Source organism: Mauremys reevesii, linkage group 1 (genome assembly GCF_016161935.1).
Source record: "Mauremys reevesii isolate NIE-2019 linkage group 1, ASM1616193v1, whole genome shotgun sequence".
Classification (NCBI taxonomy): domain Eukaryota; kingdom Metazoa; phylum Chordata; order Testudines; family Geoemydidae; genus Mauremys; species Mauremys reevesii.
Window position 1 is genome coordinate 234,949,136 of NC_052623.1, and position 288,358 is coordinate 235,237,493.

Here is a 288,358-nt window from a genome sequence, read left to right on the forward strand (position 1 = left end):
TGCTATCTGTAAAAGGTCTCCTTATCTTGTTTAAACAGGACACACAAACACTGTGATCTTTGGTCAAAGGAAGATCTAGGGTTGACTGAATGCAGCAGGGGTGCTGCCAGGATTTTACGATATTCTGGGGGTAAATGTTACCAGAAAGCCAATGGCACACGGAAACATGTGGGGAAGGGGTTGCCCTCCCACACACTTTGGCCCCATGCCTGCAAACACTTAAGCCTGCCCTAACTTTCCTTACATAAATTGTTGAAAGTCTGTGGTCCTGAGATTAGGCCCTGGGAGTGGATCTAGATTCACTCTCCTTGTATCACAAAAGAGGTTGGGGGTACGAGTTATTTTATTCTATGTGATTAAAATACAGGTTGTGAACCCCATATGTACACTAAGGAGCACTTAGACAAATACCCACACTGAGTGGGACAATCTGCATTAGTAACTGCTGGCGTTCACAATGTAGCCCTTTAGTACTATCTCTCCTCAAAAATTTAGTGACCCTCATGTACCTGTGGAGAATGCATTTGCGATACCAATGTTTACAAGTATCCAGGTTGTTTCTGCTCTTTAGTTTCTTCCTTCCCTCCTCCTCTTGTCATTGTCTCTCTACCCCTCTTTCTGTGGTTGTCTTACAAAAGTTTTGCATTTCTCTTTTTTTTCCTCCCCCATTTCCCTTTTCCCCTGTCTTCCCTCTCTTTGTTTCTTCTTTTAGATCCCAATCCAACTCCCACTGATTTTAATGGCAGTTGGATTGGAAACTTGCAGAGTAGACAAGCAGAAGCCCTTTACATGTTGGAAGGGCTTCAGGGGGCAACTGACTAGGATCATACAAAGCCTTGTCTACACCTTGCAGCAGTTGAATTCAAGCAGTGCAAATCTCCATGTGGGATCTTGTTTTGGTTCAATAGTGGCTTATTTTATTTTACCTTAAATCTGCTCCTAATTGACTTGAACTAAACTGAAATAAACTTGGTATAAATCAAAATAAGTGTGTCCACACAGCCATTTGCACTGGTTTGACTAAGGGCTTGTCTACATGGGACTTATTCCTGATTAATTGTGTGTGTGGATGCTTTTATTCTGGAATAAGAGTGCTGTATTCCAAATTAACTTTCCTGATTAATTTGGATTAAATTAATCTGCTTTAAATTTACACCCTACTTTATTCTAAATTAACTTTCATGTGTAGACAAGCCCTAAATAAGTTTAAAAACCACACATTAACTGGCCAGTTTTCCGCTGCCCAAAACAAGCCCAGGTGGCAAATATTGTGTTGCAGCCCCATCATGTATAAAAACTGGAAGGAATTTTTTGTATTGATAGGTGTGTTCACTTACCTAATTACAAAATTATTTGACAGATCATTTGGGAAGAGTTCACTACAATACAAACTGGCAAGCGTGCTTTTTATATCTGGAATCTATTATCCTTTCCTCACTTTGTGATGAAGAGAAAAAAACTGTTTCATTAAATTGCAAAGTAATATATTCAATAGTTGCCTGCCCTTCTAAACATATGTGAAAAATATTTTGCTCCCTTCCACTACAATCTGTTTACCAGCAGTGAAGAGAATTAATGTAACAGTTTAAGTAATATTTCTTGAAAACATCACATCAGGTATGGTCATTTGGAGATCAGCTAATAGCTTTCTCCTTTTAGAATGCTCCTAATAATTTTCATAGACATTCCCAGCATAAATTGGCACAGTCACCTACAAACAGATTCAGTGGCCCCAAGCACATATGCTTCTAATTATTGACCCCAAGTTTCTTAGTGAACCTGAACTGTGCACTTAGGGCCTGATCCATAGCCCATGGAAACCAATGGAAAGACTTCCATTGACTACAGTGAGCTCTGGATCAGGCTCATACTAACTGTAGGACATAAAGACCTATGAGAGAGAAATGTTTTGATTAACTGCAAAGATTCTTAGGCTCAACATTTGATTTTTTTTTGCATCTGTTTGCAAAGTCCCTGTAATCCTTTGTGTATTTTTAAACTGTTTACAAACAAATGCTTTAATGAGGATATTTTTACTTTAGAATAAAAATAACTTACAGCAGCTCAGCATTACTGAGCAATGTCACTACATCAAGCCATTATACAATCTGATGGAAAAATCTTCCCCATTTTACATTCCCAAGAGACTTATTATGAAAAGATACATAATGTGTACTTGAATTACAAACATAAATAATTCAATACATGAAAAAATATCCTAACAAATTCATAGCCATCTAGTAGCATCACATTTGTCATTATCCCCTGCACATCGTGGCCACGCAGAATTTCATGGGGACAGTAGGGATAGAACTCAGAACATATCTGTTGCAAGGGAATAGGTCCTGACCACCTGAGGTAACACAGAATCTCAGTTTGTAGTATTAGACCTACAATACAAAGCTGAATAGTTCTGAATCTTTCAGCAGCAACTGCATGTGTACACACACACTAGTCAGTTCACATGCACACTAGCCCAAATAACTGGGCTTTATGTGGATGAAGTGAGAAAAGGTTACAGAGGTTACCCACAACTGCTAAAGGGCAGACCCCTGTAGCGGCTACTCCAGTTTATGAGGCTAGAATATTGGCTACACCCCCACTACACCATTTGCCACAGCGCACTGTGTGCTAGAAGCACATAGAAGGTGCCTTGCCTGGCCTGTCTGTCGTCCATGGAGCCAGTACTAAGACCCCATCTTACCAAGGGAAGAAGGCTCTAGTGCAGATGCTTCCCTGCTGTCCCTCCTCCCCGTTCACACATTGCCTCAAAGTGGGGCTTAAGTGGTTCAGTGCGCGTTGCCTTCACCTTTTGCACCAGAATGAATTTCACAGTGCCCAAACCAACAGTTATCAAAGTAACGAGGAGTCCTTGTGGCACCTGAGAGACTAAAAAATTTATTTGGACATAAGCTTTTATGGGCTAAAACTCACTTCATCAGATGCATGGAGTGAAAAATACAGTAATCAGTATATATATTATAGCACATGAAAAGATGGGAGTTGCCTTACCAAGTGTGTGGGGGGGAGGGGGTTCCGTGCTAATGAGGCCAATTCAATCAAGGTGGAAGTGGCCAATTCCCAACAGTTGACAAGAAGGGGTGAGTATCAGAGGGAAAAATACTTTTTGTAGTGTCCCAGCCACTCCCAGTCTTTATTCAGGCCTAATTTGATGGTGTCCAGTTTGCAAATTAATTCCAGTTCTGCAGTTTCTCATTGAAGTCTGTTTTTGAAGTTTTTTTGTTGAAGAATGGCCACTTTAAAGTCTGTTATTGAGTGTCCAGGCAGACTGAAGTGCTCTCCTACTGGTTTTTTAATATTACAATTCTTGATGTCTGATTTGTGTCCATTTATTCTTTTGCATAGAGACTGTCCGGTTTGGCCAATGTACATGGCAGAGGTGCATTGCTGGCATATGATGGCATATATCACATTGGTAGATGTGCAAGTGAATGAGCCCCTGATGGCGTGGCTGATGTGTTTAGGTCCTATGATGGTGTCCCTTGAATAGATATGCAGACAGAAGTGGTAATGGGGTTTGTTGCAGGGATTGGTTCCTGGGTTAGTGTTTTTGTTGTGTGGTGTGTAGTTGCCAGTCCTCGCTTATAGCCAGCCAGTCTGGCTGTAAGCCTGTCCTCGCTTACAGATAGCCCTCCAACCTGAAGTAAATACTCACCAGCAACTATATTTGATTGTTTTCCTTTCCCCCCACCCTTTATATACTACTTATTTCCGTAGATTGTAAGATCTTTGGGAGCAGGACCATGCCTTCCTGTATTGCCCCAATTCTACAAACACATGAGAATAATTATACACAAAAGGGGCTTGTGTTTATAGACAAAAGGGGCTTGTGTTTGTGCGACTCCTAGCACAATCCTGACTGGGGCTTCCAGGCACCTTTATAATGCAAATAAATAATAACAATAGGTTAATGAGATTTTTAAAATGGAAAATCAAAAAATTAACATACATTCTAGCATAGTTTTACTCAAAATGTCTGTCCTCTGAGATGTACCAACTGCCAAAGTCTGGTGGCTCTTTGAAAGGCCAGGATGTTCAGAAATACATTTGGGCTGAGGCAGAAGTAAGCAAAAGGAAAAAAGATATCAGCCCTGTTCGGTGAACTCATGGAAATTGTTCCCTACCAGCTGCTCCCAGTTCATGGGCATTACAACAGCTCTCTGTGTATAGCAAGTTGGGCAGCCATAAGTAAGGAAACTGGCTCACAGTATTTCAGTTAGAACTGATATAGCCTTTTGTTTTACAAAAGAAAATTCATGGGAGTTCTGTGTGTGACAGAAAGAATGAGCTTAGACACCTTCTCCTCCCATGATCACTGGAAACTGCTAGAGAGCAGGACTCCCGAGCCTTATTGACATTTGACTGTAGGATCAGCATCATCTTCCCTACCTCTCACAATGGTTAGGATGTTTCTTTTAGAGAGAAGAGTGAGTTTTCAACCCAGTGGGGGTCCTGTCTCCTTTTTCCTACTTGATCTCCAGAATCAGAGCCACCTTTTGGGGTAGGCTTTAAAAAAAGCAAAAAACCTTTCCTCTCTCTTAGCTGACTTCTTTCCACCATGATCACCTAGCTATCATTCTTAGGATACTGGATGATTCCAGATGGAAGGCCAAGCCTTTCCCTATGCCAAAATTTAATTGATTCATTTTTATATTAAAGAGTGGACAATCAGCGGCAGCTCCAGGCACCAGCACTCCAAGCGTGTGCCTGGGGCAGCAAGCCACGGGGGGCGCCCTGCCGGTCCCTGCGAGGGCGGCAGTCAGGCAGCCTTCGGCAGCTTGCCTGCAGGAGGTCTGCCGGCCCCATGGATTTGGTAGCAATTCGTTGGTGGGTACGCCGAAGCCGCAGGACCGGCGGACCTCCCGCAGGCAAGCCGCCAAATCCGCTGGACCAGGGACCTCCCACAGGCAAGCCACCAAAGGCAGCCTGCCTGCTGTGCTTGGGGCGGCAAAAAAGCTAGAGCTGCCCCTGGGGATGATAAACAGACAACCAGCAGCCTCTTCTACGGCTGGAAAAGTGGAACCTAACTGCTTGTGCTAAGGGTGAGCATAGTTCCCAATATGTGTAAAAAAGGAATGTTCAGATAATTCCTCAGAACCAGTTGCTTAGGGGATAGAGAACTGGACTGAACCTCAAGAAAGAGGAGTTCTATTCCCAGCTTTGCTATAGGCCTAATGCGTGACTATGGGTAAGTCATATGACTTCTCTATGCCTCAGTTTCCCCATCTGTTAAATGATATCTCCTTTGCAAAGATCTTTGAGATCTATGAAATAAAAGTGCCACATCAGAGATAGTTATAATAAACCAGGTTTCTGGAGCCATTAAGCTCCTCTTTGCCAGATTGAGAGAGGGGTTGACATGTATGCATTTAGGTCTGTTTTGGCTTAATTTCTGTCTTTTTTCTCCAGTTTAAAAATAGAATCCTAGTCGTCACCCAAAACAGCAAAATGTAAGTGCTCAAAATAGCCCTCTCATCCCTTTCTCCCAAACTTACAGATATACAGAACATTTGCCAGTGAAACCACATTAAAGCTTCAGCTAAATAGCTATGAAGCTCCAGCTAAATAGCAGATAAATATATTTGTCTTGATGGCTATTCCATGGTTCATATTTTACTTTTGAAATGTTGTTCCACTTATGCATGGGCCAGTTATAATTAAAATCTAGCTGTTGTGGCTTCAAGCAATAGCTTGAGTGAAAGGCAGAAAATAGGATTCATGCAAGATCTCTGCTTTTAGACTTCTCATAAATAGACGTCACTCTCCATCTATTCAGAAACAAAAACAAACTGTGCCTAAACCTTATAAAGCAGACTACACCCTACCAAGCAATAAACTGCATTGAGTTCATTAACTAATGCATTCTGCATATGCTTTCAACGGGGTGGTTAAAATGACACCAGAAAAAGGAGTTCTCTATGCATAGATTTTGCTTTTCTTCCCTATTTTTCAGTTTGTGCAATATACTGAATTTAATAGTTCTGCTAAGGACGAGTGATATCCTGGCCCCACTGAAGTCATTGGTAAAACTCCCATTGTCTTAAATGGGGCCAGGATTTCACCCAATAGTACCATTAATTCTTCTGTTCACTAATGTACCCGCACTAGTGCTGTTATTCTTGAGATTTGTCAACAACTCTTTAAAACAGAAGTGGAAATAATAAACTGGCCCTTAAATTTTACTTTGAAATAAAACATGGTTTCTCCACCTGACTGCATTTTATTTACAGTTGTAGCATCCTCAATTGTGCAGACTTAGTAAATATCCCACTGACTTCAGTTAGAGTCATGGGTGCATACAGACCGCAGGATCAGACCCTTGCTTTTTAAAAAAACAATGATTTGTTATGCTTCAGGGGTAGAAAAATTACAAACTTATATGCTTAAGAATCTAGAATGCACTTTAAAGAGTCCACAGCTGGGCTGAAGGTAGATTGTAGGGGTATTTTTATATTTTGATTTGGTGTTTGTTGATTATCATTAACAAAATGTTTCCTTTGATATTGAGACATTGTTTTTGTTATATTTGCACTGAGACAAGGTGGGTGAGGGAATATCTTGTACTGGACCAGCTTCTGTTGGTGAGAGAGACAAGCCTTCAGCTACACAGACCTCTTCTTCAGGTATGGGAAAGGTACTCAGAGAGTATGTCTACACAGCAATTAGACACTCATGGCTGGCCCATGCCAGCTGACTTGGGCTCGCGGGGCTTGGGCTGTGGGGCTGTTTCATTGTAGTGTAGACTTCCGGGCTCAGGCTGGAGACCAATCTTTAGGACCCTCTGAGTTGGGAGAGTCCCAGAACTTTGGCTGCAGCCCAAACCTGGAAGTCTACACTGAAATTAAACAGCCTTGCAGCCCAAGCCCCGCGAGTGCAAGTCAACTGGCACAGCCCAGACGTAGGTGTCCAATTGCAGTGTAGATATACCCAGAGTGTCTCAGCGAAACACAAGATCAAACAGATAGTTCAGCATAACTTGGTCCTGCTAGTAAAGGCAGGGGGCTGGACTCAATGACTTTTCAGGGTCCCTTCCAGTTCTATGAGATAGGTATATCTCCATAAGTAGTTAGCACATATTCTAAAGGACACTTCAAGGTGAAGTGGCCTGTTAACGTCCCTGTAGTCATAGGACAAAAAAGGGAGATTAGTGGATTACAGATTGTTCTAATAAGCCATAAATCCAGTGTCTTTATTAAGATCACAATTTTTAGTGTCTAGCAAAGTTATTAATTTAAGTTCCCAGGCTTATCTTTTGGAAGTGTTTTGCCAGCCTCCTTTGAGGATGAGATCTGATAGGTCAGATATAGAGTGATCGCTTTGTGAAACGTGTTCACTCACAGGTGATATGGCGTTTATGTCACTTGTCTGGTCTTGAACACATGCTACTGACATCACACAGGGAGAATTCATAAGTTTACATAGTAATGTTGCTACATACATTTCATCACAATATTACTGACCAACAAGTTACTAGTTTTCACATGATACCTCACAAGGCACATTTTGTATTAAGATTATTACAGTAGTGTGTAGAATACAAGTGTGCTTAGGGTCACAAAGGCTATAAACTAATTTTATTTCATTAACTTTCTGCAACAGAACATAGACGGCAGACCTCCCGTTTAGAACCTGACCTTTGTATTGTGCCTGCCACTGTTCAACTGTACATTGCAATCATGATTGATTTTGTGTGATTATGTTATATGGGGATGCACCAACTATTGTCCTGTTTTTAATCTATCCCCAATAGAATTAATAATTATACAGTGTGTTAGCAAACAAAACAAAAACACTCATACTGAAGATCCAGTAAGTATCAGGAAACTGAATAACATTTTCATATTGCTACATAGGCCCTAAAAATTCCATACATAATATTCCATACATAATATTATGTTATATTATGTATGGAATTTTTAGGGCCTATGTAGCAATATGAAAATGTTATTCAGTTTCCTGATATTATATATATTATATATATATATAAAGAAACACAAGCCCAAGATCTTTGGTAAGGAAAACTCTGACACCAAATCATTACTATGAGACTATGGAGAAAGAAGAATATGACCACACATAAAAATGTCCCAATTTTACATCCCCCACTTCAGTCCACAGTAAAGCACCATCTTGCAGCATCCTTCTGTACTCCTTATTTATAGATTAAAATGTGTAATCCATGGCAGACTTTAGCAATTCTGCATTAAAAAGCAAAGAAGGGAGCCACCCACATTTATCACATAATTCAGAATAGAAGAAAGATTATATAGAAAATAGCTAACAAGAATAATAGATAGATTTATGGGGAAATGGCCATTGCTGAGTTATGCTAATAATATCTGTATTAAACCTTACCTGCCCACTTTTTTTTTCCTGTCTCCGTTAAGCCAATTGCCAAGAATCAAAAGCAAATGTATTCTGCAGAAAAAGCAATACTAAGTTCAAGCCTGATCCCCAACTCCCATTCAATGGAAGTCTTTCCTTTGAATTCAATGGAAGTTAGATTGACCCCTAAGAGAACTGCATGGACTAACACAGAGTTTTACTTTGGTTTTTAGTTGCAGCAATCTTCAGCTTGATTTACTACTGGAGAAAAATACTCAGAGCTGACCAATGAGTATATAGTGTGCATATCATATAATACCTCTGTAGAAAATGCTTACACTGCTTCTCAAAAGCAATCTTCAAAACAGTCTCTCAGTTCCTCCTGCATGGCTGCCAAAAGACTTACATACTCTGCTTAGATGAGAAATGTGCAGAACTTCTGAAGCTGTGTAAAGAATCTGGTGATACAGGGGTAGCAAATCACCTTCTTTGCAATCTCCGTGCCCATTGCAGGGAATGTTGGGAAGAAGTTACGTCAAAATATGGACACAACAAGGTCTAGCAGGAAAGCGTGGTCACTCAGAAGGAATCTTGGAGCAGCACGGAAACCACCCCTCAAACGTCAGTGTAAAACGTTCCTGAACAACAATTGCTATACATCTACCTAATATGACAAAGCCAAGCGGGACAAGCCTTTGAAGAGTCAGTAAAGAAGGCTGATACAGACAGGCTGCACCTTGGCACAAGGAAGATGTCTTCCAGCCTTCCTCCACTGTGGCAGGGGAAAGATCACTGAGCTGCAGGAAAGCAGGAAAAACATGTGACCTTCACAAGACTGCTCTGTGTGTGTGTGGGTGTGAGGCTAAATATGAATCCCAAACATGGCAAATATCTAGCAGACTGCTATAAATTTGATGCATTTGGCATTCATATGCCTCAGGGTGTTCTTTTCAATCACCCCGTGGCACATGCACAAGACTGTGGTGATAGGAGGCACGCCGTGGTGATTTTGAGTGGCGTGTAGGGTGCTGGATCCACCACCCAAGCCAGAGACTGCAGTGACCATACAGCACTCTAGCTGCCCTGTGTAGACCCTGCTGTCCCAAGTGGGCCAGCAGGGTGTACACGGGGCAGTAAGAATGCTGTATGTTCACCCAGTCTGTGGCATGGGCAGTGACTTCAGCACCCCAAACCTATCCGTGGCTGATGCTGATGACCTGTACCAGCAGCAGCAGCATGAGCAGTAGCAAAAGCAGCCTAGAGAAGGAGGAGCAGCTATTCTTCACTGGCTGCACCTCCTTCTTCAGAAGGCAAAGTCAGGGCTGACCCTGCAAATAAGCACACTATCCCTGGGACAGGGCAGCTCTGTCCTGCCCAGGAACCCATGTGCCTTTCCTTCCCAGCCACACCTGCAGCATGCAGTGCTAGACTGGCCCTGCGGCAGGCGGAATCTGTACCAGCCCAATATACTCAGGCTGGGCCTGACTTGACCTGCTTCCGGGGGTGCAATGAGGGAGAGCCCCTCCCCCCTTAGTCATAGACAGGAAGGGGGAGAGCTGGTCAGCATCTCTCCAGTGGGAGGAGAGGAGAGGAGAGGCAGAGGTCCTGGTTTCTCCAGAGGAAGGGGAGGAAGAGAAGGGGACATGTCAACATGAAGAGGGGGAACCCTATACTCATGCCCCATTTGCCCCAAAGTTCACCAGCTGCCACTGAATTTAAGACTCATTCCCGTGAGGTGCCAAACATTGTGACCCCCACCCTCCAATACAGCAAAAAAATTAAGCATGTGCTTAATTTTAATAGTTCTATTAACTTCAGGGGGATTATTCACAGGCCTAACATTATGTGTGTGCCTGGATGCTTGCTGGATTGGGGTTTTAAAGAGTAAAGTGTCCTCACTGGTGCTTTTAGTTTTCTGAGGGATTCTTTGAATTAGACTCTTAGTCCCGTCACTGTTATTCCTGGATGCCTGTTTGGATCTTGTTTTGGAGCTACTATTATCTCTATTTCAAAACTGCTAGCATCTGCCAGACTCCATAACAGCACAAAAGAATGTTTTCACAAAACCTTTGCCTACTTCTGTGCTATCATGCAGCCCAAACACTTTGAGGTCTTTTTGTCTTCATCTGTTTTTGTAGTCATCTGTTTTGTCTTTCAGAAAAGACATTAAAAATTTGCTTAAAAGAATCTTACTTCCTGTTTTGCTTAAAAGTGTCCTGCAGTAACAAAAGTCTTGCTTCACCTTGTGTTGTTTTCATTGATACCTTCTCACAGCTTCTCTTCGACTCAATACTGGAGATGACTAATAATTTCAGTATTTTGTTATTTTGCTTAAAACCCATGATAAACTTTGAAAAGGTGCCAGCTAAAGTGTCTGCTCCTCCAATCCACTGAGCTTAATGCCACTGGGGAGGAATCAGACAACATTTCTTTTTTTCAAAGAGCTATTTGAGCCTTTTCTTTGAACTATTTCACAGAAGAATTTTGGGGCAGGGTCTATGTTTTGATAGATGATAGATAGATATAGGTACAGCTTCCAGCACAGCCATGGGGCCCTGCTCCTAATAGGATATTGCTGTGATATAAATATTAAATGAAAACTATCATGCTATTTTTACTTGCAGCAGGTGTGAAGAAAAAACATTTTTTTGATCACATCACAGAACTTTGTCTCCATGCAACTGCTCCCTCTGCAAGCATCACGTGGCTCCTCACTATACATTAAATGGAATGTTTTCCTGGCTGCTGGTTAAACTACTGAATCTTTATTTATTTCAACCGCTGTTAACAGCCTCAGATCATACTGAGCTGTCTTTGTAGAGATAGCTTATTAGTGGTGAGATCTTGCTTGCTGGAAGTTGAGACAGTTCTAATGAGCTGCATGTGTAGCCCTTGTCTACTGTGTGAGCCTCCACCATTTATGCTAGCAAGCAACTGGGCCAGAATTGTGCTGATCATAGGGGGTTTTAATGCCCTGTATGCTGTTCTCAGTGCTGCCCATGCTTTCATTCTTGCAATTTTATCTCAAGTCTTGCAAAATCTAGTGTTATTCTTACAGCCCCAGCACCTGGATTCATGTGATTACCCGAGAACCTCAGCTTTGGTGTTTGTTTGTTTTTTTAAATGAGCAAGTTTCTAGCCCTTGTGGTTATGGAGAAAAGCTTGAAAACATGACTCCTAAAGATTCAGAAAAGAACCCAGCATTTTAAAATATCATGACTTTAGGGACTGACTCATGATTTTTGAATATCTGGGGTTAGCAGTACAGTGTTCTGTATATCTGGATGGTCGTAGCTATAGACAGCCATCTACAGAACTTTGTTTTAAGTGCAGCACTGAAGAATGACAACTTGCACAATGTGTTGCGTTTGTACTTTTTCCTGGTACTCAAACATGCTTTCTTGAAGGTGTGTGTCCTATTAACCCTATATTTGCCTTCCTCTGTGGTCCCTGATCCCTGTTGTTGTCATCACAGTTTACAATATGTTCACGTGATCACTATCTGCTTCTGTGACACAGTGACTGATTTTGAACATCTGGTGCCTGATTCATTCACTTTATGGTTCCATGACATGATCACAGGTATATAAAGGGGCCTTGATGTAAATGAGAATCAGGTCCCTGACCTCTGCTATACTATCACCCTGGCTGAGAAACATACTACAGTGGCCCACAGGCAGTTTTAAGTTACACATCTCTGTGGCCCAACCCTTGCTCAGATTGGGATCTACAAGATATCTGCAGTAGCAAGTTGTGCCCATCGGCTTGTGCACCCCATAGAACACAGTTCAGAATTTATCCCGCATTGCCCCTACACCATTTCCAGTGTGACTTTCCCTGGCCTATCACATCTGCAATCTCTACTGCTTCTGGTTTTGGCAGTCCCATTTACTACCAAAGCTGTCTTGTAGTCATAGGCATTTCTATGGTGCTCATCAGCATCGTGTCAGAGGGCCTAAATGTGCTTAAAATGAGTGGCTGCTTTTTCTTTTTCACAGCACAAGGGATTGAAATCTCCTTAGAAATGTGTTGGCTCTGCTGAAGTCACTAAAGCATAGACAATTCCATTTATGCAGCTTATTAGTTAAGCATCCTCAGTTATTTTTTTAATAATTGTGTTTATCACAGTAATGTCAAAGGGCTGATCAAAAATGGAGCCCTTTTGTGCATGCACTGTGCAAAAACAAAGCATTGGACCATCCTTGTCTACACAGACAAGCTAGATGCACGATAAGGGAGGGGTAGAACACTCAAGCAGAGTGACCAGTGAGATGGTAGGAAGCATATTCGTTCCTTTTTTTGTGGAGGTGATGGGTTTATTTACAAAGAGATCAGTTAAATGGAAATAAAAGAGAAGGGGACATGGGGCACAGATCAAGGGAGAAGAGAGTAAAAGGGGCATATGTGCGGTAAAACCAAGATGAAGAGACTATGAGTGAGGGGAGGACAGAGTTGAAGCAAACAACCAATCAGCACAGGGCAGAGAAAGCCCAGTGAGAACAGAGAACTTTCTACTGTTTGTCCAAAGGTCCCCTGCTTTGGCTGCTTCTGTTCCTACCAGCTGGCAATTATCTTTGACTAACTCCTTGCTGCAGCTTTTCCCAAAGGACCACAAGGTGGGGTGGGGAAAGGGAGAGAGACACCAGCTATGTTTTAATGGCCCCCAGAATAGGGAAGCGTCTTCAATCTCACCAGCTGGACCCCATTTTACCCTCTCCCACAAGTGTAGCAGACCCTGCTTTAGCTGTTTCTGCTCCTATCACTTGAGTCTCCAGTTAACTCCTCTCCACCATTAGCGGTAACTCTTTCAAGGATGTGTCGCACGTGCCTTCTGAAAAGCATTAACAATTTACCATATAAATTGCACTTCTCTTGTGTCCCACATGTATATGCAAAGGGAGCAGGTGATATTCCTCATGTTTTCGTTGGTTAGAGGAATTATTTTGCCACTTACAGAACGCAGTTCATTTCTGGTGAATTAATGTTAGATTTCCTCGTTGTTTTTATCAAACCAGTCTTGGTGCCTATGAGTGGAATAGCCTAGAGTTTCAGCACATGCACTATGAATGGTATTTTTAAGTTGATCCCATTGCTCTTGAATGTCAATGATGTTATCAGGCAAGTTAGAGAGTTTCTCAGGCAGGTGTTGCTGGAACATCTCACAGCTGGCTTGGTCTTGAAATGCTTTGACTTTGTACCACTTTTGCTTAGTCTTTGTGGTGTGCTGGAGTGAGCTGCAAGTACAGTACATGATTGATCTTACTAATTGATGGTCTGTCCAACAGTGATTGGTACCTCTCATAGTTCATAATATAATAATTGGAGATATACCAATCTCCTAGAACTGGAAGGGACCTTGAAAGGTCATTGAGTCCAGCCCCCTGCCTTCACTAGCAGGACCAAGTACTGATTTTGCCCAGATCCCTAAGTGGCCCCTTCAAGGAGTGAACTCACAACCCTGGATTTAGCAGGCCAATGCTCAAACCACTGAGCTATCCCTCCCCTCATGTTATACTGGTGTTGGTATAGTCTCAGGCTCTGACTATAACATAGTCAAGGAGGTGCCAGTGTTTGGACCAAGGATGTTTCCAGGTGGTCTTAAATGTGTTACCATCTTTAGACAGAGTATTTGTGATGGGACATCTGGTCACCCTACAAGTAGACAGATGAGCAGGTCATGCTCCACACATTTGCTGAGGAGGAGAATACCTTTGGGGTTTACATTTCCCACCCCTTCTTTGCCTATTGTGCCATTCCAGAGTTGAGTGTCCTGTCCATCTCTCGCATTGAAATCTGTCAGGAGGATGAGTTTGTCTGCCTTAGGTGTGGCTGTGAGGAGTTCTATAAAATAGCTCCTTATTGTCTTCCTCATCATTGAGTGCGCTGATGACCGTGGCATATTGGTTGTAGCTAGGCTTGAGCCAAAGAGATGCTCATTGATCCTCCTGGGAAACTCCAAAAGCTGACTGGTGATCTTATTTTTGATGGCAAAGCCAATCCCGTGAATGCTTTTCTCTTCAGGTGGCTTTCCTTTCCCAAAGAAGGTGTAGCCACCTCCATCCTCTCTTAATTGGCCCTCATCGGCCCGGTGGGTCTCACTAAGAGGTGCAATGTCAATGCTGACTCTTGCCAGTTCTCTGGCAATTATGGCAGTTCTTCTTTCTGGGCATTCGCTGTGCTGAGAGTTCGTACGGGTGCGGACATTCCAGGTGGCGAAATTCATTGTCTTCTCGCTCTATGGGTGTGAAATCTGGGTAACCTACATATGACATCTCAAGCAGCTGGAGTGGCTCCAGCAGTGCTGCCTCAGGAGGATTCTCAGGATCAGCTGGGAAGATGGACACACACTAACATCAGCATTCTCTCTGCAGCCAACATCAGCAGTATAGAAGCGCAAGTCATGAAACACCAACTTAGCTGGGCCAACCACTGTGTACGTATGCCGGACACTCACCTCCCAAAGCAAGTTCTCTTCTCTCATTTAAGTCAGGGAAGAAGGGCTTGCAGAGGGCAGTGGAAGTGCTTCAAAGACATACTGAAAGTACATCTTTAAAAGGGAGGCATCAACCTAACAAACTGGGAGGACTTGGCACGGAACAGAACACAGTGGCACCACACCAAACACCAAGCCACAGTTCACTTTGAGAACAGATTTGCTCATGAAACAGAGAAGCAAAAAGAAGGAAAGAAAGGGCACAACAGTCCAACCAACAACTATGTCTCCTCCAAGATTACACCTGTCACTTCTGTGGGAAAATCTGCAGGACACGAATTGGTGCTCATTGATCCTCCTGAATGTCACTTCTGTGGGAAAATCTGCAGGACACGAATTGGGCTCCTCAGCCACTTAAAAACCCACCGATCAGGCAGACGACATCCTCACAGAGGGATAGCCGAAGATATGAAAAGTACTTCCAGCTATATATGTAACACACAAAAAGCCTACATTTGGCCAAAATATACTGTTTTTAAAAAAACTGTGAGCTGGTTTTCAAAAGCTCTGAGCATCCACAATTCCAGTTGAAGTTAATGGGAGATGGGCGTGCCCAGTGCGTCTCAAAATGAAGCCATTCATGTATGAAATATCATTCCTAAATCTCAACATCTTGGCTATTGTCATCCCCTGGCTTTGGCATGTCAGTAGTTATTTTAAGAGCCAAGTAAATAGGGTGACCAGATAGCAACTGTGAAAAAACGGGACGGAAGTGGGGGGTAATAGGCACCCATATAAGAAAAAGTCCCAAAAAATTGGACTGTCCTTTTAAAAATGGGACATCTGGTCACCCTACAAGTAAACAGATAAATAATCTAAAAAGACCTCCAGGAGAATGCAGGAGAAAAAGAAAAAACAGAGGTGATGTCATTACCAAAAATGCAAACCCAAGGTAATGTATGTCAAGATTCTCAGCTGGTGTAAATTAAAATTGCTCCATTGATGTCAACTAAGCTACTCTGATTTGCAAGAGCTGAGAATTTGGCCCATTTTTCACCTTTGGAAATATAAGACGTAATATTCAGGACAGGAAACAAAAAAATGTTTCTTCATAGATCTTCCAGTTCATCCCTTTAAAAAATAAAACTTAGTTAGTAATCTTAGCCAAAGTTTGGAAACTTGAATTGGAAAGATACCAACCTCCTTAAAACTGGACTTTAACATGTCATGGTACAAAGCAACTACACTTAGCTGGCACACTTTAAAATATTCTAACATTGCTTGTAAAATCAAATATAGCAGTCAGATTTAAAGTTCTTTCTGTTATTACATTTCCAGTCTCTCTCGCTCTCTTTTTAAATATCTCTGACAGTTAACGTTTTTTAAAGCTCTGCTTTAAGTGAAAGAAAAGTTGGTCCCAGATGTCACTAATTGGGAACAGGTTAGAGGAGATGTTTAAACAGAGATGCCTGAAGTTAAATTCATCATGTGGGATCTGACAACAGCCTATTTCATTAGATTCTTTCATTTAGTTTTCACCATAACAAGCTTTAACCAGTACCATGGAGAACATGTTAGAGAATACTTTTAAGAAAGAAAATTATGCAAATGTAGGTCTTTTAAAAAGCTGGTAGTGTTTGAAATGTACTATATATAAATTTAATATCTTCTTTTCTATATATAAGATTGGCATGTACTTGCACTGAAACACATTAATCAAGGTCTTTTTTTCCTGATTTCAATTACTCTGTGGCTTAACTTTTGATTTTTATTAATCTTTTAAGACTTTGAAGGAGTTAAAAATCTTTCAGTAGATCATCAGTAAAACATTTTAATGCAAATTAATTTTTTAAAAAACAAGATTTGTAGTCATTTAGCCTATGATTTAGGCAGGCTTTCGCTGCTGCTGAAGTCAGCAGGAATTTTGCCATTAAATTCAGCGGAGAAAGGATCATACCTACAATGTTACAACTGCATTAAATGGATCAGCACAAACACTTACTGTCCTCTTGTTATAATGTGTTTACCCAGCAAGGTTAAAATATGGCACACTCAGTTCTGATTTTAGACCACTCTTATTTCTGTTGAAACAGCAAAAATCTATATTCAGATAACAAGCTTAGGGGCCAAATCCTTCCTGATTTATTCATGCAGGCCTCCTCCAAAGTCCACTGAAGTCAATGGAAAACTCCCATGGAGGTCAGTGGGTACATCAACACTGCACCACACACATGCACCTACCTACCTGTAGCAGCAAATCTCAGACCTTGGGTCAACTTACTTAGGTTCACACTACGGGGTTAAAAATTGCATTGTTGATGTTCCTGGAGCAGTGGAGCTCAGAGCCTGGGCAAGAAGATCAACACTGCTATTTTTAGCCCTGTAGCACAAGCCCAGGCTCTGAGACTCACTGTTGTGGGGTTGTTTGTTTTTGTTTTGTTTGTTTTTTGCAGTGTAGACATGCCTAGTGAAGTTTGGATCAAGCCCATGAACAGTTTACTATTTGAATGAATAAAGTGATCTGGATTTGTATCCTGATAAAAATTGTAAGTGAATGTTTACATGGAACATGTTACTTCTCTACAATGTGATGTAACAACATCAGTGAATACATAAGCTTTGACATATATCAAATTGCAGTAGTTCAATGGCCTGGTTCTCCATTGCCTTGCATCTCAGGTAGTGAGTGACACCAGAGCAAAGCAAAGAAAATAAATCATTAACACATCAGAACAGTAGTGTTTTATATTTACTTTGCACTGATGCAAAAATGACTACACAAGGTTCAGGGCAATGGACAATCAGGTCCAGTGACTCCTTTACGCTGCAGATCAGAGTAGGAGGGCAAAGCTATGGTGTTGCTTCCAGTGAAATCTGTGGCAAATCTCTTCTGGACTCCAGCAAGAGCAGGATCCAGACCAAGCTGCATGAAACATTTTACATTTCTTGGGACGGCCTTAGCCGTATTTTGTCCTCCAAGGGAAATGAAAGTTATCACCAATTGGAATGCACCCACGAATTACTCATCAGCAGTGTGTTTGTTATACTTGGCTGCCATTTAAATGTGTGAAAACTCCTCACTGTTATGAGTATGAACACTTCTATGGTAACATATTGAATACTTCATTTAAGAGGTACAGATTTTAGGAGTATTTTAAATAATAAATCTAATTTTCTTCCTTAGGGATTAAGTCCTATGGGCTAGATTCTCTGCTGGTGTTGATTTAAGTACAACTATGCTGATTTACACCAGTGGAGAATCTGACCCTATATTTATAAATACAGCAGATTGGCACAGCAATTAAAATATTTCCAAAAATACCCCTGGGGAAGGATTATTTGGGCAAAGGTTCTAAACATCTGCATCATAAACCTACTATAAAGAGAAACTGGCTGGTTTAAACATCCTAAAACTATTTCCTTACTTACATTTCTGATAACATCATAAGTTATATCAAAAGTGAAAGAATTTTCAAAATCTGGTCCACATAAAAATCAAGTGAATTTATTGCAGGGGGTGGGGGTGGGGGAGGAAAGTTGCCATATTGACAGGCTTGGAGACTGGAGTCCTCTACGTATCCAACAACTACCGTATGGTCATTTCCCACAGAAAATTCCAACTTTTTGGCAGAAAACTGAAAATTGGAAGCTGATTTGGAAATGCCATCATTAGGCCTCATGGGGATTTTAGTTAGGGTGCTATTCCAATTCTTCTCTAGGGGCTGCTCTTCATAGCCAGACTACCTCTTCTGTGATACACCATGGTCTCCCCTTTTCCATCATGGGAGTCACACAGCCATGGTGCATCAAGGAAGATATAGTTCTTAGGTAGCCTGGCCCACAGAGTAGAAGGGGGGCATGGAGCACCCAAACTACAACTCAGATGAGACACCATAGCAGCATTTCTAAATCCAAATTTGGGAGGGGAGGTTGCCAGACGTCTGAGATTCACTTTTCAGGTGTTTGGTTTTTTGATAAAAATAATATCTAAATGTTCAGTGGAAAGTACATACTTCATGGAAAATTTCATTTGGATGAAAACTCAATTTTTGATCAAAGAACAATTTTGAAAGACACTTTTGAACCAGCCCTAATGGGAAGTTATAATACGATCTTCCCAATCTGCCCTGCTAACATACCTAAATCTTGACATGGAAACAACCCTTCTAGTAGTGAGAGGATAACTTTCTATGCCCATTTAATCCTTAAAAAAGAATCCTGTGGCACCTTATAGACTAACAGACGTTTTGCAGCATGAGCTTTCGTGGGTGAATACGGATGCAAGTGGTGGAAATTTCAGGTTTATATATGCAAGCAAGAAGCAAGCTAGAGATAACGAGGGTAGTTCAATCAGGGAGGATGAGGCCCTGTTCTAGCAGTTGAGGTGTGAAAACCAAGGGAGGAGAAACTGGTTCTGTAATTGGCAAGCCATTCACAGTCTTTGTTTAATCCTGAGCTGATGGTGTCAAATTTGCAGATGAACTGGAGCTCAGCAGTTTCTCTTTGAAGTCTGGTCCTGAAATTTTTTTGCTGCAGGATGGCCACCTTAAGATCTGCTATTGTGTGGCCAGGGAGGTTGAAGTGTTCTCCTACAGGTTTTTGTATATTGCCATTCCTAATATCTGATTTGTGTCCATTTATCCTTTTCCTTAGAGACTGTCCAGTTTGGCCAATGTACATAGCAGAGGGGCATTGCTGGCATATGATGGCATATGAACAGCTTCCACCCCACCATCAACCTCAGCCTGGACCAATCTACACGGGAGGTCCACTTCGCAAATAATTGATGGACACATTAACACCACACCGCTATGCCTACCTTCATGCCTCCAGCTTCCATCCCGGGCACACCACAAGATCCATTGTCTACAGCCAAGCACTGAGGTACAACCGCATCTGCTCTAACCCCACAGACAGAGACCAACACCTACAAAATCTCCACCAAGCATTCTCAAAACTACAGTACGAGGAAATAAGGAGACAGATCAACAGAGCCAGACGTGTACCCAGAAGCCTCCTACTGCAAGACAAACCCAAGAAAGAAACCAACAGGACTCCCCTGGCCATCACATACAGTCCCCAGCTAAAACCCCTCCAGCGCATCATCAGGGATCTACAACCCATTCTGGAGAATGATCCCACACTTTCACAGGCCTTGGGTGGCAGGCCAGTCCTCGCCCACAGACAACCTGCCAACCTGAAGCATATTCTCACCAGTAACTGCACACCGCACCATAGTAACTCTAGCTCAGGAACCAACCCATGCAACAAACCTCGATGCCAACTCTGCCCACATATCTACACCAGCAACACCATCACAGGACCTAACCAGATCAGCCACACCATCACCGGTTCATTCACCTGCACGTCCACCAATGTAATATATGCCATCATATGCCAGCAATGCCCCTCTGCTATGTACATCGGCCAAACTGGACAGTCTCTAAGGAAAAGGATAAATGGACACAAATCAGATATTAGGAATGGCAATATACAAAAACCTGTAGGAGAACACTTCAACCTCCCTGGCCACACAATAGCAGATCTTAAGGTGGCCATCCTGCAGCAAAAAAATTTCAGGACCAGACTTCAAAGAGAAACTGCTGAGCTCCAGTTCATCTGCAAATTTGACACCATCAGCTCAGGATTAAACAAAGACTGTGAATGGCTTGCCAATTACAGAACCAGTTTCTCCTCCCTTGGTTTTCACACCTCAACTGCTAGAACAGGGCCTCATCCTCCCTGATTGAACTACCCTCGTTATCTCTAGCTTGCTTCTTGCTTGCATATATAAACCTGCCCCTGGAAATTTCCACCACTTGCATCCGAAGAAGTGGGTATTCACCAGCTCATGCTGCAAAACGTCTGTTAGTCTATAAGGTGCCACAGGATTCTTTGTTGCTTTTACAGATCCAGACTAACACGGCTACCCCTCTGATACTTGACACCATGCAAGGCACTTCATTTAGTGGAAATCCATCAACCTCATGAAGAAACTTGCACAAATACAGACAGACATCATCTTCCTTTCCAAATGCAAACGGATGGACATCATACCAAATGGACTAAAGGTAAAAAATCCACTGCTATCTACATACTACACAGACCACAGTGAGAGATTATGCCATATTCTATCAAAGAAACTGAGGAACCACCTGATCAGCCTCCTATACAGCAAACAGGAAAACATCAAAAAAGAGCTCTCCAACCTGGAGACTCTCATCAATAACCAAACTTCCATACAAACGGACTTCACTAAAATAAGACAGGAGATCTACATCACTCACTTCACCTCTCTACAAAGGAAAAAGGACTGTAAGCTGTCTAAACTCCTACCTGCCACATGGGGCCACAACCGTGGTACCCCTAACCCACCCAGCAATATCGTCAATCTATCCAACCATACACTCAGCCCAGAAGAAACGTCTGTCCTATCTCGGGACTCTCTTTTGCCCTGCCACCCCACCAACATGATACAGTTCTGCGGCGATCTGAAGCCTACTGACTCAAAGAATACTTTCAGGACAACACTGAACAGTGCACTGATACACAGTTACCCTCCCACCAACAGCACAAAAAGAAGAACTCCACATGGACTCCTCCTGAGGGTCGAAATGACAGTCTGGACCTATACATTGAATGCTTCGCACAGGCAGAAATTGTGGAAAAACAACATCGCTTGCCTCATAACCTAAGTCGTGCAGAACGCAATGCCATCCACAGCCTCAGAAACCATCCTGACATTATAATCAAAGAGGCTGATAAAGGAGGTGCTGTTGTCATCATGAACAGGTCTGACTACCAAAAGGAGGCCGCCAGACAACTCTCCAACACCAAATTCTACAGGCCACTGCCCTCAGATCCCACTGAGGAATACACTAAGGAACTGAACCATCTATTCAGGACACTCCCTACACTAACACCGGAACAAATCAACATACCCTTAGAGCCCCGACCAGGGCTATTCTATCTACTGCCCAAAATCCACAAACCTGGAAATCCTGGATCATCTCGGGCATTGGAACTCTCACTGAAGGACTGTCTGGATATGTGGACTTTCTACTCAGACCCTATGCCACCAGCACTCCCAGCTATCTCCGTGACACCACTGATTTCCTGAGGAAACTACAATGCATTGGTGACCTTCCAGAAAACACCATCCTGGCCACCATGGATGTAGAGGCTCTCTACACCAACATCCCACACGCTGATGGAATACAAGCTGTCAGGAACAGTATCCCTGATGATGCCACAGCACAACTGGTTGCTGAGCTCTGTGCCTTTATCCTCAGACACAACTATTTCAAATTTGATGACAATATATATCTCCAGATCAGTGGCACTGCTATGGGCACATGGCCCCACAATATGCCAATATTTTTATGGCTGACCTGGAACAACGCTTCCTCAGCTCCCGTCCACTCACGCCCCTTCTCTACCTACGCTACATTGATGACATCTTCATCATCTGGACCCATGGGAAAGAGACTCTGGAAAAATTCCACCACGATTTCAACAGCTTCCACCCCACCATCAACCTCAGCCTGGACCAATCTACACGGAGGTCCACTTTGCAAATAATTGATGGACACATTAACACCACCCTATACCGAAAACCTACCGACCGCTATGCCTACCTTCATGCCTCCAGCTTCCATCACACCACAAGATCCATTGTCTACAGCCAAGCACTGAGGTACAACCGCATCTGCTCTAACCCCACAGACAGAGACCAACACCTACAAAATCTCCACCAAGCATTCTCAAAACTACAGTACCCACACGAGGAAATAAGGAGACAGATCAACAGAGCCAGACGTGTACCCAGAAGCCTCCTACTGCAAGACAAACCCAAGAAAGAAACCAACAGGTCTCCTGGCCATCACATACAGTCCCCAGCTAAAACCCCTCCAGCGCATCATCAGGGATCTACAACCCATCCTGGAGAATGATCCCACACTTTCACAGGCCTTGGGTGGCAGGCCAGTCCTCGCCCACAGACAACCTGCCAACCTGAAGCATATTCTCACCAGTAACTGCACACCGCACCATAGTAACTCTAGCTCAGGAACCAACCCATGCAACAAACCTCGATGCCAACTCTGCCCACATATCTACACCAGCAACACCATCACAGGACCTAACCAGATCAGCCACACCATCACCGGTTCATTCACCTGCACGTCCACCAATGTAATATATGCCATCATATGCCAGCAATGCCCCTCTGCTATGTACATCGGCCAAACTGGACAGTCTCTAAGGAAAAGGATAAATGGACACAAATCAGATATTAGGAATGGCAATATACAAAAACCTGTAGGAGAACACTTCAACCTCCCTGGCCACACAATAGCAGATCTTAAGGTGGCCATCCTGCAGCAAAAAAATTTCAGGACCAGACTTCAAAGAGAAACTGCTGAGCTCCAGTTCATCTGCAAATTTGACACCATCAGCTCAGGATTAAACAAAGACTGTGAATGGCTTACCAATTACAGAACCAGTTTCTCCTCCCTTGGTTTTCACACCTCAACTGCTAGAACAGGGCCTCATCCTCCCTGATTGAACTACCCTCGTTATCTCTAGCTTGCTTCTTGCTTGCATATATAAACCTGCCCCTGGAAATTTCCACCACTTGCATCCGAAGAAGTGGGTATTCACCCACGAAAGCTCATGCTGCAAAACGTCTGTTAGTCTATAAGGTGCCACAGGATTCTTTGTTGCTTTTACAGATCCAGACTAACACGGCTACCCCTCTGACATTTAATCCTTGGCTTCTTTGCATAGTGTAAATAAGTATGTCAAATGGTGCCCACTCTGATAGTGTTTTCTGTGATGTAGACAATAGTTCAACAGGAACTGGACTAAGATTATCAACTCAATTGTCAAGGTTATGAAACAGGCTTGAGGGAGTGGGTGGTTTTAAAGTTGATGTAATTGTTGCCATTTATTTTATTTGGATGAGAGGCTGAGGGCTACATTTTCAAAAGTGCCTGTCTAAGTGACATTTTGGATAGGGACTTAGAAGCCTAAATCCCTGTGACTTTTAATGAGATAATTTTACACTAAAAGTTGATTGGTTGGCTTCTAGTCAGTTTTATTTTCTAGGTCTCAAGCTCTAGTAGAATGCAGGGGAGTTCACAAAGTTGATGGGGAATGTTTAAACCTAAGGGAGTGTGGAAAGGAAACTCAACAGCTCTCTTTATTTAGGTTGGGTGAAATTGACAAAAATGGCACGAGAAAGTTTTCACCAATTCATTTCATGTGACATTTCATGTCCTCACAATTTCACTTTGTGACATTTCAAGGCCTCAGAATAGTTCCGTGATTGGCTTGCAAAGTCAGCTTTTACTCAGAATTGCATCTCTACAAAAATTTGTGAGGAAAAACAATAGCATCCATCTTTGACAATGGTGGCTTGTAGAGAGAAGATGGAGAAGGAGAAAGGAGCACATGCACATCTATAATATCCGGTACTACTTATACACACAAACACCCAGGTCAGGCTGGGGCAGAAGTACCCAGGAACATATGCATTCTGATTCCACCTCATTAAATGGCATGGAGGCCTGTGATTAGTCTTGCTTGCACCCAGGATTCCCTGCCCCATGAAGCCCCAAGACTTCAGTACCACAAAGAGAGGGAAGAAATTGTCAGATTTTTTCTGCTATATTGAAGCAGGCAGTGGCCCAGAATAGGCCAGTCTCCTGTCAGTTTGCAGCTATTTACACTCAATATAACGAAGCACTGGAGGAAAATGAGTGGCTGATGGATAACTGGGAGATGTGGCTATTTGAAAGGAGTCCCAGGCCCAGGCCCATCCAGTGGCCAGTGTCCTGCAGCTGGTGATGAAGGCAGCTAGGGGCTTCATGAGGACAAAAGCAGATGCTCAAAGTACTTCCTCTACTCTACTACTAGTAGTAAACTTCTCATCTGGATCTACCACCATTCCTGCCACTTTGTGCTCCTCTTCTCCTCCTCCCCCTCTAAAGTCCTTAGGGATACAGCATGTCCCCGAATGAGGAGCCAGATGAAGGAACATGTGACTTTATACTGGAATTTTGGGTAGGCAGAGTGACAGAAGGAGTTTGAGTCTGAGGGTATGTCTACACTACAAGACTATTTCGAATCAACTTAAGTCAAATTTGTGGAATCGACCTTATGAAGTCGAATTTGTGTATTCGCACTAAATACACTAATTCGACTGTGTGAGTCCACACTAACGGGGCAAGCGTCGACTTTGGAAGCGGTGCACTGTGGGAAGCTATCCCACAGTTCCCGCACTCCCCGCTGCCCATTGAAATTCTGGGATTTCCCCCCAATGCATGCTTGGGGGGAAAACTGTGTCGAGGGTGGTCTTGGGTAACTGTCAGAATTCAAGAGTCCCTCCTGCTGGCGGGAAATCAGTTCGCGCACTTTTCCTGTTATAAGTGACAGCGCGGACGCCACAGCACTCCACTGTGATCATGGAGCCCGCTGCAATCATCGCTGCACTTATGGCCATTGTCAACTCCTCGCACCTTATCGTCCACCTCTTCCACAGTCAGATGCTGAGAAATCGGGCGAGGAGGCAACGGCAGCGCGGTGAGGACATGAAGTCTCAGACTGGCACAGACCTGTCAGAAAGCACGGGACGCCGCGCCGTGGAGATCATGGTGGCACTGGGTCATGTTCATGCTATGGGACGGCAATTCTGGGCCCGGGAAACAAGCACGGACTGGTGAGATCGCATAGTGCTGCAGGTCTGGGATGAATCACAGTGGCTGCGAAACTTCAGGATGCGTAAGGGCACTTTCCTTGAACTGTGTGACTTGCTGTCCCCTGCCCTGAAGCGCAAGGACACCAGGATGCGAGCAGCCCTGACAGTGCAGAAGCGAGTGGCCATAGCCCTCTGGAAACTTGCCACACCAGACAGCTACCGGTCAGTAGCAAACCACTTTGGCGTGGGCAAATCTACCATGGGGGTTGCTGTGATGCAAGTAGCCAACGCAATCGTTGAACTCCTGCTCTCGAAGGTAGTGACCCTGGGAAACGTCCAGGTTGTCATAGCTGGCTTTGCCGCGATGGGATTCCCAAACTGCGGTGGGGCTATAGATGGGACTCACATCCCTATCCTGGGACCGGACCACCAGGCCAGCCAGTACATTAACCGAAAAGGCTACTTTTCAATGGTGCTGCAAGCACTGGTGGACCACAGGGGACGCTTTACCAACATCAACGTCGGGTGGCTGGGCAAGGTTCATGATGCGCATGTGTTCAGGAACTCAGGTCTGTTTAAACGCCTCCAGGCAGGTAGTTTCTTCCCGGACCACAAAATAACTGTTGGGGATGTGCAGATGCCTACAGTGATCCTCGGGGACCCAGCCTACCCGCTAATGTCCTGGCTCATGAAGCCCTATACAGGCACCCTGGACAGTGACAAGGAACTCTTCAACTACCGGCTGAGCAAGTGCAGAATGGTGGTGGAGTGTGCTTTCGGACGTCTCAAGGGGAGATGGAGGAGCTTACTGACTCGCTCGGATCTCAGCGAAAACAATATCCCCATTGTTATTGCTGCTTGCTGTGTGCTCCACAATCTCTGTGAGAGCAAGGAGGAGACCTTTATGGCGGGATGGGAGGTTGAGGCAAATCGCCTGGCTGCAGATTACGCTCAGCCAGACACCCGTACCATTAGAAGATGCCAGCGGGAAGCGCTGTGCATCCGGGAGGCTTTGAAAGCTAGGTTCCTCAGAGAGCAGGGTAACCTATGACTGTCCAGTTGCTTTACAGAGAAGCTGAACCTGGCCATGTTTCTTTACCCATTTACTGTTGACTCTCCTCTGCAGTCTCATACCCCGTTCACCCCGTTTGCCCCCTTCCAACACACGTGTAAAAATAAAGGTAATGGAGCATTGTTATTTAAAAACCTTTTCTTTAATAATGATTTCGCGTCAAAGGGTTGAAACAGGGACACGGACTGTGGTGGGTAGGGTGTGCAGTGATGTAGAGACCGCTTCTAGACTCTAGGAATGATAGGCTACTGCTCCTACAGTGGTCTCTGGGGGAGGACGGTTACAGGTGGGTGTGCAGGAAGGGGTGAGGGGTGTAGGCTTTGGGACAGAGTTTGGGTGCAGCCTCTGGGCTGGGGGTGGGGGCGTAGGAAGGGGTGAGGGGTGTGTGGGAAGGGGGAGGAGGCGTAGGGGGTTGCGGGCTGTGGCTGGGGCTGAGGGTTTGGGGCATTGTGGAGGCTCAGGGCAACGGTAGAAGGGCAGGGTGATGGCAACCTGCCTTGCCATTTGTGGATGGCAGGCGCTAGTACCCTTGGGCAGCAGACAGCATTTGTGCCAGTAGCCGCTCTACTGTCAGGTAGGGACACAGCGCGGGCGGGGGGGGGGGGGGGAGACGACACGCCGGGGGAGGGGTGGCAGGTGGGCGCTGGGACCTGCTCCAGGCAGGGAATTGACGGGGCGGGGGGAGACCCGCGTGGGCCAGGGCCCGATCCAGGCTGGGCCGGGGGAGAGACCCACCTCCAAGTATACCTGGAGCAGGGCACCTGCCGCCTATGAACAGAACATTAAAAACACCTCACAGACTGACCAGGGTGCCTAGTGTACTCAGTGAGTAACCTGCTGTTGATCCTGCCCCCATGTCTGTACCCTGTTCATGGTGACTGTCCTATGCAATTACCAAACCCCTCTCCCCCCTTCACAGAAAGTCTTCAGCAAACAAACATGACAGAAACAGAAATTAACAGCAAACTACTTTTAATACTCGACAACACAGTAAAGGTGAGAACTTTTCAAAATCTAGGGACTGAGAACTTTTGGGTAATTTAGCAGTCTGCTGTAGTGCAGTGACAGTTTTCACGGCCCTTGGTACCCCTCCTTCTAGTTATTCTGGGTGAGGTGGGTATTGGAGTGTGTGGCGGGGGAGGGCGGTTGCAGACACAGTGCAAGGGGGCTCTGTCCTCCTGCCTGCGGTCCTGCAGAACATCGACAAGGTGCGTGAGCGTGTCCGTTTGCTCCCTCAGTAGTCCAAGCAGCGTTTGAGTCGCCTGCTGGTCCTCCTGACGCCATCTGTCCTCCCGTTCGCTGTGTGAGCGCTGCTGCTGTGTGAGGTTCTCCCTCCACTGGCTCTGCTGGTCCGCTTCTGCTCTGGAGCAGCCCATAAGTTCAGCAAACATCTCGTCCCATGTCCTTTTCTTACAACGCCTAATCTGCGCCAGCCTCTGTGAGGGGCATGGTGGAGCAGGTCGGGATACTGTTGCAGCTGTGTGAGGGGGAAAAGGGAGTGAATTGCTTACAAAGATGCATTTTCTTAAAAATGAAACATAGTCTACTCATTGCCTGTGAACCAGACCATGGACGGCACCTATCTCCTGAGCACTCACTCAGGGAAAGTTCGATTTCTCTGCATTCGCTTTCATTGCCTGGGGTATTGCACTGCAGACCAGACAAGCGGGGCAGGAAAGCTGAATCCGTGGAGCAGCCAGGCATGGTAAGCCAAAGGCTTTTGGCTGCTTAAAAGTCAATGTCCAGCTCTGTCCTCTTGCTGCAGGCAATCCTGAAAGCATAAACTCTGCCCCTGTTCCACCCCCTCGCGGTTTTCCCTTGGAAAAGATCCCTGTATGCTGCCACTCTGTAGCCTCCAGCACGTGGCTCTAAAGTGACGCTTCTTGTTGTTCTAAGGAACAGTGAAGCACTACCAATAGTAATAGTACACAAATCACTCTACTTACATGCAGGAGTCTGCGCGCGAGATCACCCTGAGGAGGGTGTCACAGAGAGAGAGAGAGCGCATGCTGAATGAAAGCCAGCACAAGCCAGGGCCCTATGCTGCGATGCTCGTCAAGGCACTGGTCCCGGAGTACCAGCTGAGAGCGTGGCGCGGAAAAGTGTGCTACCTCGGAGCACCCAATAAGCCAGCTCTCCCCAGGAACCTCCTCCATAGGCTTTTCGACTATCTCCAGGAGAGCTTCGTGGAGATCTCCGCGGAAGATTCCTGTTCCATTCCCCTGCATATAGACCTTCTGTTCGCCTAGTCTATTTTCCTGTTCTTTTAAGAAATAAATGTTAACATGTTTAAAGCACTTACCAACTGATCCTTCTCCTGATTCAGGGTCCGTGGTAACGGCTGCGGAGGGTTGGTAGGGGATCTCAGTGAGGGTGATGAAGAGATCCTGGCTGTTGGGGAAATCAGCGTTGTAAGCGCTGTCGACTGCCTCCCCCTCCTCATCTCCTTCCTCATCTTCCCCATCTGTGAACGTCGACGAGGAACTGGCCATCGACACTATCCCTTCGTCAGAGTCCACGCACACTGGTGGGGCAGTGGTGGCAGACCCACCGAGAATGGCATGCAGTGCCTCGTAGAAGCGGCATGTCTGGGGCTGGGCTCCGGAGCGTCTGTTTGCCGCTTTGATTTTATGGTAGCCTTGTCTCAGCTCCTTGACTTTCACGCGGCACTGCATTGCATCCCGGCTGTATCCTCTGTCTGTCATGGCTTTGGAGACCTTCTTGTAGGTCTTTGCATTCCGTTTGTTGGAGCGCAGCTCTGAAAGCACAGACTCATCGCCCCACACAGCGATCAGATCCAAGACTTCCCGGTCAGTCCATGCTGGGGACCTCTTTCTATTCTGGGATTGCCTGGACTCCTCTGCTGGAGAGCTCTGCATCGTTGCCGGTGCTGCTGAGCTCGCCCCGATGTCCAACCAGGACATGAGATTCAAAGTGCCCAGACAGGAAAAGGAATTCAAATTTTCCTGGGTCGTTTCCTGTGTGGCTGGTCAGGGCATCCAAGCTCGGACTGCTGTCCAGAGCGTCAACAGAGTGGTGCAGTGTGGAATAGCTCCCGGAGCTACTAAGTTCGATTTGCATCCACACCTAGCCTAATTCGACATAGCCATGTCGAATTTAGCGCTACTCCCCTCGTCGGGGAGGAGTACAGAATTCGAACTAAAGAGCCCTCTATGTCGAATTAAATGGCTTCCTGGTGTGGACGGGTGCGCGGTTAATTCGAATTAACGCTGCTAAATTCGAATTAAAGTCCTAGTGTAGACCAGGCCTGAGGGCATAATGCTTATTTCTGTAAGAACAGATATAATATTGTTATTGTGGTGTGGCAGCAGACAAGCTGACCTGTGTTCTACAGGTTCCCACACTATTCTATCCATTACTGATCCTTGTGATATGCATTTTATGCTTACTAGGGGAATAAAATCCAAACACTGGCATCACTATGATGATGAGAATCTTTCTTACTTGGTTTTGCAGAGAAAAATCGTAGAAACCAGAATGAGAAGACCTTCACTCTGGCCTCTCCATTGAGGCTACTGTGGTTTAAATGCCAATAGTGGCAGGAGATTTTGCCCCACTAGCAACAGGACTGAGCTTCTTAGTTCAGTTCTATGGGCCCCACCTCACTGCTTTTTGATCCGTACAGTCCATGATGGAGCAGTGCACAGCAAGGGTTGTGGTGGATTATCCATCACTGGCCATTTTTTAAATCAAGCGTGTGTATTTTTCTAAAGAGACATGTTCTAGTTCAAACAGGAATTAATTCAGGACAGTTCTGTGGCCTGTGCTACACAGGAGGTCAGACTAAGTCAGGGGTAGGCAACCTATGGCACATGTGCCGAAGGCAGCACACGAGCTGATTTTCAGTGGCACTCACACTGCCCAGGTCCTGGCCACCAGTCCAGTGGGCTCTGCATTTTAATTTAATTTTAAGTGAAGCTTCTTAAACATTTAAAAAACCTTATTTACTCTCTATATAACAATAGTTTAGTTATATATTATAGATTTATAGAAAGAGATTTCTAAAAATGTTAAAATGTATTACTGGCACATAAAACCTTAAATTAGAGTGAATAAATGAAGACTCGGCACACCACTTCTGAAAGGTTGCCGACCCCTGGACTAAGTCATCACAGTGGTTCCTTCTGGCCTTTAATCGATGAAAGAGAAGGCAAGGAAACAGAAGTGGTGCAACATCCTGAAGTAATTTAAATGCATCTTCTACATTTGTTTCTCAGTCAAGCTTTCCAAGGAGAGAAGGACACACCCTACTATGCTGGTCGTAAGTGCAATTTCCAGTCATTTCCACAGACTACATTTGGTTCTTATCAAAAGCTATGCACACAGACACAGCATTCAAATTTGCCATAAAAGGATAAAAAATACCAAGTTAATCCAAAAGTGCTGCAACTTTTAAATATGCACTGCTCCAAAAAACATTCATTTGTTAGTGGTCTTAAAATATGAATTTCAGATAGATTTCCTAGCCTATACCTGCCACTTTATTAATAGCAATTTTACTTAAAATTTTACTAAGCTGACAGAAAGATAAATATAATTGAAAATTTTAGGGTCTCTCTTGCCTTTGATCCATGCACATATCCATCCACAACAAAGAGAATTGTGTGTGCACATTAAAGGCAGTGTGTATTCCTTTAAGAAATAAATCCCTCATTCCACAAGGTACTTAAGCACATGTGTAACTTTAAGCATATGATTAATTCCATTAACTTCAGTGAGGCTGCACACATTTAAGTACCTTGCCAAATCGGTACCGAAGTGTACAGAAATTATGTCCCCCTCTTCTTACTTGAGCAAGATGTTTACTCTATGCTGCATTTGTGCAGACTGGCCAGTTTTCATAGATTAGAGAATGGGGGGAAAATGGGAAGAGCTAAAAGATATTCTTAACCCTTTGTGCTGATTTGGTTGAAATTCTGGCCCCAACACAGTAGCAAAATTCTCATTGACTTCAATAAGGCCCAGATTTCACCTGCTATGTTCTATTTTGTCAAATTTTGACTTATTTCAAAACTGCGGAAAAACCTCAACTTGAGGCTTTCACACTTCATTTTGAATTTTTGCACATTATTATTATTAATTGGGTGTGCTGACTAAGAAACAATGTTCCCTGTTATCTGCCTTACCCTTAATCTGCAAAGGCAGGTATGTCTACACAGCAAATGGGAGGGTGCTTCCCAGAACGAGTAGACAAACATGTGCTAACACTGCTCATGCTAGCATGCTAAAAATAATGTGGCCATGGTGACACAGGTGGTAGCTTAATCTAGCCACTTGAATACAATCCCACCTGACTCACTAGGAATGTATTCAGGCCACTAGCCCAAATCCATGCCCCTTCCACTGCTCCCACACCACTGTTTTTGAGCATCGTAGTTTGAACAGAGTTAGCAAATCTGTCTACTTGTGCTGGGAAACACCCTCCCAACTGCAGTGTACACATACCTTGTTTGCTGATGTCAAGTGCTTTTTCTTAATATAATTTGTGATGTGGCACACTGTGTGTGATTGTTTTGCAGTATAGTGTATGAAACGTGCCCCAGAGTAATAAGGAACAAGTTGATGTGTCATAGTCATGTCAATAGTTTTAACACCTACTTCATTGTTAGAAGCAAAAACCAGACACCACAGTACGTACACAGCCCAGGTGTAGGATGGGCAGTGTGTTCTATAGCTCGCAACATTTTCCTCATTCTTTTACACTTTTGTGTTTTCAGTATCACGATACAGGAGATCTTTATTGACAGACTGTCTAATAAGATAAGTAATATTCTCTGTAAGGTTTTAATAATGTTATCGGCAAACCTGTACCGTACCTACATTTTCTTATCAACTAGCAGCAGTCTTCTTTAGGTGGGACTCAGAGATTAAGGCTACTAACTATAAGTCATATTCAGGTGTGACCTTACTCAGCAGCCTACATAAGCCAGCTCAGAAACCCTGGTGATGGGCATTATGTGAAAACCTAGAGGAGGCTCCCTGGTCCCCATCCCGCAGCTTCCTTTCCCTGTCAACTGATCCCCCCACCCCAAGTAAACTTCCAAAAAGTAAAACTAACATGACATTTGCTGCCATCACATTGTTCATTCTGCTGGTGTATTCTCCTCTTCCCTCTCTCTGTCTGTTTATGTAGTACTGACACATTGTTTCCTTGTACTCCCCTGTCTGTCTCCATCAGTTGTCTCTTGGCTTATACTTAGTCTATAAGCAGTTTGGGGCAGGGACTGTCTTTCTTCTGTGTTTGTACAGCACCTAACAAAATGAGGTCCTGGTCCATGACTGCAGACCCTAGGCACTATGATAATGCAAATAATAAAACAGAACTGGGATAGTGAAAATTCACTAACCTTCCTTGTTGTACAGTATACTTAATGGCTTGATGTATTGCTCATCAATGTGTTACTCCAGTTTTACACTAATATAATGACATTGTTTTCAAAGGTGCTACACTATCATGAAGCTGAACTCATGAAGTTGAGCAAACAAATTATTAAATTGCTAACATGGCCTACATCTGAAACTCAGTAAATAAAACTTTAGAATTCACCATCCTTAAAGCAAGAATTAAAAAAAATGTTATGTGCTTGATCTATGGTGCATGAAATGTTAATCTAATGCATATGTTTTGGGAATGTCCATTTAATCAAAAATTCTGAGATGAAATACATGTATATACTAATATGAGTCTGGACAACAGTATTTCTCTAGATCTTAAACTGTTTAGAGGATTTTAATAAATGTATGCATTTGAAAGCCATATGAACAATTTCTGTTGAATCTTAGTTGAACAACCTCCCCCCCCACACACACACCCACACCACAACCCTCAATTGATTCCTCCAAAAAACACATTCTAAAGGGTTACACAATAAGAACTGGTACATGGGCCTAAGTGAATTAGTAAATGTAGAGTGTATCAGTCCACCTAAGTAAACAAGATACATCTATGTAAACAATCATGTTTCTTGGAAATTTATGATTGTATCAACTTGTTTTTGAAATCTTCATGTTTATGGTTTTATTCTTACAGAATGAAAGCTTAAACAGAAAAATGATTTCATGCCATATTGAAAGCAGGTACTATATTTGAATAGAATACTCTTCGTATATAACAAAGAGGTTGTATCCCTGCTTTAAGTGCAAAGTCCAACTCAACCTTAACTATGGCGCCATGATCAGTGCCTCCATAATATTGCTTAAAGAGCCCCCTCATTTCCCTAGGACAGAGGTCATAAGAAGGGGTGGTATTGTGGCAGTTTTCCACAATTCCTTCCCTGAAGCCACTTATCTCCAGGAGCAAGTAACTTACTTCTGCATTATACTAGAAATTACTACCCAATGTATGCCACCTCAGCTCTGCTGGCCAGTGCATTCAGAACGCAGGGTCAAGGCCCCATTCTCTGCCTATCCCTGTCCATTCTGTACCCAGCTGCTACAATAGGGGAAGAAATAGGCACGCAGTACCCTTTACTCCTGGCGAGTCAGGAGCCAAAGTTTGGATAGCCTGCCAGGGGTATAAACACAGAGGGGACTTACTCTCCCTTGTATAGGTGTGCAGCCCAGGTCAGAACCTAGTCCTAAATGTTCACATATGTTTGAGTGAATGGGAAGAGACTTTGTACAGCCATAGCTAATATCCCAAACTGAAGAATTCAGCCTTACTGTTCAGTGAGTGGATTTCTCAAAACAGAAACTTCCATCTTGGGAATAGCAAAATGCATGGGGCAGCTTGAACTGAAGATGCTAAACGGTCTTCGAGTGGGAGGAATGGGTAAGTCAATATCAATACACTTGGCTTAAACCTTAGACTAACAGTGGCATGCTCATTAACACTCAACAGGGAAGAACCAGAATCATTTGGAGCTAATGGAGCCATATTGTTTTACACCAGTGGAAGATCTGCCCCATTATTACATCCATCTGTGAACAATTCCCCCCTGTCCTTGAGCACCCCCTTGTGGCTGCCCTAACATATGGGTTGCCATCCCACATATCCTCTCAGGCCCCTAAGGTCTCCATAACAGGCTCTCTGGCCTCAGTTATAGCCTTTCTTGGGGCCAGTTCATTACAGAAACATAACAGAAGTCCCAAGCCATAGTCCACGTATCATCCCCAGTGTATGTGGTCCTTAAAATCCCAGGATATCTAGTCCATTGATTTAGCACATACCACTGTCACGGAGTCACTGGGTGATGCTCTGGAACTACTCCATACAAAGTCAGTCAGGACTCTGTGGGAGCATGCCTCCTCTCTCTGAGCATATTGTCACCAGGGCAAGAAGCTTACACAGCTTCAACTTTTCTGGATCTGACCTCGGAGCATTCAGCATCACACCGTGCACTTCCCGCAGTGAGTCCGCCCAGGTGGGGCTCCTGGAGAAGCCAGAGGGCCCTGCACCCCAACTCCGCAGTCACATGCGACTCTCAGGCAGCCAGCATAACAGAAGGTTTATTATTCAACAGGAAGACAGTGTAGAACGAAACTTGTTAGCATAGAAATTAGTGACTTTCAGCCAAGTCCATCTTGGGGAGTCCTGGGCCAGAAGCAGACTGCCCAGCTACCGGCGACCCAACCTCAGACACCCCCGTTGCTCCTCCTCCGAGTCTCGCTTCCCAGGCAAAGTGTCACCTGGTTGCATCCCCCTCCTGGGTCTCAGGTTACGAAGGGCACCGGTCATAGCATAAGTGCAGGCAGCTGCTCCAGAGGTCTCAGCCAGAGAGTCACACACCCCTGTTCCCATCACTGAGGTATTGGTGCAGCACATAGGGAAAGTGAGCCACACACAGTATTCATGCAAAACAGTAAAATTCACATACAACATAGCAAGGGAAAATCCCCCACTTCGTCACAACCACACACTGGCATTTTCCACCACAGCCAGGCTCATCTTCATTCAGTCCTCTCCTGTCCTTCTTCCAGGACAGCCACCTCAGCCCTTCCAGCTGGAGTGCAACCTCACTCTTCCCAGAGGGAAATCGCCACAGTAGAGTGACCAGATAGCAAGTGTGAAAAATTGGGACGGGGATAGGGGGTAATAGGCACCTATATAAGAAAAAAAGTCCTGAATATCGGGACATCTGGTCACCCTACCCCACAGCCTCTCTGCTGGGAACTCATCCTTACCAGCGGAGCATTCCTCACAATCCTTTTTCCATTATCATCTCCTCAGATAGGCACTTTCACTGTTGCTTTGGCCCTCAGCCCTTTCTGGGTCCAGCTCTCCAGTATGGAGATGTCAGCGGATAAGCCCATCCTCGGATCCCCTCCCTTCAGCCTTTTCTGGCCCTCGGCTCTGGCTGTCTGGCTTGGAAGTCAGCAGGCAACTCCCTCTGCTACTATCCTAGCCCTCAGCCCCTTTCAGCCTCCCGGCACTAACTCTTCAGCTCAGGAAGGTCAGCAGGCTGGCCCCTTTCCGGAGTGATTCTCAGGCAGCTCTCACCCCTTTCCTTGCTCTTTTAGTCTGTGCTCTCAGGCAGTTCTTACCTGACCCTTCCTTTTATAGGTCTTCCCTTTATATGGCCCAGGTGCCTTTTTCTAACTCTAGCTGGGAGACAGCTAATCAGTCCCATGTGCACTGGACCCTTAACAGAGCCAGTCATCCTGTGACACCATTGTTGTAAAGATTCTGTGGGTTTTTATTTTCATTGGAGTGTGTCATATTGGCAACCCAAAAATCCAGAATCATTTCCCCAGGCTCTGTCATTATGCAGAAGTCAGCTGATTTATTCAGTTCTTCCTTTTTTCCTTTCTTTTTTTTTTTGAAGGGTGGGGGAGACAGAGGGAGGAAACAATAGTGAGAACTTGAAAAACTGCCTGGAGAGTGATTCTCTCTCTCTCTGTTTTTAATCAAACCACTCAGCCAAAGAAATGTTGAATTAAAATCAAGAGGATAATCAAAGGGGGGGGGGAATGTTCATTCTTTCTCTGATGGATTTTAGTCACAAAGGTTTTGTTTTTTTTTAAATTCCCCCTCTTCCCCCCACCTACCCACTGTATTGTGTGGGCTCAATCCCCGGTACTCCTTCTAATTCAAGGAAAGTACCACAGGTGCCAAGGAAAAGTCTAATCTTCCCAGATCTATCTGTGAAAACTGTACAATCACAAGGAAATATTAAAAGCTGATTGAAAAAAACTGATGTCCATGTTAGAATAACAGACTCACAGTAAGGTAGGGCTGGAAGGGATCTTGAGAGATCATCTAGTCCAGCCTCCTGAGCTGATGCAGGACCAAGGATACCTAGACCATCCTTGACAAGTATTTGTCTAACCTCTACTTAAAAACCTCTTATGATGGGTACTGCACAACCTCCCTTGGTAACCTATTCCAGCACTTAATTATTCTTAGAAAGTCTTTTCTAATACAGGGAGTCAGACGCCACTTACGACGCTTTTCAATTGACTGCCCATTTCGCCCCACAAAGCTTGTTTCACCCTTACAATGCTTGATTTGCATAAAGTTCACTTGAAATCACTTCCTGGTTGCACTATACTGGTGTAGAGCTGGAAGGGATCGCTCCTGATTACCTTGCTGCCTCAAAGCCAGCTTGTTGCCAGGTAGGGTTGCTGCTTGGTTTTGATTGTAACTACATTGATGTTGCAACATCAGTCATCTATAATTCATTTAGTACAAAAATCTGGGTTATTGTGGTCAGGGCCATCCCTACCTATGGTGGTGCCCTACGCAGCCCGAGCACCTGCACCCCCCACCCTGCGGGGGGAGTGGCTGCTCCGCTGGGAGGCCGGCCCCTCTGCGGGAGGCGAGTTGCGCTCAAGGGCTGCAGGGGCAGGAGCTATGGGGGGTAGCAGCAGGGCAGGGAGGCCCAGGGCAGCGCAGGGGATTAGCGGGGGGCCAGCAGCAGAAGTTGGGCTGGCCGCCCCGCACTCATCAGTGGCAGCGGGAAGCACAGCGGCCTGGCCCCAACCCACTCCGCTCCTCCAGCTCCCAGCTCTGTCGCTTGGGGGAGAGGGCTTGGAGAAAGGGGTCAGGTCCACCCCCGCACTCACCAGCAACAGCGGCAGGAAGCAGAGCAACGTGGCTGGGAGCTGGTGGAGTGGAGCGGTCTGGAGCAGGGTCACTCTGCTTCCTGCCGCTGGTGAGTGCAGGGGTGGGCCCGACCCCTTTTGCCAGTTCCTGTACCCCCGCTAATCCCGCAGGCCTTGTCACTTGGTGGAGGAGGCTTAGAGGAAGGGGTCAAATGGGGGCGGAGCAAGGGTCAGCATGCATGCAGCTGCCTAGGGCACTACCAAATTTGGTGCCCCAAATTACATGGTCCCCTATGCAGCTGCATATTCTGTGCATGCCTAAGGATGGCCCTGATTGTCGTGAAAATAGTGTATCAAGCCTTGGTTCAGGAACCAATCCCCCCTTCATACTATTGATTCTTATGGGAAAGTGGTTTCTACTTGCAACATTTGGACTTACAACGCAATTCTGAGGAACAAACTGTGTTGTAAGTCCAAGGACTCCCTGTATTAATGTAAAACTCCCTTATTGCAGATTAAGAGGACTACTTCTTGTCTTACCTTCAGTGGATGTGGAGAACAATGGATCACCATCCTCTGTAACAGCCTGTTATCAGATTTTCCCCTCAGTCTTCTTTTCTCATGATGAAACTTGCCCAGTTTTTTTTTTTAAAACCTTTCCTCATAGGTCAGGTTTTCTAAGCCATTTATCATTTGTGTTGCTCTCCTTGGGACTCTCTCCAGTTTGTTCATATCTTTCTTAAAATGTGGCACGCAAAATTAGACACAGTAGTCCACCTGAGGCCTCATCAATGCTGAGTAGCCTGGAACAATTACCTCCTGTGTGTTACATATGATACTTCTGTTAATACACCCCAGAATATTAGTCTTTGTTGCAACTGCATCACATTATTGGCTCATGTTCAATTTGTGATCTGCTATAGCCCCAAAGCCCTTTTCTGCAGTACTATTGCTTAGCCAGTTATTCCACATTTTGTAGTTATGCATTTGATTTTTCCTTCATGTGGCACTTTATTGAATTTCATCTTGTTGATTTCAGACCAAATTCTCCAATTCACCAAGGTAATTTTGAATTCTAACCCAGTCCTCCAAACTGTTTTTACACGCCCCCCTTCCCACAGCTTAGCGTCATCCAGAAATTTTATAAGCACACTCTTCACTCCATTATCCAAGTCATTAATGAAACTATTGATGAGTACCAAATCCATGATGGTCCCCTGTGGGATCCCACTAGAAAAGTTCTCCCAGTTTGACAGCAAGCCACTGATAACTACTCTTTCAGTATTGTTTTTCCTATCCGTTGTGCACCCACCTTACAATAATTTCATCTAGGCCACTTTTCCCTAGTTTGCTTATGAGAATGCCATGTGGGACCCAGTCAAAAACAAACAAACATCACAATATGTTGCATCTACTGCTTCCTCCCATCCCCTAGGCCAGTAACCCTGTCAAAGAAGGAAATAAGGTTGGTTTGGCATGTGGGCTATTACTTATCACCTGGTGCTTACATATTGATTTGATAATTTGTTTCAGTATCTTTCCAGTTATAGACGTTATCCTGACTAGTCTGTAATTCCATGGGTCCTCTTTGTTCCCCTTTTAAAGACAGGTACTATGTTTGCCCTTCTCAGGTCCTCTGGGACTTCACCCATCCTGCATGACATTATGGCATTCCCAATGCAGACAATGCATTTTTAATTGTAGTTTGTTTTTACTAAGATAGTGCCTAGAAGCCCCAGTCAGGATTCAGGGCCCCATTACATTTTAGACACTGTAAACCCAAGTGAAACAAAGACAGTCAATGCCCCCTAGAGCTCACAATCCTGAACTATGACAAGATGTCACAGGGGGATCAGACAATAGAGAGAGACAGGGTAACAGTAAAGACAGCTATATTTGCGTAAATTAGTTGTCTCCTTGGTCACAGTTGGTCAACCAAATAAGATCTTGACATTTTGACTATAACCAGTGATATGTCATTTAACAAAATCTGCCAAGTAACCACAAAGTGTATTTAACAGACTGCAAGTAAGTCATTGGGTTTTGGGACCATATTGCTGTCTTGGATGTTAGAGGCAGTTTTCCCACTATCACAAAGCAATCAGTTTCAATCTATTTTGCCTGAATGTAGTCTAGTTTATTACATATCCTTTTAAAAAAAAAAGAGCTGATGCAATAGAAAAGGAGTAAAGAATGTGAACTTCTGATGTGTGTGGCTCATGTCTGTGGGATAATAGCCAGAGTCCAGGCGGCACAGAAGTGTGGAAACCATATGGTACACGTCACAAACACTCTGAAAATGCTGCTGTGAAAACTACTTGAGACAGCAGGGAGTGTGTTACAGTTACAGCATTCTCATCATATGCTTCATCTGTAGGGATGGGGGTTGGGGAGGAAGACATGGTAACAAGCTGGAAATCAGAATGCTAGGGACTCACACAGAGCCTTGTGAGATGCTGTGAATTTTCAAATTTCTGCCCTTTAATGGACAGAACAGTAGATGTTAAAATTAAACAGAATTATATAAAAAAATAATTATTAGGAAAACATATAGCATAATGTTACAATTTTAAGACAAGCCAATTAGGGGCTAGATTGGGTACCATGGCACAATGTCTCTATGCTGCCCCAGGATCAGACCAGGGAAGGAACTGTGGTTCAAAGGGCCACAGATTTCATCATTGACCCTGCTCTCGTTTATACCAGCAGCAAATTATAACCGTCATGCCAGTGCCAGTTCATTCAGAGAGTGTGGGGCCAACACTATTTACCACCAGCTAGCTCTGGGGGAAGAGTAAGTGGGTGTACATCATCCCTTGCCACTGCACATCTGGACCTAAGCTCTGGGCAGCCCATGCAACTCACAGCCAGTACCAGTCAGAAACGGGACAGCGGGCAGGGCCCTGCTGGCTGAGACCGGGCACACAGCAAGTGCTATGCTGATAAACCAGCAAGGGGAGTTGCCGGCCCCGCACGCTGCATCTTCACCCTGCCACCTCCTTGCACAGAGGAGGAGCCTGTGTGATGGACAAGGCCTCATGGGTGGCAAGTTTGTAAAAATTTTGGTGGGGCCCAGAACCCGCCCCCAACTCCGCCCCCCCAACTCCGCCCCCACCTGCCTAAGGCTCTGGGAGGGGGCTGGGGGGGGGTGGTGTGGGGTGCTGATCCTGGGCTGGGGTTTTGGGTGCTGGATGGGTGCTGGGTGCTGGCTCTGGGCTGGGGCTGGGGGTGGGTGTGCAGGAGGGGGTGAAGGGTGCAGGCTTTGGGATGGAGTTTGGGGTTGGGATGGGGGGTGTGGTATGGGGGAGGGAGTTTGGGGATAGGAGGGAGTGCAGGGTGAGGACTGTGGGGCTGAGGATGAGGGGTACATGATTCAGGAGGGGGCTCAGGGCTAGGGAAGAGGGTTGGGCTGTGGGGTGAGGGCTGTGGATGAGGGGTTCATGATGAGGGGCGGCTCAGGGCTCGGGAAGAGGTTTAGGCTGAGGGTGTGGGCTGTGCAGGAGGGGTTCATGATGCAGGAGGGGGCACAGGGCTAGGGCAGAGGTTTGGAGTGTGGGGTGAGGGCTGTGGATGAGGGGTTCATGATTAGGGGAAGCTCAGGGCTGGGGCAGAGGATTAGGGTGTGGGGGGAATGAGGGCTCTGGCTGGGGCTGAGGGTTTGGGGTTGGAGAGGCTCAGGGTAAGGGCAGCCTGCCTTGCCAGTACTGGCGGAGGGCAGGCACTAGGACCCTGCGGCAGCAGACAGCAAATCTGCTGGGAGCCCTCCGGGCAGCAGGCAGGGGAGAGGCGCGCTGTGTTCTGTCAGGCAGGGACGCAACACAACGCGGCGGAGGGGGGGGAACACGCGGAGTGGGGGTGGCAGGCGGGGGCTGGGACCTGCTCCAGGCAGGGTCGCGGCGGCGGGGGGAGACCTGCGGTGGCCGGGGCCGATCCAGGCAGGACGGGGGGGCGGGAAGAGACCCAGCTCCAACTATTGCTGGAGCAGGGCGCCCAGCCCTGAATATTGCTGGGGCCCGGGCCCCACACAAATATATAACCTGCCGCCCATGCAAGGCCTAGCACAGGGGAGAGCAGAAATGAGTCATACTGGGGTGGCAGTATTTGCAACCTGACAGACAATACTAAGGTGGTGTGGGAGTGAGGGGGGTGGGGGGGAAAGAGGAGGGAGAGATCAATCTCCTCCTTAACTCGTGAAGATATGTCTGAAGGGCAATTTCTTTGCCTTTGCAATGTATCACATAGCATGATGTGTGGATTTCCAAAATAGTGTCCCAAAGAAGAACTCCCCCTGAAATGGTTTTATCCCCCATCCACCCAGCCCCTAGAACAGTATTTAATTCAAACACTGTAGCTAACACCATTAGAAAAAGTCCTTGTACTACTCTAGAGAATATTTAAAAAACTGAACCCATATGTAAGCAATCATGAGTAGCTAACTAAATAATGACAAATGCATTCTACCTTGAACTGCTGGTCACCCGAACACACTTGGTCCTGCTACAACTTACAAAGCTGTAGAAAGGTAACAGCAGAAAATAGAATAGGTTTGATGTATTCACTATTTCACCAAATTTGCAGAACATTTTTACCATTGTGTGCACTGCACTCTTTTATTCAGTTTCTCTCCTCTTCAGTCCATGTGTCTCTTCAGAGATTACTTACGCCAACCACTTCACAGTGGTTGTCATTTGCACTCCACCTTCCTAATGATTTCCAGTTAGACTAGTCAGACCTTATAATCCAAGCAAAAACATCTCCTTAAAGGGCAAACACCGAAAAGCCACTTCCCACTCTCCTCCACAGAAAGAGGGACAGATTGAAACAAAAAAAATAGAAAAGTGGGAGGGAGAGAGAGAGGTAATGACATTTGCGATTGAACACGAGACCTGTCCCTTTATCTAAAAGATAGATTCTAAATTAAAGAAAACCCTCAAAACCTCATTGTTAAGAAATTCTTTGACATTCTCCTTCATTTTTCAGATAACTTCACATGTTCCAGTGCTAGAGTCCAAACCAATAGACAGGGACTGGGCTGCTAGTGGGGCATAGCCAAACCTACCTCTAAGATTCTCAGAAATACAACACTACACATTTGGGGCTGTTTTACACCAGACAGAATGCACCATTTCACTTGCTGTCCAATGAATTCTGTCAACTGTGTAGGTCAGAATGTTCTCAAGTCTTCTTATGAGAGTCAGTTTGGGAATAAATGATTACTGGTAAGAGGTGGTGAATGGGAATGTGCCACTGGTAGATATTCATTATAATAGTGCCCATTATACAAGGTACTTACTACCACTACTGCTAAAAGTAGACACTCAAAACTGGACTCTGCCATGAAGCCTGAGTAAACAAGCTGTGTGCAAAGAACCTACCACAGGCCAAAGAGGAATGGAATCCTCCCCCACTACCCGGCACCAGGCTCCATGCCCACTTCTACAGTTGTGGGCAAGATTGTGGTCCAAGCACTCTTCCTATGAAGGGAATTTGGTCAGTGGAGTCACATAATAGTAGATTCATTCCCCATATCTCCACCCAGCCTACAATATCCCAGACAAACCACTATGGAGAAAGCACTTCTCCACAGTCGCTGAGGGCATGGAAACCGCCCCCGCTCCCCATGACCTTTCCACAACTTGCCTTGCCCACACAGCAGAACTGCCTCAGTTTCAGTGTATCTGGGGCCTTCTAGAAAGATATTGGTTATGTTGCTCCTGTGAGCAGCAAAAAAAAAAACCCTGACATTGTTGTGAGGCTATGGGAAAACCTAACTTCACATACTCACAATGTGCCTTAAGATTGATCCATTACAGAAATGGAATGGTAACTATGCCCACAAATAAAATTGGACAAGTTCCTTAGTCTTTGGAACCCTATTATCTCTGTTATCTGAAGAAATGTCTAATATCAGATTAAGATAAAGCAAAATGTTACTCTATCCAGGTTCTTCCTTCTCTGGTAGAAATTACTTCATCATTGTATGGGTTTTCACTTTACAGTATTCATTTTGCCTGATTTTCTTTCATTCATTCTGCTCTAGCTCTTTCCTTTCACCCCTTTTCTCATTTATTTTCTCCTGTCCCCTTCCATCCTCTGAGCTCTGTGTAGCTCAAAAGCTTGTCTCTTTCACCAACAGAAGTTGGTCCAATAAAAGATATTACCTCACTCCCCCACCACCCCCCGCCCCAATATCCTGGGACCAGCATGGCTACAGCAACTCTAAACAAAAGGTCATTTAATTGTGTCACAGTTCCCAAGGTAACTGAATCTCTGACCCTTTTGTGGCCTCCTTGAGGGCACCCCCAGTCAGATTTTAGGGCTCAATCAATTACCTTACTTGGTGCAGGAACTCATGGTCCTCTCCCACTAGACTGAGAAATTAAGCTGCTATTCCTCCTGCCCTTCGCTGTGGTCATGTTAGCAAGTTTGAAATTACTTCAGCACTTGTGGTCTTGTTATCTCCCAGGACCTATGAAAAGGGTTTATCAGTAACCAGCCAGCTTTTACAAAGCAAAGCAATTATGTAGAACAAAAGCACTACAGAGAGAATGGTTTGAACATAAATATATGCCTGTTTTACAAGGTGTCAGTCATCTTCCATAGAGAGCCTGGTAGGTGTCAAAGTCCTTCAAACCAAGGGTTTGTCCCATTTGGTTACAATTTCAGGACAGTTCTTGGATCCAGCGAGTGGGACTCCGCCTCCATATCACACGGGCCACTTTATACACCTTCAGTTCCTTGTCTGCAGCCCCCCCATGAACCTGGTCAAGACCAGAATGCAATTCCCCTCAAGGTGGTACTTCCTTCTGCAAATTTGTTCATCTGTCTAGAGATTTGCAGTAATTACCTCCTTATGATATTAGTTCCTGGTAGTTCATCCTTGCTTAGTGACTTCCCCTTAGTCACTGCATTTCTGGTCTTATTTTAAGAACGGAATTAACGCCTCTCACAACTGGTGAGTAACAATACAAAGTGGAAGGGGAAACTGAGTCACACATTCTTTCATAAAAATAAATCAGACATTTCCCAGTTCTCCACAAATTGTTTCCTCATTTAGTCTGAATAGAAAGTGGCTTTTATGCTCACCAGCTTCAACAAGTTGTCTCCCATCCCCAGCATAACAATAACTTTCACAACGACATTAAAACCAGTTACCTAGAGCCTCATCTGCTGAGGCACCTTATGTTTGTCATTCTCTAGCAGAGGAGGCAGCCTAAATGTGTGTGTGTCATGCAGTTAATCTTTGGAGCATCTTATTCTCTTGATTTCAATTGTGAATTAGCAAATGTGGAGAAAAAGGCTCAGTGCACTCCAAATGTGTGTTAGGTTATACCTTTTGCCCATTCCAAGTGGGTCCTGGCTATGTTACAGGCCATTTCTTTCTCTGTGCGTTGTCTTCACAATTGAAATCATACTTGCACCTAGTTTAGTCATTTATCCTTGTGCAATGTAGGAGTAAAATACTTCTAAATCACAATGGTAGCATTTTACATTCACTTTGCATAAGTATAAATGACTACACAGCGAACAAGAAAGTGGCGAACGAGGGGTGCTGGGGGGGGGAGGTGCTAACCTCTAGAATTCACTTCCCCCATTGGTCTGATATAGTATGAATGTGCTAAGCTTAAGGACCTCATCTCCTCATTCAGACTCTTGCTTGAGGGAGATAAAGGAGTAGGACGGGGAAAGGGCATGACTGTAGGTGAGTAGTATGTAGATGTTTGACATACATCAGCTAGTTTCTTAGAACATTTTTGCTTGTATATTGGATGACCTCTGAGAGGTCTGGCAATAGAAACTTTTTATATATAAAAAAAATACATAGTATGTGATTAATAGGTGAAATGGACTGAGGCATTCCATTAATTGTTAAAGTGTTATTTTAAAAAAAAAAAACTTCAAGCATTATGTTTAACTTTTCCTCCTTGGAAAGTTACAATGTTATTGATTCAGCCACGTTTAATATCTTCATAAAGATAACTTTTGTATAGTACTGTTCAAAGGTCTTGAGGTTTACACACTGTACAAAGGAAGTAACCATCTTAAGACAGGAAATCTTTGTAGGAATATATAATATGAAAGGAAATTTTTCTTAGTTATGTCCTGCAAAGCCCCATGTAATCTATTGCACTATATAAATATTTTATAATCAAATTGTATTAACATGTTTATGGAAAAAAAATCTGTAACAGTGTGTCCATTTGTGTAAGCAGCAGAAGGTCAAGTAAGGCATCCTGATAACATGTTGCTCATTAATGAAGAAAAGCCTCAGAATTTCAGCTAAGGAATTTCCTCCATCCTTTGGTATCTGCTCTTTCCTTAATTGTAGAATGAATGTGAGGGATCATTAAAATCTTGTGCGTGTGTATACACACGCACAGAGAGCGAATACTGACTACTCACTAAGGCCTGGTCTACACTAGGAGTTTATGTCGAATTTAGCAGCGTTAATTCAAATTAATCCTGCACCCGTCCACACAACGAAGCTATTTAGTTCGACCTAGAGGTCTCTTTAGTTCGATTTCTGTACTCCTCCCCGACGAGGGGAGTAGCGCTAAATTCGACATGGCTATGTCGAATTAGGCTAGGTGTGGATGGAATTCGACGCTAATAGCTCAGGGAGCTATCCCACAGTGCACCACTCTGTTGACGCTCTGGACAGCGGTCCGAGCTCGGATGCTCTGACCAGCCACACAGGAAAAACCCCGGGGAAATTTGAATTCCTTTTCCTGTCTGGCCAGTTTGAATCTCATTTCCTGTTTGGACATCATGGCGAGCGCAGCAGCACTGGCAGCGATGCAGAGCTCTCCAGCAGGTGTGTCCATGCAATCTCAGAGTAGAAAGAGGGCCCCAGCATGGACTGACCGGGAAGTCTTGGATCTGATTGCTGTGTGGGGCGATGAGTCTGTGCTTTCGGAGCTGCGCTCCAAAAAACGGAATGCAAAGACCTACGAGAAGGTCTCCAAAGCCATGGCACTCAGAGGATACAGCCGGGATACAATGCAGTGCCGCATGAAAATCAAGGACCTGAGACAAGGCTACCAAAAAATCAAAGCGGCCAACGGACGCTCCGGATCCCAGCCCCAGACATGCCGCTTCTACGAGGCACTGCATGCCATTCTCGGTGGGTCTGCCACCACTGCCCCACCAGTGACCGTGGACTCTGAGGATGGGATAGTGTCGACGGGCAGTTCCTCGGCGATGTTTGCGGATGGGGAAGATGAGGAAGGGTTTGTGGAGGACGAGGCAGGCGACAGCGCTTACAATGCTGATTTCCCCGACAGCCAGGATCTCTTCATCACCCTCACAGAGATCCCTTACCAACCCTCCCCAGCCATTAACCCGGACTCTGAATCAGGGGAAGGATCAGTCGGTAAGTGCTATAAACATGTAAACATTTATTTTTGAAAGAACAGGAATATTAACTATGTGAAAAGAAGGTCAATATATATGGGGATAGAACAGAAATCCTCCTGGGAGATCTCCACGAAGCTCTCCTGGAGGTAATCGAAAAGCCTACGCATGAGGTTCCTGGGGAGAGCTGCCTTATTGGGTGCTCCGTGGTAGCACACTTTTCCGCGCCAGGCTATCATCAGGTACTCTGGGAGCATTGCCTCCACGAGCATGGCAGCATAGGCCCCTGGTTTGTGCTGGCTTTCACGCAGCATGCGCTCTCTCTCTCAGTGACCCTCCTCAGGGTGATCTCACTCGGCGACTCCTGCATTTAATTAGGGGAATTAGTATAATGTTAGTATTGGGAATGCTTCACTTTTCCTTTGCATAACAATAAGCGTCAGTTTACAGCCACGTGGTGGAGGCTGCAGAGGGGCAGCATACAGGGATCTTTCCCGGGGACAGCCGCGAGGGGGTGGAACAGGGGCAGAGTTTATGCTTTCCGGATTGCCTGCAGCAGGAGGGCACTGCTATACATTAAGTTTTAAGCAGCCTAAAGTCTACGGCTTACCATGCCTGGCTGCTCCACGGATTCTGCTGTCCTGCCCCACTTGTCTGATCTCCAGTGCAAGACCCCAGGCAATGAAAGCGAAGGCCGAAAATTCGAACTTGTCCTGAGTGCGCATGAGATAGGTGCTGTGCATGGTCTTGTTCACAGAGACAGACTAGACTGTGTTCATTGTTCACAAAAATGTATCTTTGTAAGGAATTCACTCCCTTTTTCCCATCACACAGCTGTGACTGTCTCCAGACCTGCCCCAGCATCCCCCTCACAGAGGCTGGCGCAGATTAGGCGGCGAAAGAAAAAGACACGGGACGAGATGTTCGCTGAACTGATGGGCTGCTCCCAAGCCGAGGCGGCCCAGCAGAGCCAGTGGAGGGAGAACCTCTCTCAGTACCAGCGCTCACACAGCGAACGGGAGGAGAGGTGGCGTGAGGAAGACAAGCAGGCGACTCTAACGCTGCTTGGACTAATGAGGGAGCAAACGGACATGCTCTGGCGCCTTGTGGATGTTCTGCAGGACCGCAGGCAGGAGGACAGAGCCCCCCTGCAGTGTATCTGCAACCACCCTCCCCCGCCACAAAGTCCCATACCCCCCTCACCCAAAATAACAAGAAGGAGGGGTGCCAGGGGCGGTGAAAACTGTCACTCCACCCCAGCAGAGTGCTCAATTACCCAAAAGCTCTCATTCGCTAAATTTTGAGAAGTCCTTCCCTTCCTGACTCACCCAAGCCCCAAGCCCAGTTTCATCCCCTAACTGTCTAGTTGATTATTAAAAATACTTTGCTGTTAATTACTGTTTCTGTCATGTTTTTGTACAGAAGACTGTGTTTGAAGGGGGGGGAAGGGGGTTGGTAATAGGACAGTCACCTTTACCAGGGTACAGAGACGGGGGCAGGATCAGCAGCAGGTCACACACACAGTGCAGTCAGTAGGCACCCTGGTCGGTATGGGAGATGGTTTCCAGGTTCTGTGTGGGTGGGGGGTACGTGACTTTGTAGCGGGGGAGGGCGGTTACAGATCTTATGCAGCAGTCCTTGTTCTGGACCACAGAGCCACGCAGCAGGGGAATCTGTAACTGTCCTCCCCCGCAACAAGGTCACATAGCCCCCGCACACAGAGTCCCAAAAAGGAGGGATGGCAGGCTCCGTTGAAACAACCAGTCCGGCACTGCGGACCGCTCTAGGAGCAGGAGCCTGTCATTCCTCGAGTTTAGAGGCGGTCTTTACATCACCGCACACCCTACCAGGGGTGAGCTGCAGACGGTTCGCAACGGTTCGCGCAAACCATTTGCTAAAATTAGACGCCGGACAGAGAACCGGATGCTAAAGCTCTCTGTCCGGCGTCTAATTTTAGCAAACGGTTTGCGCGAACCGTTGCGAATACTGCCTCCACCTCCTGCCATGAAGCTCCTCCTTGCTTCTCCTTCCCCATGGCTTCCCGAATCAGCTGTTCGCACGGGAAGCCTGGGAGGGCTGAGAAGCAAGCAGGCTTCCCCGGCCCCGGAAGACGACGCTGAGGTTGGAAACTGGGGGGGGGGGCGTGTGCCCCGGCCAGTCCCTGGCCGCGGCCCGTCCCCGCCTCCCCGGCCACGACCCTGCCCGGCCACCCCGTCCCCGGGTCCCCGCTGCGTTCCCGGCCCTGCGTTCCCGGCCGCGACCCTGCCCGCCCCTGGGTCCCCGCCCAACCTCACCGGCTGCGGCACGGCCCGCGTCCCCGACCCCCGACCCCTCCCTGGCCGCCCGGCTGCCGCAACCCCGGCCCTGCCATGCTCCCACCTACCGGGATGCTCGGCTCTGGACACGGCCCCCCACCTCCAGCCCGGCCTGGCCCCGTGGCTCCAGCCGCCCCTGCTGTTTTGCCAGGGGCTGGGCCCGGCAGCGTGGGTCTGGGCGTGGCGGCGGCCCCGGCTGCCCGGCCCAGCTCTGGCCGCAGCCCTCCCTGGCTCCACCCGGCCAGCCACCTGGCTCCAGCCGCTGGGCTCCCGCCGCATCCTCCGGCCCGGCCGCGACTCCTGTCCCGGCCCAGCCACGTCCAGGCTGCACGGTAAGGGGGCAGGGAGGGTGTTGAGAGAGGGTAGGGAGTTTGGGGGTGGGGGGCAGAGGGCAGGGAACAGGGGATTGAATGGGGCAAGGGTCCCGGGAGCAGTCAGGAAAGAGCAGGGTTGGATGAGGTGGTGGGGGCACTGAGGGACAGAAAGAAGGGGTAGTTGTATGGGGTAGGGGTTCTGGGGGGCCATTGAGAATGAGAGGAGGGGTTGGGTGGGGCGGCAAGGGGCAGTCAGGGGACAGGGAAGGGGGGGATGGGTCAGGGGTCTCGGAGTGTGTGTGTCAAGGAACATGAGAGGTTGGATGGGGCACGACCCCCCCCCTGGAGGGGGGGGGGAAGGAGGGAACCCGTTGTTAAAATTTTGGAGGGAGGAGGGAACCGGTTGTTAAAAATTTGGCAGCTCATCACTGCACCCTACCCAGCACAGTCTGCATCCCAGTTTCAACCCTTTAACGCAAAGTCATTAATAAAGAAACCTTTGTTACGTAACAATGGAACATGTATTTTATTTTTACACGTGTGTTGGAAGGCGGGAAACGGGGTGAACGGGGTATGTAACTGCAGAGGATAGTCAACAGTAACCGGGTAAAGAAACAGGGGCAGGTTCAGCTTCTCTGTAAAGAAACTGAATAGTCACAGGTCACGCTGCTCGCTGAGGAACCTAGCTTTCAAAGCCTCCCGAATGCACAGCGCTTCCCGCTGGGCTCTTCTAATCGCACGGCTGTCTGGCTGAGCGTAATCAGCAGCCAGGCGATTTGCCTCAACCTCCCATCCCGCCATAAAGGTCTCCCCCTTGCTCTCACAGAGATTGTGGAGCACACAGCAAGCTGCAATAACAATGGGGATATTGGTTTCGCTGAGATCCGAGTGAGTCAGTAAGCTCCTCCATCTCCCCTTGAGACGTCCGAAAGCACACTCCACCACCATTCTGCACTTGCTCAGCCGGTAGTTGAAGAGTTCCTTGTCACTGTCCAGGGCGCCTGTATAGGGCTTCATGAGCCAGGGCATTAGCAGGTAGGCTGGGTCCCCGAGGATCACTGTAGGCATCTCCACATCCTCAACAGTTATTTTGTGGTCCGGGAAGAAACTACCTTCCTGCAGTGTCTAAACAGACCAGAGTTCCTAAAAACATGCGCGTCATGAACCTTGCCCGGCCACCCAACGTTGATGTTGGTAAAGCGTCCCCTATGGTCCACCAGTGCTTGCAGCACCATTGAAAAGTAGCCCTTTCTGTTAATGTACTGGCTGGCCTGGTGGTCCCACCGCAGTTTGGGAATCCCATCGCGGCAAAGCCATCTATGACGACCTGGATGTTTCCCAGGGTCACTACCTTTGAGAGCAGTAGCTCAACGATTGCGTGGGTTACTTGCATCACAGCAACCCCCACGGTAGATTTGCCCACGCCAAAGTGGTTCGCTACTGACCGGTAGCTGTCTGGCGTTGCAAGTTTCCAGAGGGCTATGGCCACTTGCTTCTGCACAGTCAGGGCTGCTCGCATCCGGGTGTCCTTGCGCTTCAGGGCAGGGGACAGCAAGTCACACAGTTCAAGGAAAGTGCCCTTACGCATGTGAAAGTTTCGCAGCCACCGTGATTCATCCCAGACCTGCAGCACTATGTGGTCCCACCGGTCCGTGCTTGTTTCCCGGGCCCAGAATCGCCGTCCCATAGCATGAACATGGCCCATTGCCACCATGATCTCCACGGTGCGGGATCCCGTGCTTTCTGAGAGGTCTGTGCCACTCTGACACTTCATGTCCTCACCGTGCTGCCGGAGCCTCCTCGCCTGATTTCTCAGCAGCTGCCTGTGGAAGAGGTGGACGATAAGGTGCGATTTGTTGACAACGGCCATAAGTGCAGTGATGATCGCAGCGGGCTCCATGCTCGCAGTGCTGTGGCGTCCGCGCTGTCACTGACCAGAAAAGTGTGCGAACAGATTTCCCGCCGGCGCTTTCAGGGGGGGAGGGCGGGAGTGACGGTTGAATGACGACAGTTACCCAAAACCACCCTCGACACATTTTTTTCCCCCAGCAGGCATTGGGGGCTCGCCCCAGAATTCCAATGGGCAGCGGGGACTGCGGGAACTGTGGGATAGCTGCTCACAGTGCACCGCTTCCAATGTCGACGCTTGCCCCGTTAGTGTAGACTCACAAAGTCGAATTAGTGTCCTTAGTGTGGATACACAAATTCGACTTTGTAAGGTCGATTCCACAAATTCGAGTTAAGTTGAATCGAACTACTCTTGTAGTGTAGACATACCCTAAGAGAAATATAGGTCTTGATCCAATTCCAATGGACCCAATGAAGATACTCTCATTGAATCCAATAGGAGTTGGATTGGGCATTTAATCATTTAAATCCAATACTATAAATATTATCTGTGTTCAGATCACAACTATTTAAGGATTCCAGAAAAGAAAGACAGAGGTTTAATTTGATAATTAGATATCTATGCTGTATACAAATATGCAATTAATATACATTTCTTTCTCAGCAGGTTATTGGAGAATATAGCTTTAATTTAGAAACACAGCCATGCTTAGAGCTTTATTTTCCATGGAACATAGGGATAAAAAAAAAACCTGCGAATGGCATCTAATTTGAGCACAACATATGCAATGCCTTGGACTTCAGTGTTCAAATTTCTCTCCCCCACACACAATATTAATTCAACGTACAGCTTGACATTCCCATCAAGCGAGACAATCAGAATTTGGATTTGATTCAGTGCCCTAAAACCTGACATCCTAACATATTAATACTATTATCATGGCTCCATTTTAATGATAAATAACAGCTTCTAGACACAACACTAGCGTTTTGTTTGCATGAACTCCCTTTCTCCTGAATCTGAGCAACATTAGGAGACCATACATTCTCTGTTTAATGTGACTTGCCAAGAATGTGAACACCATTTGGGCTACAAGCTTAGTTACATCAGTGCTGAGGCATGAAGTGATTTTCCCATTTACTTTAAAAATTTGGAAGTTATATAGGGCTTTTTAGATTAGTTTTAATTGACTGTTTCTAGTTAGTAGGTGTGAGTCTCAATAACTTATATTTCATAATGGATAAATTGGGAAGTCTTCTGCCCCTGGAGATATCAAACTAATTCATGTGGAAGATAGTCACTGACCATACAACAATTTTCCTGTGTGTCCTGGAGAAAGACACTGAAATGTAATGAGGTCACTAGTGTTGCTGGCCATTAGAAATGATAGAAACATAGGATCTGCATACTGGATCAGATTAATAGTCCATCCACTCTAGTATCCTGTCTCTGACAGTGACATGTGCCAGATGTTTCAGAGGAAGGTACAAGAAACTGCATAGTAGACACTTATGGAATAACTTGCCCATAGTGGAAAGTTATTTAATCCCTCAGCCTGTTAGGCCCTGATCCAGCAATGCAGTTAAGCACATGCTGAACTTCACGCTGGAGTGGTTCCATTGTCTTGATATGAACTATACATTCTGACTTGCTTAAGTAGTTTACTGGATTGGGGACTTAGTGATTGACTTGTGCCCTTAAACATGGCTGGTTATATACTTTCTAGTTTTTTAATCCTATCAAATATAACCCTCTATATTCTCATTAATCATATAAACAGACAACAGGGTAAAAACAAGCTTAAGCTCCTGACCTCATTGCTACAAGGTAGCAATGTGGAACAGCTAATTAAATATTGTGTAAAAAAAAAAAAGTATTTTTGTTTTAAATTTTTCCTTAATCATAGCATTAAATCTTGACTCCAACAGATCTCATTACCCAGCCCATTACATGAAACCAGAAGAGATTTTTACTCCAGTCAGATCTTTACCTAGAAAGTTTCAGTTACAATTGCTAAAATATTTTGTTGTGACAATTACTTCTAGTGGAGGTAAAATCAGCAATCCAAACATCAAATCCTCCAGAGCAGCTGAAATCTAAACAAACATATTGAATCATATGAATTAACAGTACTCTTGCTGCAATTAAATAAATAGCCAGAGAGGTCTGCTGCACTTTTATATGTTCACTTGAAATTCAGGAACAGACAGTGACCAGTACACAAATAACAATATCAAATGTGATTAATAACCAGCTGCATCAAATGGTAAAATAATAAAAAACAGAAGAACTGGAAATAAGTTACTTGTTATTAGAGAGACAAGGTGGGTGTGGTAATAGCTTTTACTGGAACAACTGCTGTTGGTGAAAGAGACAAGCTTTTGAGCTACACACAGCTCTTCAGGTCATGTTAATCACCCCTGGTAAATTGCAGGGCCGCCCAGAGGATTCCGGGGGCCTGAGGAAAAGCAATTTTGGGGGCCCCTTCCATAAGAAAAAGTTGCAATACTATAGAAGACTACATTCTCATGGGGGCCCCTGCAGGACCTGGGGCAAATTCCTCTCCCCCCCCCCCCCTTCTCGGCAGCCTGGTAAATTATCACCCATCTCTAATTTAATTCTAATAAATAAAATAAAAAAGTTTTCACCAAAGTCCATCTTTTATATGATATAGGGAAAAGAAACTGTCTCACTGTGCTTAAAGGATAGATAAAAAGGCCATGCTATCTTTTTCTAAAGCCCTGCTGTATTGAGCTTTAGATTAGTAACTACAGGGTATATCTCCGCTGTTTGTCTTATTTGACAGAAATAGAAAGAATAATGCTTTTGCATAAATCTTGTTCCCAGAAGGCTTAAAGCTGTACTATTTATGAACATTTTAAATTCCTTCTTTATTTCCAATTGAGGTTTTTCCTCATTCACTCGGATTTATTTCCTCGTAACCTGCTTTATATCATAGCACCGAAGCATAGGCCTAGAGAAAATCAAATTGAAAACCAACTTTCTCTTCCAGATTTAATGTAACACGTTGCTTTTTTTTTTATCCCCTACAAGGATGCAGAACCCATTCTTCCTCATGATGCATAAAAATTGCATTTTTAAAATCAAGAATTGATTTTATCAACAACTTTACGTGGGGGGAAAGCAAAACTGTGCATAATGCAAAAAGCTGCTCTGTTCATATGCGTGAAAGGGCCTGATGAGAGTGAGATGAATTATTTGTAATGCACAATTTATTCAAGGCTGAAAGTAACTTGGAATATATGCCCATGCATGGGTGCATAAACCTCCCCTTACATCCCTAACCAGATTAGCTGGGCTGGACGTTGTGGGTGGTGTCCCCGCCTTCGATAGCAGCCTTGGGGAAGACGAGCGCCCCAGCATGAGTCTTGACTTGTTCGTGGTCTCCCATGTTTGCAGGGGGAGCTACTCTTGACTAGCCTGGGCAAGGGGGATCAGTGCCGGGAGGGTCCATTGCCAGCAGAGCAGTGTGCACCAAGGCTGATGTGCTGGGTGCCAAGTTGGAATGTGGCTCCGATGCAGGGCACATGGCAGCCTCCATCAACAGGGCTTTCAATCGTATATCCTGGTCTTTGGGAGTGTGTGGTCTGAATCACTTACAAATCCGGTACCTCTCTTTAACATGCGCCTCTTCCAGACACTTAAGACAGCTCGTGTGTGGGTCACTAACCAGCATGGGTTTGTGGCAGGCAGCACACAGCTTAAACCCCAGGGACTGGGACATGCCCCATCCCTGGGATTAAGTTCCCAATGAGACCTCAACTAACAGTAGACTAAACACTAGACTAATTGACTATAACTATTTACAGGTAGAACTGTGAGAGTCCAGAACAGAGAACCAAAGGGAGATTGCAAGAGCAAGGAGTGTTCAGCAGCCATCACGGGTGATAAGAAGGAACTGAGAGGGTGCAGGGCCCCATATACCAGCTCAGGAGCATGGGACTCCAGAGGGTGCCAGAGCCAGCCCTACGGATATCGCTAAGGGAAAAATCTCTAGCAGCCATGCATATGGGCTGACACGGAATCAACATGAGCAAGCACTCGCAGAAGAATCTCCATTCTATAAAAACATGAATTGTCACATTTTTGCTGACATGTTGCAGTTTGTTGGTTATTTGGATCTGTCTTTATATTTTATCTGACAAAAAATATACTAGTCATTTGTATAAAAGAAAATTTAGAAAGGGATAAAGATTTCATACTATTTCTATTATAAACACCTATTTTATCTATCAGGTACTATTTTATAGGACTTAGAGTATGCTACGGCTTTCATAGGAAACAAAGAAAGGCATTGTGTCCCCAATCCTGCAATGGTATTTGTGCCGAAGGATACTGACATTCATAAATATTATCATTCCCCCATTGATGCTGTAATTCTAATTTTATGTCCTAGGTCATAGAACTTCTAGTTTTGAGATCTGGAAAGAATAGGAGTTTAGATCCTATCCTCTGTTTTGTTTTGAAATTTATTTGCCTACAATGTTTTGTCTTAACTACCTGATTTGGACAATTTTTTCTTCTCTCCCTTTACTTTATATAAAGTATACACACTGAAGCCCATATATAAAATATAGGGAGAAACAAAAACAAAACACAAAACAATAGACTGCGTGAAATTCTGGCTCCACTGAAGGCAATGGCAAAACTCCCATTAACATCAATGGGGTCCCGCTAGTAGCTGAAATCCCGGGCTGTTGCATGGATTTGGCAGTTGGGTCAAGTAATACACCACCTGTGCAGATTCCCTCATACAAAAAGTGAAACTATTGCATGTAAATTCACTACAGAGTGAAGGGGGGATTGGTTGTGTTACCTCTGATATCACAATGGTCTTGGACTCTTGGCATGGCATAGATACATGCCTTTCTGCAGCTGTACACTGCATGGGTATAATTCTTAAAAACTTGAACAGTAACAGACCACGAAACCCAGTGATGGTTGAACCTGCTGATATTCTAAACAAATGTTCTCTACAATGCTTGTAGCTGTTTCCATTGCATCACACTAACTCAGACATTCTAGGCTTCAGAGTGACAAATCCGGAATCTTATTACTTAGATTATACACATACACATAGCTGGACCTCATTTACTATTAACTATTATTATTTGTATTATCATAGCACCATGGAGCCGTAGTCACAGATGAGGACCCATTTGTGCTAGGTGCTGTACAAACAGAACAAAAAGACAATCCATGCCCCAAAGAATTTACAACCTAAGACAAGAGACAGCAGATGTGTACAGACAGCCCAACAGGGAGTGCAAGGAACCAGTGAGTCAGTATTGGTTAGCAGGATAGGCAGTGGTCTCACCACACCAGCAGCATAACTATTGGCATAGTTTTTGTAGGAGTCATGGCAAAGGAGAGTTTTAAATCTGGTTATCTAAGGACTGGTATGTTCCTAACTAAGATCTGGTTGTTAAGGAGATCTGTGGAACTCTGCATAAAAGGGGTTTCATAGCAGAAAGGAGCACTTCTCCAACTATACACGAGTGTCTTCCAAGAGCTATTTCTACTTCAGACCTCAAACCTGTCACTGCTTCAGGACTGAATACTAATCACTCTGCAGCAGTGTAGATTTGGGAGGTGGGGGTGGATGTAGTTCCTTTTACATATGGGAGAAAGAACAGAACACTTCTCTGGAAGATTGATTTAAAAAGAAAATGGTATCTGTCTGAAGATGACCAGAAGCTTGGAATGGTGGAACTAGTTCCACTGGAGATTACTTTGCTCAATGGACAAAAAGCAGGTAATCAAAAGTAAATGGCAATTTTCGTATGGCTGTGCAGTTTTTCAAATGCATAGCATCACCGTCAGACAGTAACCTGTGATGTCAAATTGTCCACAAATTTGAGGATATTTTCACCCTTCTTTCTTGTTAGGATGGTCATAATCCTGATGCTACAGCAGTGTTGTTGGTTTTTCAGGCATTCTAAACTATCTTTCAGCTGCTGCATAACTTTAAAGTTCTTGAATACCTTATTATTTTAGTTCAAACTTTGTCATTTAACCAAATGACATGAAGTAACCTCTAAATCACGTTGATGGAAAATGGTCATAGGAAATTTAATAAAGCACAAACTTTATTAGATTATATCTTTTAAGGCTGGAATATTAATGGATCACACATAACTAGTAATAATGTCTTCCTTTTCTAACACAGATTTCAGGCACTGCCATAGTTCTTAATACCTTGTCAGGCAAAACCAGAGCACATATTAGAATAAGTGCTGTTTTGTTTCAAGTATTAACAGAGCAGAAGTATCTGGAACCTTGCTAATCTTTTCATCCTTTTGTATCATTGCAAAACGGCATAATCACACTAGATCATATATTATTACAACAGAATTATTTAAAAGCAATCCTTATCCATCATTTGTAAGGATAAAAGGCAGATAAAATTTTATGTTGTGTTAAATAAATTGTGTAATTTTTACTATGACGTCTACTGACTTTTGTTTATTTTTTGTGGTTTCTTCTGCAGACAGGATTTTTGTGGTTTTGTCTATGAAGAATTAGGATTGCTAATAAGAAGCCACAGGAATTAGAGTTATAACTGTGGCCCCCCTGGTTCCACATGTGAGTTAAGTAACACATGTGCATAAATGACTGTAGGATCAGGGCCAATACTTTTTTAGTATGTGTCACAGGGTGCTCTACTTATGGCAGGATAGCGCCTTCCCCTGGTGGTTCTGGGAATTAGCTCTGCAAGGCAGGCACCCCTTACTGCAGTTGCACTCCATCTCTCTGTAGCCCCTTTCTTGCTTCAGGAGCTGCTGTGGCCTCTTCATGACACAGCCCTCTTTCCAGGTCACTCAGCCGTGTCCCCTTCCAGGGTAGTCTTTTAAAGTCTCTTGCCACAAAAAGCATCAGGCAGTGGTTGGTAGGGGAACCCACACTCACCTCTACTCCGAGTTCCAGTTCAGGCCCTGTTGTGAACAGTTAAGGTCTGCATCGACACCACTTTACTACTCTCACACCAGACTTCTTCTGACCGTGTTCTTTTTCCCCTTCCTTTCTCCCATATCTCAGGGAGGGGGGACTGCTAGCTTCCTCCTTGCTACCTTCCTATAGTAATGTCCAGACTCCTAGCTTTATAGAAGCTCTGCCTGTTCCCTTACAGGTGAGTTTCCTTTTAATTAGCTTCCTCCAGTCTAGATCTCCCCTCTTTACAGCATAACTGGTTGATTGGGACCACTTGGCCTAATTGAGCTTTTGCAGTGTAGAGAGTATGCCAGTTAATTTTCAGGACTGAACTATTTCTTCCTATGTATAAACCTTTGTGGCTGTATTCAGATTGATTGGCTATAGGTGGTTATGGCTGAGCACAACTTATCACGGCTGTTCTTTGAGAAAAGGAAAAAGAAAATGAGAAAAAGTTGTGGTTACCCTATTTTTTGTGTGCAGGATGAGAAATTCTATTATTTTGTCCAATCAACTCTCTAGTTCAGTCAATGAGCTATATAGACAATTCTGTAGTTAACTGCATACACTGCATACAACTATTGTGTTTTGGGTAACCAACAGGATACATCTGTTAAGTGCTTGGAAACAGACTCCGAACACTTTTCCTTTTTTTAATTAGGGCAAAAAGATAGTAGTCACTAAAGCTAGACTTTTTTCTATTAGAAAAATAAGACTATTAATTTGCATCAAAAAAGCATGAAAGAAAATAAGTAAGTATCAAAGACATCTGCCAATGCATTGCAGTTCCATCTGATATGTCTAGTGATAACCTTAGAAGAGGTGATTGCATCTGTAGGTAAATTTTTGAATTAACAAAATTTTTAAAGAATTTACGTAGAGAATTTATTAAAGGACTGACATGTCAAACATACACAGAAGAGTTGGTGCCAGCTACAAAAACTTGAGAACAACAAATTGTAAGTGATAATAATGCAGCTAACAAACTTATCTTAATGCATAAACAATAATGGCAACTTAAAAGCTGAATAAAATTAAGCCTACATTAAGGCCTGAACATCAAATAGGCAATCTCCTATTGTAAGTGACCACATAAAGCATTCCTAGGGCTTCCATTATATTTTTCAGTCTTTAATTGAAAAATAACTCTACTAGGTAGTCAATTTTTGCTAGTACTTGGTGTTGACACAGAAGACCTATTTCACTCTATTAATATTTGTATTGTGCCACTGTTGCCGGAAGATTTTAATCCAATTATGCTATACCAATGATGTCATTTTTAATTAAAAATCTTAATTGTTAATTTATCTAAATCAGTAACTGAGGTTGTGGTCCGCCCTAAAGGAATTGCCAGGGAAGCAAGCTAGCCTTGAAAGGACATGGATACAGCCCGCCGACCAAGAATAGATGAACAAGCAATAAATCTTCAAAAACAAAAACAGTATTTTATTTAGAAGTGAGTAGTTACAATAAAAGAATAGAAATAGATAGCAGAAATAGATAGCATTCCCTTCTTAACTGATACAGTTAAGAAGGGAATGAAGTGGTGCAACAAATGAAACACACACTAATACAATAACAATATTTGCTAATTCTATAGCATACATCAATATAACAATATCTCAATTAAACATTCAATACTAAACATTTAATACTAAACAGTAAGTGCTGGCCGGACGGTTACTAGCTGGGTAAGGGAATAGCTCATTCAGACCACAGACACCCAGCTTTATTTACAAACAAAACACATACACGCCTGGATAGTAAATACAAAGCCTTTCTTAAAATCCCTCTGAAACCGTCTTTGGTCCTTCTGATCTGTCAAAATTAGAGAGCATTGTCCGCTGTTGCTGATGAAGAGCCGCTGACTGCTGTAGTAGTTACTGCTGGTCACTCCTGAGGTGAGGCAGTCCTTAGGTAGGAGAGACAGAAGCCCATTTAGATACTGTGGTGGTCCCCTTCTGGCTGGGTAGCAGAAACAGCTATTGCTCAGGGCAATCCTAAAATCCTTTGGCTGCTGCTGATCAAGCAGCTGCTTTTCAAGCAGCTTCTTCTTTGCAGGGTTCTGCTAATGCTGCTGCTGCTGCTACCTCTTAAGCATCTTCTCATTCTCAGGTGTCTTGCAGATTCTTCCGTCTTCCAGGTCGCCAATCCCACTACAGGGTTTCGCCTGTTGGCTGTCGCTCTTATACAGGGGTGAAAGTAATTAAAGACTTACCAGTACTGGTGCCTGGCTCCAGGCCCTGGAAAGGGGAGGGGCCTTGGGTGGAAGGGGCGGGGCTGGGGGTCAGCCTCTCCCAGCCAGCCCTTCCATGCTGCCTGGCCTTTGCCCCCTGGGGCAGGGATTTAAAGGGCCTAGGGCTCCAGCCACTGCCGCAATAGATCTTTCAGAGATTAGCATATGCTAAGTTGGCCCCACCCACTCACGTGTACCTACATGTGACAGAAAGTTCCATATATTCCTATGGGCTACAGTGTAGCTCTATGGGATTTTGCTGAGTCATTCTCCCCAGGAAGTGATGCAATACTATGTCTCTATTGCATCACCCGGAAATGATGCAATACTGTCTCCAGATTGCATCATTCCTATGGGTTCCTATGTATTGCTATGGGATTTTTCAGCTGACCTGTGTGTGATCCCTAGAGCTATCAATCAAAATTCCCTATTGGAAGTGGAATTTTACCACTGCATCACAGGAAGTGTAATTATTACATCATAGGTAATGGACCCCTTCGTTCCTTAAAATGGAATCTTCCCCTGGAAATGGAACTTTCCATTATATTACCAGTAATGGAGTCTTTCATTACATCACCCTATAGCTGTCATTACTGGATTTTCTAATTTAATTTCTATCTAATTAAAGCCTTATTCTTAAAACTAATTACTAGTCTAAGCATCCTAATGGGTCCTGACACTACTACCATGCTTCTTATACCCAATTACACAAATTATAATTTTTCTGATTTTTAAACCCCTCTCCCAAGTTTTTTCTGCAAACCTTCATTTAAGGTAGATTTGAATCACTGAGGCAAAATCTCTCACTATACCACAAAGGACATAGAAAATAACCGAAATTAGTTAAATACCATTATGTTGTATGTTGTATATTAATTAAATTGTTACCTAGGGAGTAAATGTTGATGCATACATGGCGAGCTAGAGAAGTGAAGAATGAGCATGGAATGAGAAACAAGATGGCTACTGTTGTTTCTATCACATTTTCAACCATTTACCAGAATTCTCAGTGAACATTATCATCTTAGCATTAGATACACCAATTAGCTATCTTCATGTTTAAAACATTTTAATAAAAGCTGTGGAAAAATGTAATTTTGATCTAACATATCAAAACTAAGAAAATAGATAGATAGACTGTCCATTCCCAAACTGATTTTTTTCTGATTATAGAGAAATCTATATGCATCTCTACCTATAAACAATTTCTTTGTCCTGTTGAATATCATCAACCATATTTCTGGATATTCAGCCTGGCTGTAGAGTGTATCATAAAAAGTTTTGAGGTTAAATATGGTCTATGAATTTAAATACATATTATATACTAATTAGATCAATCTTTTACTTTACATGACAAATAACATTTAGGGGCTAAAACATCCGTAACTGTATTGTATTCATGGTTTGCTTTATCTTTTCTGATTTTAAAATAAGTAGTAGAGAACTGGGGCCAAATTGAAGAAGTATTCTAAAAGGATAAATATAAAAAGAATGTCACTGCTGAGAACATGTGACAAGATCTTCATAGGAAAAATGATACATAAAATAGAAATAACTATACATAAAGAGTAACATTTTTCCTCCACCCTACAATTAATTTCCACCATATGAACTCACTTATTTCCCTTGTTGTTTATATTAGCAGACATCAGATATCCCTTCAATATTAATAACAACAGATGGGTCTCTAGTGCTTGCTTATGCTTAACAAAGCCAAATAATTATAGCAGTGGTCCCTAAACTGAGGGGTGCAGTCCCCGAGGGGGCACAGAGGAGCATTTGGGGGTGTGGTGGGGCATGGACCAGTCCCCCTAGGAGGAGAAGGAATGCCACCCACCCCCAAGCCCAGCTCCATCCCCAGTTACAGCTCTGCTCCACCTTCTGCTCTGTCCCCAGCCCAGCTCTGCCCCGCTCTCATTCCCTCTCTCCCCCAGGTCAGCTCCGCCGCTAGCCTCAGCTCCTCCCCAATCCCCAGTTCATCCCCCAACTCCGCCTTCAGTCCAAGCTCCTCTGCTGAGCCAACTGTGCAGTAATGGAGGAGAGGCGCAGACAGATTCCATTACTGTTAAGGGGAGGCATAACAGGAAAAGTGTGGGCACCACTGAAATACAGTAATATTTAAGCACTAATTTGGAGAGCCAATCATGAATAACCACAACTGAATTTTTGTTACTTATCTAGAAGTATCTCCTGTACCACACATCAATTTATTAACTTAGTACATTGAAATCTGCTGAATTTACCAGAGAATGGGTTTTGGCATTATCAGTCAGACTTTCGTGTTTTACCAGGCAATGTTATGTCAGGTCCATTTGTTCCCATTGGACTCACATGGTATTTTCAGTGATAATTTGCCATGCTTCTCAGTACATATTTTCATTTGGTTGGAGCTACACTTTAAACCTCCTTCTGGTATTCACATGAGTACTACTGATGTTAATGGAACTACTCACATGATTAATGTGAGCAAAATCTGACTCTTTTATAACATATTTTCAAGTTATATTTGGTTGCAGTTACATTTCAAAGTATTATGGTGAATGAGACTATATGGTAAACATTGCCTACTATGGTTTGGATCAGGTTCTATATGTTTAAAATTTAGCATTACACATTCAGCACTTAATGACTCAGTTACATGTCCCTTTAAAGGAACAAACAAACAGCAGGCTTTTATTTCCTTGAAGTTACAATTAGTTCTGATGAAACTGAAACACTAAACAACTCCTTTAAATTTTGTAACTTTCAAGGATAAAATGATATAATTACAGGTATCTCTTCTCACTTCACATTTTGACCCTTTCACCTAACTAGTGAAATGGCAATTGCAGAAATATGTTTAATTTCATGATCTTTTTGGATTTCCATGCCTAATACTAATCACTGAAGTGCCAAACATCTTCTAAAAAGCATCTCAGGCTAAAATGCTTGTTATGAAAACAAGAAAATATGACCCCTACTGTTCTGAGAGTGGACAAGCAGGGAAGGAGCTCAAATATATGTGATTTTCAAGACATCATTAGATGCTCAGAGGTCCATGGAATGGAAATACAGAGATGAGGCACATAAGTACTTAGACAGATAGAGCAACAGATCTCACCTTTGTATATATTTCCATATATGTTGTTAGCCAACTCATATTCACATGAAAGGGAACGTAATTTATACCTCACCAACTTGCAAAAGGTATTATAGAGGACAAGCTGGTAATAGAAAAGGGTTATCTACATACAATTTTTGTACCACTTTAACTATATTGGCTTGAAACTGGCATAGTTAAAACAGTACAACCGCCTAACGTGGATACCAATACAGCTTAAATCTTGTACATTAAAGGAAATAAACTATGCTGGTATCAGGCATCTTTATACTGGTATTACTACATGCATAGTAAAGGTTGTACCGATTTAACTATTTTGGTAAAAAAACCCAAAAAACAGAAACAACTAGTCAGTACAAAAACTGTATGTAGAGATTAAAAGTCTAAGGTCTGATCCAAAACCCACTGAATTTAGTGAGAATTTTTGTATTGACTAATTAACAACTGCATTGTTTTTTCTTTTCGTGTTAGAGTGAAGGTATTTCTCGCATTTTCACATTACCTCCATAATAAGCACTAACACTATCATGAGACAGTATTGTCTTAATTTGCATGTACACCTCTACCCCGCTATAACGCGGTCGTGGGGAGCCAAAAATCCCTACCGTGTTACAGCTCAAACCCCGTTATATCGGGGTAGGGGCGGCAGGGCTCCAGTGGTGATTTAAAGAGCTCCAGGCTCCAGCAGGATTTAACGGGCCTGGGGCTCTCTGCAGCAGCCGGAGCCCCGGACCCTTTAAAGCACCACCGGAGCCACACTGCTACCGCGCTATATGCGAACCCGTGTTATATCAGGTCGCGTTATAGCAGGGTAGAGGTGTATATTCTATTGGGCACATTTATGCTTTTCTTCACCATCTTTACTCGCCTATCTGTATTCATCTATGGATCTAATCTCCTCTTTGGCTACAAGAATCTTGGCTGAAGGGACATTAAAGACACTAATGTGAGTGAAATTATAATAAAGTACAACTTTTTTAAGGTGATTTGTAGTGTTTGTTATGAACATTAAAAATGTTTGCAAGGTGGAAAATAATAGAGAGCTCTGCTCCCTATCGGTCTGTCATCTCAATGGCTGAGCAGTGTTGGCTCCTCGGATCTGGGTCCCTTCCCCTCTCACTCCCCCACATACAGAGGAAGCAAATGGAACTGTGCTGAAGGACTGGAGTCAAGACGGCAGCAGAAGGCTGCACCCTGTGAGTATTGACCATCCCACCTCCTGCCAGACAAAGTCTTCTGCTGACTACACCAGCCCTTCAGTGCGGCCCAGTCCACTTCCTGTGAGAAAAATTCCTAGGTCTTGAAAAAAGCCCAAATTTGGATGAAAAAAATGGGTAAAACCCAAATAGTGGCTTTTTTCAATAAGCTGGGATTTGGGGGGGGGGAGGGAGGGAAATTGGTAAATAACCATAACGAAGAGCATTAAGTTTGAGAAATAATCAAAGCCCTCAGTTCCACAGCAATCTGAGCTGAATTACTGATAATGGGTTCAGCTCAATAATGATCCAAAGCAGTGCGGACTGACGCATGTTCATTTTCATCATCTGAGTCAGATGCCACCAGCAGAAAGTTGATTTTCTTTTTTGGTCGTTCGGGTTCTGTACTTTGTGCATCAGAGTGTTGCTCTTTTAAGATTACTGAAAGCATGCTCCATACCTTGTCTGTCTCAGATTTTGGAAGGCCTTCCGATTCTTAAACCTTGGGTCTAGTGCTATAGCTATCTTTAGAAATCTCACATTGGTACCTTCTTTGTTTTGTCAAATCTGCAGTAAAAGTGTTCTTAAAAAGAAGAATATGTGTTGGGTCATCATCCGAGACTGCTATAATATGAAATATATGGCAGAATGCAGGTAAAACAGAGCAGGAGACATACAGTTCTCCTCCAAGGAGTTTATTCACAAATTTAATTAATACATTATTTTTTAACGACTGTCATCAGCATGGAAGCATCTCCTCTAGACTGGTGGCTGAAGCATGAAGGGGCATACAAATGTTTAGCTTATCTGGCACGTAAATATCTTACAATGCCGGCTACAAAATTGCCATGCAAACGTCTGTTCTCACTTTCAGGTGACATTGTAAGCAAGAAGAGGGTAGCATTATCTCCTGCAAATGTAAATAAACTTGTTTGTCTTAGTGATTGGCTGAACAAGAAGTAGGACTGAGTGGACTTGTAGGCTCCAAAGTTTTACACGGTTTTATTTTTGAATGCAGTTATTTTTTGTACATAATTCTACATTTGTAAATTCAACTTTCATGACAAAGAGATTGCACTACAGTACTTGTATTAGTTGAATTGAAAAATACTATTTTTTTTGTTTTTTACAGTGCAAATATTTGTCATCAAAAATAAATATAAAGTGAGTACTGTACACTTTGTATTGTGTTGTAATTGAAATCAATATATGTGAAAATGTAGAAAACATCCCAAAATATTTAAATAAATGGTATTCTATTATTGTTTAATAGAGCAATTAATCACATAATTAATCACGTGATTAATCATGACTAATTTGTTTTACTCGCTTGACAGCCCTGAAAAGCGTAAATTAAAAGTGCTATATGACATACTCTCATTGATGCATGTGAAATATAGGTGTGAAAATCATGTTAGTGAGGAGAACTGCACCACTTTATCACCACATAGGGACTGTCTGAAGGATCTGCTTGCTGAGCAGCTGCACAGGAGTCCCTGCACTCCCCCTGCACTTTGGGAGTAAAGTTTTCTGTGCCAGCCCTGCATATGCCCAGTATGGAAGATTAGGCTGGAAGAGGAGCTGCAGATCTACATTTATAGAAACCAATGGTCCCAATATCCTGGCCCTGTGTTGGGGGGAAAATCATATTAGTCAGAAGTATTTTTAAATAAAATATTTTCCACAAAATTGTGTTCTAAAATAGTTTATAACATGGTTAACTGGTTTATGCTAGCCAAAGAAGCCAGTGTAGAACCTATTAGGTTTGAAAATAGTTCCAGCTAGCATATTTCCCTTCTATTCTAGATAAGGGTGGCCTCCAGGGTAGTTATCTAGGCCCAGTGCATTTTTGGAGGGGCATGGAGAACAAGGTTGCAGTGCTACTCCCTTTGTAACATCTGTTCAGCAGCTGATCAGGTTATTTCAATTTCCATTTCTATCAAATCTTTCACCTTTCAACAAGCACTGAAAACACTTAAAAAACCCAACCTAGTGTTTTATTGTTGAAAAACTAACAATAGATATAGTGACTGCACATAACTTTAATTGGGAGTACTAATAAAATTAATTCAATTCTATTTATTTTTATATATATATATATATATATATAATTTATGGATAAATATTCAGAAATATTTCATTTTCTTTGCTCTCAACAATAGCAATTACTCTTCCCATACTTCTTCCTGCATTTTAAAATAGAGTGTGGTCTCTGAAAAGCATATATGAAGATCAGGTTTTGTTGTACTTTAAGTTATCTGACAATCATGCTGTAATCTCAAAATTTCTGTAACCTGTAAAAGGAAGGTTTCAGTCAAAATATGAACTTCAATGCAGTAAAAATGAGTAATGAAATAATTTGAAATACAAATAAAAAAAAATATATCCCACAATGGGCCTAATTCTTCATTGGGATGGAATCATACCAGGAATTGATTTGGTCCAATAACTTCTCTAAATTAGCACTCAAATAATTATTTCAGTGTTATTTGCGGTTATTTTCCTTTTCCTCCTGAGAAATGTTAATTATAAAATATCCCCCCAAACCAAAAACATAAATTAGCAGCAATCTCTATATTTATCATTAATTACAAGGAATACCAATCATCAGGCTTATGATTTACAAGTATGTGCCATAAGGAAAATATGGATTTGTTTTAATGCACAAATATCTTAACTGGAAATTTGGGGAAAAACATAGAAAAGCAGTGAAAGTTAATCAAACTTTAATATTTCTATAAACCTTACATACATTTATATTTCAGAGAGTGGATGTGCCTCATACGTCACCGGCTAGTTGTATTAAACTGTGTGAAATATTGGCCTGTTGGAAAATTTGAATACACTTCCTCCTGAAGATAAATTTTTCTAGAAATAAATCGAATAGACTCAATTAGTAAATGTTTTAAATTTCTGAACATTTTTAAAATAAAAAAAGTGAAATACACAATCCTGTACAAATGTATTACACTATATACATTACTATATATTTTAGTTGTATACTAAATCAAAATAAATAAAGCTCAATTTTCTGAAGTTGACATAAAAATTCTTTCCCCCCCACAAAATCATGTTCCCAAAATGTAACTATGCCAGTGTTGAGAACACAGTATTAATGTAGCCTCAGAATTCTTTCATATTGTTTTAAGACCAGGAAATTGTCAGATACAGGAATTTCTTGCACAAAATCTAGGCATGCACTGAAAAATCAAATAGTTAAATACTGGGATTTTGACACTGGCTTGCAGTGATTTTTTTTTTAAAACATGCTCTTTTTAGTTTTTCTTTATCCTCATAGCAAGCATCAGGGGTGGTTCTAGGGTTTTTGCCGCCTCAAGCAGGCTGCCTTTGGTGCTTTGCCTGCGTAGGGAAGCCTGCCTGCTGCCCTCGCTGCGCCGGCAGAGCACCCCCCACGGCTTGCCGCCCCAAGCACGTGCTTGGCGTGCTGGGGCCTGGAGCCGCCCCAGGCAAGCATACATATCTGTCCACTGTTAAGCTAGTTTATGACAATACTTGATGGTTCTTTATGGCTGAACTCTGCCATTGGGCCTTAGCCTGAGCTGTTGTTGGCATAGCTCTACTGAACTCAATGGAGTCCCATCCTTTTTGATTCCAAGAGAGTGAGCTGAATCATGTAGACATATATAGTATTAAGAATACTTGCATTGTATTTATTACCCTTTTCTGACTATTACAAAAGAGAAGGTTAAGGGGTGACTTGATTACTGTGTCAAAGTATTTACATGGGGAAGAAATGTCTAATAATGGACTCTCCAATCTAGCAGAGAAAGGTTTAACACAATGGTCCCCAACCTTTTTCGTCTTGCGGGCGCCAGACGACGAGCCACGGGGGACAATGGTGGCGGACAAGCATCTGCCAAAATGCCGCCGACAAGCAGCGTCATTCAGAGGCATCTCCGCCGAAATATCGCAGAAAATCATGGTATTTCGGCAGTGACGCCTCTGGATGTCGGTGGATGCTTGTCTGCCGGCCACTGCACGGGCGCACATAGACTACCCGGCGTGCGCCACGGTGCCTGTGGGCACTACGTTGGGGACCCCTGGTTTAACATGATCCAGTGCATAGGTGCTGACTTCTAGTTTTCCCTGGGAGTGTTCCACCCTGAGGGCCCACCTCCACTTAGCCTCTTCTTCCAATGCCCCACCTTCACTTCGTCTTTTCCTGCCCCTGCTCCACCCCCTCCCCGAGACCCGCACAGCTCGCTGCTCTCCACCCTTCCGCAAGCCTCTTCCTGAGCTGCCAAACAGCTGTTTGGCTGCAGCCGCTGATCAACTGTTTGGGAGTGCCCCGGATTAGCTCACTGGAGCATCCATGGGGTTGGCACCTATGATCCAATGGCTGTAATTGAAGCTACACAAATTCAGACTGGAAATAAGGTGTAAATTTTTAATGGTGAGAGCAAATAACCATTGGAACAATTTACCAAGGTTTATGGAGGATTCTCCATCACTGACAATTTTAAAATCAAGATTGTATGCTTTTCTAAAACATATGCTCTAAGACAGGGGTTGGCAACCTTTCAAGAAGTGGTGTGCCGAGTCTTCATTTAGTCACTCTAATTTAAGGTTTCGCGTGCCAGTAATACATGTTAACATTTTTAGAAGGTCTCTTTCTATAAGTCTATAATATATAACTAAACTGTTGTTGTATGTAAAGTAAATAAGGTTTTTTTAAATTTTAAGAAGCTTCATTCAAAATTAAATTAAAATGCAGAGCCCCCGAGACCGGTAGCCAGGACCAAGGCAGCATGAGTGCCAGTGAAAATCAGCTCGCATGCCACCTTCGGCATGCGTGCCATAGGTTGCCTACGCCTGCTCTAGGAATTATTTTGGGGAAATTCTATGGCTTGTGTTATACAGGAGGTCAGACCAGATGATCATAATGGTCCCTTCTGGCCTTGGAATCTGAATCTTTTCCCCACTTTTCTATGTTTATTCTGCCATCTATGTACAATGAACATAATGTGACACTTACACAATGACCTCAGCAGAAATTGTATTTGTGCCATTATTCCAAACATATAACTTAGGAACAGTAACAGGATATTCTCTTGAGAACAGTTTTCTTTTTTCCCCATACTACAAAATTCAGATACTCGCTCTAAACTTGCAATTTTTTAAAATGCAATCCATGTCAAAACACCTTATGACAAGTACAGCAGGCTTGCTAAGCAATTTTAGAATGCCAAGCTGTTGTGTCAATGGGAAAGAGTTTATCTGAAAAAGATTAACCCCTCTGTGCACTTACTTTGATTTCTGCTCCTGGGAGAGTTGTGCATTAGTATTATCCAGAGTTCTGCGAAGTTCTCGATTTAGTCGCTGTTGATGCCGCTCAAAAAGAAGTTGTGCTCTGGCAGCCTGTATACGTTGCCTGTCCCACTCTGCATTTCTTTGCCTTTCTTCCTCCTGCAGCCTCTGGAGGAATAAAATAAATGTTTGCTTTCTCTTCACAGTCACAGATAAAAGAATATTTAAATAGTCTTATTAGCAAATTCACTCACGTGATGAACCCATTTGTCTTTAACAGGCTTGATTCACCCCTGCTATGGCAGAAGGATGACATTGCACCCTCCTCCACCAGCAGTAGCTGATGTGTCCTGGAGGAAATTCAACCCCAGGGGAAGGCAGGCAGTGGTTTCATTATGCCTTCCCCTAGCGGGTTATACTATAATGCAGTCAAAGCTCTCTGTAGGAGACCCACTAAAGGATGGTATCTGAGAAGGTTCACTAAACTGGTGCAAATCTGGTCAGACTGGCCATGTTCTCTTCATGGCCAGTGCTATCTACATTTGAGGTCGTGCTGGAAGCTGAGTGTCTCTTTGTAGAAAGGGGGTTGCAGTGTAGTTGTAGTACTGTGCACTTCCTCCTCCAGGAGGATTTCAGAGTAAATCAAACCCATTATCTGTTGTCTTGGCATAATTTTTGACTCAGAAACTTCCTTCTCCTCCAATACATCCTATATTTACAAATTTGTCTATCACTACCTCCAATCATATTCCCTTGTGCATCACAGCTTTGATACCACCTTTTAGGCCAGTGGTCCCCAACCTTTTTGTGGACAGTAGCACATACATGTTTTCAGAAGAGTGTGGCGGGCGCCAACAGTTTTTCAAGGCTTATTTTGTATTTGTACATTAAATAATATGAAAAATCATCATATTTAATATTACATAATATATTAATCCAGAGAGAAGAGAGAAGCCGGAGAGAAGCTGCAAGGACAGAGAACACCAGCGCCCACAGCCTGCAGCAGTTCTCTGTCCCCGGCAGGCACGGGGCAGGGGCTTGTCTCCCCTGCTGGGCACTAGATGGGCCCCGCGCCTGCTCGGAACAGAGAACACCGCGCCTGCAGCCTGAGTTCTCTGTCCCCGTCAGGCGGGGCCACGGCCTCTCTCCCCTGCTGGGCACTAGGCAAGCGCACATAAATGCCCCAGCGGGCGTCATGGCGCCCACAGGCACCATGTTGGGGACCACTGTTTTAGACAGATTCAGAAGAGGCGGCTCTACACTGTGTACATCTGTCAATCAAAATTAAACTGCTTTTGGTGTCTCTGTGAAAAGACATAACACAGTTGTTCAGGACCGGTGAAACTTAAAAAATTAAGTAAAATTAAAGATGGACAACTCCTTGTCATATTAACTAGCTCCTTTATGATGAACATTAACAGGCTGGTATGAAACACAGCTCCTGGAATTTAAAATAATTTATCTATTGACAGATCAGTCTCTAAAAAATTACATGCAGAACACTATATTAAAAGAACATTATTCAGGTTGCAATGTCAAGCACCCAAAAGTTATGATATGCCAGAACTAAGATTGCTTTTGAACCTTAACTTGCTCCCTTATGTATATGAATTAGGATAGTATGTGATTATGTAATTAAAGATGATTTTTTTCTGAAGGACCCCTTTTTCATTCAGTGCACAAAATGGATAGTGATCACTTAGTGAGCAGCAATTTCAATATTTTCTCCTCTTTTGTTCACTGTATGGCCACATGCCCCCATTTACTGCACACTATTTAAACCCTTCTCTGAAAAGAGAATTCTTCATTTTCTCATGGGCTTTCCACTGGCATTCTGGCTTTCCTCCCTACTCTGCCCATATTCTCCCATCAGTTTACAGTCCCAGCCTCCTTGTCCAAAATTCCTAGTTTCTCTATATCCCTCCAGCTTCTTATCAGATCCAGTGTTTCTGTCCCCTCACCTGGCTATCAGTCCTCTCCACCATTTCCTTCACCAATTCCCAATTCCAGCCTCCTCTCCTTCCCCCACTTGTAGTGTCCTTCCTGAGTCTCCCCCTGGCTCTCAGTCCCAGCCTCAATTGTCTTGCCCAGATTGTCCCAGTCTTCCACCCTCAGGTCCCAGTCCCTTTTCCAGCCCCCAGTCACAGGTTTACTCTCTCCCACTCTCCAGTCCCAATCTCACCAGGTTCCTTGTTCCAATGTACTAATTTCTGTCCCCTCCAGTCTGGCTCTTGTCCTTTTGCATTCTAATCAGACAGCTTACTACTCCATGCTTCCTTGATGCCAGCAGGACAGTTATTGAAAGCACAGGAGAGTCAGACTCCTTGAATTCAATCTAGTGCATGGTCCTACCCTAGCCCAGAACATCTGGGAACAGCAAATCCAAGGAGAAGCCAGCCCCCAGAGCCCTTGGCTGAAACCTGCTCAGTCACAATGTGGCGCTGGTGCATATGCAGTCTGATCAGCACTAGGAGTTGCGAGGGGACAAAGCATGTTCAATAAGAATGGAATCTTCACAGATTTTAGCTGTTAAAGATTTTTCAAAGGCTTATAACTTGGCCAAATGGGGGTGGATTTTTCCACAGAAACAGCAAAAGGAACATCCCTGACACAAAGAATACCCCTGCTAAATTTCAAGTCCCCGCTACACCGCATGGGGGGCACTAGAGCTTCTCAAAGAAAATGTTGCCAGAATTTAACATGGCAAAACATATTTTTCTCTAGCCTTGTTCTTGAAAATATCTGAACCATTTTGGCTGAACTGTTCCATACAAATTCATCCTTAAGAAGACGTGTTGCATGGAAAAATTCAGCCCAATCCGTTGAAGGCTGGCTGTTATAAAGCTATAAGCTAATGAAAACAGGATCTTATAATGGGAAGTGTCAAGCCACCTTAATAATTGGCGGTGCTACCAGCCCTGCCTATAATACTACTCCAGCTAATAATACAGATAAGCAAATGGGTTTGAATACCAGTTTCTCCAGAACTTGTTGCTGTTGAGTGTAACGTATTGCCATCAGCTGATCCTGGTTCATTCCTTTCCATCGATCAGTAATCACACGATGTCGCCCAAACGAACTGGCTGCTTGTTCTGGGTTTTCAGAAAGCAAGTCTCCTCGAAAGAGGTTAGAAATTTCAGCCACATTATCTTCTTCTTCCTGACGCTTTTCTAGCATTTTTCTTTCTGCAAATTCTGCAGCCTTAAAAAAAAAAAGTGGATATGGGAGGAGAAAGCTGAGACTATTTTCTTTGAAAAGAAAATCTTGATTTAATACTGTGAGAAAGTTAGTGAATCAATCATCCTATCATTGAATTTTCTTTCCAAACTGCATGTGATTGTCAATAACATCGTATAAGTGCACTATGTTCATGTGGATTAAGAATGCTGAAAATCTGAAGGGATGTCCCCTTATTGCTTTCATAGCTTGGACCAAAAGCAGTTTGGAGAACTAGCTGTAAACAAATGCCAGAATTATGTCAAAATTAATTCTACATTTATTCACAGATAGAACAAACAGTCAAGCATACTAACATGGACTTGTTAGTCAGATGTCAGACATCACATGGAAAAAAACAGACTAAAATTCACAATTCTCAGTTACTAATTCAAACATCCTAAATACATATTCCAAACAAAAATTATATGGGTTTCATGATTAAGCACTCAAAAAAATCAGGAAATGCCAACATTAAGTTTGCTATGCTCCCTGGTGTGAATGCATTACAATACAGTCTTCAAGTACATGAACACATGCTAATACTACAAATATATTCAAATTATATATGTCCTATGTAAATCACTCAACTCTGGCTACTATCACACTCCTATCACTATTGCTCCTCAAAACTCCTTAGCCACATGCTGACTACAAACATACTACTCTCAAAATTTGTTTCCTCGATACCGTATCAGTCCACATAACTTCAGACATTAAATATGACTTAATTTTAAAGGAGCTGCTCTTAATTGGGGAAGAAAGTAGGATAAGATTTTTTTTATGGGAAGGAGATAGCGGGAAGACTAAAGTTAAATGGAGTGACACAGTGGACAGCGTTCAAAGCTGAGTTGGACTTCTTTGTTCTAGACAGTTCTCTCAGAGGACAAAGGCAAAAAGAAGAAAGGGCAATATAGTAATTTGAGAGAGCTTCCTGTTAATTCAATAATTACCATATCCTGGGCTAATAAAGTCTGAGACTGAACAGAAACAGTTTAGCGATAGGCCTTGAAGTATATATAGCATTGTTATTACCTCAAACAGCAAACAACCTCAAATGATCACTGATATTAAAGCCTGTATAGCTCAATGCAGAAGAAATATTTGAAAAGGAAAGCACCGGAAGTGAAATAACAGGAGAATGTGCTCATTCTGTTTTCATTAAATATATAGCTTTTACTTACTTAATTTTTCTTCCCCATAATACTAACAACAAATAGTTTACGAGTACTGTGCAAAGTATACAATAAGAAATATCACACCGAATATTTGAAAAATGAAGTAATAAAAAAGTATCTGGCTCACTCTTATTTTAGAATTAGAATTATAAAACTATTTAACAAATTATAGTTTTAACTTAGGTCCTGTAAAAACATATTTTTAATCTAAAAATGTAAACTCCTTTGTGATGGGGTGTTTATCCCACACAGGTTGTAAAAGGATTAATATAGGCCTCGTAGACCAATTAACCAGCCTGTGTGCACCTGGACGGTGAGCCAGGACTAATTGGAAATAAAGCCCAATTGGAGTAGAGAAGAGTTTTGGATCTATAAAGAGCTGGGTGAGCCCTGCTGGGGGAGAACCAGAAGAGAAAAGATAGGAGGTGCCCTTGCTCTGGGAAGCAGCCTGCAAAGAAAGCTGAGATGGAGAAAGAGCAGATACTCTTCTCCAGGGATGAACTGGAAGCCTGAGTAAGATGGAGACCCTGATGAACTGGAGCCTGTGGGAAACCCTGAGTAAGGGGAGGAGTGTGCCTTGGATCAGGAGACTGAACCATGGAGAAGCAGCAGCAGAGGCACTCCTTCAGCAAGGTGATTGCCTGCTGAGTTTGTTTTAGATAGATAGATAGATAGATAGATAAGAGAGAGAGAGATTTTGATAAAGGACACTGGCTCTGAAAGGTGAGGGAAATTGAAGCAAAAGTTGTTGTAGTGCCACAGCCAGCCAGGAGGGGACATCATGGTGCAGCAATTTCACCACATCCGGATAAGACACTATACTCTATTTTAGCTCAAGAAAGGAATTTCCACTTTTAGAGAGATTAAAATAAATCAAGCAAATCAAATTCAAAATGGCAGCAGAGCTGAACGTTAGACACACCAGCCACTAGCTCTGCCATCTCTATGTGCAGGGATTAAGGGCCAACTCCTAGTCCTGCTGAAGTCAATGGCAATGGAAGTTTTGCCACAGGCTTCATTGTGACCAGGATTTTGCCCAAAATCTACTCCCTTGAAGAGTTTTCCCAGAAGTCAGTAGCTTTTTATTTCAGGAATAAAGGATTATACATTTCCAAGAAAACAGAAAAACAAAACTTTTCAACCCAATGACCTTTATGAACAATTATCTAAAATATGATTTGTGTACCTGATGGGCATCTGTTCTTTTTAACTAAATAAATAATAGCCTCACTTTAGTGAGCACTTAAAAAAAATAATTTATAGAAGGAATACTTTGGATGGAGTCTACTCATCACTTGTGATGTCCTGTCCCTTTAAATATTTGAGCACTCTCCCCTCCCCACTACAAAAGCATGTTATTGTTAGTTTCCATTTTGCAGCTAGAACAGTAAAGGGAGCACAGCTTGACAGTTGTGTGTTCATCAGTTCCCTCTATGTCTGTATCTAACTCCTTTGCTGCATCCAAAAATACAACATTGGTAGCAAGGACCTTCTATCCCAACAAGTGTCCAGTGCTTCTATTGCCTGAATAGAACAACAACAAGAAAAAAGTAAGCAAAGAATAAGAGTTTGAAAAAGGGGACAACATTCACCTAGAGGCACAGGGTGACAGCTTGCTGTTTTTGCTTCTGGGACAGTGTAAATCAGCCAGCTAGAGAGGAGGAATTAGGCAAATAAAGATACAACCCAAGATAAGAGTACTGCAATTACTGCTGGAACTGTTTAGAGCAGTGATGGGGAAGCAGCTATCTTTGTTGATCAGGTGCAAGCAGGCAGAGAGAGAAATTGCTGAGCCTGCACTGAGAGTCTATAGCCAGCAGAGGGAGCCTAGTGCAGCCAAAGGAAGAATTCTGCATTTTGCAGTATAAGCACACAGCCAACAGAGGGTGATCCAGTGAGGATAGTGCACAGTTAAAAAGAGAGAACTTCCCTGTGGAAGAGACTTCCAGGAGGCATAAAATTCAAAATGAGAGCAGTGAAATGGCACCTTTTGTGGGCAATGTTGATGAATTTGACAACATCCATGACTCATGGGTGGTGTACCTCGATGTTTTGAGTAATTTGTAACCTGCAGCACCATTCCTGACGGACAGAGAGTTTCAACCTTGCTGACAATAATGGGTCCAAAGGCATATGGACTGCTGCATAACCTATTGTCTCTAACTGTTCCCAGAACTTCCACGTACACTGCAATTACAGCAGCAATGCACAAATATTTTTCTCCTACCCCATCGATGATAGCAGAACAATATCGATTTCATCAGCGAAATCAGAGAAGTGGAGAGTTTGTAGCACAGTTTACTGTTGCTCTAAGGAAGCTGTCAGAGTATTGTCAGTTTGGACAAACATTAAGTGATGCCCTGCGTGACCTTTCGATTATGCAATGACCAGGTCCAGGAGAAGTACCGACTGTGTTAGTGCTTACATTCAAGAAGGCTGTTGAAGTAGCAGTTGCCATGGAGACCTTAAGGAAGAATTCTTTGGAATTTAGTGTGAACTGGAAAATTACCTCCTACATTGGCAAGACAGAGGATCATGGAAACGTAAGGATTTTCCACGTGCCCATGGTGCATGAACTACTCATGCTGAAAAGGATTGCTGGGCACGCCAGGTTATTTGCAGAAAATGCCAGAAGAAAGGACACATTACTGTTACCTACCACACAGTTCAGCAACAAAGGGTAACTGTACATCCAAGAAGATACCTCTGAGGGATGAACCTAAAAAAGGAAGCTGGGAATTCATAATATGGAAAAAGGTACGAGCGCTAATGGCACTGATCAAGAACCAGCACTACATGTGTTATTGCAAGCTGGAGTCAGACATGACATCTGGATCACACTCTCAATTGAAGAAGTTCCTACAAGAATGGAGTTTGATACTGGAGCCACCATCTCACTGATTTCTGCCTCTACCTTTCACCGGACATTGTCACAAGTTCCTCTGGAAGAAATCTCCAAGGTTCTGAAGACTTATATCGGCAAAAAGTTAGTCCCAAAAGGGGTCCTTCAGGTGGAAGTTCAGCTAGATGGACAATCAGTCATTTTACCCTTGTATGTGATTGGAAGAAAGTATCCACCAATTATTTGGCAGACCTTGGCTTGAGAAGCTCAAGGTGAATTGGACAGAAATGAAGGCAATCACGAAATCACCCCAAAATCGTCAAGAAACACAAGTTGTTATTCAAACAAAATAAGAAGTGCTTAGTACCAGACATTATTGCGCTGAGGGTGCTGCCTTGGTGTAAAAACCATTATGAATTTGTTGAGAACTTTAACTGCTCCCAACAAAGGGCTAAAAGGAATGCATCAGAGATGTTACTGAAGGCCTTGTGACAGTCTTGCAAAGGACCTAGAGTGACTTGGATAGATTGCTGAGGATATACCAGTATCTAGAATTACTGTTTTCATCTCTGTCACAAATGCAGGTGGGGAAAATCACAAGCCTTGCTTGGAGTCAGTAGCTTTGATAACAGCTATCTTGAGAGCTACTGGTTCCCTCTCAACACCACCTGGCTTGGCTTCTGCAGAGGATATGCGTCATCCAATAAGTCAAAGCTCAGTAATCCTGACTTCAAGCATCAAGGCTCATTTTAAACCCTCTGGGCCAGCCTTAGGCAAATGTTACAGGAGGCCTGGTCTACACTATGATTTTAGGTCGAATTTAGCAGAGTTACCTTGATTTAAGCCTGGACCCGTCCACACGACGAAGCCCTTTTTTTCGACTTAAAGGGCTCTTTAAATCGATTTCTTTACTCCACCTCCAACGAGGGGATTAGTGCTTAAATCGGCCTTGCCGGGTTGAGTTTGGGGTAGTGTGGATGCAATTTGACGGTAATGGCCTCCGGGAGCTATCCCAGAGTGCTCCATTGTGACCGCGATGGACAGCGCTCTCAACTCAGATGCACTAGCCAGGTAGCCAGGAAAATGCTCGCAAACTTTTGAATTAAATTCCTGTTTGGACAGCGTGGCAAGCTGATCAGCACAGGTAGCCATGCAGAGCTCATGCAGATCTCATCATCATGATGTGCACATTGCCGGTACGTTTCTTGTTTTGATCCACTCCATCTATCTTTTACATCTTAGGCTGGCAGCAGACAGTGCAGTATGACTGCTAGCCATCGTCAGCTCCTGGGTGCTCGGCAGAAGATGGGAATGACCTGGCTGAGTCACTCCCACATCTGCCCAGGTGCCCCTGACCAATCTCACCGAGGTCGGTTAAAAGAGCACCCAGGAATATGACAATGACGGCTACCAATCGTAATGCACCGTCAGCAGCCAAAAGGCAATGAGCTGCTGCTGTGTAGCAATGCAATCCAATGTCTGCCAGAACCCAGGAGACGTACAGTGACGATGAACTGAGCGGGCTCCATGTTTGCCGTGGTATGGCATCTGCTCAGGTAACCCAGGAAAAAATGCGCAAAATGATTGTCTGCCATTGCTTTCACGGAGGGAGTTGGGGGGGAGGTGGGGGGCTGACGACATGTACCCAGAACCACCCGCAACACTTTTTTTGCCCCATCAGGCATTGGGATCTCAATCCAGAATCCCAATGGGTGGCGGAGACTGCAGGAACTGTGGGATAGCTACCCACAGTGCAATGCTCCGGAAGTCAACGCTTGCCTCGGTACTGTGGAGGCAGTCCACCAGCTTAATGCACTTAGAGCATTTTCTGTGGAGACACACATAATCGACTGTATAAAAACGATTTCTAAAAAACTGACTTCTATAAATTTGACCTAATTTTGTAGTGTAGACATACCCGGAGTCTCCTTGGAGTGCCTTGAACAGGACTTAGGCCTTGTCTACATACCAGCTTGCACCAGTTTAGTTAAACCAATGCAAACCCCTATGTGGACGTTTTATTTTGGTCTACTAGTGATTTATTTTGGTTTAGCTAAAATGTGTTTGTACTAAATACACTAAACCAAAATAAATCTGGCTTAACCAAAATTAGCATGTCCACATAGCAGTTTTAACTAAATCAGTTTAAAATAACACCATTAGATAAACTGGTGTAACTCTGTATCTTGACAAGCCGATAAAAGCATTCTCCACTCTTTCTTAGATCCCAGGGTGACATATGGTCCTTAACTTCCCAGTTAACTCCAAAGCAGACAATGCAATGGATTGGTTGTCCATCACAGACCTAGCCTTGCTGGGAGGACATGGTTAGAAGCCACTGAGTGGTTTCCTTCTTCCTTAAATCCACAAGAGATTGATGTTCTGCAAAGAGAACAGCGCAAAACAAGAAAGAAAAGCAGTGAGGTTGAGTTGTAAAGATGGTATATCAGAGTACCAAAGTGAATTGCTGGAGCACCGCACAGAGGCACTGAAGCAGGCATTGAAGAATGTATAAAAACTAACACCAAAAGTGCCAAGATATGTTCCAGAAACATGCAAAACACAAGTACTGAAGTGCCACAAAGAGAGGTTCTGGAACACTAAAACAGGCACCAAGTGCCAACAAACATTGGCACCAAAGTGCAAGGCAAGCATCAAGCACCCGCAAACTGGCACTGAGCAGACATGAAAGTGTTGCAGACAGAGGCAACAAAGTGCCAAGGCCTTTGTGGTGAAGTACCACAAAGGAGCATAAGAGCCAAAGTGCTGCAGCTGAGCACTGACCAAAGAGCCTCAGGCAAATGATCTCACAAAACTAAGGTAAAAGACATTTGGACCTGCCTGAAAGACCTGGATGCAGAAAGGATATCTGATACACTATGAGCATGTCACTGAGAATGGTAGGAGCTGAAACTGGAGAGATGCAGCTCCCACGTGGAGTTTCTTTGCGGACTGAAATCAAGAAGGAACCGACTGGAAAGTACCAAAGATAATGGTTAAGTTCAGCAGTGCTCTACCCCACTACTACTGCCTGAGGAACCAAAACTCTTCAAGAGTTTGGGAAGTTCCAAGTGCCTCATGATAACAAGATAAGATCTAGGAGTGAGAATCTTGACAGAGGAGATATCTATATCTGTACAGGCTATTGTTTATTTTAAGAAAAGTTTCTCTTATCTTTATTAGCTACCTAACCTGGAGTAGAGAGCCATTATCAGATTATACAGCAATGTAGGTGAGACCAAACTTCTTAATAAGGGCAAAGAATAATGAAACAAAGACCATTACATTATTAATTGGGTAAAGAGATTTGCCTGTACAATTATTTAATAATGGTCATTTTTTTAAATTCAGCCCCAGTTTGGGGCTCTTTTTTAAAGTAAGATCATAAACTAATGATCAGGTATCAGAGGGGTAGCCATGTTAGTCTGGATCTGTAAAAGCAGCAAAGAATCCTGTGGCACCTTATAGACTAACAGACGTTTTGCAGCATGAGCTTTTGTGGGTGAATACCCACTTCGTCGGATGCAAGTAGTGGAAATTTCCAGGGGCAGGTATATATATGCAAGCAAGAAGCAAGCTAGAGATAACGAGGTTAGTTCAATCAGGGAGGATGAGGCCCTGTTCTAGCAGTTGAGGTGTGAAAACCAAGGGAGGAGAAACTGGTTTTGTAGCTGGCAAGCCATTCACAGTCTTTGTTAAATCCTGAGCTGATGGTGTCAAATTTGCATATGAACTGTAGCTCAGCAGTTTCTCTTTGAAGTCTGGTCCTGAAGCTTTTTTGCTGCAGGATGGCCACCTTAAGATCTGCTATTGTGTGGCATGGGAGGTTGAAGTGTTCTCCTACAGGTTTTTGTATATTGCCATTCCTAATATCTGATTTGTGTCCATTTATCCTTTTCCGTAGAGACTGTCCAGTTTGGCCGATGTACATAGCAGAGGGGCATTGCTGGCATATGAAGGCGTATATTACATTGGTGGACGTGCAGGTGAATGAACCGGTGATGGTGTGGCTGATCTGGTTAGGTCCTGTGATGGTGTCACTGGTGTAGATATGTGGGCAGAGTTGGCATCGAGGTTTGTTGCATGGATTGATTCTGAGCTAGAGTTACTATGGTGCGGTGTGCAGTTACTGGTGAGAATATGCTTCAGGTTGGCAGGTTGTCTGTGGGCGAGGACTGGCCTGCCACCCAAGGCCTGTGAAAGTGTGGGATCATTGTCCAGGATGGGTTGTAGATCCCTGATGATGCGTTGGAAGGGTTTTAGCTGGGGACTGTATGTGATGGCCAGTGGAGTCCTGTTGGTTTCTTTCTTGGGTTTGTCTTGCAGTAGGAGGCTTCTGGGTACATGTCTGGCTCTGTTGATCTGTTTCCTTATTTCCTCGTGCGGGTATTGTAGTTTTGAGAATGCTTGGTGGAGATTTTGTAGGTGTTGGTCTCTGTCTGAGGGGTTAGAGCAGATGCGGTTGTACCTCAGTGCTTGGCTGTAGACAATGGATCGTGTGGTGTGCCCGGGATGGAAGCTGGAGGCATGAAGGTAGGCATAGCGGTCGGTAGGTTTTCGGTATAGGGTGGTGGTAATGTGACCATCACTTATTTGCACCGTGGTGTCTAGGAAGTGGACCTCCCGTGTAGATTGGTTCAGGCTGAGGTTGATGGTGGGGTGGAAGCTGTTGAAATCATGGTGGAATTTTTCCAGAGTCTCCTTCCCATGGGTCCAGATGATGAAGATGTCATCAATGTAGCGTAGGTAGAGAAGGGGCGTGAGTGGACGAGAGCTGAGGAAGCGTTGTTCCAGGTCGGCCATAAAAATATTGGCATATTGTGGGGCCATGCGGGTGCCCATAGCGGTGCCACCGATCTGGAGATATATATTGTCATCAAATTTGAAATAGTTGTGTGTGAGGATAAAGGCACAGAGCTCAGCAACCAGTTGTGCTGTGGCATCATCAGGGATACTGTTCTTGACAGCTTGTATTCCATCTGTGTGTGGGATGTTTGCGTAGAGAGCCTCTACATCCATGGTGGCTAGGATGGTGTTTTCTTGAAGGTCACCAATGCATTGTAGTTTCCTCAGGAAATCAGTGGTGTCATGGAGATAGCTGGGAGTGCTGGTGGCATAGGGTCTGAGTAGAGAGTCCACATATCCAGACAGTCCTTCAGTGAGAGTACCAATGCCCGAGATGATGGGGTGTCCAGGATTTCCGGGTTTGTGGATCTTGGGTAGTAGATAGAATAACACTGGTCGGGGCTCTAAGGATATGTTGAAACTAATGATCATAATTATTCCCTTTTAGGGGGAAAAAAGATGGCAGCAGAGAAATAAAGAGAAAGAAGTGTGTTGACAGTGAAAAGAGGACCAAAGGAAAGCCAGACAGCTACATAAGAGACTAAGAAAGGAATAATAGGATAAACAAGGAAGAGATGAGTTGAGAAAATGGGAGAGGTCTAGGGTTTTGGAAGGGCACCATGAAAAAAGATTACCCCAGAGGGAATTTAATTTATTATTCTGATTCTTCCAAAAATGATGACCATATAACCATATTTTGGTTGTTTTGAGTGCAAATTGTTATTTGTTCCATTGCTACCAGGCTCACCAAATCAGAGAACAGTTCTTGGAAGCTGGGTGTATTTGGAACGTCCCCTGTTGTAGAATTAGATGTCTGACTACGAGCAGAGCTCTACCCAACCAAAAATTCAGAGGATTTCCGTTTCCAAGACAGATTGGTTAGACCTAGCATGGCCTGGCCAGCCTGAAATTCACCTTGATGAGGAAAAAGAAATTGGCTCAAATATTTCTCTGTCCAGAAAAAAATAGATGAAAAGGCAGTCCTACAGCATGTGGTACAAGTTAGTGCCTGCAGCATTGCAGCACCAGCATTTGTCAGATGTGGCTGCTCCAGACCTGAAAAGTCTGGATGGAGTCCAGTGCAGTCTCCAAAGGATTTTCTGCTAGATCAATCTTAACCTCAATTCTAGTCAGAAATGCTGTATATTGGAACAAATCTGATTCCACGGAATGTTGGTAATGGAAATTCCCAGCATGTTCCCAGTCACTGCTGATTGCCAATTTGCCTGATAGGCAGGAGATATAACTTTTTCAGAAAGCTCCAGAAGCCAGGGAGGTCTGATGCTGCAGAGGCATCTGGCTCAAACTGGTGTTGCAGGGCATAGTTAAATTAAAGGTATTGATGTTCCTTCTTTGGGTCCAGTTGAAATTTCCCCGTAAAGCGAGGAAAAAGCAAGAAGTAATTGCTTTCAGATAAGTGGTTTATGCTCATCCCTTTTTTAATCCAATCAGGCTATAGGACGGATTTATAGGCAATTAAAATTTTGGAGTTACCTGAATCTAAATGTGATGATGGATGACATTTAAACTTAGAAGCAACCAGATACCAGGCTTTCCTAATGGTCAAAATTGTGACCATCTTCTCCCTAAGGACACAGCAGAAGTCCAAGTTTAGGGATCATTGTAGTGGTGGGTTTCCTCCTCTGTATACAGCCAGGCAGGAGAAGTCTGGGTGTTGTATAGAAAGCTCGGGGAGGGCGCAGGTCAGCCATTGTGTCACTTGGCTCAAGATTAAGGATACACAGTAACACCTAAGGTTGGGAAGACCAAAGTCTCCTGATTGACAGGCAGTTGCATTTTTCAAAGGATAATTTGGCTTTTGTTCCCTATACCCCACAATAGTCTTAAAAATGTTATTAATTCTGGGGGGGGGGGAACAGAAGGGGGAATATAAAGTGGCAAGGAGCTTAGATCGAATAGAAGTCTTGAGAGGACATTCATCTTTAATATTTTTAACTCTACCCCAAAATGATAGAGGAAGGCTTACCATCTATATAAATCCAAAGCTATATGTGTGATTAGACTGAAATTAATTTTGACTATTTATTTCATGTTCCTAGGAAAGACTCCCAAGAACCTGATTTCTGGCTGCTGCCAGAGAAAAGTATTATCTAAAAGGGCAACATTATACACCCCTCAAGAGGTACTGAGAGCCTGTGACTTGTGCTTGTTAACTTTGTACCCTGAGATTTTCCCCAGACAATTCAACAGTTTATAAATCATCATCATACAAGCATATTTTCATCCCCTTTGACCCTATTTTTATACTCCGGATACCTGGATGTGCTCTAATTTGTATTGCCATTTATAAGGCCACACAGTCCTTTACAATAAGGCTCCTTTACACCACTTTGGCAATGCAAAGGAGACTTAAAATTTTTTACACCTGTTTTATACTCCTGGGGGGTTCACTAAGAACAATGGGAACAATTCACTAAGCAGGCAGGCTGCTACATTCTGCTTTGCCTAAGTGGACAGAACCTGTCCCATGCCTACCTCCCCAGAAATACCCCAAAGCCCTGCCTCTCCACTCTGAGTGTGCCGCAATAGTGAGCGAGACGGACAGAGTGTCTCTCTCACATGCACGACTGCCCAGCCCTCTTGCCCCAGTGGTGATTTACGTCTTTACTGGCTGCACCCAAACCAACCTGCCTGCACTGCTAGGGAGGGGTGTGTGACCGCTCTTGTGGCTTCCCTTTGCTTCCCCTTCAGAAGTCATTTTTTTGCAGGGAAGCCATGAATTCTGTGCATGCGCTGTGATGCAAAAATTCCTCCAGGAGTAATATATATTGTTAAAGGTTAATGTAATTGAACATTTCCTGGCTATGCTGTATTCTGTTAATTCAGAGATCAAAAGGAAATCTTAACATTTAAATGAACTGCAAATATAGTGATTTCACTATCTCAATTTTTCTTTGAAGTATATAGTAAATCACCATCAAATGGTGGAAAACAGGCAATTGCTTTATGTTAATCCTTGTAGCTAATTACTGATGATGCTTCAGAAATGGGTCTCCTTCAGAGTCTTGATGATTGCTTATTGTTTGCCTAAGAACTCCAAGGTGTCAAGAGAAGACCTGGCATTGTATAAAAAACCCTTGGGTCATGATCCTTTTTCTCTCAGATCTGCTTGATACTTTATGCATAAAACTGAGATCTCCAGTTCCACCTGGATCACCCTGGAAATGAACGTTGGACTGAATCTATGGATTAATTCTAAGAACTCTTTGCAACTCCAAAGCTCACCATCTCAACTATGAAACTAATCTCAGAACTGTACTTATGTATACTGATCTTTTAATCAATATACTCTTTTCTTTTTAATAAATTTTAGTTCCGTTAATAAGAATCGGCTGTAAGCATCTATTTGGGTAAGATCTGAAATATTCATTAACTTGGGAGGTAATGTGTCCGAGCCTTTGGGATTGGTAGAACTTTTATATGATGAATAAGATGTTCTGTAATCCTCATCATATTTGATTTAGGTGTCTGGGTGGAAGCCCAAGGCTGGGTTGCTATAAGGGGACTGTTTGGCTTCTGTGCAACCAGTAAGATATTGTAGAAGCTGTTTTTTGCTGGCTTGATAGAATATTGAAATATCCACCAGCTTTGGGGATTGTCTGTCCCCATTCTTTACAGTTTACCCTAACTGAATAACCTCAGTGTGCCCCCCCCCCCCCGGCCACTGGTCACAAAGGCATTTAGATGGAGAAGAGAAGCTAGAGTGGCTAGAGGTTAAGTAGGTAAGAAAGAGTTAAGAGGAGGTAGGATAGGGGGGTTGTAAAATAAGGCAAAGGCGTGAAAGACCAATGCTCTCAAGTCAGAGTGGGATAAAAGCTCAGGAAGTTAGAGGGGTAGCCTGAATGAACACATCCTCTCTGTTCCACATCAAATGCAAAAATATATGAATATGCCCTATCCTCCCCCTTGGTGCTTCCCCGCACAAAAGGCAGGAGATAAGGGGGGGAAAGAATGTACATTGCTGAATACATTTTAAATAAGGTTTCTGGGCTAAATGCACATAACTATGCATCAGAGGCTAGAGTCCTACCAGACATATATCTGCTTGTGGATCCACTGGAAAAATGAGGGACGAGAAACAAACTACTTTACCGCCTCCTATATACAGGTAGGTCCAAAACCCCAGTGTCTGGCTCTCCAATGGCCAGCTCTTTAAAAACACATAGGAAGTGAAATACCGGTAATACCCTCATACCTGTGCACGTTACCCAATATCAACATCTGCAATTTAAATTGAATACATTACCAATATGCTGTTCTTAAAATCATTAAGAAAGGCAACCCTTCCCACACCCCATTCCTCTGCCTTCTGGAAGCACAAAGCCAATGGGGAAAAAAGCCGATAACCATTATTACAAATAGAGTCAGGAGATCTGGACTGATAGATGAGCAACTGCAATTCGTATAGTTTGTTAAGCAAAGCAATCAACCTGGTGTTTCAAAGAGTGAATATGATATAGTTACTGTCTCCACTGGAGCCAGGTTGGTCCGGATTCTTGCTCAGTGAGATGTGTTGTGCTGATTTGAGTCTATGAATGTCTGATGGTTCCACCTGGCTTTAAATATGGGTATGATGGAGGACAACAACCCAGCATCACAAGTGTTGAATAGCAAATCCCATGGCAATGTAATTTTGGTTCTATAGAAAAACCATATAATGTAGGTCTCCACTTCTCCCAGTTAGAGAAACTAAGGGCCTGGCTATTCACCTTGATCTTAGAAAGAGCTTGGAAGGCTATAAAATTGGTCAGTCCTTTCTCCTTGGCCTGCTTCCTTGACGTATTTAATAGAGCTCTTTTTTCAATTACCTCCTAGCCGAAGTTGGGAAATATCACTATTCTGTGCCCTTTCTAGCTCAGGTTTCCTTTTTCAGTTTTTTTTTTTTTTAAAGAATGGTTTCTTTCCATTGTGTTTTTAGAAAATTTTATATAAATGGTTGGCTTGGAATTAGTCAAGGGTTTGGGGGCTAGGAGCAGTGGGCCCTTTCTATATTCAGCTCTGTGTCTGGGTATAAGGAAAGAATCTCACGTAGTGTCTTACACAAAAGTTCTACAGGTCTTTTCTCATATCCTCAGGGTATCCAAGCACCCTCAAATTATTTCTTCTGGACTGGCCTTACAGATCAATTCTATCTTTCAGCTTTTGGATCTGTCAAGGTTTCCTCCCCCACTCTGAACTTTAGGGTACAGATGTGGGGACCAGCATGGACCCTTCTAAGCTTAATTCCTAGCTTAGGTCTGGTAACACTGCCACCAGCCAGAAATCAGTGTCTGGCACACTTTCTGTCCCCCAAAACCTTCCCTGGGGAACACAGATCTAAACCTCTTGGATCTTAACACAAGGAGAAATTAACCATTTCCCCCTCCTTTCCCCCACCAACTCCTGATGAGTCCAGACCCAATTCCCTGGATCTTACAACAAAGAAAAATCAATCAGGTTCTTAAAAAAGAAAGTTTGTAATTAAAGAAAAAGAAAGGTAAAAATCATCTCTGTAAAATCAGGATGGAAAATACTTTACAGGGTACTTAAATTTATATAGCCCAGAGAAAACTCCCTCAAGCCTCAGGTTCAAAGTTACAGCAAACAGAGGTAAAAAGGAACATTTACAGGTTGAGAAAACAAACATAAGACTAACACGCCTTGCCTGTGCTACTTACAAGTTTGAAACATAAGACTGATTCAGAAAGATTTGGAGAGCCTGGATTGATGTCTGGTCCCTCTCAGTCCCGAGAACGAACAACCCCCAAAACAAAGAGCACAAAACAAAGAACTCCTTCCACCAAGATTTGAAAGTATCTTGTCCCCCTATTGGTCCTCTGGTCAGGTGTCAGCCAGGTTTACTGAGCTTCTTAACCCTTTACAGGTAAAAGAGACATTAACCCTTAACTATCTGTTTATGATAGGATCAGACATGGTTGGTCTGCACTGATCATAACAGAGTTCATATTGTCTAAGGTAGACAATTTTTATATTATACCTTGACCTGGGAACGTTGGAGGGAGTGAGTGGGCTAATAAATTGGGAGGGATTGCCAAAGGGGATTGGGTATTAGGAAAGGGATCGGGATGGGGGAGGACTCCAGGAGATTTGGATGATGAAAGGAGTATTAGTGTGAGGATGAAATTCAATAGTGTAGAAGTTTAGTTTTATGATTTTATTTATACTAGAGGGAATTTATTTAAGTTATAAGCTAGCTGGGAGAGGAAGAGGAGGAGGAGGGAGGAGGAGACCTAGGAGTCCCAGTTGATCGTGATGTGATCATGATGTGGCAAATTGAAATGGAATAAAAGAAATATGGGTATAGTAGGCATTAGTAGGGAGGTATTTCTAGTAGGGATATAAATATATAGAAGTGTTAGAGATTTGATTATTGTGTATTTGTTTTTGGATTGTGTGCAGTGTTGGTCTCCAGATTTAAAACTGGAGACAACAGAGAGAGAAGGAACTAAAAGAATGGTCCGATGATGGGGAGTCTGAGAATGAAAGGAGACTTGAAGAGCTTTGTTTTCCTTAACCAAAAGAAGGATAAGAGGAGATAGAGATATGATTACATTATTAAAATATATCAGAGGATAAATATCAGGGAGGGGAAGGATTATTTCAGCTCAGTGCTAATGTGGACACGAGGACAAGCGGAAATAAATTGTCAGTTAATTAATTTTTAAAAGAAATTAGGAACTATCTTCACTATCAGGGGAGTGCAACAGCCCAACAGAAACCCGAGGGAAACAGGGGGCGAAGAGGACTTGACAAACTAAGCTTAATAGCTTTTTATGGATGATGGAGAGATGGTATGATAGTACCGGGCTTAGTCAAAGGTTAATTAACACAACACACTGGTAAATAGTACAAATGATATATGTATTTTTTTTCTTTTTTCCAGAGGAGAGGGTATGGCTGGAGAGTCGCATGCGCATGCTCGGGGTGACCGCCCATATTTGGATTCGGAGGAAATCCAGGGTAGGGTAGATGGGCTGTGGCCCTGGAGGTTTCCTCCTCCTCCGGGGGGGGGGGCAGGGGTCAAATGGGATGGGGAGATCGGCTAATGTGGCCTGCATCTTGCAGGAGGTCAGACTAGATGATCATATTGGTCCCTTCTGATCTATGATTCTATGATTCTAATTTCTGCCTCCCTGATCCTGGAGATTATCCCCTGCAAACTGACCTAGTGTGCTGCAGTTATGATTTTAATTTCATCGATATTCTCTGATACAGTGGTTCTCAAACTTTTGTACTGGTGACCCCTTTCACAGAGCACATGTCTGAGTGCGATCCCCCTTAGAAATTAATAACACTTTAAAATATATTTAACACCATTATAAATGCTGGAGGAAAAGCGGGTTTTGGGGTGGAGGCTGACAGCTCATGACCCCCCAATGTAATAACCTCCTTACCCCCTGAGGGGTCCCAACCTTCAGTTTGAGAACCCCTGCTCTGATATTTTCGTAAGCAGGATCTGTTCTTCAGCTATCTGCTTTATCATATTGCAGACTTGCTCCAGGCCTACTGTAGACTTGCTCCTTCTTGAATGGTGCCATGCTGCCCTGCACAGGGCTATCAGAGACGCTTTGATTCTTCACAATTTCTGGTGAGTTCAAAACCAGATCCATCTGCTACTATGATGTTAAAGAGCAGGATGAGCCACTCAGAGACAAAACACTGTGGTGTTAGTACAGTGGATGTTGACAGATTTTAGTGAGACTAAGCAAAAGCTCCAGATCTAGGCAGACATTTTCCCCTGCTGGCTCTTGGAAGCTGGCAGTGGCTATCTTTAGAGAAGTGCATAAAACAACATTGGAACTCAATTGCTGACAAATCTTTGCGGCAACATCATTACTCATTGTACTTTGTTATAGGACTTTTCAAAAAAAAAATTGCTCAATTCCTTTCTCTTTATAACCAATATTAATTTACCTGGGTTCTATTAAAATCCTTGGTAGCTGCACAAACAGCTTGTCTGGTTTCTACTTCTTTTCTTTGTAGTTCCATAGCCTTATGATCTAGGTCTATCCTGTTCTTGTCATGGAGATCCTCTAAATTAGATTAAAACAGAATGTAGTTGATCATCCATGCATATGTAATTGTCATTTTAAAACAGTTGTTAGCTGATGAACTATTCACATAATATTAAACAGAAAGCTACCTCATGTATCCCTTTCCAAATTCCATGGCTAAGGTTTGTCATCATAGAATGTTTAATGAGTCAATAGATTAATATATCAAGCAATCCAGGTTAGAAATGTAAAAAACGAAGCAAACTTTATTTAATACTTGTTTGTTCAAAACTTGTTTGGACACTGTTTTTTAAAAATACTGTAACTATCCCCAGAAAACACTTTTTTCAGGACAGAAACTAAAAAATAAATCAGAGCTTCATTTTATCTACTGTAACATTAGTATAAAAGCATAACAAGTACTTGACTTCATTCAATCAAACAATAAAACCACTCAGTCTCTCCATTTCAGGTGTATAGGAGAAAAGAAGATTAGAAATTCATGGGATCATCATAAGTTCTCAATACAGGTACTTTAACTGAAACATTAAAACAAGTTCATTTTTGTCAGTCTGTAGAGGATGTCTATATGAAGTTAAAATTCCAACAGCACTTTTATGAAATGAGTATTGAATACACTGAAATGTTCCTATATCACAGACCGGCATAATGGGCTATTCTTCAGTTTTGTGAATTATTCACAGAACTTGTAAAAAAAAGCATGAAAATCAAACTTCTACCTTTGTTTGTTACCTGCAAATTTCTGGTCTGCTAATGCATTCTTCCAGTCTCTCTGTTGCTGTAGAGACCATTCTCTTGACTGCTCCTTTTGAAATTTCACCCTCTGATCATGGTTTAAATCTTCTCCTAGAAACTTCTGCAAGCCAGATACAGTACATCGAGGGTCATTGTCAGAGAGGCGAGCAGGAGTATCCTTCTTCAGGGACTGTGGGTCAGATAAATCAAACTCACGCCGAGTTTCTGGCTTCTGAAAATTCTGTTGAAACTCAGTGACAGCTTTGTTTAGGTTTTTGATGTCCTGTTTCTGCCGTTCTTCTAACATACAGATGATCTTGTCATTTTGCTTCATTTCACCAGCTACAAAAAGATTATAAACAAGGTGAAAATGAGATTCAAAATGTACAGGGGGTTGTAAAAAAAATGAAGAATGTGATCTTTAAAAAAAGACTAGAAAATATTTTTAACTACTAGACTTAAGTCATTTAGAAGGTCAAAGCTGGCAAATGATTTTTCTAAGCTGATAGTGCTACTCAATTATAAAACCTCTCAATTTTTAAGAATCATCTTTGGCATCAGAAACTTGCTGGAAAATATAATAAAAAAATATACATAAAATAAAGACAGAAGATAAGACTACTAATAAAATTAGATAGGTTTATTTTTTCACATTTTGTGTAGCATATCAATACTAGGTACTGTAGAGCAATTCCTCACCATCTACTACTAATTTGCAGTAGTGACTGAAATACAGTTACTTGTTAGGAACACAAGAAACTATAAAAATAACAAATCAAGAGCTCTAAAATGATGTACCACCAATGATATAGCTTGGAAAAAATACTAGCAAACATCATAGAGGGGCATTCCAGCCATGGTGAGCCATGGTGCAGCCTAGAGGTCAGGGGATGTGGTCAGCATAATTATGTGTGTATGCCCTGACTCAGCAATGGCTCCTACTCACAACCCTGGTTTAGATTATTCATGTTTCTATCAAAAATAATCTAGATACAGATGGCTGTCCATAATGATCACCTCTAGGAGTAAAGAGTTATTGCGATAATGTGCTTCAGTGGCACAGGTTCTATTAGTATTAGCAAAACTGTACAGCCATCCCCAAGTAAATTGATGAGTACTTTACACCACACCCCCAATCAGATTAATTAAAATACACTTTCCTAATGGCATGTAGCATATACATGATGTAATATAAAAAAAAATCCAAAAATAAAGAGTGGGCTAAACCCTGAAGACCTTATTGATAGAAAAACTCCCATGGACTTTAGTGGAAGTTTCACCTAAGTAGGTTCGACAATATTTACCCAGTGTAGACAAAAAAAATCTTTTCCCCCCTCAAGTGAAGACAGATATTGTTTCAAGGGTGATATACAAAAATAAATAGGCTATACTTTCTATGTCTGAATTAAGAGGGAAAAACAATCAGTAATGTGCTCACATATGGACAAGGTTTATTAAATTAATTTATATTTAGAAACTAAATGTGGGACGAAGGAAATACAAATTTGCTCAGATAACTATTATCATTTTAGTGCATATGTCTCTTTATTTGCTAATACAGCAGTAGGTGATTCCTACAGCATAGGTTTTCAAAATGAGTACCTAAAGTGAGGATCCTAAGTCTGATCCTTTAAAGAATTATGCATAAATTAAGGCTAAGACTTTGTCACACATATTTTTAGTAAAATCATGGGCAGGTCACGGGCAATAAAGAATAATTCATGGAAGCCCTATCTGTGACTTTTATGAAAAATATGCATGACAAAATGGGAAGCTGCGAGGTCCCCACACTACCCCTGGGGGCCTGGCTGGGAGCTGCAGGGCCCCCCTCTACCCGTGACTCTGAGCTGCAGGGCACCCACTGCCCATGGCAACCAGGAACTGTGGGGCACACCCGCCGCCCACAGCGGCTGGGAGCTCCCGGACACTCCCTTCCATGCCCCCAGTGGCTGGGAGCTCGGGGCCTCGCAGTTCCCAGCCAACATGGGAAATGGGGGGACCTTGCAGCTCCCAGACGCTGTGGGATCAAGTCACAGAGATCTTTGGAAGTCACAGATTCCGTGATTGCCATGACAAAATCGTAGCCCTATGCATAAGCTTAACTTTACGCACAGGGTTCATTGGGACTACTGATATGTTTTAAGTTAAACTGATTTTCAAAAGGGCTGAAAAGACAACAGTTCCCATTGCCTTCTACTCCTGGGGAAATTCTGCACCAAAAAATTAAAAATTCTAAACATAACATTTTAAAATCCTGCAAAATTCTACATATTTTATTTGTCAAAATAACACAATATAATCACACCAGTTTCAATTATTCTGGTAACTTTTTTCAAAATACCTGTCAGCAAGTATGTCTGTAATAATACAGACAATGAAAAAGATTCACAAAATGTTTTTTGTCAAATAGATTCCTTACTAGGCATATAAATACAAAACTTTGTGTAATTCATTTAAACTACAATACAGAACTGTGCCCCCCAAAAAAACAAACAGTGCAAAGGCTTGGGGGCGTCAGGGGTAATGGAGGGGCTGAGGGAAAGGGAAGGAGCCTGTGAGTGAACCTGGAGGGTTGGTGGGTGTGGGTGGGATATGGAACAGGTTTTTGGAGGGGGCAGGGAAGAATTGTTAGGGAGCCTCCCCCATTCAGACTCTGGCTGACCCCTGGCCTTTCCCATTCAGTCAGGCACATTTTCCCCTGTCCCCATACCCCTCAGTCACCTTATGTGTCCCTGCACCCTCTCCTCCAATCCCCATATGCCCCTGCACCCCCTTGTCCCGTGTCTCTGTGTCCCCACTTAGGCACATCCCTTCCCCCATGTGGCCCTGCACTTCTTCCCCCTGTGGCCCCACTCAGCCACCCCCTCCCCCATGTGTTCCTGCAGTCCCTCCCCATCCCCAGGTGGCCCTGCACCCCCTCCCCATCCCCATGTGGCCCTGCACCCCCACTCAGCCACCCCCGCCCCCTGTCTCTATGTGGCACTTCACCCCCTCCCCCTTTCCCCATGTGGCCCTACGCCCTCACTCAGCCACTCCCCTTCCCCCATGTGTCCCTGAATTCCCTCCCCCTGTCCCCATGTGGCCCTGCATCACTTCTGCCCTGTTCCCATGTCTCTGTGCCCCCACTCAGCCACTCCCCTTCCCCCATGTATCCCTGCACCCCGCCCCCCGCCCCATGGAGCTCTGCACCTCCATTCCCATTCAGCCCCTGCCCCAGTGTGTCCTCCCCGAATAGCCCTTATGAACCCCAGTTTGTGACCCCACAGCAGCCCCATGTGCCCCATGCTGTCTGCCCCCTCATATCCCCTGTCTCCTGACCTGGTCCCACCGGCACTGTGAAGAAGGCATCCTCTATCACAGCTGGGGGTTGCTCGGGAGTGGCTGCTCTGTTCTAGTGCCAGTGGCCCCTGGTAGGCAAAAGGCATAACTGCAGCAACTTTCTGGCAGAAGGTATTGTCTGTGGGGAAAAAAATTATTCGCAGCACATGAATGATGTGCGTGCGGAGCTGCGCAGAATTCCCCCAGGAGTAGTCTTCAGGCCACTTACAGAGGTGCCTAACTTTTGGTACCAATTTTTAACATCTTGGCTTACATTTCCACGGCAGCAAATACTCAGGAAAAGACTGGTGGAAACATTTAAAAAGGAGAAAATGGTGAGAAAAGATTGCAAAACAGAGTACAAATGTTTACATATACTAATATAAAATTGTATTATTTATATAGCAATAAATATACCAATTGTATCATGTCGTGCTTTCTCATTTGCCTCTTGAATCTTCTTATCATTGATTTGAGTATCCAAAGCATCCTTATCAACCTATTATAATGAAAAAAAATTAAGCTCTGTAAAAATTATTTATTCTATTGAAAATATTTACTGTTTACCAGCGCTAATCCAACCTTGTATATTAAAATGTCCACTTGAGCCCCAACTCCACCCCTTCCCACCCCATCCCATGGGCCTGCCATGCTCTCGCTCCTCTCCCTCCCCCACCCCCAACCTCCCGCATGCCACAAAACAGCTGATCAGGAGGTGCAGAGAGGGTGGGGGAGGCGCTGATTGGCAAGGCTGCCAGTGGGCCAGAGGTGCTGAGGGGGAGCTGATGGGGGCCTGCTGACGTATTACTGTGGCTCCTTGGCAATGTTCATTGGTAAATTTTGGTTCCTTCTCAGGCTCAGGTTGGCCACCCCTGACTTAAGGTGCAGGGCAGTGGGCAGTCAAGCTCTACAGACATAAAGGTTTGTTTGCAATAGGGAAAGGCTCCAGCAGCTCCTGACTACCTCACCCCTGATGTACAGCCTTTCACTGACCTGAGTAGCTATGCAGCTACACACAGCAGTGCAGACACTGCCTGCTTGTCACTCTGGCCTGGAGCTACATACCCCCTACAAGACTCCGCAAGTGGTGTGAGTAGTGTAAACGCAACCTAAATATATACCGACACAGGGCCTGATCCGGTTTCCACTAAAGAAAGCTGAAGTTTTGTCCTTGGTTTCAATGGAAGCAGGATGGGCTACACATGTAAGAACTGCAGAGGTAATCTTCCAACACGGGAAATGTTGAGAGGCTGTCTAAATCGGAGTGCCCGCTAAATATGAGACCACCCAGCATGCCTCGGTGCTTCCCCGTCTATTAATGGGGCTAAAGACACTCACCTTTGTAAAGTGCTTTCAGCCCCTAGGACAAAAACCGCAACACGGTCACTCCTGCACTTCTGGCCCCGCCCCTGAGTCCCGATGCACGATCATTAATTTAATCGATCCCCATGGCAGTCGGCACCCAACAGTCCCGTGAGCGCGGGGGGGGGGGGCGGTTGAGCCAGTCCGCCTGCCCTCGCCCCCCGCCCCACCCCAGACTGCGCCACGAGGCGGCACCCCCCGCCCCGCCCCGCTCCCCTGGAAGGCGCATCCCGCTGGCCGTCCCCGCCGCCCGCTTACCCCGATGGTCCTGACTCGGGCGTTGAAGATGCGGCTCTGCCTGCGCAGCTCGCGCTGCCGCCTCCGCTCCAGCGCAGCCGCCTCGGCCAGGTCCCGCTGCAGGCCCAGCCTGCGCATGGTGCCCGCGGGGGTGAGGGGGGGGCGAGGCCCCACCAAGGCAGAATAACGAACGATGCTCTCCCGGGGCCCTTGTTCCCCGCCCCGCGCTGGCGCCGGGCGATGTCAACAGAGCGGGTTGCTAAGGGAACGAGCCCCCTGATTTCCGCGTCGGGTCCCGCCCCGCTTGGCTCCGCCTCCCTGGTCCCGCTCCCCTCAGAAATCTCGCGAGACACGCCGTGCTTTCCCGCGGGAACTAGCACGAGGCGGCTTCGGTTGCGTGAGGGAGGCGCGCGCGGCGCGGAAGCTGCGCGTGACACCTGCCCACCCCCTGCGCGCGCACAGCCACCCACCCACCCACAACCACACTCACACTCCCAGAACCCAACTACTAAGGGGAGGGGAGTTTCAGACGTTAGCGGCCGCCCCCCCCCTGCCGGGTCCCGGCTCGCCCCTCCCCCGGGGATGGGTTACCTGAAGCTGCTGCTGCTGGAGAACTTCAAGTCATGGCGGGGGCGGCAGAGCATCGGCCCCTTCATGAGATTCAATTGCATCATTGGGCCCAACGGATCAGGTAGGTCAGGGCAGGCCACCGCCCGGGGGCGCTGCCGGGCTGGGCCCAGCCTGAGGGTCGGACAGCAGCCCCACCCTGGGGATAGCGACTGGCCTCCTGGCCAGACCTGAGGGGGTGGTGGCTCCAACTACCCTGCTGGCCCTGGTGTAACCCCAGTGTGGACACAGCAGTTGGGGTCTGAAGTCAGGGATGCGCTAAAGAGGCCCAGCGTCTACCCAGCTGGTTTTAGCGACGTAGCCTGAGCGCCGCAAGCTGGAGTTCATCACACTGGGTTCACACTTCCTGCCGCTTGCTATGTAGACATACGTAAAGCAGGTCTGGTCTGGCTGTGTGGTGGTGTCAGGCAGCCCAGGGTGTCTCCCCTCTAGAAGAAAGGGCCAAGTCAGGGCCTCGTCTTCACTGATGACAGGAGCGTGTTTACCTTGAGGTGACTAATGTGCAAGCTCTCCCGCTGTCAAATCCTAGTGCAGGCAAGGCTTTACCAGCCCCTAGACTAAGTGGTGGGGTCAATCTGGTCTTGGGGAGCTGATCTCGCCCTGATACCTCAGGGCAAACACAACAAGGGCCTTGTCTCCCCTGGGTCTTTTACCACAAGATAATGATTGTGCTTGGTCATCTCACTGGGCGCAAACAAAACAAAACCTTTCAAAGCAGTGAAGACAAAGCCTAATCTGATGGTACAACATGGACTAGTGAATCCTTTGGAATTAAGCCAATTTTTATAGTACTGGTCATCATAGCCAGGTGCTGTAATTATACACTGAACCCAGCTTGAACTCGCCTACTTTTTCTACTCAAAACAAAAAACCTTACTTACAGTGGTGTAAAAATCCCTATGAATAATAATAACAACAACTAATAATAATGTAGACAATGCAATGTAGACACGGCCTTATAAACCCTCTCCAGTTGGCGCTGTTGGGAATCACAGCATGGACCAAGCCCTGATAGCTGGATCTATTCTTGTTTTGATCACATTTGGAGCAAGTTTATCTAAAATGACAGTAAAAACGTGTCCAGGCATTATTTTGCATCCCCTACCACAGCTCAACAATGGGAGATTTTTTTTTTTCATAAACTTGTCTAGAAAAAGCAGTAGATGCTATAACCAAGCTTATCCAAGGACGGAGAGAGTTGTCCAGTGGTTACTGCAGGGGCCTAGGATTTTATATTTTTCATTGCTTTAATTTAACTTAATTTTTGACTGTTAGTGGAACACTCCTACCCTGTCTCCCACTGGTTCTAATGTTCAAAATATTGAATGAAGTTTTTCAGATATTCATCCAGTTAAATCAGCATAAGTTACATGAATCAGTAGCCAGAAGAAACTCTGATACTGTGTAATCCCCAACATTCAGTTTAAGAATGTTCTTATTTTTTTTCCCTCTTCTGATATTTTGGGGGTGAGTAGGAGGGCAAGAGAGAGGAAGATACAGTGTAATGTTGAAGTAGTGATTCTGGGAGACCAGAAAAATGAGGGTGCTATCAGGAATGACAGATAAGAGAGGATGAGTGGAGAAAAGTTTAGGTGGAAAGATAATGTACTAAGTATTAGAAATATGAACAGAAAAATTATTCATAATAGTGTAAGGAAATATGAAAAAGAGATTCTTTGGAATTCAAGAATCTGTAAGAAAGAGTTCTAAATGCATTATGGAATATTTCAGTACCACTGTCAATGACCGTAGTATGTAGGAAGCAACTGATATTGTCAAGCAAACTGAAGTAAAGAGGGGAAAATTAGACATGTTTAGATAAAGGGTGTATAGACCTGGATATGTCATAAACTAAGTATGGAATTCAGTGGTGAAACACTTTTATTATAATTAATCTGTTGCAGACATTGATACCAGCTGTTGGTTGTAAATTACTTTCAAACATGTAAACCTCTTCTACAATTTTATTTTAAATAAATGTTTCTTAAATGCATATATAGGTTCTGGAAGACAACAAAACTGAGATTGAAATAAAGGATTAGAAATAAGTAGTCAGCTAAGTATGTTCATACCTATACAACTCTAAAAAATTAATGTTTTTGCTCATTTTAAAGGAAAATCAAACATAATGGATGCCCTTAGTTTTGTAATGGGTGAAAGAACAGCAAATTTAAGAGTGAAAAATGTTCGAGAACTTATTCATGGAGCACACGTTGGAAAGCCATTTTCCTCTACTGCAAGTGTGACAATAGTGTACCGTGAAGAGAATGGAGAAGAGAGAACATTTTCAAGAATTATTCGAGGTAAGTAGTAGGTTCCCCCGCCACCCAAATATTTTCTGTGCTTGATATAGAAAACTTCCAGTGGACTATTTATTTTTAAATCTTAAATATATAATAATCTGATGGTACAACATGGACTAGTGAATCCTTTGGAATTAAGCCAATTTTTATAGTACTGGTCATCATAGCCAGGTGCTGTAATTATAAGGATGAAAAGAGTAATAAAGTAGAAGAGTTAATCAGATGCTAAACGAAATACCTGTTATGCTCCCCGCCCTAATGATTGCCCAACTGTGGCTCTTGAGAGTTTATCAAAGGAAGTGAGTTCCATGGGGCAGTCCACTGTGAAAGCCATGTTATGGACACAAGCCCAGATTCTCTATGCTATTTAGGCTCCTGACTTCCACTGACATCGATGGGAGTTAGATGCCTAGATACCTTTGCGGATTTGAGCTACGGTTTACAGCGTTGGAAGCACTCCCAAGGCTAATCCTAATTACTTTTAGGTGAGGTATAGGATTGGTAGCTGTATCTAATGGTCACTGATCATTCCAGTCTTTGAAGGTTAACACCTTGAATTCCACATGGAAAAGAAAAGGAAGCCAGTGCAGAGACCTGAGCAAAGGAGATGCAACTGCCCCACACCACTCAGGAGGAGAGCAGCTGCATTCTGCTCTAGCTCCAGTGCCCGGGTGGACTTCAGGGGTAGTCCTGAGTATGTTATGGTAGTCAAGATTGGTATTAACAGGTGTGGCTAATGCTGTAATGTCCACATTAGAGAACAATGGTTGCATTCTGGATATCATAGAATCACAGAAATGTAGGGGTAGAAGGGACCTTGAGAGGTCATCTAGTCCACCCTCCATTTTGAAGCAGGGTTACCTAGACCATGTCTAAGCTGTTCTTAAAAGCCTCCAATGATGGGGATTCCACAACTTCTCTTGGTAACCTGTTCTAATACTTTGTTAGCCTGATAAGTCTTTCATAATATCTAATGTAAACTCCTTTGCTATACATTAAGATTACTAGTTGTCCTCCCTTCAGTGGGGAGGGATAGCTCAGTGGTTTGAGTATTGGCCTGCTAAACCCAGGGTTGTAAATTCAATCCTTGAGGGGGCCATTTAGGGATTTGGGGCAAAAATCTGTCTGGGGACTTGCCCTGCTTTGAGCAGGGGGTTGCACTAGATGACCTCCTGAGGTCCCTTCCAGCCCTGATATTCTATGACATGGGCAGTTGCTTACTGTTCTCTTTAGAACAGCCCTTAAAACATTTAGAGACTGTTATCCTGTCCCCCTTTAGTCGTCTTTTCTTAAGACTAAACATGCCAAGTATTTTTAACCCTTTCCTCATAATTCAGGTTTTCTAAAGTGTTGATTTTTTTTTATTCTTCTCTAAACTCTCTCCAGTCTGTCCATATTTTTCCTTAAGTAAAACAGAACACAGTACTCCAGCTGAGGGCCTCACCAATTCTGAGTAGACTGGAACAGTTACCTCCCGTGTACAACACTCCTGTTAATACACCAAAGAATTATATTAGCCTTTTTTTGCAACTGTATCACATTGGCTCATATTTACTGTGTGGCCAACTATAACCCCCTTTCAGCAGTAGTAGTACCTAGCCAGTTATTCCCCATTTTGTAAAGTCAATTTAATTTTTTTCCTTCCTAAATTAAGTACTTTGCATTTGTCTTTATTGAATTTCATCTTGTTGGTTTCAGACTAATACTCTGATTTGTCATGGTCACTTTGAATTCTAATCCTGTCCTCCAAAGTGCTTTCAACCCTTCCCAACTTGGTGTCATCAGCAAATTTTATAAGCATACTCTTCACGCCATTAATCCAAGTAATGAATAAAAATATTGAATATTACCAGAACAGACCCCTGCAGGACTCAATTAGATCCAACCTCCCAGTTTGACAGTGAACCATTGATATTCTTTGAGTATGGTTTTTCAATCAGTTGTGCACCCATTTTATAGCAATTTCATATAGACCACTTTCTCCTAGTTTGCTTATGAGACTGTCAAGTGGGACAGTGTCAAAAACTTCATTGAAATCAAGATGTATCATGTTTACTGCTTCCTCCCTTCCTATTCACTTGGCAAGTAACTCAAAGATAATCTCTAATGGTTCTGCGATTGCTTCAGCTGGTTCTTCAAGTACCCTAGGGTGAACTTTGTCAGGTCCTAACAACTTGAATACATTCAATTTAGTTAAATATTTAATCTGTTTTTTCCCTGTTCTGGCTTGCATTCCTTCCATTTTGTTATTTAATCGTGTTAAGCATCCAATGACAATTAACCTTCTTAGTGTAGACTGAAGTAAAACCGGCATTAACTACCTGTGTCATGGGGTAGTCAGTCAGTAGCTCTCCTTCCCCGCTGTATCTATTTACAATTTCTTACTGCCTTTTTATGTGCTTTGCTAGGTGTAAGTCACTTTGTGTTGTAGCCTTTCTCCTTTTGTACCTACATGCTGGTACTAGTCTTCTGTACTCATCCATAGCAATTTGTTCATGTTTCCTCTTTTTGTAGGATTCCTTTTTGATTTTTCAGGTCATTTAAGAGCTCCTGAGGCAGCCCATTTGGCCTCTTATTGTTCTTCCTGTCTTTCTTTCCCATTGGGATAGTTTGCTGTTGTGCCTTTAATATTATCTCATTGAGAAGCTGCCAGCTCTCCTGAACTCCTTTTCCCTTATCATTTCTTCCCATGGAACCTTACCTACCAGTTCTCCAAGTTTAACATCTGTTTTGTTGGGGTTTTTTTGTCTCTTTTCCTTATTTTGCTGCCCTCACTTTTCCTTACATTTCAAGATTTGAAAGAATCATTTTATGATTACTGTCAGTTCTCTTCCACTTTTGGATTTGCAACCAATTCCTCCTTGTTAGTCAGTATCAAGCCTAAAATGGCTGCTGTTCTCCTCTACCTCTGGACAGGGCCGGCTTTAGGAAGTGCGGGGCCCAATTTGAACAGTTTCGGCGGGGCCCCGGCAGGGATGACTTTAAAAAAACACGTGGGGCTTGTACTCACTGGGCGGTGCTCTGAGTCTTCGGTGGCAGGTCCTTCACTCACTCCAGGTCTTTGGCAGCACTGAAGGACCCGCCACCAAAGTGCCACCGAAGACCTGGAGCGAGCGAAGGGCCCACTGCCAAAGTGCCACTGAAGACCCAGAGCGCTGCCAGGTGAGTAAAAATTAAAAAGGCGCCTCTAGCCAGGGAAGGGATTCTCACTGGGCACGGGGCCCCCTTAGGCGCGGGGCCCAATTCGGGGGAATTAGTGGAATAGGCGTAAAGCCGGCCCTGCCTCTGGAAACAAAAGGTTCTCCCCAACACATTCCAAGAACGTATTGGACGTTTTGTGTTTTTGTCATATTACTTTTCCACCAGATATCTGGGTAGTTAAAATCCACCATTACTAACAGGTCTTATGTTTTGGATATTTCTGTTCTAGAAATATTTGTCATAGAAATGCCTCATCCGCCACTCCTTCTGTTTTGGTTGTCGATCGCAGACCCTTTCCCTGATATCAACCTTGTTTTCCCCCCGCCCCTGTCTTTTATCTTCACCCAGAGACTTTCACATGGTTTGTCACTCACCTCCTTCTGGACCTCAGAAGAAATGTAGACATTCTTGATGTACAAAAGGGGGAACAGGTGAACTGATTAGATAAAGTGTCACATGCACAACATAAATTAATAGTTCAAATATTTGGTTACATGATACTTTAATTTTATTGTTTCTTCCTTTATTAGGTAGTTGTTCTGAGTTTCTTTTCAATGATAAAGCTGTTAGCCGATCGGTTTACACAGCAGAGCTTGAAAAAATAGGCATAATTGTCAAAGCAAGGAACTGCATGGTTTTTCAGGTAAGCATTTAAGGTACTTGGTAACCTCCAAAAGCTTGAGTGCAGATCGGGAGTGCTGTAAAGGTAACATGCTTGATCCATGGGACTAGACGGTTAATGCTGCTACTTGGTAAGCCAAACAGGTAATTAGTTCTGCATGAATAATAGTAGTCTTGTCCTAGCCTACGAAGTCTAGGCCATAAAATAGGAATTGCAAGGTTTCTGTGTGTGTTGGGCAATAGAGGGTGTGGAAGGGAGGTAGGGGGAAGCATTATTCATCATGGGGAGACCCAGTAATTTCTGTGCTTCAGTTTATAAGTTGAAAAAGGTCTTCACGTTTTGGATTTAAAAACAAATAAACCTAAAATTGGCTAACCACCTTATTTCTGGAGCCAAAATAATTTTTGTCTCAACTTATAATAAATATGTGGCTGGAAAATCTTGTTAGGACATCTAGTTCCTCTTTGACAAGCAAGGTTTTTCCTTAAATATATTTTCCAAAGTTCTTTGTTTTGTCTAGTGTGTATTAATCTTCTTAAAGTGTGAACTTACTGCTTTTGAAAGGTGCCATTGTGATGCCTTCTGGTTTATTGTCAGGCATCTGGCTACCACCTGTCCTTAAGCAGGAGGAAGCCTTGTCTATGCCTGCTAGGGGTCAGCGCCCCAACTCTACCAGCCATGAACAATGCAAGCGCTCCCCTCTAGGGCTTGCAAGCCCTATTATTTCTCTGCAGGCTGGCAATAGGCATGATCCAACTCTCAAGCCCTCTGAGCATCTCCCTGGAGTGTCCAGGCCCAGTCCACTGGGCGCTCACACTATTCTCAGGTTTGCTGCTTCCGAAGAAACAGGGCACTCCCGCTTACCAGTTCTACCTCAGATTACCACTGCTTTTAACAGACAGCACTTATACTTGACTTCACTATAAATAAATTTAACAAAGCATAGAGATTCCAATAATAGCGAGTAGAAGTATTGGAAACAAATCATTACATTTATACAACAAAATCAAAACACACTTTCTAGAGCAGTGGTCTTGATCGCATACCCCATTAGTAAAAATTCTTGAGCACGCACCCCCTGCCGCGCCATTTTTGCCAAAGCAACCAAAAAAAAAACCCAACAACAATAATAATAAAAAAAAGCCGCTCGGACTCCCCCTGAACTGCCGAAGCACAAAAAAAAAAAGTTTTCCTGCCGTGCACCCCCAAAGATCCTCTAGCGCACCCCACTTTGGAGACCATTGTTCTAGAGTATAGGCTTAATTATAAGACATGAGAGTATCTTCTTAGAGTATTGCTCATGCAAAATCCTTGCAGGGTTTTACAACCAGGGTTGGCTGTGACCCTCCTTTCAAGAGACAGCTGTGCTGTCATCTTGCCTCCTGGGTAAAGGATCCTGTGTGTTTCTTTATATCCCCAGCTATACCCTAACAGTCCTTTGTCTTTAGTAGTAAGCAGGCCATCATCATCCTGTGAATTTCCTTTCTGTAGATTTCACAGTCACGTCTTTTGCCTGTGGTTCAGTATGCAAAAAGGTATACATTATGAGGCATACAATACAAAAATGGCCAGACTAGGAGACAGGTGTCTGCTGCCTTCTGTCCGAAAGGAACACTTCTGAGGTATGTCACCTGGTGACTTGCCTTAACTCCAAGACCGTAAGAACATACCATATATACTTGATCATAAGCTGGTTCATTTATAAGCCGCCCCCGCCCCCAAGATGGATAAGTAAAAATGGAAAAAAATTTGACCCATTCATAAGCCAACCCCATAATTCAGGGGTCAGCAAACTTTGGCTCCCGGGCCATCAGAATAAGCCGGTAGTGGGCCGAGATGGTTTGTTTACCTTGAGCGTCCGCAGGCATGGAGGTAAACCTAAGTAAACAAAGTGTCCCGGTGCGCCAGCTGCTTATCCTAATGGGCCGGGACAGCAACTGGTAGGGATATGTTTTTGGGGGGTTTTTTTTGGGGGGGGGGTTGGGGGGGAGAGGAAAGCTGGGGGTCAGGGGAGTAACCCTTGTGACCACCCCCAACATGACCCTGGATCCTCTCCCCATCCCATCCCTTCCCACCTTATCTGGAGAGGGCCAAGGGAGGATGTCTCTGGCCTGGCTGGAGCTGCTCCAACCGACTGGGCAGTGTGACTGCAGCCTGCTCCGCCAGGCCAGACCGGGCGGCATGGCTGCAGCATGTTCCAGCAGGCTGGGCTAGATGGCGTGGCCACAGCGTGCTCTGGTGGGCCGGGCGGCGTGGCCACAGCCTGCTCTGGGGGGCGGGGCCGAGCGGCACGGCAGCAGCCTGCCAGCCCCAGAGCTGCAGCTGCTTTGGAGGCTGGGGGGAGAGCAGCGTGGCCAGAAGTGGAGAGACTCTGGCCCCACCTCTTCCCTTCTGGCTCTGCTGGCTGTGCTGCCTCTCCTGGCTCCCTCTGTTGAGGGGAGGAGCTGTGTCCCACCTCTCCCTCTCTATACCCATTCATAAGCTGACCACCTCTGGTGCTTCCCTTTTTTACTAAAAAAAAAATTTGGCTTATGAATGAGTGTATATGGTAATTTTGAGTATAAAAACATAACTCCCTAAATATTATCTGTACATACATTTTGCAGTGAGTGTGATAACCAGTGGGCTACTAGCTCTTGGTAGAGACTCACATGCCATGCTTTAGTGAACTATTATGCATATATCCAACCCAGGGGATCCCTGTAAAACCCTGTGCACTCTGCTAGTTGTCACCAAGAGGTCCCTGGGTCACAGCCACTTATTTGACATCACTAGAGACCAAAATCTTTTATTTATGAAGAAGATGCCTCACAATATCACCTTCGCCACACGGTATTTGGGCTCACATTAATGAGCCCAAATACTCCTCTGAAGAACCACTTCCGAGGTCAACATTCATTTTTCTTATCTGTTCAGTTATTGGGCTGTCTATTGAGACTACCAGTAAGGATGCTAATGGTGATAGTGTGTTTTTGTGACTTGGGGGTGTATATCCACTGGGAAATAGAGTAAAATCATATAGACTATGGAACCATCTGTGAGTAACCACTCTTGGTAAATAGGGAACTATGGTGGATTTGAATTAGTGACATGCAGACGAAAGACTATATCCCATTTGTTAATAGTCTGTTGTTGAGTCCTCCAATCTGTTTAGTTTAACCAGATGTTAAATTAACCCCCAAACAATTTTAGAAAAGCATATTATCTTAAAACAACTGAAACTTACTTTGGGATTTAAATTCTTAGTCCTAATCTGCCTCACAAGTCTGTTAAAATACTAGCTTCCTGTTTAATTTTTTTGCAAACTGTATTTGGCAGTTAAGTATTTTTAGTTTTATTCCTTCCAATTAGATGTCGGGATTAAAAATCTCTTCTAATTTAGCTTTCCTTTAAATATCGATAATACATATCAAAAATAGTAATATCACAGTTACAGAATAAATATATACAGTACTTAATTTTCAAGCTCCACTAACTAGTCTGCTTTAAAAAAATTATCAAAATAGGGAAGGAACTGAATCTACGTTTCATAAACTCTCATAGAAAATTTTCATTTGAAAAGCTTCCTCCAGTCCCATAACATAATGGGTGTTGGGATAAATATAACACTATACTTTGTATTAGTGATAACACTTCCTGACTGGAGTCTTTGTTTCCCAAATTTTAATCTTTAGTATAGAAAATTTTTTGGATGAATTATGTACATTATATATTCTTAATTTGTGAGGTTTGTTTTGTAATTTCTGATTGACTTTTTGCTGCCAGTACTACATGATTCCACAACTTTTGCTTTTTCATACATGGTGTCTGTGTCCAATTTAGGTTCAGTGGACTTTCAAGTCTCTGTGATTGGGAGGCTATTGAATCTAGTGAAATATCATTTAAGTGATATCTTGATTTTAAGAAACTGAATAGCACAATATTGCTGGCAATTTCAGATTCCCTCTTTGTACAGTACAGTGATCTGCAGTGCTATGATTCTCAGTGCTACATCTTTGAAACTCTATTCTAGGGAGCAGTAGAGTCAATTGCAATGAAGAAGCCCAAGGAAAGAACCCAGCTTTTTGAACAGATTAGTAATTCATGGGAGTTTGCTGAGGAATATGAGAAAAAGAAGAAGAAAATGCAACAGGCAGATGGGGATGCGCAGTTTAATTATAACAAGAAAAAACATGTGGCAGTAGAACGCAAGCATGCAAAGTTAGAGACAGAGGAGGTAATTCCAAAAATAACATAAAGGAGGTTTTCATATTTAAGAAAGCATACAGCATAGTAGTTGATCCTGCAAACTCTATTAGAGTAGTGTGAGTTTATAGGATCAGAACCTTAGTAAAAGTACATAGAGCTTGGGTCAAATACTTCTAATACATTTAAAATAAATACATTTTTCTTGTTTTCTGTGGAAAGTGATGGTTCTTCAAAAGTGTTTTTTGGTAAATGCTGTTCCACATAATCTGATTAATTTGTATAATCTGAAATATTTAACCAAAAAAAAAATCAGCAAGGAAGATACTATGTTTTTCTGTGGGACAGGATTAATAGTTAAGTGTCTTCTGCCAATATACATCAGTAGTATGTCATTTCTGTATTTCTGCCCTTTTTGTACAGTCACTATGTGATGCAGTAGTGTTACTTACTGGGCAGAATGTTTAAAAATGGAAGAATAAACTTTGCATCCAAAAATACTTTGTCTCAGAAGGTTCAGTCCTGCAACTTGCCAAACAATCATAGTGAGCTTTGTTCCGGAGGTGTGAAACTTATTGAAATGAAGCTAAATGTCTACATTCTTCTATTCCCTGGAGAGTTCAGTGACCTTCTCTTGCGAAGTTTATTGCCTGAGTGCATGCATGAGAGGGAAAAAAAGCAGTTATAATTTACTATTTGGTGGCATTCATAATAATCAACAGGAAATGGAGTTGAATATAATAGTTTCTAAGTATACTAGGTTCAGTAGTCATAAATATGTTTTAATGAAATAAATGACAATGTATTCTGCATGACTGGCAATTCTTACAGTAACTACTGCATTATATGGCTGAGTTTTTTGTGATTGGCGAACTTTGCTGGAATCATAGTCACCAGTACTTTAGCTCATTTTACTCTGGACCTGAGATTAGACTGCTAGTGATTAAAAATTCTTTTTAAAGCCGCAAATAAAAAATTGCTGTGTTTAGGCAGAGCGTTACCAGATGCTGCTTGAAGAGTTGAAAGAAAACAGGATACAGCTGCAACTTTTCCGACTTTATCACAATGAGAAAAAAATTGACTTTTTGAACAACAAATTGGATGAAAAGAACATGGATGTGAATACCAAGAAAGACTCCCTTTCTTCTGCTGAAGACACATTTAAAGCTAAGAAAAAAGTGCTTGGAATATTAAATAGAGACCAACAACACATGGAAAAAGAAATGAAGTAAGTTTTCCTGTGATAGGACTGAACTGAGATTTTGAGAGTTAGTCTGCTTTCTAAGTTACTCTTCAAAGTGTATTTCCTGATCAAGAGAGTGGGTGAAATTCTGACCCCATTGAAGTCAATGGGAGATTTCGAAAATAATAATCACCGTGTTACAGAATAAATATATAATACTTAATTTTCAGCCACTTTATTTGTCACTATTCTCAGTAAAACATTTTACCTGTTTACTACAACATTATAGGTGTGGTATAGCATTGTACTTCTGTTTTAAACCTCTATTTTCAGTTATATATATCAAAATATGACCTTTGGACTGAAACATCTCATACTTGGTCCCCACCTAAAATGTGGTGGTTTTTTTTTAATTAAACTATCTTGTTCCAGGCTGCATTTCATGTTTCCCTGAAACATAAAGTTGACAAAAATGCATCTTTTTTTCCCCCTAAAGAACCCTAGAAGCATCATTGAATCAGAAAAGGCCCCAATATATTAAAGCAAAGGAGAACACTTCTCACCAAATCAAGAAAGTAGATATGGCTAAGAAATCCTTAAAAGATAATGAGAAACACCTTGCTAAACAAGAGCAAAACATAAAAGAATTGGACACTGAGCTGACTGATGTTGAGAGAAGTTGGAGAGCATTTGAAAAGAAGGTTGAAGAGGAGATGTTACGGAGAAGAGCAGATGTTGAGCTGGAAGCAAGTCAAGTGAGTTGTGGCGGGGAAGTACTAGACTGAGTGAAATCCTGGCTCTGTTAAAGCTAATGGGAATTTGCCATTGACTTCAGTGGGGCCATGATTTCACCCATTGTTTTCAAAGAGTGGTTACAAATCCAATTTGACTTAGACTAAATTGCAAGGAAAAAGAGATATTTGTCCAGTAGGATGAGGCAAAATGGTGATCTTGCCTTTATTTTTCATCTCTTACAGGTTTATCCTGGAAGCCAACAGACGTAAAATCTATGTCAATTTGCACATAAAAATATGTGATACCTGTATTTCTTCTATATGGAGAAATAAATTGTAACATCCCCCCTCCGTTTATTTTTAGCTTAGTGTGAGCAGTTGCAGTTTGCTAAGTGGTCACAGTTAGCCCAGAATATGATTAGCAACACCATGATTGGGCCTCCTTCCTAGAAGGACAAAATGAGGCTCTACTGACAAGATTTTTCTTTAATGTTCTTGAGATTCCTTGAGCTGCAAGTAAAATAGCTCTGCCAACTACATGTGCCTGAGCTTAATATAGTTTTTTAACCATCAAACAGCTGGAATTAAACATTTTTATAGCACTGATTAAATGATTTAAGGACAATTCAAGCCTCCCAGAAGTTCTAGAGAGAGAACAGTTTTGAGGAGTAAACTTAAGACAGAGGGGTTTCAAATTTAACCTTTTAAGATGGTTGGAGGTGGTGTATTACTTCTCTCTAATTTGTGACTCATATCCTTTCCAAAGCAATAATCAAAGACTCTCTTCTAGGTGAATCAGTGAAGTTCCAGTGCACAATAGTGAGAGGAGGATTTAGGGGAGCCTAGTCAAGGCATGTGCAGCACCTGTTTGTTTTAAACCCAATCTCCATGGGGTTCCTTGTGACCTGGGGCTGTGGGTCCACAGCATCATGGATCCATTGGTTTTTACTGGGAGCACAAACAGTACATGTGAGGATAGGATAGTAACCATGGAGCAGCTCTTTTGCTGTCAAGGGGCTTTGAGGTGGTGTGAGGAAGGAAGTCCTTTACCAAAACAACTTCCCAACTGCTACAGATAAGATCAGTTCACAGTTCTGATATAAAGCTGTTTCAGGAAGACATCCCTGCATAATTTTCCAGTTAGTTCACATCGAGACAATTATTTCTGCAACCATTAGACCTAGAAACTCTTTCAATTTTTTTTTATTATACGTTAAATTCTGCATAACCTGATGGGTAAGTTTCCTTCCTATTATCCCTGTAGTTTGAGGCAACCTTGTAAATTATGCCCCAGAGAAGTGAGTGGAGAAGTTCCAACTCCTCATTACTGTAGAGATTTGTCAACCTTAGGCATAATTTAAAGGGTTGCCCCAAACGTAAACCCTTATGTATACCTCTACAAATTTTCTCCTTGAAGGTTTCCCACATATCAAAATAACTGTTGTTTTTAAGAATAATTCCTTTACTTTTGGGCCACTCAGCATCTGGATGATGTCTTGATCCTCTCTTTATTTCGGAAATGTTTATGGAAGCTTTAGTTTGCCTAATGACTTATTTAAAACAAAACTCTAAACTAGACTGTAGGCAAGAAAACAGGAGAATAAAGTTTGAAATTGTATCTTTCATGGCATCTGATTGCCAATACTTGGCTCCATAACTGGATAGTAATTTACAATCTGTAGTTTGATAAGGTTGTTAATTTGCTAGTCAAGCACATAATGCAGTGAAAATTTCCCTTTATGTTTAAGGGCAGGAGTAATATTTGAATCTGTTTGTACAGCTGGATCGGTATAAAGAGCTGAAAGAACTAGCGAGAAAGAAAGTAGCTACATTGACCCAGCAACTAGAAAAACTGCAGTGGGAGCAAAAAGCAGATCTAGAAAGGATGACATTTGATGAGAGGAAGCAAAAAGAAATTGAGGTACTGAGATGGAATTTAATTTTATTGGGGAATAGAAACCCCGTCTCTTGTTGTATTAGACAGGCATGTCCTTCTGTCATTATAAATTTTAGTATAATTGTACTGAATACATTCTTTACCAAAAAACACTTCAACAACCTTGATACAATGCATATGTTTGAGCTTCTCTTATGACAGGCCTACTGCCACATGGCTGGCTCTTTGTCCTTCAAAAATTACTTTACATATCTCTTCTAGGATGTGGCTTAGTGAAAGCCTGCTTACAGTATAAACATCCAGATCTGCAATTATAAGGGTATGTCTACACTACAAAATTAGGTTGATTTTTATAGAAATTGATTTTTAGAAATCCATTTTATACAATCAATTGCATATGTCCCCACTAAGTGCCTTAAGTTGGCGGAGTGTGTCCTCGCTACTGTGGCTAGCATCGACTTATGGAGCGGTGCACTGTGGATAGCTATCCCACAGTTCCCGCAGTCTCTGCTGTCCATTGGAATTCTGGGTTAAGCTCCCAGTGCCTGATGGGGCAAAAACATTGTCGTGGGTGGTTTTGGGTACATGTCATCAATCACCCCTTCTTCCGTGAAAGCAATGGCAGACAATCATTTCGCGCCTTTTTTCAGTGCAGACGCCATACCACGGCAAGCATGGAGCCCACTCAGCTCACTGCGGCTGATGTGTCCTGGGTGCTGCTGTCAGCAGATGGTGCAGTAGGACTGCTAACAGTCATCACCCGCTGCTTCCGCTGCAACTCTGCTCTCCTGGTGCCATGAATCCACCTCGCAGGTCCTCTCGTCGTTCTGTATAAATATCTATTCTCATGGCATCCATCATCATCCACTGCTTCCGCTGCAACTCTGCTCTCCTGCAGATGCCATACCACGGCAAGCATGGAGCCCGCTCAGCTCACCGCTGCTGTTGTGAGCATTGTAAACACCTCGCGCATTATCCTGCAGAAGCAGGCGAGGAGGCGACGACAGCGTGATCACAATAGCGATGAGGACATGGACACAGACTTCTCTCAAAGCATGGGCCCTGGCAATTTGGACATCATGGTGGTAATGGGACAGGTTCCTGCCATGGAACGTTGATTCTGGGCCCAGGAAACAAGCACAGACTGGTGGGATTGCATAGTGTTGTAGGTCTGGGATGATTCCCAGTGTCCGCGAAACTTTTGTATGCGTAAGGGCACTTTCATGGAACTTTGTGACTTGCTTTCCCCTGCCCTGAAGCACAAAAATACCAAGATGAGAGTAGCTCTCACAGTTGAGAAGCAAGTGGAGATAGCCCTGTGGAAGCTTGCAATGCCAGACAGCTACCGGTCATTCAGGAATCAATTTGGAGTGGGTAAATCTGCTGTGTGGGGCTGCTGTGATCCAAGTAGCCAGCGCTATCACTGAGCTGCTGCTATCAAGGGTAGTGACTCTGGGAAATGTGCAGGTCATAGTGGATGGCTTTGCTGCAATGGGATTCCCTAACTGGTGGGGCGATAGGGATATGCGTTCCATCTATCTTGGGACCAGACCACCTTGGCAGCCAGTAAGTAAACTGCAAGGGGTACTTTTCAATGGCGCTGCAAGCAGCGGTGGATCACAAGGGACCAACATCAATGTGGGATGGCTGGGAAAGGTGCATGATGCTCGCATCTTCAGGAACTGTGGTCTGTTTGAAAAGGCGCAGGAAGGAACTTACTTCCCAGACCAGAAAATTACCATTGGGGATGTTGAAATGCCTAGAGTTATCCTTGGGGACCCAGCCTACCCCTTAATGCCATGGCTCATGAAGCCATACACAGGCACCCTGGACAGTAGTAAGGAGCAGTTCAACTATAGTCTGAGCGAGTGCAGAATGGTGGTAGAATGTGCATTTGGATGTTTAAAAGCTTGCTAGCGCAGTTTACTGACTAGGTTAGACCTCAGTGAAACCAATATTCCCATTGTTATTGCTGCTTGCTGTGTGCTTCACAAAATCTGTGAGAGTAAGGGGGAGACATTTATGGGGTGGGAGGTTGAGGCAAATGATCTGGCGGCTGATTATGTGCAGCCAGACACCAGGGCAATTAGAAGAGCACAGCTGGCTGTCCTGTGCATCAGAGAAACTTTGAAAACCAGTTTCACGACTGGCCAGGCTACGGTGTGACAGTTCTGTTTTTCTCCTTGATGAAAACCCGCCCCCTTGGTTGACTCTACTTCCCTGTAAACCAACAGACCTCCCCCCTTCGACCACTGCTTTCAGAGGCAATAAAGTCATTGTTTCCAAATCATGCATTCTTTATTAATTCAACACAAAAATAGGGGGAAAACTCGCAAGGTAGCCTGGGAGGGGTGGGTTAGGAGGGAAGCACCGGGTGAGGTGGTGGTTGAGGGGAGGAGGGAAGGACAAGGCCACACTACAGTTCAAAACTTATTGAATGCATGGCTAGTATCCATGAAGAGTCCTGTCAGCCAAAGACGAACAGCTCAGCATGAATGGGCCTCCCCCAATCGCGTGGCTAACAGTGGGGATGATTTCTTTTCAGCCAAAGACAAACAGCCCAGCAGGAACGGGCACCTCTGAATGTCCCCTGAAACAAATTTCCCGTAATTCAACCAGGTGACCATGAATGATATCACTGTCCTGAGGCTAACACAGAAAGATAAAGAACAGATGTTGCTTGAATGCCACCAAAGCCCGGGCCCATTTGCTGCAATGTTTTCTTCTGCAATGATTCCAGACTACTTGCTACTGGCTTGGCATGGTAAAGTGTCCTACCATGGAGGATGGAATAAGGCTGCCCTCCCCAGAAACATTCTGCAAAGACTTTTAGAGTACCTCCAGGAGAGCTTTATGGAGATGTCCCTGGAGGATTTCTGCTCCATCCTCAGACTTGTTAACAGACTTTTCCAGTAGCTATACTGGCCACGAATGCATCCCAAGTCTTCAGGGCAAATTTAATCATTAAACACGCTTGCTTTTAAACCTTGTATTTTATTTACAAAGGTACACTCACCAGAGGTGCCTTCTCCAGCTTCATGGTCTGGGAGCCCACCTTGGGAGGGTATTGAACAGTTCCTGGCTGCCGGGGAGAAGGGATTCCCTGCTTGCCTGCTGTGCGCTATCCTCAACCACCACCTCCTCATCTTCCTCATCCACAAAATCCTCATCCCTGTTGTGTGAGACTCCCCCCTTGCAGGTGTCCACAGACAGTGGTGGGGTAGTAGTAGCCCTCCCCCCCCCACCGAATTGCATGCAGCTCATCATAGAAGCAGCATGTATGGGGCTCTGACCTGGAGCAACTGTTTGCTTCCTTTGTTTTTTGATAGGCTTGCCTGAGCTCCTTAATTTTCACGCAACACTGCTGTGTGTCCCTGTTGTAGCCTCTGTCCATCATGTCCTTGGAGATTTTGGCTTATATATTGGCATTTCGTCTTTTGGAACGGAGTTCTGCCTGCAGTCAGATACAGTACCTCCCATTTGGTCCATGCTGACGCTCTTTTGCGATTCTGGGACTGCATGATCACCTGTGCTGATCAGCTCGCCACGCTGGCCAAACAGTTTGGACAGTGAAAAAAGACTAGTAATTTCACTTGCTGGTTCATATTCACTAGTATAATGCTGTGATGTTGGGTTTCAGATTCTGCAGAGGGACACTTTGATTTTAAAATTTGAAGTATTTATAAAACAAAGAAAACGAGTCTATCATCAGATTTTATAAAGCTTTTACATTTGTTTTAAATCTTAAACTTTGGTATTTAACTAAATGTTAAAAGGGTATTACCAAGTAGTATTTATGGAAGTGTCAAGATCCATTCACATTGAAGAATCTCTGTACTAATTGGCTTGAAAACAATAGTGTAGTTTTGGTAGATATAGTATATTATTCACATGGGAAATATCTATCCACTAAATATGCAAAGTGATATGCTGTGACTTGACTTCAATGGATATTTCATGGTTAAGGTTAGTTACATAGCTAAATATCAGTGCCCCACTCTGAAAATTTAGTGGTATTAGCAAATTGGCTTTAGAATTGTTTAATTTTGTAAATTGCATCCTATTTATGGTTGTTTAGGAAAGTATAAAGCAAGTTGTGGAACAGATAGAAGACCACAAAAAACGAATTGAGAAGTTGGAGGAGTATACCAAGTCATGCATGTATGTTTGTTTTTTAAATAAAATAAATTGCAGTTCAGACACTGTGCATATTGTAAAAAAAATTGTTGAAAACCTGCCTTTCTTAAGGTGTATTTTTAAATATGAGGGTAGTATTTGTCTTGCACTAAATCCTTTTATTTGTCCTTGGTTGTAATTTTTTGATAATTTTGGGTTTGAAATTGGAATCAGAGGGGAGAGTCATCCAAGACAGATTCTACTGTCCTCCCAGATGTTACTTCACACTTTTTGTTTGTTTGTTTTTTTTCGTGATTATGAGGGAGAAGAAACAAGTATATGAGGATTGTGTCTTTCATTATGGACTAGATTGTGGATTTACCACAAGGCTTGAATAAAAGGGAAGAATGCAGCTTAGTAGTTCTGCTGCCCTGGAAGCAGAATAGAGGCCAGATTGTGAATTAGTCACCGTTTGTTCCCTGGTCCATATCTTCCTCCTGCCCCTGTTTTGAGTATGCAGAGTAACTGCACCACCCCTTTTCCTGTCACATATTACTTCCCCCTTCACACTGGTTCAGCAGTGCTGGCTTGTACTTGGATGGATCAAAGGTCTGCCATGGAGGGGGAGCTACAGCCAGTGGAGGGATGTTGTGACCCACAATACACAGGTGAGCAGGGGAGTACCTTATGCCCTGTGCATGTGTGTAAAGTGTGATATGATTTTGTCATAGACTTTTCAGATTATTTTTGCAAAACTGTACATTGTATTGATTCACGGTCACGTTATGCCCTCTGTGTGTATGTCTGAGAGCAGATTTTGGACTCAATTTAGAAGCATTTAAAATATATTACTGCTTCCAACCATGAGAGTTGTGTGGCTAAATCCCCATGTAACTTGCTGAAAAAATCCTGTGAATAACCAGGAAAATAAATAGAAGCTTTTTTTTTTTTAATTTGAAAAACATGCTTATAAAGGAAAGCCAAAAAGTATTTGGTTTAACTTCTATAACGTAGTGGTCACTTATGCCAAGTATCTGGTCTTTTTAGAACAGCTGAACAAATATTCTGTTAACCACTTAATTTTAGCAAAAGATGACATTGTGTAGATATCAAATCTTCTAAATGGCAGCAGTTCAACTTGTTTGTTAGTAAAGTCTGTTATCTCATAATTTGACTTTCATGTATAAAAATCTTGTTTCCATATAAAGATTTTGAGTTCAGCCCAGAGGCTCACATCTGTGGAATAAAATCACTCTACTCATAAAATTAATGTAAAGTTAAGACAATATAATTGGGATACATTTTTCTCACATCTTCCCTTATTTTGGTTTAAAGTGAATTGTTAGCAGAGAAAAAACAACAGGAGAAAGTCCTAACTGATGAAATGGAGAATTCAAGGGTACAGATAGCTCAAGTAAATGAAGAACTAAACAAAATAGTTGGTGAGCTGCAGAATGCTAGAATTGACTACCATGAGGGAAGACGCCAGCAAATGAGAGCAGAGATGCTGGAGAGTCTCAAAAGACTTTATCCTGATTCTGTGGTAATTGGATGGATTTATTTGCATTTTTGTGGTTATAATTAGATTTGAGATTTGCATTTGCAGTTGTAGTATATATGGCAGCATGGGGCTTTCTGTGACCATCTTAAATATATTTTAACTTTCAATCTATTTATGTATTCTAGGGACACTTGTAAATGGGAATGACAATGCAAATTTTGTACTACAAAAGAACAGTATGTTTATTAAATTCAATCTTTGTGAATTTAAAGAATTAAGTGATTGAACTAACACCAACCTTCAGATTATGAAAGTGTTCCTTTTTTCGTGCAATTGATAAGCATGCTATTCATTCATGATTTTATTTTTACAAATTTCAAATGGGAGTATCAATTTTAATCACTCATTTTTACATTAAGAGCAGCACTGGCATTTCTTGGCTGAGCTAGAGTTTTATAGTGTGGTAGGATGGCAGAACTGCAGAGCATTTTACTCTAAGGTTGTGCTACTGTATATGTATGTATATTTTAATAGAAGTGGGAATGCAATTTTTTTAACTGTGAAGAACTTCAGTTTCAGATTATCCATTATGGTAAATGGTTAAACAGTATACGTATACTTCACTGATAGTAAAAATAATTGATAACATTTAGGCATGTGTATAAGATTTGGTATACATGGGTTGTATTCTTATTTTAGAGGATACAGTAACATTCAGAGCTGTCATTCAAGATCCAGATTGCTTAAGCTTCTCTCATTTTTGCTACCAGAAAGCTATACTTTTGCCTGAAATGTATATGGATTTATTAATTGCTTCCTCATCTGTGAAAAGTTTATCATTTTCTCAATTTTGTTATCTTAAGTTTGGAAGACTGCTTGACTTGTGTCATCCTATTCATAAAAAATATCAGCTGGCTGTTACCAAAGTCTTCGGCAAGTACATGAGTGCCATTGTTGTGGCTACTGAAAAAATAGCAAGGGATTGCATTCGATTCCTAAAGGAGGAAAGAGCTGAGCCTGAAACATTTCTTGCTTTGGATTACCTTGATGTAAGTTTTTTTTCTTTTCATCAGCAAATTAGTTCAGTTTTAAGATTGCTTAAGGTAGAATTTAAGTTCTAAAAGGATATATAAATTATAAGTATTTAAGCATAAATAAAGCTATTGTAGAGACATATGTCTCAAAAGGTTCTTGACTGCTATAAAAACTCAAACCCTTCCCCTTTCTGCACTATGTACGTAAGACCCTTGATTGCAATTCTATCCCTTGGTTGCTCCTCCTCATGTAACTGGTTTTACTGTCTTCAGTGTATATATTATATCATGCTTTTATAAGCTAGTTCCTTAAGCCATATAGTAAAACGGATCTGTCCCTAAACTTGTAGCATTTCAGAGAAAACTATTATAGAGGCCTGCAATTCAGACTTGTGCCCCAGGCCATCCATAGTTTAGTATTCTGTCCCAATATGGAATTTTGTTTGTGTTGTAGTTTGGCTCCTGAAAGAGCTGAGATACAAAGGTCTGCTGTATCTTGAGAAAACATTTCTAGCCTCTTTTTGTATTTATTAATAACATTTTAACATAAATTCAGCCTATTGGAAACTGATTTATTCTATAGATCTGACAATACTGTTTTCATAGATGAAATTTTGATGTTTCAGAGTAACAAAAAAAACCTTGTTTTGTAATCAAATTGGAATCGGCTATTAATTAATGGTGCATTGTAAAATGCACAGAACTCAGGGTGTGTGTTTAATGGGTAACTAAATTCCAACTTGAGCTGTTATGGAACAGCTGCTGCATGACTTGATGCTACTTAGCCTTAGCTGCCTCCTATCCTTTTGTAAAGTAAATTCACATACCTCACCTCACTGAGGTCATCAGTACTGTTTTTTTGAGCCAAATTTTAAAAATTACTTCAACCCAACATCAAATTTTGAGAGTCCTACTGCTTTGCCTCTCCTCTTACTCAAAAAATTAGGCCACTCTTCTAATCAGGATTTTGTGCCCCCTGCAGTGTAACTAGTGCCATAGATGCCAGTATTTCTTTAATATCATAAAAGAATTCTGGCCACAGCCAGATAATAGGCAAGTGCTCTCCAAAACTATCTGAAAACCTTTTAGGCTGTCAAAGGAATCTTCTAAGTCTTTGGCTGAAGTACCCCAGATAGACTTTGCTGTGACCTCTTTTAAAATGTAACCCTCACAAATTCAAAGGTAGAGGATCTTTGCTTGGACTGGCAGGAAAAAAGACTAGTGGCTCTTTTAAGGACTTTCGCCTCAGGGATTGAGGTGGAGGCATCATCTGAGCAGGTAGGTGCGGTGGTAGGGATCAGGTAAACTATTGGCCTCTGTGCACTTGTGGGAGTGTGTGTATACCCTGTCCTTCCAGCCTGAGTCCCTTGTCACATCAGGATTAGCAGCTCCTACCCTGGGGATTAGTGTAGGACTGTGTTTTTGGTCTGCCGTGGGCATTGCATTAGTTACCCCTTTTGGGTTAGGGAAACAATTTTTCTCTTGCTGCCACGTTGGCCGGAGCAGTGTGGTTTCTTCCACCTTTGCCACAGCACCTCAGGCACCTGATGGGGTCGGGGAGGAGATAAGGTTCAAGTTGTTGGCCTTTTAAGAGATGGAAGTCCATTTCCTGATATTCCAAAATTGGAAGTGGACTTAAAGGAAAGTATCCCCTAAGGAGGGGAATGGGCTTCCTAGTGCCTGGTACAAGCAGAACAACCCTTTTCCCTAGCCCCTTAATCCCTATATGAGTGGAGGGCAGTGGGTTTCCAGCAACATTCTGGGGACCAGCTATGTAGGGGTCGGGGACTGACAACAGCTCTCCACCATGTGAAAATGATAAAGGGAAGGGAGTCATGACCAGGAGTCATTGCTTGATAGTTCTCAGGTGAGATAAGTTAATAAAGCTTGAGCCTAATTAAACCACATCCCCTGTATCTAGGCTGGTCTTCCCATGTGTCCAGGACAATGTCTCTTCTGTGGAGACTTTAAAGGATCTTTGTGCCAGGAAACTGCAGTCTGGCTTCCAGAAAAATAGGTGAATTGGTCATTGAAGCAATCCTGCCTCTGCAGGCATGGGAGAATCACTCAGCAGTGGAACCAATATGATTCCTTTGCAAAGGAAAGAGAGAGAGATGGGAGGCTGCACAAGTGGATGCATGCCAGGGGAGTGTTTTGTGGCAAACAGTGGAGCTCTGTTAAGCATATTCTTCCACTCCAAGGAGACATGGTATTGCAGGAAGGGCTGTTGCAGCCTTCAGGTCTCTCAGTGGCATGACAAACTGGACTGGGGATGATTAATGTCACAGTGGCAGCTGTGGGTGCTCAGCATATCTGAAAATCATACCATACTTATTTAGATGTCTGTGTGATTTTTTTTTTGATGCCCAAGTTTGTGTGTTAATTCTTACATGAGAGGATGCTAGTGATTGCAGTATGTTAAATTGTTTCCATCAGTAATTGAGGTTTAATTGAAATAAAATCACTAATAGAGCTATGACAGAATCATTGTTCCCATGTTAAAATTGAAAACTTGTTGTTTTGCCTTTTAAATTTGATATAGGCAATCACTATTCTAGGCACTGATTCAGGAAAGCAATTACACCTCTACCCCAATATAACACTGTCCTTGGGAGCCAAAAAAATCTTACTGCGTTATAGGTGAAACCATGTTATAGCGAACTTACTTTGATCTGCTGGAGTGCGCAGCCCTCTCGGCGCGCTGCTTTACCACATTATATCCGAATTCATGTTATATCAGGTCGCATTATATCGGGGTAGAGGTGTATGTGTTTTGCTCAATAGAGATGGATTTAAGCACATGCTTAAGTGCTGTCCTGATTATAAATGTTTTCTTGAATCAAAGTCCTAATGTTTTTACATAAATCCTAGCATCTTTGATTGTGGGCAGATTTTTAATGTTACTTTAATGCATGATTTGTCCATTTTTTATTTACTTCAATAAATGTAAATTTTGTTTTGTCAGAAGGCACAAGTATGACTGAAAATATGGATGTTTGTTGTTAATTTTATTCATGCAGTATACTATCCCACCAAAGTACTTGTATCACATTATTTCAGCTACTTCTCCAGAAGATTGTTTGTGCTTTTTAGGTTAAGCCCATCAATGAAAAATTAAGGGAGATAAAAGGATCTAAAATGATGATTGATGTTGTACAGACTCCATTTACGCCCTTGAAAAAAGTGATACAGTTTGTATGTGGGAATGGTCTGGTCTGTGAAACTGTTAAAGAAGCAAGACAGATAGCATTTGATGGACCAGTGAGATTGAAAGTAAGAAACTGAATTTTATTTCATGTTTTTTTCATCAGGTGGATTGCAATGATATGTTTAATACCATTTGAAATAACTTGTTCTATAAATATCCTACAAAATATGACTTAACTAAAAACTGTCGTTATATTGCTCTCGCCAGCTTACACAGAAAAACTTAATCCCCTGAAATTTCACATAACCCATCTCTTTCCAGTGTGGAATTTTTCTGGAAAGCTCAGAGGGAAAAAGTTAGAAAAGGAGTTTTAAATTATGGTGCTGAAATATTTCCCTGCAGCTGACTTTTTTTTGCAAATGATCCTTTTTTTCCTTTTGCTTGTTACATTTAAAATGTTTGGCTGAGAAACATAAAATCTGTTTTATTGGCTTTCCTGCAGAGAAGTGCCTTCATATGTTCTTGTGGGTTTCCTGTGTGGGAGGTGCAGGCAAAAGTTTGCACTATGGTTGAAAGTCTCGCTACTTCATTCTGCAGTGCCTCTCTGCTGATGATTAAACACCACGATGATACATGGGGGTAGCTCCCTGTCATGTACCTTCTGAAGACCCGTTAAAGTCTACAGAATGGGAGCCCTGCTTTGATAGTCCATGTTAAATCTTTTGAAACAACACTTTCTTCCAGTGGACCTTCTGTACCAGTCTGATGTAAATTTTTGTTGCTCGTTCAAAAACAAGAATAATCCTAAACAAAACAATCTTTAAGTAGTTTTGAGTTGAAAAATGAAGATTGAAAGTATGTTTCACTTGTTATCAAGCTGACACCCAAAAATAAGTATACTTTTTTTTAAACAACATTTTTACACTTTTTAAAGACCCAACCTTTAGAATATTTGGAAATGAATACTTAAGGGTTCCAATTGTGTAAATATAAAATATATAAAAATCCCATTTCCAGTTCATGGGATTAATTTCCAATAGGCTATAATACTAATTTATATTAAAACATTACTCACTGCAAAATAACACTACTTGTGTCAGTTACATACTTCTGTAGCTTGCTCAGTATACCTCTGTGTAAGCAAGGGGTTTGGGGACATGGTCCAACTAAGTATGGAGGTTACTTATATATAGTTACATGCACTTGTTTGCTCAGATCTTGGTCCATTAGCTGCTAGAGTATTGCAGATGCACAGTTCCTAACCCAACTTAGTAGTATTGTTCATTAAAGAAAATAAAATGTCTTTAATTTTCAGACAGTCTCCCTTGATGGAACTTTATTTTTGAAATCTGGAGTTATCTCTGGAGGGTCAAGTGACTTGAAATTTAAAGCTAGATATTGGGATGAAAAAGAGATGAAAGAAATGAAAGAAAGAAGGGATAGGTTGGTTAATGAACTAAAGGTAAGTCCATTAAATAGACAATTCTATCTTAACACTAAAGGCAAAATGGAATAAAAGTCATGAATGGGAAGACAGTCCGAGGAGCTGTTCAGTTTGTCAACTTTTAATTTCAAGTTAATTTATTTTATTCCTGATTTATTTTATTCATGCAGGATGGGGTGGCAGAACTAGTAGTGGCTTGTTGGTCTGAAGTACTGCCTGTCTGATACCTTTGTTCCAAGAGGTAATGCAGTGTGACTGCATGCATCTGGGCCATTCATTTATCTGTAACCCGCACTAGCAGTGTAGTTTTGTTTCCCCATCTAGTGGGTAGTTTACTGTTTCTGGGGAGATGAGACCAAGCTACTCTCTGTGTGGATTACATAGATAGAGAACTGCCTAACTGTTAAGAGCTAGTTTTGCTATAGGAAGTGTTGTGGTATGGTAGGAGCACTTCATGTCTTTCATCAGAGAAGCTGTTTGAGGCATTGCTATAGTCAAGTGACTAGTGAGAATAAAATTATTAGCATGCAACAGAGAACAATCTTTCATGAATTGTGACTGTAAAACTTGGTTTCATAGCTTCCCTATAGATTTGTTGGGAGGACCAGAACAGTAATTTTATCAATTTATGCCCTTTTACACTAGAAAGTGAACCAGTGTTTGAAAAGCATTTTCGAATATGCGCCACACCATCAAAACTTAACTTGATTGTGGTCAGCTGGCCCACATAGATGGGGCTTAACTGTGCTAAATTTGTCTAATTAGACACCCTGTTAAATGGAAGTCAGATTATGATCATAAAGATTTTTTTCTCTCGCCTGTGAATAGAGCAATTTATTTTTGAGTATGAAGTTGATTTCTGTTTTTAAAACTTACTTTTTATTTATATTCTCATACAATTTTTGAAATCTGTTTTAGGAATTAATGAAGATCAAACGTAAGGAGACTGACTTGAAACAGTTACAGGCACAGTGCCAGGGAACTCAGACTCGGCTCAAATATTCGCAGAGCGAATTAGAGAATATTAAAAAGAAACACCTGGCTAATTTCTACAAGGTAGTACAGAATAACGAAGCTCCTATTTTTTCCTCTGGTTTTGGTGATCTTAGGTTATAATTTTTATGCTTAATAAACATTGTAGCTAATACTCAGTCTTAGCTGGTACATTTATTTGTAATATATAATTTGCATTCTGTTCTACAGAATTATAGCCATTACACATGAATCAACAATAGTGATTTCAGAGAAAAAGTTTCAGCATAAACTTTCATGGGCTACAGCTCACTTCTTCTGTAGCCCATAAATGCTTATGCTGAAATAAATGTGTTAGTCTCTAAAGTGCCACAAGTACTCCTGTTCTTTTTGCGGATACAGACTAACACGGCTGCTACTCTGAAACCAGAAAAAAAGTTGTTCTTCTTAACTCAACACAAGATATATATAGCCGTAGTATCAGAAGCATCTATTAATATTTAGAATATCATTCATTTTGTTTAAAGAAACCAATAAAAAAACGTATTTCCTTCTTCCTCTTTGTAATTAGGAAAAATCTAAGCTTGAAAGTGAGTTAGTAAATATTAAATCACATTATGCTATGCTGAATGAAGGACTTCTACAAAGAGCAGAGAAGATTGAAGAGTTTCAAAAGAAAATGAATGAGGTAACACATTCTATAATGTTCATGACAAATTATGGAGTTATAAATGGCTTACAGCAACTTCTCTGTAGGGTTGAGAGTGAACTCATGCAATTATTAAACCATTAGTGTCTGAACAGTAGCTATAGTCTATAGATGTGCTAAAGCACTCCAGGGAACATGCAGCATGCTATACTATTCTACCAGTGACGATATCCTAAACATTAAAATATTTTAATATGCGTGTTCCAGTATCCCAGTTTTATCAGTTCATAAGCTTAAAATACTGAATCATTTTTATTCAAACCAGAATTTTGTGCTTTCTAAGTGAGTAATGTAGAACAAAACTAATTTGAAGTTTCAGGTGGCCTTTTTTCATTTACATAAACATTACAGTTTTATTTGGAATAAGGAGGGAAACATTTCCTCTGCTCAAGGAACTTTAAAAATATTGTGAAGCAATTTTGCTGGGACTCAAGAAAATATTCACTTTGGAACTGAGACAAAATGTAGAAGGTTTCAATCCAAAGGGCATTAGTTTATTAAAGGAATATGAAAACAGAAACTGGAATTCAACCTTAACTGTAGTGTTTGCCACCATGAAGAAAATACTCTCTCTCTATATCAACATTGATGGTGGTATAACATAAAGGTTTTATTTGCATCAATTTGAGATTATTGCAATGCTCACACGTCTCTGTGGATCATCTCAACCCTTTGTCACACCATAAAATTAAGCATTTTTATATGCTACATAGAAATTATTTTAGAATTTTTTTTTTTAATTTTAAAATGTTAATTGACTTTTTTTGTATCTCACTACCTATAAAAACAGCTTTCTTAGTTACTGTGAGTCAACTATACAGGGCTTGATAGTTGAAATACAGTTCTCACCAAAAGCACTTTTTCCGAGCATGTTGTCATTTCCTGTGTAAATAATGTAGTGCTGGATTTTATAGCAAAAGAATATGTAGATTAAGAATTTCCTAAGAATAGTGTATCTATTAATGGTGTTTAAATAAGACTGGATATTGATGTGTTTATAAATGATGTAGTTTTTAGCATTACATTTAACTCACAGCGGTTTGTAAGAGCTTTTATTTTTCTTAAAGATCCATATTAGCTTGTGCTGCATGTTGTTTTTTAAATTTTGTTCCTCTGATAGGTGCAAAATGGAGTACTCACTATATTTATTTGTGTCCCATTGTCCCTTGAACTTTTGTAAGCATAATTTTCCAAATCTAAAACTCTTTATCTGTTTGTTAATTTTAGGTCATATGTGTGGGTTTGTAGATATCCGTTTTCTAGTCTGGGGAAAGTTTTGCTCTTTTCTTTGTCAGTAAGAGTAACTTGTTGTACTGGTGTGATTCCACTGTATAAATGTGGAGAAGGGAGTAAGATTTCTAACAAGGAATAAGCACTCTCCTCTGTAGCACAGAGCTTAGCTTTGCAGAAGAATTTAGTGGCAGGAATGGGCTTGGAGGATCAGCAGCTCTGCATACCCTGTAGCCTTCTCCTTCCCCATAGAGAGTGGGAGCCATGGGTAGGAGTGTGAGGCTAATGTTCCAGTATGATACCTTGAATTGTCTCTGGAGTAACACTGCTCCTGCTCTGGCACAAATGGCTAACGTAGGGATTCCTCTCCTCATTCTGTGAAGGTCACCTGCACTATCTGGTTATTTGGACTTCACATCCACTTTGAAAATTCCTAGTGCAACTAAATTCCCAGCAGCTTTAAAATGCACTGTGTTTCTAAAATGTCTTTAAAACTTTGCCCAATATATAAAAAAAAACACCCTTTTTTATAAAATGATGCTTCTCTTCCGTGAATTAAAAAAGTTTAAGTGGTTTGTCTGGATCATTTGTTTAAAGGTTGAAGATGCTGTGTTCCAGGACTTCTGTGAAGAAATTGGGGTAGAGAATATTCGTGTATTTGAGCAAGAACGTGTGAAACAGCAGGAAGAAACTGACAGAAAAAGGTGTTTTTCTAACAAATGAAAATTGCTGTATGCATTATCAAAACAAGTACACCGGTAATTTAGTAATTGCATAGTTACTGTAGGAAGGATCGCCAAAGCCCAAGAGATTTACTGCAAGATGTCAGTTTTTCTCCATCATTACATATCTAGCAATCCTAACAATATGGTAATGTACTTATTACTTGGAGTTAGTTTAGGTATACTGTCTGTCTGGGGCTACTACACCAACTGCAATATTAGTCCACAGTGGCGTTTCACAACAAACTGGTTAGATAAGAATATATTAATACTGTACATTTGACATTATTACAATACTACATATATAATATAGCAATAAGCAAGAATAATAGCCTAAAAACTGCCCAGAGAAATGGCTTTATCATTACATTTGTGAAAACATTAACACTATTAATCAAGGTGTAGTGGAGGCCACTCTGCCTCACTACACAAGGTCACACATTTCAAAGGAGAACTAACTAAGGCTGTAATGTTTCTATATGGGAAGCACCCAGTGACGAAATTAGAACTTCATACAAGATATTTTCAAATTGGTAACATCAACAATAAGGATTTCATTCACATACTTAGAAACTTGTCCTTTGTCACCTTTCTCAAAGCGGAGAGTCAGAAGCACTGGAGACTGGTGTCCTGTTCCAGGATTGGATATGAAGTCTTCCCTTTATAATCTTATAGACTAAAAACTTGAAATGAAGATTACTGTTCATTTGTGTATCATCTCATCAGTCAAGCAAACTGATTCATGGACCTTAGAGTTGTTAACAGCAAATCATCTTTGCCTGTATTCCAATACAGATTCCCAGTAACAGAGTCCAATTCCTTTTCTCCACCCAGGTTATCTGTTGAGTTGGACATTCTGATGTGTTGTCATCTAGAAACTTAGAGGACAAAACACTTTCCTTGCATGTGGTTGAGATTCAAATACTTGTACAGGTTGATAGCTGTACAGGATTTTAAACTTCAGAATAGCGGACATGCTCCATTTTAAATCCATGTTTTAGATCTTGGAGAATTGGGGGTTCAGAGGAGGGTGGTTTTAAAAAGCTAATAACAGAACAATAAAAGGAGAAGCTTTCTGTATTGGTCATGAGTACATACCTTGTACTGAGAAGCGAGAAGGACTAAACTTTGTGTCACTTCTGTTTCTGAAGGGACAAAATGTTTGTGGAAGTAGTCATCAGTATACTCTGGACTAGTGTGGGTTTTTTGTTACTATTTTCAGTATATCTGCTAGATACTTCATTTGTGGATTGCATACTTATCTTGCAATGGTCATCCTATGTCTAAATTATCCTGTTTAAATTTAGTGTGCTTTTTGCATTTATATTCAGTTATTCTGAAGTAAAAATGAATGGGGTACATTTGCTTTGCAGTCTTTTTTTTATGGATACTTTAAAATCAGTGCTAACGTTATTTTTGGCCAACACTCAGAAATCAGTTTATTACATTATGTTTGGCCAGACTGGAGTTTGAAAACCAGAAGACACGACTGAGCATTCAGCTTGAATACAGTCGTGGCGAGCTACAAAAATTGGTGAACAAGATCCACATGTTGAAGGAGACAGTTCGTAAGGATGAGTCTGAGATTGTCAGGCTAAAGAAGGTAACTGTTACAATACAATGTCCTATTGCAGGAGAGAAGGATAATATAGAAAATCATAATTTTAAGTGAACTTGGTACTTACACCTCTACCCTGATATAACGCTGTCCTCGGGAGCCAAAAAAATCTTACTGCATTATAGGTGAAACCACATTATATTGAACTTGCTTTGATCTGCCAGAGCGCGCAGCCTCCCTCTCCCCCCGGAGCGCTGCTTTACTGCATTATATCCAAATTCGTGTTCTATTGGGTCGCGTTATATTGAGGTAGAGGTGTATTTATAAATGTCAGAATATTCAGTTGTATACGTTTTAACTTGAAACAAATACATTAAAATAACATATGTGAACTGGAAAAAGTCAGAAAATATTAAGAGCAACCTTAACTCTGTCTACTTGTACATGGTGCATGTTCATGTCATTAAAGACATTCCTGTAATGCACATGTATGCATCAATGGCTATAGATAAACATGCAGTTAAAATATTAATAGCACAAGGTTGAGGTTCTTTAGCAAGTTTTACTAGTGACAGCTAAACTAACAAGCATTTATATCACGCTTTTCATCTTCAAAATACTTTACACGTAGTAAATATAGTCAGCTTAAAATAATTTCAGCATAACTAAGCATACAGAATGGCCTCATATTTTTGTATGAAGTAGTTTTTAAAGTTGACAGTATCCAATGTACATTCTTTGTAGTTGGCTTTTCTTAAAATTCACTTTTAAAAAATCGTGAGCATATGCAGTAATAAAAAGTTGCACATTCATATGCAATTAGCATTATTTTATCCCTTTATACTGATTGATTTTCTGTCCATGTGAAGCAGTGAAAAGGAGAGTGATAGATGTTTATACCACATAAGCCTGCTCCATTGTGAGAATGCCAGATACAGCTCTATTTTCCACATCTCTCCATTAACGTAAATCAAATCATAATTAAAATACAGAGGAAAGGGTGTATTTCTGGAGATGGGGGGGGGGGGAATAAAATTTCTTTGAAGAGTTGAAAGCATATATTGAGTGATGAGCTGCCAAAATATTAACAATCGGTTCCCTCCTCACCCCATGAGGGGGTCATGCCCCCCCAGGACTCCTGCCCCCCCCCGGGACCCCTGCCCCATCCACCCCCCTTCCCTGTCCCCTGACTGCCCCCTGCCACCCCATCCAACCCTTTTTTCTCATTCCTGATGGCACCCCGGGACCCCTGCCCCATCCAACCACCCCTTCTCTCTGTCCCTGGAATCCCTACCCCTGACTGCCCCATCCAACCCCTGCTCCTTCCTGACTGCCCCCCCCAGGACCCTTGCCCCCGTTCAATCCCCCTGTTCCCTGCCCTCTGACCGTCCCGACACTAATCCACCCCCCCCAACCCCCCCACCCAACTCCCTGCCCCTTACCGCGCTGCCTGGAGGTGGGGGCTGGGGCTGGGACCGGAGCTGCTCAGCCGGAGCCAGGGTGCTCGGCCGGGACTGGACCCCGGAAGCCGGGCAGGAGCCGCGCCGCCCCTCCCGGCTGAGGTCGGGGCCAGGAGCCAGGCAGGAGCCCAGAGCCCTCTTCCCGCTCACGCCCCCACCCCAGCTCACCTGGGGGAAGCCGCTGCTTCCTTCTCAGCCCTCCCAGGCTTCCTGCGCGAACAGCTGATTCACGGGAAGCTGGGGAGGGGGAGGAGAAGCTGGAGGAGCATTCAGAAGATGAGGCAGAGGCGGAGTGAGGTGAGCTGGGGCTAGGGGAAGGGCAGGGAGCTGCTAGAGCTTTTGTTAAAATTAAAAGCTCTTTTCGAACCAGTTGTCCCTGGCGGGACAACCGGTTCTAAACGGGCTTCTAAATTTAACAACCGATTCCCGTGAACCAGTGGGAACCGGCTCCAGCTCACCACTGCATATATTCCTCTTTTGTGATTAAAATCTTTCCTCTAAAACCTGATTGCATGGGCTGTGAGTAAATAGGAGTTTGTGTGAGGTGTGAGAAGGATGGAATCCTCTCTCCAATGCTGAGGGAACTTTGGAAGAGGATTACAATAGCCCATGGACTATAATAGAGTCCACAGCATCTGTGCCCCCGCACTCTGTTTTGGTGGTTTTGAATAGTGGACCCATGTAGTCATGAAGCTGCTGGCCATGTCCCCACCTGCACAACACTCCAGTGTCTCCTGTGGATAGGGTTGTCTGTGCTGGCTTTCCATGAATGCCTTCTTCCCAGTGCCTCTTAGGTTTCATCCATTCTTATTGAAATCAAAAGCAACATTCCTATTTACTTCCTTATTGTAGGATCAGGGCCTTTGTAATCATAGAGAATGAGATGCTGTTTTAATTTTATCAAAGGAAAGAAAAAGTATCTGAAAGGTGTGTGTGTGTTGGTGTGGATCCTGCTATATATTCTTTTTGCTAGCAATGGGGCCACTCATGCATCCTTAGCCTCTTCATGCTCCCATACAAGGACATAAAGGTGTGGCAGGTTTGTCCATCCCTCAGTTTTCTCCTACTGCCTGTGGCAGCAGTATGGAACCTAATGTGTGTCTGGCTTGCTGGTGCTTTAATATTGGCTATTCTCGTCCAAACTTCATAAATCTTGGGAAGATTCTTTAGAACAGCCTTCATTCTCCTTATTTTAATGTATTGGAACAGAATAAAACCCAAGCTGATTGATTTTCTCTGACGCAAGCTCCCCTCTACAGACTGCTTTGTACAAGGACTTGAAGGTGGTAGGCTTAAAACCCACAGGCCTCATGCCTCACTTATCTTATGACATGGATTCTATTTGCATATGGGCACATCAGGCACCTGATCTGATTGAGCAAATCCCTCATCCCAAGCAGGTGGTCTGCACCTCATTCTCCACTTGGAATCAAGTGACACAAAAGACTGAACTTCCATCTCCTGGAGCAGTCAATGAAGGCGGCATCAGAATCCCTGTGGGTTCAAGGACCCCCATGCCAGTGAAGCCTGCACTGTTCAGTGCACCACTGACCAGGTGAGTGATGCCTAAGAACTCAACAGATAATTCTGGGTTGAGCAAAGAGCCAACACAGCATCCATGGCACTTGATTCACCTAGACCTTCAGATCATGCCTCAGACATTGAAACAGGGCACCATTTGGGGTCACACAGAGTAATGGGGCAGAAGCTCATGGAAATGCTCAGTGTCATCTTATGTAGAGAGACACAGTAAAACATTGGGAGATAATCTCCCCCGCCCCCTTCCCAAGCCTCACCTATCACTTAATATGAGTGGGGAAAAAAATAACAGAATGACACCATTGGTACTAGGCTGAATACCAAAAGTACCCCTACATATGCACTGGCACTGGAGGAACAACTGCAACCTATGCCAGATCCATACCTGGCACTGGAGACATCCCTTGGTACCAGCACAAGCCTGATACTGCTGACGCCTCACCCATTGGTGGCATCTATAGAGGAGATACAGCCATCTGCCCTCTATGATTGAGCAGAGAACTGTCCCACATAAGATCCATCAGCGGATCTAAGGACTTAGCCTCCACCACATCAGGATTGCCACTGGTATAGCCCCAATAACCTGCCAGCCGCCCATATGTTTCCAGGATGCTGTCCTGACCGCTCTGGAAATACTGAGGCCTATTGTTCCAGGTGTCGAGAAACCACTTGCCTCTAATGAAAAAAGGAAAAGGTCATCCTCCCCAGTGATATCACTGACTCCAATAATACCCAAGTACCAGGAAGAGTGGGACCCAGAGGTATGAATGCGGCAGCAGCAGTCTTCCTCCACACCCTTGCCCTGCAGAGGACCTGTCTTTGTCAGCTCCAGATGAAACAGTCATTTCAGCAACGATGCTGATCCCAGATGATTTTAGGGCATTTCAGGAGTTCCTGATACAGGTTACAGACACCTTGGAGATCAAAAAATCTAAAAAATTATTTGCTATCCATCCCTGGGACCGGCCAGAATATCTCTTCCTATAAATGAGAGAGCTTTAGATTCAGAAAGTGCACTGTGGTAAATACTAGTCACCTACTGACGATGAAATGCATAGAAAAATGATATCTAGTACGGAAGGAATTGAGTTTTTCTATTTGCACCCCAACCCCAGTTCCTTAGTAGTTCTGGCTGTCCACGCTCACCAGGAACCCAACAAAAGAAAAGGATTCCAAAAGACTTAACCTGTTTGGATGAAAGTCTTCCTGTGCTTCATTCAAGCTGAAAGTGTCAAATTTGCCAAGTTGTCCTAACCGAGTACAGTTTCTTAATACGGGATGGGATGCCATTCAGCAGACCTGCTCCCCTCCCCTACCCCCCGCCTCCTGGAGAAGAGAGAATAGCTTAATGACCTTTTTACAGAGGGCCAGCTGGTAACAGAGTCAGCTCTTCAGGCTGCATTGGATGTGGCAGATACCACAGTCTGGTCCATGGCCACCTCTGTTACCATGTAAATAGCATTCTGGCTTTAGGCATTCTTCATGAAGTGCAAGCCATAACTGAGGATTTACCATGTGAAGAATCAGAATTATTTAGTGAGAAAACAGCACCCTGTACTTGCTAAAGGACTCCAAAAGAGATGTGGAGGTCCCCAGGAATCTGTATGCTTCCAGTGTACCATCATCAATCACACCACCAGGATAGGCAACAAACAGTTCCGTATCCCAATCAGTCTAAAAATCTATAAAAGTACAGGAGTACAGTACACTAGCCACACAGAGCGTTGCATTCATGCATTGCTAAACTTGATAGTTGGTGTCGGTGCAGCTTTCAACCAATCAACTGAGCAGTCTCTTGAGCACAAGGTTCATCTCGTCCCACCAGGCGTGGTTGGACATCACCACTAACAAATGGGTGCTAGATGTTGTCACATGCTTATACCATCCAAGTCTTCTCCCTACCCTCTTCCTGTGTTCTTCCTCATCCCTCTTCAGGAACCCTTCTCATGAGAGCCTTTCACAGACAGAATTGGCCTTGTTACTCTGGCTAGTAGCAATAGAAGAGTTGCCTCAGGAATACAGGGGAAGAAAGTCTATTCTCTGTATTTTCCTAGTCCAAAAAAGAGAGAGGTTTTTTGGTCCTATCCTACACCCGAGGAGCTCAGTAGATACATATGCTGTCTCAGATTCAGGATGGTAATGGTTGCATGCATCACTTTGAGGTTAAGACTGGCTTGTGACTTTCAACTTGCAATATCCATACTTCCCTATTGCCAACTACCTGGCTCGTAGAAAGTCCCTCAGATTTATAGAGGGACTCAAGCATTATCTATACAGAGTCCTACCCTTTGGACTGTCCATGGCAATGAGTGTATTCACCACCTGGCAGTGGTGGTGAGATATCTAAGGAAATAGGGACTTCATGTCTACGCATATCTAGATGATAGGCTGATCGGTCAAGTCCCAGGATTGAGACCAAGACAGCACTACACAGAATCATCTCCTTGCTTTCCTGATTAGAGCTCCTAGTGAATTATGAAAAATAGTCTCACACTGTCGAAGTGAATAGAATTCATACTCAACTCATGTCAGAGTGAGCATACCTGCCAGAAGACAGATGCAGAGCCCTTCAGTAATTTGTGCATAACTCTCACATGCCTGGGACCAGTAGGACACACGTAGGTGTGTCCCTACGTGACGCTGCTTGCCAGATTCCTTCTGTGGCCATTACAGTGGTGTACTGCCCAGCCAAGCATCATTTGAGCACATTGGTCATGGTACCACCCCAAATCTTGGGAGCACTTACCTGGTGGCTGGATGTCTCGAATGCGAGAATAGAGGTGTCCTCCTTGACTTCCTCCCTGACTTAGACAAATATATAGATATGTTTAACCTTTATCTATTTATTATTATGTTATACAATTATTATAGATGTGTTGTAACTTTTATACATTTTAATTTCTTTAAAATTTAATTTGCTATACACAATAAGTAGAAATGCTTTTAAGACATCATGTGGTTTCAATCTGTACAAAACTATTGGATGATAGTTTATTGGTTTTTACTATGTATTAAGATAATCCTTTGAGATTAAGTCTACATATGCTCTCAATAAAATTGTTTTGGGTCTGTGTTTAAGAAAGTACCATGAATAGCTCGCTGGATATATAGGAATCTATGTAGTTGAGTATTTTCAAGTGCAATAGTTTCACAGCATGAATAGCTTTATAAAGAAACTGACAGCTAGTTTGTTTTGCCAATGTAATATGGTATAAATGTTTTAAACCTTGATTCCCTCTTGCTATATAATGGCATATTAGGCTTTTAAAATAATTCCATATTTTTAATGTTATCTTTTATTTTTTATGCAGGCTGAGGAAGAATTTCTACTAATGGTGAATGAAGTAATGGGGGAACAACAGCATCTTAAGGATAAATTAATAACTCTCAAAACTGAGGTTACAAAAGCCCAAAATGAAGTTGAGGAATCAAGGAAGAAATTATTAACCCTTAATAGGTAACTACTAACTGTACTTGGGTATAATAATTAGTTTAGTAATTTCAAAAGAGGTCAGCACTTTAGATGCTTGAACCTTTTGTGGGAAGTCAGTTGTCATATTGGATCAGACCTGAGGTCAGTGTAGTCCAGTGATCCAGTCTCCAGCAGTGGCCAGCATGCTACAAAGGAAGGTGTAAGAACCTGTAGTGGGTAGATGTGGGATAATATGCCCACACCTCCCCACCCCCAATTAGGTCTCATCCTGGTCTCTCATAGTTAGAAATAGTTAAACCTTGAATTTTTGATTAAAATTTTAGGGTGATTTTTCTAGTTTTTTTCTGTGCACACAGTGCTACACTCAGTGCCTGTCAGGTATTGCATATCTTGAGGGAAATACTAATTTGAGACCGCTTTCTTGTCCTGCTTTCGCTGCTAAATCATCTTCTGTGGGAACGGTTCCTCCTTTAGTTTAGTTTAGTCTAGTCTATCTTGTCTTCCCCAATCCTGCTTAATCTGTGCATATATTCTCTTTTAGTACCTCCAACTGAATCAATATATGGTCATTATTAGCCATATATTATCAGCCATTGTTCAATCCAGTGAGTCATTGCCCTTTTGGGGGATAAACATGTATGTATTAGCTAAGAAAATTTGTGAAATATTTCTCACAGTATACTTCATTCATAAAGTTATAAGAATTCATAAGTTTGATACTCATCTGACAATGTATTATATAACAATTATGATAAATAGTTTTTAATTGCTAACTACACCTCTACCTCGATATAACGCTTTCCTCAGGAGCCAAAAAATCTTACCGCGTTATAGGTGAAACGGCGTTTGTAGTGGGGTGGCTACCCGCTCCTGCCCTTCGGGGCTTAAAACAGCCCAGGAGAGGGCTGTAGCTGGGGCAAGAAGTCTGGGCTGATTGGGAGAAAGCAGGCCCAGCTGTGGCCAGGTCCCAAGCAGGCCCAGCTGGCCCCTATAAGAGGCAATGAGCCAGGAGCCCAGACAGTCTCCCTCTGCTTGTAGAGGGAGAAGGCCCTGGCTGCAGGGAGCTAGACAAGGTACCTAGAGTGAAGCAGGGCTGGGGAAAGGCAGAGGAGCTCCTGCTTGGAAAGCCCCAGGCTGCAGCCTAGCATTAGGCCAAGAGGTACTGGGGGTTGCAGGGGGCAGCCTAAGGGGTAGGCAAAGGCAGCAGGTCCAAACCCATTTGCCTATGATGAGTGGCTGATACTGCAGTCTGCCCCAGTGAACAGGGGCTAGATGGAGACTGGGCAGTAGCCAATACTGAGGCAAAGTGGGGATAGTGGGAGAGGGGAGACCCAGTTAAAAGGGCACCGAGGTCCTGGGAGGGACACGGGGGCCAGCAGAGGACAGGCGGATCACTGGCCTGCAGAGGGCGCTCCTGGCTGGAAGTGAGCTAATTCCCAGGGCGACCAGCAGGAGGCACCGGAGGGGTGAGTCTGCACGTCTACAGCATTATATTGAACTTGCTTTGATCCACCGTAGTGCGCAGCCCCCCCCCCCCCCCGAGTTCTGCCTTACCGCATTATATACAAATTTGTGTTATATCGGGTCGCGTTATATTGAGGTAGAGGTGTATTGGGATTAATATTCTATCTGTCTTACTATTTAGCCACTTACATTTTTACAGTAAATTGATTAGGTGACCTTGAATTGTGTTTCAAGTAGAATAAATGCTAGGAGAAGATACTCTGTCTGTTCGTGGTTTGAAGGGAAGAAATCTTCATGAGCAGAAGTATGGGCTGGTAGGATAGAGATTGTAGTTGATGTAGTAAGTGTGCTAAATTCTGAAAGCTTGAAATTGTTGAACTGTGATGATATATCAAGCCTGTTGTTTTCCACCCCTCTGGTATTGGTAAAAGAATTCATGTTTGAAAAATGACTTTATTGGTCTGCTTAACTTTAATTCCTTCTTGGTGCTAATGCATTATATAGTACTTCAGATCATTACTAGGACCAAGTACTTACCTTTTAATGTATAATGTAGACTACAGTAGAAAAAATCCTTCTTGTTTCTATAATGCTTGCCTGATAGTTACATAATTTTAATAATGCCAGTGTTTAACAGATTCATACCTTTTTATGGTTGCAGGGAAATGGGTAAGTTACAAAAGGAAGCTATATCTATTGAAACCTCTCTGGAGCAGAAAAGATTAGAGAGACATAATATGCTTCTTGAATGCAAGGTCCAAGATTTGAGAATTTCTCTCTTATTGGGATCACTGGATGAAATCAGTGAAGTAGAGGTACTGTAGAAAATACTTATGAAAGATGTACTATAGCAGAAAACATATATTCCTGAAGTAAAATGTTTTTTTCCTAATGGCTGACTGCCCTGGTTATATAATAATGTAAAATAATATAGGCACTGGCCAAATCCATCATTATGCAGCCAGTAGAAGGGGCTATCACACATTTTTACACCCACCCACATTGGCAACATCTTATTGAAAATGTATAAAAACTTCATAATACAAAGGCATTGCCACTATCAACATTGCAAATAAACTTTTAAGAGGATGCATAAAGACAAAACTATTAATGCAAAAATGTAAAACCTAGTAGATTAGATAGGATGAAATTCAGATTTGGATGATTTTCTATTGAGGACTCCTCCTTATATGATATTCTGACATTTCTCCCCCACCCTAAATATGAATATTATCTAAATCTGAGCCTCCTTCCTCCAACAGCTATAGAAATAAAGAAGTCAAATGATGGAATATACTCTTAGGAATAATATGCTCTTAGGAATACTTATGACAGTTTCAAGTCCTCCCTCCTGACTTTCACAGTGGACAGGGCCACTCGGAGGTTTTTGGGAGTCTAGAGCAAAATCTGAAACTCAGGGTCCTCCACCCTTCCAAAAAAAAAATTACCAATGAGGGGAGGTTGGATCAGGGTATTGGAGGGCAAACTTACCCTGCCGGCAGCCACCGCGAACCCAGAGCCCTTTAAATCCCAGCCACGGCCGGGAGCCCAGACTCCTTTAAATCCCAGCCGCGGCCGGGAGTCAGAGGGCTCTGGGCTGCCCGCTGCGGCGGGGAGCCCAGAGCCCTTTAAATCCCAGCTGCGGCCGGGAATCAGAGGGCTCTGGGCTGCCCGCTGCGGCGGGGAGCCCAGAGCCCTTTAAATCCCAGCCGCAGAGGGCTCTGGGCTGCCTGCTGCGGCGGGGAGCCCAGAGCCATTTAAATCCCAGCCGTGGCCAGGAGTCAGAGGGCTCTGGGCTCCCAGCGGCTGCCGGCAGCCCAGAGCCCTCTGACTCCCGGCCGCGGCTGGGATTTAAAAGCCTCTGGGCTCCCCGCGGCTGCCAGCAGCCCAGAGCCCTTTGAATCCCAGCCCCTGGCTGCTGATTGCCCGCTCCCCAGACCCCTGCCCCAACTGCCCCCCAGGACCCCCACCCCCTATCTAAGCACCACTGGTCCTTGTCTCCCGATTACCCCCTCCCGAGACCCCTGCTCCTAACTGCCCCTTGGGACCTCAGCCCCTATCTAAGTCTCCCTTCTCCTTGTCCCCAACTGCCCCCTCCTGAGACCCCACCCAACGTCCCCCCCAGGACCCTCCTACTTGTCCCCTGATAAACCTCCTGGACTCCCATGCCTATCCAATTGCTGCCTGTCCCCTGACTGCCCCTCCGAACCTCTGCCCCATCCAATCCCCCCTGCTCCTTGTCCCTTGACTGCCCCCCGGAACCCCCTACCTCTTCTCCAACCCCCAAACCGCTTACTGTGCCACTCAGACCAGCGTGTCTGGCTCCATGCAGCTCCAGACTGTTGCTGCCATGCTCCCCCATGGAGCCCACAGCCCTCTCCCACCACCAGCACCTGCCTTCCAGATTTGAACACCTCAAAATTCAGGAGTGCTCAAGCTCGGTTTGGGCAGCTTTTACTTCATTTCTCCCAAATCAGTTTCCCCTGCAAGGTGCCAACTGAAGGTGTTGGAGAACAGAGAGATTGGGTGGCCTCCTGTCATGAATAGTTAGTTAAGGGTTAAGTTTCCACCTGTAAAGGGTTAACACCTAGTACCTGGTGAACACCTGACCTGAGGACCAATCAGGGAAGAGAATTTAAAATTCCTAGGAGGGAACTTTTTCTCTCTGTTTCTGTGTGTGTTTTTCTTAGCCGTTTGGAATTACAAGGGTCCAGATGTTTTAATCAAGTCTCTACAAGTTTCCACCTTCCTGAACTAATTTCTTCTAGTCAAGATAGTGAGTATTAGAAAGATACTTTGTGTCCTCATCTAATAATCCTATGTTTGCAATTCTGTGTGTTTGTTATTGATTATTCTTAATTCTGCCTGTATTGTTTGTACTGAGAAGGAGAGAGGAGTCTCTCCAGAACTTAGCAAGGTTATACCCTATGAGTGTCCAGCTTGGACTCATAGAGATTCTGTATTTTCTTGTTTTTCTTTTAATAAATTCTTTCTATAAAGATTTGATTAAATCCCTTCTACTGTGGATACAGGGAGAGGGGGCTAAGAAACTCTCTCTCGGTGGTGAGACAAGCTTATCTCCGGGCAGAGAGGGGAGGGGGGAGGTTTCTCTCTCTGTGAGTTGATCTGTATTTCCCCAGGGAACGTCTCTGGAAAGAGGAGGGGGGGGAAAACAGGGGTGTCTCGGCCCACGTAAATCGACCGAGTGGTGGCAGCAAAAAGGAGACCTACCCTAGGATTTTAGGGTGGGGGGATACCTGCGGGTCCCCACATTGGAACCCAACAGCTCCAAGTGGGGGTAAGACCTATGACACCTCCTAATGCCTGGAAAAGAGACAAAGGCCGGAGGAGGGAGTGTCAGTGCCTGTGCGGACTTCTGGGAAGTGCACGGTGTGGAAGGGGATGCTGTGATGCTTTGGAACAACTCCATACAAAGCCAGTCAGGACTCTGGGGGAGCCTCCTCTCTTGGAGCATACTGTCTCCAGGGCAAGAAGCTTACACCTTCCTGGGTCTGACCTCGGAGCATTCAGCATGCCCTTCCACATCATGCACTTTCCACAGCGAGTCTGCCCAGGCTGGTCCTGGGGCAACCAGAGGTCCCTGCACCCCAACTCCGCAGTCAGATGTGACTCTCCGCCAGACAGTAAAACAGAAGGTTTATTAGATGACGGGAACACAGTTTAAACAGAGCTTGTTGGTACAGAAAACAGAACCCCTCTGTCAGGTCCATCTTGGGGGGTGGGGAGCCCAGAACCAAGTTCTGGGTCTCTCCCCATTTCCCCAGCCAGCTCCAAACTGACACTCCCTCTGGCCTCTGTGTCTCTTCCGGACAGGGAGGCCACCTGATCTTTGTCCCCAACACCTTCAGTTGGCATCTTGCAGGGGAAACTGAGGCACCCACACAGTATTCAGAGAAAATATTAAGAACATTCCCACTTCATCACAACAGGTGCAACAAAATATAATACTGTATATTGAAGTAGGCAAGTGCTGCTTCTGACTTTCCACTTTTAATTGACCCTTGTAATCTTGTGTTGTAGCTTCATTTTATATCGGCTTACAGGGCGGGAGCGGGGGGGCACCACCATTTTGGGCCCCACCAAAAATTATACAAACCTGCCGCCTATGATGGTGAGATGGGGCTGTAGCTGTCATGGAGTAAGAATAAGGTGGAGGACTTGGAGGGGAAGTAGGAATGTGTCACTGATGTGTGGAATATGGGAGGGAAAGTGGTTCTGGGGTACCGACACTGAGGAGGATGGAAGCAGCATGTGAGAGGCTGGGACTGGGACAGAACTGGAGTAGGTAATTGTTGACCCAGGCTTGCAGTGAGTAGGAGGCAGTCTGCTTGTGCTCATTGCCAGCAGCCTAAAAGGAAAGGGAGATTTTGTTTATTTTTTCTAAGAACAATTGGCTGGAAGGGGTGTTTTCTATTGACTAATATCCCTAGGAGCCTTTTTTGAAGGGGGATTTGAAAACTCCCAAGAAAGCCCATTCTGACAGACCAGAAATGGAGTTAGCCCATTCTAAGTGCCCTCTGGACAAATGCACTTCTGCTTTCATGTTAACACCACAACTGCAATTGTTGGATTCTTCAAAGTTCATAGACAGCATTTTCAACTATGAATATTTCCTGCTATTCAACTAGTAAATCATAATGTTTGATTACAGAAGTGTATTAAATACATTAGAAAAGGAAAAGTTGCTCCATTTTCTCCCTCATTCCATGTCATGTAGACTTTGTTCTTTTTAACAGCTAAAAAGATCACTATATTTCTGAACTGAAAAGCCCTTCATCTCTGTTACAGCTGGGAACTGAAGCAGAAAGCACTGAGGCTACTGCAGATATTTATGAGAGAGAGAGAGCAATTCAGATAGACTATAGCAGTCTAACAGAGGATCTAACAGTGAGACCCTTTATTTTATTTACTTTATAATACTATAGAATGAAGCTTTCATGCATTCTTCAGCATAATCTTAACCAAATGTTTTGACTGAAAACTAGTAGGCTTGAGATTTGACAGCAGACGTTTCCTGTTAGACATCCTGACTTTTTAGCATTAGTATATATGCATTTTATTGATCAGAATATTCCACTTAACTACATTCTATAATTTAAAGGTTTTGTAAAGTGCAAATCTAATGGAGGAAGAACAGAAATTCCAGTTTTCCTTCATGCTACTGCATTCATGGGGCCCTGCAATAGAAGTCGCATACCTGGCCACAGAAGAGTAGTGTTTGGCAGATAAGGGCCTTGTGTCAATTCCCCGGAGCCTTGCATTCCATAGACCAATGGTTCTCAACTGGAGTACACGTACCCCTGGCAGTGTGCAGAGGTCTTTCAGGGGCTACCTTAACTCATCTAGATATTTGCCTAGATTTACAACAGGTTACATAAAAAGCACTAGTGAAGTCAGTACAAACTATAATTTCATACAGACAATGATTTGTTTATACTGCTCTATATATTATACACTGAAATGTAAGTACAATATTTATATTCAGATTGATTTATTTTATAATTATATGATAAAATGAGAAAGTAAGCAATTTTTCAGTAATAGCATACTGTCACACTTTTATATCTGATTTTGTACGCCAAGTAGGTGAAACTTGGGGGTATGCAAGACAAATCAAACTCCTGAAAGGGGTGCAGTAGTCTGGAAAGGTTGAGAGCCAAAGCTATAGACCAAGGGTATAAATACCCTGTCTTCTGTAACAATCCTTTGGATCATATGTTCATCTGCTGGAGAGGTTGCAGAACCAGCCTTTACCTTTCTCCATCGTGTTAGTTTTCATGAAAGAGTTGTAAATAGTTAAGTGGAGTGGCTTAAATCATTGAGTGTAATATGTACTCAATCTTTCTTAAGTTCTTGTTCAAGATGACTAATCTGTTGATAAGAGTTAAGATACTTTTCTTGTTCCACTATATTCCCTACTCTATATCAGCACAAAAAGCGTGTTTTATGTCTCAGGGAAATGTGCTCAGGTAAAGCTGAAATACCTGCAAGGCCCTGCCCCAAAAGACTAAAAAGATTTTCCCACAACTTGCTACTGCAAGAATCTGTAGTAATGCGTCAGGAAGAGCTTCTCCTAAAAAATTCTCCCCAGGCACAAGCAATGTGGCTGCTAATCCTTACCCCAGTCTGCTTCAAAATACCAGGCTCAAAGGAGTTGGTCATCGTTTTGTAAAGGTCTTTTATAAAGATGCTCAGTAACAATCATAATTGGTTCTGAGGGCTAAAGATCCTACCTAGCTCTTCAAATAGAGCAAAGGAAAGGACTTTTATGGTGTCAGAAATTCTTTTCCAGCAGAATGGCAGGGTAGATCACCCAAACTCAAGCTGCTTCACATAACAGAACAGTTTGGCTTAAGCCTTATATGATGGGATGTCTTGGCTTGTCTAAGGAAGTCAAGGCAGAATATTAAGAGACCAGACCTCTCTGCTAGGAGATGTCCTGCTACCTGATGGAATTGGTTTAAAAGGTTTTCTGAAGGCAGAGGCCTTTGACCACGCTTCTTGTCCATTTTATTTCATTTAAATTATTTTAGGCTTTTTTTTTATGTTAAGATTATTCCTGACTATTGCCAAGGTCTGTTCAGCTGCTGTGTCTGCTTACCATGTCCTGATGTAAGGGACCGTGGTATATTTCCATCTGTGGTGAACCAGTTTGTATAGGGTCCTCTTGTCCTGGGAGTCTGATGATTCTATTGGCAAGTAATCCCCTTTTATGATTTTTTGTCTTCTGCTTAGGACCTAAAGTCTGATAAAGAGATTGAGGCTCAGCTGACACGACTGCAGAAGCAAATAGTATCTAAAGAAAATGTTTTATTCAAAACAGCTGCACCAAACCTAAGAGCACTGGAGAAATTGCAGACTGCTAAGGACAAGTTCCAAGAATCAGTAGATGGTAACACTGAATCTTCCTTCTTGTTAACCATTTCTGTGAAAGTTTTCCATCCTGCATAATCCTTATGCTGAAACTGGTCCTATTTTTTTTCCTCCTTTCATGTATGAGTATTTCAGAGACTTACTACTAGAGGCCTTGTGTTTTTCCTTAGTTACACTTTTATACTGCCATTTCATATTAATAATCTTATTTATAAAATGTTGCATCTTATTCCAAATTATTTCTTTAAAACTTTGTGTTCCATCATTAATTCTGTTTGTATCTTCACCAAAAATATCTTTGTAAGCAAGATATAGTATACTCCTTGATAAAAGGTTTATTACATTTCAGAGATGACTGATTTGCTAAGAATTTTCTGCTAATTTCCTTAGAAGAAGCAATCCATGTATCAGTTACCATATCTTTTCAGGAGCTCAAACACCAACATTACTGCAAAATTAGTGGTGTGCTGTAAGTAGCACACTACTGAGAGTGCAAGGAATTCCACTGCCACACCTAAATCTAGCCTTATAAACTGCTATAGAATTTACCCAATCTAAATATACAACTGCGAACAACCTGTGCTCAGGCAGAGCTCCTTCTCTTCACACGTCAGTCTGGTCTTGTGTAGGGAAAACTGGAAACATCCAAACAATTTTCTAGGTTTTCAGTCTCAGTACCTGAGCTCTGGGAACAAACTTAGGACATTGCCATGTTGCTCATATATGCACTGAAGCTGTTTTCCGTTTATGTTGCAAAACAGATTTCTCTAGTAAAATGCTTATTAGCTAAGATATGGATTACTATGAGAATTAAACTAAGTTTAAGCTTGTTATTGAGTACTTTCTGCAAAGCTAAGTTAGTTTAATTATTCTTTTGTAGCTTTTGAGGCCAGCAGAAGGGAAGCCAGGATATGTAGGCAAGAATTTGAACAGATAAAAAAAAGAAGATACGAGCGTTTCAGCCAGTGTTTTGAGCATGTCTCAGTAGCTATCGATCAGATCTACAAGAAACTCTGCAGAAACAGTTGTGCTCAGGTGTGTAAAGTTTTAAAGTACTTGGTTTAAAAAAAGTTTACTAGCTTGCTTTCCCTCAGTTAGTAATTGGAATCATAATGGTGAAAGTTTCATTAGCTAGGACAGTAGAATTCACTTTTTACTCTCCAAAGGTATGTTATGGTTTCAGTCTTGGACATGAAGTTTATGCAAACTGACTAGAAGACAAAGATCATTAGGAGAATCACAATTACATGAAGAAAAGATAGCATCTACCAGTCTACACTTACCTGCAGCTTTCTTTTGTGCAAGAGAGGAATGGACTAATATGTTCGCTCTTTTGGGAGTTTGTTTGATTTTAGACTTCTGGAATATCATAAAGGATGCATCAAGTATATTCACTATTTTTGGTTTTTAAAGGAAATATTATTTGGTTCACAGATCTAGCGGTGGGTATAGCAAGCATCCAGAACATTCAAGTATCCATATAACCAGTTAAGACTATTTTAGGTATCTCGACCCTAGCATTTTTGTTTTAGCACTCTGTACGCTTCTCTAAATAAATGGAGGAAAAACGCTCTTACACATATCCAGTTCATATGAGTATATTTATTTATAAAGAACTATAGAACAATTGCTTCTCTGTATTAACTCCTCATCAATCACTCAGCATGTACTTCTGAAACTTAAAAAAAACAATATTACCAGTCTTTCAAAGTAAATTATAGGAAATCTCCCACACAATTTGTGCACATCAAGTTAAGCAATTTTTTAAAGTATTTCTGCAAATGAGTTCAAGTTTGGCTCTGTACCACAGACACATTTTCCACACTTTTTCTCCCTCAGAGAGAACATGAGAGTTTAATTGTATACAGGAGATTTAACAACATAGATCTTCACAGCAATAACTGATATCTTCCTGTGCCCAACATATAAGGTATCTTTTCTGGCCTCATAAAGCCCAAGTTCATACCCCTTCTTATTGAAGGAGGCCAGGGAGTTAAAGTTGAGATCACTCAGCAGTATTAAGAGTGGGAGATCTGGAATAACCACACTTCAACAGTTAGTTATAAAATAACGTGTGGAGAAAGCCTCTGTGCAAACTGATACCAGCAGCATAGCAGTTAGCAATCCCTTACTTGTATTTTAAACATAGTGGTCTAGACCCAGCAACAGATGTATTACAGAGAGTGAGTTGGAATGATATAGAATCATAGAATATCAGGGTTGGAAGGGACCTCAGGAGGTCATCTAGTCCAACCCCCTGCGATGTAGCCTCTGACTTAATTTATAGTCTCTTGTATGGCTGGGGTTTTTGTTTGTTTGTTTGTTTTTTGTTTTGTTTTTTTTTAAGAAATGTTACAGCAGCCATTTAACAAGATTTTACTCTGTTTAAAAAAAAATTAATGCAAGACAGATTAGAGGTATGGCAGAGCTTGGTGGATGAACTAAAACATAAGGAATGTATTTAATTCCTGCATACCTTCATAATTTAGCTGGGCCGGCCAAGTTTAGGGGAAACATAATTATTATAAACAAGTAACACTGGTGAGAGAGCTACTTTACCTGGAAAGTTACTTAAAGTTCTCCAAATCCGTATAGGGGCTCTGAATAAAGGATTTAAGTTCAAAAAAGGGAATTAAACAATTGGGTCGGGAAAAGTAAACCTCTCTTCACTACATAGAAAAGTATAAATTTCCTTCTCTCCCAGCCAGTGTTTTATAAAACAGAGCTGACACATGTATAATCAGACAGAGAAATACAAGACATCTCTCCATTTTAGACTGTTCTGAAGTCTGTTAAAACACACATGGATATCTGTCATGGCGGATGACAGCTATGTTCTCTGTCTTCAAGTAAAAGATCTCCCTCCAGTTAGAAAAAATACACTATTTACTATAAACTCTCTATATCTAGGGAATATTGTAATTTTCACTCAGAGGGAAGAGGAAACTATCTTAATAGGTCATTTTTAAATTTTATTAAGCACTGAACAAAGGTGCAGGAGCACAGAATGGAAAACCTACTTGAAGTGGAGACATCTAGATAGAGGGAGCCATTTTACTTGCACTAAAAAAGGAGAAAATGCTTGCCAGGATAGAGGATCAGGTTTATATAGATAATACTTCTAATTTAAGAAAATAAATTTTGAAAGCTGAAAATTGACCTAATTGGTTAGTTGTTTGTCTTAAATTTGAAGTGGATATTTCAAGAGATGACATCTGTCATGTCATCAGCAGCCGCATACAAGGTTGACTTCTGAGTGAGTCTGCCTGAAAACTCGCAAAAGACTGAAGAGTAAGCGACTCAAGTAAATTGCTTAGCAATGTCAGAGTAAGGGGAGAAAGCAGGCATCCCTGTCTTGTCTCCCTTTCAAATAAAATAATCAAAGGAAAACTCACTGGTCATCACAGCAGCTCTAGGAGAAGCATACAAAATCTGAATTCCTCTCTTGGGGTCTGATCCCCAGATCCTCAGTGTGAGTCATCACCTATCTGTATCTGTAGGGGGAAAATCAAAGCTGATTGGACAGCTGAGGGACTAGCTCCCACCTTCTGGAGTTCCCCTCAGGTTTTTTTGCCTCCTGTAGCTATGGGCAGGTCTGTGGTATCAGTATTGCTTGTAAGAGACGGAATTAAGAAAAATCTGAAGACACAAGTTGTCTCCTGTCTGGAATTGTCACAGTCATTGCCTCTTATCCCTCAACTATTCAGGTTGCAGGCTAGGAGGATGGACAAGGTAGGTCCAAACAGGAAACTCAGCAAGGCTGTGTTCCTCCTGTTCTGTATTCCTGCCAGATGGTGCAGAAGGAGAAGTTTGTGCCTGGTGCACTCCAGCTGCCTCATTCACTGGGTTGGAAAGGTTTTGCTTTGTCTGCCTTATCCTGATCCAGGAGCTGGTTCCCCAGGAGTTCGCCACCAGCATGCAGTCTGATAGCCAGGCTGCAAATGTCTTCAAGGATGGCACAAAAATTGAGAGCCCTTCAGCAACCAGAGGCAGTTACATCAGGGCAGCAGCCTGGCACAGGGAAACCATAAGCGGGACCAGCTGAATCTGCCATGGGCAGAGCATGGAGTGGCCGAAATGGCCATTTGTGTGTATGCCCTCCCACAGGTCTCATCAGTCCCACCCGCTCCCATCAGGCAATTCGGTCTCCTTTCCTTAGCCCTAGGGGAAGTCTGGAATTCTGCATGGAGAGGAGAAGAAAGGAATCTCCCTCAGGAAGAAATTCCCTCTTAGGCTAGGGAGCTCTTGGATTTGGCATGAAAAATACCTTTACTGGAGAGGCTGCCATGTTGTGAGCCCCAGGAAACAGCTGCAGTGTCCCTTACAGGAGTTCTGTCCACACTCAAAAGGGCAAAGATACAGAGATACCTGTTAACGGAAGAGTTTTGCAGGGTTTTTCATCTGACTCAAGTTCCTAGTCTCCCCTCCCCTAAGGAATGAAAATTAAAGGGGTTCAAGAAATTACCTCGAACTTAAGAGAAAACTGGCCTGTTTTTTCTATGGACAGCAGTTCTTCTGACTCATCACCAGAGAGTGCCAGAGCTAATGGCTCTCTTCACAAGATGTTATACATAGAAAGAAAAAGCATAGTAAAAGAAATATAAATTGTTTTTACATCTGGTTCTTTTTCGTCTTCCTCCAATTCGTTTTCATTGTGAGCATTGTCCAAAAAAAAAGCTAGAAAATCTGTTCAACCTAAGTCCAAGAGAGAGGAAAGTCAGGATCATCTTTACAGGAGGAAGATTAATTCAGTCTGAGTCTGAGCTGCAGGATGAAGTGAAGCAAGAGGATCTTTTGCCAACTGAATTATTTGAGATAAACTTACAAAAGTTGATTAGATACTTGGGTATTCAGTCGGATGAGCTAGTGAGGAAAAAAATTTGTGGTGGAAGAGAGGACTAGTATAGAAAGGTTTTTGTTTGTTTGTTCCCCCTCCCCCCCCCGCAACTTGTTCAAAATCTGAACTACATGTTCCCCTTCGTGTCATTTGGGGGAAAGTAGTTAAGGCTGAATGGGAAGCACCAACAAAGTCTGTGAGATTGTCCAGGCATGCCAAAAAAAATTCTACAGCATGCACCATAGCAAAAAGCAGATTGTCTCTCTTCCCACAGTGGACAGAGCAGTTTATTAGAACTAGTCAAAGTCATTGCTGTCCCAAAGGAGAGGGACTTTTCCCCCAAAGGAACCCAATGACTGCAGACTTGGAAATATCACTGTGCCATAGTGAGGCTGCATCTTCTTCTCTGAAGGCTTCTGCTGCAGCACCATGTTTTGCCAGAGTAGTACTCACCTAGACAGACAGTTTGGAAGTCAGACTGCCAAAAACTGCTAAGAAATCATTTCAGTTAGGTTCAGAGTTAATGAACATCTTAGTGCCTTCAGCATTCATAGCTGATGCAACGAGGGGTGCTTCAATGTTTTCAGCACATGCTATGGCCTCCAATGTGGTGACTTGATGGCACCTCCTGGAAAGGCAACAGACCAGTCAAAATCATGTTAGCAGCTTCAAAATATTCAGAAGGGTGGTTATTCGGGGAACGATTAGACAAAATGATACTGTAGTCTTCAGATAAATCAAATGTTAAACTCTCAACTCCAAATCTGGGCAAAGGGATAGCTGGCTTTATTTCAGGTCTAAATATCCTTTCTGTGGCTGTTCCTCTAAGTATGGAAAGCAAGACTACAACAAAGGCAAATAGAACAAGTCTAAGCCTGGAAAGGAGAGAGACCAGTCTTCCTGCAGTGTAAATTCCAACACTAGAAACAATCCATGACTACAGTCAGGAGAGTTCTAACAAGCAACACCTAAGGGGAGAACTGTTTAAAATTCAAGGACCAATGGCCCATCTCCACATTGGACAGATGGGTGCTGAATGTGATTTGACAGGAGTACATCATAGAATTTTTAAATCATTTTTCTCTCTTCTCTGGTATCTTCCAATCTGCAAAATAGGTGTGATCTGTAGTCTTTAGTAAATTATCTTTTGGGAATTGGTGTAATAGAGAGAGTTCCCGAGGCAGAGATGTTCTCTGGCCACTACTCAGTTTTGTTTCTGGTACCCAAGAGGTCTGGGGAGGACAGAGAAGTATTGGAGACCAGATTCAGTCTGGAGAATTTTAAGTCCATAGTGGTGGCCATCTGCCAGAGGGATTACCTCACATCAGTAGATTTGAAGGAGACCTATCTGCATATGCGAGTTCACCAGGTGCACAGGAGATTTCTGTAATTCACTCATGGCATGGATAATTTTCAATAGAAAGTGCTGCCTTTTGTACTGTTATCTGCACCTCAAGCATTCACTGAAGTCCTCAGTGTTCTGGTTGCTATTCTCAGGCAAATAGGAATACAAATGTACTCTTTCCTAGACAACATTCTAATCAGAATCCTGTCCAAAGAGAGATGCACTCAAGCAACAATCCAAATGTTGCAACAGCATGGATTATAGTAAATTTTTGAAAGAGTCCTCTTCAGCCATCTCGGTGCCTCATTCATCTTGGAGTGTTAATAGACTCAGAGGCCCATAAAATCTTTGTCAGCCAAAATACAGAGCAAGATCAGATCAGCAGTTAGCCCTTTGAGGGCGTCCTAGGCACCCTAATGAGTGTTTTAGGGATAATCATGTCATAATGAGTTTTCTAGGAATAGTGCTAGGGGCAAGAATGAATGAGGACATTCCAGAGTTTCCTGCTGTCCCTCCCTGCTGTTTTCTGACTTTTCCATCTCAGAAAGTGAGCATTCTGTCACTCGTATTGAAATCCTGGGATTGATGGATGAGCCCAGATTGATTTCAGGAAAGATGGCCATGGCAGAGCCAGAGAGATCTGTCATAACAATAGATGCCAGTCTGGAAGGATGGGAAGCATTCTCTGAGAAGTTGATGGCTGTAGGGACATGGTTCTTCTTGGAACTAAAGAAGAGCATACATTTTTCTAGAGATGAGGGCAATAAAATATGCTGTTCAACAACTGGCCCCAGCATTACTGAATGGCGGACAATGTCAGCGATGGCATACATAAACCATTGAGTGGAAGGGGAGAGGACTCAGGTTAAGGGATCTACAAAAGGAACAGTATCATTGCTGCAGTGAGCAAAGGCTCATCTATAGTTTATCAGGGCCTTGCATATCAAGGGCACCAATCCAGCAGTGGGCACCAGAGCTCATTCAGTACATAGGCAGAGAAGGGGCATTGAAATTTGTAAAGCTGCAACTTGGTCATCTGCGTAAACATTGACTAAATTTTACAAGATAGATATTCATCTTCGGATGATGCAGCCTTTGACAGGTGGGTCCTGCATGCTGTGGTGATTCCTTTCTCTGTGATATTATTTTGTTCTCTCCCTAGGAATTTTGTCATTGCTGAGAATATCCCACACCGAGGATCTGTGGACCTAGCCCTGAGAGAGAATGGGAAAATTTGTGGCAGCTTACCTGAAAATTTTCCTTTCTTCAAACAGCTCTGGCCCTCCCTGAAAAAGGCAGATCTGTTTAACTCATGCTTACAGTTCTCTGCAGTAGTTAAAATTTTCTTGTTGTTTGTAATGTTCTCTTGTTGAATATTTTTTGCAAGATGAGAGATTTGGGTTTTTTTAGTTTCATAGTCCACAGGAGTTAGCTGTGAAAGCATCTTGAAACTGAGGTGGTCTCCTGAAGGTGGGGACTAGTCCCTCATCAGCTGTCCACCTAGCTTTGTTTCTGCCCACTGCAGGTACAGACAGACAATGATCAATTGTCAATCTTTGGATCTTTCCTTTCAAAGAAGGGAAAGTTTTCAGGTAAGCAACCATGAATTCTCCCAATTTGAGCAAGTTACTGCTAAAGTAAAATTTGTGAAGAACCTCTGGAAAATATCTGTATTCAGTTCTTTCAAAAGCCTTTTCCATCTCCAAGGAAGTCAGCTAAGCTTGGGGACCTCTAAAATGCCTAAAACAGGGATGTGAGGCAAGTATCTGGTGTTGAGCAGTGAGGAGCTGCTGAAGATAAGACAGTCTGATCCCCTGAGAAGAAGAGTTCAAGCAAGAGAGAAATTTTACACAAAGCTTAACATTTATGTTCAATAGGAGAATGGAGCAGTGAGAGCCAGAGATTTCATGGTTTCAATATAAAAACTTCTTCGCCCTCTCAGTTCCTTCTTACCATCCGTGGTGGTTGGTTGGAATGCCTTCCCCTTGCCTTGCAAGTTGATAGCATTTTTTCTCTTTGTCTCATCCTTGTTTGCCTTGTACATAGTTTGTTTACAGTAGTTAGTCAGTAAGTAGGTGTTAAGTAGTGTTTAGTTAGTAAATTAGAGTCCCAGCAGGGTCTTAGCCCCAGGCAGGTCATGCAGGGGTCTCCAAGTTTTAAGCCTTGTTCTGCCTGCAGCAGACCTATGCTCATTAGCAACCCCCATAGCAGCTGCCTTAGGTGCTTGAAGGAGTCGCACGTGAAGGACAAGTGTCATATTTGAAAGAATTTTTGTCCTAGAACTCAAATGGAGCACAACCACCTACATCCCTTCCAGTTGGCTTGGCTGCAAGTCACCTTAGACCGCTGGGTGCTTGGCATTGTATCTCCGGGCTACACACTACAATTCTTTCCTACCCCACCTGAAGGACAAGGCGGTACAAATTCTGGCAGACAACACTGCCATGATGTTTTACATCAGCAAGCAAGGCGGAGCCCAATCATCAGCCCTCTGCCAGCAAGCTCTCCATTTCTGGGACTTGTGTGTGCAGTATCCCATTTATCTTGTGGCTGTGCACCTTCCCAGGCCAGAAATGTGTTAGTGGATGACCTCAGCAGGTCCTTATCTTCTCGCCACAAGTGATCACACTGACCACCTCTGGATGGAGTGATCTTCCAAAGGTGTCCTTCCCACCCTAGGTGGACTTGTTTGTGTCATGACCGAGCAGGAAGTGCCAGGTGTTCTGCTCAACTCAGGGGATTGACATAGGCTCCCTGTCAGATGCCTTTTTGCTCCAGTGGTCAGAGGGCTCTGATATATGCCTTCCCACCAGTGCCCTTAATCCACAGAGTCCTCATGAAGATCAAACAGGACAAGGTGAAGGTAATCCTGATAGCCCCAGCTTGGGCTCACCTGAACTGGTTCAGCACGCTGTTGGACCATTCGGCATGCTGTTGGACCTTTCAGTGGCCACCCCGCTGCATCTGCCTCTCTGGTCAGATCTGCTGTCCCAGAACCACGGCAATCTTCTGCACCCAAACTTGGCAGCGCTGCATCTGATAGCCTGGCTGCTATGTGGCTGAATGCAGAACAGGAGTACTTGGTCCATTATCCAGCAGGTCATGTTGGGTAGCAGAAAGCCCTCCACCAGGGTGGCATACCTGGCCAAATGGAAAAGGTTCTGGGATTTGGACCAGAGTATCCACCCCAAGGAGGCCTTGCTGCAGTCAGTGTTGGACTACCTTCTGCATCTCAAGCTCTAGGGCCTGTTTCTTTCATCGATTTAAGGTCCCTTTGGCCGCTATTTCAGCCTTCCATCCTCCGTTCCCCACATCCAGGACCCCATCCCTCCTTAGGACCTGAATCTCGTGCTTTCACGACTCATGGGTCCCCCGCTTCGAGCTTTTGGTTTCCTGCTTCCTCCTTCTACTTTCCTAGAAGGCTTCTTTCTTGGTGGCAATAACGTCTGCCCTCAGGGTCTCTGAGATTAGGGTGCTTACCTTGGAGCCACTCTGTATGGTATTCTACAAGGACGAGGTCCAGCTGTGACAGCACCCAGCTTTCTTGCCCAAGGTAGTTTCGCAGTTTCATACAAGCCAGGACATATACCTACCCGTCTTCTTTCCAAAACCTCATAAGTCAGAAGAGGAGTGCAAATTGCACTCTCTGGATGTCAGGAGAGCTATAGCCTTTTACATTGAAAGGACTAAGCCATTCCGTAAGTCGACACAGTTGTTCATTGCAGCAGCAGACAGGATGAAAGGTCTTCCAGTGTCTGCCTAGAGAATTTCATCATGGATCACCGCCTGCATCTGTTTCTGTTATGATCTGGTGAAAGTGCCTCCACTGGTGATTGTAACTGCCCACTTGACTAGGGCACAAGCCTGGGCAGCGGCCTTCCTGGCCCAAGTGCCTATTTAAGATATTGGCAGGGCCGCTACCTAGTCATGCATCCACACATTTACGCACTTATCCAGCAGGCCCAAGACAATGCTGGCTTCAGTAAAGCAGTATTGCAAGCTGCAGGACCATGAACTCCGAGCCCACCTCAGTGGATACAGCTTGTGAATCATCTAGAATGGAATTGACATGAGCAAGCACTCGAAGAAGAAAAAACTGTTACCTACCTTTCGTAACTGTTCTTCTTCAAGGAGTGTTGATCATGTCCATTCCATTACCCATCCTCCTACTCCTCTGTCGGAGTTGTTGGCAAGAAGGAACTGAGACGGCATAGGACCTAATATACCAATGCATGAGCACAGCATTCCAGAGGGCACCACTGCCAACCCTCTGGGTACCACTAAGGCAAAAATGTCCAAAAAATGTGCACATGGGCGTGCACACTCCTCGAATGGAATGGACATGAGCAACACATCTCAAACAAGTTACATAGGACAAGTAACCGTTTTTTAACACTTTGCACAGGTGCTATTCGTTTTGTCTATAAATATGAAAATTATTTCATTTATTTTATTGTCCAAGTAAAATGAAATAAACTAAACAGATAGTGAAAAGTAAATTGAGATTTTTTTTTAAAAATGTGTGTCTTTAATAATCTGAAGTGATATTGGTAACAAAGATAAGGAACAGTGTTGAAAATATGACCAAGATGTCAGTCTGCCTTAAATGGTGGTTCTTTGATTATGATGTCTGTCATATCCAAAAGGTTTCACAAGATAGATTTTTCTAGAACCACATTTTGGCAATGTCTCTTAAATACAAATACACAGTTATTCACTAAAAATTGGCCAAAGTGTCACATTTAAACTTTAAAATACAAACAATAGCAACCCTAAGCTAAACATTTCATATGTTTCAGTATTAACTAAATATTGAGGCATGTGTGTTTCAGGCATTTCTCAGCCCCGAGAACCCTGAGGAACCATATCTAGAAGGCATTAGCTATAACTGTGTGGCTCCTGGAAAACGCTTTATGCCAATGGACAACTTGTCAGGAGGTGAAAAATCTGTGGCAGCACTGGCTCTTGTGTTTGCAATACACAGGTAATATGGTGACATAAATTTTACAGTACCATCTTTTTACTAATCTTTGAGCATCAGTGGTGTGGAAACAAATGTAGCATAGTATTTTCAGAAGGCATTTTGAACATGTTATGTCCAAAAGTGTGTTTTATGTTCCTATTCTGTTCTTGACATTACTATTTCTTGGTCAACATTTTATGGGACAATCTAAAACCCAAAAATATTAGTTTATCTATATAAAAGTAATTGACTCTCTTTTATTTTTAAGTTTCCGCCCTGCCCCTTTCTTTGTTTTGGATGAAGTGGATGCTGCACTGGATAACACAAACATTGGCAAAGTAAGTTATTCCTTCTGTTATCTAAAATTAATTTACAGATAATCTAATGACATAGTGGTATCCTTTTGCAGAAGGATGGTTGTTTAATTTAGGGAGGCTGGGGCAAAGAGAGAAGTTCAGTTATTCTCTACTGGCATAAATCAAAACAGACTGCATGAGGGACAAATTTAAGAATTTGAGTGATGGTTCCTGTGTGTATTCCATACATGGGGTACACGTGAACTGTGGGACTGTCTGGAAACTTTTAGTAAGCAGTGCCCATTGATCCACACATGCACACAGGTATGTTAGAGTTAAGGTTGTTGTCATGGAGTGCTCCACTCACCACTGGTCTGGCGCCTCCTCCTTGTTCTCGGATTAGCTCGAGGCTGACAGCCTCATCCATGGCTTGCATGACATCGCTCTCTCTGGTCTGCAGCTCTTTTTCCTCCAAAACCCTCAGTGTCTCCTTTGTGACTCAGCCCTCTGGCTAGGTCACTCAGTGAGTCTCCTTCTGGGGTAAAAGGTCCAGCAGGGCCTATTTGCAGCCCTGTCTTTGGGCTCAGTTCTCACAGTCCTTAAACAGTCCAACAGGGCCTATCCCAGCACCCTGGTTGGTCTCTCTCTCTCTCTCTCCAGCCCTCGCTCTGGCATCTGTCCCTTTAGTCCTGACCCCAGCTTTCCAGCTGGGTCAATCTCAGTTCAGCCCCCTTCTGGGGTAATATAATTTCCAATATAGCCCCTTACTTGGGCCTGTTTAAACTCCCTTCTGCTAGGGCACTGTCACTTTCCCAGTGGCTGTTATGGGGGACCCACACCTGCCCACTACTCCAGGTCCTGACCCAGGGACGCTACAAATAGCAGCCCCATGCTGCTTCCTTTAGCCCTGTTGCTATTCCCTGGGCCACGTCCCACATGTCTGGCTTCCTCCCTCTCTGGGTTTGCCAGCCTGCCAACTCCTTCCACTCAGGGAGTGAATACAGCCTGTCTGTAGTCCCTTTTAGCTGCCCCTCCATTGCCAGCCACCTACTTATACAAACTCTGCCTCTTCCTGCCCAGCTGAGCCTGCTTTCACTCATTTCTTACTCCCCCACTCCACCTCCCAGGTGCACCCTTGTGGAATTAATTAACCTGTCTAGCCGACTTAACCCCTTTCATTCTTCTGTGGTGTGGACACCTCATCGCCATTGTATTGCATTAAAAAAGAAATTCCAAATACTTTTTTTTTAATCTACCCTTAACTCTACCAGGGGTCTGAGATGTGTAGTATGAAATATAATATTATGTTGAATATAAAACCACAACTGTAATTTTAATGTTATACAAATAATTACTTGAAGATCTTAATGGAAGTGTATGACATGAGATTAATCTGTGAATTGATGACATCATGATCTGTTCAGCAAGCCTCCAGTTTAGGGTCTCTAACCATCAGGCCCTACTTGGCAGATAGTTTCAACCTGTGGGACTCCATTGACAAGTTCAAAGAGAGCCTATCACAGGATTGGGTGGAGAAGTTCGCTACTCTAATAGACAAAGGCAAGGCGGTAGCCAGGGGTGTCCTCCAGATGGCCTGGGATGCTATGGACTTGGCATCCAGGGTTGTCATCTCTGCAATAGCCATGAGGCATAGCTCCTGGTTAGACCTCCGGGCTGTCCCAGGAGATCCAGTCCACCCTCCAGGACCTCCCTTTCAAGGGAACAGGGCTCGTCTCGGAGTTAACTGATGCTAGGCTCGACAGTCTTAAAGAAGCCCAGGCCACCCTCCGCTCCTTGGGTCTACATATTCCTCAGCAGGCTAAAAAGCCATTTTGCCCCCTACTACGTCTGCAGTCATTGAGGTCTTGCAGTTCCCTTGGATCTGGCGCCTACAAAAAGAAGGACAAAGATGGGTTTTAAGCGATGCCACCAGTTGTCATCGTCAGCCTGCCCAGCCTTGTTCTTCTAGGGACCAAGGCAGCCAAAAGCAGTCATTTTGAGGATGTGCCCGAGGATGATGCCCCAGTCATTGCATTGGATCCGTTCCCCGTCCCCCTCCATCCTTTTCAGTCGGCCTGGTCCCATATCACCTTGGACTGCTGGGTGCTCAATACTGTCTCATCGGGCTATACCCTGCCATTTGTAGCCAATCAACCCTTCCCTCCCCCTTCCCCATCCCTCTTCATGGATCCTTCTCATGAGCAACTCTTCATTCAGGAAGTCGAAAACCTCCTGCACCTAGGGGCATGGAAGGAAGAGGATTTTACTCCTGCTTGGGCTTTGGCTTCTGGCCCCAGCAAATCTAAGCCAGCCCTCATGACCCCATTAAAATGGGGTTGTGACCCACTTCAGGTCCTGACCCACAATTTGAGAGCCACTGTGACTAGTGCAAACTGCTGCTGCAGCTTCTCTAGGCAGAGCCGTTCTGCAGTCTGTCATAGGACGCCAGGCATACACCTCCTTTTAAAGTGACACTGCTTGTGAATCAGCTGAAGTGCTTTATACTTAGGGACAATCACTCAAAGAAAGGGGTTACTCACCTTGTAGTCACTTGAGTTCTTCAAGATGTGTTGTCCCTATGCGTAGTACACTACCCACCCTCCTTCCCTGCTGCCTGGTTTCCCCCTACTGGGAACTGGTGGTAGAGAAGGAACAATGATGGCAACAGCCCCCTTTGTCCATTCAGTGTGGAACACGAGGAGAGCCGGAGAGCATGCGCAAACCACGCAGACATTGCTAGGGAAAAATCTCTGATCCTGAGGCCTGGTCTACACTGTGTGTGTGTGTGGGGGGGGGTGTCGATGTAAGATACTTCAACTTCAGCTAAGGTATTCCCGCAGCTGAAGTTGCGTATCTTATTCCGACTTACCTCCCGTCCTCACCGTGCAGGATCGACATCTGCGGCTCCCCGTGTCGACTCTGGTACCGCCGCTCGCTTCAGTGGAGTTCCGGAGTCGACGGGAGCGCATTCGGGGATCGATATATCGCGTCTCCTCTAGACGCGATATATTGATCTCCGAAAAATCAATTGCTACCCGCCGATACGGCGGGTAGTCTGGACGTACCCTGAGTATTTGGAGCGCATGCACAACCTGAAGTGCACTACACATAGGGACAACATATCTTGAAGAACTCAAGTGACTACAAGATGTAGCCTTATTAATTTCTGGCTTCATATATTGATTGGTTTTATATTACATCACAGTGACCTGGGTGAAGAGTTCAGCCTCCTTAATGACTACAGTATCAGGATTAGCAGGGTGAGATTCATCATTAGGAATATCATTAGCCTTGGAGACTCTAGGAACGCATGGGAAACAATGACCACAACTGATGTACTTACAAATTCTCAACTATCCTTCTATTAAAATCTTAGTAACCCGTTATCAAAAACTATAACAGGAAAGAAAGGGATAACATAGCATGTCTAGTCCTAAAACTGGTATCACTTACATTTCCTGGTAGGGATGGTGAAGTGTGAACCATTATTCTCTTCGTCGTAATCACCAGTGATTGTCATCCTGGCATCTCCTTCCCCAAGGCACTAAGGCTAGGATATAGCCTTTATAATGTGTTATGCTGATGCCCTCTGTTCCATGTATAATGGTTTCAGCCCCTTTTCCTTATGTGGGTTTCCACACCCCACTAATATCAGGGTGTCTTGTTTTTCATAAGCTAACACCTTAGTTCTCTTTATTCTCATTAACATCTATGTCCATGAGTTACCATAGCAACTCGAAGTTATTAAAGAATCCCCTGAAATGTTACTCTCTGGCATCTTGCGATATTAACTGGCACATTGCAGCATATTTTCCAGTCTGTTGCTGCATAGTTTCTAGAACGTCAGCACTTAACTCATCTTTTTACTGTAATCTTACTTAACTGGTATAGGGTTATCTTTCAATTAACTAGTCATGCCAACCTGTTTCAGACCTGAGACCTTGTGTGGCTAAGCTGAATACAAGCCTGGGCCTGTAGCCTGTGTTTTACAACATTAATTAATATTTATATTTCACCTCTATATCCTAAAAATACCTAAGATCTTTTGTTCTTGGCTACAAAGATGAGTTACCCTTTCATATTCTATGAAGGTTTGTGGTTAGATACAAAATATTTACAAATAGAAATCTCAAAAGAAGCTACCATTATTTTAGGCATTTGAGACAAAAATGTTTTTCAGAGAAGAGGAGTTAGAAGTAATGGATATCTTCTGTAAAACACATCCCAACCATAAATGTTCTCCTCTTGAAGAATAAAGACTTCAGCTTGTTTACAAAAGAAATCTGTGTCAATAAGGATATTTTTAGAATTCTTTGAGTTTAAAATGAAAAAGGAGGGGTAAATAGATCTACTTTATTACTTTGTTTATAGCTATAACACCACATCCTAAGCATCACTCCTCTTTGGAATATCCTGAATAGAAAACATTCTCTTACACAACCACATCTCTTTCTAAAATTTTACAAAGTTTGTTTTCTTGTGATAAAGATCATGTCTATACCAGAGCCAGTGCCCTGTTCTTTGAGAAAATGCTCGTTGGTTGTTTGCCTTTTGATCAAATAGTTCCTAGATATACAACCTATCATTTGTAGTACATTTTACAGCTTTCAATTAAATATTAACACTTCTATACGTTTGAAAATGTAGCATAAAAGAAAATAATGTAGAATATTACAGCAAAACAGAAGTTAAACTGCATTCCAGTCAGTGTAAACTTACAGGGAGATAAATATGGAATTATGGCTAATGAAGTGTCATCCTCTTTGACACTTGGTGCCTGTCACTGCTTTGCAAAAAGCAGACTTCCTAGGAATTTCTTTAATAATAGGGCCCTACAAAGTTCACTGCCATGAAAAACATGTCACGGACCATGCAATCTGGTCCCCACCCCCCGGGAAATGTGGTCTTTTGTGTGCTTTTACCCTATGCTATACAGATTTCATGGGGGGAGACTGGCATTTCTCAAATTGGGGGTTCTGACCCAAAAGGAAGTCGCAGGTGGGGTCACAAAGTTATTTTTAGGGGGGGTTGCAGTATTGCCACCCTTAAGTCTGCACTGCCTTCAGAGCTGGGCAGCTGGAGAGCAGCGGCTGTTGGCCAAGCACCTAGTTCTGAAGTCAGTGCCCCACCAACAGCAGTGCAGAAGAAAGGGTGGCAATACCATACTATGCCATACTTCTGCATTGCTGCTGGCAGCGGCTCTGCCTTCAGAGCTGGGATCCTGGCCAGCAGCCAGTGCTTTCCAGTTGCCTAGTTCTGAAGGCAGCGCTGCCACCAGCAGTAGCACAGAAGTAAGGGTAGCAGTACTGCAACTCCTCGTACAATAACCTTGTGACCGTCCCACAACTCCTTTTTGCATCAGGTCCCCTACAATTACAACACCATGAAATTTCAGATTTAAATAGCTGAAATCATTAAATTTGCGATTTTTAAAAATCCTATGACCATGAAATTGCCCAAAGTGGACAGTGAATTTGGTAGTGTAATAATTTCATACAATAAGGTAAGCAACCAAAAAAACCATCAAAACCTAAGCGTGTGAGCTATCATTCTCTAAGCAAGTGTATGAAAATAATTCTCACAAAATTCAATGAGTAAAGTTAAGATTGTAATTATGTAAAATAATTTATTAATAACTATTTTATATCAATATTGAGGTCTACTCCAACTTTTCTCATTGCTTCAGTTTCCTCAGCTGTAAATGGTGATCTTACCTGCCATGGGAAAGACCTGAGACACCTTCAAATGAAGGGACCTTTATATATTTGCCAGTGTTTTGAGTTTGTTACAGAAAATAATGTTGTTTGGAAATAGAAAAGATATGCTTAATAAATACTGCATGTACTTTTTGCATATGAAAAGGTGTGTGTGTGTGTGTGTGTGTATGTGTGTATATATAAGTACTTATTGGGATCCACAGAGTTTTGGAAAGGTCTGGTTAGTGGAAACTTGCTGGAGATCTTCTGCTGTAATATGGCTAGAGGGCTTTAAACTGAAAATTGAAATAAAAAACTTTCCTAAACTTTAATTGTGTATAATACTAACTCCTTATAAAAGTTAGTTTCAGAATGGATTATGGTCAGTCATCTTGAAAACTAGTCAGGTTTTAAAATCTTCAGAATAATTTCAACAACTATGCCTCCTTATGACATAGCATGTCTTCTTTATTCACCTCAAATTATAAATGTAGCTCTATGCAGTAACACTTTACAGCTAGTGAAAAACATTTTCTGCCACATAAAACAGCACAGTAATACACATTTGTAATCTGCAAAACATTATGTAAGTGGTGGGTAAGCTGTAAAATTTATGGCTTATACATGGAAATCCACCTAACTTAACAGCATTGTCAAGAAAAATGCCTTACGTTAACTTTAGAAATGTCGCATTTCTAAAGTGGACTGTTTTTATATACATTTTTAAAAGGGCCAAACCTATGGGGTCATACTGTGAACCTACGTCATGTATAGTGTCTTTCTTGGCCAGTTATATTCCCCCTTTTACCCTGCCTATTTCATAAAGGAATTCTGGCTGCTGAGTAATTCATTCCTTTTCCCATTGTTCCCTAATCAATTTGTGATTTAAATCTGACAGAACCCACTTATCCTAAAATTTGTGGCTTTTCTCCAAAGGTATCAACCTTCATCAAAGAGCAGGCAGCGGAACAGTGTCAGATGATAGTTATTTCTCTGAAGGAGGAGTTTTATTCCAGAGCAGATGCATTAATTGGAGTCTGTCCAGAGGTACAAATAATCTTTATTATTTTTCTGTCTTGATTTCAATCAAATTAACTTCATGTGGCAATTAAACTACTATTAAAAAAATTCCAGCTACAGCCAATTATTTCTTAAGAAATGACCCCCCCCACACTTAATGTTCATTTTAAAAAAATTCTCTAACAAATGTATCAAGAGCTGGGTGGTTCAAATGCATTGTTTGCCATTCAGGAACAGATATTGGTAAGTGTTTAATAGTGTTCCAGAACAAGCTACATATAGTTAAGTGGTCCTTCTGATAACTGCATCATGCTTATTTTTAATATATATGCTTGGAAACTGATTTGATTCTTCCTTCTTTCAGCAAGATGATTACATGTTTAGTCAGGTACTGACTCTGGATCTCACTGTGTATCCAGACATTGATGACAGTGAACGAAAAGAGAAGCACAGCTACAGTTCCCCACGAGAATAAAACATGAAAGTTTCAGGGCCATCTGTGAATAACAAAATTGATTTCTACAGCCACCTTTATGACAAGTTGTGTAAGCTTTTTGAATATTGCTTTTAAATATTCTTATACGGAAGTCAAAGAATTTAGCTTCATAACCCACAAAGCCATTTCTTAGAATTTGGAGACTAATAAATGATTGTATTCATTGACCTAGTTTTGTTTAGGGTTTTATGGAGTACATGTTCTTGTTGTGTTACAAATTCAAATTTTACTGAAATTGCTAAATTCTAGTGACTAGTGCCTAATCTCGTTAAGTATGTTCTTGTTGGTTAGCATTATTAGGTCCTATTAATATAAAAACTGATGAATGATGAGTATCTTTTTTAATATGGATGCTATGTTATATGATGGCTGTCAAAAACCGCAAACTTCATCTGTTAAAAGTAACTTTTCAATGTTAAAATTATTGAGAATTAAAATGTTGGAAAAAATCTTGAAGCATATAGCATTTTTTTCTTTTTATCAGGAAGAGTCTCACTACAAGGTTTCAGATGTGGTTAGGTTAAATATAAAGATAAGTTCTAGTAGCATAATTTTTTAAAAACTATATATTTAGAAGAGCTACTCTTAGAGAAGGAAACATTATTTTCTGTTTCCAACACTTGTAAAAGACCAGCCTTACATTTCTCCTGAAAGTGAATCCAGAGCTTCCTGGTGCCATGCTCTGTGAGGCCCAGAAACTGATGAAAGCTAGCTCGCTCCATATTACATGGCCATGTTTGCTGTTCATTGCCAAGCCACAAAGAGGTGTACAGCTTCCCTGTCTCCCCCAGTCAAAACTGTTCCTTGGTGGGTTTTCTCCCCTGCCTTTTAGCAAACAGCCAGTCAGCATAGATGGCAGACAATGTAGATTAATCATAACACTTTATGGCCAGATGTGATACCCTTACTCATGATGTCCAATAAACTACAGTAGCATTAGTAGAGCCAGATGCATCATTTAATGAACGTCTAGGTTTATGGCCTATTTCCTCTGCTTGGGAATCAAGACTCATAGTCTTATTCAAAACAGGATTTCAAAGCAAGTTACTTTTTGATTAACTGAATGCATCACACTGAACAGTCATGTTCTAGGTATATCCCTTTCAACTATGTTTCCCTGAGCTAGTTGCAAGTCAGTCCTTCTTGTAAGATAACTGAAACATGGATATTCTACTGCCAGTAGCTTCCTGGCAGTAGAATGCATGTTGAAGAAATCCCACACACAACCCATGATGGGTCACACAGCAACTCTGCTTTTAATGTGCATACACTGAATTGTAAGAGATCCCATCACTACTGCGATGTGCATTTTTCACGGTGCAATTGTATGGCACTACAGGCAAGAATGGCTGTTTTACAAGTTGCAATTTTCAGTGGTGTTTAGACTTGAAGAGTCTCCAGTGCTACCTGTTTTTAAAAAAAAAGCAAAATTAAATTTACTTGTGATTTTAAAAACACTTCAAATCAAATCTATCCTAAGTTTAAATGTGCACGTGCAGGCAGAAGGCAGTTATGTAGTGTTGCTCATGGGAAAACTAAAAGACAAATATTTGAGGAACCAACTGAATTGATGAGATGCTCAGATACTATGGTGATAGGGGCCATAAAAGTGCCATAGAATAGAGTTCAATAAAAGTGTATTGCAGTAATTTTAACCTATGACTGCTGTGTTGAAACTACCTCAAAACTATAGTGTGCTCGCAGCAGCCTCAGGAAAATAGATGCAAAAATGACAGCCTAATCCAGCCACTTAATCAGCCATCAGTATCTGATTGATGCTGATTAAAGAAATATTCATTTTTGGAACACTTTAGAATTTCATTTAAATACATTTGTTTGCTCCAGGGCAACCCACAATTTTGGGGAAACTAACAAGTTTTACAGGACACTTCATAAAAATGTGAAATCCAAGCTCTCAGAATTTACATTTGGTAGTCTGAGGACAGGATTCAGCAAGGGTCTAAGCATATGGAGTAGTCACATTGACTGCAGCTGAAGTGGTTAAAACCTTGGTGAGCTGGGGTTCGTAGCAGTTCTCTACTGCACGTAATTAGATAGTGGCCTGCTTTAACTGTGCAGCAACGAAAACATCGCCATAATCACTACTTGAAATACCAAAAGCATGTCCTGTCCTTCAAACCAACAAATATTTTCATTCCAGTGTATAGTAAGTAGTGAAGTGAATCCCAGTCAATAAAGAACAGCCTGTATGCTGTTGGCAATTTTCATTTATATCCTCATTTCCCCCAATGTTAATTGATACTAAAATGTACAGATAAGTGAAAACTGAAATATTCATAGTATAATTGTATAGGTCAGGTACTTGTGCTGTATATGAAGATGGTGCATGCTCCAAGGAGCTTACAGTTTTCAGGTTCAGATCCTGTAAGCAGCTTTGTGCTGAGAGCCTTCTGGGCATATGGAGCTTAATTGACTCAGTCAGGGGTGCAGGGGCATGCCCATGTTGGTGTCACTAGGCATGACTCTAGGTAACTCAGGAGGGTGGAAAACCATAAGTGTCAATAAAGCCTTCTGTAGTAGGCCTGAATGAACTAAAGTCACTCCATGTCTGACCAAAGCGCTTCCATGTTTATGTTTGAACTTTAATCAACCTAGCAGGCCAGTAACCGAGAATGGAATGTACAACAGCTAGCTCAACCGTGGTACTGCCAGGAGATAATGATGAGGCCTGCTTACACCTGGCTAAGGAGGGGGGCAGAATAACAGATCAAAAAAATAAAACAAGATAACTGTTCACAGAAGAGTTACTAACGAGCTAAAGTGGTTTTTGCCAAGTATGACTTAACTGCTTAATGTAATTGCTATTGCAAAGTGTATTTGCTGCATGGGAATGAAAGGTGGGGGGAGAGGAGGAGTGTGGGGGTGATGGGAATGCTTAGCTGAAGTTATGTATAAAGAGAGAAAAACCGCTTGTATCTGTGTGCAGGATTTGAGAATGCTTTTTCTCCCTGGCACCTTTTTGGGCTCAAATAAACCTGGTTTGCTTCTCCACCCAGGTGTGTTAATTAGTGCGGCGCACACCGGGCAACGAACCCCCACTGTTGCAACACCCATATAGAGCAGCTTGGAAGAGGAACCAGGAATAAGAAAGTAGATGAAAGGGGGTGGGTGGAAAAAAAATAAAATATGCAAGCAAGTTGTCCGAATGACGACAGACACACAATGTGCTACCCTTGTTTGCAGGTCTTAAAAATAAATGAATTTTAACCTTAATTTCTACTTAAAATGTCTCTTTTTATAGGCTGTGCCAGTTTCCCTTTTGTGTTTGAACCCCAGCCTTCTCTAATGTTTAGTTTAGGTACACTTAACACTGCCTTTTTGTGGTGCTGTGGAAATGAATCCTTGTCTATTTTTAAAACTTTTACTTTAATCTTGGGGTACAGTCACAATGTTAGTTTCTAACAGCTTTTAGCTCACTTTCTACCCCCCGTTACATCCTGCTCTTGACTGGGACTAGTGATAGTGAGAATAATTCACTTTGGGAGAGAAAAAATTGCTAAGAGCAGCAGGTTACTATGGTATGTGAAGGTAAACTCTTAATGCCATTCCAAGTTGTTCTTGCCAGGAAGCAGGCTTGTTACAGTCAATGCCAGGTAGAGAGAGTCACAGAAACTCTGGAATAGTGAGAGCCCAGCTCTCTGCTTCCCCCTCTGGCGGTCCTGTGCAGTTGCCCTGCACTTGGGTTTCAAACTTCTTTACAATCCCAGGTCACCAGCAGAGGTATCAACTGATGAGAACAAAAAAAAAAAATTGTAAGTCACTCATAGATTTGTAATACATTGACTGTATGAGATGTAGTAGCCATCTGCCAATTACCTAATCCAGTTAGTATTTCAACTGCCCTGCAACCACTTACACCCCCTAGAAATGTACTGAGATATTTTGAACTTTATTTCCAGGACTGAAGTGGATTAAAATTAGCTCTGAAAACTTTTCAGAGATTATTTTTACACATCTTGGAGTTTTAAGACTTTATTTATTAGGGGGTGAGAATACCATTATCTGATTGTTTCGCCCTCTTAGAAAGATCCAAGTCATTTTCTCCTAACTTTCTCTTTGCACAGTCCACACATGAAGTCCCTGAAAAACAGAAAACTTGAATTAAAAAATATTACACACAGCTATATTAAAATCTTTAATATTTGTAAACACATTATTTCAAGCATCACATATTAAGCTACACATAAGTAGTATTGGTCCAGCTGGAAGCTCTTATATTTGGGTCTTATAACCAAGGATCCTGACTTCTGTTGTGCAATGAGTGACACTGTACTCCTTTGGCTTGTGGACAATTGGTGCTCCCTCATCCACTACAGCTAGGTTATTCTCATCCTCCAAGCAAGGTTTTAAAAATACCTGTTGCTTTACAATGTACTGCTAGCAAGTGGAGTTGTTCAGAGATCTGATTACCTCCAACTCCCCCCTATTTCATCTCCACTTTAGCAGGTAGTTCCTCTAGGCGAGTGTTTTCAAACTGTGGGTCACAGAATGTAGGGCACTGGGTCATGGTGACTCTGGTCAGCACAGCCGACAGGGCCATTAAAAGTCCCATCGCGCTGCACCCTGGAAGTGGCCAGCAGCAGGTCCAGCTCCTGGGGGTGAGGGTGCCCCAGGGCTCTGACTACCCCCACCCCCAAGCACTAGCTCTGCACTGCCATTGGCTGGGAACCAGCCAGTGGGAGCTGGGGGCGGTGCCTGCAGGAAAGAGCCATGTGGAGCTTCTTCTGCACCTCTGCCTAGGAGGTGGACCTGCTGCTGGCTGCTTCTGGGGTGCTCTGCAGTGCCAGGACAGGTAGGAAGCCTGCCTTAGCACCCCTGCTGCACTGCTGTGTGGGAGCTGCCCCAGATAAGCATGCACCCCAATCCCCTGCCCCAGCCCTGAGCCCCTTCCTGCACCTCAACCCCCTGCCCTAGTCCCCCACCCCCTCATCTCCAGAGCCTGCACCCCCCCAGCCCAGAGCCCTGATGCCTCCCACAACCCAACCCTCCACCCCAATCCTGAGCCACTCCCAGAGCCCAAACCCCTCATTCCCAGCTTTGTTGATGCCCGTGACCCAACAATTTTCTTCAACTGGGTTGCCAGAAAAAAAGTTTGAAAACCACTGCTCTAGGCCTCCTCTCTGGTGATAAGCAGAATCTTTTCCATTATACTTTTTATTTGTCTCTACTAGGAGGCACCACGTAGAGAGGAAGAGAATTTTTGAGAACAGGAGTTTCCAGGAAACCAGTATGGGATGAGAAAACAGCAGTGTAGCAGGACCAGTTAGGATCCAACAGCTCCTGCTCACAGCCCAGCTGTGCAATAATATGCCACCTCCCCCACCCCACTATATGGCAAGAAAGCCTTAAGCTGTTTAGGGCAGAAATTCATCAGGAGCATCTTGCTTTAGTCTCTCTAAGAAAATTGTTTTGCTGGCTACTTGGTGTTTTAACCCAAAATGAAACAGCAACAAAGATTGACTCCAGCAAGAGCTACTTGGGAGCAGAAATTCAGCAGCAAGATCTGGCCTTTAGGAAGCAACAAGCCAGAGGTCCTTGGCTATTTTTTTTCCTTCTGCCTGGGGTGAAATATGTTACCCAAGAATGTCTCCAAGAGGCTGGTTTGTCAAAGGGGCAGGAAGAACTCAAAGGACTGAATGCCCCACTCCTTTCAGCCTGCCACAGCAACCAGGTGTTTTGCCCCAGTTGTTCCAGAAAGGGCATTAGCTAATCCTAGTTGTGGTGCTGCCTGGTCTACACTCCAGTCTCCTCTCTCTGCCAACAACTCAGACACTGACACCACTGTTTTAAAAAAACACACAAAACAAAACAAACCCTAAATACATCAGGGCAATCTGAGGGTTTTCTGCAGAGGGGGAACAGAATCACTGCTCCTTCAGACACCTGACACTTTCCCACTCCTTTCATGGTGTTCCTCAGTTAGTACCATGTCTGGCCCATACTGTGGGCATATTCATGTCAGTTAACCCTCTTTTCTGTGCTCCCTTAAGTGTGGCCTAGTCCACATCAAAGAAGCTTATTGGAACATCTCTGAGGGTGAGATTTGCCTGCATTTAATTTCCTACTGTATTAGGCTTAGACTTGCATGTTTTATTTTATTTGGTAGTTTACTTTATTCTGTCTGTTATTACTTGGAACCACTTAAATCCTACTTTTTACATTTAATAAAATCATTTTACTTATTAATTAACCCAGAGTACGTATTAATACCTGCGGGTGGGGGGGCAAACAGCTGTGCATATCTCTCTATCAGTGTTATAGAAGGTGAACACTGAGTTTACCCTGTATAAGCTTTATACAGAATAAAATGGATTTATTTGGGGTTTGAACCCCATTGGGAGCTGGGTATCTGAGTGCTGGAGACAGGAGCACTTCTTAAGCTGTTTTCAGTTAAGCCTGCAGCTTGTGGGGAAATGGTTCAGACTTGGATCTCTGTTTGCAGCAGGCAAGCGTGTCTGGCTCAAACAAGGCAAGATACTGAAGGCCCAAGCTGGCAGGGAAAATGAACTCAGAGGTAGACTAGGCACATCAGGTGGCCAGAGCCAGCTCTGACTTTTTTGCTGCCCCAAGCGTGCAAAAAACCAAAACAGGGCACAGGGTGGCTGGACCTGGAGGCAAAGCAAAAAAATAAATAAACCTCAGGGTGCAGGGCAGCTGGACCTGGAGGCAAAGCAAAAAAGAAAAAAAAAAATACGGCAGCCATGCCACCCTAGGATTGGCCGGAATGCCGCCCCTTAGAATCTGCTGCCCCAAGCACAAGCTTGCTCAGCTGGTGCCTGGAGCTGGCCCTGCAGGTGGCAGTCCCAAAAGGGTTTCATATGCCAGATCAGCTGAGCTGGCTATTTTATTGAACCCAGTAGTAACTTTCATCAAAGTGACATTGATGGCAGTTTCTAGTTCATACCATTGGCCTGCCCTCTCCAACAACAAGGCTATGGCACTAATGGCTATGTGCACTAAAACGTTAGCAGTAGGGAGGAGTGTGCACCACGATGTTGCACAGGTGTAAAACCACTTCAGCAAGGCTTTAAAGCTTAGAAGATTACTGTATGAGCAAGTATCAGAGGGGTAGCCTTGTTAGTCTAGATCTGTAAAAGCAGCAAAGATTCCTGTGGCACCTTATAGACTAACAGATGTATTGGAGCATGAGCTTTCGTGGGTGAATACCCACTTTGTCAGATGCATGTAGTGGAAATTTCCAGAGGCAGGTGTGTATTTATATGCAAGCAAGAATCAGGCTGGGGATAACGAAGTTAGTTCAATCAGGGAGGATGAGGCTGTCTTCTAGCAGTTGAAGTGTGAACACCAAGGGAGGAGAAACTGCTTTTGTAGTTGGCTAGCCATTCACAGTCTTTGTTTAATCCTCAGCTGATGGTGTCAAATTTTCAGATGAACTGAAGCTCAGTAGTTTCTCTTTGAAGTCTGGTCCTGACGTTTTTTTTGCTGCAGAATGGCTACCTTTACATCTGCTAGTGTGTGTCCAGGGAGACTGAAGTGTTCTCCTACAGGTTTTTGTATGTTGCTATTCCTAATATCTGATTTGTGTCCAATAATCCTTTTCCGTAGGGACTGTCCAGTTTGGCCAATGTACATAGCAGAGGGGCATTGCTGGCATATGATGGCGTCTATTACATTGGTGGACGTGCAGGTGAATGAACCGGTGATGGTGTGGCCAATCTGGTTAGGTCCTGTGATGGTGTTGCTGGTGTAGATATGTGGGCAGAGTTGGAATCGAGGTTTGTTGCATGGATTGGTTCCTGAGTTAGTTACTATGGTGCGGGAGAATATGGCTTCAGGTTGGCAGGTTGTCTGTTTGTGGGTGAGGACTGGCCTGCCACCTAAAGGTCTGTGACAGTGAGAGATTATTGTATGAGCAAGGGACTTCAAGCATGATTACTCACATCCAGCTCTGATCTTCCCCTGCTCCTTAGCCTCTAATTTTTTTTAAAAATGGCATTTCCACTTTTAAGGGGCAAATCACATACTGGAGCAGCCGCAAAAGCATCAGAATCTGTACAACAGAGAAGGGTCGTCCAGTGGATTGATGGTTTCTCTACTATTTCTGACATAGTTAGTTCAACCCTTCTATAAGATGCCTTTGTGTACCGTGACCAAAAAAGTAAGAAGAAAAAAACCTCTCAAACCAACCTGAGATTTCTACTCTATTTTCCCTATAAAAATAAAACTTTTTTTCCAGTTTTCAAGCCTTCCAAATCAAATTTTAAAAAGTCTATATTTGATAGGCTCAAAACAGTCTTCCCCTATTGATTTTCAAGTTCTCCTGATGCATCCATCTTATCTTCCCACTTTCCTCTGAACTAGAAAGCAGTCAGTGAAGGCCAGCTTTACTTTTTCCTGAGGAATTTTTTTTTTGGGTGTTCTTCCTGGTAAGAAAAACTGGACAAGTTTCACCCACTGTTGCTTTTGTCCAGGCTGCTGTGGTTGCAGACATGTATTTCATACACAGTGCATACATTCAGCACCCGCATGTCAGCGTTACCTAGTTGTACCTATAGGAGCAATGCTTACATGCTGTAGCCCACAGCCTTTACCATGGCTGTTTAAGAACGGTAGTGCCATCATTTCCACCACCGCCCCCGGTGCTGTCTCACCTCCTGCAGCTGAGGGTTTTGTGCAGAGGGGGAACAAAGCAAATCAGAGCCATTCCACAGCTCAGAGAAATTCTTACCCTTTTTCTACACACCATGGGGAATGTCACCATACTTCTCCTAGTGGCAGATAAGAGCAGAGCTGTGTACCTGCTCTCTGGTCTCAATGCAATATCAGACTGACACCTAAACTGAAGTTATTTACCTACCTGTATTCTTTCCCAAGCCTTATTCCAATCCTAAGGAACAATGGCTTCATACCTTAGCTGTGAAATGGTGTCTGCCTTTTTATCTGGCAAGGACTAAGCTTTTTTCAATCACCATCGGCTTTTCATTTCTTTTGCAAATACGATGAAAGCAAATCAGCCAGCAGCAGTACAGCAGATTTCCAGGTGGATAACCACCTGCATTAATTAATACAGCTCAGGCCACACCCTGCAGACTCTGCAGGCTCATTCAACAAGGGTTCAAGTGACTTCAGTGGCACTTCTTAATGACATTTCAAATTTGAATATTTGCAAGGCTGCGATGTGGTCCTACATACACGTTTACCAAGCATTATGCTATAACAGCAGCTTCCAGGTCAGATGAAAACTGTGGGAGGACAGTTCTGCAGATGCTATTTAGGTAGACTCTGAGCCCACCTCCTACAAGTATTACTTGCTAGTCACCTGAAAGAAATACATGTCTCCAGCCAGTGGTGAGCTGGAGCTGGTTCGCACGAACTGGTTGTTAAATTCTGAAGCAGTTTTAGAACCAGTTGTTAACCCGCTTCCCTGCGAGGGGGGCGCTGCAGCTTCGATGGGCTCCAGACAAGATGTGATGTAATTCCTCCTCTGGCCACCGGGGGTGCTGCGCTGCGGGAGCTATGTAGGCTGCCAGCTGGCCCTGAACATGGGCCCTGTTGCTGCTGCTGCTCCCGCAACCCCTGGCCCTGGGGCTCTTACTGCTGCCTGGTGGGTCCCCGGATGCTCTGCTGGGCCTGGGCTGCATCCTGCTGCTCGGGCTGCTCCGAGCCGCTCTCCCAGTGAGTACCTGCAGGTGCCCCCACACCCCCCCATCTCCAGCCAGCTCCACACCCCCTGCCCTGCCTGCAGCCAGCCCTGCCCCATGCCCCTGTCTGCAGCCAGCCCCACATCCACTGGTGCCCTGCAGTTCCCAGGGCAGTAACCCTGCACACCTGCTTCAATGAGGGGGGGCAGGGAGTAGCTGGCACCCACATGTGTGCATGCTCGGGTGATCAGACAGCAAGTGTGAAAAATGGGGAGGGGGGTAATAGGAGCCTATATAAGAGAGACCCAAAAATCAGGACTGTCCCTATAAAATCAGGACATCTGGTCACCCTAGCACACCCCCAGGGAGTGGCACATGTGAAACAGCTCATTTCTAGTTCAGGCCCCTCTTTTTAAAAAAAGAACTTTAGGCAGGGTTAACATACATCCATATTTTCCCAGACATGTCAGGCTTTTTGGTTCTTAAATTGCCGTCCGGGAGGAATTTAATTTTTTTAAATTTAAAAATTCCTCCCGGGAAAATACAGATGTATGGTAACCCTATTGGTACAAAAAAAAAAAAATACTGTGGCACATCCCTTAAATCAGAATTTTTTATAGGGAACCGGTTAAGATTTTGGCAGCTCATCACTGTCTGCAGCCACTCAAACAAAAAATGGTTACCTTCCTGTACTGCAGCTCTTCTTCCAGATGTGGGTGCAGATGTATAGACCATGACCCAACTTTGTCCCCTCTGCATTGGGGCCTCTATTCTTCACATTTAGTGCAAAGGAAATGAAGGGATTTGAGGCTGCACTACCCTTATATAGCCATGGGGGGTGGGGCGGGAAGATAAGGCCAGAGGGCACAAGTGCCACCTCTACAGGTACTGCTATGTAAAGTTACCTGGCTTTGTTGAGCTAGGTGCACACACATCTCAGTGGAATACTGTCTGCACCCACATCACATATTGAAGAACAATTACAGTACAGGTAATCATTTTACAGTATACAAGGTCCACTACTACATGGAGTTCAGGCCTTACTGAGAAGATTTTTCTCTGTATTTTCCTTGTCCTACAATGAAACCTGTCCCCGTGTGCCAATTTGCTACCTGCACTTTGCTGACATATTTCCAATTCCAGGCAGTGTGCTTTGGCTTCCCACCCATTCCTTATTTTCTCTCCAGTTTGATGGTAACTCTGATGGCCAATCTACAACATAGATGACTTGCTGATAACCCACCTCTAGGAGATAACAGCTGTACGCTGACCAGACCTTTCAGCTGCTCCAGTCCCCCATCTTCATAAGTTTTCAGAGGAATGCCTCAGTTCCCTCTCAGGATCTGGCCTACCTCTAGGCATTTTATCAGGCATTGGTTGTAGTCTAGTTGCCCAAGGAAAGATTTCACAATCTGCATTTCTTCTGGGAACTCCAAGTATTTGCTTTCCAGAAATTCCTATTATATAATATAACAGTAGCTGAATGTGGAAACTGGTCCATGGTGGGGATGCACCTCTGTACTATACACATTTTCCTCATTTGTAAATGGAATTTCCAAAATGGGAAACGAGATTACCTGCTATATCATTGAGAGAGCTCAGATAGGCCCCATTCAATTCAAGGCAACTGGCTGACCCAAAAAGCTCATCAGAACTACTTCCTAGAATTCCAAGCAGTTAAGAAGGTGGGTCTCTATTCTTAAGATTCCCTCTGAAATTGGTTACAATTCACATGAAAAGCAACAATAGGACCTTTGTGGCACACTGGCACTTCCAGTATGTTCAGTTTACTTGATGTTTTAAGTTTCCCTCTAATTTGTGGAGATGTGTTTTACTTCTGGCTATTTCCCAGTTGTAATGGATCACAGAGTACCAGGTGCCCACTCAAGAGAAAAGTAGTTTACTTACCTACCCCTAACTTTTCCTCTGTGAAATGGCCACCTGATGCTCTATGAGACCACCACTCAAGGCATCACCTAATTTGCATTAAATTCCAGTTGAAGGAGAAATCTCTCAATCCTTCCTGCAGAGAGAGAGAGAGAGAGGGAAAAAATCTTGGGATTCCCTCATTATGATCCTGCTTTGCTTTAAGTCTTCTTTTCCATTTGTATAATAAATGATTAAGTTGACTGGCTGGCTCTAAGCAGGATAGTTTTTCATAGTGTTTAACAATTAGCTGTTATCGTTTGTCTTCTCAGTTTGAGCAGTTGGCTGGGGAATCAGAGAGGCAATCAGTTCTCTAAACAGCTCTACCTGCTAGCAATACATGATGAAACCAGCAAAGAATCCTGTGGCACCTTATAGACTAACAGATGTTTTGCAGCATGAGCTTTCGTGGGTGAATACCCACTTCTTCGGATGCAAGCAGTGGAAACCAGAGAGGCTTAAAAAAACAAAACAACCCACCTCTAGGCTTAGACAAGAGGAAGGAATAACCCTTGTAATGGGTCACAGAGCACCAGGTGCCCACAAGGGAGAAGGAAAAATTATGAGTAGGTAAATAAATGTTACCTTTATTGGACATAATGCTGACCAATAATATATGTTTGCACCATTGGCCACAGGATGTCAAATATTCCCTCCACAGCCTCCTCAGAATGAGGGATTCCTCTGGAGCTAAGCCACCTGTGGACACTTCCATCATTACACTGGGCACCAGCACGTAATGTAGGCCCCCACTGTTTGGGCTAAGAAAAGCAGAAGGAATAAATTTTTTGCTTTTGCAGTGATAATTTATGACAAGTCCCATTCCTGCAGTGAGCACACCACCCTTTAAAACTCTGGAATCCATAGTCACTGGAGGGATTCCTGCTTTGGGCTGCTTAGAACTACACACCATGGCATCTGCTTCTGTTCCTGGGTGTAAGAGAGAGGCTGTCCCTTTAAAGTCAGGACATCCTTCTCCCCATAGCCTAGAGACTTGTTTCTTGGAAAGCTACTAGCCTATGTTAAGGAACCATTCTTACCTCCATACAGGATATTTCCAAAGTGTGAGCAAGATGGGTATTAAGTTTGCAGGTGGGATAGAGTTGGTGGTTAAGTTATTACAAGGAGATAAGTGAATGTGCAATATGGAGCAGGGGTAAGATTTGTTTTCATATTTTCAGTTTCTCACTGCCCTTTGTTTGCTCTCTTCTGAAAGAGATTTAGTGACTAATCTGAAAGGAACACGAGCATGAAATCTAGTTAGTTTAGTGAGTTAAACACAGTTTTAGATCCACTTGTCCCTAAGCCTTCCTGCCAATGTCTGGTTTTATAATTCAAAATGTTCTCTCTCTGCTTGCAGCATGAAAGACCCACACAGATAATGGGAAATGAGCAATTAGACACCAAGTACTTTAAAATGTCCAAAGTAAACCAACAGGAGAATTTTACTGTAATCTTTCAGTTAATTTTAGATGTTATTTGTAGCAATAGCAATTAAAATTGGACATCTGAGAATTCTTTAAGTCGACAGTGTTAATTTTAATATTAACTCCCTTATACCATATGTTTAAATGTATTAGTCCTTATCTCTAATAAGGAGGGAGTACACCCATGAACGAGCAAATTCTGAACAGATTTTTACCATCCTTGATTTGCCTGACAAACAGGAGGTCTTGGGAAGATCAAAGTAAGCAGTAATACATAGGATTAAAGATTGACGTTTTCTACCTTTTTGGATTCACTATTTAATCCTTGTACTGCTCAGCATTTGTTTGGGGGCAAGAAAATAGCAGCAGTGTTCGGCCCCAGCTCTATGATTGAAAGCGTTCAGAAGGGTGGAGTATAGGTGGTTGGCAAGTTAAAGGGACAACTTTTAAAGCAAACTAAGACTGCACAAAGGTAAATCAGTCTGATTAGCATGAACTGTTTGCCTTTTATGGCAAACTGAAAACAACCGTCATCTACCACTAAGGCAACTTAGTGAGATTTTCATAGCCAAATCACAGCTCTGCAGTGATCATGTAATCTTATCTCTTACTTAATTTACTGTCTAAATTAGACTTCACCTCTGTTATTACTTATGAAAATTGTATTATAAAAATATTCTTTACCCAACAGTGTTGTACTATCCACTCGATTGGCATCTAGAAAGAGAGAACAATTCAACTGTGAACAACTAGTCTGGATATTCTTTGCTTTATATAGTAAACTAAAGCAACAAAAAAACTAATAGCTTTTGAATAAAATTCTGACACTCCAAACCAAATAGTTGCTAGAAAGATGTTTGTATCTTTTATATAATACATGCTGCCTACTAAGCGTCAAGCCCTTTTATTTTAGAAATAAAGCATGCTTAATGCAAGTACCTTCCAACACTATCATTATACAATATCCAACATTGGCTTGGCTTTTAAAGGCAGACAGGAAACTGCTCTAGTATTACACCTAGACAGAGCTCTATAAAATGAGCAGCACAGTAATCAAGAGAACTACCAAATGACAGAATCTGAACACACTGAATTTTCAAACAGATTATCAGAGGACATGACATTTAAAAGTAGTCTCAAAATGCTAATACCAATGAGAGAATTTCATCAGTTTGTAACAAAATTTTGGCACTGGCACAGCTTGTTCAAAATATATTTGTAATGCAACCTCAGTCGTGATCCATCTGCAACAGACCTACCTCATAATTTTGTAAAGCTAGCACATGATCCTGTTCTCTTTCAATCTTGATAAAAAAAATAGATGACTGAAGAAAGTTTAGTGACAATTAACTATTGATAATTTGTGAGAAAAACAAAACAAAAATGAGGTGGTTACACACATTCACACAAAATAAGTGATGTCAATTTCTCACTGCCACCTGTATAACCTGAAAAGCTGCTTTCCAGATCTGTAACCAATTTAGTTTGGGTTCCTTCTTAACTTTTTTATTAAAATCAAAATGAAGACCCTTTAGCCCCATAAACATGCTCAAACTAAAGCCTGAATCCGGAAAGACACATATGCATGTGAGAAGTCCCACTGAATTTAACAAGATTACTTGTGTGCGTGTTTGCAAGGTTGTAGTCTAAGCTTGCAGTCATTGCCAGTAGTGATTTGATGTGGACACAGCAGCAAAATGAGGAATTAAGTGGCAGAATGCAACTTTTATTAAAAACTTTAACACAGGGGAGGGGTACTACCCACCCATCACCCATGCTCTCCTATACCAGACATTTAATTGGTTCCAGTAGTGGGATTACAGGGCTCCTTACCATATAATCCATAATTGGTGCCAGAGTTACAGGGTTCCTTACCATACAACCTATAACATGGAGTGGCTCTCCTCAGCCTACCCCCCAGGACTCAGCTCTCTCTGAGTCCTAGCACCCCATAAGGGGGAAAGAGCATGCAGCAGGGTGGAGTCCTTAGCCCACAAAGTCTGAACCTATCATGAGTCCAAGGCCCATTACCAAAACCCAGTCTTTTACCTCTGGGAACCATTCATTTTCTTCTCTTAACCACACTGGAAACCAGACACAAGTTGTGACAAATAAACAACTCCACCCCAGTACCTTAGTTAGGTATTAAGCACATTCCTACTCAACCCACTGTGGCTTGAAGGTGCCATAAAGGCAGCAAAATACTCCCTGGTCCTCTGCCAATTGGCCCATGGGGAAAAAGTTCTTTCCTGACCTCTTAAACTGGTAATTGGCTAGACCCACAGCATCCGTCAGGTAGCATTCTCATTCCTGTTTGGGTGAGTAGTGTGGCCTGCTGGAATGGAGCTGAAAGAGGCTAAATCCTGGGAGCTGGGGAATGCTGGCCAGTCAGCACCTTTCTCCCCTAGCTGGCCAGTGGGTTCCAGAGATTCCCAGGGGGAAGAGCTTCCTATTGTCCCTTGGTGAGTGTCTTCCTCCCTTGCTACTGGGACTGTTCCCCTTTCACCATTACCCTCATCAAGTTCCCCCACCCATTGATGTGGGTGCATGGCATTTTTCCTTTTAATTCAGATTTTAATCAGCATGTTACACTGGCTGTCATCAGATCAATGTTTGGTTTGCATCTGACTGACTAGCTATCAGTTGCTGTTCAGACCTTTTAAAAAAAATTTGTGTATAGGACTAACCAGTAGAAGTACGTCTAAAGGACAGACTCAAGTCCACAGCCAGTATCTGCAAAGATCTGCTTTTCAATACGTGTCCCAGTAGGAAGTGATCAAACACATCCAGACTTTTCTTAAATGTCTTACATACCCAACCTCCTGAAGACCTAGAGGTTTCAATGGCCTTCTTGGAGAAATCCACTCCTCACCTTATCTCTGTTCTGGAATCTGGATAAGACTATATGTTATAGAAATCAATATCCCAGTAAGGCATCCGCCCGCACTTCGAATTTTTTTAAACTTACTGTTTTATAATCATGTTGACAGAGTTCTAGTCACAACAGTTTAGCAGACATAACTGAGAACAGCTGAGAAATTATTATTATCTGTTACCCAAAGTTAGTTTCCCTTGTTGATGTTTCTCCAAAGTGTCCTGATGAAGGCCACAGTAGAATAAACCTCATCTATGCACTAACACTTGAAGTAAGAAGATTGCTGGGAAATCACTTCTAAAGTATTTGTCATCTTTTTTCTCTCTTCGTCTCCCTTTTTTACTTTTGTATTTTAAAAAAAGACTTACTTCGATAAGTTTTCAATAAAATATAACAGACTTCATAGACTCAGATGTAAAGATTAATACAGTTCATCTCTCTGCCAATACTGGACCGTTACCTACAGGACGTTTTTTAGTTTTACCCTAGTCTAGTTTTAAATGCCCCATGCAATAAGGCTTCACTGCTACCCTTGGAAGATTATTCTGCAGCTTATTCAGTAGGTCAGTTTTTTTCCCTGATGCTCAGATAAATTGTTCTCACACAGTTGTCCTCTCCTCCACCCACCTAACTTGCACAGGATATGACTATTACCCTATGCAAGATTTGTATTTCTTTTATGTGTACACCAAACACCTGTAATTTTATATATCAGAGGGGTAGCCATGTTAGTCTGGATCTGTAAAAGCAGCAAAGAGTCCTGTGGCTCCTTATAGACTAACAGACGTATTGGAGCATGAGCTTTCGTGGGTGAATACCCACTTCGTCAGATGCATTGTAATTTTATGTTCCAACTTCATGCTTAGCCAAACTATATATATCTGACTGTTAGCTTTCCTCTTGAGTCAATCCGCACAGCCTTTTAAGCATTTTTGCTATCTTTTCTGAACTCTCATAATGTCTACAACCAAATATTTTATCTGGGGAACTGCACTTAATGAAAGTGAAGTTTAAGGGATAAATCCTTACAAGAACACTATAGTTGGCAAATACACTAAGCAAGCAGGAAATTCAGAGCAAAGGGTAAATTTACAAGAAATCCAAACATTTGAAAATACAAAAATTTAATTACAATTTTGTTATTATATGCTCCTACTCAGTATGTCAATCAGAAGCAGAGATTTTCATGCATGCACTCGTAACTACCCACTGGATTAACATCTCAAATCAAGTGCCACTTGCACAAAGAATATACTAAGAATGGAATTCAGTTGCACACACAGAAGTTCATTATAAAGTAACAAAACAAAAATACCTGGACTCCTCTGCTTGCAGATTTGAGCAGTTAGATCTTGGACATATTCCGGGAAATATTCAAAGCAATCACCATAGGATAAAACTTTTATTCCATGCAGAAGCATATCTGCCTGGAGTTTAAAAAAGTGGTCTTCATTTTCTTTAAGCACCAACATATAATGTTCTAAATCTACTTTATTCTTTACAGTATACAGAAAAAGAGCCTGGAATATTTGATCACGCAGAGTCTCTCCACAGCCCACAAACAAGAAGGATTTGGTCAGATACAAGTTCTGCAGAACCTCCTGTTAAGAATATTAACATCACAAAAGAAAAATATGTTATCTATATGGCCAAAGACACACGGGTCAAAGTAAAAACATTTTTTAAAGTTTCACACACATAAAAGAAGAAATGGAACACTCAGTTTGGCAAAACACAGTATGTTCTTGAATTAAAGTCACACGTACCATTACTTCAGGGTCTTGAGTAACATCTTTATATCCTGAAGGATCCAACACCATTCCACAGGGATCTGTATACAAACCATGAATATGAAGAACTCCATACTTTATATGACCTCTTGCCCACTGAAGAACCTAAAGCAAATCATGAATGTAATATTTACTTTGGATTATATTATACTACTGAAAAAGGGGAACTATATTCTTGTACAAGTGCCCAAACATGTAAAGCACAGGTGATCATTTTTGTCCTTTGTGTACTAAGGTCACAGTATCAGCCATCACTTACATAAGTTATAGAAAAAACAGTTAAACTACTAAAATTTTGAAACAGAAGTGCCTGAACTGTAGACTGTAAAATGTTCAGAATACAATATAAACAATAACCTTTTAAAGGCTTTTTGCTCTTTTGACCAAAAGAAACTTATTTTAATTTGATGAAGAACATTCTAGCTTTTTACAAAAACAGAAGACACCAAGAGTAAAGCAGAAAGAAAAATCTTCACACCCGTCAGACATCTTTGAGCCTTCCTTTCCAGTGTCTGTGTGATGAGTTAATCACTTCACTAGATTAAGATACATTTGTGATTGTTACAGTTACTTCATCCACATGAACTGTTTCTGTAAATAAGAAATCTACCACTGGTATTTTCTGGCAAATTGTATCACATTATTCAAAATGGACAATGAAAACTGTCCATGTCTATTATTTTACTTCACTGAAAAGCTTTACAGAAAACTAAGTAGTAAAGATTTTCAATGAGTAACTAGTGAAAAAACCTGCAAAAGTACAAGCAACTCCTTTCCCCTATAAGAACTCCTGACATTTCATTGCCTTACCATACCTTATCCTTATCTTTCAGGTCTAAAGACTCCATGGGTTTGCCCTGTTGCTGACCAAAAATCTCAAGTAAATTGTCATAGTTTGTTGTAAGGACCATAGTGCCTCTCTCCATTAGCCTGAGGATTGACTGTAGAACAACAGGATTCTGAATATGTTGTTCCAAGTTATCAAACACTTCCATTAAGCAATCCTGGAAAAAGTTGGGCTTGGTATCACCTGTGCGCTGAAGAAAAAAATAAATATGGTGTATAGTTAAAAATAAGCACTGTAACTGCCTTCAGCAGGACAGCAATGGTCCTTAACCATTTGTCCCAATACTTTTATTTTAAAAGGAATTTACTAAAATAATGATATTTAGACAGCTCCTATAGTACATAAAATGTTAGGGTTTGAAATGTCAGAGATAAATTTGAATGGCTTCACACATCCCTGTATTATTTATATAGCTCATATAGTAAGGTCATCCACTTTTCTAAAGCTTTTTGACAGGAATCAACTTGTGTGACGTATAGGCCGGGGTGGGGGGGGGAAGAATCTCTTCTGTAGTTTGCCACAGTTAAACCTGTCACTTCCAAACTGAAATATTAAAATATGCTCCACTCATCTTTTAGCTGATGCCCAAACTCCATGACAGGTAGACCAGAGGGAGTTCACAACATACCAGCGTTCCATAGACTGCACTGGCTTCCTGATCACTTCCAGGTGCAATTCAATGTGCTGATGTTCATGTTTAGAAGCTGTATAGAGTTAGGGTCCTAGCTTCATGGGAAATCACAAGTGCTGTCATTACCTTTGAGGTCAAAAGTTACTATTCCCTAGATTTAAAGTCTGGGGTGCTTTTGGAGAGTCCTTGTCTCAGGAAATCACTTTTGCTCAACCAAGGCAGAGATTCTTAATCTTCAGGATGAGCTGCAAAGCCCATCTGTATATGCAGGATTTTCCCTGAGGGGATGGGAGTATTATGGTGTGTGGGTGTGTGCGCGCGCCTCTCTCTCTCGATATAGATGACAAATTTTATCTGTATTCTCCCTCTGTATTCTCCACTGGAATCATTTCTGCTGGAAGACTTCAGGCTGTTTTTCATGGATTTCCCAAAGAAAACTTCTCAATCTCAAAATCAGTGACACAGATGCACATTGGACATGTGTGGACTTTCCTTATTTGAAATAAATGGAGCTGGGACAACTTAAGCCTATCAATAGTGTCAAGGTCTGTAAACATTTCTGTGCAATCTCTGGTTTCAGTCAGCAAAGCTATAAATTCCTATTTGAGTTCAAAACAACACTGACAGACTCTGACTTATCATAACACAAGCAAGAGTCTTGGCAATTAAAATAATCTGTTTCCACAGTTTTCAATGAGGTTTGAAATAAAACATTCAAATTAATGCAAGTAAAATAATTTACATATACACACACACACACATATATACATACATACATACACACACACACACACAGCAGAAACCCCTACAAGTCCCTATTAGAAATCAAGACCCAATTGTGCTAAGTACTGTATAGTAAAACAGACTCTTTCTGTCCCCAAAGGGCTCAAAACCTAGGAATACTGCTATAATAATAATGTCTTTAAATAATAAGTACTATATACACACTCACTGGGGACATCTTTCTTATGAGATCATGTGCAACTACAAGCAAGTCTCTGTCTTTGATCACTTTTTTGCGGAATTCAGCAACATCTCCTGGATGAAGCACCTCCAGCTGTTCAGCTGCTTCAATGACAGCTTCAATACAGCTCCTCCATGAGCACAGTGCTGGTATTTCTGGTGCTACAGCGGCACTCACTCCGGTTCCAATTACCAAAAGAAGGTCCCAAGGCTGCTTCCTTATTAGACTTCTTAAGATCTTCCTAAAATAAAAACAGAAGACCTACATTTTCTACACACTGTTTATCTTGTCAACGTTTCTTAGGATTTTGATAGCAGAGCAATTTAGTGTGTCCATGTGAACTGTTAGTGCTTGTAAAAGGTAAAAAGTGCCAAATTGACAGCCCTAGAGTAGAAATGTTGTTTCTCAACAGATCAGCTTTCTCAAAATGAGAGATCAATGTACCTCAACCCTAAGGAAGAGAGACCACCTCTAGGATGAGAGAATGGGCATGAGACCTCCTACTACTCTGTCTTTGGCCTGTATGCTGTGACTGCAACTAATATGACAATTATTGCAAACTGGGCTGATGGGATTTGTGATCAAGAATTGTACTCAAACCAAATTAATTTCACAGTTTACTTTTACTTAACAGCCAAAAAACAGCAATAGCTTTCACTCACTAATATACTTAGCTGGATTTAAACTGGCAATCTAGAAATGAAACAATCTATCGCCAATTTTCAATCCTTTGGGCCACCCAGTCATCCTTTCAGCAGTTCTTTTAAGAGAGCTGTACTTCATAGTACCATTGAAAGATGTAGTAAATATAGAGACATTAATGGCAAAGTTGAAATATTTTAAAAAGACAAAGGAATAAGCTTCTAATTCATCTGCATGTTAATCAAATGCTGCAGCAGACAGTACATTTATGTACAGTTGTGGTGTGAAAGATAGTCACATACATGCTCCCCTTCACCTAAACAACTCCCTCGGCTGTTTTCTGTTTATGATCAATAATTATCTCCTCTAGGGCTATAAAAAGCTTCAGGCTTTAACACAGATTCACCCAAAAATGTTGCCTGCATGAGCTGCCCCTAGGTATTAGCTGTACAACAGCAAGCACAAGGAATTCTCAGGCAAGTCTCATGGGGAGGCTTTCTGCAAAACTAAAAGTAAAATTGGTCTTTGTAAAGAAACATCTCCATTAGTCCAAAATCATCCTTGAATGCAGAAAGCTTGGTAAAATGGATAGAATTACTGAGGGAGGGAAGCCTCATTTTCAATTATTTCAGGCAATTAAAGAAAGAAATTCAGAAAAGAAGAATTTTTTTCATTTATTTTTGAAGTTTTGTAGCTTCTCATTAATCTTGGCTTCAGCAGACAATCTTGAAAACCCTTTTTTTCTGCTAAAACTGTGCATAGTTATAGAATATAAAGTTACCACAGGCATAATCTACAAAGCTCTGGTTATTTACATCATATGCACATTACAAATTTGTGAAAAAAACTGGTATGATTATCTAATAGAGATGTGGAATATATTTCAATAATGTGGAAGAACTCAAACAATAATTTGACAAATATTCAACATTAAATTTGGTCTACAATATTTAACTCTTAAAACAGCCCTTATATCATTGCTGGAGGTGGGTAAGCAATTGGGATTTCTAGGTCACATTATCTGAATCTATAAGCAACAAGTTAAACATCCCTGTTGAAATTGCCTCAGGCACAGCAACAACTAAAGTGGCTAAGGAGCTGGTTTATACAAATAAAATACTGCTTTTATGCTCACATTTCTTTCTGCTACAGCACACACAAATTGATTGTTTCCTTCAGGCATACATGCTACCTATTTCTCACTAACAGCTTAACCAAGTATTAAATATACTGGCAATGGAAAAGTTAACAGACTTTTGAGCATATGTGGTGCCATTTTTAAACCTTATTTAAAATATTAAAGTTTGGGGGTTTTGGGTAGTTTTATAAAGTAACCTTCTCTCCCAATAATTTCTTTTTTTCTTCACCCAGTTGTCATAGCCTGTACTGAAACTATTTTCATGCTGCTCTTAAGCCAATAAAGGGAGACCATCATGTACAGTAATTAACTCAAGAGGCCTTTTCATTGGTGGCCTTGACTTTTGCACATTTGTTAACTTATTGAGTTTTCATACTGATATTTAAAAACAAACAAACAAACAAAACAAAAAAAAACCCCACACTTGCCATGTTGCTTTGCAGAAAATTTCAGACATTAAGGCCCAATCCTCAAAGGAATCCAAATGGGAGAACCCTTATGCTCTCAGAGTTCCACTGAATCTACAGAACTCAGAGGGAGTCTGCCTGTATGAATCTTTTTGAGGATTAGAGTCTAAACAAGTAGGAAGGGAAGTAAAACAGTGTACTAAACATTTTGGAAGGCTAAAGCAGCAACTATGACTGATCACTTTTCATAAAGGTGCATCTGGAATCTTTAAGCTTCATGCTCACTCCCACAGTTACCTTTGACTCAAGAGTCTCAGTGGGTCATCCCCAAGGAACAAAAGTCCTACCCTCTCTCTCACACACTAGTTACCATTATATTTACCTTGATTTTTGTTCACTTCTGTTGGTTGTCCTTTCTTCTGAGTCCATCTCTGAACCCTATTTTGAAAAGAGAAAAAAAAAGTTTAGCAACTCTTAATACCTCAGGGTATGTCTACACTATGAAATTAGGTCGAATTTATAGAAGGTGATTTTTTAGAAATCAATTTTATACAGTCGATTGTGTGTGTCTCCACTTAAGATCATTAACTCGGCGAAGTGCGTCCACAGTACCAAGGCTAGCATCGACTTCCAGAGCATTGCACTGTGGGTAGCTATCCCACGGTTCCTGCAGTCTCCGCCGCCTATTGGAATTCTGGATTGATGGGTCAAAAACATTGTCGCAGGTGGTTCTGGGTACATGTCATCAGGCCCCCCCCTCCCTCCGTGAAAGAAACGGCACACAATCGTTTTGACCCTTTTTTCCTGGGTTACCCGTGCAGACGCCATACCATGGCAAGCATGGAGCCTGCTCAGCTCACCATCACCGTACGTCTCCTGGGTGCTGGCAGACGTGGTACTGCATTGCTACACAGCAGCAGCTCATTGCCTTTTGGCAGCAGACGGTGCATTACGACTGGTAGCCGTCGTCGTCATCTCCTGGGTGCTCTTTTAGCTGACCTCGGTGAGGTCGGTTAGGGGCGCCTGGGCAGACATGGGTGCTCCTGGCAGACCTCAGTGAGGTTTGTCAGGGGTGCCTGGACATAAATGAGAGTGACTCCAGGTCATTCTCTTTTTAAGTTTCATCTCATGGAGATTCAGTCCTGCCTGCAGTCGTACTGCACCGTCTTCTAGCGAGCAGCCAGGAGACGACGATGGCTAGCAGTCGTACTGCACCGTCTGCTACCAGCCTAAGATGTATAAGAGAGATGGACTGGATCGAAACAAGAAAGACGCCAGATTTGTTTTATATTATTTTCTCCTCCCTCCCTCCCTCCATGAGTAGTGGGGTTAGGGATAGCTCAGTGGTTTGAGCATTAGCCTGCTAAACCCAGGGTTTTGAGTTCAATCCTTGAGGTGGTTATTCTGTGTGACAGTTGTGTGTGTTGCTCCTTGATGCAAACCCACCCCCTTTGTTGATTTTAGTTCCTGGTATGCCAACCCTGTAAGCCATGTTTTCAGTCATTCCTCTCTCCACCAGAGCAACGGCAGACAATCGTTTCACGCCTTTTTTCAGTGCAGACGCCATAGCACGGCAAGCATGGAGCCCACTCAGATCACCGTGGCAATTATGAGCACTGTAAACACCATACACAGTATCCTGTAGTATATGCAGAACCAGAACCTGCAAAAGCAAAACCAGGCAAGGAGGCGACGGCAGCACGGTGACAAGAGTGATGAGGACATAGACACAGACTTCTCTCGAAGTACGGGGCCCGGCAATGTGGACATCATGGCATTAATGGGGCAGGTTCATGCCATGAAACGCTGATTCTGGGCCCGGGAAACAAGCACAGACTGGTGGGACCGCATAGTGCTGCGGGTCTGGGATGATTCCCAATGGCTGCAAAACTTTCACATGCATAAGGGCACTTTCATGGAACTTTGTGACTTGCTTTCCCCTGCCCTGAAATGCCAGAATACCAAGATCAGAGCAGCCCTCACAGTTCACAAGCGAGTGGCAATAGCCCTCTGGAAGCTTGCAATGCCAGACAGCTACCGGTCAGTCAGGCAGTGAGCAAATTGACTGTGGCGGCTGCTGCAATCCAAGTAGCCAACACAATCACTGAGCTGCTGATATCAAGGGTAGTGACTCTGGGAAATGTGCAGGTCATAGCAGATGGCTTTGCTGCAATGGGATTCCCTAACTGTGGTGGGGCAACAGACCCCCATATCCCTATCTTGGGACCGGACCACCTTGGCAGCCAGTACATAAACTGCCAGGGGTACTTTTCAATGGTGCTGCAAGCACTGGTAGATCACAAGGGACGTTTCACCAACATCAACGTGGGATGGCCGGGAAAGATACATGACGCTCGCAGCTTCAGGAACTCTGGTCGGTTTCAAAAGCTGCAGCTAGGGACTTTCTTCCCAGACCAGAAAATAACAGTTGGGGATGTTGAAATGCCTAGAGTTATCCTTGGGGACGCAGCCTATCCCTTAATGCCATGGCTCATGAAGCCATACACACAAGGACGGCCGGAATCGGGCCCCGCCCCTTAGGCGCCTTCTTAATTTTTTTTAAACTCACCCCGACGGCAGTCAGCTCCGCAGGGGTCTTCGGCGGCCCCGCTCCCCCAGCCAGAGCGCCGGCCGGAGCGCAGCAAGCCCCGCGGCCCTGGCCGGAGCACTGCAGCCCCACGGCCCCGCTCTCCCGGCCGGCAATCCGAAGTGCTGCCGAAGACTGGGAGCGCCGCCCGATGAGTACAAGCCCCGCCCCCCACACTTGCTAAAGCCGGCCCTGCATACACAGACAGCCTGGACAGTAGTCAGGGGCTGTTCAACTATAGGCTCAGCAAGTGCAGAGTGGTGGTAGAATGTGCATTTGGACGTTAAAAAGCTCGCTGGCACAGTTTACTGACTCGGCTAGACCTCAGCAAAACCAATATTCCCAATTTTTATTACTGCTTGCTGTGCGCTCCACAATATCTGTAAGAGTAAGGGGGAGACGTTTATGGCGGGGTGGGAGGTTGAGGCAAATCACCTGGCCGCTGATTACATGCAGCCAGACACCAGGGCGGTTAGCCGAGTACAGGAGGGCGCGGTGCACATCAGAGAAGCTTTGAAAACCAGTTTCATCACTGGCCAGGCTACGGTGTGAAAGTTCTGTTTGTTTCTCCTTGATGAACCCCCACCCACCCACCCACCCTTGGTTCACTCTACTTCCCTGTAAGTTAACCACCCTCCCCTCCCGCCCTTGAATCACCACTTGCAGAGGCAATAAAGTCATTGTTGCTTCACATTCATACATCCTTTATTAATTCATCACACAAATAGGGGAATAACTGCCAAGGTAGCCCGGGAGGGGTGGGGGAGGAGGGAAGCACTGGGTGGGGTGAGGGAGGAGGGAAGGACAAGGCCACACTGCACTTTAAAATTTATTGAATGCCAGCTTTCTGTTGCTTGGGCAGTCCTCTGGGGTGGAGTAGCTGGGTGCCCGGAGGCCCCCCTACCATGTTCTTGGGCATCTGGGTGAGGAGGCTATGGAACTTGGGGAGGAGGGCAGTGGGTTATACAGGGCCTGTAGTGGCGGTCTGTGCTCCTGCTGCCTTTCCTGAACATACGCCAGAGCATATCAGTTTGTTCCTCCAGTAGCCTCACCCTTGCCTCTTGCCTTCGGTCAGCAAGCTGATGCCACCTACCACCTTCAGCCTGCCACTTATTATCTTCAGCCCGCCACCTGTCCTCACATTCATATTGTGCTTTCCTGGACTCTGACATGGTCTGCCTCCACGCATTCTGCTGTGCTCTTTCAGTGTGGGAGGACTGCATGAGCTCAGAGAACATTTCATCATGAGTGCATTATTTTTACCTTCTAATCTCCTTCCCAGAGGCTAGCGAAGAAGATAGTGTGAGCATTGAAACATTTGCAGCTGGGGGGGGGGGGGGGAGGAGAGTGGTAGTTAAAAAGACACATTTTAGAGAACAATGGGTAGACTCACGGTAAACCTTGCTGTTAACATTACATAGCACATGTGCTTTCGGTACAAGGTCGCATTTTGCCGCCTATTGAGGGTATGCCAAGTTGGTGTGAGAGATCACTCACGCAGGGCCAGGCAACAGAACTCGGCTTGCAGGCAGCCATGGTAAGACACAGTCTTTTGGCTTCTTTAACCTTCAGAACATGTGGGAATGGTTTCAAACAGCAACGCCCTCATTTCCCATACTAAGCAGCCGTTGGGTTGGCCATTTAAAAGAAGGGGCTGTGGTTTTCAGGTTAACATGCAGCAAAAACCCAACTACCCCCCCCCCACATACACACACCCAATTCTCTGGGATGATCGCTTCACCCCTCCCCCCACCGCATGGCTAACAGCGGGGAACATTTTTGTTCGGCCACAGGCAAACAGCCCAGCAGGAACGGGCACCTCTGAATGTCCCTTTAATAAAAATCAACCTATTTCACCAGGTGACCATGAATGATGATACTCTCCTGAGGATAACAGAGAGATAAAGAACGGATGTTGTTTGTTTGAATGCCAGCAAACACTGGGACCATACGCTGTGTTATGCAATGATTCCAGACTACGTGCTACTGGCCTGGCGTGGTAAAGTGTCCTACCATGGAGGATGGAATAAGGCTGCCCTTCCCAGAAACCTTTTGCAAAGGCTTTGGGAGTACATCCAGGAGAGCTTTATGGAGATGTCCCTGGATGATTTCCGCTCCATCCCCAGACATGTTATCAGACTTTTCCAGTAGCTGTACTGGCCACGAATGCCAGGGCAAATTAATCATTAAACATGCTTGCTTTTAAACCATGTATATTATTTACAAAGGTACACTCACCAGAGGTCCCTTCTCCACCTGGCGGGTTCCGGGAGGCAGCCTTGGGTGGGTTCAAGGGGTACTGGCTCCAGGTTGAGAAACAGTTCCTGGCTGTTGGGGAAAACGGTTTCTCTGCTTGCTTGCTGTGAGCTATCTTCCTCATCACCAAAACCCGCATCCCTGTTGCGTGCTACTCCACTGATGGAGTTGGGGTAGTGGTGGCTGCACCTCCTAGAATGGCATGCAGCTCATCATAGAAGTGGCATGTCTGGGGCTCTGACCCGGAGCGGCCATTTGCCTCTCTGGTTTTTTAGTAGGCTTGCCTCAGCTCCTTAAGTTTCACACGGTACTGCTGTGGGTCCCTGTTATAGCCTCTGTCCTTCATGCCCTTGGAGATTTTTTCAAATGTTTGGGCATTTCGTCTTTTGGAATGGAGTTCTGATAGCACGGATTCGTCTCCCCATACAGTGATCAGATCCCATACCTCCTGTTTGGTCCATGCTGGAGCTCTTTTGTGATTCTGGGACTCCATCATGGTCACCTCAGCTGATGAGATCTGCACTCACCTGCAGATTGCCATGCTGGCCAAACAGGAAATTAGATTCAAAAGTTCACGGGCCTTTTCCTGTCTACCTGGCCAGTGCATCTCAGTTGAGAGCACTGTCCAGAGAGGTCACAATGGAACACTCTGGGATAGCTCCTGGAGGCCAATACCGTCAAATTGCAACCACACTACCCCAAATTCGACCTGGCAAGGTTAATTTCAGCGCTAATCCCCTCGTGGGAGGAGTATAGAAATCGATTTTAAGAGCCCTTTAAGTCAGAAAAAATGGCTTCGTTGTGTGGACGGGTGCAGGGTGAAATCGATGTAATGCTGCTAAATTCAACCTAAACTTGTAGTGTAGACTAGGGCTCAGTTTATATATGCAATACCTAAAAAACGCCCAACGATTACTGCCAAAATTAAATATTGATGTATTTGACAGTTTCTTTGCATTTTCAATTAAATCAACAATTTATGTGTGACTTCTCACAGACAGTAAAACAGAAGAGGGACTTTGATTTCAAAGTTGTCAATTGATTTAAGTGGAGCTATGACAATTTACACCAACTGAGGATCTGCCCTACATCTAGATTCAAGAAGAGAGAAAGCAATTTTTTCAAAGTTATATTTGTGCTTTCCTTAACCCCAAATCTGAGTGGCAAGTGGAGGAAAGGCAGTTCATCTAAGCGTACATTTCTTTTGCTTTCCAAAATATATAAATATCACATACTTACACTCCTCATTTAGGGCAACTGTAAAAGATTCATATGAAAATATTTTTAACTGCTTAAAAAGTGTTTCAGCTCTTACAAAACAATCCCATTAGCAAATGCATACTACTGAATTTATAAGTCATAAAATACAAACATGATAAAGAAAAAGAAAAGAAAATCTCTTCAAGGTTATTTCCTTAAGTTATATTTAAACATGATGTGTCTGGCTAAATAGGCAAACTTTGTTCTCAATACTATCCCTTCCCACATGGTTACATTTATTGTTATAAATTCACTGATGTCAACAGTCATCACTAGCAGTCCAGTGAACTTTAGTGTATAATACATTATTCCTCCAAGAAGTCCAAATGATTTCACTTCACTTAAATTAATCTGCTTTATGAAAATCCATAAGAAGATGAAAGGGTCAGAAATCAGCCATGCTCCCCAAAAGGCTGTTGGTCCAGTAATCCCATTTACACATGGAAATAGTCATTATAGCTATTTCACATCCTACCACAGAGTGTTGGGACTACTGGATCCATGTAACTGCAAGACTTGCCCAGGACTCATGGAGACTCCATTTCTGCAGTAGAAGAGACCTCCTACATAGCTGACATCATAGATTATTAGGGTTGGAAGGGACCTCAGGAAATAATCTAGTCTAACCCCCTGCTCAAAGCAGGACCAATCCCCATTTCCCTAAATGGCCCCCTCAAAGATTGAACTCACAACCCTGGGTTTAGTATGCCAATGCTCAAGCCACTGAGCTATCCCTCCCTCCTTACAGTCTCCTACACAACTCCATTGCTAGGGTCAGTGGCTCAGAGGTTCTTGTGTTTGCCCTCTACTTCATGAGTAAATCAGATGACCAGATCACATGAAGAACTGAACGGACCTCATTAACAACTTATATTAAATGAAGTGGTATCTACAAGGATTTCTAAGTCACTTATTGGCAGAGCATCTAGAAACACCTATCCCAGATGAGCCCTTTCTGCTCTAGAAATGCCATAGGCACTTTTTCTGGATTTGTATAAAATATTGTGACAGACCCAGACCAGTGGGGTACAGGAGTCTGGTAGAGGGCAAATATACTGGTCACTGGATGAGTAGTTTTCTGTTCCCTAAGTGACAGAGCAGGGGCTGCACTAGAGTAATCAGGAACCTGCTAGAACCAATTAAGGCAGACAGGCTGATTAGATCACCTGCAGCCAAGCAAGGCAGGCTAATCAGGGCACCTGGGTTTAAAAAGGAGCTCACTCCAGTCAGGGGAAGAGGAGAGGAAGTGTGTGAGAGGAGCTGGGAGCAAGAGGCACAAGGAGCGGAGAGGGAGAGCTGCTGGAGGACTAAGAAGTACAAGCATTATCAGACACCAGGAGGAAGGTCCTGTGGTGAGGATAAAGAAGGTGTTTGGAGGAGGCCATGGGGAAGTAGCCCAGGGAGTTGTAGCTGTCATGCAGCTGTTACAGGAGGCACTATAGACAGCTGCAATCCACAGGGCCCTGGGCTGGAACCCGGAGTAGAGGGTGGGCCTGGGTTCCCCCCAAACCTCCCAACTCCTGATCAGACACAGGAGGAGTTGATCCAGACTGTGGAGAAGATCACTGAGGTGAGCAAATCTGCCAATAAGTGCAGGACCCACCAAGGTAGAGGAGGAACTTTGTCACAATATGTACATATCATTACTACTTTCATAGCATTATGAACCTCCCAACTTGAATGAACTGTCAGTATTTTCTGTTTTATCTTTCTTGCAGTAAGTAGATTCTCAAGTGCAAAGTATAGTACTGTTCTGCTTATACAGAGCTAGCTAAAGAAAGTGCACAGATCTAACTTTAAGAAGCAAAACAGAGCAAAATGGAGAACTCAAGTAAAGTTGGTATGATGTCACATTTTTTAACCATGACCCTGCATGCCTCAGAATTGGATGAACATTTACCATTTCAAGGTAACCTATGAAAGAATGCTGCTGCCAGAGCTCTCCACACCAGCAGTAATCATAGTTCTCCACCTGCCACTATTAAGGAAGATCAAAAGTATTTATATACCTATCAGAGATTACAGAGGTTAACCACTTCCCCCCCAAAATAGGCTCACAGTTAGTGTTGCTCACACTGAAGAATACATAAGAGAAAATGCAATTTATAAACCTAATTTTGCACACAAGTCCAATAAGATACCTCTGCTCTTTCAAACATTTGACATTTTAGAAAGTTACTATATCAGGAAGGCTTATAGAATATTCCAAGTTCTAAAGAATTACAATAATGCCTCACTTAACGTTGTAGTTATGTTCCTGAAAAATGTGACTAAGTGAAATGATGTTAAACAAATCCAATTTCCCCAAAAGAATTACCCCCCCCTTTACATTAGGTTCCAGGGAAACTTTTTTCTTTTTTTTGCCAGATGAAAGGCATTATATACATTTTAAACAAACAATTTAATACTATGCTTAGGGGGGGGAATTAGTGTGCACATGCTGTGTGTTTACAAACATACTATACTATAGTTGGGAGGCACCCTTGCCTTATCCTACACAGGCACAGCCCACTGGTATGGAGATTAGGCAGGCAAGGAGGCTGAAGGTGCTGTAGGCTAGGAGAAGCCTCAGCCTGCCCACTCCCCCCCTTCCCCAAACCCCATCCTTGACCTGCCTCTTCTCCCCCTGTACTTCCCATGCTGCGTCCTCGCTCCTCTCCCCTCCCTTCTAAACACTGCAAGCCAGCTGATTACTGCCGGCAGGAGAGGTGCTCCAAATCCTTGCTCCTACCCCCTCCCGGCTGCTGGGGCAATCAGCTGGCTTCAGGTGTTTAGGGGGCTGGGAGAGGGGGGGAGGAGCAAGGACTTGGCATGCAGGCTTGTGGCATTGGGGAGGCAGGGGGTGCCTGCGTGCCCAGTCCTCGCTCCTCCCTCCTGCCAGGCAACTGACTGCTGCAGGCAGGAGGCAGGGGGAGGTGCTGATCCGTGGGGTCCACCAGCGGGCCGGAGGCCAGCTGTGGAGATACCTTGTTTGGCTGCCTGCTAAGAGTGGAGAATTGCACAGCTTTAAATGAGTATGTTCCCTAATTGATCAGCAACATAACAACGTTAATAATGACGACTTAAAGTGAGGAGTTACTGTACTTAGCCCAGCCCCATCTATGATAAACAGTTACTAATATTATGGTTTTGCTACAATAAAAATAAAAGTCCAAAACATATCAAGGTTGCAAACATGACTAACTCATTCCCTGAAGACAAATTTATGATTTTTAAGTTATGCAGGAGGCCAATTAAAGCTGTAAAACAAATTAAGAACTTTACCTTTCTGGTATGCTATGTTTCACTAGTATAAACACTTAAGTACTCTGCATGTCTCAAACTAATGAAAATTAGAGTAAGAAAACAAAGAAAGTGTCCAAGATGTCTGCCCTAGAGCAATTTTCTTTGTTACATCTCTTAAATTAACATTCCTAACATTTCAGGTTGTCATGCAAACTTTGCTCATGAGAGTAGTTGCATTTGGAGACTCATAAGGATTTGCAGGATAGGTCCTTTGTAGATCACAGAAGATGGAAAAAATGACATTTCCTTTTACACAATTCACTGAAATACAACATGATTGGAGGGCAGAACCAGTTTAAGCTACTTATTCAGTTAAATACAAAGGTAAAGTTAAACTACAGTGAACAGGTTGACCTCTTCCCTCAGTTACACCAATGTAAATCCAGAATTAACCCACTGACCTTCACGGAGTTACTCCAGATTTATACTGGTGCAAGCAAGATTATGAATTAGTCTGAATTCATTTCTATACTATAAAAAGACTATGGAACCAAGAAAACATTTTAAAACTGAGGGCACTATACTCAGAATAAGGAAAAATATAGATATGAAATATCAAGTATATGAAAACACAGATTACGTAAATAACCAGTTCTAGTCTCTATTTGATTGAGTGGAACCAAATAATCTGCTCCTTCCAACTCTTCCCCTCCTGAAAGCTATTCCCTTGTTGATCTTTTATTTGGGAAAATATCCCCTTTCTGTCTCTCTGCTGGAATAGTGAACTGATAGAATGCTCTCCTTCCAAGAAGTTTTCTTACCAAGAGTAAGGTCCAAAGTACTGCAACAACCTCAAAATGTATGCTGAAAAGTAACCTTTGCAAAGCTATGTCTCCCTCCAACAGCCTTCTCTAGACAATTTAAACCCCAATAATCCCAGAACTGCATTTTGGCAGGTTAAATTAACTATTTCATAATCCCTTAGACAGTTCCAAGGCTTCATGAAATTAATTCTATTGCATTGGTTTGCTTTGGTTTTATAAAGTGGGGAAGAATAAATTTTAGTTTGGCTGGAAAAGTTCATGGTTGTGGTGCTGAAGGCCCACACTGTGCAACCAGTTGCATGCGCCCGAACACATGGCCCCTGAAGCTCCTGGCAGGCTCTCAGGTCCATCTTCATGGAGCTTAAGGGTTCCATGGCTTAATTTGTTGTTGAGACATATTATGGGACCGCTGGACAAAAATGAATAAAAGAAATGGAAAAAAAGTGTCTGCTAGAAGCACAGGAGTACTTTTTTTGATGGGGCAGCAGTAAGGGATCTGATCTTAGATGTCACTTCTGGCTCTAAAATATTTTTAGAGTGAAAACATTTTTGTTGCTACATTTAATAACTCAATGCTTCCTTTCACAAATCCCATGGCAAACTACTACCCAAAATGTGTATCATCTTATCACTTGGGGAATTACAGCACATTCAAAATCTAAATAATTTAGAACAAACCAGATTTAGAACAAACCAGAAACTAATCTTGCTTTCTAGATTTTTAACAGACAGAGGTTAAGGGGTGACTTGATTACAGTTCATAAGTACCTAAATGGTGAATATTTAATAATGGTATCTTCAGTTTAGCAGAGAAAGGTATAACACAATCCAATGGCTGGAAGTTGAAGCTAGACAAATTCAAACCGAAAATAAGTAATTTTATTTTTTTTAAACCGTGAGAATAATTAGCCACTGGAACAATTTACCAAGGGCCATGGTCAATTCTCCATCACTGACCATTTTTAAATCATGATTGGATGTTTTCCTAAAAGATAGGCTCTATGAATTATTTTGGGGAAGTTCTATGGCTTGTGTTACACAGGAAATCAGATTAGATCATGATGGTCCCTTCGGGCCTTGCAATCTATGAATCAACAGCTTCCCTAGATACATGGGGTCTGAGGCAGCAACACAAAGGTAATAAGTCTAAAATATCTGAACAAGTATAACCTCTTTACTCTGAAAAATACTGTACCATAACTCTCTCCATGCAATTTTGGGGGAACCAGTCCCTAAGAATACTGGTAACTTAATATATCAGTAACTTTCCAAATTGATTAAACAAAATGTTATAACACAATCACAGTATGCACTACAATACTAGCTGTCAATGTTACCATCACAGTTCCTGCCATATCTTTCTGTTTCTGCCATACCATAGCAACTTTCTGCTTCTCAAAAGCTGTGTGCATAAGAGCAAGTAATCTCTATCAGAGTTTAATAGCCATAAGGAGGTAATTCATCACTGCTACTAGATGAATCTCTGTGCCTTTGCCTGGTCTAGCTCCTGACTTTGAAGGATCCAAGATACTAACAGAGGTGATGCTGTCAAGACTTCTTCAGTGACAATGCCTAGAAAAGGGGAGGCTAGAGCTGGAATAGGAGTTAGTATTCAGTGTTGGTTTCCTGAGAATCAGCTGGCCTATCATATGGCTTCTTCAGTACAGATTGTCTTCTCTGCAGGAATCATCAATTATTTTGATCAGTAGTTGGACCAACTCTTCCCCCCCCCCCCCTCACGCTGGACTGGCTCTCTACTGGGTGACTCATATCCCTGATGTCCCAGACCCTCAAAGTTTCCAGTGCCTCTACTTGTGTAACTGATTCAGACTCAGTGAGGGTTAATTGGTCCTTAGTATTTATTCCAGCTTGGTATCCTCTCTCCTAAAGAAACTGTCCTCTATTTGGTGGATCTCCTTGCAAGTAGGCACATAGGCTTGGAAGTTGGTTAATGCCATCTGGTTTATCAGATAGCGAGCTAGCTAACTACTTGAAAGAGCTCTGCAGAGAATACTTGGTAGAGTTTATAGCAGAGAAGAAAATGCATTTAAGGTGTGCCTCCTTCCCCTGCCCCCTCCCCCAAAAGGAACACTAATTTGCTCGGAAACAAGAATAGGTCAGTATCAGACTAGATAGGCCAATAATCTCCTGCAGGCAACAGTTCCTGTACAGTGTTCCCCTTTAGGGATAAATTTCTCAGTCTTACCAGCAGTGCAGTAGCTAAGTCCGAAACATCCCAAAAAGGCTTGGAACGCTGCTTCTGAATTATTTCCCTGTTTGATGCCTGCATAAAATGTCAGTCACTCATCTCCCTCCCAAAGGTAGCTGCAGCCACGAGTTCAATGGATGCAGCTTACAGTGATTTATTGAACCCAATGGAAACCCTGCCGAGACGCTCAGCCAGCACGTTACCTGCGCGGGAAGGAGGCTTGGAACAGGAACTCAGTAACGACTCTGCCCAGCGACGTGGTCTAAAAGTAGAAGTCGTGGGGACGGGAGACGCTGCTAGTCTGACCCATGACAGCTTAACCCCCCCCCAGCCGCCGTGTGGCAGCCGCGCGCCCGCAGCCTCGTGCCCCCACGGCGCGGGGGCGGGGACGGGGACGGGCTCGCGCCGCAGGGAGGCCCCCTCCCCCCGCAGGGCCAGGAGCTGCGCGTGGAGCCCCCTCGCGGCGGAGCCGTTCCCATCAGCGCCAAGGGGCAGTAACGGCCCCTGCTCAGGGTGAGGGGCAGAGAACGAGCCCAGCCCCCTCCCGCAGGGCTCCGCCCAGCAACGTCCACGCGCCCCGCCCACAAACCTGCCGCGCTCCCCCGCCGTTATCCGAGCGCGCGGCCGCCTCCCTCCCGGCCTCACCCCTAAAGCGCCGGCAGGAGGGGGCGGGGCCAGCCGTTCAGCCCTCGCGGCGGCGGCGGCTGCTGCTTCTTCCCCCGCCTGCCTGGTGTCCTCCCAAACACCGACCCTCGCCCAGGGGCCCGCCCAGGGCCCGCCCCCGCCTCCGTGGGGGGATTCGCCCCCTGCTCCGGCTCTAAATACCCCGGTGCAAGTCTCCCCGCCGTGCGCTGTCAGCCAACACCGGGACCCCGCCCAGGGCGCCTCCGCGCCACACGGCTGAGCCTTGACAGCCTGCGCTAACGGGGCTGTGGGAGGCCTGGGACACCCCTTCTGGGGCAATACTGCACCACTGCGGAGTCACTGCCCCCCCCCCCCCGCCCATTGATTGTAGGGGAGAGCGGAAGGGAAGCAGCAATTGCTCCTGTTCCCCAAGAGGCGGTGCCAGAAGAGAGGGCGGGAGGGAGGCAGCTACCAGCCGCGGTGAGGGAGGCGGAGGCTTCCTCTCAGCGCCCTGCCCGCGGGGCAGGTGAGGCGGCTCGGTGTGGGGGTGAGGACAGAGTGGGGCAGACAGGGCTGCTGGGGCGGGGGGGTCACACAGACGGGCTCAGAAGGGCTAGTGAGGGGGGAGAATGAGCAGGGGCACAGGAACTGGTGGGGTGATAACACTGAGGCAGGGACAGATGGGGGAGTGGGGGTGCAGGGGCAGCTATGCCTGGCTGAATAATGAGTGGGGGGGCAGGGGCACATGGAGAGAGGGGTAGATGTGCCTGACTTAACGGGAGAGGCTAGGGGTCAGCTAAGGTCTCCATGGGGGAGGATCCCTAACAACCCCTCCCCCCAACCCCCCCCCACCTGTTCCATACTTCTCCCACCAACCCCAAACAACGCTCCAGGGTCACTCCCAGGCTCCTTCCCAGCGATTACTTCCCTCTCTCTCAGCTCCTCCGTTACCCCTGACTGCCCCAAGCCTTTGCATTGCTTCTGAGCAGTGCAGGAATATGTTTCTGTATTGTTGTAATAATTGATCCCTCTCTGCTATTTAAATGTGTGTAAGGGATTGAAAACTATATGGTCGTTTTAGATGTCTGATAGAAACACACTCACAGCAAAAATATTTCATTTTGCTGAAGAAAGGGAAGTGTAAACACATTTAGAGGGGGTCTGTAAAGCTAGAAAGTACACAGCTGGAGGGGAACTGTGATTTTGTAACCTCTGCTTGTTGAAAAAAATCATTCACAAGTCTACTGGCCACTTCACTGAGTATTATTTCTGAAAGTTGTTTGGGAGGCTAAAATAGAAACACTTGTGCAATTACGGAGTTGCTATTACAACTCTGTAACATTTGGAGATACTATTGTCTTATAAACATCTAAGCCCTGTGAACTGTCCCTTTTTTTATCACTGAATTGGATCTCAGTTGGGACTTTTCAAAGTCTCCTATATATAAGGAAAGATAGATTAAAAACCCTCTTCTCCACTGCCTCATTTCACTATCTCCTTCTTTCCCCTTATCCTTCCCACAAATGAATTTTTGAGTTAAGGAGGCAACATGGTCTCATGGAAGAGTCTCAGATTGGATTCAGCAGATCTAGCGCTATTGCCATCTCTGCTACTGAGTTGCTGTGGGAACTTTGGCAAGCCATTTAACCATTCTGTGCCTCAGTTTCTCTATGAAAGGCAGATGACAATGTTACCCACATGTGAAAAATAAATTAAGACCTATGGATGAAAAGTGCTATTATTATTAAAGAAGGCAAAAAGGATAAACTGACTGTCCGTGTTAAATAGCAGACATTTAAATAGCAGAGAGGGATCAATTATTATAACTAGTCAACAAAGAAAAAACAAGAATTAATCACCTTAAGCTAGGCAAAGAGATATTTGAGGCTAGTATTAGGAAAAACATTAGAACTATAAGAAAGCAGGATAGCAATGGAACTAACTGCAAAGGGAAACTGAAATTGTTTTCACTAGAGATATTCAAGGTTAGGCTTGACTGTCTGTAGGTTTAGGGATAATTAAATAAGATTGTGAACTGAGAGTATTAACAGTAGGTGGCATATGTTGTCTGTAATGATAAAGAAACCCTAGCAAGTTGTTGTATTTGGAAAGTCACTTTTGAGAGACAATAGTTACAGAACTACTTATCAGGAGGCTCACTGATAGTGTTGAAACTTTTAAAACTGCTGCATTGAAGTTCAGAATTCTGAGGTGATTTATATCCTGGACAGTCCTGTTGGTTAGTATAGTATTTGGCTCATTTAGATCATTTCAGCCAGATTTTCTGGTAACAGGGAGATCAATCTGTAACTGACTGTGAACAATCAATTGAGATAACCCACTACCTTCGGACCAGCCATAGTATTTGGCTCATACCATTTAGATCATTTCAGCCAGATTTTCTGGTAACACTGGTCTCCAATTTTGTGCAATATTCGGGATTAATTTAGGCCACTTCATGTAAGTACACGATTGTGCCTGAAAATCAGGAAGTTAGAGGTCTAAGTGGCACAAATTATGCCTGCAAATAATTACCAGTGAAAAATTGTACCTAGAAATTTCAGGTACAAAGTTTGAAAATGTGTTGAATTTAGTTAAAAAAAAAAAAAAAAAAAACATTGTTTTAAAACTGCTTTTTTTTTTTTTTTTTTTTTTTTTTAACTTTATTTTAAACACTTTTCAAAGCTAATTGTATTTACTGGCATAAAACTCCCCTACTACATGACTGCATATTTTTCCTGTCTCTTGTGGTCAATTATGAATCACTATTCCATTCTAAAATTTTGATGATGATGAGAAAGAGAGAGGGAGAGGGATTCATACATGATTGACATGATGGGTTTTCTGCCCTTCTCTGCCCCCTGAAGGAAGTAGAAAGGGGAGGAAGAGGAAGGGATAGGTAGTTTAGATTGAGACCAGTCCAGTAGTATGGTGGAGAATTGTTTTGATTGTGTTGAGCTGTCTAAAGAAAAAAAAAAAAAAAAAAAAACTTCTGGGGTTGGGGTTCTTGCAAGAGTAATAGTATTATTAACTCTGATCAAATTCCAGTTTGCATGATTACATTTTGCCTCTCTAAAACTGTCCAAGTAATTTATATTGGGCATTTTTCTTTACTTCATCTATAAAATTAGTGTGTTGTTGATGGTGCAAAAATCAAGGGTCCTGCAATGAAGTTTGACATCACTATATCTACAAAGATACAGCTGCCTGAGAATAAGGTCATGGAGAAAACCCAAGGTCTATTGGGAAGAGATAGGTTTGGTTACATTCTTTCCTATCATCACCTGAAAAAATGTATTTGGTTCAATCTGGGGCTGTACAAAAATTCAGGCTGGTGATTATTTTGCCTGGAGCACTTCTCCACTCTCTAGTGTCAGCTCACTCAGAAAAGTATCTGTAGCATATTAATATGCCTGAGTAAACCTCCAGTTCAACAATCTTTGTCACCTCCCATGGAACCTGGTGATAACCCACACTATAACTCACGTTGCTTGGAACCCAATGTCACTGTGAATGAAACTCCATTTGACATTGCATTGTTAGAAAACTGGAACTTTACCAGCTTTAAATAATATGCTGGCTGTCTAATAATATTTTGCTAACAGCAGATAAGAGTCATAGTTGCTTACTAAATATTTTCCAGTGCTCAAGAAAGGTCAGGTCACCCTCTCCTAGTTTACAATACTTCCTTTTCTTCTTTGTTTTACATTAATTTAAAAAAGAATAAGTAGAGTACTATATTATATAGGCACTGTACTTCCTTGGCATAGGACTAGAAAATTAGCCAAGGAAAAAAGCTATTAGCTTTTGAGATATGCCCCTACCCATATCTATATGGTAGTGATATTAGAAGGAGCTTTAGAGTAGCTTTCAGAATCTTGCAATTCATTCCTGCATTTATTCAAAAGTTTATGCATGTCAGAGACAGAAACAACAGTAATAAATGTAGTGTAAAGTTCAGTAACAAGAGGCACAGTAAGCGAGAGGTATAGTGTGTTGAATGCTGGGGATACTGAAAGAGTTCTCTCTTAAGTACCAGGCAATAAAGGCTGAGAACTGTTGTTATAATTGAGGAATTCAGTGAGAGATGGAGTCGTTAAGAATCAGGGAAAGCCATACATAACTGTAAAAGGGCAGTAAAATGGAGGTGTTCACCAGTTAGTTACCTCTGACCAGACCCAAGAAGGAAGCAAGGTGAGAAGAGGAGGAGGAGGAGGGGAGAAGAGAAGTATGGTGGCTCAACTGACCACCCATTGCTCTCTACCACACAGTGTGCTCAAGAGCCACATTCCGACAGGGTATATGCAGGTGCAACTCCATTAAGATCTTAATACACCTCTACCCCAATATAACATGACCCGATATAACACAGTAAAGCAGTGCTCCAGGGGATGGGGGCAGCTGTGCACTCCAGCGGATCAAAGCAAGTTCGATATAACGCAGTTTCACCTATAACATGGTAAGATTTTTTGGCTCCCGAGGACAGCGTTATATTGGGGTAGAGGTGTATGTCTCAAAAACTTTTACAGACAGATTAAGCATAGATTTTTTTTTTTCCAAAACACACAAATGCAGATGTTCTAACTTTCCAGGCTGTTATGCTCCTTTCAGGAATCTGATTGGTCTTGTTCCAAAGTTTACCTCACTTGCTACTACTTGCTTACAAAATCAGACATAAAAATATAAAAGTGTCACCGCACACTGTTACTGAAAAATTGCTTATGTACTCATTCTTATAATAAAATAAGTCAATTAGACTATAAATATTGTACTTATATTTCAGTGTATAGGATATAGAGCAAAATAAACAAGTCATTGTCCGTATGAAATTTTATTTTGTACTGACTTTGCTATGTAGCCTGTTGTAAAACTAGGCAAATATCTAGATGAGTTGATGTATCCCCTGGAAGAAGACCTGCACACTCCCAAGAGTATGTGCGCCCCTGGTGGAGAACCACTGAATAAAGGCTCAGCTAAGCTTTTTAATACTACAGTAGCAGTGAAGCTGCTGAACCTTATCCTAGTTCGTAAGGGTGGTTTTCCTGTAAATAAGGTATACTGAACAGGCATAGAAGGTAATTACCTCATGCAGATTAAACTAAGATTCATGCATTTACTGGTATATGTAGGATCCTACCAATTTCACGGTTAGAGGATTTTAAAAATCATAAATTTTATTATTTCAGATATTTAAATCTGAAATGTCTCACTGTTGTAACTGTAGAGGTCCTGACTCAAAAAGGAGTTGAGGGGGGGTTGCAAGGTTATTGTGGAGGGAGTTGCAGTACTGCTACTGTTATTTCTGCACTGCCCCAATTTGAGAAACTTTGGTCTCCCCTCGTGAAATCTCTATAATATAGGGTAAAAGCATACAAAAGACCAGATTTCATGGTCCATGACACATTTTTCATGGGCATGAATTTAGTAGGGCCTTGGGTATTTGGTGTAGTTTATGTTTGTCAGGCCATACAACAGTACCCTTATCTGATTGCCCATGCTAGGCCTTTTTCAGTGATCTAATGTTGCTTGTGGTGCAATCCAGGATAAGCATTGTGGCTGGTTACCTTTGGCTGGGACAAGCATTGTGGCTTATTATTCAGTTTTTATTATTAACTAAGATTTAATGTTGATTTACTTTTGACTTCTGTTTCATCTGCAGTAATAAGGTAGATCCTAATATACCAGATGAATAAAATTCAGAGTCTTCTAGCAAAGAAAACTGAGTTCTTCCTAGTAATAAAGCAAGCTTACTGAAAAATACCTTTTAAGAAATTAATTAACTTGCATTTCATATTCTTTCATGTTTCCTAACAGTAGACAGTTCCCCCAGTCGCTTTAGCTAGAATGTCTCCTGCACCCCCAGCTGTTCAGCAAGCTCTGTACTATTAGTTTGATTGGAGGTTGACTGGATTTCAGTGGTGTTGCACATTTTTATGCAGTATAGTCTGTAAAGTGCTTTGGGGAAGAAAGGTGCTATCAAAATATAAAACATTGTTATTATACAGGAGCATTGTTTACGTTTCTAGAAACCAAAATCTTTGTATAGAACCCCCTCTTAGTTATCACTGAGTATGGGGACAAATTTTCCAAAATGGCCTCCGACTTTGCATTTGTAATGTTGCATACACACAACTTGATTTCCACAGGTAAAATAATTCACTGCAGGTGAAAATTTGGAGTCTGGATTAGGATTGCTTTAAAAATCACTGAGTTCTAAACACATTTTCAATCCTACATGATCTCCCCAAATCACCTGTCACAGAACACAATGTAACTAGACAGTGAGCTCAGTATCATCTTGTACCTCCTATCCTGGAGTTGCCAGTGCCCAGACTTGATGCCTTCCAAAGCACACCATAAGTATTACTTGTTTTCCCATTACATTCCTTGGGGTGGGATTGAGTAGATTAACAGGATGGGGGAGGATGGGATATAGTTTGTTGTGATAATGAGAAGGTTTTAGGAAGTTTTATCTGATTTTTTTAAAGTTGCAAATAAACACCACCATATGTTCTAAATAAACAACACTCTAGGTAGTCATAGGATAAGAGAGAAGGTCCTCTTATGGGTCAGTAACTGGTTAAAAGATAGGAAACAAAGGGTAGGAATAAATGGTCAGTTTTCACAGTGGAGAGAGGTAAATAGTGGGGTCCCCCAAGGATCTGTAGTTGGAACAGTGCTGTTGAACATATTCATAGATGATCTGGAAAAAGGTGTAAAGAGTAATTAGTTTGCAGATGACACAAAATTACTCAAGATAGTTAAGTCTGAAGATGACTGTGAAGAGTTACAAAGGGATCTTGAAAAATGGGTGGCTGGGCAATAAAATGGCAGATGAAATTCTATGTGGATAAATGAAAAGTTAATGCACATTGGGAAACAATCCATACCTACAAAATGAAAGGGTCAAAATTAGCTGTTATTCAAGAGAAAGATCGTGAAGTCACAATGAATAGTTCTCTCCAAAAATCTGGTCAATGTCCAGTGGCAGTTAAAAAAGCTAACAGAATGTTAAGAACCATTATGAAAGGGACATAAAGGTGACATAATATCATAATGCCATTATATACACCTCTACCCCGATATAACACTGTTCTCGGGAGCCAAAAAATCTTACCGCGTTATAGGTGAAACCGTGTTATAGCAAACTTGCTTCGATCCACTGGAGCGTGCAGCCCTGCCCCCCAGAGCGCTGCTTTACCGCATTATATCCGAATCTGAGTTATATCGGGTCATGTTGTATTGGGGTAGAGGTGTAAATCCATGGTATGCCTACACCTTAAATATCACATGTAGTTCTGGATGCCCCATCTCAAAAAAGATACATTAGAATTGGAAAAAATACAGAAAAGGGCAACAAAATGATTAGGGATATGAAACAGCTTCCATATGAGGTGAGATTAAGAAGACCAGGATTGTCCAGTTTAGAAAAGCAGTTACTAAGGGGGCATATGATAGAGGTCTATAAAATCATGAATTATGTGCAGAAAAAGTGTTATTTACCCCTTCTCATAACACGAGAACCAGGGGCCACCCAATGAAATTAATAGCAGGTTTAAAACAAACATAAGGAAGTACTTCTTCATACCACATATGGTTATTTGCCAAGATGGTCAGGGACTGAACCTCATGCTCTGAGTGTCCCTAAACCTCTGACTGCCAAAAGCTGAGACTGGATGACAGGGATAAATCACTCCATAAATTGCCGTGTTCAGTTCATTTCCTCTGAAGCATCTGGCGATGGCCACAGTCAGAAGACAGGATACTGGGCTAGGTGGACCATTGGTTTGACCCATACAGCCATTCCTGTGGCTGCACATTGAACACTGTGACAATATGCTAGGGTTGTAAGGATTGGTACAGCATATCTATACTCGTTTTGAGGTACCAGTGTGACCCATTCATCTCCGCTCACCAGTTTCTCTAAGTTTAGCACAGCATATGAAACACACATGCTCTGAAATCCAGTTGCACTGGCACCAAGAGGGGCTTATTTAATGTTGTTGTAGTAACATTAATAACAACTAGTAAAAAAGGTTAAAAGTGAGGAAATGAGTTAAGTATGATTGAAGCTATATAAGCTGAAATTAGTTTGATCCTGAGTTAGTTTGACCTTTTAGTAAACAGAGAGTATGAGCTTATCCTGCAAAAAAATTGAGTATAACTGACCTGACCTTACATTATAAAAAGGACATTTGCACCTTTCCCACAAAGGAGCTTATTTAAAAGATCCTTATAAATTGTTTTGTGAGAAAGTATGAAAGAGAAAAGAGCTCTTTCTACAAAGAGGGAAGCAGAACACTAATGGAAAGAGACAGAGAGAGACTCCTAGAAGATGACAGAGAAAAAAATGAAGGGAAATAGAATGTGAGTGAGGTTGAAAGTAACAAATGTAAGACAGTCTAGCTACTAGACTAGTCAGTAGGTAGCTACAAAGAATATTGAGGGTGAAAACTAGACTAGAACTTAACTTCTCAGACCTTGCTCAGTTGACAAGTCAGTACTTAAGTGAGACACAGAATTATCCCTAGATCAGAGAAAGGCATTTCTGAACTTTAAGTATATTATTTAAGACAGCTGAAGTTGTCCAACACTTCCTACAAAGTCTAGGAATGAATCCATATGGGGAAAGCCATGAACCTAGTACTTGAGACCAGTCAAGGGAAAAGAAACCAAGAAGCAGAGGATCCTGTCCCCTGTTCTCCAGCTAGCTGCCTCACCTTGTACCTGGGATTACACCTGGGCCGAAATGAATGGTACATCTGCATTGCAAGCAAAAAAAAAACAAAAAAACTAACATCCACCATCTAAAACCCCGGAACAGTGAGTCTCGGAGCCTGCGTCACTGACTTGGGCAGCGTAGATATGCTCACTGAGGTTGGAGTGTAGGCTCTGAAAACCGATGAGGGGGGAGTGGCTCCAGCCAAAGTAGGAACCTCTACTATTTTAGCTCCATAGCATGAGTCCCAAGAGCCTTAGTCAGTTGAGCCAGGTTCTGAGACTCACTGCTGCATTGTTCCCCCCACCCCCCCAGTGTAGACATACCCTCAGTATTACCCTACACTTCAAGTATTAAAACCCTAGCTGGAGTAACATCCATGATTGATGAGAACCATGTATGATTCTCACAAGATAGCTCAGTTCAAAATCCCATACAAGCCCTTCCCAAGACAGGGAATGTCACCATACCACATGCTATAGCTCAAACTAAGTTATGGGCTTGATGCAGAAGTTACTGGGTTTTATACAGGAGATCAAACTAGATGATCGTAATGGTGCATGTGGCTTTTCATTTTAACACTCAGTTAAGAATCCTTGAAAATATCCAAATTCCACAATTGTAATCAGAAGGTTCCTGCAGTCTGCAAGGAGAAATAGGCTTTTAAGTATTAACATCTTACTTGAGATTCACTGCAAAACTTTTGCCTAGGTTGAGCCTGTTATTTCTGTAAGTGGCAATGAACACACTAAACTGAATTAAATGTAAAGAGCTCCATAATATATAGTTTTTTAGTGTAGTCTGTGAACTGTGCAGAATTGCATTATGTTATAATATGACCCACTTTTTTGGATTCTTGTTTTTAATAGGTGGCAAATTGAATTTAGTTTACTACATAGACTGAGTCCTGAATCGCTATCTTGGAGTATACTGCATACTAATTAATTTGGGCTCCCTCCCCCTCAGAAAAAGTCAGCCTTCTAATAAAACTTTTCCAAAGTTTAAGATTTTGTTAAACTTGTGCTTCAAGGGATTTGTAGCCCTTCCAACCCTTTCCCACACCCTTACCTGCACCTCCCCATCCAGTGGATGTTAATGATGCAGATGGAAAAATAAAGAACAATCCTCTCTTGTAATCAACTGGGGCTGAACATACTCCATGAAGAGAAACTACAAATGCCTCAGGTAGTTTCACTTAGGTGTTGTTCCTGTTTTTGCAGAAAGATAAGAGTAAAAAAGCCAGACTAACAGGAATTTCTCACAATCATTTTCAGGCTCGTTGGTCAGTTTCACTCACTACCTCTGCCTCCGCTTGCTAAAACAAATACTTGTACAGCACGTATTGAGATAGCAGGACACAGCAAAACTCCTGTACAATTGCTTTCTGTTATCACTGAATTAAAGACTCTAAAATTAACCTGGTGTCTCAGAGGAAACTAGCATTGGGATTCAGGGCTTTCCTCACACTTTAGTAGTTCAATCAATTGCTCTTTGCATCTCAGTCCTGAACATTTCAGCAAACCTAGGATTCTGTCTTTTGATTTTTCTATTACAAGAGAGTTGTAGAAACAAAGAAAATCACCCCCACCTGAAAGCAGACTGCACAGTGATGTACATACCACAAGTATTTGTCTGGGTAATATTACAAGAAGGATTTCTGGCAGCATGACTTCTGGGAAGGAACTCAGAGTATGCAGTGGTAGTACATGGCTCTCTGTGGTTGTGGGTACTCTTGAGTTTGTGTAGTTTACAGCTGTTCTACTTTGTGTTGTGTTTTTGTCTCACTCACAAGCTAAACAGATCAGTACTTGGCAGGAAGATTTCCAAGGAACATTTAAGGTTATACAGGATCTGGTGCTGGTGAGTTAGTAGGTGGCACTTTTCCTTCTAATTCTGTACTGTGCTAAAGCCCTAGCCTGGCAACAGCAGAAGACTGTGGGTTTAACTAAATTGTAAATTTATATTATTTTTGGAAAATAAGCGCCTAAGCACATTAAATCGGGTGGGTGGCCCATGTGAAGTGGGTGGCTGCCGATTTTCTGGGTGAGCGGTCTGTGGGTAGCTATTCTATCCTATCCCATAGTTCCGCTAGCTCCCCCCCCCTTTTCCTCCGGGTTGAGATCCCAGTGCCTGATGAAAAAAAATGTCCTGGGGTGGTGGTGTGGGTCAAAAAAATGTCACTCTCTGGGAATTCTGGGCAAAATTCGTCAAGCACACCCTCTTTCATTCCTCCTTGCCCTTGGAACATGCTGGCCCTTTTGCAATCATGTTGCTTGTTTTGTTTTTTGGCAGATGCACGTCATGTGATGTGTAGATGTTTGCTCACACGGCGACAAGATTCAACAACACAGCTTTTGCTTTCCATGACAGCACAGCAGAGAGCAGCACTTTTAGCCATATTGCACCATCCAAATCCATCCTCCATCCAGGATGAACTGAGGATGAGATCCTTTTACAGTCCTTGTACCCATTTGCCCCCAGCCCCCTTGCTTTGCAGCCAGGGAAATCAAGAAGATTGCAGCCTAGCCACCTTGTTCCTGCCCATGTTTTTGTACCATTGGCTTATGCATGCCTGTTTGATTGGCTGATCTGGCTGACCAAAAAAAATGGGAATGACTGAGTCCTCAATCTGACTCTTTTGGTATCTAAAAGAATCAAAAAGTGCTAAAAATAGATCAGTAGTACTAGAGAACCACCGTATCATAGAACCAGAGAGCACAGCTGCTCTGTGAGAATAGACTGCAGAAGATATGATCTGTATGCTATTCACAGGGGGGGGTGCTCACAACACAACCCCTGGATTTGCCTCTTCTTTCTTCTTTCTTCTTGGCTAGTATTGCATTGTCCCTGCTTGTGTGAATAATTAATAATAAATGAATAAAAGACACACTGAGAGAGAAGTGAGAAATGAGTGGAAAGCTCTCTAGCTGCTATGAGATAGTGATAGCAGAGACACACAGTGCAGTGTGTAGAGAAGCCCAGCTGCTATCCAGGGGCTCCTGAATCTTTTCTTTACTTTTTACACCATTGAGGGGTGAAGGAGCCCCCCCTGTTGCTATGATGAGGATGGATTGAGGCAGCCATTGCACCATCCATCCACCATCCATCCACCCCAAAATAAGGGCCAATAGGCTGATGACGTCCTTTGTTCCTTTGTAGCTACATGGCTGAGATAGATTGGATCATTGGATTTTGTACATTACCCACATCAGCCAGCCAGGGCAGGGGGAAGAGCAAGGATGTTGGTGGCTGCTGCTGCTGCCATCTGCAGCATCTGCTATTGATAAAGATGAGTAAAAGATGTAAGTCAGTTTTTTACCTTTTACCTTGGGGGGGGGGGGGGGGTGGGTGGGGGTGCCAAGGCTGACCTGACCGCCCTGTGTGTTGTTTTTTGACCTTTTGACCAGAAAGAGCAGCAGCAAAAGCAAGAATGCAGGCTGCAGGAAGGAACTGTGAGATAGTCCTCCAGTCCCAGTTCATCCAGTCCATTTTTTTTCTTTTTTTTCACGCGCTCGCACGCTGTCGCGCGCTGGAGTCCCTGCTATGGCGTCTGTCTCTGTTTTTAAAAAAAAGGATTTTCTTTTTTCTCTTCTTCTTCTTCTGCGGATTTGAACGCTGTTGCCTGCCCGCCCTTACATCCATCCGCATGGTCCCATCCGGCTTTTTTTTTTTTTTTTTTTGATTCGCCGTGCACCCACATCCGCAGAGCTGACGCTGAGCAAAAAGCAAAAAAAAAAATTTTTCGGTTTTTTTTGTTTACTGTTTACTGCACCACTGTTCAGAGTTCAGTTCAGGGTGCGGCACACTGTGGGTGCTGGGGATAGCTCTCGAGCCAATAAGGCCGTCGATCGCAGCACACTAACTAAAATCCGATATGTTAATACCGATGCTAGCGTTTCCTCTCCCTAGGGAGGAGGAGGAGTAAAAAGTTTAAAAGAGCCAAAAAAATCGATATATGGTCCTCTAGTGTGGTTTTTTTTTGTTAAATCGGTTTTTACGCTCTAAAACCCGATAAAACGCCTAGTGTAGACCAGGCTTCTGTTGCTGGAAGTTTGTGGTTTTGATGAGACATAGAACTGAGCTGACAACTTGCAGCAAGTTTCATATGAGTAGCAGAGATAACTCGGGGCACCCTAGTCAATCACCACCTTGGGTAATTAAATGCAGCCTACCTAGTTTCCTCCTGCATTTTTAATTGGTTGTAGGATGACCAGACATTCCGATATCAGTGGGACCTTTTGATATTAGGGGCTTTGTTTTATACATATAACTATACCCCTACCGCCCCAAAAAGTGTCCCAACTTTTCACACTTGCTATCTGGTCACCCTAATTGATTGCTTCTTCACTTCCTGTGTTAGACTGTTGCATAGCATTGCTCTCTACATTAAACGGCCACTATATTCCACCTACAGGTGGCTGCATTTCATAGGTGGGTGTAGTGAAGATGATCTAGAAAAGCATGTTAAATTCATTTAGGATCCTTTGAAATGAAAGACACTATATAAATGCAAGCACTATTATGACACTGTAAAAATCTGTTTTAAGTGACTGAAAGTGACCAGAATAAATGGCCTAAGAGATTAACAAAATTGCACAGAAAAAAAAACAAAACCTCAGATGCCTTCAAGTGGTCTCTTAAGATTGGGAGATAGTCTGTACTGCAGGTTTTACTGCAAGAGATACATATATAATTACACACACAAAAGTACCTTAAAAGAACATTAAAGTTCCAAAGTCAAGAACTCAAAAGTTAGGAAATGCCTTAATTAAGGGAGCCTGTTCCCTCCTGCTCCAACTGCTTGCCCCAGGTCTCCTTGCCCAGCCAATCCTACTCCCCCATCCAGTGGAATACTTGGTATTCTAGCCAGGTCCCTTTGGAGTCCCACCCCTTCCAGGACATCACTGTCCTTCAACAGTATTAAGACCCAGGTAGTGAAACAAAAAGTCTTCTGCCCTCCCAGGGTCTTCAATTCCAGTCTCTTCACCAAGTGACTGGAAGAGACAACAACTCATTCTACCCCTATAGGTAGGAGATTTCAGTCTCTCTTCCAGTTCCCCTTTGTTCTATTGTCAGGGCACCATCCCCCCAGTCATTTCCCTCAAGTTCTGTCCAGGGCTGGGTCTGAGGGTGGACAAGCAGGGTGCTCACACCTAACTTTTTTCCCCCCCGGGGGGCTTAGCCACTTCAGGGGGACAGCTGAAAATGTTTTTCACCCTAGCTAACAAATGGCTAGGGTTGCTCCTATTCTGCCTCTTTATGCACCCACCACTAAAGTTATTGCCACCTCCTGCAGCTTAGTCCTCTCTTCAGCAACTCCACCTAGAAGAATTATTCTACTCAGCCTCTCCCCTAGCTTTTCTCCTCAGGAGAGAACAGATAGTCTTAGCCTGCTAGTGTGCTGAATTCCTTCTTTTATGACAACCACCCAGCTCCTACCAGCTGGTTTTGATACCAAATTGAGCCTGACTCACCCTCTAGGTGCAACAAGGTGAGCTAATTGGGCTCCCAGCCTCCTGTTAACTCTTTATTGGGTTGTATGGTGTTTGTACACCCTATCATACCCTGACACAAAGACCGTCCCCCTGACAAATATCAAGTCCCTGCTCCAAAATATGGGGACCCTTGAACTGTTCAAACAAAAGGTTGCCAATTTTTTTTACATGACAAAACAATGTATTTTTCCTAGACTTGTTCTCAGAAACAGCCAAACAGTTTTGCCTGAAATTAAGGGAAAAAAATCAACCTGGGGCAGACACCTACCATGGAAAATTTCAGCCAAAAAGGTTAAAATTTGACAAAGTTATAAACAAGTGAAAACAGGATCTGATAATGGGAAGTCTTAAATGGGCAACATAATAATAGGTGGCACTATCTGTCCCATCTATACTCAGTTTTTTAAAAAATCAGCCCACAGAATGCAGACACAGTAGAAATTCCAAGACTTGCTGCATGCTACTAGCTGAAACATTGTGTTGAGGTATGTTACCCAAGGCACAATTTCAGTGGAGCCAGAGTAAAGAATGCACAGTGTAAAATCAAGCTCAGAATGGGCAGTGCATAGTAAACTTGAACTACATTAAGCTTTGTGCATATCCATTCAGAATGCTGCTGCAGAGATCACTTTCCTAGCCTGGTGGTTTGAGCATATCACCTTTCACGGGCTCCCCCTTCTCCATTGCATAAAACATAAGCTACTTGTCTTCACTTTCAAGGCCCTTCACATCCTATCTGCACCCTATCTATCATCTCTCTTTCACTACTGGGAGGTTGATTCCTTTCTCTAGTGAGTCTCCATGGCCCACTTGTTGAATTTTCAAATAAGCACGTTCATGTTGTCTCCCATGCTGCTCCTCATGCTTGGGAAGAGCTCCCCATAAACATATGCCAAGCTACTTCATTTTTCTCCTTTGAATGCCACCATAAAACTCTCCTTTGCCATGATGCCTACAAAAAGCTTTACAATAGTTAGGCTGCTGGTGTGTAGAGATCTATTGTGCTGACGGCTATTGTCTCATTGTTTCCTTATGGTCCCGGATCAGTCTGTCTGTTGTCTCTTATCTTATATAAAGATTGTAAACTCTTTGTGGTAGGGACTGTCTTTTTGTTCTGTGTTTGTACAGCACCTAGCACAGCAGAGTCCTGGTCCTCAGCTGAGTCTATTAGATGCTATGATGATAATAGTAATCATTAATAATCATCATAATGTGGGGGTTCAAGCTCAGTATGGTAGTACATGGTGACTCTGAACCAGGATAACTTACCAAATTAAGCTGAAATGTTATCAGTCAATTGTAAACTGATTTAAGTGGATCTGGGAGTTTGCTCTGATTTAACTAAACGTGTTTAAAAATTATTTTAGTTTAACTGGTACTGGTTCTCCCACTAGTGTTCTACAGTGCCCTGGCAGCCGTACAAAATCTCTCAGAATTCACTGCTTCTGGAAGCTGAGCCAGGATTTGTGGGCTAGATGCCCAGAAAGCATTGTAACTGAAGTTATGTAGTACAGTTCTACTGTGAATGTGAAGCAAAACTTACTGGTTCAGCACAGTGGGTGTGGATGCACTGAGATTTTTTCTTAAACTGGTTGTTACAAATGGTTCAATTCTGTGGCATAGATAATGTCTTGGAAATAGTGATTTTAATATTCCACTTCCTGGGGCGTGATCCACAGCTTAGGAAATGAGCTAGGCATGGATAGTGCACCTGTAGCAAAAGGCAGTGGCAATGTTATAAAAAGGAGAATAAATGACTTGAATGAACAACTGGCAGAGACAGGAATCTGGTTGCTTTCAGCAAGTCATTTTTTTCTATGTGCTATTCTTCCACAAGTGTAGTTAGCATGAATAATACAAAAGGAATCTCATTTATGTTTGTTCCCTCTGTTCTATAATGCAAGTAACAGATATTTTCTGAATGAGTTCCCTTCAAGATTTCAGTGCAACTGGTTATTGCTCTTTTCCAACAGCAATCCTCTATATGAGAGTATGTCAGGTAGTAAGATTGGGAGTGAGCAGGACTGAGAATGACTGTCTTCATCTTCATATATGGAGCCCAGAGTGTTCCTCAGCAGCATGGGAGCAGATTTTCTGACATCAGGAAAGGCAACATCAGGAGACTGTAAGCTCTTTGGGGTTTTGTTCTGTGTTTGTACAGCACCTAACACGATGGGTTCCTGGTCCATGGCTAGGGTTCCTAGGAGCTACCACAATATACATAAATAAATAATAATAATAGTACATGCATAAGTTGGCTGTGTTGATTCAGCCATCTATACCCTCTGTGTCTCAGCAGTTCTTGTGCACTAAGTGGAGAATTTCTCTTTGTAGTAGAAGTCTGTGAAAAGTTCTTTGTAATTCTGAAAGCATTTTACACATTGTTGGGCACTGTACCAGGCACCTGATGCACCAGTCTGTCCAGGGAGAAGATCCACAGGGAAAAGTATCATATGTATTAATAGTAATCAGACAAAGACCTTTTGCATGATAATGTGTCATGTATATTACAATATGTTAATATGTGTGGCAACTCTATTGTATGTATTGGCACGTCTACTCTGTACTGTATTTAGTTCTATTCCAGTGATACTGAGACCTCAATGGTTCAGGAGCCAAATTAGGGATCAATGTTACCCAAAAGAGCTACAGTAGTGTGAATTCATTTTCATTTACTGTAGGACTGGTCATATTTAAACAGTATGACGGGAAATATTTAGTTTGTTATATTCTGACAGCAAATAAGTTAATAACTTAGTGTGAGTTGATAAGTTAATTGGTTAATAACATAGTAAAAGCATCCTGATTGGTTAATAATTAAATCACAGTGTTTTAATATTGTGCTGCAAAGAGCTGCAGGAGACACATTAAAGAGTCACTTGTGGCTCATGAGCAACAGTCTGAGTATCACTGTTCTATATTATGGTATTAATGTGGACTGGTGAATGCAAGGTTTATTTTTGTGTTAAAACAAGATGAGTACTTGGTTTCTGCTATATATAGGATGTATAGCTCATGTCAACAGTATAACACTCAGGACTAGATTCTGTTCCTTTATATACAGCTCAGTAGCACTTTACTCTGCTAGCAGCCCCATTGAAATGAATGGGGCTAGTTGTGGGAAGAGATACTACTCATTGAGAGTAAGGGTGGTAGAATGCATCTCTCAGCTTGCATAACATGTAATACAGATGCTTTATTTAATGATTCACTTTGATAAAAACTGCCACGGTTTATGCACAAATTTATTTAAATTTGGAGAAAAAAAACAAAACACCACGGTCTCCATTGAAGTCCGTGGGAGTTTTATCATTGACTTCACTGGAGATAGTATTTCAGTCACAATACTTTAAACCGTTGAAAAGGAAACTCCAGAAGCTCGCATTAAAAATATTCCTGTTGACAATTCAAGTTCAAATAATTTGATCTTTTACTTTTCTTTCTGTGCATTGCTCAGATTTCTCTACACCAGGGGTCGGCAACCTCTGGCACGTGGCTTGCCAAGGTAAGCACCCTGGCGGACCGGGCCAGATTGTTTACCTGCCGCGTCGGCAGGTTTGGTCGACCGCGGCTCCCACTGGCCGCGGTTCGCCATCCCAGGCCAATGGGGGTGGCAGGAAGCCGCGGCCAGCACATCCCTCGCCCGCACCACTTCCCACAGCCCCCATTGGCCTGGAACGGCAAACTGCAGCCAGTGGGAGCCACGGTCACCCGAATCTGCCGACACGGCAGGTAAATAAACTAGTCCAGCCCACCAGGATGCTTACCCTGGTGAGCCATGTGCCAGAGGTGGCTGACCCCTGCATTGTACCATCCAATCCTGCAGACTGTATCTTGAGAGGTGCTAAGCACCAGCACCACCCAATGACTTCATTAGCAACTGAAGGTATTCTACACTTCTCTGGAGGAACTCATCATCACACCAGATCAGTCCCTTAATTAACAATACAGGTACAGAATTTATATGTGATTTATTTAAAAATGCCCACAGTAAATAGTAAGTAGCTCAAGGCTGGAAATTAACGAGAAAGTAGGTCTCAACTGACAAAGCATTGTTTGGAGGAAGGCGTGCAAATACCACTGTTTATTGACACCTGGGAAATGCTACCAAGCTTTCTCAATCATCTATCCTGAAGTTAGAATCAAAGGGACTGCTGTTCCCCTGGTTAAAACAAAGGGCATGATTCTTTGTTGTACTGCATCTAGAGCCAACATTTATATCAGTGCAAAGTTAGTGCAAAATTTGTGTAAAACACCCTATCATTTTGCTTTGGTAGCATTTTACACTCTTTTTGTACAGGTGAAAGTGACTACACAACATGCAGCACAAAGGAGAATAAGGTTTGCACTAGACAGCTGTACTGCTTTGACCATACAGGTATAGTTAAAGGGGTACTACCTCCCCTCCACACCCTCCATTGTGGATGCAATTATACCAGTCTAAAAGTGTTTTTTTACAAGTATAATGAACCCCATACAGGAAGGGGAATAATCTACAGCAGTATAAGGCTCTTTTATACTAGTATAAGTGCATCCCCACTAGCTCTTGTATTGGTTAAAAAAAAATCACATCCCTAGCCAATGTAGTTATACAAGTATTTTTCTAAAAGTGTTTTTCTAAATGATCACAGTGATCCCTTCTGCCTTGGAATCTACAGGTGTAGACCAGGCCTCAGGCCCAAATGCATTTCAGTGAAATTTGCAGAATGGTGTAAAGCAGTGTTTCCCAAACTTGGGACGCTGCTTGTGTACGGAAAGCCCCTGGCGGGCCAGGCCAGTTTGTTTACCTGCCCCGTCTGCAGGTCTGGCCAATCACGGCTCCCACTGGCTGCGGTTCGCAGCTGCAGGCCAATGGGGGCTGCAGGAAGCAGCGGCCAGTACGTCCCTCGGCCCGTGCTGATTCCAGCAGCTCCCATTGGCCTGAAGCAGCGAACTGCAGCCAGTGGGAGCCGCGATCGGCTGGACCTGCGGCCGCGGCAGGTAAACAAACCGTCCCGGCCCACCAGGGGCTTTCCCTATACAAGCAGCGTCCCAAGTTTGGGAAACACTGGTCTAAAGAGATAACAAATCACTCTTGTCAAAATGTTTAACTATTTGGTCTCTGCTTTTTTATCAGGTCACCCTTCTAGGAAAATAATCCGACTCTTAATTTTTTAATTCAGGCTGGAGTTTTTTCCTTTAAACCCAGATTCAGTTGCATTGCAAAAACATCAGAACATATTCATGGAGGTCATTATTTTATAATACAGCATTCATATTTTTATTTGAAAGTCAAAGTAGTTCACATGTTCAAAACTCCTCTGGAAAAAAAAGCAAAGTGTTCGGAAGAGAGGAAGCAACCCCAAACCCTTTTTATTACATGAGATAGGTGGGGGAGGAGGGAGAGCTCAAATTTGTAATGAGTATGAACATATAACAATTTAGCAGGACAGTACAATGTAGATTATGTGCATTCCATTAAACCAAGGACTTGAATGCAATTTATGAAAATATGGTAAAGGATTGTAAACTATAACACCAATGCCACTGGACACCATTGTTAATTGATCATTGGTAGGAATTATTCCTCTAACAAATGAATAACTGCTCCAGAGCAGTTGTTGAACTCCCTCTCTTGATATATCACACTCTTGCTATTATGGATTTCATGAAATTCAGCAGCATCATGAACCTGCAGCTGAATTTCCACTGTTTTTATTGCTTTTAAATCCTCATCACAGATTGTCATTTATTTCATTTTGACAGTTATTACTTCATAAAAGTAATCACTGACAGTTACATTTATACTTAGTTGTAAGACTTGGTACCCGATGATACCAAACATAAAGGGCCTGATCCAGAACTCACTGAAGTTATATGGAAAGCTTCCTGTTGACTTCAATGGGCTTTGGATTCAGCCAAAAGAGCCAAATTCTGCTCACACTTACTCCTGTGCATCTCCATTGAAGTCAATGGGTTTGCATGGGTTTGACCAAGAGAAGAATTTGGCCCAATGTATTTCTGTCATTTCCCACTCTCTCTCTCTCTCTCTCTCTTAGTTATAGGTTGTACTTTTATATAATTATGTAGGGGTCTGCCATATTCGCATCTCCATTAAACTCAGACTCCATGTTCTCAATCTATTTTTTTTTCCGGTATTTTTTTCCTTTTGCCACATGATGATGATTGGGAATCTGTCCTCTGTAGCCTATAAAAGTGATGTTTGTTTATATTACATAAAAATGTAATAGAAATGTGCTAAAATGTAAGTGGAGAATACATTTAGGGGGCAAAGTTTAGATTTGACAGTAGCGAGGGCGTGGTAAATTGTGGGTGAAGTGAAGAAAGAGAGCTCATAGTCAAGTTAGTGATAATTTAGGACATAACCCCAGGCCATGTTGTAAATGTGTTTGGTTCTAGCAAGAGTTTTGGACGTAATGTAAATGTTCTGGAAGGATGCTATCTATACTGACAGTTATCGGAATGGCATTTACACAGTTGTTAAAGATAATGTTAAATGTTTAATATTAAATAGCCAATGAGGGAGTAGAAGGCATTTTAATTAAGGTAGCAGAAATATAGATATGGTAAAAGATAGGCTTAATGCTAATTAATCAAGGGTGTTGTTGTAAATTATTTTTTAAAGAATAGCACATTAATTTTAGATTAGCATGCTCATCCACCATCAAGATACCATTAGAAAAAGGATTATTTACCCATTCTCCTCATTCAGGGAATGGTCACCCCTGGCTGCACCATTTCATTTTGGAATGTGAGTATAAAAATGCAGTATATGGTTATATCATACTTCCTGTTTGCTTTAACCATCTATTCTATTTTAAATTTCTATTTTAAATGAAGTCTTTAATTCTATCACTTATAGTGTCATTCACAGTCTTTGACTAAACTAAATTTATCTTTTAACCACCCCAGAGCCTCAAACCTAAAGAATTTGATTTGGTTATTGGTATTATTATTTATACTGAAAATACTAATTGAAAATATTTACACCTCTGAGAGCTCACAGCTGGACCACTTCAGAGGTCTGAGTGCAGTTGCCAAAACATCAAAGCAAATTCTGTCAGCTGAGATGAGGCTTCTCAGCTCAAAGCAATAAAAGCTCTTTCAGCTCAGTTTTAGTGGTTACTTGACAAGTCTCATTAGCATAAATGAAAATTTTCAGAGTGGCCTTGGGCACAGACCCTTCAGGAGAATAACTGTCACTATGGATCAATATGCAAACCATGTAAACTCATCAGGACATCTACAATGTCATGGTAGGGCCTGATCCTGAGAGGTCTTGGGTGTCACACCAGGTCAAACCTAGCAGTTGGAGCCAGAGTCCAGTCACAAGACAGGAGTCAAGAGTCAGCTGGGTCAGGATACCAGAAGGTCAGAAGCAGAAGATAGACTGGGGGTCAGAACCACAAGTCAGGAACCAGAGTCAAGATGGGTCAGGATACCAGGAGGTCAGAGGCAGGAAACAAACTCCAGAACCACAAGGTCCAGAACCACAAGTCAGATGCCAAGAAATCAAGGACATGGAGCCACGAGGCACACAAGTCCCAAGCAGAGTGAAGCCCAGTTGTTCAGACAACTTACTGTTCCTGCTGCCGGCTTAAGTAGGGCCAGTCAGCTGCTTCAGGGCTCTGCCAAATAGACCGCAGGGCAGAGCCTAACCCTGGAGCTGGGCTTCATGGGTCCCAGGTAAGCCATTGTCAGCAGACTGCCAGGTGGCAGGTTGGAGTGGGTTAATGGAAGTTATAGCTGCTCAACATCTCTAAGGATCAGGCATCTAAAATCAACTCCTATACCAGTTAGCACAATGTACCATACATCCTCTCCAGCCAACATGAAATGTCAGACTCAAAGATGGTGGCCTCTGATTCATGGGTGTAAATAGAAATTCACTACACACAGTGAGCCATAGCCCTCAGTGCACCCATAATCCACCATTGCACACCATACAACCACTAACACAGCAGATGTGTTAAGACACAGAGATATAAAGCCTGCCCAAGCACCCTCAGAAATGTTGCTCCTAGAATTAAAAGTCATGCACTGTGGCACATGATATACAACTCCCTAGCTGCATGTCTCAGGTTAATGACGATGGATTTTTGTTTATGGCACCAAAGTATCTTAGCTAAAGAAAGGCCCAAGCCAACTTGGAACCAAACATCAGGGTTGTTTAGACCTAGAGTTTCGGTTTGGGCCCAACTCTAATGTTAGCTCTTGATATAAAAATTGTCACATTGTAAATCAGGCTATATACAGTTTTCATTTGATACATTATACATCTTCAATTCTGATTTATACTATTTCTAATTCTTCATGTTCCCTCTTTAATGCAGCACTCATTATTGTAGATTTTCTTGATTCCCGGAAAACAGTTCATTCAGATTGGTAGTCATTTTTGTTCTGGAAGGCAATCTTGGCTTGCCTGATTTATGATTTTTTTCCTCCAAGAGCTGCTGCCACAATTAAGCCAACCACCAGCACGAACATACCAACAGAAAGCAGTACCGTGATCACTATCATTCCTCCGGCCCGCCCTAAGAATGATCCATCATATGCCGTGAAGGTTGTCACTAAAATGTAAAGACAAAATATTTAGGGAGTTAAAGCCATAGGGGTAGATTTTCAAACAGATGTTTCCCTTTTGCACCCTGGTGTGAGGGTGTAAGTTGTATTATTTAGTAGGGCTGTCATCACAGTTAACAAAATAATGTAAAACTTTAGAGCCTACAAGTCCACTCAGTCCTACTTCTTGTTCAGCCAGTTGCTAAGACAAACATGTTTGTTTACATTTACAGGAGATAATGCTGCCTGCTTCTTATTTACATCACCTGAAAGTGAGAACAGGTATTCTCATGTCACTCTTGTAGCCAGTGTTGCAAGATATTTACATGCCAGATATACTAAACATTTGTATGACCCTTCATGCTTTGATTTGTAGGCTCTAAAGATTTACATTGTTTTGTTTTTGAGGGCAGTTACATTAAAAAAAAAAGTCTACATTTGTAAGTTGAACTTTCACGATAAAGAGATTGCACTACAATACTAGTATTAGGTGAATTGAAAAATGCTATTTCTTTTGTTTATCTTTTTTACAGTGCAAATATTTGTAATAAAAATAATATAAAGTGAGCACTGTACACGTGGTATTGTGTTGAAACTGATATCAGTATATTTGAAAATGTTGGAAAACATCCAAAAATATTTATAATAAATTTAAATTGATATTCTATTATCATTTAACAGTGCAATTAAAAGTGTGATTAATCAACTTTTTTTTAAATCTTGTGATTAATTGCAATTTTTTAAATCGTTTAACAGCCCTACTATTTAGACATCTAAGCATGTGGTTTTTCAGTGCATTCAGGTACTTAGGCCTTGTTTACACACAAACTAGCAGTTTGTCTAAAGGTATATGTACACCACAATCATAGTTGTGATTGTAGGACAGTCTGACATACCGACATTAGCTTTAATCTAGATAGTGCAGCTAAAATAGCAATGAAGACATGAAGGTACAGAGTTCAGCAAAGGCTGGCAATGCAAGTATGTGCCCAGGGTCCCTGGCATACCCGCGCTGCCATGCTGCCACTTGTACAGCTAAAAATAGCAGGGAATTAGCTCCAGCAAAGCTAGCACAGATATCCCAGCCCATGCTGCAATTGCACCTCTGATTTCAGTGTAGTGGTATCCTAAATATTTGTTTTTTTAAGATCCATAATTAAACTGGTGCAGTCTCCAGGTGGAATCTCTCAAATAAATTTTAAAATGGCTTATGTCAATTCAGCTTAATTTAGCAATGAATCCATTTATGCTAATTCAACAGAAGTCAGGTATAAATCAATTTAAGAGTGCCCTCGCCGAGCTTTTGCACTGGTTTAATTTAATCAGTTTTTAAACCAGATTAGTTAAATCCATGCAATTTTATGTGAAGACAAGGCATTAGACGTCTAACCTAGTGCAGGAAGTTGTTGGTTACTTATTTTTAAATCTCAAACAGATTAATTATTAGTTGTTTATTATTATTTAACCCTTATACTGTAGGGATGAATCAGGCTAAATGAAACCACGGGCCTGATTCTCACATGCATTTCACTTTTTTGTAGCCTTTTACACCTGCGTAAATTAACTGATTAACTGCAAAGTGGATACAAACTACATCTGGTGTAAATGATAATCCAGTCCCAAGTTTCTGCACAGTGCTATGAACTGGACAGAGAAAGGTTAGTGTTAAAATACCTTTAGCAGAGCAGCTTATTATCCTGTAACAGGGTGATTTTATGACTCAGAATGACAGGAGCTTAATGAGAATAACTGAAGTGACTTTTTCACTATGTTAGGGACTCACCATTGTTTGTTTGTATGGCATCTGACCAGCCGGTGTGAGCTCTTATTACCGCATTTTCATCCAAAATAAAGAAATTTACCCTTAAATAAGCAGGGGGAGGAAAAAAGTTAGACATTCTCTTAAGCAGGATCATACAAAATACCACTGAATGTCTAGTTCAGTTGTTAGCTCTGGATTGTTTTTAACCTAGGATAATATTCTCCACCATAAACAATAGCAAACTTTTTTTTTATGATGGAAAATTGCTGTCACAGCCTGTTCTCTGTCTTCATAAAGAAGGACCTTCTGACTCCCATCCCACCATTACTTGAAATGGTTCCTTACTAAGATGGGGCCCATGTCCAAAATGTTGAATTGGCATTCAGCTCTAAAGCTCACCTATATTTGGCGGGAAGAGTTTTTGGACCTAGTGTTTTGGTTTGGGTCTGTCACTGTTTCTTACTCACCTAAGAAACTATCCACGTTTCAAAACTCTGCATGGATTCACTCCACCCTTCCTCTTTGACTTCACATCCACCCATATTCTTCTTTCGCCACATTTCATTCTTAATTCATCCATGTAAGTGGAATTCTTTCTTTAATCTCTCTGTCATTTTACAGACCTGATTCAAAGCCCATTGAAATCACTGGAAAGACATCCTTTGAACTGGGTAAGCTTTAGACCAGGCCCTCGTTCTCCACCTATAACTTTTCTCTTTGTCTGAGTTTACAGTTATGAACTATCACTTATGGTATTTGGTAATAAGGAAGTTTTCTAAAGATAATGTGTTGCATTATTTAGAGCATTTTGATTTTCAGAAGAAGGTGCAATGAGGAAAATAGAAAAACAGTGCATGCATCCATTGCATCCACACAAGCTGGCATTGTACACTCAGATGCCCATATGTGCTTGCAAAATGGGATTCTGCCTCCTCGATTCTTAAGGCTATGTCTACATGGCACTTTTGTCGGTAAAACTTTTTGTCAGTCAGGGGTGTGAAAAAAAGACACCTCTGACAACAAAAGTTTTACCAAGAAAAGCGCCAGTATGGACAGCACTTCATCGACGGGAGATGCTCTCCCACCGACATAGTTACCAGCCCTCATTGGAGGTGGGTTTATTTTGTTTTATTTCTCCTGCCAACAAAGAGTGGCATACCTTATAGTAGAGATAGTCTTAGTTGCCCTAGCCTCAGCATAAGTTAGAATAGGTATAGGGATTCTGTAACTTGTAACAGTTGGCTATGAACTCTAAGGCTTATCTCTAGAGTGTGGCAATGTGAACTAGAGGGGTGTGATTTCTGAAGTGCACCAATGTGTTGTGCACTAACTGGCCTGTGCAGACCATGCTGATGTGCAGTAAATGCTCCTCGGTGCACATGATCGTAAATCTACTTCAAACAGCACTCAATTAATGTGCACAAGGGAACTTAGTTAACACCAGCAAGGTCTACATGAGCCAATTAGAGCACAACACCCTGGTGCACGTTAGAAATCACACCCCTCTGCCATGCATTGCTGCACTGTGTAGACAAGCTGTAAGGAACCATACCCATCTGTGAATTGGAAGAGCCCATTCAATTCCCTAGCACACTTTCTAGTCTGTAGTGGGGATTGGTTGGCATGGGAGCCAGGTCTGCCAGCCTTATGCCAGCTCTGAACACACACCCCACTACCTACCAGTGGAATTCTCAACTAGAGCTGGGTAAGAAATGGTTTTCCCGTCCTGCAAAATATGTTGAGATTTTGAAAAATGTGCCCATCCCAAATCAGGACAAAAAGTCAAAAATCTCAAAATTTTAATATTTTTAAATGTACTATGATTAGCTTAAATTTAGAAACAACATGTGTTTCAAACCAGAAAACTGACAGGTTTTTGCTTATAAAATCTCAAAACAGGACATTTTAACAATTTCAAAACTTTTTTCAACATTTTTTCGAGTTCAGAAATTTGTCAGAACTGATCCTTCCCCATGAAAAGTCTCAGTTTTGACAAGTCAGCAGTTTTCAATGAAAAAACATTTTGTCGTCAAATTCCTAACCAGCTCTAGTCTCAACCCAACAGCTCTGGCCAGATTCTGAATACTTTGCAAAGGGGCTGGAACCAGAGGGGAGAATTTGTCCTGTGTACATAAGAGCTCATTTTTGAATGCATATGTATGTTTTTTAAGAGAGCCCTCATTTTGCCTTCCCGGGAATATCTGAGTCCTAAGGTAATTGTGGAGCCTGAAAGGTTCATCTCTAAAACCATTGTGTTTGGTTTCAGTGGGTGTCTAAACAAAATGTATTAAACACTACGGATCATGAATCAGAAGTAAGTAAGTTCCTTTTTTTTAGAGTGCACCTCTCCTGAATTATAGTGGAAATGACTGAACCACACAGGGCAGGAAACAATTCCTAAACAACTCTGAGCCTAGAATGTTTTAAAAAACAAAAACAAATATTTAACCCTTTTTATATTTGCTAGAGAAAGGAAACCCTCTCATGCTTTCATGTTGCCAGCATCACCTTGTGTAAGAGCACTGACTTATCAAAGTCTAATATTTTAGCCCTACCTAATGCACTTTCATTTCAGTTGGCTCATACGGTACCTGTAAATCGACGATGGCTGAAGGGCACGATTGCAGAAGGGGCCTTTAGCTTTTTCACAGACTTCTACCCCAACCTGGTAGCCTACGACTGTGGTCAGCTTGTAGTTCCCATCATCAATGTCCATGCTCACAAGATCCCTGGCTATTCTACATGAGACACTCTTGAATTCTCCCGCAAAGTAAACTTGGGCAGTAGAGGAAGAGTGGAGGGATTTGATCTGATTGGTGTCTGTCACAGCTTGAAAAAGGACGGCATAAAAACTTCACATTAATGATATGAATAATCAGTGCAGCAAGACCATAACCTATTCCCGACGCTGTGGTTTGAAGATGTTATCTAAGGGCTCAAGCATCCCATACAGGGGAGTAAGGAACCATAAGGTGCCCCTTTCTCTCCCCTGTGTGGGCAATATGGGTTGTAATGTGTGGGAGAAGTAGCTGCTCTGGGGGTGTTAGTCCCTAGCCAGTGCAGATAGGCGAGGAGTGGATAGAGCATTGGCCCAGGATGAGCTGACACAGAGGAGGGGAAGTAGGTTGCAGGAAAAGGGTTGGCACAGCTTACATCCTCCATGGAGCAAGTGGGAAACAGGATCTGAATTGGGACTGAGTCATAATTCAGTCCCTGTTCTTTACTCCTCAGCTAAAACAAATATGTCCTGCCCCTTTCCCAGGGACAGATTGCAAGGTGCCAACCTAGTCCTCATTGTCTGTATTAATGAGGGAAGAAAGGATAGTGTGAAAATAGAACTAAACTTTGAAAATGATTTTCTCTCCCAAATTTATAGTGTGCACATAACTCACAGGCCACAACCATGGTGCCTCAACTAAGCAACATTGTGACTAGCCAGGGGCCACAGTAGTATATGGACTGAGCAGTGTGGGTATCTGTAGGGCATGGATTGGATAACATGTCTACTTGCAGGAAGAACTGGTTGAAAAACAGAACTTTACTGGAAATTGTCTTTGAAAAATGTTTCCACCTTTCTCACAGGTAAAAGTTTTAAACAAAAAATTTCTGACTAGCTGTCCCTGAAGGCCACAGCCATGTTGCAGGGAATGAGAAGCCTCCAGGATAATTATAGGGCACAGATGTGATGCCTGTGTCCTGGCCTTACAGAGCCACTAATGATGCCCACAACCCATGCAGCATGAGTGGGAATATGAATAGGGGAGCAAGAAAAGCCCCCAAAAAGAAGCAAGAATTTATTTTTAAAAAAAGAGAAAAAAACAGATGAAAAGGAGAAGAAAGAATGGAGACAGAAGAGAGGACATGTCAGAGGGAGAACAGCCAGAAAAAAAAGATGCTGCACATGTGTCAGAGCATGGCACAAGGATAAAGGTGGAGGCGACTATTGGCCAGTGCATCACAAAGGAGGGTGGTGGACTCAAAAATAACTGGGAACCACTGCTTTAGGGCCTCAGCACCATTAAGTGACTCGCATTGTCTACTGCATGATGCCACAAACTTACTACACAATGATCACACATTATGGTGACCCTGGCACTGAACATTATATAGCCTGGATTTCACTCATAAATTCAATACTGAAATCCAGTCAGGATTACTACCAGTAGTGACTTGAAATCATTGCTATCTGAAGGCAGTGGACTGTGTGACACGGCCTGCTGGTATCAGTTAAGTTGCTGCTGGACAGGTGGCTATATAAAAAAAGCTATCTAACCATAGTTGTCCACCTTTTTGACAGTCCCATTAAAGGGCAAGCATTGATGGGCATGGAGATAAATCTGCCCTATCTCACATAGAAATAGTCCTTCTAAGTCATGGTTGAGTCACATCAGTGAGGGATTGTGAGGAAGCTTGCACCGTTATTGCTCATATTCTGCCTGATCTTCTGTGGATGTCTTGAGGACTTTGGCCTTTGAGGGTGTCAATCTGTCATGGTTTATAACCAATAAAGTAATGACAAGTTAAAAGAATCGACACATCGAAAGAGAAAAATCAAGAATACACCATACCTGGCATAGCAACTTTATCACCAACAGCTGCTACTGCTGGTCTAATCGTGGTGGGTGTGAATTGAGAGGAAGAAATACACTTAGGAATATTAACAATGAAAGATGAACTCATTCTTGCTGCTAAAATCACGCTCGCATTTGGAAAGAAATCTAGTGCTGGAAATAGAAAAAAAAGATAATGTTAGAGCAAATTTGTTTCCATGTAAATATATGATGACCAGGACACTTAGCTAATGGCTATTGATATATTTATTAGAGCTGATGGGGAAATCAGAAATTTTTCATGATGGGAAAAACTTAAGACACAATTTTTTTTTTCATTTTCATTGACATTTTTCATGATTTGGGTTTTTTTTGATGAAAACAAAAATTGTTCAACAAAATGGAAACGTTTTCACAAGAACTTTTTTAGTTGAAAAGCCATTTTCCACTATAAAAATGTTCTGATAGACAATTTTGGACCAGCTTCGCTATTTATCTTGTGCTTTTTTTTTTTTTTAAATGCTATAGACACTCAAGGAACAGATCAAATGTTTAGGAGAGAATCTTAGTTATCTTAATTAGGTGAATGTACCTATGAAGAGCTTGGGAGACAGGAGATGCACTGCAGCGTCACAGCTGCATCACTGCAACTGCACCACTGCACCACTATATGTGTAGACATGCCCTGAATCGAAAACTTAACTTTTGTTTAAATAGCCAGATATGTAAATTCTTTAAGTAAATATTTTAATTAAAATGGGTTTTGCCCAGACTGAAGTAATTTCCTACAACACTAGTGCAAACCAGAAAGTGAAACTGACTAGAAAGGGACTACAAAGAAAAATGAATGATCTAGTCTAATTTCACTCTCCAAGATGTGTGAAATGCAAAGTATAAACAGACAGACTAACTAATGGAAAGTAAATTAGATTTTTTTAGAGTTAGATTTTCTGCTGATCACTTCAGTGATGCTACTGGAGCTATCTGATACGAGTCTCCAGTTCAGCAAGGATGTGTAAAAGGATGTGCTAAGCACAGATCTCTAAGAGAAGGGAAGGGCCCCGTTGGGAGGAGGTGTCTGTATGCATATGATAGGGAGCTCTGTATTCTCTTGGCAGACATTAGAGGGGATGGGAATGGTGGCTGGGGTCCTCAGCACTACACCACCCCACCAGCCTTTTGAGTGGGGTGATGGGGAATTTGAGGGGGAGGGATAGCTCAGTGGTTTGCACATTGGCCTGCTAAACCCAGAGTTGTGAGTTCAGTCCTTGAGGGTGCCATTATAGGGATCTGGGGCAAAAATCTGTCTGGGGATTGGTCCTGCTTTGAGCAGGGAGTTGGACTAGATGACCTCCTGAGGTCCTTTCCAACCCTGATATTATATGATGAGTATAACTTTAAGCATGAGAACTCCCAGTGACTTCAGTGAGACTGCTCATATGCTTAAAGCTAGACACATGCTTAAGTATATTGCTGAACTGGGGCCTAAAACTAATGTAACAGAGTGGAGAATCAGGCCCTTTAATATTCTCTAATGCAGGGGTTCTCAACCCTTTTCTCTCTGAGGCCGCCCACAACATCCTATAAAAACTCCAAGGCCCACCTGTGCCCCATTAACTGCTTTTCTGCATATAAAAGTCAGGGCTGGCATTAGGCGGTAGCAAGCAGGGCAATCACCTGAGGTCCCACACCACAGGGACCCCTGCAAAGCTAAGTTGCTCAGGCTTCAGCTCTGGGTGGTGGGGCTCAGGGCCCCACACTTCAGCCCCATGCAATGGGGCTTCAGCTTTCTGCTCTGGGCCCCAGCAAATCTAATGCCGGCCATGCTTGCTGGCCACCCTGAAATCTTCTTGCAGCCCCCCAGGGGGCCCCAGACCACTAGCTGAGAAAGCTCTAATGTACTGTTAGTAATGACTGGGGTTTTTTTTACATGTGACTTTTAACCTGACACTATTCCCCTTAGTCACCTCTGAGATAAAGCCCTTGGGCTCTCCTGTGCTTGCTGGAAGACCAGGTACAGCATTTTACTCAGCCTGGATACCAATGTAATGTGAGCCAGTTCATTGTTCTCTCTACATGGCCTCTGGCCATTTGTCCTAATGCTAATTCTTTTTCTTTTTGCATTCTGATGTACTGATTTCAGTTGTATGCAGTGTAGCTCTAGCCCTGTGGGTCCCAGGATATTAGGGAGACAAGGTGGGTGAGGTAATATCTTTTATTGGCCCAGTTTCTGTTGGTGAGAGAGACTCGCTTTTGAGCTACACAGAGCTCTTCTTCAGGTCCAGAAAAGGAACTCCCAGCGTCAGTTCCACCTTGCATTTTGTTAGGACCCTGGGAGTCCCTTTCCCCAGACCTGAAGAAGAGCTCTGTGTAGCTCGACAGCTTCTCTCTCTCTCACCAACAGAAGTTGGTCCAATAAAAGCGATTACCTCACCCACCTGACCTTGCCTCTCTGATTTCAATTTTGTTATGCTGAAGACCCTGATCTTTCAGTCCTTAGGCAAAACTCCCATGGAATTTTTCTTGCTTGAGGACTGCAGAGCTGGAGCCAAAGGGCCAGAGCAACTTGATCGGCTTGAACAGTCTTACTTTGGATTTACACTGGTATCACAGAGCAGAATCTGGCCCAAAATGTAAAAATAAATAGTGCCATTAATGAATTACTAACAGTAGATTATACTCTAATACCTCCTTTCATTCAGAAAGAATCAACAGAGTTTTAAAGAATGTACCTATCACTCATCAAAGACCTGATCCAACTCCTGTTAAAATCAATGGAAAGACTCTCATTGTCTTCAGGCAGTATTGGTTTGGGCGCTAAATGAACACATTATTATACACATATGAAATATGCTGTGAGCTTCATTTTCAGAGGCGCTGAGCGCCTGTACCTCCAATGACTGCTGAAAATCAGCCTCTATATAAATACTGAATTCGGGGTGAAGAAAAGGGTCAAGAATAGGTGTGTTTGACCTTAAAAATGTCACACTCCTATAAAGACTAATAGGATCTCTATCTGCACTACTTGTACTCTAAATTAGGGTGACCAGCTGTCCTGTTCTTAAAGGGACAGTCCCATTTTTGGGACTTTTTTCTTATGTAGGGGCTTATTACCTCCCATCCCCTGTCCTGTTTTTTCACAGTTGCTGTCTGGAAACCCTAACTCTAATGATAACTAAAATGCACATATAGATAAATGAAGTGACCTTACACATTTCTCCTATGCATGTGCACTATTTATCTTCCTTTGACTAAGAGACAGTGCAGAACATTACCAACAACTTTCCTGCCTTTAGTATTGTATCACCCTTTGGAAACTGGTTTGGGAGCATTCTGATCAGTGTGACAGATACTGCTGAATTACAAGATTGTTACAATGTATACGTTTGTTGCAGTATCTCAGGCACATTTTTCTTTCTTCTTCTTAAAAACTACACCAGGAGAAAGGAGATCATACATTCTGGTACTTTCCTAATACCATTTTTTTTTATTTTGGCTTCAATCTAGATACTTTCTTTTTGCCTATTCATGTAGCATGGAGTTTTAATTTTTTTCTTTGTTCTGTACGCATATAAATATCAGATTTAAAGCACAAAATTCTTTTCTCAGTTACACCTGTATAAATCTAGAGTAATTTGATTTATTATTAACTTTATTATTATTACCTATTCTTATTGTTTTATATAGTGCCATGTGCATGCATGGAGCTGTACATATCAGTAATTTTTTTAAGGAAAATGTATAATTTCTTGCCCACAGTATGTCAGTGGAAGTTGAAGTCCATGGAGATATTTCAGACCTACACTGGTATAAATGATGGCAGAATTTGGCCTGAAATGGTTTAAAATTCTATATCAAATAGAATTAGGTTTTACAATCAAGGATTCATGTGGGAAATACGTATATGTTCTAATAAATAATTTATTTGCCTGTAAAACTCCTTATATGTATGGCTCTACATAAATAATAATACCAACATCTGAAATAAAACTACATATTGCTATATTGTTTCCTGTTCAGCTAAACCTGGGTTGCACTGTTACAGCATCAATTCAGCTGAGCATTACTAAACATAAATACATTAACTCAAAGCATAAAATCTAATGTAGCTTGCTACTACTGAAACAGAAAAGTGGTACTTACAGATTTTGTCTAAACTGGACAGTTGTACAGCCCATCCTATTCCAAGGCAGCCAGCAAAGCAAATCAGCTGAATTAGCTTCATTGCGATAAGTCTAGCTTGGTGGACAACTGAGAAGTAAGTTTCTTGGTCTGTAGATTTTCTGCCTTGGAAAAGTGGGAGGGATCTGCATTCATTAAACAGGTGCATAGAAGAGGGATGGGAGAAAAGGAAGAGAAGAGACAAGGGAGATGCATGTACTAGATAAAGCTGCAATTCTTGTCACACAGAGAGGCAGCAACATGGGTGTAAAGGTAATGGGAACTTTAAGGACTTAAGCCTGTACTTCTAAGCCCTTTACTGGATCAAGTCCTTTCCTGGATTTGAGCCTAAATGCTCAAGAGAGCAGTGAGAGGACTTCTGCCCATTGGCAATGACCAACCTGCTCAGAGAGCTTTGCATGAGAAATAATTTCTAAATGACATTCAGCTAACAGATCCATTTCATAGAGAAAATCACAACCTAATTTCTTCTTTAAATGAACTAGAGAGAAGATGCTTGTTAAAGATGATGCACACAATTGATATAAAACACATACTGATGAAATAATAACTTACCCAAAACTCTCAGTGCTACCATATCTTTCCATAAGGCACCCAAGGAGAAAAGGAAAGATAAGTGGAAGGTAAAAGAGAACCTATAATCTCTAGGAGTCAGCATTCTAATAGTGGGGAGCTTTGGTTTAGTTAATTTCAGTCAATTTGAGAGGATGACCTATATCCTTTACTCCACTATAAATACTGTATCTTTTTTTGTGGGGAGGGCACAAGATTAGTCATTTTTATAATGCAGGGCTCCTTTAAGTCTACCCTCAAAAGTTTAACATAACGGGATCTTTATACAGTAGATATGAGTAAGTGATAAATTACCCATTACACAGAAATGTATTCCTACAACTTTCAAACAAAGGGTGGGACAAAATCCATCTAGTAAGCAAGAATTTTTTTCTCAATGTATTATACTGTTGTCTGTAAGAGTAGCTTCTATATGTACTTTATGCTAAGAGTGTGGTGAACCCTAGGTACATCAGCTTTATTTTCGGAGGAAATAATATACCCATTTTCTTGAATCCCTGAATATTGCTATAAACTAGAAGGACTGAGGAAGCCTGGATGACATATACTCCAATCCTCCAGGGAAAACTGAGGCATTGGAGGCAATTGCTTAGAATTTCCTACTAGATTTTTGATGAAGCTAAACATAGAATAAAAGTCAAATGTTCCTGTCCACTTTTGGATCGAGAATACTAACCTTAGCTAGGACAGAAACCTTCAAGATAAATGGTGAGGTATGTAGGCCTTGGTGTTGGAAGTTCATGAGTAAATGGAACTGAGTCAGAGGGCAGACTTCCACTTAGTCTGTAATTAATTGTTGCCTGATATGTCTTTCAGTTAAGAGGTAAAAAACAAGAAATCCATTTCTGGTCAATTAGGATCACATAACACAAAATGGAAGTGTTAATCCCAGTGCACTAGCCAAATTCAAGTGTGGATAATGTCGTTTTGTTCATGTAAATTCTGTCGAGAGTATCAATTAGCGAAATGGTTATTAATAGTTATTTGTATTGTGATAGTGCCTTTGGGGCCTCACTCAGGGATCAGGGGCCTATTGTGCTACGCAAACAGATGGGGGCAGGTGAAAGCATCATGTAACAGGAAGACAATTATGATAAGTGTAATAAGCATCAGTCACAGTACACCAGCTACCTCCCCATTGTCACAGTTTTGTATGTCTTTCCCTGCATAGGTCTTTTCCTCTTAAAAAACTGTAGTGTGGTGTAATGTAGTGCTGCTAGCAAAGAATGTCTGCCACATTCCACTCCAGAGCTGGCTGCATTCCAGTTGTGGGTGGGTGGGGTATGAGGTCTATAAAGCATTTTTGTGATGCCTCTGGAAGAAAAGTGTTGTGTAGTGTTGTGTAGTTTTAATATTGTTTTCCCAAAACCATCAGCTGTGGGTAGCTCTCTCTATATAAACACAATGAGCTGTTCTAACTGGCAGTTCCAGTCATAGTTTGTTCAGATTGGTTGCTCTTTAGCAGATTAATTAACTTCCCAACTAAATGTGAGACTTTTTTTTTTTTTTTTTTTTTAGGGACATGGTTCATGTCAAGTCTTAATAGGAGAGCAGCAATGTGTGGATCTGATAATAGAACTTTGTTAATATTTTAACCTTATGACTTAGAAGTTGGGCTAATGGTGCCTCTGTGGCATCAGAATGTGGATTGCTCAATCAAATTCCTGATGATGCTACTGCAGTTCCCTTTCCCATCCATAAATCCTAACTGGAAAGAACTGCAGGCAGTTCCAGACATTCCTTTAAAACTGGTTTCCTGGAGAATGAAAATAGCTAGAGTTTGGTCTTTCAAATGGAAAACCCTGAATTTACATAGTACATTGGGAGGGAAACCTCTGCCTTCCCATTCAGCATACAACAGACTGCTACTCCCTGGTGTGTACTATAATACCACATAATCTTTGGTGTGTAATTTAAAACATGAATCCACTGCATTCAGGGGGTTCCTTTTTTCCATAGCCCAGATAAAAGCATGAGACATAATTGCTACTCAATGATTTTATTATGCTCACTTAGGCATTCAGCCCTTGCAGGTAAATACATTGAACATCAGAGCATTTCTTCAAGGAGCAACATCAGCACTCAGATTGAATGTGGACAGACATGAATGTTGTTTTCTTTCTTAGGGGTCAAGGAGTACACCTTGCAGTAACTCACAAATTGAGAACAGTATGGTTTCTGCAAGGACAGTTGAAGAAGGATAAAAAATAATCTCCAGACCTACTCCATCCTTGGTTTGTTGGCTGAGATTGGTGACAAAATGTGAGATGGTGCTAATTTTGGTGTGAATGGACTGAGACTAACAAACTAATCTCACAACCCCGTGACTGACAGAGTCTAGTAACAACTTTCAGTCACAGCCAGCGTGGGCTGGATAAGAACTGGTGGTTTGTGGGAGAGATGAAAGACTAATTATCCCATTATCATTTCACATAGCCATATAGTATCCCAGCAGGATACTCTCTGGAGCAGGGCCAAGAGAGTCTAGTTCTACCAGGCAAATGTTGCAAGGAAGGATAAGATTCAAGAAGGAAGGGGACGGGGGGAGGGGGGAGCTGCCGCTATCTGACCAGGATCCCAGATCTGAAATTGTTTACCTAGGTTCTATGTTGGTGCCTATTGTAATATTATCTGAGTGTCTCTGTAGTTTCTGAATGTTTACCACCTGACTCTGCACCCAACTGGGACCCAACACAGAATGTGTAAACACCATACAGTGACAGCTGACTGAAAAACAAATGCCTGTAGCTCAATAGAAGATTATTTATGTTTTGTATTGCAATAGGTCTCATAGATCCCTGATCAAGATCAGGGCCCAGTGCTAGGTGCTGTGCAAACACACAAAGATGCCTCTGCAAAGCAAACAGGTGACAAATTCAGTTATATTAAATTCCAAAATAATCCCTAAAATACGAAAAAGGGAAACAGGATGGAAGAAAATTAAAATCAACAAAACTAGCCAAAAGGCTCTAGTAACAAGGCTATATGCAGTGACGATAGCAGCATCTTCCTTCTAAACCTTTTTCTCTAAAAATCAAATGTAGCCAGTGGCTCAAGTAGATCAGAATAAGAGGGGAGCTCACCAGTTTGGATGGTTGATGTTGGCATAGTCCTTGGTGTCATGAAGTAATGATATTGCATCATCTTGTGTGGTGGAAGATGATACGGGAAAGACAATGGGGCAAGGGAATACATGTATCTGAGAGGAGTCCAAGCAGGCCCACAGACATCTAAATGAAATTGTGTGTATGATTATGCAAGTGCAGTGTGAAGCTGTGTAAAGGAACAACTGTGCTCCCAGCAGTCTCCCTTCTGTGGAGAGCCAGAAGGTGTCTGAAGTAGCTATTGTTTCCTCTGGATTCATAGGTAATTGTTATAGAAGGTGGATGTAGCCACTCCTGAGATGTTGCTATTAATTATTATTAATTATGACATTACCTTGAATGTCTTGAACTGTGTGTGCCATCATTTCCACCACCAAGGTCAGAAATTCAAGGCCCTTAAGCTTTCTGTGGCCTTGGCTACACTAAAGGGAAAAAGTTGATTTAAGCTACACAATTTGAGTTATATGAATACTGTAACTCAAATCGACGTAGCTTAGATCTACTTACCGCAGGGTCCACACTATGCGATGTCGACAGGAAATGCTCTCCCATCGACTCCCCTTGCTCTTCTCGATCTGGTGGAGAACAGGAGTCGACGGGAGAGCAATCAATGGTCAATTTAGCAGGTCTTCACTAGACCCATTTGTATCGATCACTGCAACATCAATCCTCCGGTAAGTGTAGATAAGCCCTGTGACAATGCGTGACTACTTTCCCCTGATTAATTTTTTCTCGCTGAGGCTGTTTAAGTTATTTTTAGGAGGAATATCTGTGGATGTGTGCAGTTTTCCTAGCCTATTCAGGAAGATTTCTTTGACACCTATTGCTTTTTAAGGGATTCTTTCTGCTTAAAATTCTGAGATGAAGTTTTACACTGCAACAATTTTGCAATAATTCTTTCTTTTTTGGAAATGGTACTAGTTTTTGTTCAAACCTTCAAGTAGTCTTTGCAGCATTGTCCTTAAGCCTGTGTGACTCCTGCAGTCATACTGGGCCTTGCTCTACAGAGACACCTGTGAGCTGGCAGCCTGATCACCAACCTCAGATTTTCTGTCCATGACAACACTGGCTGGTTCCAGTGGCAGTGGACTGCAACATAGAAGGAATTCCCTTACGAAGTATATACATTAGTTGTCTATGTATTTTTTTAATGTAAAAGATCATGTCTGTATTAACTTCATTTTGATTCTCATGGCAACAAACACCATCCTGCTGCAGTTGCACCAGTTGTGGTTTTTACAACTTAAAAACAGAAGGAACCTAATGTGAATTCTTTCCTTTCTTTCTTTTTCTTTCTTTCTTTGGGAAACCAGTCCCGTTGCTAGTTTAGAGGTGTTTCTCTGCCAGTAGAGCTTGGACTAGTGTCCCTTATGGCCAGATCCACGTGTTTCAGTGGGAATCATCTAGATTTTTAGCAGGCAGTGAAGAGGCTATTTAATTTCCAAATTTGTTCATCTGCTGAAAAAAATATGTGGGCCAAGATTTTAGAACAATGGGTGCTTAAGTCAGGGGCTTAAGTTTGTAAATCAATAAGAGCTTCTGGGTGCTCAACACTATTGAAAATCAGGCCACTCTGTTAGGCACAAGATTCCTAAACCCTCCTTTAGTTCATGTGGTCAAATGGTGTGTTATGTTGGTGTCTGATCTATTTTGTCAGTGCCTGACCCAGACTGTAATCGTCTCAAGGGGAAGGAATGATGTCTTCTTGTTCATGTGTAGAGAACCAAGCACTCTACAGGTGCTCAGTAACCAATGAGCAATAACAAAAGTGGTTGTTTTCAGCCTAGTACTGATAGTGATCACCTGATTTTGGGGTAGACTTGCTAAGTTACAATGAAGAGGCCAGCTTCAAATATAGACAAAAGGAAACATGCCTCCTCCTCAGAGTAGATTCCTCAATCAACCTTCTCCTCATTGTAGATCCCCCCCCCAATGCCTACTCCACCTATGTCTAGTGAATGGTCTGTATTTTGCCTATGCTAAACAAAAGTACAACTAATTTACTACACAGGCTGTGATACTTTCTGCATCCTAATCATTGTGGGCTCATCCATCCCCTGATCCAATTAAAAAGTAATATCCATGTTGCATCAGTGATACGGGACCCTAAATTCACTTCTTGTCCTTGATAAATGTATAATACACAGTGCCTCACCATTTACCTCTGAGAAGATACAATGTATACACTTGGCCTCAGGGAAATATCCAGCACAATCTAGCAACTAATGTATCCAAGAGTGGCTATATATAAAAATCTGTTCCCAATATTTCTTATAAATGGTGAGTTAAGTAAGCTGTAAAATGAGTAAACTAAACTGAAGGTATGTAGGCTGACACACTCTGACCTCGCTTTCCCATTTGCACACTTCAGATACAATTACGTACTTTCCCAGTGAAATACTGGAGTTAGTTGGCTGTTTGGAGAGGTGGAGTGCATCTGTATTATCTTTACGGATAGAGCATGATCAAAGAATGCAAAAACTTTCTCTGCCTGTCCAGTCACCATTATGTGTACCTTTCCTGTAAAAAAGTAATTTCGATTTGATACTCTTCCAAGATTTCACTTCCTGCAAAGCTAGGTAATAGTTCACAGTGGTCTCACAGTACCAACTTATTATTAGCACAATCCATTAGCCAACTCGGTGCTTATCTGATGAACTGTCTTTGTAGCCCACATTTTAGCAGCTGACAAACCTGATGCAAACCAAGCCACATAATAATCCATTGTCTAATTGTGAAAATGTTTGAAACCACAAGTAAATCCTGTCTAGCCATCCCACCCATTCCTTCTCATTCCCCTGCCTCCACACCCAAACTTTACAAGCTCCGCAGACAAGTTTGGTCACATATCTGCTGGCTAATAGCTGTGGCTGTAATTTTTAACCATAGCGAGTTGTAGGACAGAGAGTCTGTTACACAGGTTTAGGGCAACATTCCACAACATTCCAACTAGAGCCTGAACTGAGGGGACTTTAAGAACATAAGAACGGCTGTATTGGGTCAGACCAAAGGTCCATCCAGTCCAGTATCCTGGCTACTGACAGTGATCAATGCCAAGTGTCCCAGAGGGAGTGAACCTAACAGGTAATGATCAAGTGATCTCTCTCCTGCCATCCATCTCCACCCTCTGACAAACAGAGGCTAGGGACACTATTTCTTACCCATCCTGGCTAACAGCCATTAATGGACTTACCCTCTGTGAATTTATCTAGTTCTCTTTTAAACCCAGTTACAGTCCTAGCCTTCACAACCTCCTCAGGCAAGGAGTTCCACAGGTTGACTGGGCGCTGTGTGAAGAAGAACTTCCTTTTATTTGTTTTAAACCTGCTGCCCATTAATTTCATTTGAATTAGCTACATGAGGTGAATTTAACACGCTTGACTTTCATCCTCAGAGATCAGAATATGAATCTTGATTTTGGTTCCAGGCAAAAATATACTTTGTGGTCTCATCATAGCACCCATTTCTTTTATGTCTCAGTTTGCAATGGTTAGCTTGTCTTGCAGTCTCTGCACAGCAGAGCCCCAGGATTGGAATAGGAGGGGGACTGAAAATCAGGACAGAAATGTCCTTATAGAACTGTGTTGGAAAACATAAGCAGCACATATCTGTACTGTGCTTGGCACAAAGTTAATACAGTTAGGGTTATATTGACCCCGTGCAGAGAAGTCCACAGAAGAAGGGATTATTCTCATGCCAGCACAATGGGGTCTCTATTCCAGCTGGGCCTTTGTATATTACCATAATATAAATATTTATTGATAAAATGTGAGCACCACTTAAATCCTCCAAGTAAGACTTAAGCGGTGCAGCATTTTGTAGCCCTTGTGTAGGCTCTTGACACTGATTTAATTTTGACCCTTAGCCCCAAACTTTTATAAACACTAAATTAATTCACAAATACATTATTCAAAAGTTAAACAAATGTGAGGAGAGAACAGAAAAGAAGAATTTCTTTAATTGAATCATGTTTACCATTGGAGTCCTTACCCCTACTGTCTTATCAGTGCTTTGTCTCTATCCTAGAAGATAGACAACTGAATAGCTGCTTTCCCTAAATTGTCTCACAGAGCCCACTCTGCACTGGAGAAAGGGACTGTTGCAATTTTATTGAACCAGTACCAGCTGTGACTCTGCTCAGTGCAGCCATGCTAATTATCCTGTTTTGCAGCACTCTCTACATGCACTGCTAGGGCCAGTGAGGTAGGTGAGACAAACACAAAATTCCCAAAACAAGTCAGGAGCAGATGCATAATGCCTCTGGTCTATATTGTATATTTGCACCTGGTTGCAGTATTAGTTTGTTCCAATGGATGCTATCCAGGGCAAAGATTTGCACATGCACCATGAGGGGCAGGGACTGTACTCTGCTCTATCACCCCACTTGGAATTGCCATGGAGAAGTATCACCTCCTCCCTCATCACAAGCTGCAGCCAACTGACTGACTGTGGGGGCTGGCCAATATTGGGAGCACAAGCAGGTTTGGGTCGGAATCCCTGAAGAGGTAAGGAGCTTAACTTTGTTCCTTATGCTCTATTTGATTTTTTTTTAAACCTTAGTTAGTATTGAAATCTTGAGATGTGTCATACAATTTATCTAAACAAAGCTAGGGGGCATTTATTTTGGTAGCAAACTGAACTCAGAATGATGGAAATAGCATCTAATTTATTGAACTTAATACTTGCTACTTACAGTGCACATGAAGCACTCAACTGTCCCTTGGTGTTGTAATTTGAGAGTACCTATTATCCTAGTGGATGTTAGGTGTGAAGCCAGGCAAAAATTTTCAGCTGAAAAATGTAGCTTTGGGTTGACTGAAACATTTTGCAAAATTGTGCCAATTTAGAAAAATTGAGATGGGGGGTGGGGGTGGGGAGGAATGGAAGTGTCAAAATGAACCATTTCAACATTTCCAAAACAAACATTTTAATTTTTTGGACTAGATTCACAAGGGGATTCAGGTGCCATACACAAAAACAACATAGGGTTGCCATGACTCCCTAATAGGCCAGTGCTCAGGTCTCTCACCTGGGATGTAGGACAACTTGGTTCAAACTCTTTCTTCTTCTTCTTGTTTTTGAACCTCCAGGAAATTGAAAAATCAGTGATTCATGCAACTCGAATTAGATGGCACCTGCCCCTTGCTGTTAGGGACAATGCAGCACTGCTCTGTGTTTATACACAGTGACCAACAAGCCTGTATGCACACATCTTGTTTTCCTTCTGGCTAAACACAAAATTAACCAGTAGGAGCAGAAGTGGCCAAAACAGGGACCAATGCACTGGGGGGGAGGGGTAAAATGAGCCCAGATGGGGCTACCCCACCCCCCAACAGCCCTCTGCACCGAGAACTGTGCAAGGGAGACCCTGCCTCAGGAGGGTCACTAGGATCCCAGCAGTGCCTCCCACCCCCACCGTGTGGCTTGGAGGAGAACTACAGAGAGGAGCAAGCTAGAGACTCCAACTCCTAGGAACAGAAGCAGCCCAGGCAGGGATCTCTGGACACTGCAGTCAGACCTCTGCCCTGTGCTGACAGGCTGTTTGCTCCAACCCTACACCTCTCTCCTCATAGTCTCTTCACTTCAACTTCACTCCACACCTGCCCATTTCACCCTGGCCTCCTCACTCCACACCTTACCATCTTACCCTGGCCTCCTCTCCATTCCCTTCCCATTTAGCTGATCCCCCTAAATTCTCTCCCCCCCCCAAAAAAATATTGTTCACTCTGCTTGTGTGTTCTCAGTGCCATAACAAGGGTGAGTGAGGCACTTGCCTCGGGAGTGCAAAGCAGAGGGGCGGAGCTCTACTGCGATCGGCGGCGCTTCAGCGGCAGCTCTACCACTGCCGCTTCTTCGGTGGCAATTCAGCGGCAGGTCCCTGAGTCCCTGTTGGAGGGAAGGACCTGCCACCGAATTGCCGCCACCACTTCATTCATTCTTCGGTGGCGGGTCCTTCTCTCTGAAAGGGACTTAGGGACCCGCCGCCGAATTTGCCGCCGAAGAGCCTGGAGCCGGCCCTTGCCTCGGGTGCAAAAATTCCTTGTTGCAGCTCTGTGTTCTACACCTTCCTCCACCCTGTGACTGTCTGGTACACATGCAGAAAAGGTTGTCTCATTGCTTCCTTGTACACCCCCATATGCATCCATCTGTTGTTGCCTCTTGTCTTATACTTGGATTGTCCACCCTTTAAGTCCAGGTCCATCTTTTTGTTCCATTTGTACAGTCCTAGCACAATGAGGTCCTGGTCCATGGCTGGGGCTCCAAGGTGTTACAATAATACAGAAATAGATTATTTCTAGGGCTGTCAAGCGATTAAAAAAATTAATGGCAATTAATCATGCAATTAAAATAATTGTGATTAATTGTGCTGTTAATAATAGAATACCATTTATTTAAATTTTTTGGACGTTTTCCACATTTTCAAATGTATTGATTTCAATTACAACACAGAATACAAAGTGTACAGTGCTCACTTTATAATTTATTTTTATTACAAATAGTTGCACTATAAAAAAGAAACAAAAGAAACAGTATTTCAATTCACCTAATACAAGTACTGTAGTGCAATCTCTTTACCATGCAACTTGAACTTTGACATTGTAAATAAGAAGCGGGCAGCATTATCTCCTGTAAACATAAGCACACTTGTTTGTCTTAGCGATTGGCTGAACAAGAAATAGGACTGAGTTGACTTGTAGGCTTAAAGTTTACATTGTTTTGGTTTTGAGTGCAATTATGTAACAAAAACTAATTTACATTTGTGTATTGTACTTTCACAATAAAGAGATTGCACTACACTACTTTTATGAGGTGAATTGAAAAATACTATCTCTTGTTTATCATTTTTACAGTGCAACTATTTGTAATAAAAAATAATAATATAGAGTGAGCAATGTACACTTTGTATTCTGTGTTGTAATTGAAATCAATATATTTGAAAATGTAGAAAAACATCCAAAAAAATAAATTTCAATTGGTAGTCTATTGTTTAACAGTGCGATTAAAACTGTGATTAATCTTGATTAATTGTTTTGAATTAATCACGTCAGTTAACGGCGATTAATTGACAGCCCTAAATATTTCTCCTTCTACTCCTGACCGGATTACAGTATTCACCATTTATCCCATGTTTAGGACTCTACCTAATTCATGACCATGAAAAATGCATCACGGACCATGAAATCTGGTCTCCCCCATGAAACTTGTCTTTTGTATACTTTTACCCTATACTATACAGATTTTACAGGGGAGACCAACGTTTCCCAAACTGGAGACCCAACCCAAAAGGTAGCCGTAGTGGGAGTCGCAAGGTTATTGAGGGGAGGGGTGTTACAGTATTGCCTCCCTTAATGCTGCACTACCTTCAGAGCTCGGTGGCTGGAGAGCAGCAGGTGATGGCCAGGTACCCAGCTCTGAAAGCAGCACCCCCAACAACAACGCAGGATTCAGGGTGGCAAGACCATACCATGCCACCCTTACTTCTGCGCTGCTGCCTGCAGAGCAGGGCAGATGGACAGTGTTGACTGTTGGCCGAGGACCCAGCTCTGAAGGCAGCAGTGCAGAAATAAGGGTGGAAATATCATACCATGCCATCCTTACTTCTCCGCTGCTGCTGGTGGTCGTGCTGCTTTCAGAGCTGGGCTCCCAGCCAGCAGCTGCCACTCAACTCTAAAGGCAACACCGCCACCAGCTGCAGTGCAGAAGTAAGGGTGGCAATACTATGACCCCCCTACTATAATCTTGCAACCCCCCCACCTACTCCCCCCAACCCCTTTTTGGGTCAGGACCACTACAGCTACAACACTGAGGCTCCCCCTCACCCGCCATGGCAGCTCCCCCTTCCCCCCCGGCCCAGGGAGCCGTGTGGCAGCTGCCCGCCCCAGCTCACCCCTGCTCTGCCTCCTCCCCAAGCACACCATTGCTGCTTCACTTCTCCTGCCTCCCAGGCTTGCGGCGCCAATCAGCTTAGGGGCCGCAAGCCTGGGAGGCAGGAGAAGTGAAGCAGCCACGGCGTGCTTGGGGAGGAGGCGGGGCAAGGGTGAGCTGGGGTGGGGAGTTCCCCTGCGTGCCACCCCCCTCCCTTACTTGCTGCAGGTAGCCCTCCCCGCACCCCGCTGCCCCAGCTCCCTCTGCCTAACTGCTGGTGGCAACTGGGGTGGCCGAAGATCCGGCCGCCGCAGAAGAAAATGCTGCACCCCAAATCCTAGTGCCCTAGGCAACTGCCTAGGTCGCCTAATAGGTTGCACTGGCCCTGATCTCTCCCACCTTTAAAGTGACAGTTGAGGTGTTTTATTACTTCTTCAGTTCTTTGATTAGGGAGAAAGCCACCTCAGCCCTTTGGGTGCAATAATAGGCAAGCTAATGCTACACTATCTCCTGGATCTCTTTCATAGGTCTCTCTAATTCAGGGGTAGGCAAACTTTTTGGCCCAAAGGCCACATCTGGGTATGGAAATTGTATGGTGGGCCATGAATGCTCACAAAATTGGGGGTTGAGGTGCAAGAGGGAGTGACGGCTATGGCTGGGAGTGCGGGCTCTGGGGTGGGGCCAGAAATGAGGAGTTCAGGGTGTGGGAGTGAGCTCTGGGCTGGGGCAGGGGTACAGGTGGGGGAGTGAGGGCTCCAGTGTGGGGTGCAGGCTCTGCAGTGCAGCAGGGTGGGACTGAGAGGTTTGGAGTGCAGGAGGTGGATCACGGCTGGGATGGGGGTTGGAGCACTGGAGGGGTCAGGAGTGCAGGCTCTGGGCAGCACTTATCTCAAGCAGCTCCTGGAAGCAGCAGCATGTTCCTCCTCCAGCTCCTATGTGGAGGCATGGCTAGGCAGCTCTGCGTGCTGCCAATAGGAGCTGTGGGGGCAGCACTGCAGGCAGGGGCAGTGTGCAGAGGCCCCTGGCTGCCCCTATGCGTAGGAGCCTGATAGGGTGACCAGATGTCCTGATTTTATAGGGACAGTCCCAATTTTGGGGTCTTTTTCTCATATAGGCTCCTATTACCCCCCATCCCCTGTCCCAATTTTTCACATTTGCTGTCTGGTCACTCTGGAGCTGTAAGAGGGACATGCTGCTGCTTCTGGGAGCTATGTGGAGCCATGGCACATGTGAAGCAGGGCAAGCCCCAGACCCCACTCCCCAGCAGGAGTTCAAGGGCCCAATTAAAATGTCTGGAGGGCCAGATGTGGCCCCCAGCCCATAGTTTGCCCACCCCTGCTCTAATTGCAGTAGACCACACCCATCTTTAACTGGATCATTCTGTCCTACAGACAAGAATTACACACATAATAACCAGTAGGATGTCTGGGAAGAAACATATTATGGTAAAGTTTTACATTAAAAGAATGCCCTTTGTACACTTTTCTAAGGGAGTTTAACAGTTGAAAACCAGAAAAAAATATACTGAAAGAAAACAGCATATTAGAAGATTAACAAAGACTTGGGTAATTGTGCCAGTGATGTTTATTAGCCACCCATTTTACTGGTGGCTGCATAAAGACTGATATTTGCTAAACTGAGACAGGCTTAAACTGACTTCAGCACTAGTCTATGACAAATGTATTATGTCAATGACAGCTATGTAAATGTTATGAATACTTAGTTGAGTACAGTAGGAGTTGCTCATATACACAATTTACAAGAAAGTTTCAAGCTAGACCCATTCAGTGCAACTTGGGAAGGCAAAACTCAATGTTAGTATAATTTTTCCACTTATACTGGTTAGTGGGACAGAATGTTAGTGAAGGAAAGAAATACATGACAAGTTTACTTCCAGCAGTACAAGTTGAGAATGCACTGTTTGAACAGTTCATGTTAGCATAGTAGGATTAGCAGCTGATGGAACCAGCCAACCCTCTGCCGTCATGGTGTATGAAGTGTCAAGGATATCCCTGCTCTAAATAGTAGAGGCTACACAGTCTATCACCCACTTTTCATTAAAAGTGACTGTTTCTCAGGCAACATAACTTCCAGCCAATATTTTAGTTGAGAACACTAGTCTTATAGAGAGGATAGAAGCTCTCTGACTATTTACAGCACAGGTTTTCTAGGGAGTTGGACACTAACAACTTCCATAAGAAGTAGGGTTGCTAAGCTCTAAGAGAGAGAGATGCTTTAGTGTTGTATACAAATACTAGTCCAGAGGTATTTAGAACTAGAGACCTGAAGTCTGGCCTTTGCAGGGAAGCAACATTTTTTATTTTTAAACAATGGGGTGGGGGGCTGTGCAGAGCAGTGAAAGTTGCTGATGCCATATGCATCCATATCCCTCATTTGTAGTTTCTAGCAGTTAGTTAGTTTGCCTCTACCCTGCTTTAAATGAAAGTTTGGTACTAAGTTTGTGTTCTTAATAGGGTGCTAACTGAAGAGCCAGCTGCTATCAAGCTGTTAGACTGCATATACTATTAAGTACTGTTCTCCATCTGAAGCCTTTCCTTACCTATATCACATTCTCATTTAAATAAAAGAAGCTAAATAAGAGTCAAAGGTTGAGCTCAGCTTTAGAACTTATTTAGCTTCTAACCTATAAAACAAGGATAATTATGTACTAAATAGCCCTAGCCCTGGCCAGCAAACTTGAAAGTTTTCAGTATGTTACTCTAGCCCACAAATAAAGGACCTATCAGATATTAAACTGATAAGAACAGACACTACGCTTTTGATCTTAGCTCCAAGGAGCCGAGTAATACACTTGGTCATTTTCTCTCTCCTCCCACTACACCAGGCAGTCACTGAGGACTATGAACTGCACTCTAGAGTGCAGAACTCTACCACTCCTCAGTTTTGGAGTTATGCAACCACAAATGAGTTAACTGGAGGATAGAAGTACCATGAGCCTAATGACAAGATTACTTGCTGCCATAACTTGTGGCAGCAACCTAATGAAGATAGTGGTGCTGCTCTGTAGGAGTAGACAGAACACTATATGTACAGAACACCTGTGCCATTCAGCCTCACTTACTGAACTTTAGTATCTAATCAATGTGACCTATTCAGAGTTCAGTAGAAAAGGGCAACTCTTAAATATCAGTACAGTTGTAGCTGTTCAGTTGAAGTTCAGCCAGAGTGTGGACTCTTCTTTCTCTCAAGGCTCACTGGTTCACTCCCTCTGAGCTACCCTGAGATCTTGGTACAGCCTGCTGGGTAGTCTGAGACTCATGTGTGGTCTCTGTGGATGTCTCTCCTGATGCCCTGCTTGAAGAGAAAGAGCTTTTAAATTCTGATGGGGGTTTCTTAAGCTATAGGCCAGTCACACGACTCATTTGGAAAGATTAAAGCATCACTTATCACCAAGCTTGATAAAAACCTACCCATCTTTTTTAGATGCTTGTTTGCTCTTCAGTTATTGCATCTAGGACTTAATCCTATACTGTTTAGTCCAAAAGTCAGGCGGGATTTATGGCATGCAAGACAAGGTCTTTAAGCTTTAAGACAGCAGTTCTAAGAAAGATTCCCCTCCCCCCCCTTAGAAGAACAGGGACAGTGTCAAGGTTTTTAAGCTACCCCCTCTGTAAGTTAGGGGAATGAACTCTAAGTAACTTTAAGCCTCACAAGGCCTTAGTTTTTTCTGCCCCTCTAATACGTCAAGAGGCTAGTCACAGAAGCTGAGTCTGACAGGAATCTACTCAAATTGTTATTCATTGCAGAGTGACAGTTGTCATCATTAGCATCTCTTGGGAGGCAGGAAGATCAATGCCCAAGTAACCATCCTTACCAGGTGCAGCATTTGGTCTATATTCCAGGTCAGTAAGTGAACTCCCCAGCCTCCCTTTAGAACCTTGTACCCAGTTCAAGAGACGGAAGTTATTCTCATTTTCTCATAGAAAGACCACATTCAGACTGTAAGCAAGTGCAACTCCATGACTTACTGTGCTGCATGCACTTAAGTCAGGTGAACACTAAGGCCAAGGTTCTAGATTTATTAAAAAAAGAAGTGATTAAGTGTAGGAGTTTCCTGGTATGTTGTCATGATCCTCCCTCTCAGGGGAAGATGCTGTTTTTAGGTGTGGACCAGAAAGTTGAGACACCTGTGCTCTTGATTTTAGTCTCCAACACCACTTGTTTATTACACTAGCTGAGAAGCTAGAATTCCCAGCTTGAGATTCATAATGAGGGGTCAAGATCAATCATTTGATGGGTTAGACACTTGCTGGTAGTTAGTTCTGCTCTCAGACTGTGAAGCGTAATGGTAACTTACATGACAAAGAAGAATATGGAGGCAAGAAATCCAACAACTAGAAGGAACATAAAAGTGCTTAAGATTGATGTGATAACAATCATTCCTCCACTCCTTCGCCCAGGCCAGGTATCAATTGTTGAAGACTGTTTTACTAGGAGAGGTGGGATGAAGAAAAAAAAGTATTACTGTACATATTTAGAGGTTCCAGAAAGAGTGACTGTAGACAGCATAAACTAGGGAAGTTAATGGCTCAAGCTTTCCCCACCCCACAGTATCTGGTGTTACTTTTGAAGTCTGTGTACTGCTTGTCTTGGCATTTCAACATCCTTCATTTGAAATCTTGAAGTTCTTTACAGAATTAGTTTGAGCCTCAAACTGTAATATAGGGAAATATATTATACCCACTTTAAATAGATAAATCACTTCATCTATGTGATATGGCTGTGAAAAAAAGCTAATGCAGTCTTGGGATGCATCAGGCGAAGTACTTCCAGTAGAGACAAGGAGGTGTTAGTACCATTATACAAGGCACTGGTGAGACCTCATCTGGAATACTGCGTCCAGTTCTGGTCTCCCATGTTTAAAAAGGGATGAATTCAGTCTCGAACAGGTACAGAGAAGGGCTACTAGGATGATCTGAGTAATGGAAAACCTGTCTTATTAAAGGAGACTCAAAGAGCTAGGCTTGTTTAGCCTAACCAAAAGGTGACTGAGGGGAGATATGCTTGCACTCTATAAATATATCAGAGGGATAAATACCAGTGAGGGAGAGGAGTTATTTAAGTTCAGTAGCAATGTGGACACAAGAACAAATGGCTATAAACTGGCCATCAGGAAGTTTAGATTTGAAATTAGATGAAGGTTTCTAACCATCAGAGGAGTGAAGTTCTGGGGGCAAAAAGACACCTGGCTTCAAGACTGTGCTTAAGTTTATGGAGGGGATGGTGTAATGGGATACCAATTAATTGCCAAAATTAAGCTGTTTGACTATTCGGTAAACATGCCCAATGACGGGATGGGATCTGAGTTACTACAGAGAATTATTTCCTGGGTATCTGGCTGGTGAGTCTTGCCCACATGCTCAGGGTTTAGCTGATTGCCATGTTTGGGGGCAGGAAGGAATTTTCCTCCAGGGCAGATTGGCAGAGGCCCTGGGGGGTTTTCACCTTCCTCTGCAGCGTGGGGCACTAGTCACTTGCTGGAAGATTGAGCCAATTAAGTCCTCAAATCATGGTTTGAAGACTTCAAGGTGCAGACAGACATCGGTTTGATACAGGAGTGGGTGGGTGAGATTCTGTGGCCTGCATTGTGCAGGTGGTCAGACTCGATAATCATAATGGTCCCTTCTGACCTTAAAGTCTACGATTCTATCTAGTGACTGCAGCAGAGGCAGAAATAGAATCCAGACCTAAGCGCAAACCACTGCACACACAAAAAACCCATCTTTGTCATGTTTGAGCTTTTTGTCCTGAGGCCATCAGGGGAGGAGTAGTATTCCAGAGTTGCCTCCACCACTTAGCTTTAATGATACATAAAGCTTTTTGGGTCAGAAAGGACTGGAATTTGTTTCTTTAGCCAGCATCATGGCAGGAAATGACTAAATGTCTTAAAGCATATTTCTTTCTTTCCCAGGAGGGAGCAGTTGACCTTGGTTTTTGGTACTTACCCCTACGGGTTTTCATTGGATCAGACCAAAGAGTTTGGTCTTTCACAACACCTGCAACCACATCTACTAAGAGGTACTTAAACCTGGAAGCAGAGACAGGCAGGTTAATCATTCTAGCAGAGGCTTTGACAATCTGGCATATAAACCAATCCAGTAGCTGCCAAACAATGAAGACTAGGTAACATCTTGTCTTAGAGAGATACATGTAAAAGGGGTGGCTAGCTATTCCAGAGGGGAACAGAGGAGAGTTAGTACAAAATCCTCTCCCACCTGTCACATTAGGTTTTTCAGTTTGTTCTTAAGTGTGCTTGTTAACTGTGCCAGTTGTTGACAACCTTCCAACACTAGTGTCCTCTAGTTAAATTCAGTATGACCTACTGTAAATGTCTGGGATGGTGCCCAAAGACTGAGTGTTGCAGGGCTCCCTTGCTACAGGAAAGCATGGAAGAGACAGTCAAGTTACCAGCTGGTGGATTATACTTAAGCAGATGAATAAGAGCTCTGCAGGCACTGAGTCAGAGACATTCAATGGCTTCTACAAGCTCCAGTTAAGACAAGTTTTAAGGATCTCACTGTAACTTTAAGATAGCCATTTAACTGAGTTTCAGCCCAGCAGACATACACTACTACTGAAGGGCTTAAGATGCATGGGTGGGGCAGTGAAAGTTATCTTTGTGTTTGGCTCTACTCAGAGCCACCCTTAATGGAGCATTGAGGGCTCTGTTCCTGCAGTTGAAAGGAACAGTTTCACTATGTTCAATTAGTGCAGCTTGCAAGTAAGTTTTATAGCAAGTTAACCTTCGTGCCAAGTGCAAGGACATCCCTATCCAAAAGAGAATTGTGAACTATACCTGTATGTTGTATCTTCAGCAAGAGGTGGGTTACAGGCACCGGGGAAGTTTGGGTCATATAAACAAGTCACATCATCTCCCACTCTGAAGAGGTATTGTTTCAAGACATCTGAAACTTTTTTCACATTTACATCAGCCAGCAGGGGGGGTGATTCACAATTGGGCACATTAAACAGTGCAGCCCTGTAAGGTCCAAGTTGTCCTCCGTTGGTGTCTTGGAAAGTGGTGTTGAGAGGTTTGCTGCTGTTGTCAGTCACAGCTGAGCTTACAGTGCTTGCTGCAAGAGATTGGATACTTCAGTATAATGTTTGTTACCCAAGCCCTTCCCATCCACCCACCAACATTGAACCCTCAGCTTTGTCAAAAGGAAGTACCCAAACAAACCCACCATATTCAATTTTAACTTTTAGGGGCCCAGACCCTTTCCTTTGCCCCATCCCCCAGCTACATCACTACCAATAGTCACAGCAGAGGCCAGAAGAGATACAGACCCAAAACCAGCACTGGTGGTGGTAGGGGAGCACTTTCCGTAGCAGCTGTTCTGTCCTGCCAAGCCATGAATCAGTTTACTCTTAGAGGCCTTGTTTGCCTCCATCACAAGGCATGTAAGTAGTACCTGTGCTCCTATCTCCCCTATGCCTGTAGCTGTCTGACAAGACAGCCTGGGGAAAGAAGGAGTGCCCCTATGGGCTGCTCCCCTTCCAAGTGGAGTTAATTGTCAGGCTGTATTGCCCCCAAAACAGCCTGAAAACAGACATCAGGGGAAAGCTGAGGGAGCTTGGAAGGCTGGTTAATTAAATCAGGTCTTCCCTCAAGTGACAAGCCAACAGTGGATCCTATAGACTTCCTTCCCAGTGGGTGTTTGGATCTGTGTGGCTACCTCACCACTCTCTACTCCACTTCTGGGTGGGATGGATGAATCCCTTGCTCTGAGAGGGATCTAGGTATTCTCACTCACACACAAAGACAGGCTCCATCTGTCCTTGCTAGCATTAGATCAAAAGACTCTGAGGTGGCCCACAGAGGGACAGCTGTCAACACTACTGTGATCAGGAAGGGGTGGGGACCAGCCCAGCAATCTCTGCTGCTGCCCACAAAAACTCTTGTACTTGAGCCTCTGCCACTTTTAGTGGGTACAAATGCTCTCTCATTCCTGCCTCTGTAGGTGTCCCCAACCACAAGAACTGAGCAGCAGCCTCTCAGCCCCTTTGGACACCTCAGCATGTGAGGATGGAGCAGAATCCCTCCCCACCCCAGGGCCTAACTTCTCCTTACCAGTCAATCTTTGGGAAACCTCCCCACCTCATCCTCTCCCCTCATAGTGCTGAGGCTCTGACACAGAATGGAACCACTCCTCTTCTCAGGGCATACAGCTATTCTTTGTAACTAGCCCTACCCTACCCATGAATGTACCAAGGAGCAGGGGCAGGACTTATCCCCGCAGGAAGGAGAGGCAGCTGAACCAAATCCGTTGCCACCCAAATATTGTAAGGCAACAGTTTGGCCTTTATTCACCCCAGCCCTCTCCTGCCCACCAGGGAGAGTCACTACTGAGAGTGCAGCCACACTAAGGCCCAGCTTTAAGTATTTGATATGTGGTAATGCATTTAAATTTGCCAACCCAGTCCCCACCTCACAAGTCACTAAGAAGTAGTTGCTTTCTAAGGTAGAGACAAACTTTAAAGAAATTGTCCCAGTTCACCAAATAGTCAGGGAATGTTTCCTCATTTCAGTGGCTGACTGCAATTCCTCCAAGCAAACGTTCTTCCTTTGTAGCTGTGCATGTGTTTTATTTATGGAGTGCATGCTATGGCATTTACTGTATGTAGAACAGATAGAGTAGTTTGAGAGGCGTTTCATAATGGATAGCTTTCAAGGTGGAATATTTTGAGACAAGCCAGACATCAGGAAAGTCTTTATAAAAACTTCTACAGATAGTGCACTTCCTGGAGCCATTATGTAAAACAGCTGTGTTTTAGTACTAAGGGCTTGTCTTCACTAGCACTGTCAAAGCACTGCTGTGGCATCGCTTTAATGTGACTGTGTAGTTGTGGCATAGCGCTGGGAGAGAGAGCAGCACTATTAAAAAAAACCCCAAAAAAACACAAAACACAAACACACCCCTCCACAAGGGGAATAGCTACCAGCACTGGGAGCACTGTCTACACTGGCACTTCACAGTGCTGAAACTTGCAGCACTCAGGGGTGTTTTTTCACATCCCTGAGCGAGAAAGTTGCAGCACTGTGAAGTGCCACTGTAGACAAGCCCAAAGACATCCCATAATACCAGCACATTCACAGGTACTCAGGACAGTTGAGTCTTTTGCAGGAGTTATCTTAAGTATTCAGTCAGAGTTGAGGTTCTTTTGTAGTAAGGAAGCATCTCCACATCCATCCTTCCAGAAGTGCAATAAGCCATGGGAATTAGGGATGTGCCTGTCAGCTAATTGAATTTCCTGTGCTATTAGTTTGTTACTGCCAGACTTACACAAGGTCTCATTTCCTGTCTGACTTGAGGAGAGAAAGAATCTTGTAGCAACTATAGCTGTGTCAATAGCCACTAAGTTGTTACATGGCTTAGTTGAGCCTATTTGAACCCAACACACACTTTTTGAAGGCTCATCCTTATTAGTTTGGCTCTGCTGAAGTCCACTTAGCACTCAAGTGTTGCTAAACTGACTGCCCATACAGTTTGCATCCTTTAACAGCAAAGCTGGAAGAAGCAGCAGCAATCTAAGCTTCCTTTTTACTACCCTCACCAGGAAGTCACCTCATCTTTTTCTTCATTAGAAAGTGTACTCATGTTTGAGCAGTCCAGTTAACTCACCTGATGCTAAGTTAATCAGAATCAACAAGGACCAGTCATGTGCAACATTAGCACAGTTAGAGCACCCATGACTAGCTGACAATAGTCAACATGCTTGGTTCTCGTCTATGCGGACCAGTCAGCCATAGTCAATATAATGTCAGCGAACTTCATTGTTATCATGCTGAAGTGCTAGGTCTAAAGTTTTTGTTAAGACCAGTCCTAGCAGAGAACAGGGAACAGACCATCAACTGGTATCGCTCAGCAGGGCTCCGTTAAAGCTAGGAGAGATGTACCACTTTACTCCTTGGAGGATCTGGCTTTTGTTCTATATGTACTTTAGCCCTTGTTCTCTTTACCCTGGCTTCCAATTACAAGTGGACACGTCTCTCACACACACTACCAGCAGAAGTGGAGGCCATTGAGCTTTAAAGAATTACGTTACATAGCTTCAAAGAGGGCAGGGGAGAGAAAGGAAAAAGAAAGGAAATAAAGCCAGATACTTACCAGAGTCAGCCATTGCATACAAGTAGACCACATAGGAGCTACCTGGAGACAGTGAATCATCAAACACACAGAAAGGTTTCTCTAGAGCAATTGTAGTAAGGGTAGGATTGTTTGTAGCAAGTTTGGGGTTTGCAATCTGAGGCCTCAAATTCTGAGCTAGAAGAGACAGTTAGAGAATAGAAAAGTGTAATATTTAATCAGTTGCCCCCTCATATATAACAACAATGTTTAAATAATAAGACAAATTTCAAATAAAAGGTGGGTTTGGACCCCGTACTGGGAATACTTCTGGGCCATGCTCCATCCCTCTCACACCCCACTCTTTTCTAGAAAGATAAGAAAGCCACAAGCAATACAGTCACTTCTTGCAACCTCTGGGTACAGTTAGTGCTAGTAAGGAGCTCAGGGCAGATCTATTATATCCTCCCAAGTGGACTAGAGATCAATTTCAACAAGTCCTGAGTAGAAGGACAGAGGAGGGTGCGTTAATTCTTTAGGTCTCCTGAATTAGAAGAAGGAGGGAAAAAAAGCACTTAGAGAATAGAGCAATGCTGAAAATATGGTCTTTTTTAAAAAAAAAAGGGGGGGGGGAGAGGGAACATAAGCACATGCAAGCAGGGATTAGTACTAGACTCCCACACCTCACCCCATCTCCAAGTCTTTCAGGGCAGTATAAGCAATAACCCCTGCAAAAAGCTTTATGCTCAAGACTGAGTCTGGTGACACTTCTCAGCTCCACCCCCCAGTTTCCCTACTACTTCAAAACCAACTCAGAACAAAGAAAAAAGACTCAGTTTGCTTGGGACCGCTTTACCCTTGAAGCTAAGCTATTTAAATACAGATTTGCAATCCCTAATCATCCCCACTCTGCCCCCAAAACTCAGTGGGTAGGGGGAAGATACCTAAAACCTTTAAATTAAGAAAGGGGAAATAAAAATAGTTCATTGTTTGTGATCACAGACCAGAAACTGAGGACTTGAATCTCAGTGGGAGAGATCACAGGCAGATAGATACCACTTACCCACACACAGCTGCTCCAGCCAGCAAAGAGCTAGCAGAACCCAATGGCCCTGCATGCTCAAGCACTGTAGAGAATCCCCCACAAAAACTATACTAGAGAATAGCTGTTGACCAAAATCACTGCAAGAGCTCGTTGCTTTGTATCCTCTGTGCTTGGACTGAACACACCTGAATCTCCTCACCTGCAAGTAAGTAACCTACAATGTTGTGCCCTAACTAACCGCACAGCCTCTCCCTCCAGCCAATCAGCAGCTGTCTTTGCACTCCCTCTCTCAGCCTATTTGCATGCCTTCTGCCCCACAGCACACACAGGTGTATCCAGGCTACAGGTGAAGCAGGGGATAGAGTCTCTGTCCCTGTTCCTGTCCCTACCCAACACCATCTCACAAGGCTTGGAGAGAGGCATAGTCCATCTCCCACAGGTGCAGCAGCAATGTGTTTTCATCATCCCTTTACATGGCTTTGGTCCTGCCCCACTGTTTCCCTTTCACACCTGCTGGGAAAGGGGGCTGAGATCATTTGTATGAGGGTATGGGTTAGTGGTAAGCCTAAGCAGAAGCCCAAATTGGGGTGGGGAGGGACTGACTATTTGAATCCTGATTCTGAACTAATTTTTTAAATGGTCCCCTGTCTGAAGCCAAATTCTGAATTTATCCAGCCATGAATTTAGGGGTCAAAACTGAGCTCTGAATTTTTCTTCTTGAGGTTATATTGTATAAAAACCACAATGGATCTGATTCCTGTTATACCAATGTAAATCAGAGGTAAATTCACTGAAGTCAATGGAATTGCACCAATGGCAAACCAGTGTGAGAGAATTGGACCTGTTTTATTGAATTATTGAAGTGGGAAGATCCTGTGCCTTCCTCATTATGTACTGCTGTCATTGATGATATATGGGGTTCCAGCTCTGATCATTGAGCTGATAATCCCATATTTTAAAATACACAAAACAAAAGAACCATCCCAGTTCCCTAAAAAAAATTACAGCATAAGTGGGCCAAATTATTCTTGAAGCAATTGCAGTTACTACAGATTTATACCACTATCATTATGATCCAACTTTATCTCCCTAACAGTACTTTTTTAGGATAAATCAATTGCCTGAAAACTCTGTGAAATTGTAATCAAATGGTTATAATGTAGCTTCCTCCTCCTATGTGCCTCATTCTGTATCACATTTTATACATCAGTTTAAATGTATTAGGTTTGAATCTCCTCTCACACCACTGTTACAAGGGTACAGTGTAACTCCACTGACTACAGGGAGTTATTCCTAATTTACATTGGTGTCTGTGTGATCAGACTCAGTTCCAGTGTTTCTTACAACACAGTAATGTATTCTGGGCCAAATTCTGTGCTGGAACAGCTCCGTTGAAGTCAATAGCGATAAACCAGAAAAGAATTCATCCCTCTGACTTCTATTTTCTGTGATGCTATTTGATAACATTTGCACTGGGGGGGTTGTTTGCAGAACCTTTTTATTGACCTGCTAAAGAGCATTTTTGTCCATTAATGCATAACATAAGGCAATACATATGATGCATAGGGAAGAAGGCCAAAAATGAAAAAAAATTCTGAATATTCAGCAGAAACAGAGTTTACTGAACCTCAGGTTCCCTTCATCCTTTAGTCAAGCCAGTGCTTTCTTAAACAACTAGCCCTGTTAGAGCTGATCTCAAATTCCTCACTCAGGTAAAACTCCCAGTGTGAGTTTTGATAAGCTCAGGAATGTGGAGTCAGACACATTATTTGCACAATTTCCAAAAAATTAAGTGAGGGAATCAAGGAAAACAGAGATGAAAAATCCTCTATTTCATCTCATGCAATCCATTATCACTGCATGATTATTCCCCACAGTAACATTTTCCTGCATTTTAACAAAAAATCAGATAAGAATAAAAGTGAAACAAAAATCAACAAATTAAGGCCCAGAAAAAGTCTTCATATTAATTTCAGTTTTAAAATAATAATAATTTGCTTTGATTTGTAATGATCAAACAGATGAATCCTGCAGTGGGAGTTCTGCCTGAGTAAGGATTGTGGTATCTGTTCCTCAGGCTCTGATCCTGCAAAGACTTATACAGGTACTTAATTTTACTACCATGAGCAGTCCCATTGATTTCAATGGGACTGCTCATAGTAGTAAAATTAAGCACCTGTGTAAGTGTTTTCAGGATTGGGGCCTTATTCATTATTTTTCATAAGAAGAAATACAGAGATTTATGTATTCAGATTTATTCAGGTTTAGTTTAGTATGAAGTCATCTTATCTTTCAGTGTAGCTGACCAGCCACTCACAATGAGAACATTATTCTGTATATTATATTATTTCAAAATTATTTCATGTTTAAATGTATCTGAAACAGAGGTAGAAAAATAGTACAATGAGCACTCTCAGTTACATCATAATTTTGAAACTTATTATCTATCTGTGCCAATAGAGGAGCTCTAAGTTAGGGCTAGATTTCATACTCATTTACACTGACATAAGTCCATAATAACATCGTGGAAGGCAGTTAGTATGGATTTCTATTGATGTAACTGAGAACAGAATTTGACCCATATTTATTTTGACTAGGGATGTCGATTAATCTCGGTTAACTCACACGATTTACTCAAAAATATTAATCACGATTAAAAAAATTAATTGTGATTCATTGCAGTTTTAATCACTCTGTTAAACAATAGAATACCAATTGAAATTTATTAAATATTTTGGATGTTTTTCTACATTTTCATATAGTATTCTGTTATAATTGAAATAAAATTGTATATTGTTTATTACAAATATTTGCACTGTAAAAATGATAAACAAAAGAAATAGTATTTTTCAGTTCACCTCCTGCAAGTACTGTAGTGCAATCTCTTTGTTGTGAAAGTGCAACTTACAAATGTAGATTTTTTTTGTTACATAACTTCACTCAAAAATAAAACAATGTAAAACTTCAGAGCCTACAAGTCCACTCAGTCCTACTTCTTGTTCAGCCAATCGCTAAGACAAACAAGTTTGTAAATAAGAAGTGGGCAGCATTATCTCCTGTAAATGAAAACAATGTCACCAGAAAGTGAGAACAGGCATTTGCATGGCACTTTTGCAAGGTATTTACGTGTCAGATATGCTAAACATTCATAGGCCCCTTCATGTTTCAACCACCTTTCCAGAGGACATGCTTCCATGCTGATGATGCACGTTAAAAAAATAATGTGTTAATTAAATTTGTGGCTGAACTCATTGGGGGAGAATTGTATGTCCCCTATTCTACTTTACCTGCATTCTACCACATATTTCATGCTATAGCAGTCTTGAATGATGACCCAGCACATGTTCATTTAAAAAACACTTTCACTGCAGATTTGACAAAATGCAAAGAAGGTACCAATGTGAGATTTCTAAAGATAGCTACAGCACTCGACCCAAGGTTTAAGAATCTGAAGTGCCTTCCAAAATTTGAGAGGGATGAGGTGTGGAGCATGCTTTCAGAAGTCTTAAAAGAGCAACACTCCGATGCAGAAACTACAGAACCACCGAAAAAGAAAATCAAGCTTCTGCTGGTGGCATCTGACTCAGATAATAAAAATGGACATGCATCAGTTCACACTGCTTTGGATTGTTCTCGACCAGAACCCATCATCAGCATGGACGTATGTAGCCTGGAATGGTGGTTGAAGCATGAAGGGAGATATGAATCTTTAGTGCATCTGGCATGTAAATATCTTGCGACGCCAGCTACAACATGCCATGAGAATGCCTGTTCTCACTTTCAGGTGACATTGTAAACAAGAAGCGGGCAGCATTATCTACTGCAAATGTAAACAAACTTGTTTGTCGGAGCGATTGGCGGATCAAGAAGTAGGACTGAGTGGGCTTGCAGGCGCTAAGATTTTACATTGTTTTATTTTTGAATGCAGTTTTTTTTCTACATAATTCTATATTTGTAAGTTCAACTTTCATGACAAAGATTGCACTACAGTACTTGTGTTAGGTGAATTGAAAAATACTATTTCTTTTGTTTTATACAGTACAAATACTTGTAATCAAAAATATATATAAAGTGAGCACTGAACACTTTGTATTCTGTGTTGTAATTGAAATAAGCATATTTGAAAATGTAGAAAACATCCAAAAATATTTAAATAAATGGTATTCATAGAATAGTAGACCTGGAAGGGGCCTCGAGAGGTCAGCTAGTCCAGTCCCCTGCACTCAATGCAGGACAAAGTATTATGTAGATTCTAGACCAGGGGTCTCAAACTCAAATGACCATGAGGGCCACATGAGGACTAGTGCATTGGCCTGTGGGCTGCATCACTGACACCCCCCCTCGCTGCCCCTGGCCCCGCTCCCACTCCACCCCTTCCATGAGGCCCCGCCCCTATCCCATCTCTTCTCCACCTCCTCCTCCAAGCGGTTTTAATAAAATATATACACTCAATAAAGCCCCCCACTGCACTGGGCTGCCCACCACTCCACCCCTGCTCTGCCTCTTTCAGGGGAGGCAGGTTTGTAGAAATTTTGGTGATGCCCAGAACCTGCCCTCCCAAACTCCGCCACCACCTGCTTAAGGCTCTGGGAGGGAGTTTGGGTGCAGGCTCCGGGCTAGGGCAGGGGGTTGGGGTGCACGCTCTGGGATGGAGTTTGGGGATAGGAAGGGGTGCAGGGGTGAGGGCTGTGGGGCTGGGGATGAGGGATTTGGGGCATTGGAGAGGCTCAGGGCATTGGAGAGGCTCAGGACTAGGGCAGAAGGGCAAGGGAAGGGCAGCCTTCCCTGGCCCTCGTGGAGGGGGGGCACTAGGACCCTGTGGCAGTAGGTGATGCCAGAAGCCAGCAGAGCGGAGCGGAGCCAGTGTGAGCTGTAGGCTCCGGGCGGTGAGGGGGCAGCAAGTGAGCCCGGGGGACACTCGGGGGAGGTGCGTGGGAGAGACCCGGCCCCAAACATTGGGGAGCAGCGTGCATGGAGCTTAGCTGCCACATAAAATAACTTGGCGGGGGCTGGGGTGAGGGAAGTTTGGCGGCGACAGGAAGTAACTGGGGGTGGTGCGAGGAGCTTGGTGGGCTGCAGGGAAGAGCTCTGCGAGCTGCATGCAGCCCGCGGGCCGTGTGTTTGAGAGCCCTGTTCTAGACCATCCCTGACAGGTGTTTGTCCAACCTGCTCTTTAAAATCCCCAATGATGGAGATTACACAACCTCCCTAGGCAATTTATTCCTGTGTTTAACCACTCTGATAGTTAGGAAGTTTTTCCTAATGTCCAACCTAAATTGCCCTTGCTGCAATGTAAGCCCATTGCTTCTTGTCCTCTCCTCAGAGGTTAAGAACAACAATTTTTCTCTGTCCTCCTTGTAACAGCTTTTTATGTACTTGAACACTGTTGTCATGTCCCCTCTCAGTCTTCTCTTCTCCAGACTAAACAAACCCATTTTTTTCAGTCTTCCCTCATAGGTCATGTTTTCTAGACCTTTAATCATTTTTGTTGCTCTTCTCTGGACTTTCTCCAATTTATCCACATCTTTTCTGAAACGTGGTGCCCAGAACTGGACACAATACTCCAGTTGAGGCCTAATCAGCGTGGAGTAGAGAGGAAGAATTACTCCTCATGTCTTCCTTACAATACTCCTGCTAATACATCCCAGAATGATGTTTGGTTTTTTTAAATAAATAATAATAATAATAATAATTTTTTTCATTTTTTTTAATGTTTGTTTTTTTTGCAACAGCATTACACTGTTGACTCATATTTAGCTTGTGATCCACTATGACCCCCAGATCCCCTTCTGCAGTACTCCTTCCCAGGCAGTCATTTCCCATTTTGTATGTGTGCAACTGATTGTTCCTTCCTAAGTGGAGTACTTTGCATTTGTCCTTATTGAATTTCATCCTATTTACTTCAGACCATTTCTTCAGTTTGTCCAGATCATTTTGAATTTTAATCCTGTCTCCAAAGCACTTGCAACTCCTCCCAGCTTGGTATCATCCGCAAACTTTATAAGTGTACTCTCTATGCCATTATCTAAATCATTGATGAAGATATTGAACACAACCGGACCCAGAACCTATCCCTACAGGATCCCACTCGTTATGCCCTTCCAGCATGACTGTGAACCACTGATAACTACTCTCTGGGAATGATTTTCCAACCAGTTATTCACCCACCTTATAGTAGTTCCATCTAGGTTGTATTTCCCTAGTTTGTTTATGAGAAGGTCATGTGAGACAGTATCAAAAGCCTTACTAAAGTCAAGATATACCACATCTACCACTCCCCCCCCTCCACAAAGCTTGTTACCCTGTCAAAGAAAGCTATCAGGTTGGTTCGACATGATTTGTTCTAGACAAATCCATGCTGACTGTTATTTATCACCTTATTATCTTCTAGGAGTTTGCAAATTGATTGCTTAATTATTTGCTCCATTATCTTTCCAGGTACAGAAGTTAAGCTGACTGGTCTGTAATTCCCCGGGTTGTCCTTATTTCCCTTTTTATAGATGGGCACTATATTTGCCCTTTTCCAGTCATCTGGAATGTCTCCTGTCTTCCATGAATTTTCAAAGATAATTGCTAATGGTTCAGATATTGCCGTAGTCAGCTCCTTGAGTATTCTAGGATGCATTTCATCATGCCCTGGTGATTTGAAGACATCTAACTTGTCTAAGTAATTTTTGACTTGTTCTTTCCCTATTTTAGACTCTGATCCTATCTCATTTTCACTGGCATTCACTATGTTACATGTCTAATCGCCACCAACCTTCTTGGTGAAAACTGAAACAAAGAAGTCATTAAGCATCTTCCACATTTTCTGTTATTGTCTTCCCCCCTCATTGAATAACAGGCCTGCTCTGTCCTTGGTCTTTCTCTTGCTTCTAATGTATTTGTAGAATGTTTTCTTGTATGTCCCTAGTTCGTTTGATCTCATTTTGTGCCTTGTTTTTTCTAATTTTATCCCTACTGTGACAGACCCAGACCAGTGGGGTACAGGAGTCTGGTCCTATTAGTATCCAGGAAGTGGGTGGGCAAAGCCCGCCCACTGCTAAAGGACCTCCCCCCAGCCTAGGGGGAGGATCCACAGGTCTGGGATACTAACTAAATACGTGGGACAACAAATGAAAAAAACAGGATCGGGAGTGAGGTCATAGGGCTAAACTAAGGGAACCTGATGGGGACACCGAGCAGAGAACCCCAGACAACGCCCACTGCTCCTCGAAGGCGTCAAGGGAGCCAGTGGACGCCGCCCAGAGGAACTCTGCCCGGATGCGTGAACGGACGGAGGAGCGGAAATAGGCCCCACAGTCGCAGGAAATCCCGTCGGCCAACCTCCTCTCCCTGGTTTTATAGATGGCTAGTTTGGCCAGGGCCAAGAGGAGGTTGACAAGGAGATCCCGCGACTTCATGGGGACACAGATGGGGAGTGCATAGATAAACAGGTGAGGGGAAAAGTGCAACCAAAAACGCAAGAGGAGAGCCAAGAGGAGCCGGAACAGGGGCTGCAACCTGGCACACTCTAAATAAACATGCGCCAGGGTCTCTTTCACGCCGCAAAAGGGGCAGGTGTTGGGGATAAGGGTAAACCGCGCCAAGTACACGCCCGTGCTCATGGCCCCGTGAAGGAGCCGCCAACTGACATCCCCGGCGGGCCTCGGGACCAGGGCAGAATACAGGCTGGCCCACCGGGGCTCCTCACCCTCGAGAGGTGGCAGGAGGTCCCGCCATTTTGTATCGGGGCGGGACGCAAGGGTGAGGTAGTGAAGAGTGTGGAGCATGAGCGTGTACAGATATTTTCTTGGCGCGGTCTGGAACAGAACCAGCTGCAGATCGGGCAGCTGGCTCGCAGCGAAAGGGCGAGGGGGTCGATTGGGTCCACGGGGCAGGGGCCCGATAAAAAGGTCCATGGGGCCCAGGGTGGAAGGTGGGTGGGGCGTGCCCTCTTGCAGGACCCGGTCGAGGTAGGCCCGAGCAGCGAGTAGTAAAGCAACCTTCACCTCCAGAAGTACGCGCCGGGGAGTACGAGGGCTGGAGAGCCCCATGCGCTGAGCGAGCGTCAGGGGATCCAGCCAGTCTCCCCGGTCATAATCCAGGAGGTCTCCGACCCTGGTGACTCCTGCCAAGACCAGCCTCTGGCGCACCGTGGGGGACTCCTCCACCTGCACACGGAGCTGGGGGTTGTGTTGCAGGGGCTCCGCGAGGAGATCAACCCCCATGGTGACCGCCACGGACCTGGTCATCGAAAAGAGCTTCCAGGCCTGGAGGAGGTCTTGGTAGAAGACCGGCAGCCCAGAGAGGTCTCGCAGAAGACCTCTCGGATGGAGATAAAAGAGCTGCCGGTCGTATCGGAGCCCTCAGAAGCGGCGGAGGAAGGCGTGCGCCAATACGCTCCACACCGGACTACCAGCACCATACAGGAGCCTCTGCAGGGCCTGGAGGCGGAAGACATGGACCTGAGTGCGCAGGCACTTCAGGCCCTGTCCCCCCTCCTCCAGGGGCAGGTGGAGGACCCCTGCAGAGACCCAGTGCGTCCCTTGCCAAAAGAACTCCAGAACCGCCGTCCGGAGGTTGGCCAGGAAATCCGGGGCCGGGACCAGGGTGTTGAGCCGGGACCAGAGCATGGACAGGACTAGTTGATTCAACACCAGTGCCCTCCCTCGGAGAGAGAGGCACCGGAGTAGTCCTGCCCATTTCCGGAGCCGCGCCCTCACCCCGCCCTCTAAACCGTGCCAGTTCTCCGGCGGAGACAGATGCGTGGCAGAAAGGTAAACGCCAAGATAGAGCAGCGGACCTGCGCTCCACCGGATGGCCTGAAGCGCGGGTGGGAGGGAGCTCGCCTGCCACCCGTCGCCGACCACCAGGCCAGAGCTCTTGACCCAGTTGACCTGGGTGGAGGAGGCTGCCGAATAAATGGCCTGGCAGGCCTCCATCCGCGCCAAGTCGCCCGGATCCTGGACCACGAGGAGCACATCGTCGGCGTACGCTGACAGGACCAGCCGCAGCTCCGGCTCCCGGAGCACCAACCCCGTCAGCCTCCGACGGAGGAGACAGAGGAAGGGCTCGATCGCCAGAGCATACAGCTGACCCAAGAGGGGACACCCCTGCCGTACTCCTCGCCCGAAGCTGACTGGCTCGGTCAGGGTCCAGTTGAGCCTGACCAGACACTCCGCGGAAGCGTACAACGCCTGGAGAAAACCCACAAACTGGGGTCCGAAGCCAAACGCTTGCAGAGTGCCCAGGAGATACCCGTGGTCCACCCTGTCGAACGCCTTCTCCTGATCCAGGGACAAGAGGGAGAACAACAGACCATCCCTACACCCTAATTCCAGGAGGTCCCGGACCAGATACAGGTTATTAAAGATTGTGCGGCCCGGGATGGTGTAGGTCTGATCCGGGTGGACTACGTCCGCCAGCATGGACCCTAGCCACAGTGAGATGGCCTTCGCAACGATTTTGTAGTCCATGCTGAGGAGCGAGATGGGACGCCAATTCCGTAAATCGCAGAGGTCCCCCCTCTTCATCAGTAAGGCGAGCACAGCTCGCCTGCACGAGAGAGGGAGGACCCCGCCCCGCAAAGACTCGGCCCAGACGGTGACTAGGTCTGAGCCGAGGACGTCCCAGAACACGCGGTAGAACTCCACGGTCAGCCCGTCCATGCCCGGAGATTTATTGGTGGGCATGCGACGGAGGGCTTCCGAGAACTCGGCCAGAGTGAGAGGCAGCTCTAGCCAGTCCCGGTCGCCCGCGCTGACCGTCGGGAGTCCGTCCCAGAGCACTTTGCAAGCGTTAGGATCGGTCGGATCCAGGGAGAAAAGAGTCGCGTAAAAGGCCCAGGCCCTCCCGCACATCTCCGCCGGATCCGTGAGGGGGGTGCCGTCCTCCGCCAGGATGCAGGTGACGTGCTTTTTGGCCCCCCTCCTTTTCTCCAGGGCGTAGAAGAAGCGGGAGCCGCGATCCATCTCCCGAAGGAGGCAGATGCGGGATCGAACAAAGGCACCCCGGGCTCGATGATCCTCGAGGGCCCGGAGCTCCTCCCGCTTCTCCCGGCACGCTCCGCAGAGGGATGGATCCTCGGGGCTGGCGGCCAGATGCCTCTCCAGCTCCAAGACCTCCAGTTCCAACTGCTCTATTGCCGCATCCCTCCGTCGGCTGGCGCCCCGGGTGTAGTCGCGGCAGAAGAGCCGGGCGCGCACCTTCCCCAGGTCCCACCATCGCCGCGCTGAGGGAAAGGCGCGCCTCTGCCCTCACCAGGCCAGCCAGAACTCCTGGAAGGATGCCACGAAGCCCGCGTCCTCCAGCAAACTATTATTAAAGTGCCAATAGGCCGGCCCCGGCCTCTCTGCGCAGAGAGAGGCCGTCACGGTGGCAAGGTGGTGATCCGAAAAGGGGGCTGGCTGAACGCTGGAGGAGTGGGCTCGTGAAAGGTGGAAACGTGAGAGGTAAATGCGGTCCAACCGGGAGTGGCGCGACCGATGGACCTCCACCCGGACGAAGGTGAACGTCGAGATGTCGTCCGGGTGGTGGTCACGCCAGACGTCCACCAGGGAGTGGCGTTCGACGATCTCCCGGAGGACGTCTGCGGTGGCTGGGCACTGCTCGGTCCCCGAGCAGTCCCGTTCCTCGAGGGTGGTGTTAAAGTCCCCGCCCAGGACCAGGCACTCACGAGGATCCAGGGAGCCGAGGAAGGCGGACGCCTGCTGATAAAAACGCAACACCTCCGGGCCTGATGTCGGGGCGTAGACGTTGACGAGATTAACCACAAGCCCCTGCATGCGGACCCGGAGGTGCAGCAGGCGGCCCGGCACAGCCTCGGCGACCCCCAGCACCTCGGGCCGTAGGTCGGGGGAGAACAGGGTCGCCACTCCTGCCGAGATTAGAACACCTGCAGCCAATCAAGGCAGGCTAATCAGGGCACCTGGGTTTAAAAAGGAGCTCACCCCAGTTTGTGGTGGGCATGTCAGGAGCTGAGAGTGAGAGGGTGTGCTGCTGCTGGAGGACTAAGGAGTACAAGTGTTATCAGACACCAGGAGGAAGGTCCTGTGGTGAGGATAAAGAAGGTATTTGGAAGAGGCCATGAGGAAGTAGCCCAGGGAGTTGTAGCTGTCATGCAGCTGTTACAGGAGGTACTATAGACAGCTGCAATCCACAGGGCCCTGGGCTGGAACCTGGAGTAGAGGGCGGGCCCAGGTTCCCCCCAAACCTCCCAACTCCTGATCAAACACAGGAGGAGTTGATCCAGACTGTGGGGAAGATCACTGAGGTGAGCAAATCTGCCAATAAGTGCAGGACCCACCAAGGTAGAGGAGGAACTTTGTCACGCTACATACTTGTGTTATTTGTTTATATTCATCCTTTGTAATTTGCCCGAGTTTCCACTTTTTTGTAGGAATCTTTTTTTGAGTTTTAGATCATTGAAGATCTCCTGGTTAAACCAGGATGGTCTCTTGCCATACTTCCTATCTTTCCTATGCAGTGGGATAGTTTGCTCTTATGCCCTTAATAATGTCTCTTTGAAAAACTGCCAACTGTTTTTCCCCTTAGACTAGCTTCCCATTGTATTTTACCCACCAATTCCCTGAGTTTGCTAAAGTCTGCCTTCTTGAAATCCATTGTCTTTATTGTGCTGTTCTCCCTCCTACCATTCCTTAGAATTGTGAACTCTACCATTTCATGATTACTTTCACCAAAGCTGCCTTCCACTTTCAAATTCTCAACCAGTTCTTCCCTATTTGTCAAAATAAAATCTAGAAAAGCCTCCCCCCAAGTAGCTTTCTCCACCTTCTGAAATAAAAAAATGTCTCCAATACATTCCAAGAACTTGTTGGGTAATCTGTGCCCTGCTGTGTTATTTTCCCAACAGATATCTGGGTAATTGAAGTCCCCCCATCACCACCAAATCCTGTGCTTTGGATTTTTTTTTTTTAGTTGTTTAAAAAAAGCCTCATCCACCTCTTCATGGTTTGGTGGTCTGTAGTAGACCCTTACCATGACATCACCCTTGGGTTTTTTTTAATCCCTTTTATCCTTACCCAGAGACTTTCAACAAGTCTGTCTCTTATTTCTATCTCAACCTCAGTCCAGGTGTATACATTTTTAATATATAAGGCAATACCTCCTCCCTTTTTTCCATTGCCTGTCCTTCCTGAGCAAGCGGTACCCTTCTATACCAATATTCCAGTCATGCGTATTATCCCATCAAGTCTCAGTGATGCCAACTCTGTCATAGTTGTGTTTATTTACTAGCATTTCAAGTTCTTCCTGCTTATTCCCCAAACTTCTCGCATTAGTATACAGACATCTAAGATACTGATTTGATCCCCCCACCCAGTTCTATCTTGTCTCTCCCTTATTTCTGCTATAACGGCCCCCCAGATTCTGACCTTTCTCCCAGGTCTCCATGTTTTTGACTTACCCATGTGCTTTGGTCACCTGGCCCTGTCAAGCCTAGTTTAAAGCCCTCCTCACTAGGTTAGCCAGTCTGTAGTCTATTGTTTAACAGTGCGATTAATCGTGATCACTTTTTTTAAGTGCACAATTAATCACGATTAATTTTTTTTAATCACCTGACAGCCCTAATTTTGACCCATATGTTACCTTACTGTGCCAAAGCGAGCACGGGGGAAGAAATCAATATAAATCTCTATGGAAATCCAGAATCCCCACTGGAGCAACAGGACCAAATTTCTGCTCTAAATTATACTAGTGCAATTCTGGAATAACTCCATTGCAGCCCATAGAGTTATTTTGGATGTACACCTTTGTCACAGAGAGCAGAATTTTGCCTAAACTCTGAGCAAGTGGGAATGCTCAATCTCTTGTGAGTGTGGAGTAGATAGGAGGTGGGGCTGAAAAGAGATCCATGAGGATCTGGAGTCTAAACTTCAGAGTATATCTAGCTGCATACTGGGGCTAACCGAATTACAGTGTCCAATCTGGAGATAACTGTGGCAACTTCCTATCATCCAAGCAGGTTTGTAACCATGTCAGTCCCAAGATATTAGAGAGACAAGGTGGGTGAGGTAATATCTTTTATGGAACTAACTTCTGTTGGTGAGAGAGACAAGCTTTCAAGCTACACAGAGCTCTTCTTCAAGTCTGGGAAAGGTATTAAGAGCATCACAGCTAAATACAAGATCAAACACGTAGTTGAGCATAAGTAGCACATTATTCTAAGAGATCATTCAAGGCACAGGGGAAAAAAGGAGGGTGTGTAGGTTACAGATTGATGTAATAAGCCATAAATCCAGTGTCTTTGCTAGGCACCAAAAATCATGGTCTTAATAAAGTTATGAATTTAAGCTCCCAGGCTCAACTTTTGAAAGTGTTGTGCAGGTTTCTTTTGAGGATGAGGACTGATAGGTCCAATATAGAGTGATCACTTTGTGAAAAGTATTCACCCACAAGTGACAGCGTGTTTTTTGTCTTTTATCATTTCCTGTGTGAATTAATTCGAGAGTGTAGTGATTGTCTGGTTTCACCCACATAGTTGTTATTGGGGCATTTAGTCCACTAGATGAGGTACACCACATGTTGTGATAGGCATGTATAGGATCTAGGTGATTCCTCTCTGAGTTGATGTGTCCTCGACTGTGCAGAGCTTTCTTCTGATGATGAGTTTGGAGAGTCCTGGGGGTTGTTTGAAGGCTAGAAGAGGGGTTGAGGAAAGATTTCTTTCAGGATGGGATCCCCATTGAGTATGAGCCGTAGATATTTGATGATATCCCATAACTAGGGCTGTGCGATCGGAAGGGGTTTTATTTCTGTATTGAAGCAGTTCTCTTAGGGTATTTGGGTGCCCTATTCCATGACGTGATCTGCATCTCTTGTGGAGTGTCCTTGTTTGGTAAAGGCGGTTTTAAGGGTGTTAAGATGTATATCCTAGACTTTCTCCTCAGAGCATATTCTGTGGTATCTGAGTGCCTGGCTGCAGATAACAATTTTCTTGGTATGTTTGGGGTGGTTACTGGATCTGCGAAGGTAGGTGTGATCTGTGGATTTCTTGTATATAGTTATCTGTAGGGTTCCGTTGTTGAAGCTAATAATGATGTTCAGGAAGCTGATGCTAGTGTGAGAGTGGTCCAGAGAGAATTTAATGGATGCATAGTGGTTGTTGAAGTTGTGGTGGAAATCTTTGAAGGAGTTTAAGTCGTCTGTCCAGAGGATGAAAATATCATAGATATATCTCAGGTATCTCACTGGGTTTTGTGGTGCATTTGTCCAGAAATTCTTCTTCAAGGTGGCCCATGACAAGGTTGGCATATTGGGGAGCCATCCTAGTACCCATATCTATTCCCATGGTCCTCAATCTTGATGATTATGTTAATGAGGCCACTTGACAACTCTCCAGCACCACCTACTATAAAGAAAACAAACAAGACCCACACCCCAGTTTGCCCAGAAATACAAGGATATCATCAGATCCTTCCCCAAACAACTCCAAGAGAAACTCTAAAAACTCATCTTCCATGAACCCATCCTAGGGATCTTCTACGTGCTTCCCAAGATACACAAACAAGGAAACCCAGGTAGATCCCTCATATCTGGCCTCAGCACTCTTACTGAAGGAATATCGGGACTCTTAAAAACCATCCTCCAATCACTCACCACAAAAAGGGACAGCTTTCTCCAGGACACAGCTGACTTCCTCCACAAACTCTGCAACATTAACTACCTCCCTCAAAACACCATCCTTGCCACCATGGATGTCACTACCCTATACACCAACATCCCTCACAACAATGGCATAGCTGCCTGCCTCAAATATTTACAAGACAACGGACAACCCTCAGATCTCCACCCCAAACACATCACCAACCTCATCCATTTCATCCTCAACCATAACAATTTTACATTCAACAACAAACATTTGTCCAAACCATGGACATCATGGTAGCAGCTTTATTGATCAGTTCAAGAAAGGCATTTCATGACCAATGGGTAGCATAAATGAGAGTGCAGAAACAGTTGTTGAGGAAATGGACACTTGAGTGATCAAGGCTGGGCAGAGTGACACTGATATAGGGTATGTCTACATTTGAGCTGGTAGGTGTGATTCCCAGCTCATGTAGACATACTCGATCTAACACCTAAAACGAACAGTTTGTCCATTGGTGGCAGTTCAGGCTTGCCATCTGTGTCAGTGCGGCCACACTGCTGGTTTTAGGTGCTAGCTTGAGCACACATTGCACAGGTACCTCTACATGAGCTGGGAATCACATCTGCCAGATCAAATGTAGATGTACCTATAGACAAAAATGGGTAAGAGCTGTGAAGGGTCATGAATGTGAAGAGACGAAGCTGACATTTGATGCACTGGAAAATGAAGAGCTAGTGGAAGGATTTAAAGTGGGGATGATGTAGTTGGAGAAACAGCTAAGGAAGATTATTTTATCAGCTATAGTTTATGGACTAGTGCAGTGATGTGGGTGCAGGGAAGGCAGCAGCAGTCAAGATGTGAGAGAATGGAAGGCTGAGATGGAGAAGGGATTTGCCTTTGTATCACCTGTAGAAGAACTGTATCAACTGCCTTAGCCACTGGGCTACAGGAATTGTGGTGTGAATATTTCTCACTCTCTCCTGTTGAAACTATTCCACTGTGTATAAATAATTAAACAGTCATTGGAGCAGGGTCTTGGGTCTCCCATATCCTAGGGTACAGAGTCAGTCTTGCACTCTCTCTCTTGTCCAATGATTATTCATTGTCATTCATAATGACATAATGAATAGTCATTGGCCAGGAAAAGACCACGAGACCGATTCTACAGCTTGGTGGTTAAGTTAGTCACTTAGGCTGCAGGAAACACATGTTCAAATCTTTTCTCTACATCAAGCAGAGGGGGGAAATTAAACCTGAGTCTCCCCCAACCCAGACAAGTGCCTTAACCACTAAGCTAAAGGTCACAACTGACCTTCTCTTTGCCTGGTAACCAGAGGCGGCTCTACACATTTCGCCGCCCCAAGCACGGCATCATGCCGCGGGGGGCGCTCTGCTGGTCGCTGGTCCCGCGGCTCCGGTGGACCTCCTGCAGGCGTGCCTGCGGAGGGTCCGCTGGTCCCGCGGCTTCAGCCTGCGGAGGTCCACCGAAGCCGCGGGACCAGCGGACCCTCCGCAGGCATGCCGCCGAAGGCACTCTGCCTGCCACCCTCCCAGCGACCGGCAGAGTGCCCCCTGTGGCATGCCGCCCCAAGCACGCGCTTGGCGTGCTGGGGCCTGGAGCCGCCCCTGCTGGTAACCTACTTCTCTTTCCCCTTCCCTTAGTGTTTGGTGAATCCAATCCTTTGCTTTTGTCAAAATCAAAATGAAAATGTTCAGGTCAAATCAAAGTGAAATGTTTCATTTTAATGCAATTCAAAAAAAATTCCACTTTTCAGTTCCCCCAAAGCTTTTGAAAAATTTCATTTTTTGGTTTGATGCAAAACAAACCTTTTTTTCAAATTTATTTATTTTTCAAAATTGCCAGCGAACCAAAAAATCCATTATTTGCCCAGCTCTAGTCTGCAGTCTCCTGCATATACTTTTGGTTTCCTGGGAGCATGGCTTCTTGTCCACTGCTACCTCTGGGACCTCGCCATAAGGGGGAATTCTACAACACAGAGGAAGTGCCACTGTTACCTGACTCATTACAGGAATTTCCAGGTAAAATTTTATGGTCCGTGTTAGCAGGAGATCAGACTAGCTGATCATAATGCTCTCTTCTGGCCTTAAAATCTAGGAATCTCAAAAAGTTAGTGCAGCCTCAGGATGCATTAATTTTTTCACAGGTTTCCTGCCTCCCCAGTTCTTTACTTTACTATGCATAAGTCATGAGCCCTAGCCATGGACTCTGGGGAAAAAGAAAATGTTGTTATGAAGGCAGCCAACTCCTTCCTTTCAGCACAGAAATAGAGAGTTCCATGCTGAGTGCATCCCATCTGAATGCAGATTTAGGCAGCATAACTCACTGAGCCATTGATCTCCCTAAATCAAAAATCTTTTGTGTCCATGAGGAAATAGTAGACAGTTCTTGAGAGACTCTTGGTCTTTTTTTTTTATCATCATCTAATGAAAACCATTTTGTACAAATTAAAGATCAGACAAGGAAGCATGAGAAAATGAAAGACATACTTTTACATAAGAGGCCAGCTGATGTAAGCTAGTATAGCTCCACTGAAATCACTCTACACCAACTGAGGATCTGGCTCCAGGTATTTTTTGTATTCCTAACAGAACTCATGTAAGAGATCTTATTGCTGCAGTAAAATCTAACAATTTTGAAACATCTGTAACATGGAGTAGCTAGGAGTTAAAAATGAAAGTTCCCTTTGTTGTGCTTGGACTGAGTTGTTGTTTCCTGTGATGAGGTAATGGGTTAGAATCTAATTTTGTGTTTTATGTTCTTTGTGCTGTTAAAAGCCACTAAGAAACAATCTCAAAATACTCTTCCCTTTGCTAAATTCCTGGGCCAGTATAGAGAACCCCAGTAAAGAGTAAGCCCCCTTTACAGGCTGAAGTCTGTCCAGGATTACTCTCTGTAGGAGACACTATACCTTAGGCAAGTTGTTTAAACACTATGCCCCAATTTCCTCATCTGGAAAATAGGGATAATGATAGTTACCTACCCCGGGGAACTCATTATTGGTTAAGGGCCTGTTTCTACCATCAGTTACACTGGTGTGTAGGAGAAGTAAATTCTGATTGAAGCTAATCGAGTTACACAGGTGTAAAACTGTGTGTAAGAAGAGAACCAGGCCCAGTGGTTGCAAAGTTCTCTGATGATATGCACTGTGCATAAAGTCCAAACAATCTGTCTTTTTTATGAGGAACTAAGCAGGGGTGGGATGGGATGGAATACACCCACCCAACTTGCAAATAGGCTATGATGATGCCCATGTAAGGGTTTTAGGTCTGTGGATTCATGAAGGAGTGGATCTTGGTGGCAATTCCTCTGGCCTCCCCCATGTACCTCCTCTATGATGGCATATTCTGAGTCAGTGCAATAACGTGCTCCACAGCCCAGCATGCCTAAAATTGGGTTCTATAATAAGAAATTATCATGCACAAATGTGATGGAGGAAGATAGCTGTCATGAAAGACAAGACCTGGGGTCAGATCCTCAGCTGCTGTAAACTGGCACTGAAGCCAATCAGGCTATGCCAATTTATACCAGCTGAGGACCTCTTCGGTTCCCAATACAAAAAAGAAATTTGTCCAACACTTTCCTTTCCCATTAATCTCAACCCTATTAGGCCCCTCCCTTCCCAAAGGCTTGGCTAAAAAGATAAGCTTTACAGCATTCCCCGAAGGACAACAAATAATGGACTATTTGTACCAAAGTCTTTGTGTGGTGTGATATAGCCATTTTGAAGCATTAGAGTAAATACTGTGGATATATTCTGATAGGATGCTGTTCAAAAGTACCAACCAGAAAAAAAAAGGGGTGGGATAGGGTGGGGAGAATATGGTCAGATATAGTCTACTCAGATGTTGGCTCCTTTCAATGCCCACAGAGACACCCCCCCACACACTTCATAGGGTCTCCATGACAGGAGATGTAGAGAGGTGTTCTGAAGCAGTTCTAGTAGGTAGGGGCACGATCGGCATATTTATGTGTGTGCACCCCTCAAGTAGATTATGCTGGAAGCAGGAGTAATCAACAGGGTTGGGGACTAAAAGTGTATCTGCTACTAGTCAAGATTTAGGTGCAATGTAATGTCAGTATTGCAGGATATGTGCAAATATGTTTGGGGGAAATTTGCATGTTTGAGAATTCGGTCCTCTATAAAAACGAGTTTCTGGTTGTTGTATACAAATTGGGAATGAGGATGTTAAAACGTCAACGTACTTCAGTTTCATCTTGGTATTTTATTTCTGTTCAATGTTAAAAAGATTACCTGCTGCTAGTTATGCTCCTGTTCAGAGATTTCTTGCATAGCTTTTAACCTGAATAAAAACCAGGGTTACGTTCAAGATTGGAATGCTGCCAAACTTGTATTGAGTTATTTGTAACTCTCTATGAGCAACGTCAAACAACTGTTTTTTTGTTTTTTTTCCAGGAATGCATCCCCATGGCTTGGTATTAGTGCACAGCCCTTCTCACAGTACCCGCACATTAAAGATTGTCCTCATGTTATGACAGAGGGGCCTTCAGGCCAAATTTCAGTTAGTGGCATTGCAAACCCTGTGAGCCAGGCACAACACCACTCTGTTTGGGGGCCCTCTCAAATGGGTGGTTCAAGACAAAATGCCCCTACTCCCCCTCCCCCGCATAGGAGACCCTGCAGTTGTGCTGGTGTAAATCTGGAGTATTTCCTTTGCAGTTAGTGGAGCTAGTCCAGATTTACACATGAGTGCAGAGTCCAGTCCATAATACTAATCATATTTATGCTAAGCATCAGTAGATCACAAAAGGCTGTCCAAAAGAAGACAAGTATGGCTTTGTCCATTTCAGGGCTTAAATTCAGCTGGAGCCATCCAGAGCAGAGCTCCAGTAAATGTTTTCAAACCCACAGGAGCCCAGGTGTCTCCCACGGGGCTGAAGCCCCGAGCCCCAGCGCATCCCACAGGGCTGAAGCCCCGAGCCCCAGCACCTCCCAAGCCCTGGGGCTCTGGGAAATACTCTGAGAATTTAAGCCCTGGCCCATTTTATAGATGGGAAGAATGAAGCACAGAGAAGAGAAGTGGCTTGCCCAAGGTTACATCATAGAAAACCAAATGCAGGTCTCATGACTCCCAATCCAGTGCCCTATCCCCTGGACTACACTGCCTCACAGATGATACTTTTTTCACTCATGTTAGTAAGAGGATAGTATTTCCCTTTTTCTCTACTCTTATTGGGTAAAAATCTGCTCTTCTTACATACTAACAAAACCTGTCTCCTCTCACCACTCCAATAATATTATTGTTTATTACTTACAAAGCATCAGAGGTGTGCAGGGTACTTTGTGGACAAATAAAGTTGACGGATGAAGAAATTGCAGATTCAGCTCTATTTTGTATCTAAATAGTATGTCCTTCTTGCTTTGAATACTTTCTTTCTCACTGACTACAACAGGCTTTGGGTCAGACCCTCTGTCACCCTCTCCCACTCCTGACTCCAGGTCTTGTTATTAACATTGTCCATTTGATTCAAACAGCCTCTTTCTACCAGCATCTCCTCCTCCAAGCATCCTCCTCCAAATCTCTCCTGAAAATCTATTCTGTTCTATTCAGGGTCTTCTATCACCTCTCACCATTGTAGTATCTGAGTACCTTCCCATCATGCACTAAGCAGTGTGATTAATATCCCTTATGTGTGATTTGTTCTCTCTCCTTCTCTCCCCAGGGGAGAATTGTTTTTTGGTAGGGTTTTGTTTTTGATTATTTTTAGCTGTACACACTGTTAGGTGTTAATATTAGAGAAGGTAATGTTGAAGTGCACCCTGCCCTTGGAGCAGAAGGTGATGAGATCTGTGGTGGTCGTAGTTCCTGTGGGAGTTTGTTCCATACTCTTGAACCAGCCTCTGAGAAAGCTCTGTCTCCTGCACAGATTTAACTCCTTTCACTGCGTACAAACTAGGGCTTTACTTTCCCCTTCCTTGTGCCTCACCCTTTCATTGCTTGCACCGAATCTGTCCAGTTTAGAGCAGATGCTTCTGGGGACCTGTCTAAAGATTTACGACCTGGAACAAATCCATGTAGCTTCATTGACTTCAGTTTGCTCTTTCTGCTTTATAAAGTGCTATGCTGTGATGCCACTTAAACAATAATTATATTGTTCTGCAGCAATATATATAGAATGGTTACTATGATATTATATAAAACTAGGCAGATGTATTTTGCCATTGTGATTATTACATTATTGCATATTTAACATGAAAGCTATGCATATATAATGTTAAACCTATGTTACAAATGCTACTCAAATTCCTACTTGGTGTGCATGTCACCAGCCACCTTGTAGTAGATACACTGCAGTAATGAAGCGAGTCAGCATGGCTATGCAGTTAGTCTAAAAGGCCAACCTTACCAATGCATTAGAAGGACTGCCAGGAGGTTCGTATAAAAGAAGATCTATGCCCACTCTCATACATTCACTGCATTAAGGATTGTAAAGAAGAGTCCTTCCATTTGATCTATGCCAACTCTACCTCCACTCATGGAAAAGTCTGATGTCTGAGAATCTCTACCTGCAGAGGAAAGATATGTTATCTGCAACCTTTCATGAAATGTGGGCCCCTTCACACATGTTGCCATTGTCAATGGAGAGGGGAGGAATAAATAACAGGACCTATGGCTGAAATGCAGGCATGCAGAATATGAAAAAATACCCAAGATTGTTATTAGAGACTCATGCTTGAAGGCATAAACCAAGCTCTAACTAGTGAGATCTAGGAAGAAACTCTCTCTGGAGACAGGTTATTCTGTACCTGAAGCATCTCTGGGGACTTGTTCCTCTGACGAATCTGGTGCTGGCCACTTCTGGGAGACAACATACTGAAATAGATGGACCTCGGGTCTGATCCAGTCTGGCAATTCCTATGTTTGAATTTGCCAGCATCTATTGGTATGTGCTACAGTTGTAATCTTAAGTGATGGACTCACTCTCCCTTTTAGAAATATCCCTTCCTGTATATTATATTTCTCTCTCTATTTCTCATTTTTTACAAAAAAAATAAGGGGCTAGAATCTTGGCCCTGCTAAATTCTCTTTGTGCCTCTCTGGCAGCATAAAGAGGACGTAAAGCTGCCCTAAGTGGGCAGCTGGGTCCTTAAGTGGTGTAAAGCTGTTATAGCAAGTTATGCCACTCCCTCCTGTTTCTCTTCTTCCTCTCTTCCCCCATGAGCTCGGGGGTATGGAATTGGGAGGAAGTGATCCCCATCTTTGTAAAGGCACCTTGGGAGCTCCTAGAAGGGGGAGTCACTTAGAAGAATCCTGAGGGTCTAAACTGAGCCCTAACAACCCTGGGGGTTGGGCAGGGTGTAGTGGAAACCTACCTAAGCCACTCCACCCCAGGTACTCTGAGTGCTATTCTAACCTAAAATACTCTTTACATTGGGGAAAAAAGAAATACATGAAATGGGGCCAACGTCTTCTCTTGAAGTCAGCAGGCTTGTTCCAGTGTGACTGAGAGAAATAAACATTAAGGAACAGATTCTATTTACCAAAGGAGGCTAGAGAAGTTCCCAGATCTGTCCTGGAGGTATCACCACTAAAAACTTATTAACCCACAAATTGGGAGTGGCTTTTTGGAATTGTGTTGGTCTGTTGAGTAATTAAGAATTAAGATAGGGGGGAAATATCTTAAAAATGCAAAGTAGGAAACTTAGTAACAAACCATTCTGGTCTGTCTGGAATAACTAGAATCACACTCAAACCAAAAGAGGAAAGAAACATCTTATTGACTTGGCAGAACAGAATGTCTGTTTTGAGGATAAGATATGGTGTAGAGGGCAGGGTTGCTTGGGACTCAGGAGCAGCGGGAGGTTCAAGCACGGCGCCCTCTAATGACTGTTCCCTACCAGTGTGCTCTTGGCCAGTGCCGTTCTTTCATGCGTAAAACACCTAGTGGTCAGGCAGTTTCCTATAGCTTCAGAAAGAGCTGGGGAAGCTGTGACTGAAACTCATCGTGGTTAAATGAAAGGAGTTGCTTCTGTGGGCCAGTAAGTGGCTCAGAGTGAAATGCAGAGGAGATATGAGCATCTCCTGATTCATAGACTCTAGGACTGGAAGGGACCTCGAGTCCAGTCCCCTGCCCTCATGGCAGGACCAAATACTGTCTAGACCATCCCTGATAGACATTTATCTAACCTACTCTTAAGTATCTCCAGAGATGGAGATTCCAAAACCTCCCTAGGCAATTTATTGCAGTGTTTAACCACCCTGACAGTTAGGAACTTTTTCCTAATGTCCAACCTAAACCTCCCTTGCTGCAGTTTAAGCCCATTGCTTCTTGTTCTATCCTTAGAGGCTAAGATGAACAAGTTTTCTCCCACCTCCTTATGACACCCTTTTAGATACCTGAATGCACAATACATGCTCTCAGACTACCATAGTAGGATGTTCTGAAAAGTGTCCCATGTGCAGGCTGCTTCTATGCCCCCATCTGCAGGAGTACACAGCACCCCAAAAAAGGGGCATAAGTGGGCAAGAGACTCGGTATGGCTGCAGTAATAGTGCTGAGGCCTCAGCCATGCTATGGAAGTGAGGTACGTAGCAAGCACTTGTGTAAAAGCAATATTTCTGCAAGAATCATTGAATCATCATTGAGCTTCCAGCAGTGTGACCAGAATCACCCTAAGTGAGTCACTTTCATCTGCAGCATCCTCACCTGTGGCTCACCCAATACGGCTGTCTCTGCCCTTTGCAGAATCGAGCTCCATATGAGCAGTAAACAGGGCTTTTCAAAAAATATAAAAAATTCAGTCAGGTGATGGATTAGGGAGACCTGCCTTTTGCAAATAAAAAGGGCAAGTTGCTAAGATAATTAGAGCCGCAAAGATGAATTCTAAAACACTGAATTAGAGAAAATATTTCAAATAGCAACAAAGGTTCAGGGTTCAGATATATTCATAATAAAGGACAAGTTAGAAAGAGCAGCCTGAGGCATTAAAGAACTAGTCTCAATCTTAACTAGAGTAGTGCTACCACTCCATAATATTCAAAAGGAACTGATGGCAGAAGATAAGGAAATGGATGATTGCATTAAAGATCTGTCTTCTCCAAGTATTACTCCACTGACTTCAATGAAGTTATGACAGCAGAGAATTTAACCCATTATTGTTAACACTAAAGGCTGAGTAAGAACTGAAACCCATATTGTTCCATCAGTCTTTAGCAGTGTTCCCTATTGTTCTGCTAAAATGTAGTACCCTGGATAAAGCAATCAGGATTTGTTCTGCTGTTAATAAAATACCTATATTTTTTAAATCACTGTACAAACATTAATTATGTTACTATAAATGTACAAATAATTACATGAAATAATTAATTCTGTACTAATTATTAATAACATTAGCATCTCTATTAAATGCCAAGACACAGATGCTAGCAATATTTTTCTAATGAGATGCTCTTCCTTATCTATAAACTCAATTATATTGGTTTCCTGAGTCCATTTATAAACTCAATTTCTCTTTTTTCTTTTTATGACTCTCTGCTGGAATGCTGGGTTAGTTGCCTGCATTTAAAAAGTATGAGTTCTCTGCAATGGGGCATTAGTTCATAGTTTTAAAAGGAAGCCAGATTAACTTTAGTGAGATTACTCCATTTATAGTACCAAAACAAAAGCAGAATTAGGCTCCTAAACTGCTGTATCACTTTGCCTGTTTGGCAAGTATTGTATTATTGCCATTTTACAATCTCACAAGAGTGTTGTAATGTTAAAGTGCTTGGGACTGTAACTTGCTATATGCAGTAACTGCAGAGTATTATCTTAACTACAAAGAAGTACTTTGAAGAAAGTCCCATTTTTTTATTAAACAAACATTTTTGTTTGACTAATTTAAGCAATGAGGGCCAGATACAAAGCCTTTTGAAGTAAATTGAAAGAATCCCCTTTCCTCAGTGGGCTTTGAATCAGTCTCTCTGACATGCTTTCAGACAAGATACACATGCAGTATAATTATAGGGGGGGGTTGTGTGTCAGGAGGCAAAAGCATGAACACCTTCCACCTGCTGGTGTTCTGAAATATCACCTTGGAGCATCTTACTGACATTGTGAAATGAATTTGAAGAGAAAAATGGCTTTGCAGAGAAATAGAGAGCCCTTTTTTTGCTTTTAATATCTTATTAGCAGCACTGGCCCTTCTCCCTGAACAGTTCTTCATCCACTGAAATATTTATAACTCAAGTTAGGATCACCATCAAAATTTAATGATCATCTTTCCTCCTTGCACCAAAATACTGTGTGATGGATGAACAGATAGCTGGAAGGGTAGGGTTTGATAATAACAACAATCCCTCACATTTAGATAGCACTCTTTCACCCAGATGAAACAGGATCCCAGCCAAGTTGTTTTATAGGCTATGAGCCAAATCTAGAGCTTGTGTAATCAGGTGCAACTGTACTGATTTAAGGGGAACTGCACCTGCTTCCAGCAGTTTTAACTTAAGGCTTATATGTGCGTGATCATGTATACACATACATATAGGCCCTAGTCCTGCAATCAGATCTATATGGGCAGACCCCTGCCAAGGGCTCCACATGTATGCAGGGGTCTGCTCATACAGATGTGACTGCAGGATCAGACCCCCTAATCACTGAAACCCATACTTCTATATCTATACGTATGATTTTTCTATTAGATGTAATATATTTGCAATGTTAGTATAACGTGCAAACAGCAGAAACTCTCGTCACATATATTATGCCTTGTAGTTACCTGAACCTGGAGTGGTTATTTTGATGCTAATTAATTTTGCTGGAAGTCTAATTTTTTAAGACTGAATTATATTTTAAAAAGATTTTCAAGAAAAATACAGCAATAATTAAATGGGCCTTGAACTGCAGAATGAAAAGGCTTCACAAGATGACGGACAGCACAGAATGCACAAACTCCAAATAATATTGGAAAGAAGCAAAGTGCAATAAACAAAAAGAAACTTTACTCATTGTTTTACATTAAGTGCAGCCTAAGTTGCTTTGCAATTATTTTATTTGTATTCGTAGTAGCTAGAAGTTCCATCAGCAATCAGGACCCCATTGTTGCAGGCACTGTACAAACAGAGTAGTAGACAAGTACTGCCCTGAAGAACTTACAGTCTAAACAGACCGGAGCGGCAAGGGGAACAGAGGCACAGAGAAGGTGGAACACCACCAACCGGAAAATCGTATTTTAAAATACCACTGTCGTTCTAGTTATGTGAAATATCTCAAAGTGAGATTTGTTTTTTTAATTCTTCCATGTTACAGCTTTTTTCCTCTACTAATTCCTTGGAAGAATGACCCAAACTCAACCCTGTGCTGGTGCACAGCCTGACATGGGGACGAAATGGGAAGATAGTGCTTCTCTCCTATCTTACTGGCTGCCGTGCCACCCAGAATCCTCCTAGCACCATATATGGGGCAGCGAACTTCCTCCTCCCACTCTTGAACTGTTGCCTCAACTGAGGCTTATGAGGGTGAGGAAGCATAGAGCAGAGTCCTATGCTGAGAGAAGCCTCTCATGGTTCACTGCAACTTCAGCACAGGCTCTAGCTACCGCTGGAGCAATGCATAGGTGCTGGAGTGGGAAGGGGCAGAAAATCTGTCCCTGGGTTTGTTTGGGATAATTCTTTCCTTCTCCCTCCATGCTATGGCAAAGGAGGGTTCCCATCAAGGGTTGGACAAATAATCAAATGTTCAGTTCAGGGGTTTAACTGAAAAATAAAATAATAAATAAAAGGGTAGGAGACCCAGATTTCAGCCCCTGCTCTGACTGATTCAGAGCCATCTGGGATGCAAACTGCTCTTAATCAGGCAGAGCAAGGACTGAAACCTGGGTCTCCCACATCTGAGGCCAATACCATAACCACACACTAATCTCTTTGTGAAAATGTTCAAAAGATTTTACTTCCATTCCAATGCATTTGAAACCTTGAAAGTTGCTGCACAACAGAGTTGTTGTCCTTTGTTCAGCTCTCATTTAAACCAATATGCCCTGAGCATGGGCTTACAGCTAATGAAATGACTGCTTGTTAAGGTTGCACTCCTTGGACCAAAGGACTTGCAAGTTCTGTACACAAAACCAGCAAGCCTGTAACAGTAACAAGCTTAAGAGGTGGGGAGGAAGGAACTTCCAAGCTTCATAGGAAAATTACCTCCAGATAATTAATGCCTTGTTAAGAACTGAGATGGAGCACTCAAAATCAGGAGGTCGTAACAGCTTAAGTTGTAAAACAATAGTTTCTCATTCACACTGCGGTATAACTAGCTCCCATTCCTTTTTCCCTTGTTAAATGTAAACACTAATACATTACACTATATTATTAACATAAACTCTTATCTGGCCTGATCAAAGTCATTGTGAGTCTTTCCACTGATTTCAGTAACTCCTGGATCGGGCCCATATAACACTATTCAGCTGCACATCTCAAAGCATTCTACATAGAAGAGTATCATTTTGCCCATTTTACAAGTAGAGGAAACTGAGCGAGAGAGAAATGAAGCCCAAGGTCACACAGCAGGCCCCTGCCAGAGCTGGGAATAGAGCCCATTACAGAACTGAAAAACAGAACATCCATTCCATTGAAATTGCATCCACCTTTTAAATTGAATGTCCATAAAATTTACCAGTCCTGGCAAGTCTAGACAATTTAAGACATTCAGTGGAGAATAATTTATCTAAATGAAACTATAGAAGAAATGTAGGCAAATCAGAATGTAATTACCTGAGTATGAGTCCTGTTCTTCTCTCATTGACCTGGAGGAAAGCATGATCAAACTGTAAACAAGTGGGACTGATTCTATCTGTGTAGTTATATAGCCATCGTCACCACTATGTCTAAGTGCCTCAGAGCCATTAATGGATTTTATCCACATCTGTGAATAGGGAACTCTGTGAGATGGGGAACTGAGGCAGAAGGTAGATTAGATGATTTAACCAAAGGTCACAAAGGGAGTCTGTGGCTGAGCTAGGAACTAAACCCTGCTCTCCACTAGATTGTCCTTTTGTTTGATTTCACTTAGGGTATGTCTGTACAGCAAATGAAGGTGTGATTGTAGCAGGGATAGGCATGCTAGCATTAATCTAACTAACGTAGGTAAAAACAGTAGTGAAGATGTAGTAGCATGGACTTCAAGGTGGGCTAGCAACCCGAGTAGGTCCCCAAGGTCACCTGTGGGCTTGTACCAAGGCTTGTATTTAATTTGATGTATACACATACCCTTGAATGAGTTTTGCACTGTGAACGCTGTAGAATTCAGTGGCTGATTTACAGTGGTGTGAAATGAGAGCACAAACAGATGCAGTAACTTTGAAAACTTAACCTTTTTGTACAAGCAGATAAGGTGCCTCACTGTTTCTTTTAATGTTTCTTCATCTAGAAGTTTTCAAACTTCTCAACAGGAGAGAAATGCGTATTTTAACTAAAAAATAAATCCACATTTTATCCCTTAATAACGGTGTCACTTATACTCCGAGTTAATTATGTTTTAAAGCTGCCACTACCCCAAGACAGTAAGGAAAGAGGAAGCCCATGTCTTCCTTTGAAACACATGTTCAGTAGTGTGGGAACTTTTTAACACATGTAATAGATTTACACACCAAGAAAACGAATGATTTTTTTCCTCTTTTCATGAGCTGCTTGATTGGAAAGTAATTGCTCTGCTCCCAGGAGGCAAGAAGGGCTACAGCTTCAAGGCTTCAAAGATGGTAGCCTCAGTACCACATCAAAGCAGAGCAAAGGTGGCTCTGAGTGAAACCAGGCAAACATGATGACAGTCAGTCAGTATAAGAGCACTGGCCATCTGAGACAATATTTATACATCTTCAGGGAACATATTTTATTTAGTGTTTTGGAGCGTGGTCATTTGATTAACCAGAACTTGACTTTGTTTGGAAAGAAAAGAACAACCAGATGTTCTGGTTGAAAACTGCAGCACTAGTTGCTTGCTCACTGTTGCCACCTAGTGAATTCAAACAAAATGATTTTTCTGTTTGTTTTTTTTCAGAAGCCAGCACATGAAATAGAGAAAAGGTCTGGGGGCAGCCTGAAAAAGAGAACAGGATGGGGAAGGAGTCAGAAAGAGTGACAGATTTTCAGGGCTGATTTCCTGTTTATCAGCATTAACATGAATAAACATGAACCTGCAGATCTGGGGAAACACAATAACCTCCCAAAAGCTGCATATTTGTATTAATGTTCCTTCAAGTACAGAGTAGCTGCCTGGGCACTTCACTAGAGGCAGCACCGCTCCAACTCTTGAGTACATGGGCCTTGTGCAGGAGGAGACATTACTGCTTCTGCCTCTTCCTCCATGCATGATCCCCCCCCTTTTCTCTTTGCTGCCAGCTCCCCTTCCTTCCTTCCTACTGCCCCCAACCATGCCAGTTTCTGCCTCTTCATTCCTCTTCTCTGCCACCATACTCTCTGGGCTTGTCAGACCCCAGTCATCACTGCTGCCTCCCTCCTGCCGTTCCCAGGCTTTGGTTCAGGCCCCCATACCTTTATCTTTGCTGCCAATTCCCCCTTTCCTCTCCCCTCTTCCAGTCTTCCCCAATCCTCTCCTTACTGGCTTGCTCTGTCTTCAGTTGCAGTTCTCCTCTGATTGTCTCCTGCTCCTACTTTCCTCCCTTCCAGTTTATGACAACATTCTGCTTCCTCTTATTAGGGGCTGCCTCCTTCATCCCTCATCCACCCATTCTCATCCACCCCATTCTCTCTGCTTTCATCAGCTAACGTCTTTCATGACGTCTCTCTGCTTTCATCAGCTAACGTCTTTCCCTCTCTTCCCTCCCTCCTGCAGCTGCCTTCCCTTCCCTGGTAACCCCCAGGTAGATATAGTGGGAGATGGTTCTAGATATTGTGGATATGATTCTGCTGTCCAGCATTCAAAGACACTGCCACTCCCTTAGAAAATTATCATATTTTTGCCTCTTATGCTCTTTCCCTCTCAGATATGTTGGGGTCCTTTGTCTAAAGGGAAAACTCTGGACTTAGGGAACACTGATTGGGTTTGTTTAGTCTGGAGAAGAGAAGACTGAGAGGAAACATAACAGTTTCAAGTACATAAAAGGTTGTTACAAGGAGGAGGGAGAAAAATTGTTCTTCTTAACCTCTGAGGATAGGACAAGAAGCAATGGGCTTAAATTGCAGCAAGGGAGGTTTATGTTGGACATTAGGAAAAACTTCCTAACTGTCAGGGTGGTTAAACACAGGAAAAAATTGCCTAGGGAGGTTGTGGAATCTTCATCATTGGGGATTTTAAAGAGCAGGTTGGACAAACACCTGTCAGGGATGGTCTAGATAATATTTAGCCCTGCCTTGAGTGCAGGGGACTGGACTAGCTAACCTCTCGAGGTCCCTTCCAGTTTTATGATTTTGACCAATCTTTTTTGCTCTGGCTCTGTCCTTCTGGTGAAGTAGCTGCTAGCTTACTACAATGAAATGGCAATAGCTCCCTCTAGTGAAATGAATTGCAATCCATGTGTAGCTAGAACCACCATTGTGAATAAGAAGCCTGGTCTACACTAGGCGTTTAAACCGGTTTTAGGAGCGTAAAACCGATTTAACGCCACACCCGTCCACACTGAGAGGCCCTTTATATCGATATAAAGGGCTCTTTAAACCGGTTTCTGTACTCCTCCCTAACGAGAGGAGTAGCGCTAGTATCGGTATTACCATATCGGATTAGGTTTAGTGTGGCCGCAAATTGACAGTATTGGCCTCTGGGCGGTATCCCACAGTGCACCACTGACCGCTCTGGACAGCAATCTGAACTCGGATGCAGTGGCCAGGTAGACAGGAAAAGCCCCGCGAACTTTTGAATATTTCCTGTTTGCCCAGCGTGGAGCTCCGATCAGCACGGGTGGTGATGCAGTCCGAAATCAAAAAAATAAAATAAAAAAAGAGCTCCAGCATGGACCATGCGGATGTGATCGCAGTAAGGGCAGGCAAATCTGTTCTATCAGTGCTCCGTTACAGAAGACGAAATTCAAAATCATTTTTAAAAAATCTCCAGACAGACGCCATAGCAGGGACTCAGCGCACTGCTGCGTGACAAGCGTAACGGAAAGCAAAAGAATCAAATGGACGCTCATGGACTGGAGGACTCAAGCTATCCCACAGTTCCTGCAGTATCCGAAAAGCATTTGCATTCTTGGCTGAGCTCCAAATGCTTCTAGGGTCAAAAACAGTGTCTGCGGTGGTTCAGGGCATAGCTCAGCAATTTACGCACCCCCCCACCCACCCCCATAAGTGAAAGGGAAAACAATCTTCTCTTGACTCTTTTACATGTCACCCTATCTTTACTGAATGATGCAGATAGACGCGATGCTGCAGCACTCAATACCAACATCCTTGCTCTCCCCCCCCCGCCATGGGTGGCTGATGGTACAATATGACAGATATCCATCGTCATTATCAGCCTATTGGCACATGGGGCAGTGCAAAAGGACTGGTAACCATGCCGACTAGCATCCGTTAGGTCGATCAAAGGCGCCTGGCCCTAATTTTTCCTGGTAGATGGTGCAGTATGGCTGGTAACCGTCCTCATCATAGCAACAGGGGGCTGAGCTCCATCAGCCCCCACCCTTCATGTGTAAAGAAAAGATTCAATTACCCCTGGGCTAGCAGCGCAATGCTGGGCTTCTCTCCTCCACAGTTCTTAATGTCCTGTCTGGACTATCATAGCAGCTGGAAGCTGCCTTCCACTCATTTCTCACTAACAAGTCACTGTGTCTTATTCCTGCATTCTTTATTACTTCATCACACAAGTGGGGGGACAATGCTACGGTAGCCCAGGAAGGCTGGGGGAAGAACGGAATCAACAGGTGAGGTTGTTGCAGGAGCACCCCCTGTGAATAGCATACAGCTCATAATTTCTGCTGGATCTGACACAGAGCAGCTGTGCTCTCTGGTTCTATGATACAGTGGTTCTCTAGTACACTTGCCCAAATTCTAGACAGGACTGATTCTATTTTTAGATACCAAAAAGGAGGAATTGACTCAGGGAGTCATTCCCAATTTTGGCTTTTGCGCCCCTGGCTAAGAGCAGCCAGGGGCACTTATGACAGCAACAGATGGTGCAGTGCAAAAGGACTGGTAACCATGATCATCTTTTTACCAATGTATGGATTGGTAGATGGTACAGTATGGCTGGTAACCATCTCTGCTGTCATGCAAAAGCAAAAGCATGCTGCTGTGTAGCGCTGCTGAATCGCCTCTGTCAGCGGCATCTAGTACACATACGGTGACAGTCACAAAAGGCAAAACAGGCTCCATGATTGCCATGCTATGGCATCTGCCAGGGCAATCCAGGGAAAAAAGCCGCGAAATGCTTGTCTGCCGTTGCTTTCCCAGAGGAAGGAGTGACTGACGACATTTACCCAGAACCACCCGCGACAATGATTTTTGCCCCATCAGGCACTGGGATCTCAACCCGGAAATTCCAAGGGGCGGGGGGAGGCTGCGGGAACTATGGGATAGCTACAGAATAGCTACCCACAGTGCAATGCTCCAGAAGTTGATGCTAGCCTCGGACCGTGGATGCACACCACCGATTTAATGTGTTTAGTGTGGCCGCGCGCACTCGATTTTATACAATCTGTTTTACAAAACCGGTTTATGCAAATTCGGAATAGTCCCGTAGTGTAGACGTACCCAGAGTCTCATATTCTCTTGGTTGGCATAATTACTAGAAATGAGCCTTCCCCTATGCTGGATGTCAGATCTAGTATTACAGCATGGACACATCTCTGCTAATTACTAAGTAGTAAAGATGGAACTGAAACAAATCCTGAGGATCTAAACACCCATGAACTTTGGGGCAGTTTGGAACCAGATCTGGGTCCAGATCATGCCACCTCTAAACCATATTTTACACTTGTGTCCCCATCCCCATGATTCTGGACCAGTCACCAGGAGTATGTTAGAATAGCCACAGGGCTGCTCTAACTTATGCTGACTAAAATGGTCCTCTAGTAATTGGTCTGCCATCTGGGGAATTAATGAAGTGCATTGTGCTCTAGCTTCTCCCCTTCCAGCCCCCATCATATTGCTTCCTGTGCCTGCAGCAGCGCCGACACCCCTATGCTGGCTGATGCCCTCCAAGTATTTCTTCACACTGGGGGAATCCTCAGGTGCCTGATATAAGGTCACTTTGTGCTGCCTTACAAATGAGTGAGGGTCAGGCCCCAATTCCTACTTGTCTCGTCTAGCCACTAAACCACACTTCCTTCTATACTAGCAAAATGTTGGAAGAGACGTGGAGGAGGAAACTTTAAAGAAAAAAATATAGAAAAGGAACATGGCATTTTAGCCTATCAAACTATGATGTTCCTGACAACCAGTATCAATAAGTACTTCCCTGCATTTTAAATTGTGCACATGACGACTAATTCAGTACAACCACACCAAGCGACTATCTCCTCTAATCCCATTTTCTATTGCTTCTATTTTGTCTTCATTTCCAAGCACAGAGCTTCGTTTTTCCACTTTCACTCCCTTCCCCTTGAAAGACAAGGAGATGATGGTGCTCTTCTTTCAAGAATGACAACCACAGGAGCAAAAGGAGCAACTGGGTATTTGTTTGTCCTTCAGCGACAAAAGGTCAAGAGAAAGACTGAAAAGGAGGCAGCATGTATTCTAAACCCTGAGATATCAGTTATGGCTGTTACTACTCTTTATGTTGCTATACATACAGTGATGCTTCATTGTCACCTAGTCATTGTATTGCCTGTCCCCTATGAGTTCTTAATTTTACTCTCCCAGACCACTATTATTCATAATTTGTATTGCAGTAGCGCCTAACGGTCATAATCAGGATTGGGCCCCATTGAGCTAGGTACTGCGCAGACACAGAGTAAGAGAAAACAAACCATCAGATCTCACTGGGCACCAGGATCAACAGCCAGCTATATATATTTTTTCCCTTTAGGGTTTTACATTCACCATTTGCAAAGTCTGGTTTCTGCCACAGTGGAAGAAAGCCCTCCAGCGCTAGAATATAGTGAAAAAACACAATGGATTCCCATTCATCTCTGCTTTGCAGACTGGAATTTGACCTGCTAATTAGATAGACTATTGAGAGTTTGAAATTGAGATAAAAAATAATAAAAAACCATACCCTGGTCTGATAGAATTTGAATGACTGTGTTTGCAGTCTGCTTAATTGTGTAGCAATATCCACTAGCTATATAATAAGGCTGCACAATGAACAGTACGTATGCCCCTCTTCTGTGAGGCAGCAAGTATCAGGAGTTTTGCAAGTTGGCTTCCTAGTGGAGGAGAAATCAGTGATACAGCGTCTGGTTATATTCTAAATGTAACTTATTTTATTTTCACATATACCCCAGTACTGGCACAGCTGTGGTCAGAGAGTCCCTTTTTTCAGGAATCTCAGCCCACCCCAATGCAAGTTCCCAGAGAGCAACTCTGTTTCAAGGATTGACTTTAAATTGAACTCAAGGCTGTGAACAAATTCTCCTGCTGCTCACATATGTCCCTCTCCCAGGACCACTGTCTTTAAAGAAAGCATTGCATAGCCCCAAAACTAGGGTGACCAGATGTCCCAATTTTATAGGGACAGTCCCGATTTTGGGGTCTTTTTCTTATATAGGCTCCTATTACCCTCCACCCTGTCACAATTTTTCACACTTGCTGTCTGGTCACCCTACCCAAAATTAACACCACCACACATCTTCCCAACACTAAACATTTAGTTGCAAGTGAAGAACTTGAAAGACTATGTCTAAGAGTGCCATCTAGTGACGCCAGCCATAACAATAGTAATGTAATTAACCCATGGTCTAAACCACTGCTTCTCAACTGGTGGGTTCTGATCACTAGAGGGGTCATGAAGGGCAATGAGGGGGGGTCACGAGGTATTGAAAATGTAAAGCAAAGAAAATCTTGCCGACCTACTCCCCCCACTCCCTTATCCTGTGTTCTGTGTTAAGAAAAGGTTGAGAAACACTAGTCTAACTAAAGGTTACAAGCTTGACTTCTCTCAGACATAGGATGCTCTAACAGCACAGACATTTTGGACCAGAATTAAATTCAAGGATTTGTAAACTGGCAGGTGAAAGTTACAGAACGTGAAAAGAAGTGTGGACTTGTGATTAAGGCATTGAATTAGGTCTCAGGAGATATGGGCTTGATTCTCAGGTCTGCCACTGACTTCCGCTGTAACCTTGGAAAAGTCATTTAATGTGTGTGCCTCAGTTCCCCACCTGTAAAATGGGGGAAATAATGTCTTGTCTTTTCAGACTTTAAGCTCTTCAAGGCAGGGACCGTTGCTGACTTGGTGTGAACTAGAATTATAAGGCCTGATCTTGGGGGACACTAGGCAGTACTGTAAGAGATGCATGTACTTACAATATACATCTTCTCGTTTTGTTATAGATACTCCATTGTTAATACATAACATTTTATCTATGTACTTCCAAGACACATGAGCTGCCCAGAAGGAAAGATGAGTGGAAGATGTGCCTGCTTTTGGAAGGCTGGTGAATGGTTTCTGAGACATGGAACATTAGGTAGCTCCATGGCACCTGAATACAGTACAGCACTTAGAATATTAGCTCAGAGGAATCATATAAAACATGGCATAAAATCTTTCTCAGTGGTGGTGATGGGGCCAGCATATTCAGAAGATTCTGCGTGTTTCTCTAAAATACCAATTAGCTCAATGAGTACATGCAGATGCTGCGTAGAGGAAGCTATCAAAGATATTGGGATAGCTTAGTGGTTTGTGCATTGGCCTGCTAAACCTAGGGTTGTGAGCTCAATCGTTGAGGGGGCCATTTAGGGATCTGAGGCAAAAATCCATCTGGGGATTGGTCTAGATGACTTTCTGAGGTCCCTTCCAACCCTCATATTCTATTATATTACTGGGAATGAGATGCACATTCAGTTAATTTACTAGTCATTTGTAATAAGGAGCCATAGGAGAGTAAGACTTAAGGAGGTGGATTTTCTGTTATTTACGTATGAAAAAGGAATCTTTTGTCTGGTTGCAAATGTCTCTTTTTTTTTTTTCCCCTCTGGAAGATGCAAGCTAAAAATAAGACCATCGACAGTTGCATTAGGCAGGATGAAAATGTATGGGATACAAAGGGCTGGTCTACACTCGGGGGGGTGTCAATGTAAGATTCGCAACTTCAGCTACGAGAATAGCATAGCTGAAGTCGACATATCTTATTTCGACTTACCTCCTGTCCTCACGGCGTGGGATCGACGGCCGCGGCTCCCCCGTCAACTCCGCTTCTGCCTCTTGCCCTGGTGGAGTTCCGGAGTCGATGGGAGTGCAGCAGGGATCGATTTATCGCATCAAGACAAGACATAATAAATTGATCCCCAATAGATTGATCACTAGCCGCTGGATCGGCGGGTAGCGTGGACGTACCCAAAGCCTCATTCATCAAGGTACATGCCCACCACCAATTGCATGGGTAGAAGAAGAAATCTCCCCTTATGGGCGGGTTAATCTATAATTATTTTCAGAGGGATTTCTTGAGCCTTCCTTAGATCCATCTGGTACTGGCCACTGTTGAGACAGGATGCTAGGCTAAGGAGACCATTCGTGTTACCTGCTATGGCAATTCCTACTGTCTGTGCTTTCTATCTGAAGACCTCATAGTGCCTTACAAACTAATGTATGGGATGGGAATTTTTCTACTTCATGCTCTGTGTATAAATGAGGCTATTACCACTGTTTAACAAATAATAAATAATAGTGCAACACCATCAGAGAAGTATTATCTCCATTTTACAAATGGGGAAACTGAGGCACAGTGGGGCTAAGAGATTTGTTGACAGTCATACAATGAGCTAGTAGGAGAGCTAGGTATAGAACTTAGATGTTTGGACTCTCCATACCCTACTGTGACTACTAAACACTATCCCTCAGAAAATAAAGAGATGCGGTTACTTGTATTGATGGGTGAGGGACTCATGTACCTAAAGTGTTAATGGGATTTTGTACGTACCCCAGTCTAGGTTCCCTAATACATCACTAACCTACTCAAAAGA

The 288,358-nt window shown here is 43.1% G+C and overlaps 5 protein-coding genes, 2 long non-coding RNA genes and 1 pseudogene across 21 annotated transcripts; 2 read left to right on the top strand and 6 right to left on the bottom strand.

Annotated features, from left to right (window-relative positions):
• Nucleotides 1-5,169: 5,169 nt before the first annotated feature.
• On the top strand, nucleotides 5,170-55,435 carry LOC120391384. Its single transcript, XR_005591284.1, has 4 exons — nucleotides 5,170-5,209; nucleotides 5,431-5,471; nucleotides 17,233-17,325; nucleotides 55,217-55,435. It is a non-coding gene; the product is annotated as an uncharacterized LOC120391384 (long non-coding RNA).
• Nucleotides 35,002-38,230, bottom strand: LOC120391379. The gene is made up of 2 exons (XR_005591283.1): nucleotides 38,095-38,230; nucleotides 35,002-35,313 (listed from the first exon to the last, which is right to left on the bottom strand). It is a non-coding gene; the product is annotated as an uncharacterized LOC120391379 (long non-coding RNA).
• An 11,578-nt stretch (nucleotides 55,436-67,013) lies between the features above and the next one.
• RIBC2 (RIB43A domain with coiled-coils 2) lies at nucleotides 67,014-96,190 on the bottom strand. 5 transcript variants are annotated; one of them, XM_039488852.1, is made up of 8 exons: nucleotides 95,928-96,189; nucleotides 94,725-94,806; nucleotides 90,987-91,331; nucleotides 90,154-90,272; nucleotides 73,111-73,338; nucleotides 70,139-70,305; nucleotides 67,622-67,737; nucleotides 67,014-67,163 (listed from the first exon to the last, which is right to left on the bottom strand). In XM_039488852.1, the coding sequence occupies exons 1-7, from the start codon at nucleotides 96,042-96,044 to the stop codon at nucleotides 67,656-67,658; spliced, it is 1,140 nt and encodes a 379-aa protein (XP_039344786.1). In that variant the 5' UTR covers nucleotides 96,045-96,189; the 3' UTR covers nucleotides 67,014-67,163; nucleotides 67,622-67,655. The 5 variants fall into 5 exon arrangements, with proteins under 5 accessions (XP_039344786.1, XP_039344805.1, XP_039344812.1 ...); XM_039488871.1 differs by lacking the exon at nucleotides 95,928-96,189 and adding an exon at nucleotides 95,646-95,766 and having other exon boundaries at nucleotides 70,140-70,305; XM_039488878.1 differs by lacking the exon at nucleotides 95,928-96,189 and adding an exon at nucleotides 95,429-95,447 and having other exon boundaries at nucleotides 70,140-70,305.
• A 113-nt stretch (nucleotides 96,191-96,303) lies between these two features.
• SMC1B (structural maintenance of chromosomes 1B) lies at nucleotides 96,304-160,944 on the top strand. 3 transcript variants are annotated; one of them, XM_039488827.1, is made up of 25 exons: nucleotides 96,305-96,597; nucleotides 98,648-98,836; nucleotides 102,568-102,680; nucleotides 106,672-106,875; nucleotides 107,834-108,072; nucleotides 108,524-108,782; nucleotides 110,542-110,682; nucleotides 114,737-114,819; nucleotides 116,110-116,317; nucleotides 117,139-117,324; nucleotides 120,403-120,582; nucleotides 121,773-121,919; nucleotides 122,820-122,957; nucleotides 123,445-123,561; nucleotides 125,410-125,516; nucleotides 126,996-127,137; nucleotides 133,403-133,548; nucleotides 135,650-135,803; nucleotides 139,798-139,896; nucleotides 141,745-141,901; nucleotides 142,763-142,917; nucleotides 152,897-153,048; nucleotides 153,296-153,365; nucleotides 159,956-160,066; nucleotides 160,404-160,944. In XM_039488827.1, exons 1-25 carry the CDS (start codon nucleotides 96,489-96,491, stop codon nucleotides 160,512-160,514), a joined length of 3,717 nt encoding a protein of 1,238 aa, XP_039344761.1. In that variant the 5' UTR covers nucleotides 96,305-96,488; the 3' UTR covers nucleotides 160,515-160,944. The 3 variants fall into 3 exon arrangements, with proteins under 3 accessions (XP_039344776.1, XP_039344761.1, XP_039344767.1); XM_039488833.1 differs by lacking the exon at nucleotides 106,672-106,875 and having other exon boundaries at nucleotides 96,306-96,597; XM_039488842.1 differs by lacking the exons at nucleotides 114,737-114,819; nucleotides 116,110-116,317 and having other exon boundaries at nucleotides 96,304-96,597.
• Nucleotides 160,945-163,506: 2,562 nt separating this feature from the next.
• On the bottom strand, nucleotides 163,507-195,955 carry FAM118A (family with sequence similarity 118 member A). 7 transcript variants are annotated; one of them, XM_039498817.1, is made up of 9 exons: nucleotides 195,812-195,955; nucleotides 183,188-183,243; nucleotides 180,607-180,859; nucleotides 178,992-179,213; nucleotides 178,153-178,281; nucleotides 177,702-177,987; nucleotides 174,196-174,228; nucleotides 164,553-164,636; nucleotides 163,507-164,283 (listed from the first exon to the last, which is right to left on the bottom strand). In XM_039498817.1, exons 2-9 carry the CDS (start codon nucleotides 183,232-183,234, stop codon nucleotides 164,252-164,254), a joined length of 1,086 nt encoding a protein of 361 aa, XP_039354751.1. In that variant the 5' UTR covers nucleotides 183,235-183,243; nucleotides 195,812-195,955; the 3' UTR covers nucleotides 163,507-164,251. The 7 variants fall into 7 exon arrangements, with proteins under 7 accessions (XP_039354751.1, XP_039354741.1, XP_039354710.1 ...); XM_039498807.1 differs by having other exon boundaries at nucleotides 195,756-195,834; XM_039498776.1 differs by lacking the exon at nucleotides 195,812-195,955 and adding an exon at nucleotides 195,164-195,299.
• A 20,078-nt stretch (nucleotides 195,956-216,033) lies between these two features.
• Nucleotides 216,034-237,841, bottom strand: UPK2 (uroplakin 2). 2 transcript variants are annotated; one of them, XM_039498847.1, is made up of 6 exons: nucleotides 235,931-235,983; nucleotides 229,022-229,185; nucleotides 224,897-225,052; nucleotides 222,920-223,157; nucleotides 220,350-220,429; nucleotides 216,034-218,574 (listed from the first exon to the last, which is right to left on the bottom strand). In XM_039498847.1, exons 2-6 carry the CDS (start codon nucleotides 229,101-229,103, stop codon nucleotides 218,432-218,434), a joined length of 699 nt encoding a protein of 232 aa, XP_039354781.1. In that variant the 5' UTR covers nucleotides 229,104-229,185; nucleotides 235,931-235,983; the 3' UTR covers nucleotides 216,034-218,431. The 2 variants fall into 2 exon arrangements, with proteins under 2 accessions (XP_039354781.1, XP_039354789.1); XM_039498855.1 differs by lacking the exons at nucleotides 229,022-229,185; nucleotides 235,931-235,983 and adding an exon at nucleotides 237,767-237,841.
• A 4,186-nt stretch (nucleotides 237,842-242,027) lies between these two features.
• On the bottom strand, nucleotides 242,028-252,152 carry UPK3A (uroplakin 3A). Of its 2 annotated transcripts, none has more exons than XM_039498826.1 (6): nucleotides 251,755-252,152; nucleotides 250,734-250,889; nucleotides 247,421-247,697; nucleotides 246,570-246,652; nucleotides 244,922-245,054; nucleotides 242,028-243,918 (listed from the first exon to the last, which is right to left on the bottom strand). In XM_039498826.1, the coding sequence occupies exons 1-6, from the start codon at nucleotides 251,807-251,809 to the stop codon at nucleotides 243,816-243,818; spliced, it is 807 nt and encodes a 268-aa protein (XP_039354760.1). In that variant the 5' UTR covers nucleotides 251,810-252,152; the 3' UTR covers nucleotides 242,028-243,815. The 2 variants fall into 2 exon arrangements, with proteins under 2 accessions (XP_039354760.1, XP_039354771.1); XM_039498837.1 differs by having other exon boundaries at nucleotides 242,028-243,915; nucleotides 251,755-252,146.
• Nucleotides 243,210-243,411, bottom strand: LOC120396167 (annotated as a pseudogene).
• Nucleotides 252,153-288,358: the final 36,206 nt, after the last annotated feature.

Coding starts and splice junctions, on each gene's coding strand:
- SMC1B (XM_039488827.1), top strand. CDS start 96,489: ATGGGTTACCTGAAGCTGCTGCTGCTGGAGAACTTCAAGTCATGGCGG. Junction 110,683..114,736: donor GGAAGCAAAAAGAAATTGAG/GTACTGAGATGG, acceptor ATGGTTGTTTAG/GAAAGTATAAAGCAAGTTGT. Junction 133,549..135,649: donor AAATTATTAACCCTTAATAG/GTAACTACTAAC, acceptor TTATGGTTGCAG/GGAAATGGGTAAGTTACAAA.
- UPK2 (XM_039498847.1), bottom strand. CDS start 229,103: ATGAAGCTAATTCAGCTGATTTGCTTTGCTGGCTGCCTTGGAATAGGA. Junction 225,053..229,021: donor GTCCAGTTTAGACAAAATCT/GTAAGTACCACT, acceptor TTCTATTTCCAG/CACTAGATTTCTTTCCAAAT. Junction 218,575..220,349: donor TGCCATACAAACAAACAATG/GTGAGTCCCTAA, acceptor TTTACATTTTAG/TGACAACCTTCACGGCATAT.
- RIBC2 (XM_039488852.1), bottom strand. CDS start 96,044: ATGCGCAGGCTGGGCCTGCAGCGGGACCTGGCCGAGGCGGCTGCGCTG. Junction 94,807..95,927: donor CCCGAGTCAGGACCATCGGG/GTAAGCGGGCGG, acceptor TCATTATAATAG/GTTGATAAGGATGCTTTGGA. Junction 90,273..90,986: donor AGCAGACCAGAAATTTGCAG/GTAACAAACAAA, acceptor AATCTAATTTAG/AGGATCTCCATGACAAGAAC.
- FAM118A (XM_039498776.1), bottom strand. CDS start 195,247: ATGCAGGCATCAAACAGGGAAATAATTCAGAAGCAGCGTTCCAAGCCT. Junction 183,244..195,163: donor ACTTAGCTACTGCACTGCTG/GTAAGACTGAGA, acceptor TTTTCAAAATAG/GGTTCAGAGATGGACTCAGA. Junction 179,214..180,606: donor TCATAAGAAAGATGTCCCCA/GTGAGTGTGTAT, acceptor TTTTTTCTTCAG/CGCACAGGTGATACCAAGCC.
- UPK3A (XM_039498826.1), bottom strand. CDS start 251,809: ATGCAGGGCCATTGGGTTCTGCTAGCTCTTTGCTGGCTGGAGCAGCTG. Junction 250,890..251,754: donor GCTGGAGCAGCTGTGTGTGG/GTAAGTGGTATC, acceptor TGTCTCTTCTAG/CTCAGAATTTGAGGCCTCAG. Junction 243,919..244,921: donor TCCATATTCTTCTTTGTCAT/GTAAGTTACCAT, acceptor TTTCTCTTCAAG/CAGGGCATCAGGAGAGACAT.